This window comes from Cygnus atratus, chromosome 17 (assembly GCF_013377495.2).
Source record: "Cygnus atratus isolate AKBS03 ecotype Queensland, Australia chromosome 17, CAtr_DNAZoo_HiC_assembly, whole genome shotgun sequence".
NCBI classification, from domain to species: domain Eukaryota; kingdom Metazoa; phylum Chordata; class Aves; order Anseriformes; family Anatidae; genus Cygnus; species Cygnus atratus.
In genome coordinates this window covers 8,737,604-8,951,838 of record NC_066378.1, presented here as the reverse complement: position 1 = coordinate 8,951,838, position 214,235 = coordinate 8,737,604, and the positions used below count along the sequence as shown (strand labels likewise).

The 214,235-nt window shown below is 40.7% G+C and overlaps 1 protein-coding gene across 1 annotated transcript; it reads right to left on the bottom strand.

Moving 5' to 3' along the window:
- Nucleotides 1–70,003: 70,003 nt before the first annotated feature.
- On the bottom strand, nt 70,004–209,287 carry GALNT9 (polypeptide N-acetylgalactosaminyltransferase 9). Its single transcript, XM_035556844.1, has 11 exons — nt 209,047–209,287; nt 183,515–183,695; nt 161,344–161,510; nt 159,020–159,194; nt 147,073–147,270; nt 137,773–137,890; nt 84,795–84,980; nt 81,233–81,370; nt 78,485–78,580; nt 71,110–71,277; nt 70,004–70,150 (listed from the first exon to the last, which is right to left on the bottom strand). The coding sequence occupies exons 1-11, from the start codon at nt 209,285–209,287 to the stop codon at nt 70,004–70,006; spliced, it is 1,815 nt and encodes a 604-aa protein (XP_035412737.1).
- Between the last annotated feature and the right edge of the window lie 4,948 nt (nt 209,288–214,235).

The window sequence follows — 214,235 nt, the reverse complement described above, 5'->3', positions numbered from 1 at the left end:
TAAGAGTTAGTGCCTAAAGAGGAACTGAAAGAACCTCAGAGCAGTCATCTGCAAGGATGCAAGCAGTTCTGCCTATGGTGCCTCGCAGCAGGGAGCAGCACCCCAGGAGAGGGCAGCACCCCCCCCAAATCCACAACACAACACCTTCCTGTACCCCAGCTAGTCCAATACCCCTGTGAGAAACAGATTTTATGCAGGCAAATTACTCAGCTACTTTCCTCCTGGTAGCACCTCTGGGGTGCTGCTGTGTCTGCGTGCTGAGACAGGGCTTTGGGAGGGTGAGAAGATTTTTTTCCAGTGCAGCTGGATGCCTCAGCTTATTCTTGTATCTGCAAGAGACAGCAACCATTAGGGGAAGCGGGGAAGAGAAAAATGTCCCCTTGGAAGGACAGCCAGGATAACGCAACAGCTAGATGCTGTGGGCACCAAGGGGGCTCTTGGGAAAGAAACCACCAGAGCTCTGTATATCTGCACAAATATACTATTTGTTTTTGCGATGTAACTCTCCTTATGGAGAGCACTGACATTTCTGTGTACCACGGCATGGCACTGTGCTGTGGAAGCCAAGCTTGAAGGAAGGGCAGTCATGGAATAAAGCTCTCAGACAGCCTGAGACGCAACACAGCCTGAGACAAACAGCGTCAGGGTGAGGTATCCGAAGGGGCGTGTTTTTCTGACAGAAATACAGCTCCCGGAGCTGTATTTACATCTTCTGCACGCTTGCATCGTGGCTCAGTGATAACAATAGATCCAGCTTAGATCAAAACTACTGCAACTGTGAGACACAAAGCACTGATCCAGTATAAATTTGCTGCACTGGTTCAGATTTGTTAAAAAAAAATAAATAAATATTGACAGGTTAACTTTTACTGGCAGGCTTTATGCTGGGTCACGTACCATCTGTCTGCAGCACTACAACGTCTCCAAGATCCAAAACTCTTTTCAGCTACCAGAAAATACACACACACTCCTTATTTTTTGGCTAATTCAGTAGAGATGAAATTGTGTCCATGCCTGATTCCGTTCAAACCTGTGTTGCTGAATGGTCCTGTAAGTGCATGGATCTGATAATGATGACCCAAGAGTTGCTCCTTCAGCCTTTGCTGGAACAGCCCCAGAACACAGTGCCCCAGAGCACCATTTTGCTCTTCTTCTCAAAAACATACCATTTTGCTCATCATTTTAAAATTGATTTTCTCTTTCGTCTTTTTTCAGTGATTTTCTGAGATCAATTTTAACAGAAAGAAGTTTTAGCTGCCTGCAAAGAACAAAGTAGAGAGGAAACTTTAACTTTTGATTTGTCAAATTTTCTAAACAAAAAATTGTGTACAACATACATGCTCCTGGTGAGATCTGGGTCATGATCCTCTACAAGCGACCCCTGCTCAACTGAAGGTGAAATGGTTCTAGGTGAGCTCAAAAACAGCTCAAAAGACAAGAGCCTAGCCAAGCCCAGCTGAGGGTCTGACCTTGGTCTTTCTGAGATGACCTGCTCATTGAAGTTGCCCCGTGGAGTGTAATAGATCAACGGGTTTTAAAAACACACTGAAGGATGTGTAGGCTGAAAGTATTAAGGCTATGTAAATGGAAATTTTCTTTCTAAAGAGTGAAATATGCAGATTTTTCTCATTGCTTCCACATAAATGAGTGACCAAATGAAGAGAAAACTGATCAAGAAAAATGTATGCATAATAAAAATGTGTACATGCTTCATCTAAAATTCATTGCCTCCAAAGGTTCATCAAATAATTACTTAATCTTGAACAGCTGCATGCACAATAAAATTTGCTTGCACTAGGTCTGAATAGAATTAATTTTTCTTGAGATTTGTAACAACCAATACCCTCCAAATATTCAGCAAGTGGCAGCTCCAACTGAAAACAGCACTAAAGTAACTTGTATTTGAAAGGACCTACACAAAGCTGATTGATTCTGAGCTGACACTTGCTGGTTTTAATCATGTACTTCATTATATAGTAGCAAAAACCTGCAGAAATAACAGGCCCACTGCATACAAAAATTTATTAATGATTCAAATCCAATCCATGTATTGCTCTGCTCAACAAACATGAAAAGCTTTATGTCATAGCTGAAATATTTCACTCCTGCTATGAACGAAGGAGAAGATGTGCAGGAGATTTAATACATTGAGCTCACTGTAACGTCACAGTTTGCTTTGCTTCCCCAAACCTCTGCAGGTAGGTCAGAGGGCTAGGGTCTCGGGCAGGGCTTGGGAGTTTCGCTCCTGGTGTGGAAGGAAAGGTAGAACCTCTGATACCTTTCTGGAGCAGAACTTTAAAAGACAGATTCACTCCACCCTGTTCTTTCAGCAAAATCACTTCAGTGCTGACAGAAGGATTTGTTCCAATACACTTTATTTTTTAAATACCTCTTGCCATCAAATTTCCTTGGATAATGTTCGTTACTAAGTCACCTGTCTTGAAATGGGGGTTGCAGATGAGGTATTAGCTGGACTGAACTGGTGTTCTGGTGTCTTGTAACCTCTGCACTTTCCTGCAATGCTGTCACTGTAAGAAATTCCGAACTGCCAGTAAATTATACTATCTCCCCTCTGTTTTGCACTTGTACAAACCCTACAGCAGGAGACTTTCTTTGTTGCGCTGATGTTAGTAGAAAGACTCCCATTGACTTTACGTCAGTGACAATTGGATCAAACCCCAGGTAGTTGCATCACAAATTCACAAAGTGCCATTGTGGAAGCACTTAGCAATGTCACCATCTACTCCAGTAAGAGGAGCCGCTTGCCAAAGATTCAACTCCCAATGTGAAGAAAGGGAAGAGGAATGTTCTTGTTTTACCATGGATAGCTATCCCTTGCAGTACCAGCCTGCCTGTTTCTATGCTCAGCTACGAAATACAAGTTGTTTTACAATAGTCACAGGGCCAAAGACAGCCTTTCCTCTCCCCAAAGCTGTTGAGCTCAAAATACTTGGGATGACAGATGACCATATCCATAGCCAGACAAGACGGGTAGCAGCCCGTGTTGTTTTGTAATTAAGCTAGGTTTTCAAGGCTTTTATTTTGGAGAAAAACAACAGGATCTCTTATAATTGGAAATTAAACTAGATGAATGCCACTGCCTTTATTTTGGCAGCTGAATTCCAGTAATGCTTAGCAATCATTGTGTTTGTAATGTAAATATACTTCTGTCGTGGCACTGAAATAGATTTCTTCTTTTCCCCTACTCATCAAAGTCAAAAATTTTCTCCAGCTGCTGCTGATCAAGAGTTTGTAGAACATTGCCCAGACTATTAGTATTCTACACACGCTGCCAGGTGCACATATAACTCAATAGCATCTCTCTCTCAATCCAGTTAATTGAATCATGGCTTGATTGAGTTCAACAGACAATAAAAAATATTTTCCCAGTTTGAAAAGTTCTGACTTACTTCAGTGGGTAAAGAAGCGATAAAGAACATCTCCACAAGGAAAATTGGGTTTGTTAGTCTCATCTGAATCAGTGCTCAATTCTGTGAGCTCTCAGCTCTTCTTTTGCTTCCTTACTCATATTTCTGTTAGCACTGCAAGACAAATGAGCTAGCAGGTACCACAAAAGGTCAAAAGACAGATAACAAAAGAAATGTTAGCATTTCTCCAAAGTGACCAGCACAGCCACACTTAGCAGGGAAGGCATCGCTGAAGAACAGCTGAGTACCGCTGCCCCTGAGGTCCATCTCGTGGGGTGTCCCATCTCTGACAGCAGTCACCAGAGAGCACTCCCCTTCTACAGGCTGCAGCGTTAAAAATCAGTTATGTTTTTAACACTGAGTGAAGCACTAGGACCTCCAAAGACAGGGAGAAGGTTTCTTGCCCATTAAATTCAGCTATAAGGGAATTAAGTGTTAGGGAAACAAAGGACATTTTGGTTTAAGTGGACATGGGATGATGCAGGTTACAACTAACAACAGCTCTGCTCACAGTGAGACAAACACTGTCCCGACCATCAGGTGTGGATCTTCCACTTGACAATGGTGTTGGTACTTTTTACAGTGCAAGGGGAAGAGGAGACTGCAAATGGTTTTGGAGAGAGCAGGTGGGAAGAACAGTGCCATTTGGCAATGACACGGCTCAGATCTGCAGAAAATGCTATTATGGGCATTAATATTTAGAGCCTGCGAGTCCCCAGGGGCACCTGAAGGTCAGGCTGGCTACGCTGCTGCGATGTGCTGCGCAGCTGAGCAAACATCCCTGCCACACTGAACTACCAGACCTTTTTTCCCCCCCTTTTTATGGAAGCACTGTGACAGAGCACCCCAGTACATCCCCACTGTCCAAAGTGCTTCCGCATCTGCCAGAGGAACAACAAAAATCAACAAGTGTCCAAAGCAGGCATACACCCCCCCCAGCTGTGTACTCAGCTTGTTTCTCTCCTTCCCCAGCTGACTCCTTCCTAAACTCCTAAACTGCGCTGCCTGCATCTGTAACATTAACAACTCTGCAATTTCTGAGTGACCTTGTGCAAAACCAGTCGGGATGGAGGCAGCTGGAGGCCCACCGGAGGGCTGGCACAGGCCCCATGCCTGCATTTGCGGTCAGGTCTGAACCTCCAGCCTACCACCACTGTATACTTCCTACTTACCTCCCCTTGCCTTGCCTGCAGCAGCACCAGACTCAGCACACCTCCACCCAAACTGCAGCACCCTGCACAACTGATCTCTCACCCAGAAGGATCCAGGGATCTTACTATTTCATAAAGTATTGGGCATAACACAGCAGGGATGAATTTGACTAATTCTGACAGTGAAAACCAGTATTTCCTAAACACTGAGGTCTTTTTGTTATTGTTTCTTAAGAGACAACAGCCTCAAATAATTGTCAATCCACTCAAATTCTGTTTAACAAGCTCTTGAGTACAGCCTGCTCTTCCAAGTTGTTTTTCTGTTTTGGGCAAACTTCAGTGCAGGACAGGCAGGCTCTACGCATCTAGCTTTGCTGTGCTAACTACCATGTGTTAAAAACAAACAACAACAAAACACCCCAAAACTCCAGAACTAAGGACTTTCAGCTGTGTTCAGTTGTCAGACAGGCTGTGGAGCACTAACAGTTGCAGACAGCATGTATTATGGAGTGATTAATATAGAAAAGGCAGATTGATGATGCAGAGTTAAGCACCAGATTCCGAATTAAAGCTTGTTTTTATGGGCTTGACTGAGGTGTGTTTTATTATAGCATGACACCCACCAGCACAGATAGAGTTCAGGGTCTGTCAGCATTTTCCAGTCTAAGTCAGCTGTGTTTTCCAGAGCAGGAAGGAGGGCTGGGCTGTAACTCAACTGCAACCATCCTCTTGAGTCAGGAGTTTGGCAGACAAGTTCTCCTCTGAGGACAGCAGTGTTTGTTCGGTTAATTATTGTTCCAATTGCTCTGACCTTTTTAAAATTAAAGGAGGGTTTGAAAGAGAAAAATATGTGCAAGCCAAGTTTTCCATAACATGAGACAGTTTCTTTATTTTTACAACTTCAGGTATTGCTTTTTATAGCCATGAGAGCAGAATGTGGACGAAATGCTAAGAACATAATGAAAATTAAGAATATGCCTCTTTATGTATGAAGATAATAATAAAATAGTTATCTAATTAATAATTGAGATAAGATAAAATCTGTTTAACTCATGAGATTAAGTAAAATACAAAGATTTCAGGAAAACTCAGCTGATGGCAGGACAGAGAGATCTTTAAAAAGTCTCTCTTCATTGTGGATTCTAGTATGTGATACTAGTGTCAATCAGGTATTCAACGTATGTCACAAATTTGATATGTCCTTGCTTTCTTTTTGTACATAACTGCAGGACTGAACCATCTGAACCATACATACTGAACCGTCCCTGTCACCTGCAGTTACCAAAGTTAGGCCAGAGCCTGATTCTCCCTCAGAAGCAAATACTTCTGGCATGGTACTTATAACGTTTAGGAAATGGCTTAGGCGCTTCAGAACCATCAGCAAATAATGTTGTACATAATAAAATACTGTAGGGCCTTCCTCTCAAAAGTGATGCTGTGCAGCTAGACCTGTCTCACTGTGGCTCTCCCTAGAGGTCTATAGTCCAAGGACCCCAAACCATAGGCAGTAGACGCACATTCCTTCCTAAAAGTTGGAGACTTACAAGCACTTTGCATCCCTTCTGTGTAGATGTTCTTTTGACAGTCCTTTGACTGTCAGGAGCTCCTACAATATTTACAGCAACCGTGCAATGTCTTGGTAATTTATCCAGGATTCAGCAAGTTTCCCCATCTGCCACACTTTATACATCTTTAAGAAGTCTCCTAAAGAAAGACACTTGAATTTCTCTGCTCAGAAAACACAGCGCTACCCCTGACTTAAATACCAAACACACGCTGCAGATAAGGCACCAATTGGTGTCATACTTCTAATGATTAAACCATGCAGCTTAAAAGTACAATTATATATTTTGCAACTTTTTATGTACAATATTTTAAACATTCACTTCAAGCAGGATGCTATTTGAAGAAGCACTTCGATAGATTCTGCTGTGATTTCTAGCCTCAGTCTAGTCTCACAGGAGACTTTATGCTTATGAAAGGTGTTTCAAATGGGGAATCAGACTGTTTCACAAATAAATATTTATCATACCAAGAAAGAGGTCCAGATGGACAAGCTAAGGTGTGCTCAGCAATGTACTTTATGTACTTCACTTCAGGCACGTGAGTGGACTTACTGACAACTTTCTGACTTAATTCTGATAAAAATATAGCTGTTTAGAGACCAAACGTGTAAGGAGAAAGGGCTTGGCCTTGCCGTTTTACTGGTTCAAAGCTGTTAAAAATCTTGTACTTAAAAATGGAATATAGGACGTATAGAAAAAAATAGAATATAAATATTAAAAAATCTCAGTCTAAATTACTTCTGTTATTAAGAATTAAATTTATTCTGAGAAAGATTAAAAAGAAAAATGTTTCAGCTGACACAAACTTCTTTCTTATGCTTTTAACTTTGCTTGTTTGAAAAAATGAGTGATTTTTTCTTGACAATTTAAAGATCTAAGAGTGAGAAACACTTCCTACAGGCTAATATCTAAGTAATCAAAATCAAAACAAGTTGACTTCTAACATCAGGAACATTTACACTAAATTAGATTATGTGAAACACAAGAGAAACAAAACTGCTTGATTGCTCTTGTAAGGTCATATTTATGCCATAAATTATTTGGACGCTGATTTCACATGTGATTGTGCTCATCCTTCAAGAACTTTTTTTTTTTTTAATTGAATTTGCTCGATCCATTTAGAAGACAGGTTTATTCAGAAAAGGTTTATTCGGAAATTCACTGAGCCCATTAAATGACTTTATGTCCAAACTTTGCATCTCATTTTACACTTTCTTGAGTATAAACATAAATCTTGGTTCTCCTTTTTCTCCTTCCTTTACTGCTACCCCTTATCCAGGGCCAATCTAGACGGGTAATTTAATGAATGCTGAAATAACATTTGCCTGACTAAAGACACTGCTTGAGCCTGCTGCAGAGGCACGCGGAGCTTTCATCCCACCCCTCTCCTACAAGCGTCCTATGCTGTCACAGCTCCTCTGTGAGATGCTGTCACATTGCTAAGGCACAAGAAGTTGGAGCCATCTGCTCGCTTCAACTAATTACAGCTTGCTACTGAGATTTCTGCTGGGGCTCTCCTTTCAGGCATACTGAATGAGAGCTGAAAGCATTAGAGCAATCGACCGCATTGTCTCACATTTTAAACAAGACTAAAAAGGGATGCCCTTCCTAAACAAGCAAAACAATATTATTTCAGCTCCCTCAGAAGCGAGTGGCAATGCCTTTCTCTGCAAATGGCTCTTTACTACACATACAAACAACGCTAGAAGAGGCTGAAGTGTCAGGAGAAGTTGAATTTCCAGCTTCTTTCTCTTTAATAAATAATGACAAGCCTCACTTGAGTTCAGCAAAGCGCCTCTCTTGCCTTTCTGCTGCCAGGGCATCTACGCATTATAGGATCAGACACAAAGTTTCCTGACACAGCAAAGTGGCTTCAGCCATGCACTTGGAAAGACGACCCAGTGAATTTCAGGCCCAACAATCAATAAGTATTAAACTGTTCGTGTGTTATATCCTTGCTTTGTGAGCTCCTCCATCTGCACCTTTAGTGGACATGTCTTATCACAGCGGCTCTGGGGCCTCATCGCAAAAGAGGACTGTGCATAACACCAATAGCGAGGTTTTTTTTTTTTAAGCACCTAAAGTGAACGCACAGTAACATCATTTATTTGCCAGTTAGAAACAGAACTGCTGACTCACAGCCTAAGAAAACCCACATTGCATCTGATTAACTTCTCCTCCCAAATAAGCACAACTAACATCATTCCAGATAAACCCAGAACATGGGTCAAGCTGGGTGGGGGTGTGACAAAGTGACATATGTCTATGTCATGGTCCAGATGGGGCTTCTCCTTTGCAATAAGCAGAGCCATTCAGGGAATAATCAGAATAATCCACACACCTGGGGGGATTCTGCTGGCTGACAGCTGCTCTGTGAGGGAAGGTTTTTTCCCCTCATACCTTCAGCATTATTTCTCATTCACCTGTGTTAACCTACTGAGTACTGGCCCCTCTGTTTTGCTACTGCAGGGCTCTGCCTAAAGCTAAAGTAGTATTTTAGACCGTAAGGAAGGTCATGAAGCAAAAAACACAACCCTCACCATTATACAAATGCTCATGTAAGCATATGATGCTATGGTTTCTGTCACCAAAATATCAAGAGCCATCTGCCTAATTATTTCCAAATCATTGAAGTAAAATATTCATCGTTTTCTAGTTCCTCCACAGTTCATCTGAGCTAGCTCTGCGATTAGATCCTGGAGCATCATTAGCTTGCCACCAGCCTTATTTATGAGTTACTCCATGCACAGCTTGACATCGCAGTACAAAACACCAACCTGAATTTTGCTGGATTATTCCCAAATTCACTGAAACCTCCTTCTCATCAGCTGCAATGCGATGCTGAGCATTAAAAAGCAGGCTAAATCTGAGTGTTTCAGTGCTGCTTAGAGTCAGCCAACCAACTACTCTTGGGAAATCCCAACAAATGGATACATCCATTCCTCCAGGGAGACTTCAATGCACTTGTTTATTTTAAGCTAGCATGTTTGCTCGTCCCAGTTACAAAGAGAAATATAAAAGGAAAGTTAAGTTTTTAGAGTGCTTCAAGCTTTAACTCTCACTCTGGTTTCCAGTCCCTGCCAGAGATGTGAGTGACTGCGCCCTGAGCTCACAGCAAGCACGAGGGTTGCGAAGTGAAAGGAGAGCAAACTTCATTCGTGGCTCGACTCCTGAAACAAGGAGCACCAGTGTAGTATCTCTCTCACTTCAGCCTGCATGGGATAAGGACCAGAAGGGGAGTTAGTGTAACCTGGTACTGTCATACTGCCTTCAAAAGAGCCACAGCATCCTCCAGCAACAAAACCTTGGAGATATTGCTCTGAAATACAGAGTTAGAGAGTTTGGAGACTTCCAAGGAGGATGGATGGAGTTAGTTAACTTCCACATTTTGTTCGAAACAAAAGCTTTGAAGTCTGATGCCTGAGGTTCATAAAAGTCACTGAACACGTAAGCGCTGCTTTAAGACATCAACTGCAAACAAAAGAGCATATATTCAGCTGGTAAAACGCTGCAGCCTATAAAAGCCCAGAAACAGTAACTGTTTATAAGAGCTGTACATCTGCTACTTCTCTGTGTGTCTTCTGAAGGATGCCCTTCAGGTTCCTTCTCGCAAGGAAAAAAAAAAAAAAAAAAAGGAAGGGGGAAAAAATGAATGCGAATGAAAAGCTTTAAATCAGAAACACAGGTCCTGAACTCCTTTTTGATAGAGAACTTGGAGTGTGACAGTTCACTAGCCTGAAAACTGACTTCTCTCTCCCACTCTCAGCAGAAGATGAAGGAGATGGTAGATTGCAGCGTTAGCACATTAAATTCTCTTATTAATCCATTCCTGCCAAGAAGCCGATTTTGGGTGAACTTGCTGACAGCTCTGTAAGACTTTCTAGATTAATCTCAGCTAGTGAAGGACATTTGCAAGGGTTTTAGATAGTTCAGATTACAACCTTGGTCTGGAATTCATTTAAGGTTTCTCAAATTCAATAACCTAGTACAAACAATTCAATTAGAGAATTAGAGAATTATCACCAGTCACAGTTTAACTAGAAAGTTCTTCACACCAAGCTCTTAAATTAATTTTTCTCAATAAATAAAGGCATTTATTCTCCCTGTCATTCATCATCTACTCGTTATTCGCGTGGCTTAAATATTTCAGCAAGTGCTTTAAAAATGTTTGCTGTTTAAAAATTTAGGTGGCGAATAAATATGTCAGATTCCTATTTCTTAAGCCCCACTGATGCCAGGTAGCAGATATTAATGGGAACACTTTTCTGCTGAGATCTCACCACAAGAATTATAGTCATATTGTTGTCAGAGGGCTTAGCATTGGATTGAATCAGTTCAGTGCTCTTAGCACATTGTTCCTTTAAACATCTGTAAATGAATAAAGTGTATTTGATGAAAATCTGTCACGCACCAGTCATTTGTGATAGCAGATTTCGAAATTTTCATGAGAATTATGTTAGACTTTAATAATAACACCTCCCCCCTTGCTTGCATGGAACATATACAGGGATGAAGGGGATGGATTTTGCACACACAGTAAGGAGTTTTAAGTGTATGAACTATACAGCAGAGCTGACAGCAGTGATGGCCAAGAAAAACATACATAATCTATAAACTATTAATGGGATACAAAACATAAGGATTAAGGAAGGCAAATTAATAAAAAGTATGTCCAGATAAATAGAGTGGATTTATTCAGATTGGAAAGAGAGGAAGAAATCATCTTTCTTCAGAGAGACCAGCCCACATCTCATTTAAAGTCCCATATGCTTCGGGCTGGCTATACCTGGATATTTGATTAGCACTGGGTTCAACCAAAATGGAAATTTTAAAATTACTTTTCAGGAAAAAGAAATTCCTCTTCGGCCATGGAATTACCCTGACTTTAGAACTGGGCCTGTTGTACTCTTTCCACAATCTCTCTAAATTTGTTATTGATAATTGTGGGTCCCTGAAAAACATCCCCTACTAGACAGTAACACACAAATGATCCTGGTTCTGGGGAAAAGAGGGGAAAAGCAAAACAAAACAACCAACCAACCAAAAAAACCTAAAAACCCTAAAACCCACAGAAATTTAAATCAAGAGCATAAGGTGAATATCTGTGATTTCTCCCATCCTCTCCACCCAATCACAAAATTATTTGCGGATCAAAGCAAAGGGTCTAAACAGAACCTCAAGTGTCTTTGAAGTCTGTTAAACAGTAGGACATTTTTCATTTTCTCCTCTCCCTTGAGATCAGTCAGAAGTCCACCATTACCAGACAACAATCCTTTGATGAAGTTACACAGCCTGCAAGAGCTTTGCCCAGGACATGCCTCAGCAAAGTACACGTTGGCCATCTTCCGAATTTATGCTTCCATGTACGAAAAGCCATGCTGAAAGGTTTACTTCACTACAGAGCAGACAACGAATAGTAATTTAAGAAGCTTCCTGGTTAAACAAGACCTGCTAGAAATGAAAAATGACATCCCTGATACAAGGCAATTACTGTAGTTCCAGGCACCCAGTCAGGAGCAAGGTTTGAGGGAATGCTTCCTGCGTTTAATTTCCTGCAAAATCACAGGTATTAATTAACGTGACTTTTTTAAAAGGTGCTGTCTTTGACATTTGAACACATGCAGATTTTACAGAGGTTTGTAGCCATCTGGTTTTTGGAAACTTATTCTGGGCTCTATGACCTGACCAAATAGCCATGGGGTGCAGCATGGAGCTGCTGAAAGACAAAATATTTTTTCTTCCTTCATCCAAGATATTTAACAGCTCTAGTGAGGGAACAAACCAGGATTCATATCAAGTCCACTAACATCTCAACAGCAGTAACAACTGCTGTGGACATTAGCCAGGGGAAGGAAATGAGGATCAGATTAGGAGCTCACGACCATGCTGATTTTCTAATTAGAAAGCAGGGGAGGTGGGTTAGATGATTTAGATGGTTATTTGCTTGAATAATGAAGCAGTAGCAGAACTGTGATGCACTGCAAGACTAGAAAGCACTATAGATAACATTCTTTTCCCTCAAAACTTTAGACTTTTTCCAAAATGAAAACCTTTCTTAATAATGACAATGAGGCCAGTACGCCTGGCTCAGGGTTTTGCTCTTCGAATGATTTGGAAGAAAATTATTTCTACTAACCTAAAGTTTCTTCTGGTGAAATAAAGTCTTCCATTTCTGTTCACGTCATGACTCAAATCAATTATTTATCTAGGTATTGCTCATGAAAGCAGTCTGATCCGTCTAAGGTCAAAGCAATATGTCTACTGCACCTCCATAAGTAACATGTTCTTCCCCCAGCCCTTCTCTGAATATGAACACAACTTCACACACATATTGACACACACAACTCTCACCAGCTGCTGCATGCCTACTTACATCTTCTTCTTTTCTGTAAGTAGGAAAATGTCTTCATAAGTCCTGTCCTGAGCACTGTTTGACAGGAAGGTAAATTTGTCTGGGCTGTGGTAGCCTCCCTGATGTCACTGGCACAAAGCCTCCATAGGTGCAGTGATCTCACAGAGCTGCTGCCAGATATTTGTATTAGCATCCAGCTACCTGGGAACTGAAAGCCCTTGCTGCTCACACCTGAATATCACCCTGTCTCTCAGCATTCCTCACAATTCTCATCTATGATCTTTCCACCATAGTTACATGTGCCCAGCTGTTAATAGACACTGTCACCCCAGCTACATGTTTCCGATAAGTGCATCGCAGTAATTAATAGAGGAACAATTTGATTCAAAAGATAGTGGCTTGCCCCAGTACCAAAAATAATTTGACTGTCACTGCAAGCTCAACTAGCCTTCCATTAGAATATAAGTGCTGTTCAAAGGGGGAATCATACAGAAATTCCTCATCAGTAAAATTATATTAATTAGCCCTTAGTTTGGAGATGAAGCTGGTAAACCAACTTTATCTGCTGGCTGTGGGGTGAAGAGACTTTTGATAACAGCTTTTTAATTAGCATCAGCATGCAGATAAATGAAACCTCACAAATTACCTGTACTTGCAGAAACAGAGCCTTTGATTTGGAATAACAACACCAATGAAAAGATTTAACATCAGGAGTACTGGGGACAGGACTGTTTACGAGTAGCAGCACCTGTATAAATTATAGCAGAAACAGCTGCAGCAGAGATGAATGTCTGTAAAAATGAGCCTGTTGGAAGAGAAACCCAGTGCCAAGTGACTGTTAAATTTCCAGCCAGTTTCCACTCAGATGGATATGAACTACCTCACCCTCACCTTTGCTTATAGGACCTTGATTATAAAACATTTATCACATTTTCATCCCTTGTTAAAGATGATTTCTTCCAGAGGAGCTCTTCATTGGCAAGCATGTCTAGTGTATTCCATATGCCAAGCAAGGGGGAAAAACTGCAGGAGAAGGGAAAGCTTACGTATTTCATACAGTCCCTGGTTGCACGATTGTGCTTCGGGGGAACTCTGCAAACGATACAAGGTTTGAATAAAGCTACTTCAAGGAAAAGGAGGCTAAGCTTCTCCTTTTGAACCTGCTAGTCACGTAACTTCTTGGGTGGGAAGAAATTAAGAACCTGAACTCGGCTCTTCCCACAGGAGCACTGAAACTGGACTCCTGGGAAAACCCAGCTTCCTCACATCGAGCTTAATTCACATCCAAGGCTTGAGGCTTTCACAGGCTTTGCAGATACAAGGCATTCTTTCTTTGCTGCTCTTTCTGTGGAAAGCGGAGAAAAAGCAAGCTGTGGGCCAAGGAAGATGACTGCCAAAGCACCTATGGGAATAGGACAGGATCTCACACCCTTTCAGAGTATTTTCCACTTAAGAGGTGAGCAGTTGATTTGCCCGTCTGAGTGATCCATCCAGTACCCTACAGAGAACGGATGCTGGCTGGGGCAAAAGCTGTTTCTTAAGGGGTTAGTGGGAAGACTATACCACACTCAGCTAGAAAATAAGGTGCTCAATGCAAAGGACCAGTGTCTTTAACAGTCTGAGAGAGAAGTTTTTCAGATGAAATTATTTTTACAAAGCTAAACGGTATCACGTGTGTGGATTTCCCTTATGGGCATTGAATGTTTTCTTGGAATGGTATCAAATGGACATGTTAGGGAGGCACCATCTACCTCCACAGCCCTCTGCTGCTCTTCTCCTCTGAGTTTTGACAGAAGACTTTTTACTGCTGGCTTTGATCCTCCTATTTGCTAATACATGGAATGTTGTAGAGTTTGGACAACCACCAAGAGAAACAGAAAACTGCTGCATTTGTGTATACCTGAAGGTTTTGATAACCACTCATTTTTTCCCCCTAGACAGTAGTATACTCCCAATGATTCATGAAGGTGGTGTGTATTTTCCTCCTGTAGTTACTGTGTATACTCCAGGCTTCTCTCTAAGTCTCCTCCCATAATCTCCATGCATTACGTGCAGGGATATAATGTGCTTCTGGTGCTGAAGGTCTACAAGCATTGTTATCCTGAAACTGGAATATAATGCTCCTGCTGCAGAGCTCAGAAACTGGAATCTGGCACAAACCCCATGCCAGAGATTAAAATCCTTCCTGGGTAAACAGTCATTCACAAGGTCCTAAGGCCCAGTTCCGAAGCTTACTAAGGGGGATGGAGCTGGCATCCTGGAAACACAACAGCACAAGCTAGCACCAGCCAACATAACCTAGAAAGCTGCCCCAGGGTCCTGGACCTGACAGTTGTGCTGATTTCTCCCTTCTTCTGTGTAAGAGAGACTAATGCAGCCTGAGGAAAATGCAGAGCCAGATGGTTTCTAAAGGCCCCTGGAACTGCTGGGTTTCTAAGGCCCAGGTGAGGATGTGACTGGTTCTCAGCCTAAATGCCCTTAATATGAGTTAGAAAGATAAAGCTGAGCGGGCACGGGGCTACCCTTGTGGGGGCTGTGTTGTCCTGGTATTGAGGGACTCATTTTAAAGGCTAAGATACTGGATAAGGAAAATACCCACACTGTCTACAGGTTGTCTCCACTCCTAAAGAGAGCTGATAAGTGGGGTATTTTGGCCTTGATCCTCCACTTGCTGTTCCAGAGTTACACCACAGAGACCTGCTGCAGGAAAAATCAATTATGCTGAATTCCCAAGAGCTCTTTTATGCCCCAGTGTCTATACTGGGATTCTCTTGCTTCAGTCATCTCCTGACTGCCCTCCTTCCTTGGGGCATGCTGCAAGCCCATGCAGGTGGCTGTGCCTGCATGAGCACACGTGGGAGCCCATGGCTTGGGGTCCAACTCTTGGCAGTGTAGATCCTTAAATCTGAGGCTCAGGGCTGGCTTTGGGTCCAGCTGACACCATCAACTTTTCAAAAACCACCTCCAGCAAACTCTGTCCTTTGCTCCAACTGTTTTCTCCCCCCATCATTCTCCTCTCTTTGTTGCCTTCTCCCACCAGGCATGCTGAGACCAGGGCCCCGTGCTGGTGTGTAACATCGCCTGCGTTTGGCAGTGCTCTCCTGATGAGGTTCAGCTAACAGACTTCATTAACATGCTTCTTCCATCCGATACCTCTCACAGAGCGCAGCTTTAAGTTTCCTCCTGAGGCAGGTGAAGGCAGCTCCCACGTAGCTCTTTGCAGAGGCCATTCGCATTGCTATCAAGTTCCTTTGAAAATCCTGTAATACTCCCCTGCCTGCTCAATACTGAATATTATGGGAAAAGATCCTGCCTGGGTCTGAAATAATTGCAGGGAGAGATGAGGCAGCCACACACCTTTCAGAAAAAAAGATAGTTATTTTACATAGTACGCAGCATTGCTGTAATTTAACTGATGTCACATGTAGCTCTTAGGATCTGTCTGCTCCAAGCAATAAACTTCCAGACAATTTTAATGCCATTCAGTTGTCAAACAAAGTAGGAATTTACATAATAGTATACTACTACATCTTTGAGAGGCCCAATTCTTTCATATGGCTCTTTGGCGTAATGTTTCTGCCTCTAGGAATATTTACATTATTTTATTCAGTGCAATGCAGCTCTGTGGGTCACAGTGGCTTGAGCTGTCCCAAATGCATTATCCTCGAAACTACTGAAGTCTTTTGTGCTTTGACAGAAGAAATTCCTGGTTTCCAAAGGCTTGCAGGTCACTGCTGGCTTCAGCGTGTGATGGAGCTCAGCCTGTAGTCATGCCCACCAGCTTAGTGATGGAAGCTATCTGCATGTGTTCTCCTGCTTCTCAGCAAATGAGAGGTAATGGGAAGAAAAGGGAATAATTTCATCCTGATTTTTATTCCTATTCTGCACAGTAACGCTACTTTTTACTTCGTAATCTAGTATGTTTTACTCATGCCTTCAAATGCACAGGTGTTCAAGTGGTTTTTCTTCCAGCAGGGAAGACTAGGAACTAGGGAGGTTTGACAGCACTGACCACACCTGTCCTCAGCTGGCATCAGGGCAGTGGTACAGCCACTCCTGGCAGCTGGCTTTTGGTACAATATCAAGTCATCTGACTAAGGATGTTTGAAATACGGACGTTAAAATCTGCTCAGGCTTTCTTCTTCCCCAGCACAATGCAAAGAAAACAACAAAGGTGTCTGTAAGAGAGCTGGATTCTCTCCAGTGCCTGGGAAAGCAGGGCTTGCACTCGCTGTTATTGCTATTTCAAGGTTCAAGGGCTGTGTGGGCCAGGTGCCAGGTTACACACAGTGTGAGACCCTCTTTGTCTTTGAACAAGAATGACTGGGAAAAGCTTGTAACAGATGATGTACAACCCGAGGAATGCAGAAAAGGTCATACGATCTCCTCTTGCACCTGACTTTCTGAAGGTTACCCATGGTGTGAGCACAAGTCTGAAGACCCTCACCACCCCGGCCCGTTCTAAAACCCCGAAGAATTCTGTTCTTTACTCAAAATGACACTATTGCATTTTGAGTGAAATTGTGTACCGTGACATTGTATATCTGAACTTGCTTATCACACAGAGGCAACTAAGTTCCTACAAGCCTTCTTTGTGAGATGACAACCTTGATTACCTAGAGTTTTATGAAAGCATCTTCTATTTTGGTAGATATGTGACATACAAACTTCTCTGGACAATGCAATTTCCTGGAACCCCAACTGAACCTGAGCTTGAAGGACAGGCTGCTGTGTTTGCCACTTTTGCAACACATTAATTCAGTAAGAGTACAGTGACCCTAAACACATTTCTGCTTCACGTCCAGCAGAACAAGGAGGCTATCAAACAGTAGGCTTTCCATGCAGAACTGCTGCTGAGTATATAGACTGAATAGCATACCTATGGCAATAACATCAGTGCTTGATCCCTAGGTCAAAAAAATAAAACATCCTTCTTACTGGCATAGGATACCGTACATACAGTACAGTAGCTTTACAGAATACACTGAAGTTCTTTTCTGTGTCAGAGAACTTCTGGAAATACAATTTCATTCCAGTTTCCCTTACCTCTTATTGAGTACTCCGCATCTTATAGTTAAGCTGCATATATCTCATAAATACCCTAAGAATAAAGAAGGGGAATCACCCATCCTGGGGAAAGGAAAAACTAGAGAAAGCCTGAAGGCTGGAAGACACAGCAACACAAGTCAGCACACATCCCCATCCCCCCAAAAGCCACATTTCAGCTTGTGAAAAGTCAGCTTGAAGAAAAGTCACTTGTAAAACAGTGCGTGCACATGATCAGCTGAGAACAGCTCTATTGCAGAATTATGTTTAGCTATCTCAGTTTACTTTCATGAAAATCTAATCCCTGTTCTCTCAGTAGGGCTGTCTTGGCTCAGTGCTCTGATAACCTTGCTCTGAATCCAAGTAGCTGCAGCTCAATACTTCCAGTACGTATGTTGTTTTGTTAGGTGTATGCTGAGCATTTTAAGAAGTACTGCAGTCATTAACAAACAGAATTTCAATCTGCTGTCATCTAGCCTTGTAGATGTGGGTATCTTTTACCTGTCTGCTGTTAAATCCCCACCTCATGTTTCATACTGGCTTCCAGGTATTACGATTACTGGTATTACATATAAGTATACTGTAAAATAACATTCTACATCTTGCTTCAGCCAGTCTCCAATTAAAGAAGCTGAAGCTGAAGTCTTCAATCAAATAAAGTTAAATAAAACCATGTTTTCATTTTCTCCTTTGCATAGCGATATTCAGTCACATAGGCATATATCCAACTTTAGGGAAAGACATCTTAGAATGCCCAAAGGTTTTCAAAAGCAGAACAACAACAACCAAAAAAAAAAAAGTCTTTCACAAGACCCAAACAACCCCAAATACCAGGAATGCTGAAATGGCTCAGCCCCTGTCCCATTAATTCAGCCCTTGCCACTAGAATAGGGGTTTAAGTAATATATTTTTTCTCATGTTCGTATTTCTTACACGTTCCTTTGCATTTAGCACTGAGAAGACGCAGACTAAGAGAGAGCATACCTGAAAAACAATTGAATTCATGTCTTCAGGTTATAAATCTCTCCTATATCAGTTTGGATTCCCCAGGAAAATAACCAGTCAGAACTGTCATCCAGGCAAAAACGTCTCACTTTGTATGGAATTCCCACTTTGCCAGGGAAACTGTAGCATTATTTCAGTGTGACCCAACCTTGTTCCTTTCTATCCTTTTCCACTATATATTTCTTAGAAAGGTGGGGAATCACAATGTCATTCTGGCGCAAGTTTTCTGGATATACAAGCTTTTATGAAAAAAGCAATTTAAAATTCAGTCTTAGTACATCAGAATGTTGATGCCAGAATGCAACATAGCAAAAAAACTCATCCAATTTGATATAAGGATTTTTTTTGCCCTTCCTTACATACGCAGTATATTCTGTAGTAATTTCTTTTTTTTTTTTTTCTTTTTCCTCTTACTGTGTGTGTAGATGGCAAAGGTGAAACTGATGCAATTATTAAATACAGATTGTGTTTTAGATATTTTGCAAGGTTGCCTAAACCTTGGAATAGCTGATGATTTGGTAGACGGAAATAGATGAATCAACATGCAGTCATTTTTCAGAATGTTCAGCTATGAATTGGTGATTAACCTTTGAAGCATACTACAAAGAAAAGTGGCTGATTCTGTCTCATTGCCTTCAAATCAAACCTGCTCATCCTTCTATGCGACATGCTGTAGCCAAGACCAAGTTATTGTGTTCAAAGAACTATCAGCCTGAAATCCTTCATCTTATTCTTCATAATAGAAGAGACCACATATGCGTATAATCTGTTTCAGCTGAGCATATATAACATTTCTAGCACCTACAAGCTGATAATTTAGTGTCCAATTCACAACCTTCTGATGCATTTTTAAGAAAATCAAAGGCTGCTTAACACCGTGTGGAAAAATCACAGTTTGTTAGTATTGCCGCATTCCAGGCCTCTAGAAACTGTGCATTGATCTCTAACGTTGAATTTTTTTTTCCAATGCTTCATGTCAAATTCAGTAGATATCAACTTCTTCTAGGTGGGAATCGTTCTAATTGGCAGCCAAAGAAGTTGTACTGACAGTTCTGGACACTGATGATTAGGCATTGAACAGAACAGTGGGAACATCAAATATTGGCAAAAAGCACCATCGCATCCTTTGTAAGGGGAGAAAATGCTATTTCATGAATAGTAGACTGATGATATTCTTCATTGGTACATGCTGTTTTTTTTTTTTTATTTTTTTTATTTCCTCAAAGCCTACGTAAAGCAAACAAAAAACCAGGATTTGTAACAAAGTCTTAGGACTTGTTCTTTATATGGTGAGTTTTATAAAAGGGAAAAGCGATCTCAGTGTCAAAACATGTCTCCAAGCTGATGAAAGGGACATTCTCAATGCCATCTCTAAGTTTGTTCACTGCTTCCAAACCTCTGTAATGTCACAAAACAAGTGAGAAATACTCTTAAAATCCTGTAAGCCCAGGTTTCCACCCTATCAAGTGTACATCTGAGTCTCTAGTCTGCAGAACTCAGCCAGCTGAAAAGATTCACATAGCTGTATAGTATAAAAACAAGGAGAGCGTCAATTTTCTGGAAAATATGTATTCCTTTTTGAAACCAGGAATGTCTACTACATCCAGAGGTAGTTGCTAATTACTTGGAATTAAGAAGAGGATGTGATCTGATTGAATGAAAGCATAGTTGGGAATGAAGAAACCTCTAAGAGCAGGCAGAAAAAACAGATCCATGAAGCTTGAAAACAAAATCAGTCCAAAACCTCTGCAGAATTAAAAATACCTGGATGCTTACATCCCACTCTAGGACCACATCTGATGAATAACAACTAGCTTATACTGCCTGCCTCCAAAGATCCAATAAATAAATTCAGTTACGTGCAGCTTTTAGTGTGGCTTCTGTAGTTACCGATGAGTATGGGCAGAAGCCTTTTATTATGCATCAGACACCAAAGAAATTTGTTAACCCTTTTTTTGATTCACGTCTTTCTGAAACAATTTATTTAGAGGCTTTAAAGATGGAGCAAATATAACAAAGGGTAGAACTCAGAGTTCTTTGCTAGATGACTAACCCTGATATGTGATGATAAAGAGTAGAAGTGAATCTGTCAATAGGCATACTGAAATGGTGTTCTAGGCTTTTCTATTGCTCATTTTGAAAAACAGAGATATGTGGTAGACACCCTTGATGTACCTGCTACGTCAAACTCAGTCTTCTGGGAGAGAAGCCATGGTGATGGATTTGCTTTCTACTTGACCTTGAAGAAGTCACTTGACCCTTGAGTAACCACACTAGAAAAACAAGTTAATAGAAGAACTTTAATGAGAACTAGATGCTGTATCAGAACTGAATTTTCATGACTTCATAAATTATAGAAGCCCTATCCTAGCAGCAGAGGTGGCATCAAACTCTTATAATTCAATTTCAGTTGATGTTTCAGAATCCTGTTCCAGCATACAGAGACCCACTGGGAATCTGAACAACTTTTATAGTTATTTTTTTTGTTACATTTGAATATCAAATAATTCACTGATTTGCTTCACACCTCAGATAAGGTCACTAGGTCTGATTTTTCTTTGTCTGTCCCAGTGGGCAGTGGGTGGTGTTATACCCAAATATCCTTATTATGGCTAGGTACCACGTTTCATCCAGTGCGTATGTGGTTGAAGTACAGGACAGCTGAAAACCAGGCTGCCTTTCAAATCATGTCCAGCCTTGCTTAAAGCATTTTTTCCACCTGCTCACTGCTTTAAAAAAATATAATCAACCTATAAAATATTACAGGCAACTGCTAAATGGCCTTGTCTTGCATTTGGTGAAAGATTTTCAAAAACATCCCATCCCCATTCTCTTTAGCAGCTGTTAGCAACTATAGCATGTGGAAAAATACTTTTCACATCTTTAAAAGTTATGTTTTTAATTTTGCTTCTCTAAAATATGAGCGAACACATGCACAAAAGCATGTAAACAAACGAACAGCAAATTTCTTAGCCTATTCGCCTTTCTTCTTGTCTGGCTGATACTGAAAGTGAATTGCTTGCTTCTTTGTCGACATGCAGGCATTGAGGCCTTTTACCTAGGAGCCACCCAGGCGGTATAGATACCCAGGACCCTTTCTGATAGCACCATATTTATTTTCTTCTTCTCTCTCCAGCATTGATTGTTTGGGGGAGAAAAAAAAAAGACAGCCGTGGGTAGCAGATGGCCCGATGCACTCCAATACACTCACGTCACATGCAAGGCTGTGCATAGGAACAAAGCCTGTCCTTCCAACCCATGACCTCGCAAGCCCAGCACTGCCTTCTAAATTATTTAATTCTCAGATCAAGCTTAATAATGATGTGGAGGAGAATTTAGTTTTCTGATGAAGGCTTATATAACAGAGCTTACAGTACATCTACAAGCTTTGTTGGGGCTATTCAGCAGAGAGGTGAACACTCTGCTGCTCTGTTAATGGCTATAGGTAGGTAGTCATCAGGCATTAAGCAGCTGTCATGAATAAAATCTCTGCAGTCTACCAAGTTCTGAATGTACAGCAAAGTAGTCTGTACTACAGACAAAAATACTGCCTTCTGGACCAGGTGATAGGAGCACAAGATGTTTCAGTTTACTTTCATTTTATTTTCCTGAGAAACTGGCATTCTTGCAGTTTGGATCAACCCTTGTGAAACACCTGCTACGTTTTAATTAAAATGGAATGCAGTTGCAGGAACAGGTGGAAGGAGAAGATGATATACCATACAGCTCAAATCCCTCCATGTGTTTGGAGACTTTGCAAATTCCCAGCTATCGCATCCATAAAACAGCTACGGAATGTGTCAAGGCCATTTTGATTGTGCACGCGAGTCTGGTTAAAAAGGCATCTACTTAGCTGGGGAACAGCAGAATGATAATATCCACGCAGGCCTTACATTGCATGCAGGTAATGACTGGTGTAATGGATTCTCACTCTCGATGTACTACATGGCGATATTTTCCAGTTGTGAGAAGCTGATTCAAATCACTCACAGTAAAATGTTAGATGTCAAAACAAGAGGCAGACATCAAATTATATGAAGCATACGAGTGTGATCTTCAAACACAGTAATTCCTGACTACAATTCCTATCCTGTCCTGAGCTATCTCCCAATCATTTCTTGCAAAGAACAGTCCACAAGACGCTTGGGGGTGTACACCTCTAGCCAATTGCTAAACACAGCAGGGCAAGATTAGCAGCTTCATTGCATATTTTGTTTAGGCACAGAAGACAAGCACAGCTCTTCAGCAGACCTCTACCTCTTGAACTAGGCATACAACTAATTGCCATCTGTATGTTGCAAAAAGTGGAAGGCAATGAAGTGTCTGGGTCAGGTTCCACACAATTCAGGCCTTGGCATAAGAGAAAAATGTAACTGTGAAACCTGCTCAGCAAGCAGCTGGTGTAAGAGCCAGTACTATGCTTTCATTTATGAACAATTTAGGTTTTGAATGACCGAAGTGAACTTAGAGAGCTAGACAACCTGGCCCATTGCTGAAGAACTCTTAATACTGATTGCTTTATACTAGTTCTGTCCTTTAAGCATTGGCTTACATGTTTACTGTCAGTGAGCCTGTAAGGTATTCATCCTTCGGTGGGTACTTTCTTCTAAAAACTCTAGTTCTAGAACAAAAAACCAACCAAACAAAAAATTCTCACATGAAATACAAGAAACTCTCATTTACTTGAGGAGAAACTCAAGTCATGAACTTTTCCAACTGTAAATATACTACTGCAGGAGACCTTACAATGTTTTGTGTTCATGAGTAGATAGAAACCATTCACTATTTTCTGAAATACAATGCACAAAGCCTGATTTTTTGCATTCAACACAAGAAGAGTCCTTTAAGGACTAAAGATTTTTTTTTTTTTTTTTTTAAGTTCAGTGCCAAAGACTATGGGAAGAACGCATACCGTGCTACATTCAGAAGAGCTCCTCATTTCAAGTAACTCCAAAATTGTTTTGCATACAGTATAACATAACAGATGGAGGTGGAAGTCTGAGCTGCTAGCTACCTGCTAGTTCTCTTTGCTGCATGCTTTGTACAGGAGGTTGATTACAATTTGTTTTTACAGGTGATAACCAGTATTTTGAAATGCTAGACTCTGTAATTTGGTTGGAAAAATGACTGAAGTTTGCATCTTGGTTTAGAAAAAAAATCAAACAGTGGTATTTTAAACAAAAACTCTGTAGAAAAGCACATGGAACTTCAGGGAAGTTTCCCTTTCCAAGGGATGCAAACCAGGGCACCGGCGATGTGTTAAGAGGCCTGATGAGGCAGCAAACCCATCAAATCTGGGCTCATAGTTGAAATGACTTCAGAATTTTAGAAATGGTTTGAAGTCAGCAGATGGTGAGGATGGAAGGACGATCCTGGTACAAGCCAGATGCCAACCTAACCCAAACATGTGCTGTTCCACCTAAGGGCAAGGAAGTAACTGGCTCCAATTACTTACAGCAGGTCATTCAGCATGTTTACAAGCATGTCTGTGCAATTTCAGTCCATGATATAATCCAGAAGCAAAGCAACTCAGAATGGCTGATTCTGACCTCCCATATTGAAGCCTATTTCCATAACTTTTTCTCAAATCTATTTCAATATGGAGTTTTCGCTTAATTCATGATTTTTGGGTAGGCTTTTTTTTTTTTTGATAGGTTTCCCACGACAAGGCAGGTTGTACCAGCAAAATGGGCCTTTGTACAGTTGCAGTCATGTTTCCTTTCACTCACACTGCAGTCTACATCTGTAAATCACTTTTTCCCTGGCAGCTACAGTGATTGATTTTCTACTGGTTGAAATGCAAAGAAGTAACGTTTCATCTGGAAAATCCATTTAACAAGTTTTTTAATCAGCTTATGCTGTCACAAAATGTGAGTAATGTACATTTTTACATGACATGACAGCAGGTTTGTTTTAAAATGTGAATCACCTCCAACATTAAATGAGAGAAGTTTCTCTCTCAAGAAACCTTAAAAACAATGAAGAAGTATCAAGTGCTACAGCCTGGTAGGAGTTCAGCTCCAAGATAAGCATCTTCAAAGATCTGGGCCTGTTTTAACCAGGTTCTTCAATGTGCTGAGCTGTCTGCATCTGCTATACTCATGCATGCTTTGTATAACCACGATGTGATGACTTTGCAGTCTTAATTGACTGGTGTGATAGTTATTTATGATACAGAGAGGAAAAAGAAGAAAGTGTTTTGTTCATTTGCAGTCATTGGCCGTGATCATCTGCAAAGCCAGGTGCTCAAGAACACTGAAAATCAGTTAAAAAAATGGTCGTGTGGCAAGAAAGTCCAGCCCCAAGTTTCTACGTAATGTAATTACACTTCTTGTCACATGTATCTGATACTAATGCAGAATTTCAGTTATTGGTGTCCACATTTCTCTTGGCTAGCGCTGGTAGTCTAGGCACTCCACTGTCATTTTCCTCTGGTTCTGAGGAGCAGAAAACTAACACTTCTGCTTAGTAATGAAAAGCTGTGCTGTGAAACAAGACAGCAGCATGAATAGGTGCAGCAGAAGTCCTAAACGTGGTTGCAAGATGTTGTTTTCACGATACTACAGTTTCTACACATGCACATAAGAACTTCAGCTACTTACATTTAAAAAATAAAAAGAAAACCTAGATTTTTAAAGCCTCTGAATGTACGTGATTTCCATTCTGTAATTCGTTCCCCTGAACACTTTAAGCCTATGGTCTGACTAGATTAAAACAGAAAAATGTGCTAAAATCTACTGGCTCTTTGATGTTAGAAAAAAATATACTTTTGGACTCTATTTGAATACACAGTGTTTCTTAGTGGGCAAGTTCTGGGATTTGAGGAACACAAAGGGTTGCAAACATTTCACAGGTCAAAAACTAACTAGTACGAAAGTTACTTATGAAGTTACTTAGGATACTTTGCCAGAGAAGATTTTATTCCCTTCTCTCACCCTATCAGGCAAGTTTGGTAAGCTTTCCTCTTAAATACTTTATTGCATAGGTCTCGAGACATCGTTTCCCATTTATAACCTGTCTCAGTCTGTGCTAAAGCCTTCCATGCATTGCCTGTGCTCTTCTTCCAGTCCCATTCGTCTCTTCCCAGAGACGAGCTTGGAACCTGGAACATATCACGCAGGTAGCTCCTGGCTTCCCCAGCGAGCTCAGCATGAGCTTTACTTACACCACTGCAAAGAAATGTCTTCAACAGCTTCAATTCCCAAACCTAACACTTCTTTTTACTAAATCAGAACAGATTGCCCTACTTTTTACATCCTAGTAATTGTCCATTAATAAATCCTGCTCCCACTCAGCCTTATCCTTCAGTTATCCAGCAGCATTGCTGGTACCAGTGAGATTCAATTCCGAATTGCTCCCAGGAGGGCAATAAGAAGCAGGCAAGCAGATGAAGCTTTTGCCCTTGGCCAGCATCAGTGATAATAGTAAGTGGTAATGTACTGACCTACATCCATCTCCTCAAGCGTGACCTAAACAAAGCCTTGAATGCCAATACTCCAGTCTGTCTTTCAGCCCCAGTCTGTTCACAAGCATCAAAATATCATGTATTCAGAATTAGTGTGTCGTCCCCCCCCCCCTCCCCACCCCCGAGCCACTGGGGTTGGGATCCAGGAAAACCATATGGGGTAAGTAAAAAAGCCAACAGTTTCTGGGCTAAAGAAAAGGCTACTTTGTTTCTGCTAAGTAGCTGCCTTACCTGCTTAGCCAGTTACCTTCCTGCTTACCAATTAAAATTGCTGATGTTGAAGCAGCCTCAAGTAAGAACCAGTTTAATATTTCCCCCCCATTTGTACCAAACATAAGAAGCACCATACTTTGAGGCCTGGATTTACACTTCTGCTCAACCTAAGCTATCCCTTGTCCTGTGGAAATTACAACTGAAACAAAAGGAACTTCACATTTGTCTATGGCTTAGAGCTGTTCCCAAGCCCTCTCGTGGTGCTTGCTGTCACCTACACTTCAGAAGCATCAAGTCACTGCAAAGATGCAGAAGGCGAGCTCTGCCTGTGAAACATGCTCAGGGAGAGACAGTTCCATGTTTGGGCAAGCATTGATGGAATCCAGCATCTCTGTGCCTCCAGTGCTTCATCTATGTTGCAGAGAACGCAAAAAATACAGAAAGAGCTTTTTTTTTTTTTTTTAAAAAAAATACTCCCCCCCCCCAATACAAACACCTTTCTCTCCAAAGGATTAGTTTTTCCTTTTTTAAAAAATAAGGATTTTTCAGCTGTTTAAATATTTACATTGATTATAACCCTCTTCTTTGTCACCCCCTTAGGCTTACAGTCCCTCTCTCCATGAGGTTATAGCAGCTTTCAAAAGAAAACCTTTAACGGCATACTAAGGCCTGCACATTCGCGCTGGTTTCCTCAAATCTGTTTGTCCCAACCAATACGAGGACACATGATGACAAATCAATTTTAGTTAAAAGACAACTTCATTTTAGACTGTATTTATCTAAAGGACTGAGAATAATCCTGGTTTACAACTTTTTCTCCCCTAAGGTGCTAAATAACTTATATAAAAAACATTAAATATTGCACGTTCACAAAAATCAATCTGTTCCATTCTCAGACTGCCACTAGATTTTTTTATTTAAATTGTTGAGAATCCAGAAAAGTCACAAACTGAGGTCTGAAAAGGGGAATTTTTATTTTATTACTTTTTTAAGCAGAGGGATTATAATAAGGAGATATTTTCTTCAGGGAAAAAGTTTTGTAGCAAGTGTCACCCATTTGATCAGCATGCTGCTTTGTTAAACTCTACTCCTTTAAAAAGGCTAACAGAAATAATTTCTTTAGAGAATGCACACAATGATAAGCGCAACAGAGTTTTAGATCTCCAGTGAATGTGCTTATCAGCCACTTTCAAAGGGCATGGAAATGAACTAACTCATTCTACTTCATCAGCAGATTGGGAACAATTCAAACACTTTGGCCCTGCACACATCAGATTTGCACATCCATGGCGAAAGGAAGGGTTACAGCAGCATGCATTCGGATTTCTTTTCATACAGTTTCAGCAGGGCTTGCAACTTGTTTTCTATCTGCTTTGCAGCATCTCATAGAAAGGATTCTTTTGAAAAAGATATTGAAAACCCAAACTCGTGACCAATTTATTTGTCCACCTGACTGGCACTAAATTACCACTATTTCAAACCATGATATTTAGGGAAAAATGACAGAAATAACCCATGAAGAAGAATTTATCAAATGTTATTTTGAACAGGATTGCATTTGCTGTAGAAATGTCTTACTCTTGGAGAAGATGAGGGGGCACAATTCTCTCTCAAACTGCACATGACAGGTATTGCCACCACTACAGTTGAATGTATGGTCATAGATTTCTTTGAGCTAGTGCTATACTAGCTGGTCTGAGTACAGAAATGGAGTGCAGTAACATTTTATATTCTTAATTTATTCACTTAAGCTCCAAGCAGATTTTACAGCAAAAGCAGCTTTCTTCCTGGCTCTTGACAAGAAGTTTGCCCTTCCAGGATACTATCCCTCTTCTTCTGGCCCACCACTGCCTTGTCTTCACCACTATTTGCCCCAGTTTCTGCGGCACTTGTTAATTCTATCACCTACTCTTCCAACAGACCGTGTTTAGAGGACTGCGTGCATTCAGTGGCATTCCAGACAAGCTGACTGTGATTATCTGGCTAATTTAATTTTTCCAGACATTTTCTGCAATTTTACCCCAGAGCATTCACAATCATTTCACATGTATTTGTATCCAGAGAAGAGATTAAGAACCCATGAAAAATTCAAGTGTTTGATGCTCCCAAAGATGATCTCAAATTGCGAAGCTTTCCCAGTGAAACTACTTTATTGGCTTTGGCACAGAAACCTGCAAGACTTACTGCAGAAAGTATCACCCTATATATTCATTTAAACTAAAGGTCATGCTGAACCAAGCAAAAAAGAGATGACAATCAGTGTGAAAGTGGTACAGAGACCACCCACTCCACCACAGAGAGGACCATTCTGCCAAAGATTGCTGTATTTATGTGATTTTGTCCCTATTGAATACCACCATTTACTCTCTTCACATATTTCCCCCAAAGACAGAGCTCTGCTCACCATTTGTGTTTACATACCAAGCTCTATTTGCCTTAGATGAGTCCTGGCAAGATCTTACAATCAAAGAATAGTTAGGATAGGACTTGGAAAATAGGTTTGTAATTTATTAACCACTGCTCATGTCCTCTTCAGCTTCACTGCTAGCATGTCACTACTCCAAGAACTTGGCTTTTACTCCATGGTGTCAGTAAGAACACTTCTGAAGGGCTTTGAAAAGGAGAATGATGCTTTGCATTTCAAAGTGTTAAATGAAAACCTGTAGAAGCCACAGACAGCTATTAGACAGGCTCTATTTACCACTCATTAGCACAATGCTCTGGCAGGAATCTTCTGCATGCATTTAAGCCCACTGTAACCCTTGTAACACTAGTCTTCTCTAGGCCCCAGTGAAACCAGAAAGCCTAGCAAGCAGAAGCTATAGCCACACACCTCCACTGCAAACCCAAATGTTCCTCCATCTAAATTCAGGCACAGCCAGTAAAATTGTCCCCATTCTGGGAGCTAAAAATACAACTAAGTGCTTAACTTGCAGTTGCCTGCATTTTAAAGACTCTCGCTTTTTCTCTTCTTATAAAAGAAAATTGTTGGTCCTCTGCCTCTCAGCTACTTGAAATAGGGCAGGCTCTGTGGAAAGCACTCTGGTGAGGTGACCACAGCCAGGCTAGGGAGCTGTGCATGTCTGGACATAATGTTTTATTGGTCAGTGCTAAATATCAACCTTGCTGAATCTGGTACTCCACAGCTGCTTGCAGTATTACTGTGATGCAGCAACCTTGTAATACCTATGTTACTACTTTCAGCACCTGCCTCAGTGTGTAAGCTGGGCTTATTTTACTGAAAAACAGAACTGTCAGACAAGATAACGTGCCATTACATTCTGCCTTTGGGATGCTACAGAGCTTTATTTATTTATTTAAATCTATCAGAAGAACATAGTACATCAGCAGACATGAATTCCTGCATGCAATGGCTCTGAATGGAGACAGTACTGCTTTATGGATGTGGTTGCATAAATATTTCCGATCAACTCTTATTACTCTTTGCTACCCAATTCTCCACAGACAAGTTATACCTGTTCCTCAAGTATCATGTTTTGAAAGTGTTGCTTTATTATAGGGGCCTGATTAAGGCTTACTGAAACTAATGCAAAAAGTTTCCACTGACAGCTTCCTTTTTGCTGGGTCAATTTCAAGCATTTTAGCAAGAAACCTGCCCATTTATATAGCCTACTGTCTAATCTTGGAAGAATACTTTTGCAACAAGCAATAATCAGCCAATCTCAATACCTCACAATATCTAGTGAATGAAACTCGTAGCTAAAACCTTTATAAAAAGCCCTTAGTACCATTTAGTTCTTACAATAGGTTTTTTTTATTTCCTGACAAAGAAAAACAGAAGAAAAAAGATCTTATAAGTCTATAATCAAAAATAGAAAATGCATCCTTGTAGGAGAGTTGCAAAGGAGACAGTTTTTCATGCAATGAATATAAGCACAAGTTCAGAATGCAAGCAGTCACAAGAAAAATCAATGTAAGGGCTGAACACTTCTCTTGACACTTCTCCTTTTCTGAATAGCTCTCATAAATTAGTTTTTAGCTTCTTGGAGTGCTTTGCTTCACAGAAGATTTAGAAGTGCCTGGATCCAACATTCCAGTCACTCCCCAGAAGATAATGTACTTGCTCATCCACAAAAGAGTTATATAGAAAGCAAATTTAAAAATGCAAGATCATATCAAATCAAGGAGAGTCAGTCTTAAATATTAATGTCTTACGTCATAAAGGTACAAAATGATAAAAACCACTCCCTATAGGAAATTGAAAAAGCAGCAACTTGGCAAGCAATCGAGAAAACCATAGTCCTATAGTTTATAGGTCTGCTTGAACTGGCTCAGCAGAGGGTTGAGGCCTATTCCATAGAGGATGTAAATGTGTGTCCAAATCTCATGGTTTCTAACTGGATACAGTCCTCGCTTACATGTCCTGTGTCACAAGGGTGCCAGGAAGGTGAACAGAGGGTGATCAGCTTTATAGATCATTAATGTGGACAGCCCTGAGAAGCAAGAGCGGTCTTTGTTCCCTCTTTGCAGGCACCAGCAGGTTGTAATAGCTATCAGGGACTGAAAGCAACACATTTGTTTAGTAAGGCTCCCTAAAGTCCCTTTTGCATGCTGGAGAGTCCTTCCAGGGCAAGTCCTTCTAATTTTCTACTAGTCAGTGCCACACCAACATTAACTTCAGACTAAATTTGCTTCTTACCACTTCAGTCAACAGCACTGGACGAGAACTGATCACTGCAGGGGATTCCAGCTTACACAGCTGGCCATCTCTGGTCCTGTCCAACTCATTAATGCAAAGCAGGAACTTCATTTTTCCAAAAGCCTGAGCTGCCACCACTCTTCCTCTCTTATTTTCATTTCATCATGGTTGAAGTTTCTTTGTCTTACCACAAATGATTCTTTGCTTTTACAAGAATCTCTCATTACAAAAGATTCCCCTCTCTCCTTCAGGCACATTCATTATTAGGTAGTTAAAAAAAACAAACCAACAAAACCCAAGTGCAGCGTGCCAGTCAATAGTGAAATTATGAGAATTGTAATCTACTCTCCCCGCCCTAATGAACTGATGAGTAAATAACTGTCAGGCCATTGCACTGAGCTATTGATCGTGGCTTCCCACAGAGCTGATATGCTGCATAGGTACCTGCTGCTAAACAGGAGGGATCAATATGGGAAACTTCTAAGAACACTAAAGAAAGATTTCAGGTTTTTTTTAGATGCTTTCTCACATACGCTGGGGCAGCACATCCTCGCTGGATCAATCTTCACTCAATCTTGGTTGTTAGATCACACTTCCCACCCTGCTTTCTGTGTTTCACCTTGGAAAGGTTAAACATGCTATGTAAACAGGCAGTCCCCTGGGACAGAAAAGGCTATTTAGCAAGAAGTGCAGTTTACAGCAGGTATTACAGCAGGTGGCTGAGAAAGTTTCACCTGCAATGGGTGCCCCAGAGAAAATTTCCTAAAGGAAAGCCTTACCTTCTTCCTCCTACACAACACAGCCATCATGTCACACGCATTGGCTTTCTACTTTGCCAAGAGTCACATTCAAAATTGCTTTACTTCCAAAAGCTTTGAAGGGTCTTTTCCACTGAATGTCATGCTGTGTCACTTCTCTGTTCTCCACTCTATCATCTTTCATTTAGTACCAACCATTCAGGGCAAGACCCTTATCTTCTGCTGCAATTTTTTATTTTTTTTACACCTTTCAAATCTCAGTTGAAAAAATTCTTTCCCCTTCTAGAATTCAACTTACTAATTTTTTTTTTGTCCTCTGATCCTTTTACTTAGATAGTCCAGTTTTCTCAAGACCTCTCATAGCTTTTGTCCTCAGCTCCTTGAAGCTAGGTACAGATATCAGCCTTGAATATCAATTCTGAAGTTTCTGGCACAGAACCTTTCATTAATTTTATGAAGTTACTTTTCATTTGAACTCTTGTATTTTTACCTTTTTTTTTTTTTAAGCCCACTTACAGTAGTTTGCCTTTTAAAAATTTCCAAGGTGTGAAAAATTGCAAGAGTCTTACTTCATCTGGAGATCAAGAAAATTCAAGTTCAGGGAAGTTCTTGAGAAATGTTAAATCCAATTCTTACACTGTTTTACTGTAAAGATAAGACTTAAATGCTTTGTGATTATCATCTGGTGGACTCACAAGTAGATATACCTGAAACTTCAAGTGGAGAGCGCACACCTTCAGATAATTAGCTAGTGACTCCAGTCCCTATTTGATATTATGCCTAAATCAACAACACATGGAAGCATGCTGTTCTCCTTCCTGCAGAGCTGACATTCTGTAAACACAAGCCATAAGATTTGTCTTAGATTTATGTATTGTATTTCAGGATTTCTCTCCGTGAGATGAGAGGACTATCATCTCTATGGACTAGCAACACCAACACACTTAAGTTGACCACAAGCTTTCCATCAGAAATGGAAAAGTTTTTTTTTTTTCTTCAAAGGAATGAACAATTTGGATAGAATTTTCCAAATGAGAGAATCCAAGAAAATTTTGGGGGCTTGTCAAACAGACAACATTGTAGTTTTGAAACACTAAAAGCTTTTGCTTGCATAGAGAGCCCTGATGCACTACACTTATTTTCAAGATAAATTGGTTACAAAGTTTAAGTCAGCACAAGTTTCCACTTTGATGCTTAGATCTATAGTAGAAAAAAAAACTTTCAAAACAAAGTTTTCCACAGGACAGAATTTATATTCCATGTACTTGCTGTAACAATTCTTTTAGGCAGGTACATATCTTCACAACTAACATCATGGCTTTTTGAATTTCTTATACGCTACGGATATTTGCCTTTGTCACATACTTCATAAGTCTGTCGTTGCAAGAGTTATTTTCAGTAATGTCAACCTTTTCCTGTTCAAACACAATACTTAATGATTAAACAGGGAAGTGGATTAGACAAGACATTCTATCCCTTCCTTTTACACTGCCTCAAATTGGTTTATCACACAGAAGATCTTTTCAGCAGATAGGTACTTGTCTCCATTAACATGCAGCAGAGGAAATTTTAAAAGTGATCAAGGGGACATGTGGGGCTCTTCACTTTAAACAAACAAGAGAGCTCTACATTCAGTTCAGAATAAACAGGGAATAAAAAGAAAGCTTAGACAAGGTAAAAGGGATAACAGCATATAGAGGATAAGTTATCAGGAAAGAAGACCTTGAAGCAAAGCATATTTTGTTCATTTCAATCAAAAACATGAGATTCTACACAAGATGGAAGATTATTGTTTTCTTCTCTGACAGATTCATGTCTATAGCTTTTTTTAAAATTTATTTTTATCTAGCTGTACTATAATCAATTCCCTTTTTCAGTCTCTCCTCCTAACCTATAGATCTCAAGCCCCAGAAGCTAACATTGAAGGTACTCAGGAGATGCTGTCAGCTCTGAAATAAAGAAAAAACTGGAAGCTGTAAGGTATCTATGAAATGAACAACAGACTACACAACAGAATGACCTCAAAGCTATTTCACAGAGCCAGAGTCCACGCTGTTAAACTTGATATAAACAGCTGGATCACAAAACAAAAAGTCTTGGTTCTTAAGGGACAATTTATTGCAGTCAAGGCTCCCAGCATATTACTCAAGCCATGGATCAAAAAATTTAGGACATAAAACAAAACACTCTAAGGCCTAGTAACGTTCAGTGCTTGTTGTAAGTAGACATTATTAAGACTTCAGTGCCTGAATTAAGCAGACAGATCTAATCACGCAAAGTACAATCTCAGCATCTACTAATCTAGGAGGGATACACCCACATTTTCTCAAGGAAAAAGAAAGTGATATATGATCACAGAGAACAGGAGAAACCCACTAAAAAAGACAACCTCTCCTTGCTAAAAATCTTAAAAAAAAAAAAAAGTGCAGCTAGTCCCAGACCAGGACCTTCCTCAGCATTAGAATCTCGCCAGGTTTTTCTTCACATTTCATTTTGTGGGTCACCTTCCACATGAGGCAAATCTCAGAGAGTGCCTGTGAAAGTGATAATCAATAACACTAGGAGGAAAGATTAAAGAACTGATATAATACTCCCCCCACTACCTTGGGACACGGTGCTGATAGACAAAGAAGCACAAAAGAATAATCCCCCAGACCAAAAACTGGATATGCAGGGGAGAACAAAAGACTCCTCTGTATTTGAGATGTCAGCTGGCATACACCAATCCTATAGCTAGTGCTTGTAGCCAACATTAATCAGAGCTGCAAGATGGCAGATTAAAAATGCTTAAAAACCTACAAAGTGCCTACATGAAGGCACTTGGACAGCATATAATTATGCCGAGAAACTCATTGGCCACCGGACACTCATTAAGGCTGAAACCATCAATCGCAGTTGAAGAAGGAGCGGACATCTGACAGTTATATAATAGTGCAGATGACCCTAACACTTGAAAGGGCCATTAAATCTCCACTTTCTGGTCTTAAGCCAACTGTTCATGACTAGACATTAGGATGAAAGCTTTAAGGCACAGAAGCAGCAGCCTCTTCCTAATGTGTGAAGGAATTTTCTTCTGGAGTACTTTGTTATCAGACTAGTATTCTTACCTATAATCAGTATATACTAACTAGATGGAGGCACGAGCTCGCAATTATTGCATCTGTGAACAATTTCTACAGATTCTTGTTAATCCATTACGACGTTATTCCTGGTGTGTACTAGCTGCTGTTCAAACAGGTATAGAAACTGTATTCTGCATCCCCTTGTATAGTAGGCAGGTATTTAAGTACAGTTTCTGTCTTACTATACACACTACAAGAGCCCCCAGCATCTTCTGCAGACTTCCATGACCCCATTCTAGGAGTGCAAGTTCTGATGGCTTGTGCTAAAGTGAAGTTGTGAATTGTGGTAATGAGGTCTCTCCCCTCCTTTCCCCCCCAGGAACTCTTGTAGACTCCTTTCCAACTGGAAAGATCACAAGAGAGGAAAGGTTAGTGGGCCTCTTTCTTGCAGGACTGGCTGCAATCCAGGCCCAAGCATCTGCTGGGGAGCTCGCTATTGCTCTTTTCATATCAGATTTGGCTGGAAAATCTGGTAACAGCTGCATAAGCTATGTTTGTGATCCATACAATTAATTGGCAACTGGCGAACCTGTCATTGTTCATCACTAGGTAACAGCAATGCACTTCTGTGCATGCCTTGGACTGTTACCAAGGGCTTGACTCTGAGCAACCTCGTGTGGTTCCTGTTTCCCTGCCATAATCATAGCTATATGGGAAAGCAAGGGAAATAACATGCACTTGGGGAGATAACTCTGCATGGATGAGGTGCCACAGTCCTAACAGGAGAGAAGGCACCAGCTCAGTAAAACACAAAGTAAAACACTGGCAGGGGATCAGGATTGACCCAAAAGCAGATGTTGAAATCTGCTCCCTTCTCATCACCATGGGGAGTACACTCAGAAGAACTCAAAAGAACTGTTATATATATGGCTTTCCTACATCCTATGGCTCAAGTGCTGATGCTGTTGCAATATACAGCACAGACACCAAGAGCAGAGCAGCTTCTATGTGATACCATACATCTCATGACCAGAAACATACACGCTGTGCTGCAGGGAAAGGGTACCACAGCAGAAATGAAGTCTATGGTAGCATCTCCTGCCTCCTCTCCTGCTCCTGGATGCAGCAGTGTCCATCAGCTGCACTGGCAAGACCACTTGGATACTACACCGTGAACAAGTCCATCAGGGGACTCAGCTGGCCTTGGACCCATTGGGTCCCTGTCCCCCATTTCGTCTTGCAGCCAGGCAGCTCCCAGCACAATGCCCCAAGGTGCTATCGCAGCAATGCAGAGAGCTGGGGAGAGCAGCAGCAGAAGTGAAACAGCAGAGGGCAAGGATATTTTATCCTGTCCTCCAGTAAGCAACTTGCACAATTTATATTTTCTGAAGAGGTTACAATTTAAAATAAAGAGTAGGTACAAGTGAGCCCACAGATGGAGATAGGGGTGAGGAGGAGGGAGGAAAGCAAGACCAAAATCCAAACCAAAGCAAACAGACTGGATGCGTGACCAATTCAGAGCCAAACACTACTTCAACTAGAGCAACTATCATTTAATCCTCCAATTTCTACAGGAATGGAGTCTAAATTTAGCAGTGTGCATACATATGTATGCCCACATTCACATAAATCTTTGGGTAAGAACAAGGAACATGAATATCTTCAGCTTCACTGAGTCTCCACCCTGCTGAATGTGGGGGGAAGAATAATTTCTTATAACTGATAGGTCATTTATTTATAAACAGTTTCTTCATACTCTTTTTCTTCTCACTTGATATTTTGTCTTTGCTCTAATTCATTTATGATAATTATAAGAATTCTGAAGTTGGCTTGGGCATAGGCAGTCTTACAGAACGTAAATCAAGCTCTCAACCATTTAAGGTCATCAGAGACTCCATGGCAAGAAAACTATTTGTGAACAAGAGAGCTGCATTCTACGAGGAACCTACAAGGAACGGTTGCATCCCTGGATTGACAAAACATTAAACTGCTATGAGAGCACGAGAACAGTTCAACTGAGAAACAGAAGATACTTGTGCCCATACTTCTTTTGAAAAAAAATAAAATCAAACTTTCTGGATTATTCACCCACAGGCAACAAGGAACCATGCATTGTTTCTCCCTCGCTTTAGGATGATTATCTGGGTTTATTTCTCTCCAGAATGGAATCATCCACTAAAAAGCTAGTCATTTTGTCCTAGCCATAGGTGCTCATCCTACCATAAAATATCTTTATTGATTCCTCATCCTTACAGGAACCAAACCTCTGGAAAAGAGCTTACTAAGGAAGCTGCCAGTTCAGACATTCACATTCACGACAGGAGAGAAGTGGAAGTAAGGTTTAGCATGGTAGCCATACTATGGACACTTAGGCTAGCAATATTAACGTATAGGACTTCTCCTCAGTCATCAATAGTCCCACAATCTCTTGGAAGGTCTAATAGGGCCCAGCCTGACCCTCTGCTAGGCAAGATCTGGGTATACGGTTGCAGGAAGGGACAATGAAAAAAAACTCAAGGAGCAGAACTTCCTGTAAGTTGTTCAGCATTAGCTTGACTGGCTAAATGAAGGGCATCTGGGCTATTCTCTAGAGCAGAAACAGATGAGGTTACAAAGAGTTGAGTCCTTGATTTTTATCTATATTTTTCCCCACTTTGTAAGGATTATTTTAGACCTTGTTCTACAGAAAAGGAACTCCATCCCGGGATAGCCCCAATCCTCTTCAGAGCAAATCAGTTCTTCAGAAAAAAATAAAAAACTATATTTGGTTGAGAGTCTAGGATAGAATTAAACCTGCAATTTGCATCTAACAAAAAAACCCTCTAAAATGCATCAAAGAACAAGTGCTGCACTGAAGCGCTGTTAACATTATGCAGTGCAGTATGTGATCCCAAAGACCTACATCAAGTTGTAGAGCTCCTTCTTGCTTCTTCTACGCTTCCACTCCTCCTCTGACTGCAAACTTCCCTGCCCTATGTTCATTCCCCTCCCTACCTGCACCTAAACTCGGCCCTTACCACCAGCTCCTGGTCTGCGGGAAATTTCTCTTCCAGCAAGTGGCACTTGCTCCCCTCAGCCCATTCAGTATCTGGCATCGTGGGAAAAAAAAGTTTCTTAAGAAAACATGAGGCAATGACATTGTGCTTAAAGGACACTAATGATTGGTAGGGGACTGACTACTCCCTGTAATGAAAGGCTGTGCGGAACAGGCTTCAACGTTTGCAGCTCTTCGGGGAAGTGTTGTTGTTTTCCTTCTTTAAATAAATTTTGAAAAGACGACAGGTGAACTCCAACTGCAACTCCCTCTGTAGGCAATAAAGCATCTGATGGAATCACTGCACATCTGTGAGTGAAGTGATATGGATTAATCAACATACATCATCTATATGGAAAGTATTAAACCCTCCCTTGGACTGGTTTGCAGGAACATCCTCTTGACATTACTTTGATATTCATTTCTCTGCCTTTATTTGTTCCTTATCTGTTGGGATGATGGAGGAAGGTTAGAAAAACAAATTGCAGTGAAGAATTTTACTTCGGAAGCTACTTGCCCTAAACTTACACAATGTAAATAAGGGTAGATAGCAGGTTAATTTTCTCCATTGGTTTTCATTCATGTGCCACTAGGGAGAACAGCTGGCATTTTCTTTCAATATTATTTTCTCCCCCTTAATGGGAAATGTAAAAAACTGACATTTTACAGAGAAAAAACTTGCTTTACCTTAACTCTCCAGTTAGGTTTCTAATTATTAAAAAGCCCATTTTAAAATCTGGAGAGGCATGATTCCACATTAATTTTGACAATATAAAAATGCATTTCAAATTTGAAATGGCTGAAATTAACAAAACAATGCTTTCCAAACTTCACTAGCCTGGAGGGGAAGAGATAAGGAAGATCAGCAAAGATAGTTTTTGATTTATAAGACTAAAGATATATAATTTTTAGCCAATAGAATATACTTAAATGAAATTTTATTAAAGCTCTCCAGACAAACATTACTCCCTCTCCTGCTTCACCTCATTATTTGAATGAATTATAGGGTATATTAAGGGATACCAGTGTTGATGTTACTTCTTCTAGATGAATCTTCTGCACCTTAAAACTGCTCTTTGCCAATCTGGATCAACAAGTAGGCCTATTCATCAACTTACCCTCTGAAGTGTCCCTAATTCTTAATATGGTTCAAGTGCCAGATCAGATCTTTCCCAATAAACCTACTCATAAATCTTCATACATAAACATCTGTCATAGACCTAGGTAAACTGAAAGGAAAAGTAGATTCAGGGCCAGTTACTTGCTTTATTCAATTTCTCTTTATCAGTTCATCTCTGGGTGCCTACAGCTTGGCAAAGGCAGAGAACACTTTTGTAGCAGCCAATTCTGACTGCACTTGGAAAGGTTTACTAGCACGACCTTTTCATTCCTGCATGAGGATGCAGAACAAAGCCAACAGGGAAATGTTTTTGAGACAGAGACATGTACTGCATCAAATACAACTAGTAGCAGGACACGTTCAATAACAAGGATATGCAGGTGAGAAGAATGCCCAAGTCCACATAGCAATGATTAGACCAACCAGAAGAGCTGGAAAAGGAATTTAGTCCTGTTAGAGACCACTGGTCAGCCTCCAATAAACAGGGTTCAGGGCTAAGTTTGATTTCTGCAGTCATTCTACTACTGCAAGGGCTGCAGGTACCAAAGCAGCTGGTGCTGGTAGTGCTGGAGAGAAGCCACTGGACACAGTAAACAGATTTATTTCTTATCTTCCCCCAGCTAACTCTTGTATATACTTTTCTGTTTAAATCAATGGGATCATTAGGAACAACTCGCTTATGGCAGGAGTTTATTAATATTACACAACAGAAGAGAAGAAATAAAGAAGGCGCTAGGGACCATTACAGGCCAGCAGAAGTACACTGCTCCTTCTTGGGGGCTTGCTTCCACCGTACTGATAAGTTACGTCTCTATTGCTTGTCAGCTGCAGGATAAAACAGGGCATCTTTATTAGCAATGTACTCTAATTGGAATTTTAAAAGAAATTACTTGCTTAAGAGCTCACTCACCACTAATACGAATATGCATTACTTTGTTATAGAATGGAATGGAACATTTTAATAGTAACAGCCTATTTTGACTAAATTTATCTCTGTATCCTGACAGTGTAATCTTGCTTTAGCACTGTGCCTGCCAGTTATCTTAAAATGGTAATTCTGTCTTCCAGTTTGGGAATAAAGCTTTAATAAAAATATTTATGGAACAATATTATTTTTCTTAACGATGTTCAAGTTGCACTGTCTCAATGTACTGTAGCTAAGCATAATACCACCCAAAACAATTACAATTAATTCTTCTTAATCTATCAGCAGTTGGACTTAACACATTAATAAATGACAAACTGGGAACACTTTCAGCAAAGTCACAGAAGTTAAGCCAGCATAAGTGAAAAGATGTATGCTTCACAAAACTGAAAGAAATGCACTGCAGCTGCTTGGACTACACAACCTTACTACGTTATGCTGCTACAGTCATATCTTCCTGATTTAAGTGCTCAAAGAGTCACTGTTTGACGATTCCAGAATAGTGACATTTAAAAGTGTGGCTGGGGGAAAATAAAGTAAAAACAGACATGAACCAGCAAAGAGACCATCCATCTTTTGCAAATGAGCAGGTGGAGAAACCAGTGCAGAATTACAAGAACAGACAAAAGAACCAATTGAGCAAACAAAGAACATATGGTCCAGAGACACCACTGCACCATCTGCTTCCGTTTGCAATAGAAATGGCAGAGTTGGGAATAAGGCTGTCTTTTGAGCAGTGGCTGGACTCTTCCCAGAAGGAATACTGCTCTCTGAAACAAGACATACTAGGAGGAACTACCTTTGTCTACTTAAGAAAAAAGCTCACATTCCAGCTTCTGGCTGCTCTTATCTAAAACTTTGCTATTTTGCTTCTGCCTGAATCTCATGACTTGCAAAACGTATCTGGCAGCCCCAGCTCAGAAATATCTTCCTGTTCTCTGAACACGTCAGCTGATTTTCTGTGCACCAGAGGTACAGCAATCTGCACGCATCCCTCCGTGCTGACTGTACCTCTTCAGCAGCAGGCACAACAAAATACACCGCACCTGCTGACACTAAGTTCATCTTTAGTTCTAGGTAATGCAATTCACATGCATCTTGTATTGCAACCTGAACACACAGACCATAGACTGTAAGGAAGCAGTGAGCTTGTGTTGGAAAAGAAGTTTTAAGTACCCTCAAGGTATTATAGGTGTGATGTAGATACCTTGCTGCATAAACATCCTCCCATGCCTGTTAGAGAACTGGTACATACTAAAGCATTTCGAATCCCAGAATACAGGAATTGCAATATTTTAAGCAACATTTAAACCTCTTTCCTTCACAGCAGAATTACCTATTGTTTAAGAACAGATTATTACTTTCCCAGTTTCTTCACATTCAATCTTCATTATAACCTGATCAATACATGACTCTTGTCCCCTTGCAATCAACTGCCAATACTTCCAGCTGCATGATCAATGCCTGTATTTCTAAAGCCTTTTACCATTTTGCTGTTAGTTACACTGTTCTGCACATCAGATCACCTACTGATGCAATCAAACTTTATGCACATCTGTTCCAAGGGGGGGACCTGTTTTTCCTGGGAAAGATGAACTTTATAAACTGAGAAATTCATGAAAATACTCTCTCATCCTCATACCTATCAAAGCAAGTAGATTCCAAGCAAGAATTGCTTCATGCTGGTTTTATTTCAGAATTTCTGCTGGCAAGCACGGATGGATGTTTACCAGATATGTAAGGTGGGCAGAAACCAAGTTTTTGTGAACAGAAGAAATGAAAGTGAGAGATACTTCTCTTAAAGGCAAAAATCAAATAATTATTTTGACATGTCTAAATGTTTCTGAACTCTGACTTGAATATTAAATAGCTTATACTTACCACAGTCACCTAATTAAGACCACAGCAGAATTCTCTAAAGATTCAACTAGTTATTTTTCTTATTTAATCCTCTTTACCCCTTGCACTAACTGCACTAATAACAGAAGAAATAAGTACCACCATTGTCCTCCTATATCTGTTCTGCTTTCAGAACAGTTTCATTTTCCCCTCCTTTCTCTAAGATATAATTTAATTTCTAGTCACCGGTTTTGGTTCCATTTTATTTCCATTACCTTTTTTTTAAATAATAGGAAAAAGATGAGCTCTAAACTAGTTTAACCACACAAGATCATCCTTAACTGTGTGAAGTTCTCAGCTAATTTCAGCACACACAAGTCTCAGGACTCAACTGACTTACCGTGCTATTTTCTTCACAGGTTCTTCTGAATTGCTTCATTAAAACGTGTTTTAAACAATACGGTTTATGTTAAACCATGAGGTTGGCTGAGAACAAAAGCAGTCAGCTTTTTGTGCTTGTACACCTATGTGATAAACACAGCCCCTGTGACCAGCGTGAGCACTGTTTTAGAGTCAGAGGCACCTAGAGCAATTCAACAACATCCTAGTCCATATGCAGGTCTTTCAGCAACATCCTTCCCCAACCTCCTGCAAGCAATGAATTTTTCTGGAAAAATACAGAAGCATTGCATGAAACTGGGCTAAGTCAGCCAAAGGCAGAGAAATAATTAATTTGCATTAGGATGGCATTACACCTAAGCCTGAGAATTGCACTACAAGATGCCTCAGTACCAGCAGAGTAGTGCATCAGGGCAACTATGCTCCTTCTGAGGTCCAAAACAATGCTCAGAGCAGCTCAGTGCACCAGGTAGAACTACAAAAGTACAGAGGAACTCACACTTTCAGTTGTGCTTTCTGGAGAGATGAGAGCAGCTCAAGCATGCAGTTAAGCAAGTTAGCCATTGTTTTAAACCTAAACTACATCGGCAACACCTGAGAGATTTTGAGCCAGTACACTAATTGAAGAGATTAAAAGCTTTCAAAAAATAATTTTTATTATCCACATTTTCACATCCTGCCTTGGTTACCAGAAAGCTGTAGTCACTCTGCTTTGAGTGCCACCATTCGGTATTCATTTCTATTCACACACACTGTCGCTACTTCTGCTTAAATTTACAAGCTGTTACTGCAGTATCCTCTGCCTCTATTTACTACTTTTTCCAGACTAGGAAAACCCAACCATAAATTGACCTCTTCTGTCTTAGTTAAAGCAATTCTTCTGCTTTATAGTTACCCCAGGCAGAAACATTTAATCACCTGCTTGAATTTATTCATTTTCATTTAGGCACACTGCACCTCCATCACTGTAACTGATGTGGTCCAGGAAGTCATTTGCTCTAAATAGGGGTGAGTGTCCTTGGCATTTGTAAAGCAGTTATCCCCATCAGGTACATTCATTGAAATCACAGGGCAAACTGCTCGTTACAACTGCAATTCATACCGGGCTTAATTTCCAACATGATGTAAATGGAATGTATCGTGTTGGGCCATAGAACAATACATTTACCTGCCTGGTTTTGAGGTTCATCTTCATTAGAACTTGTATTCCAAGGTTCGCTACAATAAATCAGTTCTACCAAGAAAAGATTCCAGTAGCAGCAGGTTTTCCGGTCTTCATTTAAACTCATCTCTACCTGTAATTAATGCTTCATCACTGTCCTTGAGGGAGAACATCTGTTTTTACAGCTCATGCTAATGTTCTGTTAAATATAACCATCTTTACAGTTCCCAGAAACATATTTGGCACATCCTAAACACATTGCATCAGATTTTTCAGACTACAACAGTTTTCCTAGCCTCCTTCCCCTCCCTTTGCAGATCCCAAGCAACAATTTTTTTCATTAACTGACTAGGAATTTACCATCCTACTTCCACTGCCTAGAGAGATCTGAGCTGCAGTACAAGACCATTATTATTACATTACCATTATTCTTAATTACACTAAGCCACAGTCACAAATAGCCCATGATATCACCATTACCATCACTGCGGAAAGCAAAGTGTGATGACAATTAGGAACGGGACACTAAGACTTGCGACAAGCATGCATTTCTCCTATGCTTTTCTTTCCTTATTATAAAATACTGATGCTTTCCCTGATCTCTACTGTTTTCTGGGAGATATTTAACACTCACATCCCATCAATCCCACTCCACAAGTTGCTGTTAAATTCAGGTAAGGTCACAGGACTAACATCTTCAAAAAAATCCAAGCCTACAAAGATTATAGGAATATTGAACATGTGAAACATGCTTCATTCACATACGTAATAGAAAAGAGCACGTGCTCCAGGAACTGTTGGTCAGAACATTCTGGGCTAAGCCAACATATCGATTGTCAAGACAGAAATTTTTTACCTGCGAAGTGAAAGCAACTGGCAAGATAAGATAATTCTAATGATCAGAGATTGCAAAGGTGACAGTCTGAGAATCAAATAATCATATTACCAGCAGAACCATTTTAAAGAACGTATAGCTGAGTAGTTTGATAAATAGCACCTCATTAGCAGAAACTCAAAGTGCCAGAGGTTAGTGAGAGTTAGAGTCCAGCCAGATTTGTAACAACATTTCCAAATTAAACCCTTCACTTAGAATATTCAGACAAAGCAGAAGGTGAGTTTTCCAGCTCCTGTACATTTGTTACCCTAATCAAGCATCACCCATCATTTTCTCTCCAGTATTCCACAAAAAGAAAGATTTTCCCCTCTCCCCTCTCTATGCATAGAATTGTCTAGTGTTTTCAGGTAAAAAGCTTTAATTGTTAGTACGTGGCAAGCATAAGCATGGGAGGATTTGCACATCTGATGTTTCCTAAAGAGGAAACAAGCCCTGCAATCCAATTAGCTGCCTTTGATGGTAACCTTAATTTCTAACCTTGAGTAAAACTCTTTCAAGTAAGCCATTATGTGCTCTGAGCTCCCACTGTGCCTGGTATTTATTTGTCACTGTCAAAAATGCCAGAAACTAACACGTTACAACTCCGAAAGTTTAACAAGTAAGGGTATTATAGATGCTGCTAATAGCTGCAAAAGCATTCAGAATCTCGTTCCAGGCTTCTTTTAGACTCATTGTAGACTTAGCACAGACAAGGATAATTGAGCAATCATATGGGAGGGATTTTTGTCATGGAAGAGCCTGTTACGAATTCAGACACCTAAGAAAGAACAGGAGAAGCTAAGGAGATCTTGAGTCCTAACCTAACAATGGATCAAAAAAACACCATGCAGTCTCCCATCAGTGGCCACCTAGCCCACCGACCAGTTCCTCCTCCAGAGCCTCAAACTGGTTTGGCTAAGCCAGCTAGCAGACAGGTACATCAGACAGATCTGAAAGAGCACAGGAAGGAAGATGCTAACCTATTGTCTCTTAACAAAGAGATCTGACTGTTCTAGAATTAGTGAAAGCAATTTCTGCTTCATTCCCTCAGAAATTCAGCTCTGACTCCTCTCCATTACACCACCACCCTACAGGCCAGCTTTCCTGAAGCATTGCACTATTTTACTTCTATGAGACAAAGTCAAGAGACCTCTTAAGCATAACGAGTTAAACAAAATGAAATTACCTTTCTCTGTAATTTCAGAAGGCTTCTCTCTAAACAAAAACTCTTCACCAGCCTATAAGCCATACAGCAGGAAAAATGCTATCTCTCCGCCACCTCCTTTTATATGGTAAGGGCACCTGCTTACCAAATGCTAATTGACAATAATTAGTTATCAATTACGAAAATTTCCATTTTCACCTGTTTCACATCAAAATCCCCAGCACTTGTAGCTTGTCCAATTACACTGTTCTAACTAGCAAATAAGTTGACCTTGTGTTTGAAGTTAATTCCTGCCTTGCTGACTTTTAAATTCATGAGTCTTTGCGATGTGCAGTTATAGACCTGTCTATGTACAGTTTCTCTAGTAAACTTTTCCTAGTTATTATTTTAGAACTCATATAAATATGTTCTTAAGTAGTGCATGTTTGCTAAAATATTCTGTTAAGTCATAAGTAGTTGCTATAATTAAAATGCCTTCCTAATGAGGACAATTCCTCTTTACAGACAAGCTCTTGTATTCTTTTTAACCATTAAAAAGGAATTCTTAATGGATAGTATTCTTTGATAAGGGCTCTTGTTTTCCTTCTGAGATATTTAGCAACATTATTCTTGCCTACAGTACATTTGTTTGTGCTTTATTAAAACAGCAGTGGAAGCTGGCCTGCTGCTATGATCTGGATCCTTCCTAGATCCCCTTCTTGTCTGAAATATTTTAGCCTTTTTATAGGAAAAAAAACAAACCACCAGCAACCACCACAGAAACAAAAAGAGTTTTTTTTATCCAAGTTCTTAATTTTCAATCTCTACCAAAAAAAATAGAAAAGACCTCCAGTTCTGGAATAAATGAAAAGTGGCTCAATTATTATGAAGATAAATTAACTGTAAGTGAATAATGTTGACATCATGGGTACCAGATTTGCAATAATTTACTCATTGAAGACCTATAAGCCAGTCAATTTGCATTAGAATGGTTAAGTACTTTAATTCAATTATGGAATTACTATTGGGTGATTAAAGACTGAGAACAAATAACAAATAAGTCTGAGTTCATTTTATTTATCTACTAGCTAGTAACTACATGACTTAGCAAGATTGTCAGCTTAATTAAATTTGTCCCTATGGAAATTTATCTCACGTTGGCAAAAAAAAAAAAAAAAAAAAAAAAAGTACACAAGAAGTCACTTTGGAATGACTCTGCGTCTCTAGGAGTGTTTCAGTATTGGGAAGGAAGACCTTCTACAAGATTCTTTTTCAAATTTTTTGAGACAAGTATTTTACATGAAGTCAAGTCGTAAAACCAAGAAGAAATACCCACACACGATCACAATCATTTGGGACTCTTATAAATAGGTTCACACAAAATTGGATGAAACACTGAACAAAATAAAAATTAGAACATAAAGCTGTGGCTGACCTCTCACTCAACACATAACTCCAAATGAGGAACTAATGCCTTGTTCATGTGCAAGGTTTTAGATCAAAAAGAAAAGTCTTCAGGCAACCATTTCATGCTATCTGTTGTGAATCTGGCTTAGCCAAATAGGCATTTAGTATTCTTCATTATAAACCTCTCTTTTTTATTTTTGGTACAAAATAGCTGCATTGTGAGTCAGCATCTCAGGCACCTTTGGCCTCCTCCAGGCCCTAGGCATTACCTTGCTGTGCTCACTCCAGGAAAAATATTTCAGCTGGAAGTTACTATAATCTGTATTCAGAAGGCCAAAATGTAAAAAAAAAAGTTGTTATTTAATGTGATCGTCCTGTCACTTGTCCCTTTTAGCACTCCAGGATGATTATTTATGAAAATCTCACTTCTGCTAAGCATTATTAAATCTGGTTAATGGACAACAACTTGTATGAAATGTGCATGTGCAGTAGGTGCATGCATAAAAATCCTCCAACACCGCTAAGTTGTTGTTCAAATCTTGGCGTACAGTTGTTCCTTTTGGCATGCTGAAGAGCACTTGGCAATGGTTATAGGAAGCTGGAGTGCTTTGATCACTAATTATAACTCTGCCCTAATTGCATTACTGGACCATTGACTTTTCCCTCACCCCATTCTCTTTAACTGACTCTGTCATTATATCCCTTACAGATTTTGATAGTTTATTTGGGCAGCTGACTTTCTATAGAAACTGTACTGCATGTGCTAGGATGTGCCCGAGCCTTCTAGGTATGTGAGACAGACCAAACAATAAACAAGAATTATTATTAATAAAAGTAAGTTAGCATGCAGTTGTGTCCCTAGAATAAAACACAGGAGAGTGTATTTGTGCATTCAAACCTGGCATTAGCAGTGTTTTCCATTTAAAGATATTGGCAATTTAAATATTTCTAGTCATTTGCTCTTATTGTACTGATCAGATTTATAAATTCTCCCAGGCTCCTCCAAGAAAATGATTTAGCATGCAGTGCAGATCTTCCCTGTAAAAGGACCAGCATTTTTAATTATAGTCATTTCACAGGATCTAATAGCAATAAGGTTCCCATAAATGTTCAGAATCTAACAAGCTTCACAGTACTTTGCAAAGAGTAGCCATCATTCAGCAGAAATGTTAGATTGCCCTTTATTCCCTTTCTCTATTTCCCAGCAAGCATCCCAGGAGGATCATGAGTTTTAAATTTTCTCAGGCATGAAGGGATTGTGTGCCCCTTGAGCCTTTGTATTATGATAATGCATACATAAAGGTAAGTTTTATTAATTGGAGCTCTATCCACAGGGGTTACTACAGTGAAGGAGGCAGGGGGAAAGGGAACTGAATGGAAGAAGGAGTGACCCTACTGAGTAGTGATTACAGGATCCAAAATTCAATCCCCCCCTTGAACCTGCCCCTCCTTACCTGTGCACTGACTTAATGTGAACTATTCCAGGCAGCACTTATTTTTAACAACTCACTCCAATTTATTGTTTTTTAAAGAAATCAATACTCCAAACTCTCCTTTGCACTTGTCTTAAAAATTGCTCTCAGGCAAGATTGGAATTCATTACTGTAGTCTTTGCATAGAAGTACTCTGAGTTCATGCTCTGTGACTTCCTAACAGCTTTCTCTGCCTTCCTAACACCATGAGCATGGATGTGATAGATTTCCCAGTATTTTCCCCATTGCTGTCAAATTACACGATATTTCACTTCTTATTTGCATACTTCTATATCTGCAGCTCTTATCATTGCTTATCATTGCTTTCTTCTTGTATACCTTTCCCCATTTTAATAGCTGAGGGATATGCAATGATGTTTTGATGGTGCCAGCTCCCTTCATCCAGTCTTGCTACAAGAGTCAACAGGACTAAACCGCTGCAGAGAGTTTCTCCCGTCCCTACCTCCCCAAAGGTTTTGGGCGGGTGTAGAGGTGAGATTCTTCACTTTCAGAAATAAAAGCCTACATGGCAAATGCCCTCTTGCTTTCTTATCATCTAACCAGGCTTCTGAAGGAAGGAAGGAAGAAAACGTGGTGGCAGCTTGCTCTCCTTCATTATTTATCTGCTCAGGAAGGCAGCAGATGTACTTTGAAGGCAATTTGTAAGCTCTGATTTGTCTCAGGGAACTTCATCAACAAAACGCTTCATATTCAGAAGAGCACGTTAAAAAGGCACCTGGATTTAGCAAAGTGGCCTAATTACACTTTCAGACATTTCTAGTGGTTTCAAGTGAGTTTCCAGAGAACCCCTTAGGGTTCTCCGTGCAAAGACAACACCTACTTGAAAGAGTTCCATTTGTGTACTAGAACATGAAATGAGGGGAGAAGGAAACAACTGGCTTAGGTTGAGGATGTACAGATAAGCCTTTGGATATATGATGGGAAGTAAGTACAAACAAATTCAGAAATTCAGAGATGTATTTGTAAACTCTGCTTTTCCTCCACCAATCTCCCTAAATCCAGTATCTCCACTGAAAACAAAAATACCACAAAATTTGGACAAAGTTACTCATTAAGTAGCAGGAAAAATGTACAGTTGAAGGAAAAATAAGCAGTTTTTTTTTTTTTAAAGAAGATAGTTCACAATTACAAAATTCCTTTTAAACTAAGACTACTCGCCTCCAACTCCACTTTGGTATGAAAAACTGAAATCTGGCATTCAGGCAAATCTGAAGTAAAATTGGTTTCCAGTTTCAGCCACCAAACATGACAAAGTTTTATGCAAGGGTCTACTATTTTACTTAGGAAAACAAGGTATCAAACATACTGCAGAGATCTCCTTTAATCTTGTTTCATATTAGTTCAATGGAATAGCAAAAAGCAGGGTCTGGACCAATAAAAAAGGAACACTTTAAACAACTGCACCTTCTTGGATTGTTGCTTCTATCTCTGTTGAGTAGGCAGAGGCCTTCCACAGTTCAAAAAAATGGAAACACTTAACAGGCTTTTTCTTCCTTTTTCTGCTGGAGACTCATTGTCCTTTGTGCTAAAGGGCACAAGCAGAGTGCAGCTAAAATAAACCTCTTCAGATCTGGTGTCTGACAGCTGTAGTTTTTAAGATGTGGTTTGACAAGGAAGGGGGAAAGCATATAGTAACTTCAGGAAATTCAAGCAAAATCAAAGGCGGCCTGAAATGGGCCTCTCTCTTCCATCCCGCCGTGTGGCTGGTCCATTTGTTCTGGGTATCCTCAAAGCTTGCTCTGAGTAGAGAATGATCTGAGCAACCAGTAATTTCTGTGCATGTGACAAAAAAAAGGAATTAGATACTTTTCAGAGCTCTGTGTTTTACAAGAGTCAACCGGGGTTGTCCCTTCCCTCCATTAGGTTCCTAGGCCACTGTGTCTCTTGGAAGCAGACTTCATGTTCTATAGCATATGAAGGCTGGTAAACAAATCTGACAGCGCCAAATCAGAGCTGAAAGCTGGGCTGTCTCTCTCATTCCACTCATATTTCTGGCAGATACTGTTTTTCTGTATCATGTTCACACATATGTCTAATAGCATTTTGCACATTCACCTAGTCACAAAGCAAAGCCTCTGTATTTAAATACACGCCCTCATCTAGCAGGCACCCCACTGATCCCGCTGGAATGCAAGCTTTCATAAGCCATCACCGAGCCTTCCCACACCTTCCACAGATTAGAAAAAGAATAATTCATAAAAAAGGGCTCGATGCCTCCTCCAGTAGCTCCGGTCCTGCTGGCCCTCCAACTACCTCATTGCTTCAGCAGAAAGCAATAAACAACGTTTCCTAATCTGACAAGTAAGGGCAAATTGACTTAGAGAGTTTAATTACTTTTTAAAAAAATACTAATGCCATTGGTTGCCATGGCAATACATTCTCATTAGATGGAACAGCTTTGGCAGTATTGGAGAAACCGTCTGCATTTGTAACTGCTAGTCTTATAATAAAACACAATTATTAACTATAAATGCTTCTTGCTGTTTAGAACTGCAAATGCAATGGCTAATACAATGGTCAAGGTCTGTTGATGTACTGCTACAAAATGTGTGTGCATATGTCTAATGTGCTGCTGTTGTGGCTGTAGGGAAGGACCAGGCCCAAACACTACTTCTTGCATAGCTTACCACAGAAATGGTGTGTGGGTTTGGAGAACTGGGAATGGCTCCCCATTGCAAGAAGAGAAATAATAATACAGTTGCTTAAAACAATTCAAGCAAACAAGCCAACCAGTGGCTGTAAATGCTTTATTGACAGAAACAGTAAATAAAGCTAACCAACCACTAAATAGGCAGTTTGGAGCTTAGCCAGTTCTTGCCAAAGGTGAAAGGAATCTCCAGGCTTCCGCTCTTCCAAATATTGAATCCTCACTCGGGTGTATTCAGGCACAAGCAAGACGCCAGAAAAAATGTTGAAAACTTCGGAGTTACAGGCAAATTCCTACTTAATAATCAGGTCCCCTGTCTGACACACATCTTGTACGTGAAATGATTATGCTGAATTTTAGCAAGGCTTTGCATGACAGGCATTAGGTGAATTAATTTAAATTAAATAATCCAATTTTTCTCCTCAAGGATATTTTGCAGTGAATTGTGCCTTTTGGTCAGACTCCCACTCTTCAGCATTTCATGAGGCAGATTTATTCCTTATTTACCAGATACCACAATGGCCACAAAGAAAATGGCATTAAAAATTTTAAGTACCCAAAAAAGAAACAAACCAAAATATCCTGAAGTTCTTCCAGTCATGTCTTCATAATTTAATAATTATAAAAGTACTAATTAAAACAGAATTGCATAATGAACCTCAGAACTTGAAAGAAAATGGAAAACACCAAACTTAACTAAGGTGAGCAATGAATTTCTTTCAAAAGTAGCACCTGTGCTACTCCCCCCACACCTCCCTTCCACAACAAAACCAAGAGCAGATTTGAGCTAAAAAGAACAGAAGACAACTTTTTCTCAGTACTGCTATAGTCTGAAAACAGTTTCAGGAGAACAGAAATATTTATGCTAAGTGAAATCAAACTTACTTTTAAGCTTCTCAGTTATGTATTTTTCCAAGGTATAATACAGAAGCACAGCATTTTCTGCCTTACAAACTCTCAGCAAGAGACAGAGATGCTACTAACCTGAGATCACTATTACAGTCCACTCCTTCTCCTACAACTAACTTTTCCCCAAATTAGAGTTTGCTGTTAAAAATTCACCTGGTCATGCTGAGTCCTTGTCCTTATCAAACAACACATTGGGATTTAACACAGATGAAGTATTTTCTCTTGCTATTCTCTCTACATATTTGTATTTGAATTACAGAATGAAAGAACATATGTGTAATAAATATATGGCATCTGGTTCCCCCCAGACTCCAGAAGTGCAACACAGCGTTTTATGTGGATTTTGTTTTAGCTTTTACATTTTTATTACGTAGACTTGAAATTGCTTTACTAAGTATATGGATTTTTCTCCACTTCACTGTTGACACGTTGTGGGAAAATGTGGCAGGACAAAGGCTATAGAGCTCTCTGGATCCAGTAAGGCAAGCCTCAGTCTAATGCCATAAACAAAAGCTGATCGGTGGACATGAAATTAGGACACAGCATGTAGTTAACGTAAAATGGATCAGCTATACCAGTGCAATGCATACCTAGGCTCTGCCAGCTGCTGTATTTCATGAAGAAATGACCGCAATCACGGTGGCAGTAAATCAGTACCTCCAAAGTAGCCAATTTATAACAGTGAGGAAAGGGATTGTGAATATTTCTGTTTTAATAAAATTCCACTATAATGAGATGCAAAATGGAAGATTGATGCGTTGATGCTTTCTCCTTGGGCTGATTTGCAAGAAATAAATCAGATCTCATCAGCTGGACCTGTGCAAACACAGTGGTGCAGTACAATGGGATCCAGGTGAACCTGCCATATGCGAGAACGAACAGCATCACCTCCTGCAGTCCCAGCAGCCTTCCACCAACGAACACCCACCTCACGGTATTGAAACACTCTTCCGTGTTTGTACAGGGTTTGATCATTTACGTGCATCACTTTTGTCTCTCCTAAGATAAGAGGCCACAAAGCGTGCTGTTATTACGCTGCTTCCCAGTTCTGTTGTGAGAGTCTCTTGTTCACCTGAGCTAACCAGCACGTGGAGGAGAGCTAGATCACAGTGACACAAAGATCTCATCTGACATTTATTTCCTAGAAATCAATATGGATGGTATTAAGGACCTGGCCAGAACAGCATAATAGCATGTGGTAAACACAGGAGAAGGAACGTCAAAAGGAGAATACACAGGGGTCACAGCTGGCTATCAAAGCAGGGCACCAAGCAGTCAATGTGGTCCCCTGCCCAAAGGAGCCCACCAGTGACAATTTACAAGCATAGTTCAAATACAGCGTCATAAGCAGTGAAATCATGAGATGGTGGGTTTCAACAAAAGCCTGTCGGTGCCTTGTTTATTTTCAGCTGCTGGAGCTTCAAGATGTGGAAATAATTGGAGAAATTTTCTGTTGAAGTGTTAAGGTATAAAATCTGGATTGTTTGCGCAGAGCAGTGGAATTACAGCAGGGGGTTCTGGAAGAAAAATATTTGGTTTAAGACTAACCAGACTGCCTATATTCTGGGGAAAATAAACCTTTAATTGCATTGATTTTGCTCACGGAGATCATCAGGGCTCCTCTAAAGGAAAAAAAAAAAAAAAAAGTCGCTTGCAGCTAAGAACTGGGGCTTGGAACTATGAATCTTGCTTTTGTACTGTCAATGTATTTCTGAAAAGCTCCAAGAGATCATGTCTGTAGGTGAGGATTTTGCAGCTTGGTTTGCAAACGGGCAAGCAGACAAAATAAACATTTCCAAGTCTTCACAGCCTACATTTTTCACAGGCTGGCCTAGGGATCTTAATGGTAAAAAGATGTGCAAGGTATAAAATTCTGTCTACATTAATGGCTTTGGAAGCATCTTCACTATCAAATTAAAAGGAAAATCATAACCGTATATACACAACAGCTTAACACAAGAGATTTTCCATGGAAGGTATTACTCTTATTTTCTCATCCAGTGTTCAGAAGAAGCCTCTCTGGATTTTGCTTTTTATGAAGACTAGAAAAGAGCTTGTCATACTGGCACACAATGTAGAAATCAAAAGGGATATTGGATTGTTCTTCTAATTCAGAGGATGAGCAGATAGTCATGCAATATTTATCACTGGAGGACAGAGGAAACAGTCAATAACATTTTCCCATGTGGGCCATTTTTCCCATTACTTTATAAGACATGTCCAGGACTCTAAATATATGAAACATGGATAAAATTCATCCCAGCACATGAGGCCAGTGTTAAGACCCAAATGCTTCTAATGCCCTGCTTTGAATGTCTGAACGCTTACACTAATTCCTCTGCACAGGAGCGAGTTTCATCCAACAGATGTTTACCCTAAACAAGTGCAGAGTACTGGTTTCAAAATTTCACTCTTAGGACTGCTTATATAGAAGATAATGTCCAACGGTTATTAAAAAAATTAGAACACAAACCAAACCAGCAGCTACAAAAAAAAAAAAAAAAAAGACAATACACAAACTGTGACTTGTAAGTTAGGATAAGTCAATCTGTCTTAGATACACTGAACTGCTTACCTTCTGTTTCTCATCTTTTTCCTAATTCCCCTCTTCCTCAAATCCAGAGAGATTTATTCCTGGTGTTAAGACACCAGCTTCAGCCAATTACTCAAAATTAAAAGCAGAGAGAAGGAAGATATAGGAAAGGAGATAACAATATGTAAACAGAGGATACAGTCTGTAAATACTAAAGATCCTTCATAGTTAATAACATCTGGGATCCTTAAAGAACTGGAAGTGATTTGTATGAGTTTTATAGCATGCTCTGTACTTTTAAAAAGAAAACAAACAAGCTATGTCAAATTTTGAATTCAAATCCTACTAGTAATTCATTAATAAAAACGCCATGCCAGGAGCAGTTCCTTATAGACAGATACAGGAAAGGAGAAAGATGTCCAAGCTGCTTGCAGCTAAACAAATACCTCCCCCTCAAAAAAACATATCAAACCTAGCCTCAAGGTTTTTTTGCTCATAAAAAATAATATTTGGCAAAACATCATAACCTTGCTTTATGCTGCTGCTTTGAGAATTGCAACAATTTAGGTATTTTCTTGAAGTGTCAGCTTAATTAATTTCACATCTCTTTTCATAATTCCCCTTTCTACCAGCAGCCTTGCCTCAAACTTGAGCAAAGAAAACCTAGAACTTCCACAATGGAAGGTCTTCTACTCTTTACCATTTGTAAAAAGAAGGAAGCACATAAATGCTACCCAACACGTGCCCTCCCCGCCCCACCCCGACCCAAAAAAAAAATAGTAAAAAAAAAAAAAAATTTGCAGAGAAAAGTCTAGTGTCTGCACAGCTGGACACTGACCTCAGACCATATCAGAGTCCATCCTTCGTTTCTTCCCACTCCCATCTCAAATTCTATATAAACTACTCTCCAATTAAAAAGACAATCAGAGACTAAATACATCTCTCCTGAGATGTCTCAATTATTTAATTAAAATAATCTTTGGACACTCTACTCCTGACTTAGTTTAAGTTTCCAGTCTCAGAGGAGGAAAGCAATTACGAATTCAAGTGAATTAGTATTCTGCAGCAATATGGCACCTAAAGTGTACTTATAAACAGGAAGGTATTATTAAAAAAAATAAAGAGCTCCCAAGCTCAGACTGAGTATGCAATTAAGAGTTGATTATGAGACTCTGCCATCATCCTAACCTCACCAAGAGAGACTGCTGAATCAGTACCAGAGCTCTGCTAGCCCTCGGGAACAAGGGCATGAAACTATTGTTCCTCCCCCCCAGGCCTCCAAGGACAAAGCTCAGACTGCAAAGGGTCAGAATTAATTTCATGTGGGTCCACACATCCATCCTGGGATTTAACCTTTGTCTTTGACTGGCGGAAGGTGTTAGCTAATGAGATCTGCTTCAGGGTTAGACAAGGGAGCATTGAGGCATTTATTAATGCGGCAGAAATAACCAGGCAAAGAATCCACGTTGTATTGCTTCCTCTTCATTTTTGAAGCATGGCAGCCACTTCACAAAAGCCTTCACTACTTTCTAGGTACTCAGTACTGACTTTACTTGATGGAAGAGAATTGCAATTAAAAATGATATCTTTACCATTTTTACAAACCATTTTTTAACCATTGAAAATGGTATTTTTATGGAAAATGGAATTACTATTAAAAACTGCAATAGCCATACCAGTGAGTATCAGCTAGCTTCAACAAAGGAATTTTTTTTTTTGTTCTTGGTGTTATTGCTAGGTAAAGCTAAGGCTGCAAGAGATGCTAGTGTCAGATGTAGTAAAAACTGATCATATTTGAAGGATGCAGGGTCAAAACCTCTTCTCTAAAAAGAAAGCCATTTGCAGCCAAAACATCTGTATTTATTTCTTTACAGTTCATTGCTCTGAGGTGGTCTGAGGGATACATCAATCCATATTAAAACTCTTCCTGACATTATTTTTCACTCACATACATTAGCATAATCTAGTTTGGTACCCTTTGATCACAGCTCCAGAAATTTACAGCTCTGAACAATACTTCTAATGCCTTGACTCGCAAAGAGTCTTCTTGTCAGCATTTTCCTTGGCGTGCGAGGACAAGGCCTGTTTTTCTGAATCTGTTTTTCCTTCCCGTGATTAAAGGGGATGCTATAGAGCAAGAAAGTGGAGTAGAAAAGACTAAGCAAGCAAATGCAGTAAGGAAAACACTGGGCACTGACTTTATTTGATGGAGAATTGTAATTAAAAATGGTATCTTCACCATTGTTACAAACAACTTTTATACCATTTTTACTATTGAAAATAGTATGTTTATGGAAAATGGGAGTCCTATTAAAAAATGCAATACTCATACCAATGAGTGTCAACTAGCTTCAACAAGGGAACAAAGGATTATGGTCTGCAGCTCAGCTGTCGGTGCTTCCTACCAGCTGTTTTTCCATGGCTACCCCACTTGTAATTGCAGCCATAAATTACTTCCTCCCGCACATGCAGAACCGAACATGCCCTCCTGAGGTGCCACCAGCCATGAGGTGGCTCATCTCAGCCACGTGGCCTTGTGACAGATTTCCCTCATAGGTCTGCAGGGCACGTCCAGGTCTGTGACACTGGGAGCAGCCATCTGGCCACACATCATTAGGGAGCACCTTCGGGAGTTAGGAAATGACCAAGACTCGTCCCCTCTGAGGTGACTGCCCTGAGCTCTGACTCCTCTGCTCCAGAGGCCGCGAGCCTCAAAGCCCACTCAGTCATTCTTTCCAAACAAAAATACTGCTAATTATTGCACCTCCAACACATTGGGAAAAAAGGAAAAAAAAATCCCCAAGGGAACCCAAACAACAAAAAACATGCAGTCTGCAAACTTGCTACAATGGGAATTATCTTTAGCACAGTAAGCTGAAGTCATTAGTTATTTATTCTCTGGCAGTGTAGGTGGATAATTAGTGCATAATTTGAGGTTTTCTAGGCATGACAGCCTGTTCTGATAGCTGCCCCTCATCCTGATTAAATCTCTCCCTCAGATCTCACAGCATAGTCTCATGTGAGAGAATTCCAGGCTCTGCCAGTGTTAGTTGCTGTCTCAGTTTGAAAACACACAAATGCTTTTTTCTTTTTAAAGGAAGAAATTATTTTTTGTTGTTTTTCCTGAAGCTTTGACTAAACGTTGCCTTGCATCTTAAGCACCTGTGAGAACATGGATGCTACTGCAGGGGAATGAAAGGGATATTGCACATAAGGCATAAAATAGTGTTATGAACTGAGACACGCACAAGCTTCAGAAAGGCAAATAAATACATCTGCGCATTAGAAAAGTGAATTCAGCGTGTTAAGAGTATGAAGCGTATTAAGTTTGCTCTTGCCCACAGACCATGGAAAATACACAGGAACCACTATAACGCACCAAACAAAATTTTTTCTGCCTCCTACACCACAGCACCCAGCGCCTCACAAGGAAGTGGCCTGCAGTGTTAGAAGCCTATTTCCTGAGGAGGAATGGACCACAAAAGGTTTTCCCCAGCTTCTCTGGGGCACATAGTTGTGGAATCACAGTTTCCTCATGGCACTGTGCACCTCAAAGAGACAGGCCAGCCATGAGGCCATACAGGCTGAGGAACACAGTTCCCTCAGGGTGTGTTTTCCCCCCCAGCCCCTCAGGCACCGCCTCCTTTCCACTTCTCCTCAGAAAGGCCCCAGTCCCCGCCTGCTGATCTGAGCCCTCCTTCCAGAAGCTTCCTTGCCAGCCCACAGCCTCACTCCCCATGAGGTGAGAGGAGTGCAAGAGGGCGGCTGTGGTGCCTCATAGAGGCCCTGTGCGAAGGCCCCTGCTAATAGCCCACCTAGGGCAAAATGGAGGCAGCGCAGCCCCGAGGAGCCCCTCCATCATGAGGGGAACGCCCTTGGCAGCCTCTGGCTGAAGGCCATGGTCACCTGTTGGAAGCGATTTGGCATTTTTTTTTACGTTGTACTTGGAAAGGTCACAGCTCTCTGAAGTCTGAATGCTGTGCCCTTGTTCCTTCATCCTGTGATTCACTAAAAGCCAGTTAGTTGAATGCCCTCTGGCAACAAATTAAAACCAGAGTGATAAAATGGACTGTGATCTCTGATTCACAGAGCGGGGGGATTCTGTATTTATTCGGGGTATTTATTACAAAAAGTTTTTTTTGGTCTCCATAAAATACCTGAATCCTCGCTGATTCTCTCTCTAGGCAGCTTCTCCTTTTTATTTTCTTTGTGTTGCCACTCCTCAGGAGAGCAGAGGAATATGTGAGGGCAGAGCCCGGCCCAGGGAGCATCCCGAGCCCCACATTCCTCCTGCACACCGGCTCCTGTGTCTCCCCTCAGCAGGACAAGTGCTTGAGGGGGAACAGCAACACGGAGTCATTCCATGCTCACAGCAAGAGAGAAAGGAGTTGGCCAGCTGCTGCTTATGTTGTCAGGCTCCATAAAAAAGCTCTGGGGAATATGTATGTATATATATATATAAAGATGTTCATGATCTCTCACATTCTTTTTTTTGGACATGTCCAGAGGTCATAGCAGAAAGTGGCTTGGTTATTTATCTGAAGACTGCTAGGACCTCTGCCCAGGCCTTTGCCTGCCTTGCCTGAGGCAATTCAGCTGGTAGTGGTAGGCAGTGCCACAGCTATCCCCTGTCACCTCACTTCTCAGTCGCCTTGCTCATACGCTGACTGAAGGTAAACTTGGGTAACATCAACTGGACAGGGAGACTTCTGGCAATTACTTTACCTAAATCCCTCTGTGGGTTTAGATCTGATAAAGGTATCCATGATGGACCATGGCTTCCAGAGACCAGTCCAACACCTCGATCCATAGCTATTCCACTGATGTTGAATAGACACCCCAAACTCCCATCGCAAAATATTACCTCTCAGCATCTTAATAAATACACTTCCGTCTTACCTTGGACTGATCCCTTATTACATTTCAGGGGCTAGCTTGCAGAGGACAGGTTCATTTGCTAATATATGAATCATTATTGCTTTGAGCCTCTGAGCTAGCATTTTTATGAGCACGTTTCAAAATGTATTTGATTGCTGTTAGAAATCATTTTGGTTCAGACTCAACAACCAGGCCACCCTAAACCAATATGCTCTGCCTGGCACTGTGAAAGGATGTTGTGAGAATTTAATTACTGACTGCAAGTTACTGTGCATATGGTGAAATTTAAATGCACCATTTCTTTTCTTTTTTTTTTTCCTCTCCAAGATAAAAACACCCAGTTGTTTAACTCCAGATTATTAAGATTTTTATTTAGCAGTTCTGATAAAATTGTTTCAGATTGTATAGGCTACATACAAGAGCACCCTGCATTTCCCTATCCATGAACTGCCTACAGACCATAAATACCATCCAAGCAAAAGTGAGTCCTTCCTGACCTCCTGTAATCCGTGGCTACACATTTGAGATTAGAGTTGCTTCATTGACTTCATGTAAGAAAGCTTTTGGGAAAAAAAAAAAAAAAGTGTGGAAAGGTACAACAAAACATCACTAGAACAGAATCTGGCTGCAAGATTCTCACCTTGCAGAAGGGAGGGAGGAATGGTGGAAGAAAAAAAGCCATAAAAATATTAAAAATAGTTTAAAATCTACTCAGTCTTTACTTCTCCTTTTCCACTTTTATGATGGTGTCGATGCTCTTCTATTGCTTGGTTCCTACATGCTTTTGCTACACAGAAGGTCCATGAGGTGTATCACAATGATATACACATACAGAGAAAATTAGGATCTTATACTGAAGTCAGATTTCACCAGCACATTAATAAGAGAAGGAGGAAGATTTTTCAAAAGGTCTCTTAGTGAAATATGCAGTACAGCATAAAGCCTGTGGAAAATTCAGCCCTTACATGCTTCTTTCCATAACACAAATCTCAGTGCAGGGAGGCTTCTTTAGGACAAGCTTTCTCCACATGAACTATATGTCTTACCTATAAGACCTGAATACTTACTGGGATGGGGAAATAAATCATCAACTAGATCTGGAAATCTCCCTCCTTTTGGTGCATTTTTCCCCCTTTGTTTAAATTCCAGTGTTAATCTGCTTTCCTTGTGAGGTTTTTATCTTGAGCAATTCAGATTAGAGGGCTGGATATAAAGACTGTGATTTGAATTTATTGTAGAACAAAGAAACTGCTGTGGATGGTGAAAAGTGAGACTGGAAATCTGGAGTAATGATGCCAGAAATAGAATCATAAAAACTGATTTAGAACCAGCATCCAAAGAAGCATCTGCTGACTTCCATCCCATGATAAAATGAAGCTACTCCTGAAAAACCCACTCTCTCTAGGTGACACTTCTCTTTGGAGGAAGATTTGAAGGGGTTTAATAATATGCTACTCAACAAAACTGAAGTCGGTATGACCTGAATAAATATACTTGGTTAATGTGGACTAGCTCTTCTGGAGGCCAGCAAGTTACCATTATGATTAACTGTGGGTCTGAGGGGACACATTCTCACCTACTGTCTTCCATCCAATTAAATCCATTTTACCCATGATTTAACTGTGTCTGCTCAGCTTTAAATCCAATGACTCCACTGAAGATCGTAAGCCACTTCTACCAGCATGCATGAATAAAGGAGGAAGCACATCTTGTCATTACTTCACTCAAGAAAGACGGTCAACACCCTGCTTTGTTCAAGATTTCCATTGTGGAACCACTTTAACCAAGCTTTTTGCTTTAGTGGTTTTAGAACCTGAGCTCAATTTTGGGGGAGAAAGGTAGATAGAATGAGGGAAAAGAACAGACCTTCTTCCAGAGGGACCCCTTTTTCCTCCAGATGGAGCCATGAGTGATGACAAGCCTGCCTTATGCTCCTCAGTTAAGTGCTGAGGAAATGAGCTAGGAGAAAATCAGTCCTCATCCTCCCTGTGCTGCAATTCCTCCTCCTTGTGAGGGGGAAGATACCTTACCAAGGATATTGCATGGATAGATTCATTAGTGTTTGTGAAGCATTCAGATATATGAGAATCATATCAGCACTTAGAAATATCTGCAGATCCTGTGATAAGCTTCTGATAGTTTACTTCTGATAGTGCCTCTCTTTAGACTTTAATTCTCACTATGAAATGCTCAAGGGAACGAAAGTGTACATTTCAAAACAGAAATTATGATCACCAGCTACTTTTTGCTTGCAACTTCAGCAGTTCTTTCATTCTTATGCTTACAAAACCAAAATAAATCCAAAAACCTGTATCTTTTCCTTTTCCTCAGAGAGGTGAGTTACTGAGTTACCTTGATACCTGCTGGTCCTTCTGAGCCCAATAAGCAAATTAGACCTCCACATTATCATGAAGCCCTCAGATCTGGCAAAAATTAAGTAATTAGGAGTCCTTTTTTTTTTTTTTTCTTAAGCAACCAGCAATTTTATGTCTGTTCAGGAAGAAATCTTATCTGGTATAAGGGAGAACAATTCTGTGAGTCACAATGAATCTGTGCACATTTACCTCAGACTAAAGTTTTGGCTGTACTTATCAATGCATTTCAAAAGGAATAAAAGGGAAAAAGAAACCACTGACAGTCCATTATTTTGCCTTGTCAAAGAAGTTAAGAAAGTACTTCTTAAACTTTAGAATTATGTCTTATATAGGTTTAATAGTCACACGAAAGTCCCTTTCATCTAAACTCGGTGAAATACTGGTATCAAGAAGAGTACCCTTATGTCACTGTGGCCTGATGGACAGAAAAAAAAAAAAAGTCTCTGTTACTGCTTCAGACTTACAAAAGGAACTTTGGCTCCAAGCTCAAAATGTAAAGCAGGCTCCTAAGAGATGAAAAGCATCATGACTTTTTTCTGCTAAGGCTGAACACCACAGAAATCCCTCACTGCCCCTCAGGAGCCCAGCTGAAGCTTTGAACGTAATTTCTCTTCAGAAAAAGAAGGCAGCACAATGCAGCACCCTGGGCCTCAGTATTATGATCGCTTGAGACTGTGAGGGAAGCATATGCCTTGGACATACAGGGTGTATTCTGAAAGAAAACTCCAGCGGAATCATTCAAAATGCACCTTTCCAAAGGACAAGGAATAACATTTTCAAAACACCTATATCACTTGTGAGCCTACACTTAAAAGAGTGACTCAAAATGACCTATATTATGTAAAAAGATTAAAAAAAGAAAAGTCCACAGTTGTTTAGATTCAGATTCACAAAAATATTTAACTACTTATCTTAAGTGATTTGGACCTCAGCTGGTGTGGTTGATTTGCATTTTGCACCCTTGATGCAGACTGTTCCCATAACTCTCTACCCTTTTGGTCAGCAAGACGAGACCATCCCGTGTTTGCCTAGCTGCGATCTCCTCATGCAGTCTGAGAGTGGCCAGCCAGGTTGGCACCTCATTTTCCCATAACCATTCTGAACAAGCTAAATATCCTGCTAATTGCTTGTTAATAGAAAACCATCACCGTCACAATGAAAATAGCAGTTTCTTCAGTTTAAACAAATCATTTTGTGGTTTAATTTCCTCTTTCTTGCTGATAGGTGGCACCATTTTCTGCACAGAATGCCAACACTTGAAGTACACGGAGAATTTCCACAGCTTTTGGCAAATGCTTCACTGCAGGCACACCACAGCACCAACCCATGTGTGTTTTGGAGCTCTGTCAATAGACTGGACAAATTTCACTGCAATAAACTGCAAAAGCAGAAAAATCTTTCCTGAATTCTGATTTAAATCCCTTTATTAAAGCTCAGTTATTCATGGAGAGAACCCAGGTCCTGATCACCTGGTGAACTGCTGTCTATTGAGTCCTGCTTGCTCATGGACAGTTCAGCTCAGTCTCTAATATTTAACTTCCACTTTTCCAATTCAAGGAAATCCCAATATGCTTTGCCGTTCCCTTATCATCCTATTTCCGTAACTCCCAGTTACAAGACTAAAGTAGAAACTTTTCCTCAAGGACTTTCTGCCAGCTAGAAGTTTTTTTTTGTGTTTTTTTTCCTTTTTTCCCCATGGGTTATAAGTTTTTTGAAAGTTCTAGTACAACTCTTTTGTTCCTTTGCTTTTACCTTACCATTACAGAGAAGAAACCATTTCAGCCCTTATTGTCTTCTTTATTAAGTTCTACTAACCAGTCAGGAGACAAAATGTGCCTAATGCAGGTGCTCAGTTGCATTACGTGATCAACAGATAGACAAAACAAAAAACACCTGTGAAGCAATGAGTAAGCTGAAAAGCCAGGTGCATATACATGACCCACAGTTGACTCATGAAGATTTAAAAAAAAAAAAAAAAAGTGGCTAAATTGATGATATTCATCCTCCACAGAAAATAATCTGAGGCTTCTGGTAACTTCTTTGGTACAAATGTTGTCAGATGCAGAACTAATGACAAAATATTTACTTTAACCTAATTTTGCTGGATATTATTCACAGAAACGGACGTGTCCGTGACAGTGAGGAACATGGAAAGCAGTGCTCAGCCTGGTTACACAACCATAACCCAAGGGTAGGCTCTGGGCCCTCCTTCCTGGCAGGAGGAGCAGGACGTGGGCGCATTTCTTCTGCCTCTAGCAGAATGAAAAAAGGTGTCAGGTGCTTTTTCAGCTGCTCTGTGCTCTTTGATCACAAATTGCAAACTTTGTGAATACATGGTAACAGAGGAGGAACAGTCTGTCTGAGCTCCACAGTCAGTGTTTAAACCAGTAATGTATATTCTATACAGCTGAGCGGTTCAGGAACCCGATCGGTTCTCACTTTGCTATCACCCAATCCAATATATGACACAGAGCATCTGCTTGCACTTTTACGAAGTTGTTTGCTAGCAATACAAAATGTGTGACGCTCAGTCACTTCTGAAATATATTTAACAGGAGATGACAGAGGTCAAACTAAGAAGAGCTGAGAAAAAGAAGAGTTGGCAGCAGTTATTCACAGTTTTTAACTATAAGAGAACTACAGGGCATCCTATGGAATGAATTGACAGTAGGCTTAAAAACAGAGAGAGTGACTCACACGGCAATTGTGCTATTTATTGAACAGGATGTTTTGACATCCAGAGGTATAAGTGGATTAGGTATGTACATGCAAGGCCCACAGTAGTTATTAAATAGAATGGTTGGTATGTATAGCCTCTGGCTTGGGGAGTCCTTACCTTTTGAAATTAGGGGGCAATGTATGATGAAAGTATCAGTAGACATATTCCCTGTCTCCTGTTTCATTCTTCTAAACATCAGTTATTGACTTTTCAGAGATGAGGTGCTGGACTGCATAGGCCACTGGTACAAGTATGACAGCATGGAAGGGAGCGTGCAAGGACTTCATATCCCCTTTCTATTGCCATTGGGAAGATGAAAGTGACTTTAGAAGCAAAAAAAAAAAAAAAGAAAAAAAAATCAAGTCAATAGCACTACTGTCAGCTGTAACAGGCTAGGCCTATAAATTACTAGTGTTCTCCAATTTCCATTAGTTTCAGTAGAGCAATGACATTTTATGATCTGCACCTTTGGCCTCCATATTGATACAGGCCCAGTTGCAGGGTGTGGGATGAGTCCTTCTGCCCTTCACTAACCTAGGTGATTTGGGAAGTATAAATTGTTCCATTTCTTTGGCTGTGGGAGTGTTCTTTAGAACAGTAACACAACATTGACAGATCAGTCGTGCTTGAAGAGATATCAATTATAAAAACACAGCTCCAATAAAAAATTCCTAGCAAGAGAACGCTTTCATCACCAGCTTCCTCTGTGGTTCAGTAGCTTATTTTTCCCCACAGTTCAAAGAGATCAGGAATGTTGATTGGAAGGTCAGAATTTTTTAATGGAGATTTTTAAATGAATGCTTCCTGTGGAGCACTTACTGCTCCCAAGGGAGCATATATGAACATAGCTTGTATTACCGTGTGGATTGGTACCTGCAAGCATTATCTTAGTATGTCTTTATACTGGAATTGCAAGACAAGCCTTCCCTGAGGTCTAGCAGTTATAATGCAGTCATAGCCTGTAACATTATCAGTCTCATTTTGGACGTGCATTTTCAGAGGCCAAGTCTGTAATGAGCATATAGAGATACATGCACAGAGCTCGTCCCCTTTCAAACAGCTCACAATCTGCTGAGCAGCATGCTGTGCTTGTCTTAGAAATGGGCTAACTACCTTTTAGAACAGATTACATGCAATTTACATTTCAAAACATTCATATATTATTTGCTTGTCTAGCTTTTTTTTTTCTAGTTGTGTGACAACTTTGAATTTTAATACAAGGTGCCCAAATGTACAATAATAAAAAATGCAGATCATATCAGCAGTAAAATGCATAGTAATTTATTAACTTTTCAAGTGTAAATACAAATTGATTTGATGATGTGCCACGTAACGAAAAATTATTTGCAATCACAACTTGCCTTCCGATTACTGCATTATTATTTTTTAAATTAAACTTATTACAAAGAGTTTAAAAACTGGGTAACACTTTCTCATGGCCAATAGAAAATTGCAACTCTCTGTGAAGAGTAGTAAGTGCTTCTACAAGTCTTTGAAGTATGCTCTTGATTCAGAAATTCTGTTCTTCGAAATCAGGTTGGCATGTATTGCTTCACTGGGAAATTTATAAGTATATATTCTTGGGCAAAGAAAACATTGTTTTTATTTAGGGCAATCCATGAGGACAATAATTTTATTTACATGTTTTTAACACTTCTGTAAAGTAAGTCAATGTATTTTGTGAAACCCTTCTAAAATCCATTATTAGAGAGGTCATTGTAAATCTCTTTCAAACGCCATACATGGTGGGGACATTGTAGAGACAGCTAAAATCTTTACATGGCATAAGGATTTTCAAGAGATTTTCAACAGTTATCAGTAATCATAAGGATTTTAAGATATTTTCAACGGAGTAAAATAGGGAGACTGTTAAATGAGAACCTGAAGCTAATTTATTACATTTGTTTAGATGTAAATATTGATGTGCTTTGTGCCAAATTCACTGAGAATTACTAGCAATATAATTTCAGTATTTACTCCTTGAGTTCCCTTAGTTCATCAGGTAAGCAGACTCCAGCTCTAGGAGAATATACTCACTGCATCATTGTTTCATGAATATCTTTGTTACCACGCAGGAAGATATAAATACATGATGCGCATGCTTCAGTAGATCATGGCTAATTAATTTATTTTCCATGCATCCAGTAATTACAGCTGTCACCTTAAGTCCACTAATGTCACCAGAAAAAAAAATACATATATATATATATTTTTTTTTTCAAAATAAGGTTTGGACGTATACACAATAGTGGAGGTATACACAATATTCTTCATGAAGGAATACAAAATTGGATAAAGTTTGTGATTCCTTCCTGAGAGAATATTAAGTTTATTTTGGTGGCATCCATATTTAGAGATGTGTGAAGATGTGATCCTTTCTTGGTTTCTACGCATCTTGTTAGCCAGTTCCACTAATTTGCAATACCATCTTAAAAATGGCACATCATTGCTAGAACAATTTTCAGTTGAGGGAATTCTGACGGTTGTTCTTCCTCCCTAAGGCTTCCACAAAATAAGCAAACTAACTAACTAATAACCCAAAGGTATTTGTGTCTTAACTGAATAATAATACATCTGTCTCTCCCTGAACTGCAACTTTTAAGTTCTTAAAATGGAATTCACTGGGTCCTACCACAGGCCATAATGGGCTCTGGTATGGCTCTTAAATGAATCATGTCAATTGAATGCTGGATACTGAAGGAATTACATGCTGTGTAATTGATCTAAAGAACAGATTAGGGCTGGTGCTATTTCATTAAACCTTATTAGCTATGGCTTAAATACTTAAAATTTCAGCCGTCCTATGTCAGATAGATTATGCCCCTTGTCATACAGCAAGTGAGGTTTCCATCTACTAAAACACAGTAACACAGTTTTTAAAAAGGACCAGGCTGATGAAAAGAGATGTAAACAATTTCCAAAGGACTGCGAATGCCTGATTTTGAGACATGCCAAGCTCCAAATTGTTCATTAAACTGACAGAGATGGTTCAACACTTCCAGAGAGTGCATGAAGAACTGCTTTAGTCTTTATATTTTTGTGTTAAAACATTTCCGTGGAACCAGAGTTTACCTTTTTTTTTGGATGTGGAACAGTCCTGAAGAGTTTTCATGCCTCATGGATGAGCACAACATAGATCTTTATGTAATTCTAGTGGAATCCACCAAGTCCTTCAATGCCTCAATCACATATTTATTTATTTATTTATTTAACTCTTCCTTCCTCTTCCTTCTCTTAGCTGCTCTGCATTGGAGGTGGTGCCTCAGGAACCAGTAAACTGCTAGTGGACAATTTTGTGTGAGGAACAAATGACTTTAATCAAGCCAAGAATAAAGTCAGCTTAGAAGATAGTTTATCGCTCTCAAAGGAGATAGAAGTTTGGATTTTTTTTTTCCCCCATACAGGACTCAAACTCCTTTTAAAGGGATCTTGACATGCTTACAAAACTATGATCTGACATGTTTGCTTATGACAGCAGTGTACAAGGCCTTCTACTGTTCTGTCCTAGGACCTCGTATTTAATTCTATAAACTCTTAAACAAAATATCCACTGAAAAGCCTGTTCTCATCAGAATTTCCTCTACAAGGCATATTACATTATATTAAATACTTTTCAGATTATCTGGACTGCTGCACTGTGGGAAACATGACTAAAAATTTCAAACAACATTAAGCAGGACTTCAGATTATTCTAAGGATAAAATAATGAAAAGAGACCCGTAGACTTTGGTTAAAACAGATAATAGTCAAGGCTTTTTTTATTATTAGTCCTTTTATGAGAGAATATTTAAGACCCTCTCACATGCAGATTTACCATGTTAATTCCACGGTCAAAGCAGTGGTTCAGACAGATAAAGACCAAAGTAAAAAGAACCCAACAGCTCTATTTCTTAAATATAAGAAATTGTTCCAGTAAGTCTTAAAAAAAACCTGACAATCACAGAGAAAACCAACCTCACCTTTAAGGGTTATTTGAATTCTTGTACATTATTCTGTAAATCTCAGAGCCATTTAACTACCACAAAAATCTGCTTTCCTTCTTACACCGAAAGCCTGGTTCTTGCAAGATTTTTGCAGTGCACAACCTCTGGCTCGAAGCGTGCCAGGACCAACCCTCATTTCCACCATGGCCACATTAAAATGCCTTGTCCTGGGCACTGAAAATGGGCACAATTCCAAGGACAACCCAAAAATTATCTTTGTTTCCATTTTATTCTGTTCAGCATGCCTTGAAATAGGAATGGCAAAAGCTCTTCAAGAAACAGATCACTAAGATTCATGGTACTGTAGCGTCTGCAATTACCTATTTTTTTCTGGCTCAGTAAAACAAAGCCAAACCTTTTAAAAAGTACTATAAAATATTAAACAGTACAAGGTACTGTCCCTGTCTCTCCTTCAGTATGACCGAATTTTCTGCAATGAAAAGCTGTTTGCCATGGACCCCCACCCAAAGATTGCTGACCTTGACACTGGTCATCAACTTTGACGGCCTTTTGGATAAGGCTTTGCCATTGTCCTGCTACCTGTGCACAGACACTGCATGAACCACTGGAAACGTTATTAAATTTGGGTTCACAAGGGTGCTGTCACCAGGTTGACTACAGTAAAGAATCTATATTTTAGAATAACATTACTTATATATGCTGCCTAGTTCTCTCTTGCTCTAATTTCTTCTCATAGCGCTAGGGTTTTATTTTTCAAATACTGAAAATACTTCATTGGTTTGTTCAGGAAATTTGTCTAGATGGTGCTCACAAAGCGTGTTTGCTCACATTTGACATTTTCACAGGATAGGTTACAAAATGGAAGCTTCAAGTTGCTAAGTTCCACAGCTGGCACCTAAGTTGCCTTATTTTCAGAAGTAACGAGCATCCAGCACCCTCCACCCACAGCTCCCAGACAGTTGCTGGAGCAAGACAAAGTGCACCTGCAGGCACAGCACTGCAGGACGGGAGCCTTGCACTTATATTCGGGGCTCTTGGGCCAACAAAGGCCCCTAGAAATCCATCAATCTACTTGGACATTTGCTGCCTCAAAGAGTTAAATACGCAAGTGCTATATTGTGATGCCTTTACAGCCAAGAAATGTAAAATGTGGCAATATAATGGAGCATGTGGTTATTTTACTTATTCAACATTTACCTGTGTCTATCGAAGAGGTCTCTAAAATGCTGTTTTTGCAGCTCAAAGGTTGAGAACCACCTGTAAACATATGCAGAACAGTCTCCTTCTAGAAATAGAAACGCCTAAACAATCAACCTTGAAATGTATCATATATTATATTATGTTTTCCAGTGTTATTTACAGGTCGTCTTTTTAGCACAATGAACCAGACATGCTGAAAAGGTAAGATTTTTTCCAGTTCCCTTTTATACGAAGTACAATAAAAAAGGCACATGATTATTCACCATAGGAGTTGTGCACCAGTCAATAACTTAAAGCTAAAAAGCTACCCATCGGAGAACTGTCTTTTTGAGGCAGTATTGGGATCTCTCCTTTCAACTCATAGAAACATCTGGCTAATAATTCTCCTAGGAGAGCTTAAGGAAAACACTTTTCCGTGGTTTTCTGTTCTTCCAAAGATTTCCAAATCAATAGAAAACTCTTTTTAAGCTTCCCAGGTCATCTACCGGAGCAAGGAATAGTCAAATAGGGCATGTATGCATTTGCTTTTATTTATTTTTTCTTATTTTTTTCCCCTTCCTTTGAATGCCCGACTATGGGGGACTCCCTAGATCCAAGTCCTGTTCAAACTGTTTTGCTTTAAGACAAATGCCTTGTAAGATATGGCACACTGAGCAATGGGCAACGGCAGGAGAGGCAGCTTCTCAGCCCCGGCAGTCAATGTCGGCCGTGTTTTATCCAGTTTCTAATCATCCATTTTTGCCCCGAGCACCTTTGCACGACTAATCTGAGCCCAAAATTTGCATCCTTTGACATTTCCACTTCTAGACAACGGCCAGTGTCTCTGCTGATGATTGGACCATTCTGAAAGAAAGAAAAGAAGGGTTAGAAGAAGGAATAAAAGCACAACAAAACAGAGACTAGAAGAAAAAAAGTGCTAGATCTGTAAATTCATAGACAGCACTATAAAATGCCTGGAAAATTCTTTACATAGCAAATGATAAAAATCTCTTGAAAGCAATAGAAATGCCTAAGAAGAACTAAATAATTCAAAGTGCTAAAAAAAAAAATCATTGAAAATTCTAGATTTAAGAATTCCTAGAAATTTTCCAAAAAATCACTAGAAAATCTCTAAAAAACACAAGAGAATGCCTTCAGACCCTGAAATATAGGAAATCCTGGATTTCCTTTGGAAGTGTTACAAATTAATTGAAAGCTATAGAGCTCAAAATTCCTGGAAAGATGCTAGAAAAATCCTAGAAAAGTTCTAGAACTAAGAACTCCTAGACAAAAACTAAAAGAAAAAAAGCATGTTCTTCAAAATTACTAGAGAAATCTAGAGTATTCCAAGGGAGCATACTGGGGACTCCTAAAAAGCATAACTGAAATTTCCTAGAAAAAATAAAGACGTGGGGGGTGAGGGAGTCCTACAAAACACATCGGAAAATTCCTCGACAGCGTAACAAGAAATTCTTACAGATCGCAAAGGGTGTATATGTGTGTCCCTGAAAGAGTAAAGGAGAAGATTAATAAAAAGGATAAGGGGATATTCCTATAAAGCACACCCCAAACTATCTAGAAGTAATATAAGAAAATTTGTGGAAAACACACGGTGGGAGGAATGCCTGGAAAGCATATCAGACTATTTCTAGAAGTCGTAAGTGGGGATTCCTAGGAAGCAAATCAGAGAATTCTTAGAAAAAGTGTGTGAGGGGGAATCCTAGAACATCCCTCTAAAAACCTCCTTGTTCTTCATTCAACATCCTCCAAGCCACTATTTCTCCCCAGCTCCTCTCTGCATGGCTCCCCGAGCTCTTCTGTACCTGTGTGAAATCCCAGAACCTCTGTGCTGGCCTCAGGACGTCTTCGCACTTCTTCAGGGTTGGCGTCCTGCCCTTCCCGTCGTCAACGAGGCATTTGGAGTCAGGCAGAAAGGCCGTGGAGCCCAGCGGCCCCAGCTGCAGGACGCCTTCCGAGCTGTAGCGGACCAGCTGGGGAAGAGAAAGGAGGAGAGGCATTCATCCCGGCCCCATGCCCCGGCTCGGGGACACAGAGCCCGCTGCCACCTCCTGCCCGAGCACCGCTGTCCTGCTGCCAGGCGGCTGTCCTGGCACCCATGGGACCTTTTCGGAAAAACCTGTAGTAGGACGCAGTATTCCCTGCTTTCACACTTGTGCTCCCCACCCAATATTTTGGGCAGAAGGGCAATCAAGAAAAAGAAGTAATCAATATGCAGATCATACCCACTCAGCAGGAATTGATGCAGCAAGGATACAATGTCAATTTGCTGTGTGGGTTGGTCTTAAGAGCTCTGTTAGAGGCTATTGATAGCAACAGCCCTAATTAGGCTTTGTAAATAAATGTTACTGAAAAAATCCAGTATCCAAAAATACAAGGGGAAAAAAAAGAAATAATGAGGGAAATAAATTTGCTGAAATATCCTTCAAGCCTACATAATAAAGAATCACATTCTGATATTTCAGTTTTGCGTGAGCCTTAACTGTTCTGAAATTTAGTGAGGTGATATATGCTACTGGCTGGATATATGCTTCAGGTGACAGCCATTTATTATTTTGGAGCATTTATTTATTTTTTAATAAAAAAGTTTTAGCAGGCATTATTAGTTTAACATGTACAACACAATTGGTGGTGTTAATTTTTACAAAGGGAGTGTAATTGTTACCTTTCTTCCATTTTAAGTGATCATTTCACCTGCCTCAAGTCATTCACAGCACCAGAAATGCAACATTTCTCCTTGTTTTCCTTATCTATGGATAACTGCCCCCCTAAGAAGCATTCAGAAGGGCTCTGTTTAGTGTAGACATATTACAGTAGAATGCCTAGAATGCCCCTCCAATCAGTCTGAGGTAGCTACTTCTTGCTTCTGTGTTTAAATCCAGAGTCGTTCCACCAGCATGGTGTTTTGCTCTTCTTACCCTAGAAGTAGTCAAGTGCAGCACCCAAAAGACTGCAAAACAGAGTCAGCTACATGGCTGGTGTGGTGTGAGGCAGGGTGCTGCAGGGTGAAGATCCGAGCCACTGAAGAAATGCAATTATCACCCAGGAAATTCACTGTCCATCTTGTCTTACTGCTCTTACATGGCTGGAATTACTTAACGAGAAAGGGAAGACAGGTCAGAAATGCCTGCCATTTAACAAACACCACTGACCAGTGCGTGAGATATCATTAAGAGTCAATCAAAAACCCTTGAATTAGAATCTAGCTTTCTACACCCATCCTTATTAACCTCACAAGAACCATGCTGTGAATAATCATGTCTTTCTGGTTGTAAGAAGAGCACTATCTACTCAGTCCCAGACCAGCTGCCCTTTGACACATACCGAGTACGTGTTCATTTTCCCCACCTGCTGCTTGTGTTCAGAGCAGCCCTGGGAGGTGCAGAGTTAGGACGGAGCCTGCATCAGAGAAAGTAGAGGGATAACCACAGGAGGAATCTTGGCATGCACAACGTCATTAGTTGAGGCACTGTCTATACTCTCTAATACTTCCTTTTTCTTCTCCTTTCTCCATAAGGATACTGGGGACATGTAAAAGAAGCTCAAGCAAGCAAAGTGATTCGAAATACAAATGGACTGCTGGCTCTGACAAATGGACTTGCTTTTAAGTAAAACCTGCCTGTGTATATCACGCTTCTAATATCCACTGAGTACTCAGCAGAGTTCAAATGAACTGCAGGCATGGCTGAAAATTACACTCGCTAGGAAATGTGTTCATCTTGCCATCTTTATTATACATCTCCAGGTCTAAAAATACCTGCTAGCAACCTCGTTGGCTTTGCCTCATCTAGATAATCAGAACCACCATTTATAACAGGCTACCTGCTCTGTCAGATCGGTTTTCCTTCTCTGGTTTAGAACGAGCAACATTTTCTATACAGATACTAAAGTGGTGTAAAACATTCTTTGTCCTTAGAATCTCAGCAGCCAGAACTGGATGTGCTCCGCATCACAGTAGCCACACGCTTGGGAAAGGCAGTGTTATAAAGAAGCCTGTCAAAGCAGAAACTAGCGTGTCTTCCACTTCTAAGAAAGTGGCAGTTGTGTGACAGCTCAGTAGAATAAAAGATGGCTTTGTGCAGGAAACTGATATCTGTACAATGATAAAACAAACAGACTATCATGGACTTAGTTTTCCTCAATCTGTACTTTCTTCTGAGAGTTCCAACAGTCGTAAAAACTTATCATCATCCTAAAATAAAATAAAATTCTAAAAAACCCCATGCAAACCATTATCTCATTTCAAACCACATTATGTAGTAAAGTTTTAGTGTGTGTTTCTGCAAAATCAGACCTGAAATTAAGGTTCAAAATACTATTATGTGATTAATAATGCCACCCTCCCAAGACTTGATATCATCACTTCATAGAGACAACATAAACTGTGCAAATAAAATAAGCATTAAAGTAAGTCGCTTATTACTGTAGTCTAGAAAACAGGAACTGGGATACAGAGTCAATGAAATAGTGAAAATTACACCTGCTGTGTTCAAATTCAATCTCAAGAGCCACTACCATATTGAAAAAGAAATAACAACCTCTGTATTTGCATTAGAAATGTGGGCATGATGCATCATGCCCGATCCATTGCTAGTCAGCCAAGACAAAATGGCAAAGTCCCCTTTATTAAGGGATATCCAATCCCATTAAAAAAAAAAAAATCATTGAGTGCAAATCTCGATGAGCTGAGAGCCTTACATTTCCACACATTCCTCTACATTTCCACACATTGCAAGCTACAGAACGGAAATGCTTTTTTATGCCTCACGTGAGGATGGATCTTAGCTTCCTTTTTCTTTTACCTCAGAAGAACTGAAGGATCCACAAAGATGACACTGAAACCAAATACTCCAAGTTCTAATCCTGATTCTATCCCTGTGGGATATTTTTTCTTTCAATTTTCTGAAATCTGAACAGAACGGAAGAGGTGTCAAAACTTGTTTACCAAAGCCAGCATATCCGATTAAAAACCAGTAAGAAGTGGTGCCTACGGAAGGTGATCCTCCAGGAGCATCAATCTGATAGGTAAATATCAACTTTTAACTGAAAGATCTGACTTCAAAGAATTCATCCCTGCTGATTTCCAGTCAAGTGAAAAAAAAGTACAAATCAACAGGTAACTTTGTAGGAAATGCACAGATGGATGCAGCAGCTTTCCACATTGAACTTAACCCCTCTCTCTCACTCCTGTTCTCCAAGCAAAAGGCAATCTTTGAACAATCTTTCAGCCCTGCAGGTTAAGGTGAGCTGGAGGATGACACAAATTGAAAGAGTGAGCTATATTGGAGTCTGAACTATCCTAAACGTCCAGAACACTTGTCAGCACAAGACAAGCAGATCACAAGGAAAACAGCTACCAAACACACAGGTTTGTTACGGAATGTCATCCACTGCTCCCTGTAAGTAGAAGAAATTTCCTTCTCATCCACCCTGCTGTAAGCGATCGGACGTGCTCTCCAGCCTGCAACTCTGGAAAACCGCAGCTCTACTGACTAACGCGTTAAATACCTGCCCTCAGGCAACAGCTTCAGCGAGGCCTTTCATGTCCTTTTATTCCATCTGTTTGTGTAGCTGCGAGCTCCGGGAAGCCGAACATGGAGATCTCCCTTCTTTCTGCTTGATCTTGGCGCTGGGGGAGTTCTCGCTCCCAGGGCTGCCGTGCCTCCGCTTTCGCTGGGTGTGAGAGGGAGGAGAGGAGGGCGGAGAAGGAGGCCGCTCACTGTCCCTTCCGTCCACGGATGCCATTTTGTAAAGTTCTCTTCTTTCACCTACCGTATAATCAGCTCCACATCACAGCGTTCAAGACAGACTCTGAGACGGTGAATACTTCCACCGAGGCTGTATAATTGCTCTCAGATGGTTCAAAACCCTGCGTGTGCGCTATAACCAGCATAAGAAGCTTCCAGAACAACAGATTCCAACTTTGGGGGTTGCTCTTTTTTTTAATTTCTTTAAGCTGTTTTTAAAATAAAAGGGTATTGTACAGAGCTATAGACCCAATGGCTATTACAGATGATTGTATATCCAAGCCACATGCAGAAACAAGGTGCTTCAAGACTCCCAATATACTCCTTTTTTTCCCTGAATATTTCCCTGGCTATGGATGGTGTTTCCCATTGCCATTCCAGCAGCATTTGCAAATGCTTTTTTCCCCAAAAGGGATTTGGCTCAAATTTCAGATCCCATGAACACATATAAAAATGACACTACTTCTCTGTAAAGTGAGTTTTGAAATAAACTTAGACAGATGAAGAACCTTGTTTGGATATTCCTAACTTGGCTTACGCCAATTTAACATGAATCAAATTCAAGAAGCTAAACTGATGTAAACTCAGGCTAAGCACATTCAAGGATATCCATAAAGGAGTTATCCCAGTCTGAGTAAAGTAATTTAAAAGCTGATTTCAGTTGGAAAGATGTGATTTATGGTGGTAAAAACTTGATCTCGGGAATACACATAGAGAAGGGCATTTTGTTCATGGAGCAGTAACTGGAATGGTTTTCTTTTTCACTCATATTGCAGGACAACACCATTCAGAGGTGTGCAGTATGCAAGGAAAACGGAAGGGTAAGAAGTAGAAGAAAAGAGCATCATATCACAGAATGAACAGTAATCTTATGCCTAACCCAGCTTTTTCTATACACTTGACTGACTTCTGTTGGTTTCATGGGCATACTAAAATCCCTGCTTATTTGCTTGTCAGAATTGAAGAGTATTAAAAACAAGACTGTATGTGAATAGTGGGCAGTTGCAGTTTTCAAACCAGTAGAACACATCAAGCACTTAAACTGGTGAAAACGAGTGCCACATTTCTATTCATTTATATTCTCTAGGCACGTACAACTAACCCAAATCTCAATGCAGCAGGGGTCTCGTATGCCCTATACTTGTGATGAAAAATGTCAGAAATTGAAAGTTAAACATAACGGACAACTATGCTCACCCAGGCTGATTATGAGAGGGGCTTAAAAATGTTTATTTAATATATTAAAAAGCTTGCTGTCAACACCTTTCATGCTATATGCTTGAATATCCTTGATTAGGGTTTGTGCAGCTGTGGTTCTTGTACTGAATTAATTTTGTAAATTGTGGTGAAATGATAGAACTTTTCCAGCTGTGTAATCATTAATTAACTTGGCTGCATCCGAGTGACTCCAACCTATACTTGTCTGTGAAATACTCAACTGTTTTATCTAACATCACCTTTGCCTTCTGCCTGGTGTTTCTTACAGAGTGAAAACTTTTTTTTTTTAAATTTTATTAAAAAAAAAAAAAAGGAAATTGAAAGTGCTGCAGGATGATTTGGTAGAATAACTTCTTGCCTTTCCCATACTTTTATAATTCTTACATGCAGGGAATACTTTGAAGGATTTGGGAAGAGTGACTTTCTCTTTCTATGCTTTTATAAGATGCAAGTACAGGAGGGCTCTAGCTCATGGCTGTAATTTCAAGCCTAAAAACAGCATTCAGGTTCTTTTGGAAATTTCAAATTGATAGGATACCGGAGACCAATAGCAGAAGCGAGCCAGAAGAGATTTAATTGGTCATTACCCGACTTCAAAATTTTGGAGAACACTCTCCAAAATACACATACCCTGTGTACTGTTATTTAAACCCGGGGAGAGCTGCCTAGTGTCTACTCTAGGGGTTCCAAATTCCAAAGGCATCATTTACTAGGCAAAGTAATTGCTTCTTACTGAAAGGAAAATAATCTGTTCATTAAGTGAGCTGAAAGCCATCTGGAAAGGGATGAAAGAAGTTGGTCAATGCTAGATGTTCTCTGAGAGGTGAGCTACTTTAGGCCCCCAGATTTTAAGAATGAGTCAGGAGAAGCTGAACACATCATACCTCCTTTCAAATAAATTCACAGTACCTTTTATGCCCTCATCTACTTTCTTCTTCTGGAAGTCAAAACATATTCTATAAAACAGGAGACATGGAGGTAAACTAGCAGGTTAAGCACTTAAGTTGCAAAATGAATTAGTCAGAATAATCTATTTCATTATTCCTCTCAATGCCAGCAGGATAATAGATGATTAGATGTTGCAAAGGGACTTTTGAGAAAGACTTAAATTTGCAGCCTTCTGGTCAGAATTAGAATGGAGCAAGAGACTGAGCTCTCTGAGTGCTTTGACATCTCTAACTAGAGTCTTCTTGGAAAACTCATTTACATCTAATTAAGCAACACAATTTTGTTACCTTACTCATAGCCTGTTCCTTCTGTCTTTGCTCTGAAAGCATCAGGCAAGTGTCCCATAATGATTCTCCTAAGGGTGGACATTTTGTCAGTAGGAATTACTGTCTAACCACTTTGCTCTAATGAGGTTTGACTCTTCACCAGCTTGCAATTAAGGACAATAGGTAATATTTATATTTCACAACTCCTGTTATGCCTCCATGGTGATGTATGAGCCAGGACTCCAAACCAATATAGGTATGGGTGAACTTCAGATAATTGTTAAATCTGTGATAAGGTCAGAGTTTATTTATGCATGAGAACGTTCATTAATGTAGTTTTGATTCAGATGGTACTTCAAATGAAACCAGAATTACATTTCAGAAGAAGCTCAAGTCCTAGATCTAAATAATATCCCACTAGGATTGGAAAAAAAAAGAAAAAAAAATAACATCACTATAAAGCATGGAAAGAAGAGATGTCCTTTTGCAATCACCAGACATCTGTAAGAAAATAATATGCCCAGCGACTGACAAAAAAGAAAGTGTTCCATTTCAGAGAAGTATTGACTTAAAAACATATTCTCAGTTCCCTTCAAAGTTGACGTTAAATATGTGCTTAACTTTCTGCCTAGTCTGGGAAACATGTCAGCGTCTTGCTAAAGAACTTCCGTCAGGAACCTACTGGACCAATCAACAGTGAATATAAAGAGGTACTATTCCTAGAATAAGTCAAGTCATAATGAGAAGGGGTGCTCGCTCAGACTGTCTGAATTTGTTAATTGTCAGTGGATCTCCTCATTACTAAAACAAATTGTCATGATTCTTTTGTTTTCTTTATTAGCATCTTTAATGTATAGCTTCCCATGTTGAACTACCCGGGAGAGGGAACCTAAAAAGACTACAGTAAGGCCAAATTCTTTGCAACACAGAGGTATACTGCCAAACTGAAATTTTCTTGAAGTTACAGGTTTCCCATTAATTACAGGGCTTTAATTGTTTACCTGAGAGGACATTCCGTGGCATGGATAAAGGATTGCTTTGTCATCCTCTTCAGCTCCCTGATCTAAGCAGTAGCCACTAGCTTTGCTGTTACGCACCTATAACCAAATCAGAAGGAAAACAGTTGTATTAGATGTTATTCTGTAAGATGCAAGTCCAATCTAGCCATCACTTAGTTGCAGTACAACTACTGACACAAATAACAGATAAAACCATTCTCATTTTCTCTGAGAAACATGTTCTTATTCTCCATATATGTCAGGACTCCAATAGTGCAGTTGCTCCGAGACAGATTATTTGGTTGACCTGCTGTCTTTATAAAATTATTAACTTGGGTCAGAGTTTTATTTTCATCAATCACTCAAGGGTCAAGACCCCATAAAATTCACACTAAGAAACACAGGCCAAATTTTGCTCCAAATTACCCTAGCGTAGAAATAAATTTTGACGCTATATGCTGGAAATGTGACTTCACCAAACAGCACAGAACTACCCAGGACTGTGTTGGCTGTTGCACACTTTTACTTGCTCGTATTTTGTATATAAAAACAAAAAAGCATGAAACAATTTTATTTGAATTGAGACTATAGTACCTTGTCACGTACAGAAATGACGTACATTATTGTGAAAGGATACAGCAAGGATAAGCAGCACTTGAGTGCTTTCAGTATATTTATGGATTGGGTTCAGCGAACCAACCAAGTCAAAAATTCATGCATCTTCCCAGACAAGAAGACAAGTCTATAAAACTGTGTTGGAGCTCTCATGAAATTACAAGCCTTTCTTCCTCTTCAGGCTAGAAGTATTACACACATTTTGGACACAAAAATTTTACAGGTCTCTTAAACAAGAAGTTATTTAGATGCACGTTTTGGAACAGTCAACAGGTCAGTTTTAGTTTAGACTGTGAGCAATTTGTCTGTCCACCGTCATAACACAGAAATAGTTGCTGCATGAAGTGTCAGAAAAATCAGTAAATAATCCTTTATATTATAGTGTATGAACGTAACAGGCAATCTGATGGGATAAGGGGGTTCACTAGCAGTTAAATTTCAGGAGGTTTATTTTATGACTCAGGTACTATAGAGGCTAAAGAACATGAAGACAGCTTTATGACAGCTTTAAAAATGTGAATTGAGTCACCAGGAAATATATTTTTACTATTGTTTCATTCTGTTTCATGTCTACTCAATACATCTATTTTCCTTAAACTCTTTAAAATTCAGAAACCTTTTCCTCCGGAAAAATAGCCATAAGAGAAAATATTTAATAACAAGCTTGATATAATTTAGGATGAAGCGTCTGGTTTTTTTTTTCCATTATGGCCATGTAAGACAGGAAGGAAAGTATGCCAGTTTATACTAGATAAAAAGCTTGTATGGCTCCATTTTATTATACATTTTAATGAATTACATACCTGCATCGCTGAACTTCCTGTTTGACTCAAGAACTTTGTTATGCAACCACTCAACAGAAACAAACTTCTTTTTAGAGCCCAGCTTTCTAACCGTCTGGTATAATTGACACAACATTGGCAGTACTGCCAATGTGCTTCACAGTTAACAGCATTTTCAGAGCCGACAGTTACTAATAGCCCCTGTTGAATTTACTAAATGTCTTTCCTTGGTTACTGCCAGGGATAGTTATATTAGGATGCAATAAAACTTGCACTTTATATCAATATCTGAAGTGCCTGACTTATTTTTATATGAAGTCAATCAACTAGAACAGAAAGGAGGAATGTCCATTTAGTTGTCTTGTGTGAAAATTTATTACGTTTGGATTTAATTGTAGTTCAAGCAGACAATTAAAACAGAATCTTAAAAACGTTATGCAACAGGAGAGGTCCTAAAACTTTGCCCCAGTTCAGAGATGTAACCTATAGCAGTCCTCGTCTTACAGGCATATTATAGATTTAAAAAATACAGAAAGCAAATCTGACTTCTTTAAGGATTGGGATCAAGCATACATGGGAGTTTTGATTGTTTAACAGAAGAGAAAGAAATGATCCAGAATGTTGAGATGAACCAAAACGTCTACACATTTCTGACACATTTGGATTCAGCATTTTATTAGCTGAATGGACAGGTTAGTTAACCCTATCTCAGAGTAGGTGTTCTAGGGTCTTACTTGTTACTGATGCACAGGTGGAAATGAAAATACAGATTCTGAGCACAAAGCAGCAGAATTGTTTTTCTCTAATGCCTTTTTATGATAAAGACTTGCCAAATGGTAACCTCAACATCTGAACAAGGACATTTTTTTTTTTTTATCCCCAACAAGGAGGATTTGCAGAAATGAATTAACGAAGTGAATAAAATCCTTCAAGTAAGTTTGGCAAAACCCAAAATGGGTTTCTTTACCTAAAAATAATTCAGTAAATTCAACTGTTCTTATCAGCACTAATTATTTCAGCTCTCTTGACTCCTGATGTTTTGTTCATGTCTGTGGCATCCTATTTGGGAAAAAATGACCTCAAATTCATGTTCTCAGAGCTGCTCTATTTTAAAATGAAAGCCAAGGAGGTTGCACATCATTGTTAGTGAGAATGATTTCATCTGATACACCCCAATGGGAGGGACAATGCTTCTCAAAGCCACACTTCACAGCGTTGATTAAAAGTAGGTGAGAGCATTTGTGTTGCTACTACCATGCTGACTTGAAATTGCTCTGTACATCCTGATACCCACCACTAAGATGAAAGGATTTTTGTAATGCAGCCATGATGTATTTTCAAAGACATACAGTACCTCTCCATAAGTGACTGTATTATTATAAACCCTCATTTCAGGATATACGTTCTCCAAGTACCACTTAAAACTCCGGCACTGCAGTCTCTGTCGTAGAGCTATTCTTTCAGAAACATCTCCAAAATCAACTCCTGGGTTCTACAAAGTGGAAAAAGAATAAAGAAATTTCACCACATTGACTTTACAGTTGTTTTGTTTACTGAAACCAAATTGGAGTTCAATTGTATACCAAGCTGTATTTCCCTCTGTACTTGCTCTTTTGCAAGTAGCAGCTCATCAAACAGTTGCTGCTGAGAGTAGACAATAAATATTAATGAAAGTGGAAAAAGGATAACAAGCAAAAAAAAATCCAAAACAAAACATACATCAAACTAAAAAAAAAAACAATATGAATGTTGTTGACATACAGCAATTCTAAGTGTTTGCAATCAAACCTGTACTCCTTTGCTTCCAGATTCATCAGGCTTTTGGCTCTAATTCTGATCTAAGATACAGCAGCTTGATCATGGTTTACTTTAGTAACACCCTTGGCTATTCACTAATGTAAATGAGATCAGAACAGACCTGTTAAAACTTTGAAGCAGAGTTGCTCAAAAAGTCATTAAGCTCCATTAAGCATTTGCATAGACCACCATTCAGTTTTTATATGAACTGGTGCTCGTTTGCAGACTTAAGCTATAAAATGCAGTTAAACTCAAAACCTTTGCAATTCTATTTCAGAATTTAATTCATGTTTGAATAAAAAGTTCCAGGAAAAACATAGGCTGGAAGAATCAAATTAATATGATCAAAACCAGCCATTTCAGAAAGGCCAGGTCAGTTATTGTCTAGATGTAAGCCAGCATAAATCATCATAGTTCAACATCAAGACAGCAAGTTACCTCATCTAATTTTTTTTCCAGCACTATAAGAATCAAATGGACTGAAACTGGGGAGTTTTGCATGGATCTATCTTAAGTGCCTCATACAGAAATCTTTCTGGAGGAAATGTGTGTTTTACAAATTATGTCTAATGCAGGGTTACAAGACAGCAGGAAATCTTAGCTTGGGGTTTATTAGAATCCCCAACAGATGCCTTGTTTTCAGGAGAGAAAACAAGTGTAATACTGAACAGGTTCTTCCATTTGCCACATAAAGAGATTGCTATGCTCACTGCTGCTTGCTGATGCGTACTTTGTCTTGAGCTCTCTATGTAGCATCCATTCAAATGAATGTTAATTTACATTCTACTTTGGGCTACATGGAAGGACAGCAATTCTCAGAAGCACTCAGTACAAGAAATCATTCAATATATGATTTATTTATCATAAAATTTGCCGAGGAATAGATCATAAGCAGGAAAGCTATGCTGACCTGTTGATGAAGAGGGGGTGTGGGAACACAACTTTGCAGATATGTCCAATGATCATCTACAAATCAGGATACACGTTATGCACAGATCCTCAGTAACTTAGGAGCCAAATGTGGAAGAGATGGTGTGAGTTATGAAATGGTTAATTTGGATGGGTTTTGTATGCTGCAACACATGTATTTTACTCGCCTCCCTTCATCCCTGTTCCACAATGAGGGAATACAACACCTTTTTTACTGGGCTATTTCTACAAATCACAAGAGCAGCAAATTGAGCAGCTATGAAAATGCTGTGCTTACTTCTGTATTAGCTGAAGTCATCAAGTCTGGGTTACTGTGTGATGGTTCAGAAATTAGATGCCCACAGGATTTAGTATGCAGGGACATTCTTTGTAACCAGGCAGTAAGGTTTCTAGTTCTCTTGTAGAAGGTTTTTCTTATGGCTTAGACCAGTAAAGTACTTGAATCATCTAGACTGAATACTACAATAGAATAACTATGAACACTAACATGCTAGCTTCCTTTTCTTGAGAGCTAATGGGGTTATTTTTATGTTGTACATTTTATCAATCAATTTATTTTATGGAAAGTAAATTTTAATGTTCAATATTTCTGCTGATTTTATGCCATTTAATGTAGATGTGCCTATTTTTTTAAAGCACTGTTGTATAGCTCAGTGCAGAAAACTGCATCAATAAGAAATCTCAGAGAGATTAAAGGAAACCATGTTTTGGTGTAAATGCTTATTTAAATGTCTTTTCTATTCTCAGAATTTGTTTGCAGAAAGCATCAAGTAAACACATTTACCAAGATTACTTCTTTTTCATCTTCCTGTTGGAAACTTACCGTTTGTTCAAATGGGTGCAGACAGGGCCAAAATGTCCCTAAAAGTTTAAATGAACACTGCTTTGTCTTCCTTCTACGATCATGGAAGTCTTGTGTGGGAAGGAAGTTAGACAGTATTGCCTTGTTAAGGGAAAATAATTCTCTGCAATCACCTGTCATGCCAGAATTAGCAACCAAAACACACCTTCAGAGACCTAACTTTCAGCACAACACAGAATGCCAATACTGAACAACAGTAAGTAAAACTCAAATCTCTGAGTATCTGACATATTCAGGCATCATGTACAGAAAAAGTGAGAAATTGCTCCTTTAGATATATATGTTTTCAAAAACACAACAGAAATTAATAAAAATTGGATTTGATATATTACCTAGGTATCAGAGCACAAGTAGGTATTTAGGACAAAACTAAATCTGGTGAAGTCTTTGCCAAGACTCCCACGACTTTGGTGGACTCTGGGTCATAACTGTGAATGTTCACCAAGACACAGCTGGACTGGCATACCTTCCTGCTCAGGCAGGAGCATTGCCTGTTTCCATTTACTTCAAACCAATCATCTTTGGCCAAATCTCTCATATAAGGGTTAACTTTAGTTATCACTACTCACAGAACTGAGTATGCTTCCCCTCAGCTGCTCTCCCTGTGCCCCTCCACATGAATAATTTGGATACAAATACCACTGAAGGATACAACAGCAGTCAGCTTCCACCTGACTGTGATGTAACATATATCTCTTCTCTTGAAGAATTATGCTCAGTGGAGATGTAGCATGTGATATACTTACAGAATCAAGTAATAAATTGAACCTGTAGTTTATCTAATATTTATATTACATAGATTACTAGAGGTCCCCACACGCGATCTACAATTCACATGCACAGTAAGAAGCAGGACGCGTCCACATTGCAACTCTCAGCCAGTAGACAATAAAGCTAGTTAATGTGTGATTCTTTTATCACATACTTTGTTTTTTATGCTGGTGAGGCTCACTGAGCCTCATGATGAATCATGGTATTTATTTATGGACATTTCTCCAGTCCTCACCACTGTAGCATATGAACACCTCCAAGTTTAATGGCATCCTAAATTAATGACTTCTTCTGAGGAAGTGCATAAACCTGAAACATCGTGCTCCAGTTAAATTATAAGTCTGTGTCACTGCTCCTGAGCGTACAACAAAACTTACACCGAGGAAGCAAGTTTATGACAGAGCTCTGTACTGAGCATTCACCAGCTCAGAACTCTTCCTCCAGTGCTTTGCCTGCTGTATACGATTGCAGTAATATCCTTCACCTCTAAGAGCTAAGTAGGAACAAGTATCCACACTTCTGCCTTTGTTCAGGAGACAGTGTGGCCTTTACTTACTGCCATGGGGATGTTCCACGCCATGTAAACGTGAGACTTGAAGTCATCCATCCAGACCTCAGCAGCCCGCAGGGCATTGCGCTTTGCATAGTAATCGATGTCGTTGTTGTAGGGTTTCTTTGTGCGTTCGATGTGTGCCACACGAGAACAGGGTAACACCTCCATGCTTCCTCCGCATTGCCAGACCTGGGAGAGTTTGGGGAAAGACAAATGAATGATTTGTTTTCTTTTTAAGGTGACGTGACTGCTTCTTTTAAGATGATGTACATACAGTGTTCCCTAGTTGGAGATGGGTACTACTGAATAATGACTGCCTGACTTACCTGCTGGGAGGGTGAAACCCCTCCTTCCCTGAATTGATGAAAATGAGTACAAGGTGAATGCTGCTGGCTGTGTTAGGTACAAAGATTTAGGTGTCATAAATATCCAAGCCCTTCCCCATGACATCACTGTTCTTGGAACCATTAGGAAGAAGACAAACTGCAAGGTGGCAACCTGTGCCATACAGACTAATTTAACCTAGCTCTCGTTAGTGAAATTTCAACAAAAATCAGTTGTATCACCTGGCTGTGTTTGCTACTGCATGAGGGTTACTTTATTAGCTCTCCAAATCAACTAACAAACTTTCAATAGCTTAAATGTGACTGCCTTAAAAATCTAATGTTACATACTTAGCATACATTAGCATCTTAGGTGACCTATTCCACCCCACAGCCTTTTATGACAGGATTTGAACATTGACTGTAGGAAGGAGAAGGAAACACTACCTACATGCACAACACCAACAGATAAAAGCATGGAAACACACTTATGTCCTCATTATAGAAACCAACTTGGATTGTGAGATGCTTTTAATTATTATTATTATTCTAATCTAGCCCCTGCAGGCTTCACTGCTTTTCAGCACAGCAGTTCTCCTTCACACACACTTTGCCCTGCCTTCCTCAATAAGAAACACGCTCTGACTTACCACGTTAGCACAGGATGTCCCATGGAAATTTTACCCAAGAATATGACATGAGCATCAGGACAGGATGTTTTGGTAAAACCATTAACCAAAACGTGTCTATTTAGCCACAGAGGTCACTGCCACACTTGGCAGTGGATGTGAGGACAGCAAACATATTGCCTACCCTGTGCTTTGTGGTGCCTGGCTCTCAGCTTTGAAGAGGAGCATGCAATAGCCAGGCTGGCTTCTCGGTCTCCTTCCCAGGCAGGGAAAAACCTCCCTGGTGCAGCTACCCCTGGGTTGAAGAGGACGGATAAAAGTGGCCATGTGGAGACTGTACCACCCAGCCTTTCTGGACACTGCTGTACAAACACGGGGTAATTTTTTCCTGTTGATTATTTACTGTCTGACCCCCATGGTGGGAAACACAGGAGCTGTCTCTAAGAATCAGTGAGGTTTGGAGTCACACATGGTCAGTGACGTTTGTGGTTCAATGCCCTCAGGTCTGCACCTAGTACTATTGTCTAGCTGAAATAAATAAAAGATATTAAAATATAAGAAATGATCCCCTGTTTTCCAAGGCTGCCTTTTACTCAGCATAAGAGCTCATTTCCAGACCAAGTGTGCTCCAGAACAAAAACCTGGGGCAGTCCTGCAGCTAACCTGCCTTCTCAGGGACAAAGATAAATTGCTTGGGAAGTGGCAGATAAAATCATCTCCTCCAGTTTGTGTGTTTTTTTGTTTGTTTGTTTGTTTTGTTTTTTTAAATACGTTGTTAGATAACACTTATTTGCTGCTTTCTGAACAGTCCTGTAGTAAATCACTGGCCACAGGAATTTGCATTTGATAAATGAAATACGCCGAAAAACACACTGCTCATAAATTTGGACTGGCATATGCTGAGGGTTTCCAGTGCAAAGGGGAAGTGCTAAGAAAAAGAAAGGAATTAATTTATTTTCATGATCAGAAGGGTAGATGAGCAGTACACTTCAGTATACTGCTTTTTCCCAACCCATCCTAGCAGTCAGCTATTTAATGCACAGCACATTTTTCTTTCTTTTGATATGGTTAATGACCTTGTAATTTTTATTTATGTATTTTGGTACCAAGGGCAAATACATTATCTGAGCAACAGATTTATTACCTTCAAATGCTGGTGCTCATGCAAACCTGAAAAGGAAAAGGTACTAAACTGCAACATTAAAGGAAACAGTTTAGCTCATCTGTAAATTCAACACAAATAGTTATTTACCAGTGATTAATTCTCCCCAGATGAAATCCACAGGGAACTCAGACACCTGGCTTTGAAGAAAACAGGGAGGAGAAAAAAAAAAAAGACAGCAGCAGCCTCAGGCTAGATAATACTCCCACTGTCAGCCAGGATCTGCGGTGCTCAGCAAGCAGTGTGAATTTGCACTGTGGTGTGACCACCCCATCTGCGGCTGGCTGGATTGCTTACATTTACATTCACCCACCTCTTCCCTGTACCTCCCAGCCCCATTTTGCTCTTTAAAGAGAAAATATGCTGAAGAGAGGAAAGGAAGGAAACAGCCTCTATCAAAGGAGACAGCTAGGAAATATTCAAGGAAACTGCCTCCTGTGACAATGCTCATTCACGCTGGATAACTGCTTTTTTCTGGGGATGCCTAACTTCTCTTTTAGCACAAGTGGGAGGCGTTTCCCTGGTAAGGATGTGATGTCCAATGCCAGAGAAAGAGAACTGGAGATAAAGCACACGGGGCGAGGAGGCTGTTAGATACCTGTGTAGCACCAGGCAGACATCGTTGTGCCACCATTTATCTGTATTCCAGATGAACACCACAGCTGCTTGACTACGGGTCATTTCTTTTCCAGCCAAAGAAGTCTCCTGTTTCACTCCATGAGGTTGGCTGCTGTTCAGTGGGACACGGACGTGACTGTCCCCTTACCCATTTCAGTGCACTGTTAAGTAAAGAGCAAAGCTTTTCTCCTCTCCCTTTCCATCCCAATGATTCATCTCACACAAAATAAAAGAGTTTCAGTAGTACAACCAAGTACGTGCACCCAAAACCGGCCAAGATCCCGGTAGTTTACAGTAGTCACATAAGATTTAGATGAAGGCTCAGGTCTTGTGTCTTAATCAAGAGGATGGGGAGTACTACCCTGCCGGTTATGGAATTGAAAGATATGCATGATTCAGAAAGCCATTGCTCTGACTACAAGAAGTCTTTGAAATATGATGAAAGATGAAAGGATGGGGAAGGTTTTACTGCGTGAAACAGATGAGAGAGAGGTGAGTTGGCAGCTGCCCCTGAAACTGGTTGATTCTCCTGCTCTTTTCATTCCCCAAACTGTATTGAATAACCCATTTTTAACAGTATTAACCCATTTCTCTCCACATCTAATTGGGAAATTATGTCAAAAAAATAATGACATGCATTTATGTAACATTTATCAAACAGAGCTCTTAAAGTGCTTTACTGTGTGAAGCAAACCTGCAAACACTTCAAACCCACACCTGAGGTAACCACTAATCCTCAGCGAAATGCTCAGCTTACAGATGATCAGGATCTCATCTTCGCAGCTGCCAAGAAGCCCAAGTCTGATGCCTCTGGCATCAATAATGCAGGCCTGAGCTTTTCTTGTTACCTTTTGATATGAAGCATTTTTGAAACAAAACCATCTATGGGAGAGATGGTTACATATGAGAGCTTCACTCCTCCTACCCGACTGGTGGTGAGAGCCAGGTAAAGCAGCAAAGGGAATTTATTTTTACCTGTGAGCATAAAATGATGCCCAAATCCCCCGAAACACATTTCAGGCAATCAGAGGAGACAAACTTCCATATCTTTGGCTATCTTCTGTGGTAAGAGCACTCCCTAGCTCTAATACTGACTTGCCAACGTTAATTGTGTGTTTGAAGGTTCATTTACTGAGAATGTGGGAGTTGAACGGTCTCTCTGACCCTCTCCCTACAGGGGTGCAACATCACTGAAAGGCGAAGTCAGCCCTTTGATCCCCAAGGAGAGGCAAATCCCTAACAGTAAGCTTTGTTTCTGGCATTGGACTCAAACCTTTATTCTAGGCAAACAGCAGAGGCTGCACTGAAGGTAATGTAAATACAGGCTCAGAAGATGCCCCGGGAAACAGGGCAACAGTTCCAGCTGATGACAGCAAGAGCAGAGAAGCAAACAGGCTTCTACTTCGTGTGCTTCTCTGCTCAGTGCAGCTGCCGCAGCCCAGGGATTTGGCTTTTCCTCCACGAGCAACATTTTAAGACATGATCAAGTAATTCCAAGAGACACTCAATTTATTTGCTAATTGTAGTTAATTTCAGCATTGCTCTTTAGGCTGCTATAAACAAAATTGATAGCAATATAAATGTTACCATAGCTGTGTTACCTTAGCATTTTTACTGCTAATTATCTCAATCAACTTTTCTATAAACAGACATATTAAGTATTAAGAAGAATAAGTACCCACATCAGGGATGAATTACACGTGGAATGATAATGTTTGTGGTTTGTGCTACAATGATTTACCTACGCTAATTATTAGCTATTCCTGTGCACCTGAGATATGGCTGTCCTACAATATAAGCATCATACTATACCTATATTGTATATTATAAAATAAAGTAGTCAGAAATTGTATTCTATTTGTCAAAGAAAAAACAAGATGAGACCGTGACTTGTTTGCCATGACCTAAAGCTGTGTGTTCTCCAAATGAAGGTCAGGTACATGATTTTAAAAGGCTAATAGATCCCTATGCCTGAATTGTTGCCAAACAAGAAGAAACTTTCTCAGAAAGTAGATTTTCCTATTTTTACTTCCTGATGAAGGTCCAAAGTATAACTTTTTGCAAGATTTAAAAAAAAAAAAAATCAGTTTCCTAAAAATTCAGAAAAAGTCTTGAAATAACTTCATCCAAAATATTAAAAAAAAAAAAAGTTAACGACATCTGGAAGGGCAAAGAGGAAAGAAAAAAAAAACAGGAAAAAGATAAGAAAAACACTTTTGGTGAAAACCAGGCATTTTAGGAATGAGAGTAGGAGGTGAGAAAGTGCAATGTAAAATTCGTCCAAAACGATTGGCCCTTTCAGTCACAAAATAGTTTCTCAAAAAAAACAAACAAAACAAAACCTAAAAAAGCCTGGAAGCCTGGTCACCGTTGAAGCAGGATGTAGAGCTGGACGACTGCTGGAACAATCAGTTCCTGTCATGGCAATACACAGAGAGCACAGTGCTGGCACGGCCAGCAGCCCTGCAGGTCAGACATTTGCACTGGTGCCACGTCTGCCCCGGGGGATGTCAGAACTCTCAGCTGGGCCATCTGCAAGGCCCTCACTGTGATTACAGGGAGGGCTCTAACTCTCCTTGGAGTCAGTCCCTTGCAAACTGAAAAGAACCCCATGTTACCTTCATATATATGTATATATATATTATTTTTTTTTTGAAAATGCGTGTTTACCAACTGACTCATTACTTCCAAAAACAGCAATGAAATTCGAATATTCTCTGGCCATTCCTGTGCGTGCTTTTAGGAGACAAGATAAGTGCGGTCTACAAGCAATTAATGGTAGAGGTTATTCATTGCTTCTTTCAATAAAGCATGTAGCTACACAAGGTTACGTATGACGTTATTTCACTCCACTAAGCCGACTGCACAAGGCTATTTAATTTAGCACAAATATTCTCAAAATTAAAAGGTAAAAAAAAGGTTGGATTGGTATGAGGGCACAGATGAGGACACAGTTAACTCTTTGAACTTAGAAAACTTGGATTGGAAAGACAGACCATGATCTCTAGGAACTTTCCCTAAAATCAAGCAGTTAATGAGATTTGGAATAATCCGAGGCTTCAAGCGCATTTTTCATTGTTAGCACACTCTCTGGAGGCAGCACCAGAGGGGACCGGTACCATATAACTGGCAGTAGTGTCGCAGCAGCTTGGTGTTTTATCCTTTTCCAAAAACCTGCGGCACCTTCAGCAGCCCTTTGCTGAAAGGAATAATCACTGCCTACATCTTCCAGCAGTGAGAAAACGGCAAGAATCAGCTCCACAACGTGCACGTGGCAGCAGGTCCCATCGTTTCCTATTTGCCCAGCAGAGCACCATCACCTGGAGTTTCTACAAAGGTTTCTGCCAGGGGCAGCGCTTCAGAGCTGGACGTTCAGCACATCCTAAAAGGGGACTCTTATGCTGGAACTGGACCCTGATATTTTATAAAAACAGTTCTGAACTCCACCTGAGCACCGCTACAGAGAAATAACCTTTCAGATTTCAGACCTTCTTTTCTGCATGAAGCCAACAGATGAGATGGAAGGAGTTTTTAAAGCAGCGCAGATATCCCTGGTTTATCATATACCAGCATGGGAATTCTAAGAAGTCAGAGATCTCAGGTTTTCTTCATTTTTCAAAGCAAAGCCTATCAAAGATGGATGTCTTCCAGACTACCCCCACACACCTGTGGCTGGACTGGAAAGGATTTTCCTATCATGAAAGAATCATGAAAGAATTTTCAAATGTTTCAGAAGTTTTGCTGACCTAAATTGTCAAGAATAACATAAATCTTAAATATTTTCACCAGTTGAAACACGGGCACTTTGTCACCCCTAACCCCCCACCCCCAATTATCCCAAAATGTTCTGCTTAAATTGAACCAGTGATGTTTTTGAGATGTTCAGTGTTAAAAGCTGTCTTTTTTTAATTTTTATTTTTTAAATATAAACATTAAGCTCACCTTACAGTTTGGACCTTAAACCAAGACACCCACACCTTCATTGCAAAAACAGCAAAACCCAATCTTTCAACAACATTAAAAAAAAAAAAAAAAGTATTTGATCTGCTTTAGAAACTTTGTCTAAACAAAGCCTTTTCCACTGGAGTATTTCTGTTTTAATTTACCAGCTGGAAATGCCCCCCAGATCTGGCCATTAAATATGAAGGCTGCCAGTGGGCTCACAGGCCTTTTCAGGGTACAAACAGCCTGGAGATGAAGATGCTTTGCATCACAACAGACCACCAAACGAGGAGATCTGACAGAGTGCTCACGTTGTGGCTCCTCAGGATGAAAAAAAATAATAAGTATTTTCTGGCAAAAGATGCAATGCCTGAAGGGCAGGAGGATGCACAAGCCAGGTGGTAAATTCACAACAACTGGTACCGCTGGGCCCTTCTCAGCTCCTTTAATGTCACTGTGTAAAATAAAGTCCATGTGTACACAAAGTTACAGGAAAATGCCTACTCTGATGAAGTCAAACAGAAACATAACTGTTAACATTAAAAACATGCTTAGGAAGATAATGTTATTTCTTTGGCCTCTCTCTAGTCAGCCATGGACCAAAAAGGTCTAAATCAGAAAGTATCCTTTGAGTAAAATTTGAAACACGCCAATGAGGTCTTTTACCACCCAGTGCACCAGAGCCCTCTACTTATCCTCCAGTCCTTAATGGATGTGGCAATTCTTCTAATGCCCACTCTAGAAGCAGAAAATTAGCACGAATATAGCACGTTTATGGATCTTGCACCTCTGATATTTACAATTTACGTAGCTTGCTGAAAATTGATATTTCAGAGTAATTTATAGCCTGACATTTTATTTTTTTCTAATGGGGTTTTATGGATATTCTTTCTTCCATGTATTCTCAGTGCTGACTAGAGTGTCATATTTAATCAGATGTGCTAGATAAAGTGCTCTCTCTCTGTTTTTCAGTCCATGTTAGAAGCTATTTGAAACCAGGGAGCTGTCATAATCACACACATCATACGGAAAAATTAATCACGTGGTCTCATGTTGTTCATTGACAGCATATTTATGATCACCTTTATAGGCAGCCACAAGTATGGTGTTAAAAAGTCCCATCTCTTGGATCTCAAAATCATCTGTGCTATTAAATAGTGCACTTACAAAGCAAAACGTGTTTCCATGCTGGGACAAAACAGCCTACATCAGAGAGACTTTGGCAGCCAAAGAAATAACTGAAAAAGGAAGAAATCACATCTCAAGATTCATAGATCATATGTTTTGTTAAAGATTACAGGATAAGCATCTGACCAACGCCTGCAGATTAAAGGACCCAGATGGGTCCTTGCTTGACTGACTGATCGTGTCTTTCTCTGCTGCAACCCTGGACTTCATGATTTCAGCTCCTCCTAGCAGCTGTTTATAGATAACCTGCTAACAGCAGATATACAGGGAGGAGTGAGACAAAAATCTCATGCATAAAAGCTATTTCTGTAACGAGAACAGTCTTATCACATAGATGTGTAAATACCTAGGCCCACTGCTCTTGCTGCCTTGTGAAGCTGGGAGCACATAGCAGCATTTGCAGACTGCTGATCTGGGAGGGCTGAATTCCACGTGGGGATCTTCTCATGTTTTCTTCCAGGCTCATGCAGCTTCCGCAGCATAAACTTAAAGAAAGAAGCACAGATCTGGAGAATACAGTGGATGCAGTCATGACTAATGCGTCTCGCACTAGTATTATCTCATTATTATTATTATTATTTCAATTGCCACAGTGATGAACACGTGAGCTGGCTGCTTTTTGTGGAACTTGTGATAGATTTCAAGGACACGCTGTCAGAAGCTCTTGCAAAGTTATCTATTGTGAGGTTTCATGGCAGAATCAAAATGGAACTTTTTCTTTATAGGACAGTAAAAAATTCACTTCACAGCTACTCAACTAACCCTTAAAATTTGTTAGAATTGATTGAGGTTTGACCTCTTAGTTCTGTTCCCTTGGGGCTTTCTAATATTTATAGATAAATCGCTTTTTGAGAAAAAAGGCAATAGGACCATAATGATCCTGCAATGAGACACTCAACTCATGCACATTTCTAAAAGTTCTCTGCTGGCTGTTGAGTAGCAAATCTAGAGGTTGTCCTTTACATATTTCTTAGAGGTTACACAGAAGTCAGCTAAGATCTCAGATGTGACAATAGTGAAAAGTTAAAACCCTCCTGTTTACCCTCTTGTAGGAAAAAAAATGAGAATAACGAAATTGAAACATGGTCTAGAGAAACTCACACTCAGCAACTGCTGTCTTGCTGCAAATATAAATTGTGTGTGTAAAGGACTAAGTCTGATAAATTAATAGACTGTCTGCTACAGAAGGGAGAAGACGATTTAAAATATTAAAAGTGTCCCATATACCTCAAGCAATAATCCAATTTTCATAAACCCATATTTTGCACATTTTGCAAAGGATAGTGAACCTTTGACACAGGCATGCCTAGGAAAGAAGCTGATGCTTTTATGCGTGAAGCAGAATTCCCTTCTGTGAAAAACTGCAGACTCTCTCAACTGTCTTGGTGAGGGGGGATGGAAATTGCCCAAAGCCTTCAGAGAAATGAGAACGGACTGACACTGCACAGGCTAGCTGAAAACACAACATTGCATAGGTTTGTGCTCTAGATACAGATTACCAATATGCATTACCTGGGATGGCAAAGACTAAACTACTACCCTAACCAAAAGTGGTTCTGCAATTCTTGTTTTCAGCCAGAAAAATTCATCCATAACCACAGTGATACTGGACAAGAACACCTGCTATGATAAGACCGTTTCCAGAGGAGCTGCTGAGAAGGTTTCACAGCCAAGTAAAGCATAGCAGGAATTGAGCACAAGGTCAAAATGACAGCAAAATGCAGCAAGGTCTGTACTCAGAGAAATACTAGGAGTGCTCACACAGACACCAGCCTTCATTGCTGGGCACTGGAGCCTGCTCCCCATTCCCAAACCCCATTCCCAAACCCAACCTCTGAGGATTCAGATGGCTGAGAAGCAGATCCTGCTTCTGGGGATCCTGACATCTACCGCTCTCGTTACTGCCAGCCTTATGAACGGCTAAGCACTGCTTGTCTGCCATCAGGCTCGTTGGCATAATCACTTAGAGATGACATTCATGTCTGACAGTACAGGCAGCATGAAGGATGGAAACAGGGAGAAAGGACAGTCTATCCAAGGGCAAGTTTTTTCATTTTTAAAGGCTTTTTTCTTAGCAAATGCATGAAGTTGGCACCTCAAAATCCTCCATGAGATGTTAACAGCCCCTATCACATAAAGATGTACCCCTAAACTTCAGAGACTAGCCATGATAACTGCTTTCTCTGAATTCTCTTCAAGTCTGAAAGAAGCTGCAGATGTCTTCTCCTGGTGTAATTCCAGCTGTGATGGGTTTTGCAACCCTAAACATTTTTCCTTGCATAAAGTAAATGCAGTTTGGTATCTCTAGTTTAGTTTGGTAATCGTCCCAGCCAGATGCTCCTCATAATATATTCTTTAAAGAATACATTTGATGAAAATCATTTTCTGCCTTTTTGCAAATTTACTCAACTTTTTCCCAAATCAATAGAACCACTGCCAGTCATTTCTGCAAATCTGTCAATGCAGACACTGTTTGTACTGTAACTTAAAATTCAACAAATTGGCCTTGGAAAAACCCAATCCACCTGGGATTCATGGAACAGCATTAAAGACCAGACCATCATCCTTGTTCCTCACTTCTCATTCACGTGATTTCTTTTGGTTGCTTCTTCTCATTGATCCCAAAAGACTGCAGAGAAAATCTCCCTCTAAATTCAAGTCTCAGCAAAGGATAAAGGCATGCATACATTAGGCTGACACCAGAAAATCTGAAGCTGAGCTCCTGCAGCATTTAAATTCTTAGGAAAACACTTGTACTGCCAGACTCTGAGCTTTACTAACCTGCAGCCAAAACACCAAACAATGCTGACTAGTCAATTCAGAAGCTTTTCAAGAAAGAAGAACCGGTGCACACAACTGCTGTAAGTCCAGCGCTCGCTTGGATGCTGCTTAAAAGAGACTGAAGACGAGATCAGATGAGCATGACAGAAGCCCAAACCAGACTGCAGCATGTCAGATGCCAGGAGAAGAGGAGGAGTGCTGCAGGTCCGAGTAGGGGCCCCTTACTTGACTTGTGTAGGTGTTCACGTGGTGCTTCCATGAAACTTTCTAGAAGAGTACAGAGCTAACAGAGAACAGAACTGGGGCACTTCCTAAAAACAGCATTTATAAAGAACATTGCATTTGGCAACATTTGTCATTGTTGTCTCCATTTCCACTGGCATATGTGAAGATCAGTATATTCCTCAATCACTCTGCTGCTCAATCACTGCCTGCAAAAAAACAAGGCCTTAAACCTATTAACAATTCTGGTATCTGGAATATGACTCTCTAAACCTTTAATTTCCTATTGGAAAAAAAAATCTAAGAACAGTAGCTGACACTTAGTCTTAGTATACATTTAGCCCATAAGTAATTTAATTCCCCTGAGGTTTACAAGACTCCATATTAACAAACCTGCTCCTTCAGATAACATAGCCAGGCACTGTGCTTTTGATCAGAGGTCAATTCCTGCCCTAGCCAGGGTTGTCGTGTATGGATATTGTTCATAAAGCAAGTAATTCTTTTCTTCAGGAAACTCATCTCCCAGTGGGGAAAAAAGTGACAAGGACCAGTAAATTTGGTTAAATCCCATCCCATTAACACATTAAATACATCTCTGAGATAGAGGTAAAGGCAAAGATTGTCATATTTAGATGGGTTTTCTGGGCACCTAGTTTAGGTTCAGGTTTGGGCTTTGAATCTGTGGTCAAATGGGGAAAGCCTTTAAGCTTTTGAGGAGAAGAGTTGCTTTACATTTCAAACCCCTTCCCATTTTACTTTGGTATCTCAGGTGAACATTTCTTTATTTCTTCTGCCTAATTTAAAGCAAAAATTGGGTGTACAACCCTGAAGCAAGATTAAAGGCCTCTGATAAAGCCAGGTTCTAGGATTAAAACATCCATGCTTGAAACCTTTGGGCTTGATTTATACTATAAATGCACCAAATTTCAAATTTAAACTTTTCAAACTCAGAAAGAAATCAAGAGAAGAAATTATATCACAAGTTTGGAGTTGATCGTATCAGCGCATGTCGCAGCTGAATCACAGAATGGCTGAGGTTGGAAAGGACCTCCAAAGGCCATCTGATCCAATCCCCCAGCTCAAGCCGGGCCACCTAGAACAGGTTGCCCAGGACTACATCCGGATGTTTTTTGAATATCTCCAAGGATGGAGACTCCACAATCCCTTTGGGCAACCTCTCAACACTTTAATCTCAATTAACTTTCTTCCAAACAGCCAATGAAACGGTTTAGGATGCCTATCCTAGTATGTCTGGGAGGTAAACTGGTTTTATCCTTGCAGAAAGGGCAGGCAGCAAACATGCAACTTGAAGGTGCCTTTTCTGACAAAGACGTTAACCTAAAACTAGGCAGAACATCTAACAGCATCTCCAGTCACTACCCAAGCTCAGTCAGGATGAAAGTAAAATGCAAGAGTTCAATTTTTTATTTTATTGTTTTTAAATCAAAGAGAGTTCTCAGTGTTCTTGTGTAATTTCATTAGTTCACATTTTCAGTCTTTTGCTAGAGGAATAAATACTGCACATTGAACCTTCAGTAAGAAGTCTGAGAAATGATAAAATGCTTCCTGGCACTTCAGCTGCCAGAGACCACAGGGAGGAAGAAAAAACAGAGTCGAATTTATTGATGCTTCCATTAGAATAAAGTCATTCTTGAATTAATATATATATGTATATGTATATTTAAACAGACTGTCTAATGAAGTGATCACAAAAGGTCCTTTCAAAGGAGCCCAAGTGGAGTCATTCTCGTTTGTTTTCTCTTTCCACAACAGTCCCTTAAACGATCTTTGCATATTGTCTGCACTAAATCCTGCAGGGTTGCTATTTTATTTTAAAGAAAAAAGCTTTTAGGCTGTGTGGGATTCATTCAGCAAGAGCTATTATGCTTATTGTGACTCTGCTGCAGAGCCAAGGGATTTACTATGTGCTCATTAGATCCTGCTTTGTTCCAAAACAATCTTTTACAATGCAAATTTTAGCATGCTGATCTACTTAGAATAATACATTCAAACAAAGGCTATTAAAGTAAAAGCTTTCTCTAACACAGAAACACTGCAAACTCAGATTAATTACTAATATTTTAGACCATGAAGACATCTGGGGTCTCAGCTTGAATCCAGCTTTGAACATGGTGACAAGAAACCACAGTGACTCGGTGCTCCTAACGGGTACAAAGACATACCATGGGCAGCCACAGAGCTCAGAGGGCACGTTATGAAGCCATCATAGATGAGGCTGTCAGTTGGTCCCTTGGTGGCTAGCACACAAAAAGGATTGATTTGTTCAAGTGTTGGCACCCGAAGTGGAGAAGCATTACCAGCAGAGACGTTCATTCACCAGGACGTCTGAAGGAAGCTACCTGAGATGGGAGGCAGGAGTTCTCCATCAGCCCTGCTATGCAACCATCTGCAGGGCAGTGCCAATGAAAAAAAGAGGAAAGAAAGAAAGACGTAGCTCAAAAAAATGGTAGAATGGTGCAGAAACAATTCACTGAGTTCTGAAGCTGGATTTTAAGCCCTCAGGAAGCTGTGCCAGTTCCCATCTCTTGGGAGCACTCTCTAAATTTAAGTTTGTCACCTGTGACCCACAGGGTTATTGATGGTGCAGGGTGCACTCTTGTTTTTCAAAGCATTAATTCTATCTTGTTCCTCCTCTGTGACCTTCCCAAGGGAGCAGTTGTACGAATGCAGAACGATGAATATTATCATCTAGGAGATATACCTGATAGCCCATCTTAATAGTTCAATAAATCTCACTAAGTCTTAGCACTTCAAGTGTACAACAGAGATAATACAGCCATAAGGAAAAGCATGAACCCATCTCTCATAAGTACAGAAAACAGCCAGTCTACTGACACTGCATTAAAGCTTTCTCTCTTGTACTCCGATTAGTGGAACTCAAGCCGGAGGTAGATATTTTTTATTATTTTTTAATATTTTTTTTGTAAAACCTAATCTCTAGGAGGATAACTAATAAAAGGGAGGTGAGTAATAAGGAAAAAGAATTAGTTAGCAGAAGGACCGACAAATCATTATAGTAATTCCAGACATCCTTTCCCACACTCCCATCCTAAATCAACTCAGCAAGCTAAACATGTAATTTATATTAAAAAAACAAACACACAAATCATCACCTCCTTATATTGGACAAGTCTATCTGGTGGGAATAGGCACCTGCTCACTAAACCAACACATGATTATTGAATTCAGATGATGCCCTCTTTTATCCAGTAAATTCTTAATAGACATAAAATGCAGATGTGTGCAAGCATGACTTTCACTGGGAATGCTTATTTACTTCAGCTGACAGACCCAAGATTAAGATTCCTTTCCCAGATAAAACATAAACCTCTCAGTGCTATAGGGAGGAGCAGGAGGAGAGCTGCCCATAAACAACGGGAATATGATAACTGGGAAGGAGAAAATCAGAACTGATCTAGACCAAGGCCACCACTGAAACACATCCCTGAAGTTTGAGAGATGTGCCTCTGACTTACGTAGCCTTTCCACCCAGGCACAGCTACCCTTGGAAGCTACCAGAGTTGTAAGAACTAAGAAAATAATAATAAAACAACACCCAAAAGTGCCAAAAAACACATCAGGACTACAACACACGGACTTCACCTTTTTGACTGAAAGACAGTGCATGTCTGGAACAATTTTTGGTTATCTTGGAGCAAAGGCACACAGGCAAAGAAGAGAAACTCTACCAGCAGCGCTATTATGTCCTAGTCATTCATTCTGCTTAAATGCTTTATTGCTACTATTAATGGACAGATAACAGCATTAATCACGCGCTGTGAAATGACTGACAAACAAAGCTGTTTCATCTGAACAGAATGCTTTATGCATTGCCTAAGGAGCTGGTAAAGGGATGTGATTTGGGTAAAATCACACACGCAAAAAAGCTGTTTGTGATTTTGATGGGCAATTCCCTGGAGAATATCCAAATCCTGGGACTGCAAAGTGTGCTGTCAAATTTATAGGTTTGCTGCCTCTCCAGGGAAATTTGAAGCGAGGTGTATCACCAGGCACAGCCTTATATTGGCTCTTCTCAGTCCAGTTCTTCAGGACCAGTTATCCCCAGTTACAAAGAGTAACGCTAAAGCTTGCTTTAGTTGACAAATTCTTTTGTGTGGAGGATTTTTTGTTTGGTTGGTTGGTTGCATAATGAGACCAACAGAAATTAATTGATGGTGACATCATTCATGTTTTCACTACCTTAAACTAAACAGAATATGTTCTATCTAGCACAAGAACGTGAGAAATTTGGCAGTATTTTTCCCAAGAGCTAAAAATGTCTTCACAATCGAACACTGTAAATATTAGCTTCAGCTTATTGGGAAGATAGTGTCCTATATTATTAAAGTGCTGAGCAAACAAAGGATGCTCTTTGTTTGCGAGAGATTTCTAAAAGTTAAATAGATATAAATACAGATATGGTTTCAAAAATGTGCTTAGCGTTTCAAGGTGTTTGGCAACTCAAAATATAATTTCAGATCAAGCAAAGTGTTTCAATATCAGAAAAAAATTAAGAATGTAATTTGAAAAAATGTTTATTTTCAATAGATGAATTTAGATACAAAATATTCTTTTGCCAAATGTGCATTCTTTAAAAAAATGTTTGGAAAATTCCTGTCCCATTATAGACTAAAAGAACATTACTTGATTACTAAGAGAACACTGAAGTTTACATTTTGGCCTTTTATAGCTTCCATAATTGAGTCATTTATAACAATTCTTCACTCCTAGGCTGCGAACCTACATACCAGTCTTCTGATCTGAGCAGATTCTTAAAAGCCCTTCAGTTACGGACAGTCTTGAAAATAAATGATGTAGAAGAAAGCCCCATGCTTTGAACCAAGTCCATGTTCTTCACCTTGGATTTAGCACTTTTGCTAAGCCAAACAGAAAGGTAATCTTCAGCTAAAAGAATTTTACCTAAATTAATCTCCTGTTCTACTTCCCTCTGTTGGACAGCCTCACGCTGGACCACACAGTGACGTTATCCCACTGGGAATCAGCAGCAGCTCTGTCTCTGCTCTTGGAGACAGCTGTAAGACATAGCCCAACAGAAGTCAGAAATGCTTTGGATCAGTGTTCCTTACTTTTATGTGAGGACTTTCATCCTGACACCTGGAGGTGATTTGCACACACCCACTGTGAGCAGGGAGAACAGCAGCCCAATTTAATATTCTAGGAGATAGAAGGGGATGTTTTTCATGTCACCTCTGATGACTGTTCTTACCAAAATCCATTGCCTCTGTGAGCCTCTTGGTATGGAAAAGATTAGAAGAGTTTGGACATCTGTCTTGCACAGGAGAGGGATGAGGGTTTCAGGGCATGCTTAGACAACTGGTTCATACAGCAAGCTCAGCCCTTCGCCTCAGTCCAACCCTTACTTTCCCTTCCCTGGCTCAGCAGAGAGTTCATACCCCTGCATTCCACGTACAGCTAGATGCAGAACGGGATTACAGAGCAAATACACGCTCACACGCATGGCACCCCTTGACTCGTGTCTAACAGAACAAGCCAGAGATAGTTTTATATAGCATAGTCACAAAATACGGGCATTAGCACAAAACTGACCTCAAAAGGATGGCAGGTGTGACCAGGAAAGTATTGCATTAGAATAAATACAAAAGTTTACTTAATAACCTCCAGCAGTTTATGTTCCCAGACAGCTGCTATGGTTTTACTCCAAAATGTACACTTCAGCTACAGCTTGGCTAAAATGAATATATAAAACCAACTCGTCTGTTACTCCAGTTTGATTTCTATTTATTTATTTATTTATTTATGGAGAATGGTAGTAGTCATTAAATAGTACTTTGCTTCATTAAATTTTGAATTTCCAAGAACTGAAAGGGACAGTGCCACAGGTTTAAGTAATTCTTTCATCACACAGCTAATGCGTTTTATCCCTGCTGGGTCACAAGTGCTCTTCATTTACCGAGCTCTGGGTTTTATTTGACTATTTATTTGTGGAGCCTTTGTTGTAAACAATTTGGGCTGTCGAAGAAATCATCAAGAGTCTTTCCTACTATTCCTTTTCAAGCTAAAGGCAATTCTCTGTTAAAAAACCTTTTCTGGTAAAGTGGGATAGATGATAAAAAACAATTACATGGGCTGCATTGCTTTGCCTATCATCTACAAGAAAATTTGAAAAAAACATATAGCTCTGCATCATTTTTATGGAGCCACTTTTCTGGACTTTCAGTTCATTTAATTTTGCCCTGGAGCATCTTTGCTGTGAGCAACACGGAATACAATCCACTTGTCTGTCCTGTTGCCTCTAAATAATCTCTTTCCATCTTCTCTTAGAGCCAGGCTGTCACAAGCAGGGTAATACCTTTACAGAGATGAAATAAGACAAAAGCAATAACCACAGTCAAGGCCCTCAGGGATTTCTTTGCTAGCTCTAACTACAGTGTCCAGTGTATCAAAATCCTGCCTTGTTGCCCTGTGTCAATATTTACAAGCTCTGCTGCTTCCACCACTTGCATTTTCAGACGAATTCCAGCCTTATCACCTGCTTTGTCAGGTGATGGCAGCAACTATTTATTTTTCCCATTTCTCCTGTCACTGACGCCTTCTGCCATCCCAAAGCGGTCACAGCCTCTGCCCTACAGCTGAACTATGCCAAGCAATTCCATTCTTACACGAAGGACACTGCATTTAGAACAAAAAATGAGTTGAGTACCCTGTGTCATTACAGAGGAAAGGGCTTGGTGGCTGCTTGTGTCACACCGCTGAGGCTAAAAGCTGCAGGTTACATGGTTTGACTGGACTGGGCAAAGTGAAGAGCTTACCCCAGAGGTGTTTGTGTCAGTCCTGGTGTTTCCAATCATCTCCTTTCCCCCATCCCCAAAAGAATCCTGCTCCTTGAGCTGGTGATGTAAACACTCTGTAATCTGGGTAAATGATGATTCAAAATAATACAGTCTAGTTTAAACACTTTAAATACAATCCCGTATCATTTTGACAGATTTGGGAAGACGAAGTATGCAGCTGAGGTTTAATGGAACGATAATCTGCTTCAGGATGAAGACAAAGAGAAGGCAATATATTCTTACCTAGCTTTGCTGGAAACAGAATGCCTGACTAATTTACGTTGGCATGGACGCGTTAAATTGCAAGTTACAATTTTTAAAATGAGGATTACTGTAGATGTTAATGTGACAGCAGTTGTGGAAGTTTCAGTCACATCCAGGTGCTACATGTACAGGTTAAAGTTTCTGGCGCATTTTAGAGATTCTCTGAAAGATAGGCATGGGCAGAAAGAAATATTTCCTCCCATTTGCTGTAGAGCAGAAGCCAAATACAGGGAATTAAAATGTGGAGTTTAACTGGGATCCTCCTTCCTGATGAGAGTGAGCGATTAGCGATAGTCCCCAGGAAAAAGGCTAATACATTCACATGTTGACATATACACACAAGTGATGAGAATACAGAGACACTGTTGTTAAAGATGCCTGAATACTGTCTCCCAGTATCTGCAACGATTCATGTCAAAATGCAATGTGAAGTCCTTGGGGAGGGCTCAGTAGCACCATCGGTAGCACCCTTGAGAGAATATGTCATATGTATTCAATGTCCGCCTGCATTCATGCGCATAGCCAGGTGACATAACTGAGCCAAGCGGCTAAAGGAGGTAGCCAGAGATCACTAAAAAACTCTGTAGGCAAGCCTGTTCCATATCTGCACTTGTCAAAGTACTGAAACTGCAAGTGGAATGAGCTTGGGGCCAGTGGACCAAGAAAACGTACTCGTCTTCTGCTGAAAAATTAACTGTATTTGCCTAGCGCTCCTTCTAAATAGCATAAGCATGCTTTTAAAAATCTAACAGTACTCCATGCAGTGAGATTTAAGAAGCCAAATCTATTTTCCGAGAGAAGTCCAAGAGATGGTTTTGGTAGAAATATTTAACAAGCTACATGGGAAGAAGTCCCTGATACTAGCACTTCAACACAGGAGAAAAAGACATAATTAATTCTAATAATTGGGAGCTAATGCTGGAGAAATTCTGACTTAAGAATAAATAGGTTTTGTTGTTTTTTAAAGAAAAAAGATAATTTGCCATTGGACAGCTTACTGGTTTACTGTGGCAAACTCAGTATTACCATAAGCTTTTTGTAGCGAGGCTAGGCATCCTTTTAAACCTACCAAAAAAACTCATACAGAGGGACTATCTGTGTAAGTTCCTGGGTAAGGATCTTGACCATCCATTAGCCAGTTTAATTGAAGAAGCCAGGGATTTAACTTCACATATCAAGTTTACAAAATATTGTGAAGCAAGAAAATACCAGGGCTCAACAGAAACTCAAACAATGAGCAATCTCTTCTTTTTCATTTTTTTATAAATTACATATAATTTTTATATATTAAAGAACTATTGTGCAAGCTTCCCACACCGGGATAACTCCAGCCCAATGACCCTTTGATGCAGAATTAGAATTTCCTCAAACTGTATTTCTTTCCTTAGATTTCTCAGGCTGCTATTCTTACAGCTACAGGAGAGGAGATACAGAGATTAATAACTCCTTCACCAGGGGAAAAATATTGAATGCATAGTGCATCGCTTTCTGGTAGTCCAAGATAACAGCAAACACCTTCCTCTGCTTGTCATCACTAAGGATATGCAGTAAACCACAAGTTATCTAGCAGAATTAATGCACTTGAGAATGGTACAGTCATGGGTTTATATTAATAATCTCGAGAGTAGGCAGTAAGCAACAGCTCCAACTAAATAGGCACCAGGACCAGAACTGACCATGCTATGTGACAACACCTCAGAAGCAATGACTTTGTGTCATTCCACTGACCATTCACACACCTAAAATTAAGGGTCTATTTAAGCGCCTCATAGGTGTTTGACTTGTTAACAATTCGTTGTCAATACCTTGACCCAGTTAGGCTGTAGCTCTTCCTCACTTGTGGCTCTGCAGTGTTAACAGGAGTTAAAATCACCTTTTTAACACCAAGTCAAAGAAGTAAGCATGCTTCTGAAAACACCCATGAGAAGACCTGCTGAAGAACCTGTTATCAGACCTACTTATGCAATTTTCATAACAGAACTTATCTCACTTATCTCATTAGCAATCATTACCTCAGGCAGTACATACAACGTGGGTGGGTTTTCCTTCCTCTGATTACCTAGGAAGTCTTGCTGCCTCTAATTTTCCATGAATCGCCACTGAAGTCTTTATAGCTACAGTAGCCTAGAATGTAACTCTCTACACCAATTTAATAACCAATAAAACAATTTAATACCTAATAAACTTCCTTAATAAAGTGGCACAGTTCAAAGCAGTGCCTCTTGGTAACGAGGTCAGGCCAAAGATGATTGAGGGGCAAAAGCTCCATGCCTGTGAGCAGCAGCCTCAGGTAAGTGCTGATAATTAGGGTGGAGATCAGAGATCCTGCAAAACCAGCCAACACAATCTGGTTGCCCAGCCACATTTGGCAAAGCTGTAGCCAACAACTGTCGATGAAGAATTACTAATCCTTTTCACGACAGACATAACACATTGAACAAGAGTCAAGAGGCAAGCAGAGCTCCTGTAACTGTCCAACTGATGGTTTGCATAAACTTTCCAAAGACTGCTCTTCATCAGAAGAGTGAGGCTGGAAAAAGCACAGAAACAGTCTCTCGCCCTTTTAGTTCAGCTGAAGCCTCAAAATGCTGATTTGTGAAAACTAGAGATCACTTTGCAAGAACTTTCTGGAGCACTCAGATGTTGACTTCTAAAAATATGGAAATCGTTGGATTTCATTGTAACTGAAAGTACTGTAACCCACCCCCAAGAGGAAATCAGCATTCTTGAGAAATGTAACTTCGGTTTGGAGAACTTGCTGTCCTTTCACTCCTCTGAGCACTTTGTAACAGATCTAATCAAATAATTATAATACGCTTTAACTAGAAAGGTAAGGAAGGAAATGGTTTATGTGAATGAAAAAAGGATGGGTCACAACAGTAGCACTGACTTCTGAGGGTTATTCTCACATCTGAAAGCCCAATAACACACAAGTACCTCAGCCTTAAGTGACTTATACAAATCTTCTGTGCAAGTCAAATTTTCCATTATGCACCTAGTTTGATGCGCTGTAACAATTTGTCTCTTTTCACAGAACCGTAAGAATGTTTCCAAGAGAACTTCAAGAGTCACAGAGAGTAAAAAGCTTCCTCGCCTGCGAAAATGTGCATGCTTCAATCATCAACGCCTCTCTACATTTAAAGTTGCCTAAGTGCTTAACACGCCACTTTTGATGCTTTGTAGAAAGTGTGCCCTACAAAGCATCATTGGCATACAGTCTAAATCCCCTATTTCCTTTACTCTTTTCCTCTGATACTTTTCATACAACAAAAGGCTAAATTGTACTTTCAGCTTGGCTGCTGTAAATTTACAATAAAGTCATTGACTTGAGTGAAGTTAGTCTGAAACCATACAAGCCTAAAGGCAGCAGCTAGCTGCAATAACGGCTTTTGTGTGTTAAAAAGTGGTGCTCCTCTTCTCTCACCTGATTTGTTATCACAGCCAGATCCACAAAGCCTGCATTTTCAGCATATGCGAAAACGAGCCTGATGCTGACAAAACTAATGGCATATTTCTGCAGCTTGTCTTAACGACCTTTTATAGTAGTTTAGATGATGTCCTCAGCTTTTTAGTGAGAAGCTTCAGATTACTAAACTTTAAACTTCTCTTAAATAAAATGCACTTCAAAATGATACTTTTTTTTTTCTTTCTTATGGAGAAGTTGAATTGTAGAATGTAGAATGTATCACCATATTGATAAACACTCTTTGGAACCACTCTGATGGCAAGGGTAAGAACAAGAGTAGGCCTGTTAGTACCTCAGCACTTCTGTTTCCAGCCAAATTAAAAAGAAAAGCCACATGACTTGCTCTGAAAAAAAAAAAAAAAAAAAAAAGCCCTCATTGACATAATGACTGCCTAGAAGGAGGGACTTTCAAGTGACCTCATTTTGGATTGAAAAATGCCTCAACCCAAACTTCTGACCAGCTTCATAAGACAAATACAAACAGCAGATCATGTAATACTTTACCTAAAACGAAGTGTAAGATATCAGCCCTTGTTCTCCACTCTGGCTCTGGATACCATGGCTGGAAGGAACCCATTGCATTTCTGTGTCCCTGAGATACTTGGTCCCAGCTGCGAATCACAAGTTTTCTATGTTTTATACTCTGGTAACAAAATATCCACATTTCCCCTCCTGTCCACATCCTACTCCATCACCCCTTTCTCCAGTTATACAAGAAAAATGAAGAAAAATACAGGTGAGCTGCTGCACAGCCTTCATACCCATGGAGAACTGCACTTGCAATGGATAATCTACTTCTACTCATTCCATGGCTACTGTGCTTATTTATCATGAACATCCAGTGTGGAAAATCATACTAATTATGATTGTGGCATGACAAGTTAGATGAGTAAGCCATAAGCCTATGACCAAAATGGGTAGTTTATCTCCACAGAAAATACTAGTCTACCTGCCTGGTTCTTCCAATAGCACAGGGACTATGATTTCTCCTTCAAAGCAGTAATCTCTAACAACTTTAAACACATACTTTTTTTTTTTTTTAAGCTTTTCTCATTACGTAGGCAGGAACTCAAAAATTGCTCAAAAACCTTTGTTGCATTCAGATGGAATTAAGTCTGTGCTTGCCCTGGATGCTATTGCATCTCTGAGTGATGGATCTCTGTAATCATCTTCTACTTAATCAAAACACAATTCAACATAACTGTGATTACACAATTTCAAATGAAGAGTAAGTCTTCATCTTTTGTTTTGATGAATTTTAAGTCCTTTACAGATTAACCAGATAACATCATTTATTTGTTATTTAGAGATGGTATTTAATCAGTGAAGGACATTCTGAATCTGTCTGGAGGGGGTGGGGAGGGGTAAGAATCAAAGCAACAGCATTTAATAAATGTGATATGTTATGAACAATTTTGTCTGAACTGCTGAGCTTAGCAAAAGTAGGCTAAGTTAGCAAAAAATGTACTAATCGACAAAAGCAAAAAAACCTGTCTTGTTGTACTTCTCTAATATTTCACAACTTTCACAAGTTACTACAAAAGAAGTGCTTTTTTTAAAAAAAGAATTTACAGTCATTTTACATTCTGAATAAATTCCCTTGCTCAGCAAAAGAAATTACATAAAACTGCCGACAATATATACAAAGGAGAGCTGTTTTCAGATATTCATGCCTTAGACTGTGTCAAAAGCACTGCAAACATTAAATATCAAACTGTGACTACTTCTAGTAGAAACTATGAAAGAAGTCAAAATAAAATGTGTTTTCTAAAGCAAGAAGCTGAAAAAACATGTCACAGGATGATAAAGAGACGGTAGAAAATTCAGGTACCGATTTCATGGGTATTAACTATGCATAATATACATATGTAAGAAGACAGTATAACCTTGTCGGTAGGGCATTCTTATAAGTCTGAGAAGGAGATGAAGGAGATCTTGCTTGAATCCTTTGTTCTACCAAAGGCAGAGTATTTGAAAAAGCTACCCCACTTATATGTAAAAGGCTGATAATAAAACTAGTTCAGAAGCTGAAAAAGATATGTAGAAATTGAATACTTTTTTTTTCTTCACAGCATAGATTTTTTTATTTATTTTTTAAATACTGACGATCTGCTTTCAGATAAGTAGGCAGAATACAATGCTAACTCAGACTAAGGAAGGTCATGGAATGGTTAAGGTTGGAAGCAACCTCTGGAGATATCTAGTGCAAGCCCCTGGCTCAAGCAGGGACACCTAGAACACACTAGCAGGAGGACGGTCTGAAATAAGGTCACAGACAGGTGCAGCGTTAGGATGGAATCAGTTCCATCTCTGGGTGGATCCAAGACACTCCCCAGAAGCTCCCAAGCCTGCGGGCACTGAACAAGTATTTTAAGAACAAGAAGAACAAGTATTTTAAGAAATCTCTTCATCTTTCCTTACCATTAAAAAAACAAAAACAACAACAAAAAAACACACACACCACTAACTCAATAATTAGGATTACTATGACATCACTTCTAATGTATAAAATTATGCTTATTTGCATTGCAGGCATGTAAACTATCTCTGACGTTTTAACTTCACACAGCTGAACAGTAAGAACAAGGCCATTCCAACAAGGAAGGCTCAGCTTACAAGTCAATTTTAGATATCCTATTAGACACCGTGCTATACCACTGATTATTGGGGTGCCTCAGTTTGAAGACTGCCAATATGGTTGGCAATAAGGTACCAACGGACACCTTAAAGAGAGAGGGTCAGCGAATGTATTTCTTTTCAGCCAGTTATCCCCCAGCTTAGAATAGCAAGAACTTGATGGCCAAGGGGGGGGGGAGTGCCTCACTTTTTACTTCCGCACACTTGCTTTGCAGCAGCACGTCATAGGGTAACCACTGCCTTTCATCAGATGGAACATCACAAGTGTAAGGGCACATGCCATTAAACATAATTCTGCCTTAACTGAGGTGCCATTCTAAGAAATGGTTACTACTCCTAGCAGTTTGAACAAAACACATATTAGGACAAACCGGTATTTTCTGTCAGCAATGGATGACACCTACACCAAGAACGAATTATATTGTATTTCTCTAAGTCTCTGATCTTCAAGGACTGCAATTTAAACTGTTTATCTGCAGTGAACATTACAGCTTTTATGGCTTGCACCATATTCAGCCATCCGCAGCCACAAAACAGGCCTCGCCTGCACCAGGTTAGGATCATTCCCCCTTGGGTATTGCAGCTCCACAGCCCGGCTTTCTCAGTGCTTCCTATAACAAAATGAAAAGTGGCACCGAGTTCTAGGAGAGCAGAATTTCACTCTAAAGTAGGTACAAAGGAGGAGATTCACTGAAGTTTGGGGAAGGCATTTAGTCACCAGCTTCTCTTGCCTCTTTGCAACCCTGGAAAGAAGGAAGCCATTCGGCTCCCCAGCTGCTAGGTGGTCCCCTGGGCAACAGCTTGCTCTAAGCTGTGTTATGCTGGCCCATCTGTTGGTGTGAGAAAACATAACTGCAAACACAGAAGTACTGGAAGTGCTTGGCTGTCCCATTACTGAAGTTATAAGCAGTACTGGCACACTTGCAGGCACTATTGCACTCAGATGGAAAGAAACAGAATACATTTTCATCAGCTGAAACACAGAAGCTGAATCTATAAACATAAAGCATCTAATTCCTGAAAGTGAAAGAAAAGGGGGTGGGGGGGCAGGGGGAAGAGGGAAACATTGTGGTTTTAAAATGATAAAAGCTCTTCTAAAAAAATGTATTGTATTTGCTGATATTGTATCATCATTTGTCAGTTATGAAATTTTAAACTGAGGATCAAAAAGTACCAAGGATGGAGTACTTACATGACCCTGCTCTCTCTCTCTCTTTTTCTGAAAGCTTTACAATTTCAACGTGGCAATCACATTGCTGCCAAACAGATGTTTGACATTGATGGGTGGTGGATAGGAAGCCTGTTGAGTGGAATTGGAGGAGACGACAGCGTTGGACATCAGGCCACGTGTCACTGCTTGGTGCTGTGACAGCCTGCTCAAACCTACAGACACTTCTTGCCAAGCACCTTCTCTTCTGGCAATCCCGTCCAGTTATACCACACCATGGTACTGGTGTTCCTACAAGCTGTTCTTCAAAACCCAAATAACTATGAAATGGGTTCAGGAAGATGAGATCTGATATTTCCACCTACTCTCTTTAGAAGCAGACCTAGGCTGTAGAATTTCATATAAAATGTCTCTTTCATTTTCCTTAGCTGAATGATATAAATCAAGTGCCAACCCTGCTATAAAATTATGCCACAGTGATGCTGTAACCATGATGGTTTAGAGAGAAAATAATTGGAAGAAAGGTCTCTGAACTCATAAAATTATTACTTTTTCTGTTTCCTACTTCTTGTATGTATGTACGTATGTCAATTAATAAAACATTCTTTCTGTGGCTTCCTCTATCAAGTGCATGATTCTCTATCTATTTTACTACTGCTATTTCCATGGAAATCCAGTCATGGACCCACACACCTTTGTACCTGCTACTTACGAAACAGAGATCCCGGCAGATACCTTCCCTTTTTTATCCAGTCACACATCTCGGCATACGCATGGCATTACAATGCAAACGTAGACATAAATAATGCGGATGGGTAGACAGTCTCCTGACTCTGCCTAGTGCAGAGTGAAGACAACACACAGCAATTTAGAAGAATAATTGTGGCTCAAACACCTAGGAACAAAACAAATTTCTTATTGTTCTGATATAACCTGCAGAACACTTCAAAAGAGGAGAGTGACAAACTCCACAGGGAGCGGCTGTAGCAATGTTGGTGAAGTATTTCAATGCCTCAGAGAAGAGCCTCATCTTTTAAAGAACATAGCACAAAAATACTACTCGGAGATAAGTGCCCCAAACTGACAGAGTTTTGCCTGACAGAAATCAAAACATATCCCTTCTCAGCCCATCTGTACTGAAGGATAATGTTGCATTTGAAAAAAAAAAAAATCCAGCTGTTGTGTAGTTCTTCAGAGGACAGATCTGACTGACTTGTCAGCATCCTCCTTACTCTGCTGGAACCACCGAACAGTAAGATACGAGTCTCAAATATTAATAACCCTATTTCTCAGGCACATTTCTCTAAGGTAAGGAAATATCTCTGGTGAATCTGGTCCTTAAAATGACTGTGACCTTCCTGATCTCAGGTGAACTGCTCAAGAAAGCCAGCACCACTAAGTCCGAGGACAGATGGCATGACCCACCCAGCATAACAAGGCCCAGCAGTGTTTGGACAGGGCCCTTGCATCTCCAGAGACAACGTTTCATGATTAGATTCACCTTGAGGAACACAGGCTCCAACCATTCTGCTTCTCAGAGATGCATGGCTGTTTACACCATCACTCCTGGCGGAACAGCATCACATGAGGGCATCATTGCACTGCAAACACACCACAAGAAAAACAGCGCCTGCTTTCAAGTACTCACTCACTGCCTTCACAGGCAACGGAGAAAATAAATGAAACAAAGTGAGGACCTTCCCTGAATGCTCAATATTTATCGAAGCAAATAGACAGCACTGGAGCTGATGCTCCTATTCAATTCTACCACCTAATTTGAAGAATGGGTTTGATATTTATTCCTCCCCCCAGTTAAGGTCCCCTTCCTTATTTTTATCCCTTCCTAGTTGCCGCGTCCTTCAGCTTCAGTGGAGGACCATGTTGGTTAGAACACTTCCCTGCTGTTTTCTCACAAACTGCTTTGTTGTGTCTTTGTGCAGAATAGCGCCACAACATTTTTCAAACATGTCACTTGCTATTTCTTTTTAGGCATTCATTCTGCAAGCTAAGACAGGATGCTTCACAGCATGCCTGCATTCATCTCCATGCAGCAAAGCCCTTAAGCGTGTGCTTAATTTTAACCAGACACTCAATTCCTGTTGACATCAAGGGGACTTAAGTGTTTCACAGTAAGGAGGTACTCCAGGACACTGCTGAACTGGGGCCTGAATTTTGATGTGAGGAATTTCAAATTACCTTTTTTTTTTTTTTTAAAAAAAAAAAATCTCATTTATCCTCCCAAACACAATAAGACCTACTTGTCTTTTTGTTTGTATGATTGCATGGGATTTAAATTTAAAACACCATTGAAGTTATCTCTGAAGACTGAATTTGACTCACTCTAAGTTGAGCTGATGGCAAAGCACCAAAGATTCAGCAAATCTTCGGTCTCCTCGAGCATCTGGCTGACATCTAGGCAATACGGTTGGTGTGCTTTCCAAAGCTTCTCTCATCCATTTAAAGAACTACCAGTCTACACACAAAGCACTGTTATCTTCTACCCTGAGACTCTAGATAGAGATTTAATACAAAGGATTATTATTTTTAATAATTTTCTTTCTACTACAATTTCCACTCCAAACAGTGTGTCAATAACTGTTCACAAAACTGAAAGGGCAAGCAGGTCGCATGTCTGTGACAGACCATTTCATTTTGGGAGTATGCTTTTTCTGTCATTCATTTTAGACTAGTATCAAAAATATATACGTATTTGGAAACAACATATTAAAATTCCATAAAGGTGTGTATAATTTTAGAGTATATCTCAGCATCCTTCCACAAAGTTTTTGTTTGAGGGGAAGTGTCACATTGCTGGCTTCCAGATAATTCCATTCGAACAAACCTCACCAAAAGCAACAAGAGAAATATGAAATCAAGCTTGAGACATGCTACAGTCCTGCAAACCCCATGCAGGGAGGATGTGGCAGAACTTCAGCCAAATTTCTAGCAGTAAAATTTCCAAGCAGAAATTCAAAGGGGTTTGGACTTCCAGGTCACTGAGTGTCATCTGGAAAAATCTCACCCTCTTTATTGATATTCCCTTAAATTAAATATGTGTTTAGTATTATAAATAAACAGATGTGTCTGACTGTACATGGACTTGGGAAGGAGGAGAGAAAGGGAGAGGCACTAAAACGCAGGCCAAGACGGCACCTAACATATTAATAAAATGACTGTTTCCACTCCAGTTGATTTTTTGGGCTAGCAATCAAGCCAGACGGATCTATGTTATCAGAGGACCTGGCCTTTACTTTTCTTCTGAATTGTCTCTACTGGCTGCCTGTCAAAATATGTCTTGGGTATTCAACAGGGCAGGGAGCCAAGATTGTAAGGTTTTTATTTTTTTTTAAGCTTCTTTGGAAAGGTTTAATAGTATTTATCTACTGCAAGCAAGTGGGCAGGGCTTACAAGAGAAGCTTTGTTCAGCAGGATTTGGTGTCATGCAGGCATACTGCCTTATTTGAGTACCTCTCTTTTGTATGAGGGATTTGTCATTTGTTTGTTGTCAAGACGCCTCTTGGTATTAGCCCCCACTTCTTATAAAGCGCTTATTTTTCTATTTTTTTCATGCTGTTCCCCTCCAGCAGTTTCAGCCACTGTAATGCTCGAGGATGTTCCAAAAGGCAGAAGGATAACGCAGAGACAGAAAGAAAGAAAAAAAAAAAAAAGTGTTGTGGCTCCTGAAGTCATTTTACTTTGAAGTGGATTCTCAGTCCCCAAATACCAACTCCTCTTTCCTTGCTTTTTCGATTCCTCTTCAATATCTACTTTAATATAAATTTTTCTAATTGCCATAGTTTTAATTGTGTCTGCATGGTCCCATACTACTGTTACTAGACCATGAAACAAAGCAGAATCAACAAGCCTGCTCCTTCTGCTCCTTCTTCCTTCTGACTCTGGAAAGGAGGTTCAATTTGAAAATAAAACCTCAAGTCAGCAACAAGGAAGATGCCATTAGGGCAATCTCAGCAGGCAGATAGGAGCAAAAATAAATATTATACAGCCCTACTTCTCATCTCAATGGGCACAGGGTGCAAACTAGAGAGGCTTGTCCTCTGAGCAAGTGGAGGAGAAGCACATGCATGAAGCATGAGTTCCAAAGGCATGAGGCATTTCCAAGCTGTCTGAAAACCCAGCGCTAAATTCAAGCCGTTATGATTCACTGGTACATGAATACAGAAATAGTTAGTCTGGCACCTTTCAGCTTTCTTCAGGATTACAGTTCTAAAAGGCCCATGCCTGGAAAAACATCAACAGCTTTCAACTTGCTAAGGCAGAAACATCTGACACAAGGCTTTTTAACAAATTTGAAGAATAAATAAAATTTAAGCCTAACATGAATCTGGACCCACCACAGCTTCCTGGTGTACACCTTGAGCTAGTATGTAGTGGTATCTCATTATTGATTTCAAGGAAACCATGCAGATCTCTCAACTGAGAATCAGATATAACCTCTTTATCACTGGCCATAACACAGCTTTAGGACATCTCGGGAATAAAGAAGATGCAATATCAGCAGATTTACACAGGGAAGATAAATAAAAACCTAATGGGAATGATGTGTAGTAACTTGCACAAAGGGATAGTTGAGGTGCATGCAAAAAATATTAGCACAAAACTCACACTGATTTTTTTTTTTTAAACAACAACAAAGTTAGCTTGAGGAACTGCACTAAATCTAGTGATGAATGTGCTGATAAATCAGTACTCAGTTTTGTGTCACCACTGTAAAGCAGAGGTCATTTTTCACAAGTCCAAATGTTATGGGTTTTTTTGGTCCATCTTCAGCTGAGGGTTCGCAGTTCTACTGGCAAGAATAAAATTGATAGGCCAGAACTTCGAGCTGATTCTCATGCTAGATAGAAGCTTGTCTCCAGAGGTTAGGCTATCATATTTCTTACTTTCCCATATGCTTGGAAGTTCTTCAGGAAGACTGAAGTTGCCAAAATGCAGAATGAGAATAAACAACGACGGACATCGGGGAGAAAGAGATGACAATAACATTTTTAGGTCTGCAAAACCCTGAAGGCAAAATACATCTTGGATTTATTTGTGTCCTCATGTGGATCGTGTATATGCCTCACCTCAGCGATTTTATGTTTGACAGCCACAAACCAAGACTGGGACCAGTGTGACTGCATGGGATGTCCAGAAAGCCTGGGCTCTCTGACCATCCCAGCTCCATCTCTATTGCCTTCTGCATGACCTTTGGCAGGTGATATTCCCACCCTCCTTTTCTAATTCCTTTGCCTCTCTTGCCAGTTTGACAAGTGATCTATGGAGGAGACTACGTGCACTTAATCCCAAGAAAGAATGAGCTGGGGCAGAACCTCATGGTGCTGCTTCAGCCATGATAATCTGATTAGCCACTGCACGTGTTTTGCAATAGCTTTTAGAGGTAGACAGCCTTTGTCATGTAAATTCTTCATTCTGGAAATGCTGTCTTGTTCTTCCCTACCAGATCAATACTCTGGAGCTCTCAGATGTCCTGGTGATGTCTGGTACATGAGTTTGTCCATGGACAAAGGAACTGAACCTAACTCGCTCCTACCAGCCCAGCACACGGCCCTAGCACAACAGAAAATCCACTTAAGGATTTCAGTGGCAAAGGACCCTACCTAATACTTTTCCTTTTGAGACAGATATTTTAGGGCTTGCCAGAACAGGGATGATTAAGATTGATTTAATTAAAAGATATCAAAGTGAATATATGCAATTAAATAAACATTAGACAACTATGAAACTTCTAACTCAGGTGAAAAGTGGCTTTATATAGACAATCTTGGTTTAGCAACCTAGGGCCACTTTGCACATATATGCTAGCTTCACACTTTGAATTGATTCACTCAGTCAAATCAGCAAGACATTAGTTCCTTCGACGTCTTCTTCTGAAGAGATGTGTCAAATTCTGAAAACACTTTGAAATCTGTCACAGACATGTAACTGAGAGGAGTGATTTAGTCTTTAGTGTTGACACAAGTAAGTAGTTTGCTGCTACCTTTTTGAAACACTAAAGTGAAACACTGAACAGTGAAATGCATTTATGATGGTTGGAAAAGCAACCTAAAACCGGAGTTGGTAAATGTGTTGAGACAAAAGACAAGAAGGAAAACAACTTCACTAAGGACACTTAGGACAAATGCATATAAAACTCTTTTACACTTTGCGAGCCTACTCAATCCCATGCAGGATTTGTTAAAAAAAAAATAAAAAATTGAAAAAAACAAAACACAGCAAACAACCAAATACACACAACTCAGCTAACAAGATTGCAGCACCAACCATTGCTGCCTAGATGTCCCAAATGCAGCTTGTGCACCTGACCAGACCAACTAGGCTGGAATTATTGCCCATGACACCTGCTTATAAGAATTATTTATAATGTGTTAATGAAAAATTAACCTGTAAACTAACACACCATTATGTTTCTGATTTAGATCTCATTATCAAAACAAATGTCATAGATCTATTTAATTAGCTCATCATCCAGCTCATCATAGCTGTTTTCCCCCATTTCCACACAACAAAGTGTAAGCCTCACGATTACGAGCTCTGTTCACAGATCTGAAATATTCAATTAACTTTTTTTACTTCTATGAAAAAGAACAGCATAGATCGCATCGCACATGCTGAGAGAAACCATCTAATGACTTTATGCGAAAAAATTCAGTGGAGTGAGCCCAGGGTTTATATTACATACTACTGTCCCTGTTCTGAACAGCCTGTTCAAGCTCATGCATGGCCTTACTAACCCTCTCTAAACTGGCTGAATTACTGTAACAAAGGCTGACACTGTGTGCTGAGGGTGTTTTTTTGTTTTGTCTGTTTTGTTTTTTGTTTGTTTGTTAAGTATTCAGATAATCCTAGGGTATATTTTTTCCTTCTTTATTCCCTCGCTTCAAATGGAACACTGAAAACCAAATTACTTCATCTTGTTCAACTGATGATTTGGATGAAAGAACAAATCAAGACTTTATATATATGGTACAAAAAAATACACAATGCTTGGTGCCAAATGATATTCTTAGATATATCTCCAACCTTGCTGCCATCAGTTGATACAGACTACAGGGAGATGAGATGTATTTTGCTTCTGCCAGAGAGGAAACGGAGTTGGGAGAATGTGCCAGTGCCTGCCAACAGGTTGAAAAAGGATCCTACCTCAAGCTTGAAAGCAGAGGTAGCTGAGATGTTGGCTGCATTACATGCACATTATTTTGTAAATGGTTGGGGACTGATTACTAACGTTATGTAATTATTTTTTGGTCATTTATGCTGGCTTAACAGCCTTTCACTCCAGCCTTTAATTGCATTCATCCCATATACTCACGTAGCTTCAGGCTAACAAGGCCTTGCCTTGCAAGGGCACCCAAGTCCCTCCAACCTTCCCTTGCTGTCTGTCTTACCAGTGGGAGCAAAACCCTGGTGATGCAGGATCAACCAACACATAAAGCAAACACTGAACGCTGCTGTTAGTTACTCTGGTCATATAATGTTTGTTATAGGCAAAGTGGCACGTAAGACAGAAATCCCTATGACACCAATGCGTTTCCTCTGATATAAATATCACATTACCTCTGAACAAACAAACCATAATGATCCGCACAAACAAGCCAACACGTGGCAGAAAGATGGATACATGTGAATGAATCAAATGAGAGAAGGACTGGGGAAAAAATGTGGGTTTTATTATTTTATTATAGTGATTATTAAAATACACTACTCAGAAAATCCAAAGTGTAGAAAGAATCGATGCTTCAAATCTATCCCATTTCAGAAGAAAAAACAAATGCATACATTTAATCACACTGACAATGTTTTCTTCCCTCCAGTCAAATTGATTTGCACAGTATTAAATATCTAATTAAAACATGACTATTAAACTGTTTCTCACTGGAACCTCTTGGTACCGAAGAAAAGAAAACCTACCAATCTAAAGAGAGATGACAGATATGCTGTCACTCAGGTCTGGAGAGCAAGAGAATTTCTGTTATAAGAGAGGTTGTTGAGATGCTCATTTCTGATGTTGAGTTACTGACATTGGACTACCAAATACAGGTCTGTTGGTTTAAATGTCAGGAGGGAAGGGATATAGCAGAAATACAGAAATATCACACCCCAGGTCTATCAAGAGTGTTTTCCCAAAGCTACCACAAGCCACATGCAGTGCAAGCCAAGACACTTACGGTGATAGCATCAGGTAAAATGAAAACAGAAGTCATCCATAGTCACCCAGCACTGCTCTGTGTCCTTACGTCTCCCATTACACAGCAATTCCAGATTTTATGTTACGTTCTGGTAACATGGAATTTAGCCATAAATAACAAGCCTCTGTGCAAATTCACTCTGTAAGAAAAGTACTAACAGCCTGGGCCCTTGCCAGAAGACTTTCTACCTGCACCTCCTGTGAAAATAGCAGCAGCTCCAACAGTTTACTTTTATAAGAACCATTTGCTGCTAGGATGCAGAAAAATATCAGATACAATTCAAACATTAGAAACAAAGCTAGATAGAGTAAAATAGGAGAATGCTAAGAATTAAGTAGGAAAAAACAACAGCAAGAAAAACCCTACAAAAACATACCAACTCCATATTAAAGCCTTCAGGGATTTGTGTTTATATATCCAAGATGGCGCCCTCGTGATCTAGCATGCCCAGACACCTAGCTCTACCAACAAATCTGAGGAAAGGATCCTCCTATTGATTTCATTTGTATCTCTCTGCCAGGGAATGTTCCTGTGTGGTTATGGTAAAGAACAGCCCACTTACTTTCATGGTGGCATCCACTGGATGGAACAAGCCTGCACAGCAGGCCCAACAAAGCCAGAAGTACTAGATGCCCACAATTAACACACCTTCACTTCCAGAGCCACAGTGGAGGTAGCTCCCGGTACGTGAGGAAGAGGCCCACTTGTTCAGCCTCAATGTGCCAGCACAGCAGGGCCCCATCTCTGCTCCTGCTGTGGGAGAGGGGCCGTACCAGTGGGCTTTCTGCTAGGCCGAGTGGGAATCAGTGGGATGACAGGAGGGCAGAACTGAGTCTCAGCAGCTACTGCACTGCACCTTCAGATCTGGCCTTAGTCCAAACCAGCTTTCACAGCATGAATTGCAGTGTTCTGCCCGTGGAGGGGACAGCTAAAATTTACCCCCAGTTCTTCATATAATTTCTCCTCTGGTGCACGCCCCCCAAGGCCAAAAGACAGTGCAATAAACAAATGTTAATGTGGCTCATTCTTGCCAGTTAATTAACAGTTCTTCTCAGAAACCATTTAGTAAATTATTTGGATGATGAATAGTGCTTTGAAAGGATTTTGCAGTTACAAATAACACCATTCTGTCTTCCTGTTCCACAGCTGGCTTTATTAATAGAATCTTTTCATAGATGAGGGCTGATCTGCAAGAACATTTGCTAAAATAACATTGAGAAAAATATGACATATATGCTGTTCTGAATCCCTAACCCCTTACAAGTACAGCTCAGCTTTAGAAAACCATTAGTATGCTGGCTGAAACTAGAGGAGACGGACTGCTTTCAGGAGCGCAGAGCCTGACATTCTTGTGTAAGAAGCTGCTGTGAGTTTTCTAACTTTCCGTAAAACATGGGAGTTTCTAACGAGGAAAAATACACCTGTTCTACCTCTTATTGAACTTTATCATGCCTAATGGGCTCTACTGATTCATTTTCGGTTAATTGGCTCTAAGATGTTACCTCATTATTAGTTGAGCTGCAGACATTCATACCATCTTAGAAAGGTAAATTGGCCCTAAAACTAGAGAATTACTCCTTTAATTAAGTTGGATTGATCAGAAAGGCTAAAAAGATCACCTGCGCTAACTACAAATCAGCACACATACCCTGCCTTGAGTCAGGGAGTAATAAATGACCATGGAGGCCTTGTCCTGTAGCAGCCAGTAGAGTGAGACCTAGTTATGAGATGCCATAGCAAGGCCATCCTTCGCACAGGCCATGGACTGCAACCATGCTTAATTGAAATTTGTTATTGTAATGAACTGAACTTTCTCGAAGTAGCAGATGCCAGGAGGGAAGGATGTTATATGGATTTCCAATACCAGCCAAGAGCCTCAAGTTTGGAGCCAAAATTCTGTCACTCTGCTGCTCTGCAGAGTGCCTTGTTTATGGACTTTCATTACTTACCCAGCTTTGTAAACCACTCATTCCAGAGCTCCCAGTGGTATAAGCAACTTATCATCTCTTGCCATCAGCTGTTGTATATTATGTACATTAGGAGGGTTCCCCATGGAAACATTGCATAATAGAAGCAGTTTGTTTTATTTTCCCCAGTAAGAAAGAAAAAAAAATATAATCAGGATTTCTGCAGAAATAGGCTTTTGAATATATAGAAAAACCATCAAGGTACTAAATGTTTCCATGTCAAATGACAGAGTAGGGCAATGAAAAGCTATTCATATATTGGTGCCTGGCTAACTTAATACATATTCTGGGAGGGATTTTCAAAATTGCCTAAGGGCTCCTGTAGGAGTCTTTGGTTTCCAATGACATCTCTGCTTCAAAGTTGCTCAGGTGATCTTGAGGATACTTCGTTTTCAACACCCACCCTATGTCATCAGACTGCTCTCAAGAAGAGCTGAATCACTTGTAGTGGGGTACATAGAGGACACTGCCATTTGGATAGTGCCAAGATGTATACAGAAAAGTTTCCCATTGCTTTATTCATCTCAAGTTCCATTAAAAAACAAACAAAAAAAAACATACAAAACAATCCTTAGAATACAGATACCCCTGCTTGCGAAAAGCTCATAAACCAATCTTGGTTATATGCTAAACATCTGTACTCCATATTCTGTTAAGGCTATAAATCTGTATTACGCTCCTCTGCACAACGGTATTTATCTCTGTTGTTTAGTGCACCTCAGCACACTGGAGAATTCATTAAGAAAAAGATACAGCCATGCAGCGTGGCTACAAATCAGCATTCTGCCTGAAGAAATGCTATTGATTTTTCTATGGCACTCCTGGATTTGCATGTTTGCCTGGTATTTTCACCATAATACTCTAATGCACCGCAGACTATCCTCAGGAGTTGAGTTTGCAGCCTAAGGTTGCATTTCGGTAATATGTTAAGCCTTCACAGAATGCCAGTGAGAAAAGACCCCCCAGACCAATTGGCTAGGTGGCTTAGATTTAATCCAGGCATATTTAAAAAAAAAAAAAAAAAAGTAAGTAAAAGTAAGTTCCATAGCCTCTAGTCTTTAACCATTCAAGTAGAGCAACAGTGAGGAGTGAATTCTCTATGTGATATGCTAGCCTTGTTTAACTTCGTGTTTTTTCCTTTTACTATCTTTGACCTTGGCATGCTACATCCAGCCTACAACATCAGAGAATGATCCTTACAAAACAGGGCAAACAAAATGGGGTAAATGACTCTATGCTATCAGGTAGTAGAATAATAGATTAAAGGATAGAGCCAAGGCAGCTGCCACAAACACATTCTAGCATGACCACACCATTCAGATGAGATTTTCCATTTTCACAACGCAGTTTGAAAATATAGATTCCCAGAAGAGAGGGAGGTGAGGGAACATGGAGACCCTGGCTCAGGGAGAAAGAAAAATGCAGAACCCCAGCAGGACACCAGCAACACCCTGTTAAAGACATAAGAAGTTTTCTTTCCTCATTGGGGATGACCTGCAGGACCTGATAGGAGGGATGAAAGTCAGAGGGATACAGACAAACGTTACACCAGGAGATGTAATACAAGAAAATAAAAGGAGAACTTGCAATCCTTCTAACGTGGTATCTGTGAACTGCAGAAGCCTTGGCATTTACAACCATGAAAGGGACACCCTGTCTGTTGCCACTTATCTATAAAATCCTAAAGCTGAGTTGGTTATAACTACTCAGCAATCAATTATTGCAGGAGAGTCAATTGATCACATATCATGATTAGCCAGATAATCTGCTTCATACTTCCATTAAGGAGCCCAACAGGCATGATTAATTGCTACAGGGGGTAGAATTTCAGCACAGCTAGCGGGGAACTTGCTTTGTAATATTGTGAATCCCATTACTGTTAATGGAAATTTAACAGTCAAATCCCCTGCAGATCACTTAGAAAAAATTACCCCTTAAGGTTAAAGGGGATTTCATTAATAGTATTCTAGGACGCTCTGATTTAAAAGTACTGTAAACCTCCAGTGTCATGTAGAAATATGCATCCTACTGGGTTTTGCATATTCCTCGTTATTATATCTATCACATTACCCTCCACAAATGTAATTTCAAAACACAGCTCAGCCTATTGAAATGTAAGGCACATTAAGGGTAAATTTTCTACAAGTAATTCAGGGAGATTTATCTGCTAAATTCCTATTAATGAGAATTGCCAAGCTATATTGCCAGGCACTACTCTTAAAATGAGCCCCAACAACAATTTATCAGGCTCCTTGGTTCCTGATGCCCACATGTAGCAGAATGTACACCATATATTATAAAAAGTCTGAAATTTGGGCTGAAAATCTAGATACCATGTTGTCATGGTTAATGACATTTAACACTTGATCTTGCACTAGTCTGAGATGTAGATAGATCCTTACAAATACCTTTCTGGAGTATTGTCTTTTGATGCCAAACACATGAATGCCACTAGAACCTACCCAAAGGATATGTTGAAAAATACTAAGTTGTCATTCTAGAGTACCTTGCTGACTGCCAATCCCTAAGAGACACTGATGACTTAAAGTGCTCCTGATCTGGTTTTATTTGTACCCACCTCTATGTTTGCTTTCTGAAGTCAGCTCAACTAGCCAAGGCTTCCCTTAAGTTACAAAGCCTCCAAACCTCTAATATTTCCCTTACTTTACACATTCATTGTGAAAGACATTTATGAGCTTTCCTGATAGTCTCATAGGTACTTAAAGAGGTCTGATGCCCACAGCAGCACTGAAGCCATAACTCACCAGTGCAGCTAGTTATGAGTGTGGAACATTAAAGCCTAGTGGAGCTAAGCCAGGAAAAGTGGAAGGAGAGTGATGAAAGAGACATATTGGCAAGGACACAATGTAGAGAGCAGGTCTAGAGACTCACCAGAAATAAAGGAGTTAGGAGCGGAAGAAGAGCTAAAAAAAAATAATAAAAAAATCAGACAGTCCTGCGCATCATGGTTAATTTGTCTCACATGCCTGAGAGTAGCTCATCTCTGCATAAAACACCTTCTTCACTGCCAGCTCCATGATCAGAATACAAAAGGAGATGGCCAAATCTCAAAGACTGCCCCACAGAGGACGCAGAGCTCTGCCTGCATACCACCCCTATGTTCCAGGGTTGAAAGCTGAGCAAAGTCAAATTGACCACCCTTTACATCTTGTTTTCTTGGTTCTCACCCTAGGCCCTGACACACAAGCAGTGTGGTTACATGTGCACCTTCCTTACTCCTGGTTTGGTTCTGTACATTGGAGCCACTGTCAGTTCTGCCTTACGGTGATCTGTTCTTTATCCCAGAGACTGTTGTGAAAGCATCTGAAGATAAATAGAGATGTGGTTAAAAGGCAGCCATTCATATCTGCATTCTTCGTTCCCTTCATTATGTCCTTTGGGCAGCGGATACCCCACCAATGGCAAAGAAACAGGACACAGACCATTTTCATTGATGACCTAATGATGAAGGAGAGTTTTTCCCATCTGCATTTATCAAAAGGCTAAGGAAAAGATTGTGTGATCTTTAAACTACCTTTTGAGAAGCAATTCAGCCAGGTCACCATATCAGCAGTCCTCCCTTCTCTTACTGTCACATTTACCTAAATTTATTACAATACCTGTGTCCTTACTCATCACTAAATTTTAAAATTGTAATGCTAGATTGCGCTATCCTTCCCTATCTGCTTTTTTGATTAAAAAAAGATCAGTGCCCTGCAAGGTATTGAGAATGAAAAGGTCTTCTGTGAAGGTCTAAGGAACATCTTAATTGCTACAATTTTCTACTTTTTTCCATACAGAAACTGTCTTGGACATGACAGGAAACGTGGCTGCAGTAAGACGGACAACAAGATCTGCTTAATTAAAACAAGCAGAGGGAATGGAAAGTGAGGAAGTAACTTATGCCACATTTGCATGTCACTGTATCCTCCTGAAAATATAATGAATATGGATTAATGAAGAAAAAAAAAGAGCCACATTTTCCTTAGCAAATATTTTTACTTTGCTTTATACTGTAGACAACTTGTGTAAATGAAAGTGCACACAACTCCCTGAGCAAATACTACCACAAACCTGAGTCACAATTTCTGCTTTCTGAAACTCACTTCCTAGTTCTGCTGCAGCCCAGAGGAGAATATCTCAGCTTGATTCTAGAAATACAACACACTGATCCTCAAGTTAAAAATGTTCTAGGAGGGATGAGACAGAAGAATGCCCATGTTGCTTGCACAGTGAGGTGAGGGAGTTAATGGACTGATTTCAGTTTACACCAGGTCTGGCCCAACACTTGGAGTGCTCAGTGCAGAATACTCAGCGCTAGGCTCCATGATCCATTATCCACATCTCTTCATTTGAAGCAGCTAGTACAACCAACAGTCAGTTTCAAAACTGTCTCTGCTAAAACCTGTAAATTGCTTTCTGAATTTCCATTCCCAAGCATTGTTTTCTGGGATTATCGTAAATGCATTTTGGCTTGGGAATTTGGAATCTGATTTTAAATAAAATTTCAAGACCTACTATATGATAACTGCTCTCTATCTGATAGGTCAAAATAGATCTATTAAGAATGAACAGCTGAGTTATTGCACGTGTCTATTAGAGAGCTGACATCTGACCACATAAAATATGTTTAATAGCTGATACAATTAGATCCAGATCTTTAGAGGAATTAATCACTGAAGGTGATATTTTAATAAAAATCCACAGAGGTTCATTATTGACCTAACGGATATGCATAAATTGCTAATGCCTATGTTGTATGGGAAAACAATGTTTCAGTGATCGAATTTCAGGGAGAAAAATGCAGTTGTCTTTCCTGCTGTTGCTGCAAAATGAAGTGATGGAGGTAGCTTTTTCAGACTGGTATTCCTTTTTAGAAGTAAATATAAAGAGATGAGAATTTATTACTATAAAGGAGAAAAAAACATAAGCAATGAAGATAAGGATGTATTATTTTTGATGATGCTTTAAAGAATTTGTCGCGGGGCTAAGAAGGGTGAATTATTTGTTTTGCATTGCAATAAGTTTTGTGAAGAGTCCCAGCTTTTTCCGAGTGCCACAGAACAGAAATCAGCAAAATGTTTTAGAAGGCAAAAAGTAAATGCAAGTGAAATTTAAACTTCCTGAGAAAGCAGCATGCCGGTTGGAGAGGTGGATTACTGAGGAGGGAGCAGAGAAGTCAGAGCAGAGTAATATATGCAAATCACACAGCTGTAATTTATCATGCGAATCCACTCTCACAATAGTATATTGTATGGCACAAAATAAAGTCCCCGAGGGCTCATCTTTTGGTTTACTCTGAAGCTTTAAAGGTTAGCCATTTGAGAATTAATGTTTACAAGATCTGAAAACAACAGACATTGTGAGTGAAAATACTGAAAAGCACTTCTGCAGGCATGCAAAAGATATCCTTTATAATCTGTGCAGCCTATTTAACTAAAGATGCTCTGACCTTTACAAACAAATCCCTGCCCATTTCATCTGGCATGTGCTTAAGAAGTTCCAGTTCTAGGAATCTAATTGCTTTTCTCTTATCTATTTACTTTAACAGCTTCTTTGCCTGATTTCTAAGTCTAGCACAACGTCACCCTGGTCCTTAAAACATAATCTTCATCCTCCTCATGACTGCGTTGTAAACGTTTCCCCCTCTTCCCCAGGCCCACAATACTAGCAATCAGAAAAGCACACATTTCCAGGGCTGGAGCCACCTGTCTGCATTGGCTAGTCTTGCAAGAGCTTCTACACCGTTCTCCAAATCTTTCGTGTTGGGCAATTTGCTTCTCAGGACTCAGCACTGTGGCTGACCCTTCTTTCCTTCAACACCCCCATTTTACCTTCCTTTTCTCATGCCTGTTCTAACACCCTGACCTCAGGCACAGTGCACGATGCGTACTATCCCCCTGGTGAAGTTCTTGTGATAGGAAATGCCCTCTTTCCCAGACTTGTTTTTCCTCAACCTCTGGCTACATTACTTTACTTCTACATAAGTAAAGGCATTCCTATGCAAGAAAAAAAATGTTTTTTTTTTTGTAACCACTTGCATCATGTTCTACCACTACACATATATTGAATGTGTAACAGGTCGTCATGACACTCAAAGAGCGTGGCACATACACAACAGATTAATATGCATAATCAATATCACATGTATCACTTAAACAGGACTATTATTAATGGAGTAAATCGTGTCAAAGTGATGATTGCACATTTATAACTACGACAATTGGCTGTATGCAAAGCATTCACTTAATCTAAAGACAGATCTGGCCTCATTTTAGAAAACTGGTTGAAGCCAAAACAAAGTTTCTCCCTTTAAATCTTTTGTTGTGAAGTACAGCACTCCCATACATTCAAATACAGAAGTAGTTTTTCTCCAAAAGCAGAAAATTGTGCATTTTTGGTTATGAAGTTTAGCATTTCCACATAAACCCAACTATTTCAAAGAAGCCCTGAGAGGGGAGGATGGCCAGAACAAGCTCTAGTCCATGACCTCTACATAGATATAACTGCAAATACACAGACACGCCGATGAGTTATTAAAATATAGGGAGACAGATTGCGTGCACAGTGCTGCAGGAAGAGCATGCTTGATTAAGGGAATGACAATACATAGAAGAGAACAAGTTCTATGGTTGTGACAAAAAGACTGGCTTTACAGGAAGCCTTATATTGAACAGAATTATAATAATTCATTCTGAGAGCCAGCCCCGGATGGGTAGGGTGGCTGGTGGAAAAGGCAGCAGCAGCTTTCTTGACTGATAACACATGGTAATGCAAAATCATCCTGACAAAGCAGATCAATGCTTCGGTAGGAGACATATTCCTACTTGGCACCGAATCGCAAATGAACAAAAGGCCTCTTCCTGCCCAAATATCACCCCTGGAGCACTCTATCAAAACTCACCTCATTTAATACAAGCATCTGCAAAGGGTATTTTCCCCTCCACGCCTCTCATGTCCTTCTTTAACATCTACTGCTGGAGATCAGTAGCCTATACAATTTATCGCAGCTGTCAAGGCTAATTTATTCATGCGATCTGGCAGTAATCAAAAAGACTGAGATCGATGTGCCAGCAAACCCTGACATTTATTCATACTTTAAAGTCTCAGTTGACCTTGAACCACAGCTAACTGGAGCTGAACTTGTCAGCGGCTCTGAGAGCCTCACTGGGTCTGGCAGATCAGCGCCTCCAGGCTAAAGGCACAATGTCAATGCAACGAGCACTTGGACCACAAGCGTGAAGGGCTGAAGCACAGAGAGATGAGTAGGGGACCAGGGAAAAGAGCACCTTAGCAATGGAGCGGTCACAGACCCTGCAGCTGGTCCAGCACTTGCACCAGTGCAGCTTGTACCTGCATGTTCCCACAGTACAGCTGCTCAGGAGTCAGTGAATTTCTTGCTGAGGGGTAAGAAGGGTGAGGAAGGAATATGGCACATACTTCCCAGAAGCAGCACAAGCAGGACACCCTGGGTTGTCCTCAGCAGACCAGACTGGCCCCATGTGGGGACCCAAGAAAGACAAAGGAGGAGACAGAAAATAACCCCACATTCCCTCGTGGGAGGGGAACAGACACAGGGCAAAACAGGAGATACACCAGGAACTCTGCAACCTTGTACAACCAGTACAACGTGGCAAGGCCAACTGAAAGCAGGAACAGGAAAAATTGAGCAAGAGACCTGCTTTGAGTGTGCTCTTGCCCTCTTACTCAGGAACATGCTTAAGAATTCACTTATTCCCTTTGAAGGCCATCACCCTTGTCTTCTCACTCAGCGAAGCCCTAAAGGAACATAGCATAGTTCCTATAATGCACATGTAATGTGTCCTAAATAAATCGTTTCGGGCTTCAAATTCAGAGCAATTGGTAGGGAAATGTAATAAAGTCTATTTAAAATAGTTCCAACCTAGGCGTTGTCATAAAATGACTCTCAAACATTGTACAAGGACATTTTTAGAGCCTTCTGCCTTGGTTTCCCCTTGCTTAAATGGAGGCATGCTTATTTGCCTGCTCCCCAGAGTGTGCTAGGAATTATGGGCATGACATGTTTCAAAGCTATTTAACTGTTTTTCTGTTGATACAAAGATATTTACATAAATGGCATTCTATTAGAGAAACAAAAACATCTACATGGCATTTTAGGTACAAATACGCAGCTACAGCTTTACTGAAACACACTAATACATTATTTTATTACAGTCAAAACACTTGAATACGTAATATGCAGTTGTATCTAAGAGGTTTTGCAGACGTGCTTTGATGCTTCTTTGGGTTCTCCTTGGCTGCATTTCTCACACCATAAATTCTGTATGTCACATTAAATATGTTTTTTTTTATAGCGAGATCCGCTTTTTCTAAGCCTAGAATACAAATAGAGATGACAGATATGCCCTTTTGCATTTGTTTTCCCTTTGTTGGAAATAGCTAGCACCTTTCCACTACATTGGAAGGAAGCTACCAATGAAGAGCAGTTGACATTCTGATCGCTGCACGCGTGCATAGATATGTCTAACATTGCCATCCGGTCTAATCTGATATTCAAGGAAGAGAAACAATCAATGACATATGAGGATTCAAACGTAATCTTCCTACATGGATTTAAACTAGTTGCAGTACGTGAGCAGTGAAACTATATCTGGAGCTATGTAAGTTATAACAGAGCACTAATAAAGCCTTTCAGTCACCCTATTTCCCTACAAAATCTAACAGAGAATCTGGGGACTGCTTAATGGGCACTTGAAATATCTTAATGAAGTTTTTGTTCAGTTCCTTCCTTCCCTACTAAAATGACGTAATTTTCATAGTGTCATTTGTGCAGGAACAAAGCAGGTATTGGTATTCAGCTCCACAATAATAATAAAAAAAAAAAAAAAAAGGACAGAACAAGTGTGGCAAATGGGTGTCATCAAGTTTCCAGCTCCTGGCAGACAATATGATCTAAAGGTACATTATTGCACACATCATATCCCAAAATATTGCCATGAAACATTCCCACAAAGCTTTTAAAGGACGCTGAAGTGAAGGAAATGATATACCTCTGCAGGATGAGTAATTTCTTTATTTATTTGGACAATTGATGACTGCTGTCCTTCCGAAGGACTGCAAGCAAATGCTCACTGACACCAGCACTCTTACAGAAGGTAACATAAAACTGAGGCACTCTTGAGAAAACATTTTGGGGCGTACTTGCAGAAGGAATACTAGGTGGTGATGGATGAACTCTTCATCTGCGCACCTCTTTGTGCCAAGGACTGCTGCTGTGCCCAGACATTGGAATTTAAAAACAATTATTGCATTAAAAACCTCTCATTGGTAACCAATCCTCTGCTGCCTTCAACAGCAAATAATTTCTATTTCATAAACAGTGTTAAGCAGGTGTTTATTTATTTATTTATTTTTCCAGTGGATTACCCACACTGCAAATTATACTGGTTTTGGCACTGAGGAGTGAGCCTTTAGTCAAAGGCAGAGGTTACACACAGTACTCCTTCCCTTCCTCTGCTCTTCAGCTTGGAAGGATCCATCACACAGCTGTATTGCGTTGCTCTACATGCATTGCTCTATACAGGCAACACTATCATAAGGGTAATTATTAGTTTGTTTGACATTTCTTTAGCAAAATACCGCCCCCCCCCCCCCCCCCAAAAAAAAAAAAAAAAAGGATACTGCCTCCCACCATTTTCTGGGCAGCATTAAAACCAAACCATCTAACCAAGCCAAAAAACCCCAACCCCTCCCATCCCCAAACTCAAAGCTCAGCTGTCTCCCTCATGCTCACCTGACAAGAATGCTTCCACTCACCAGAGGTAAGGATTTATATGCTTCTGCTTAACACCATAAATAACACCGATTTGCATTTTCCTAAAAGAGTAACACCTCCTCACCAGACAGTAATTTATACATTGCAAGCCTTACAATCTCATCACAGGACCCCAAACTCAGTGGATCCTATTTTGAAGCTGAAGTACATATTCACAAATGAGGTGGTTTGCCTGGAGAACAGCGCTTGGGAAAACCTTTCCGGCAACATGGCCACACACATGAGTCCTGCACAGGGAGAGCATTTTGCACCTGGGGCCTCAACCCCCAGCTGCTCATCCAGGACTTACTCGGGCTTGCTGGCCTGGGTCAGGAATATCCACACGAAAAAGTGGCCCAGATGAAGGCTTCACTCCAACTGCAAAAGCCCCGGCTGAAAGAAGTCCTGCCAGCCTGAGAGCCTTGGGTGCTACCCAGAGGCTCAGATCAAGCCTCTTATCTCCAAACCAAAAACCACCTGCAGAGCTAATCACCAGGTCAGGTAGCACATGGGCATCTTCTTGCTCTGGGAACAGCTGATATCCTGAAATGCCTGCATTTCATTTTGGAGTGGAAACAAGATATTTTCCACAATACTGATTTTTTTTCTTTTTTAAGAGTTCTGAAAAAGATTCAAAATAACTTCAAAAAATTCAGAGAAACCTTTTTCCAGATTTCCAAGCTGGGCACCTAGCTAAGGGAAGACAGTCGGGCACCACACAACAGCCCAAGCCAGGCTTTCAGGGACCATCATCAAAATTAAGAGTCCTACAGAACATTTGGAGCTTTGCAGGAGCTGTAATTTGCGACAGAAAATATGTTGTATCAGAAAGTTTCTGACCAGCTGCAGCTCATCTCTAGGCTTTTGGTTCAGTCTCATCATTAGGCAAGGGAAAGCTATTTCAATCTCAGCACAATTAGCACTCTCAACTTCTCCGCGTTTTTCCTCACTTTCATTCAGTTCACACTTGACACTGCGGAGGAACCTGCAGGAGATTAAACCGCCAGGAAAGCGGCTGAGAAGAAAGCAGCAAAGACTGAGGAAGCATTTTCTTTCCTCAGTTCTTTTGCTGCTGATCTGTTTCTGAAACTCTGAGCCTTGTGCTTTTATAATGTTCTGGTACATGAAAGAGTTTGTAACACAAAATGTTACACTCAATGGAGCATGATGTGATATTGAAGCCAAATGGCCAGATGCTCTTTTCTGAGCTATTTCCAATGCTCCCACTTTAGAGAATGTTTTTAACAGTATTCACAAGCTCTGGTTCTGTAGTTTGATGGCAATTTCATGCTAGAGCACCATTGCACTATGTTCTGATGAAAACATTGTTTTCCATTCGAGGTTACAGTTATCTTCAATTTGATTTTTTTAAAAAAGTGGGGAGGGCTCAATCTGCTCCAAAGAAATAGCAGGCAGCTGGGGAGATGGATTCTCTCCTCAGAAACAAGATTGTGCATCTCATTTTGAGTACAATTAGGAATATATAAAATATTTGGTAGGGGAAAAAAACCAAAAACATATATTCTAACTTAGTTGTTATGGACCAAAGGCCATCTTTCAGCTGTTTGACTTTGTTTTACATTGTTTTTGTATTCCTCTCTTTCATGTGTGGGAAGACCCTTTACAAACCTTTCTGGTTTGAAATGTGGTTGATGGCAGTCGCTTGAAACCTGGCACCAGGCACTGGGATTCAGCCTTGTTTTCATGGTTTTCTTGTTTGCTGACAACCCTGCATCTCTTTGGTTCACTGCATGGATGCACGAGCACCAGTTACGAGGAGTATATAGCCATGGAGCCAGAACTGGATTCTCTGAGCTGTTAATACATTTATTGCCACACGCAGCCCATTGGGATTTGCACTCTATGGCCACGAGGGCAGCCGTGATTCATGGTGACTTCGAACTCTCCAGGATTCATCAGCCTGCGGTAAAATGCCTGTAAGAGCATCTCCACTTACAACCAAGTCCGTCTCCTCTTCCAGACAGAATGCGTTACTGCTCTACACAAACATCAAGCCTAATCTCATCCTATTTGAATCAATGTAACTCCGCAGGAATTAAAAGATGCTGAATGTTTAGATGGGCAGAGGACTTGGCTCATCATCTATGCACATCGCCATAGAATAGATTTTTCCAATCCCTATTTTAAAGAGGGAAAGGAGTTGCAAACTCATGTAATCCAGGCACTGTGAGTTCAATCCTTCCATGATTTCTTAGTGCTTGACTTTACAACCTTAACATCCTGTTACCTTTGGAAATGCCTGTAAAAATGCTAAATTAAACTGGAGATGGAAAAGAGGACAACTTTACTTACACGGCTTATCTGGAAGGTGAGACTAGGAGATTTATCACAGAGATCTTTGCAACCTGCACACAGGGGGGACTTCACTAACAGTGGATTACATCACTTAATAGGATTTTGCTCTGGCAATGCAGAGTTCATTGCATAACTGGTCAAATAATTTTAAAAGCATTTAAATTCATGCTGAAAGTGCTGCTTTATTGCACTCCATAGTGAACAGGCATGTGTAAGGACACAGTGCACTACAGATGTCAGAAATTGTGAATTTTTGTTAACATCCTTTAAGTGATAAAATGTCTTCAAACTGAAAGACTTTCTTTTAAAACTTTTCATCTGAAACTGAATTACTTTGTACTGAAAATTACAGCTTGGGAAAGGTCAAAATAAAAATGAAGTATTTTGAATTTACTGGAATAAAACATTTTGATTAACCTGCATTTTTGTATAATTTTCACTTGTACGCTACCACTGCATGTGGAAAAAAAATAAAATAAATTTTGAAAAACTCTCTAGAATGGTATTCCCGTTTACTTCTTAGCTCTGAGACTAGAAGGCATCTGACCTCATGAATCACAAGGGTAAAAAGCATCATCCAGACCTCAGAATTAAAATTTGCCATACATAAATCTCGTGACATTTTTATTACAGCATACCAGCCTCGAATCTGTGTTTAAAACACTGCCTGCTCAAAGGAATCTAAATCTCCTTAGCTGAAAGTAATAAAATTAGGTCAAGAATTCACTACTCAACTACCCGCCATTAGCATTTATGCTCAGAGAAAACACAGCTCGTCTGGTTTTTAGGAAAGCAAAGCTGGGTCATATAGCATAAATTTGGAAAGTATGATTTGTTTGTGCATTAGGCAACAAGTTCTGTTTACTGTTAGAGAGATTCCAGTGAATCTGCATCATGATTTTTTACAGTTCAAATAATATTTCTACAAAGACAGAGGTGGAACTCTCTGTATCTCTCTATATACAGCGCTTTCATCTAGGCAGATTGGCCACAGTTAACCACATAATCTAAGCCCTGTTGGAGAGCTAAGCCATCACCTGAATCCACCGCAGAATTAATCTGTCACACTGGTGCCTATGGATACCCTCAGCTGATTTCTCCGGCCAGGACTTCTTAAACTCTAGGTTTCTTCAAGATATCTCAAATTGGGTAAGAGACATAAGCGTTTTGTTTTGCTTTAATTATTATTACTACTATTTTTTAAATCTCTAAGATAGCACTGAAAACAATTCATCAACTAATGCAGATGTCCTCCTCTGAGGTATATTACAGTGCTATTGAGAAGAAAGTAATCTGGCTGATGCTGGCTGTGAGAGGGGAAAAGTTTTGGTTTTGGCTATCGACGTGACAACAATTTTATTTAATTTATTTAGACTCTTAATGGCGGAAGCAGAATTTCATTTTTTGCTGGAGCATCCTTTAAGACGAATGCTCGATCTCTTCCCACTCGCCATTATAGTTGATGTGTACAAAATAAGAACAGCAATTCATTCACCTTATCATTGCAGCACCAGAGGAAGAGAAGAGATACTTACTGCAATGATTAATGAGTCTGCTATAAAAAGATACATCATAAACTGCTTGTATTAGGTCAAAACATAAACAAGGCTTTTAGTGTTTATTTAATCCCTTTCTAAATAACTAAGTATGTCTGTAAGGTCCCACTCAGAAGCTTACCACTCAGTTTCTTACAGGGTCATAATTTGAGACCCTCACCTAAATGTATCCCTCTCTTCCCCTACAATTCAAATGCACGCTTGGACAAAAATCAAGCACTACTTGACTGTCCCATTACTATCGGGCCATCTCAATGTACTGCAAGTCAGAGAGACCGTTCGGTGCCCAGGAGCAGCAAAGATGAACATGATCTACCCTGAGTCTAGGCTGTCTCCTTAAGGCACTGACACATCCACAGCTTTGCTGCAGGAGAAAGTTCCATCATTTTTCCTCATCTCTGCTTCCAGGTTGGCTAAAGGATAGCTGAACCAGGCTGAAATGAAAGCAGGGCTATCCACCCCTCACTGGTCCCAAGCAGGCCCAAGGAGACGGAGCAGTGGCGTGGTGCCTGGTGCTGAGCAGCAAACAAGGCAAGGTGCTGGTGCTTGTGGAGCGTACCCCATCCGCACAGGAGTCAGGCACAATTTGACCTCCTACACTTCCAAGTCAAAATCAGCTTTGAGGTGTTCACAGACAATTCCCATCAGGTTTAGTAGCTGGTTTTTGAACACTAACAGAATAAAACCATTTGTCCAAACCAGAATTCAGCCCTGTATTTATCCATCTTGCGGTGAAACTGTCATCTTTGAAAAATATAGTACAAGATGGCATTATATAAGGGTCCATCTATTTCCCTGCTATTGCTAGCCTGCAAACATACCCATCTCCCTTTTATTTCCCAGAATGGCTGGTGCTTTTCCCAAACAAAGCAGAATCTCCCTAGCCTGGCAGACACTGGCTTCACTGCAAAGTTACCCCATTAGGAGAATGTCGCAGCTCTAACCAGTACATTTACACAAAACCAAAACCAAACAACAACAACAAAAAAATGAGTTAAAAAGAATTGCAGAGGCCAGAGTATTTTCAACAGATGTGGTAGTCCCAACCAGTTTATACAGTCCTTACTCAATACAGAAAATCACTTAGGTTAATTATATAAATATTCCCAACTCTGGAATTTAGAAAAGGGTACAGCTAACACTGGAATATCCAAGATGATTTTTTTTTAATAAACAATAGATTTGAGGGGGATTAGCTGGGTTATCAAATAGTATCCTCCCAAATCAGCTCATTAGTTGCACCAACTTTCCTTGTTTCACATTATGAAAACAATTTAATGAAGGTTCATTAGATGCAATGTAATCTAATTCAGACTCTCCAAGCTTAATCCTTTTTCCTTTAGCAGCAACATGATGATAATTTGCAAAGAAGTTTAAAGGATTATTGTCATAGCTTTTTAAAATAGGGACTGTTTTCAGCCGTATGTGTCCCACCACTTCCCCACCATTATTTCTTGTTCTTTATTCATCCATTTATTCCTTTCTTTTGTGTTCCTCATTGCTCCACACAGTCACACATGGGCAATAGCATCCCTCCATGCAGCTGCAGGGGACATGCTCAGTACTCTGCCTCTCTTCGCTGCTCAGCTTGCCCAGGTGCAGCACCAGTACAGCCACGCTACAGGGAAATACAACAGTGGTCCAGTTACCCTTGCAAGGCTTATGGGCAACAGCAACACTGGCTGCTGCAGAGAAAAGTCAGACAGCATCATGTGGTGATTTGCCTAGGAGATTCAATGCACCACAAGGCTCGCAGCTGTGGCACACATTTGCTATAAAATCCATGCTGTGTGGCTTCTTTTGCCCCAGATTGGAAAGCTGAGCTAATATTCACTGTATAGGCACTGTGCTGAAATGCTAAGGAAATACTGTGTGGGAGGGTTGTGGCTTCATAGTTTCCCAGCCAGCCTCTGCCCTCCTGGTCTCAATTTCTGTTCTGCAGTTGGCCTTGTTCCATGGCTGCTCCTCTGGACGCTGGTTCCTGTGTGGATCAGCACACAAGGACTCAGGAAAGGAATGATTTTTTGCAACTTACTTTGAGATTCTGCAGTTATAAAAAAGTCTTTGCAGATTCACAGGGATTTTATAAATATCCTACAGGGAAGGGAGGATGTTCCTATGCGTTTTTGTGCTGCTAGTTTCTGACAGCTCTGAAAGACACCCAGGAGGGGATCAGCAGAGGACTTGCAGGCGCACACACTGCGTTACTTACCGTGCTGGATTCAGGCAGAAAACATAGACGGATGGTTCCGTGCTATTGTCAAACAATGCATTATACAGCTTATTGCAGAATGAACTCAACCATACTTCTGTACTTTTATAAATCCCTTTTCCAACTTTTAGAGTAGGGTTAATTATTCCTTATACAGAAAGAAAACAAATGAACACACAAACAAACTAACCAAAGCCCCGAAGACCAAGAATTGGTTTCTAGAACTTGGTATCTACAGACTTTAACAGGTTTCCTACCCCTGGAAACCTGTCTTCACACACTTCAAATCCTCGGCTCTTCAAGCAACTGCCATTTCATAATCCTATTAAAACCTTTGCCTCCATTTATGAGGAGCCCTAATCGTACTCAGCAAGTTCTTCTCGTCTAAGGAAGAGTGACAGCTTTCAGATTTCTTAGGAGGCTTATTCATCAGCCACGCCAGAGTTTTGCCAGAGCGTTCAATCTATTCAGGAAGCAGCCATGTGGAAAAAGTTTCAAACAGCTCAAAGCCCTGCACAATGATAAAGGAAAGCTCACACAATCCTGGTAATAGCCTGACCCTCTTAAGGAAAATTGGATGATTTGTGGTAGCAGTTTTTCTGTCCCCAGTGTGAATTCTGAACCTGAAAGTGTATGCAGTGTAGCCACACAGTCCCATTAAAAACCCCATCCCTCTTGTGATTCTGGAATAATAAACACACACCCATATGCAAAAACATGCTCTGGCTACAATGACCTTCCCTCCCAGCCCACTGGTGTGAAGGAGTTTGGAGCCATTTTACAAAGAAAAAAAAAAGAGCTGGATAAAGGATGGACTAATTTGATGTTCAGTGTTTCAGCATGAGCAGAATATATGCTTTAACGAGCACATTACATGCACCAGGGACGTGTTTCTGTGAAGCAGGGAATAAAGAGTAAGGGGAAAATAATTAAACAGCCAGCTTTATAATGAGGAAACTGTGTTCATGCAACATTAAGTAGTCTAATTTTCAAGTGCTAAGCAATGGTAGGTTCCTTGGACTTCAGAAGGACTTGCTGGCAAGCAGCACCTTGAAAACAAGGTGAAAGGATCACAAAAATCAAATAGGCTCAGAAGCACAGGGTGGACTGATACCTGCTGGCCCCAAAGACTCTGTGAGAATACCACTGGAGAGGTCACAAAGGAAGGAAGGAAGGCAATGTTGGGAAACATAATGTACAGCAAACTCAGGACCGATACCTGTACCCTGTAGTTCTTATTCTGTAAAAAAGACCCTTAATGTCCTAAAACACCACAACATTTATCATGTGTATTATGTAGAACTTCTCCCAGCCTGGTCTTAGTTTGCCATCGGTACTGCATCTGCTAGACCATATAGGTACGACATTATCTAGGTGCAATGAGCACACACAGACTGTTAGCGCAGCTCTAAACACAAACAGAGCTACTGGGAAAGGGGGAGAATTTGTCTCATTGGGTTCATACACTGACAGAATGAACCAAGGAACCATATTTCTGACTGTTTTCAGTTGTCTCAATGCCAGTAAGACCAGGAACATTCATTTACTGGGACTGTCACTGCCAGATAGCATTGCAGTATCAATTACTTCAGCGCAATGGCCCGCAGTCAGGCAGGCAGCACTTCTGCTGGGCCACAGGCTCCTGTTTTTCTTTGCAAACAGACATTGCACAAAGTGTCTTATTTCTTACTCACCCTCATGCCTAATTCGATGTTTTCTCCTCCGTAGACCTCCATACCAGGGTCAAGTAGGCCAATCTCACCAAAATACTCTCGGTCTACTACAAACGAGCACCCAATCATGGCTGGTGTCCTGCACAGAAATTAAAGAAAAGAACAAAGCCAGTTATTAGCTATTACAGAAACCATCTCATAACAAATTTACACACACAAAACGCTTCTCAGTCTTGAATCTCCACATTTAAAGATTATCTGCTAGCCTGTACCGCATCCCCCCAGTGGACAGGGGACCTTCTAGAACCATAGCCACAAAATCATTAGCACACTGCCAGACGCCAGCTGTCCATGAAACACTCACAAGATGTGAATTCAAGTACCCCATGCGTGCAAGTGAAACATTAGGCTGTTTTCCCTTTGGTTTGTAGACACAACCTCTGCACTGGAGCTGAAGTTCGCTGCCACACTGAGTAGCACAAGGACTAGACAACACTTTATTTGAAGATGAATGCCCAGCAAAACAAGCTTTGTCAGAAATGAGGACTCCCCTTACTTCCATATGAAAATGAAGGGCATGCCAAGAGCCATGGATCAATCATGGTATGAAGTCTGCACTTCTTGGAGTCAACTTTCAGCCTTGGTGCAGCTGTTACATTATTAATACTTACATGTTTATTTTATGTGCCTGAGATAGCCGCATGTTTCTCCAATTTGTACAGAAAACTATTCACAAGATATTTACCAGTGGCATCTAATAAACGTAGTCACAAGGCAGTTTCATACACACGTGAAAAACCGCCCTGGCTGGGGAAAGGAAGACCCTTTTTACCCAGGTATTGGTGAATCCCACTGGTAGCAGGAGGTAGCTGCTGGAATGGTGCTAGCACGAGGTCCTTATCTTGCCAGGAGTACATCATCTCTACAGCAGGAGGTTAAAAGGCTTCAAAGGAACGGCCGAGGTGTAGTGAGATAAAACAATCCTTTGCCCCTGATGCATATCCGACATTGCAGAACACAGTCCGACCTGTGGCAGGAACTATTTGGTACCCTTGAAAAGGTTCATTTGCTGAAACACTCCTATTACTTAGCTGTAATGGACTCTGCTGTAGCGCTCACATTACTGGTACTGTTTCAGCGTCTCTCCCTTGCACTTTTTCTCTGTTTGAAAGCCATTGCAGCCTCTCAGATCATTACAGGTCTATGCTGCAGTGCACACTATCCCTCTCTTGTTTTCTCTGCATAATTGGAAAAGGCAGCTGTTGATAGAAACACATTTGATCGGCACCGTTTCTGACAAAGAAGCTGAAATAGCTCGGTTAACTCTCACGTTCCCCCCTAGAGTAAGACGCACTCCCTGGATCACAAGCTGCGGAGGTAGGAGTCAGCAACATTTACAAAGGCAAACACTTGGCTTACACAGATGACTTGGGACTAAAGTGGGGCTCTTGACCAGCTCCCTGCAGCCACTCATTCCAAAAGGCTGGGGGAAACTGAGGCCAGATGCCACAAATCCTACAAACAAACTGCGGCAGGGGCACCACCAGCGCTCTCGGTGCTCAGGCCTCTCCCACAGCCCCCAGTCCCCCTCCTGCACGTGCAAGAAACGCCAGCACGTCTCTGTTTGGTGCTGCTGTCTGTGAAGGCTGTCTGTTGGATCAGTCTCTCGGGTGCTCTCAGCAGGACATGTCCCTCTTCTCTTTATGCATGTACTTATACACCGGGATTTTTGTGAGATGGATGGAATTTGTAAATGCAAATTATCAGCTAAAACGTGTCTTCCTGTTTATAGCTCCTAGAGTCATGCCTGAAGACAGACTTGCCTCAACAAAGGCTGAGATCCTGCATCATTGAAAAATGATTTTTAGGCTACCAAGGAATAAATTTTGTCTGGAAACTGAAATAAAAGAAAGGCATGACCAAAGAAAGGAAATTCAGTAGCTCTGAAATTAAATAAGACTTTGAGGGATTGTTTAGGTATTTCTTAAGCTTTAACCATGACAAAAAGAGAAGGAGGTGGGGAGAAGAAGCACAAGGCACTTTCTTCATTTGCTTTTTTATGCATTTAAAGCTAAGAACAAGGCTTCACTGGATGAATGCTAGAGCATCACTGCTTTTTAAAACTGAGCTTTAGTTTGGGGTTAGACCACTCTCTTTCCAGCCCCCTAAAAAAAATCCTCCAGAGGCAGTTCCTTAAAGCCGTAGGATGCTCCCAGGAGGATGTTTCTCCTTCTTTCCTATCAAGGAGTGTTACATCTCGGCTCTGCAGGCTGCTCTCAGGTTCTGGAATCTCTCTCCCTGGGGGATGGATTTTTACAGCCGCCAGCTCTGTCCATTAAAACACCAACCTGTTAATTGAATGGGGGTGGAAATACATTTTGGATGCAACTACATAATCATTACTCTCAGACAAATGCCACTGAGGACTGCTGTTGCAACCCTCTCTCTCTCTCTCTTCCAGGTTTTATTTCTCCTCATTTGATATATGCAAATGCAGGCAGACCCCACAAGCCTTCACGGCATATTCAGAAAAAAGTGTGTTCAGGAACGAGCAACAAAAGCGATGCAATGGCAGAAGGAACCACATCCAGCTTTTCAGAGATGCCAGTTAAAAACTGCCACTGTCAGTGTTTTTCTCCACTTGAATTTGGCTCCCTACAGCCACTGCACGTGTGCAGCAGCACAGCTGCAACCCCAGAAGCTGAAGGAGAGTGTGGTCAGTGCAGGGGAAATGAAATGAGAAACCCGAGGCTTTGCCCTGGCCACATCCTGATGCAATGGAAGAAATGGCCTAGGATGCACAACATTGCATTTTCTGAACAGTGCACGTCAACACCTCCATCAGGTTCAACCAGAGTTTTGGACATTCAGTCCTCATCAAGCCCAGGCCCTTAACTTCCCTGTGCTTTGAGTGACCCAACCTTAAACTAAGCGCGATGCGATCGCACAGCCCAGCGAGCTGGGAACAGTGCTGTGAGGCAGGGACCTCGGCTCTGCTCCCTGCCCTGTCATTCACCTGCTCCTCGGTGAGCCACCTCCCTCGGGCTCTGTCTCTCTGTCTGCAAAGCACAGACAATAATACTGGGTAAAAGTTTCTGAACTGCCTCAGCAGCTTAAAAGCCTTAAAATTCATTTCTAAAAGCACTTCAAACAGCTTTTTTATTTTATGTTAGACTGCGGTATAACACCGACATATTGCAAATACATTTAGAAATTCTGTCCCCCCCAAAGCACGAGACCCTCACTTGGCTGTCATCTCTGGTTCCTCCAGTACCTGGAAAACTCCAGTATATCTACTGCTTTCAATACAGCACAACAAGCACTCCCCTTGCAAGTCAGAAATGAACACACAAGCAAAAGCAATTGTGTTAACATGTCTTAAACTCTTATCCCTGGCCAAGGCATGGCAAGTGAGAAGGTGCATGCCCTTAGCACTTCACAGCTGCAAAGTGAAACAGATTAACTTAAACCACAGCTGCTGTATAGAAAAGGACCTTTTTCCTTTAGTCATGCACTTTGTAGTAAAACAGTGACATTGTTAGAAGGAAGTTATCACGAAACAGCAGTTGGACGTGTACTGTTTATTACCAACACCTCAAAGGTGTTGAGAGAATTAATTGATCTGTACAATATTCTCTCACGCAACTGAGGATGCTATAAGCTTTAATTATAATCAACAGCAGCAGTAAAAGGATAACAGGAAACACAGTAAAATGGCTTTTACAGTTAAAACCTTACAAGGCAGCACAGAATACTATTGACTCTGTGCTGGCGAAAGATACAGCATAGTCAATTTGTGGAAATTACTTGATGGCATGGCTGTAGCAAGGGAGATAGGGGAGAGAGATTATTCTGCATATTGCCCTGGGGAAAGGGAGGAAGCAGTGAAAGCAGCACTTCATGGCAGCAAATCCTCCCTCCCTCCCTCCCCGCCTGCTGCTGCAGCAGGTACCGCGTGGGTGGCTACGTGGGGGGAGAGGCACCGCATGGAAGGGAGCAGTGCCTGCTGCCTGGTGGGCTCCAGGGGCAGAGAAGCGAAAGCCACTTGCTGTAGGTCTGAATCGAGGGTGTTTTATTTTAGCAAGACCTCCGGGAGAATGGCTCTGTTGGCAGAGCTGCAGCGGGTGCCCATACCGGTTTCTCCAGCCAGGTGCATCGCCCTCCTTCCCTCTGTGGGCAGCTGAAGGATGCTGCCTGGTGGCTTCGTCAGGAACAAGCAAAGGAGAAAGGGCTGAGCACCAGACTGACACACTGCACGTGAAACCACAGCGTTTCCTCTTCGTTACACACCTCTCTCCCCCTGCCTTAAGGTCACTTTGCCTGCAATCAGGTCAAGTTGAAACAGTTTTCAGAGCATGCTGTAAGTCCCACATCCAGGACAACTGACCTGCAAAAGCACTTAAATATACAAATATAAACATGAAAATAATTATGAAAAATACATAAACATAAATATATACACAGAGATAGGAGAAAGAGGTTGAAATGACATATCACACACCATGTCTTTGAATTTTCCACTTCTCCTGGCAGAACATTGCTTTGATTCAGGTTCCAAAGCAGCACCTCAACCATGACCTGACAGATACGTGGGGAAGACTGCATAAGCATTTATTTTTTCTTACAAATCATGTCTTTTGCAATAAAAGAGTCACACCAGGCCGTGAGAACAGAACTCAAGGACAAATTTCCTGTTCGGGAGCTGCAGGAAAAAAACTGACAAGCTTAATGAAGGGAAGGTTTGCTAACTCTTTGGAGAGATATAGCAAGAGAAAAAAAAAAAAAAAACAACTCAGAATGCTTGGCTAGGAATGCTTGGCAGGGGAATGGGGATGCAGCATAACATTTTGATGCCCCGCAGAAGTATATTTTTTGGAACAGGCAGACACCTGTCAGAACTTGGACAATGAAAAAAAACCTGCTCTGTTACAGGCTCCTGTGAACCAGCAAATGAAAAGATGGTCACAATCAATCAATTAACAGCCATCAGTTGTATTATTACATGACTGCGTGGTTTATCCCAACAGACTTTACAGCTGAACCCCTTCCTAAGCTCATGTACACAGATGGATTTCTTCCCAGGGCAGCGTAGACGGCTGCATCACCGCCTCTATGACACAGCAGCACAACGTCTAACTTGCAGGTGACATGGGCATGCATGCTCCCAGCTAAAGCAGGCAGCTTTAGCCTCACCGTAGGCATGTCAGACGCTCATTCCTATACGTGCACAAGACACACGTACTTTCTGGAGTGGCTGACTTGGTGTGTGCACACACGTTCATTGCAGTACCAAGCTGTAGCATATTAAAGCAGTAAGTGAGAACATATGCAACAACGAGCTGCACCGCTGCTGCTGGATGAAGATAATACAGAAAGCTGTGCAACGCTCGGCTGAGTGAGGCTGACTAACGACTCCAGTGTTAGTGGCTGCAGATCATGAAACCAAACAGAGCACTCCATCAACATCACAGCAGGCGAGGGAAGATCAGCCAGAGCTCAGGATACCAGGCACCTTCCTTGCTGTTCCAAAATCCAGGAGTATCTTTTGTACAGAGAAAAAAATCCAGCCTCTTTCACTGCATAGTCAAATTCATTAGAAACCCTCTGAAATGGGATCCTTTGTTACACGGTTTGTTGCCAGATGATAAGGACATTTTTGGAAAGCATGTTCTCAGGAACACAAATGGAAAATGATGTGATGGACACAGCGTGTCAAAATACTAATCCTCATTTAAATCTTCATGTTAGAGACGTCTTACATCTTAAATGTCAAACATGCAAAATGGATTGCCTGCAGAAGCAAGGGGAACGTCAATTGTTCTGAATTTCAGACTATTAACATGGGAAAAAAAAAAAAAAAGAACTGTACTTTGAAATGTACCAGAAGTCTTTACAAAATCTAGCACTTCAGTCTTGCTAGGTCTTTACCTTTGTTTGCACTTCAAGGCCACATTCCTTTGGTCACTTGGACCACAACAGCTGGTCTGACATTTTACGGTGTGCACTTGACATGACTGCCTATATGGTGTCCCATGGACTTGAAGGGCAGTTCCTGCTCCTTCCCAGCAAGGCTCTCAATAGGATTGCATGGCTGTTAGTGTTCAAGAAAGTAGAGGATCAGGCTTCAAGGAACACACTTCTGAGAAAAGGAGAAGTAAAGCACATCTGTTGTGTAATCCCAGAAGAAAACAGGAATTGGACTCTACTTCCTAAATATCTCACCCAATTCTGCAGATCGAGGATATTTATTCATACAATGTAAACATCAGAAATGCCAGGGCTCTGATCCTCTCTGATACCAGGGCACATATTTTCCACTGAAAATCTTTAATCCCTTTGGAGATCTGGGAGTAAGAATTCAGCTACACCAACCACATAACCAATCTTAGGTTTATTAGTTAATAGCCTTTTCTTTTACAGAACAGAAAGACGCAAAACAAACCCCTATTTGCTAAAGATGGTGCCAAAGGAAGCCTTAGGGGATACAGTATCAGCAGGGACTGAATAAACTTGCAGTTTTTGTGCTGATGAACGATCTTATGAATGCACTGAACAGACACAGGGATCCAAACGCTGCTAATGTGGACTAGTTTGCCTGCCTGCCAAACTGGACTGAAACAGAAATCATTGTTGCAGTGCACCGTGCGGAAAGCTGGTTACAAAACCAAACCCTGTCCCAAACCTACAGAGACTTTTTAAGAAGTCTGCTTACTTTTCTGATTTCCCCTTCCTTTTGAAAACTTACCTTAAATTTTTACAGTTAGTAAGTTCCTATCATGCATGCTTTCAAATCCCAGTACAGACTTCCTGATCCTTTTCATCAATAACATTCACACTTTCATTCTTTCCATTACCATAATTACACTGGCATCTCATTGAAAAGCCACAAAATTGCATTGTATTTCTATAGCCAGGCATAACCCAACAGCACAGTCAAATGCTTTGACAAATCCACTCAGGTGCTACTCCATCAGAAATCAGGGCAGCGTGGATATAAAGCGAGTGCTCTGCTCTCCTTGATCACTGCCTTCAAAGCACACATTCCTAGGGAGCCGTGTAAGTGTTCACAGTTCAATATTGACGTCTCTGCATTTTAGGGCATGTAATTCGTGATTTGCAGGAGAGAGACTTCCATACCAAGAACATCTTGGTGCTCCTGGTATTTGTCAGCAAGGGTCAGGTGCTCTCCTCCTCATGCTGCTCATCTCATCTCTCTATGTGCAGTTTATGCACTGGTGAACTGGAGGGTTTCTGCTCAGAAAAACATCACTGCTCTTGGGAGCCAGCTGCTTACGTGCATCAGATTGCAACACTACTTAGTGCCTGAGTTTTTGGACCTTATTCACTTCTGTATCACTCCAATTCCGTGCCAGTGTAACTCTGGCAAGAACTTGACCGTAAACCCGAGGAGAGCCCGTGGTAAATCAGGTCCCGTATTGCTGAAAGAAAACTAACACTTCTCACAGCATCACAGGTATAAGATTCCTTATTCTCTATTAAAAAAGATCTGTAGCTGAATTTCCAGAAGTTCTTTGCAGAATTCCATGCTTTAGAGAGTGCACTAGCTACCTGAAAATAGTGCATTGAAAATCGTGTCTAAGGAAGTTGCTGAGGTTTAACCTCTTGGTTCAGTCTTATCTGATATTTGACAATGTTCTCCTGAACAGAAGATACTCAAATACAAGAACAACCGATGTGAAAATTAATACAGTGATTTCACATATAAACTGGAAGTAATGAAGTGTGCAAAACCTTTCGGGAATAAAAGGCTGAAACCCCGATTTCAGGAGTGAAAGCTTTGGCTGATTAATTTTTCTTCTTCAATAATCTGTTTCTCAGAGCTGAGTGAAATAGATATAAAACACCTGCACTTTTAAAACAATGACAGGAGGACAGGGCATGTTATCCAAGAAAACCGATTTTCTAAGTAATTACTTTACTGCTTATTGAGGTTTCAAGCCCAGCAAAGGGTCAGCGAGGAAGGACTGTGCTGTCCTGTGATAAGTAAGGTTAATGTCACTGCACAGCTCTGTTTTGCAATCACGGGGCATGCGAATGAACCTAAAAGCAACTTGCAACACTTGCTCAAATATGGACTGAAATATTATTTCCTGTATGAGGGCCGGATCCTGTGAGATAGTTCCAGCCAACCAGTCTTAGAAATGTGAGCAGTCCGTCTGTGTCCTTTCACTCCTAAAAGACCACTTGGGCCCTTCCAGATGGACATGTTGGTTCAAGTTGCTTGGATGGATTGGGAATAGACTTCTTGGGACCCAACAACTCAGGTTCTATGCTGGAAGGGAAGTATATCACCTTCTGTGCCAGAGCGTGCATTGGGACCATACAGTGCAGGTTTAGTTCACTTTAGGATGGAGCTGGTATACATCAGGATGAAGATGTCTCTAAGGTGGCAGTTTGTATCCTTCTTAAGAAAGCTCAAAAACAGGGCAGAGAAACCAAAAGTGCATAGTTGAGCTACATATTTTTTAGCATTTATTTCGTCTGTTGGTAAAAGGGGTACCCTTCACCCAGCATGACATTTTTCAGAGGAGCTGTGAGACAAGCACCTGCATCAGAGAAGAAAGGCTAGATGTGAACTTTCAAATGAAGGGGAAAGAAAATCCCTTTCTCATCAGTTCGTTATCCCTCTAATCAATTCTCAAAACCGTTATCACAATTCCTGAAACAGTATTTCCTTTAGAAAATTCCATTTCTGTAAGGCAAAATGTTACCTTATAGAGAAAATAAAATGATACTCTGCTAATATGGTCCAGTCTTACTTTAAAATTCATCCAGGGGGAAAACTCAGAACATATGTAAAATTCTCCAAAAAAAAGAGCAACTTTCCAACAAGACAAGGCTAACACATCTCCTACTTGTGCTGCTGGGAAGCTCTGGTTTGGGCTGATGTCCAAGAATGCTGCCTACAGACCCAAAGTGAAGGCAGCCTCCTTGTAATCACATACAAAATACCTTCGTTTCTCATACACACAATGTTTATCTGGCTCATTACACATGCCACAGTCCGTTTAGAAAATAAAAGCCTCGATGAAAAAGATCCCGCTATCCCACTAAGGGACACAACATGAACCTGAATCACATTTTCACAACTAGAGCACACGCACTTCTATGCACACTGCGGTGCAGCTCTGAGACGTGACACATGCATCAACAGTTTTGTAGAGCCATCTGTTTTCCTCAGTTTCATTTTACTATCCCTGTACAAAAGCCTCCAGCCTTGCTTCACTTGAATTCCCCCTTGGCAGACAGCTGATGTGGAGACATCTTTAGTACCAGAGTGACAGTGCATGGGAGATTTACCTGATGGGAGCTGACTCATCGCCTTTATCGAGCCAGTCCTGCGGCGGGATTATGTACATGCACCAGAGGCCCCAGTTATAGCCGTGGGCTGCGTTGGCATATTGCTGCACTTCAAAAGTGTTGTACTTGATGTTGTCAATCGCTGGTAAGATGATCCGCTTCCGATCTTCTTTGATCCGGGTAAGTGCAGGTTCCACCCTGAGAACAATAAAAAGAGGAAAATGTTTTACAGCCACCCAGTTATCCCAAGCCCCTCTTTGTAGTCTGATAAAACAAAGTTCTTCGATATTGAGAGGAGAAACCAGTAAGATGGCAGCCCGTAACCCAGTGCAGCAGGATCGAGTGCAGGTCACTGCCATAGAGCAAAGAGGCTGGGGTTTGGTGTGGCACACTTCATGCACCAACAGCACACTAATTATTGCCTCTAAGGAGCTGTACCAGGGTTTAACAACACAACATTTCCCAAACACTTATTCTGATGCCTGGACACTGTCATTTCAGTGTGCAATGGGCAAGCATTGAGAGTAACTAAATAATCCCTTCGTGTCTACACCACCAGGATGCCTTTTGCTTACAGGGCCTGAAGAACAAAAAGGGACTGAATCAATCTGAAGGTTACTCAAAGGTTTTAATCTTGTTTTCTAAGGACTGACCCCATTGGATCTAGCTTGGATGACAAGCATGGCTGCATTATACCTTCTAAAACCTCTCTGGCAATAAGAAGGTCTCAGTAGACAGATGGTGCAAAAGCAGCAAGATGCAGGAAATATGCCATCATTTCAAAAGGCTTTAAAACATCAATGTGCTTTCAACAGCAGCTACTTCCCAAAGTGTTTCGGGAAAGTAAAAAGCTTCAGTGCAAACACCCATTTCTGACCAAGCTAGTCTGAAGTTGCTAAGAATTTCGAGAGAAACAGATTCAAAAAGGCCTCAAACTTACATAAGGGTGGAAAGCACTTCTCAAAGCAGCACTAGGAACAGACACCAGCTTGTTCTTTTGTAACTGTTTCCTCTTGAAATAAACTTTGAAGATTCTGCAGAGCTCTCACATGTATCTTCTCTGAGGGAACGGTGGCTTGCTGTGATTCACAGGGGTAGTAGGAGTTGAACACTGATCTTTTCTCATTATACTTTTGTTGTTGGTTAAAAGGCAATCATTCTCCTGTGCTTTCAATTTGTTGTTTCATATTCTGTTATATTTTGTTTGTTACCATGTATTTTCTTGTGTAGACCAACAGAAAGGGACAAGTTATGAAATTAACTCAACCTCCATTTTCATTCTGCATTGTCTCAGTCTGAACTAACACAAATTTTCTGATCTCATCTGTAAGAAAACAGCTTTTTCTTTGTACTCAAATATGGCCAAAATATTTCTCTTTTGTGTACACAGACTCCATATTGCTTACATGAGGCCATGAACTGTTTGCTTTCTCTTTTTTTACCCCTCCACTTCTGTAAAAAGAGACAGATTCAGTGAAACCTTTGAGTATCAAAGATGAGCTACTGCAGATAAAGCATCACAAAACCATGCAAAATAAAGGCATGACCAAAAAAAATGCAAGGTGTTGCAGTATTTCATTTGGAAAGGAGCTGAAGAGAGTTAAGCTAGTTTTATCTGGAATCCTCTAGAAAAAGGACATTTGAATTTAATCAGCTGGACGCCAATAGTGCAGAACACGTAAATTTTAATAAAAAGGATGGTCACACACGTGGTTGGAAGAGAAGTACCCCACTGCAAGCTGCAGAAATCCCCCTTGTCTTCTCTCTGAAGGCCTGGCCAGGAATATTATACATTAGATGTTCATCTCTTATGCAACATGTGCAGCATTGTTACACTACTTCATTTATTCTGAAAATAAATCAAGGCATCCCTCATGACTAGACTGGTTTGAAGTCTGTCTTACTACTGCCTGTCTGCAGTTTTTGGTGTGGTACCTCTGCTACCAAAGTCCACTCCTGCAAGGCACTAAAGGCCTCCAAAGAAGCATTTAAAGAGCTGCACCCCAGGCAAAACCAAGATTTTTATTTTTATTTTTAGTGGGAGAGACAAGAAATACCTGAGAGAGAGTCAGGACAGTGCAGTACTTTATCTGTAATGCCAATTCATAAAGTCTTTAGGCCACACACATGAACCTCCCTAAAAAGCTAATGTGACCTACCAAATCAGGGTAAGCCACTTTCGTTATTAATATGAGATTATAGTTATGTGATTAAGTGCTTTAAAAAACAGCGGGTGTCCAGCAGAAAAACCCTTGCAACTCCAATAAAGCAGGGAAGAATGCAAAAAAGATGAATCTAGTTTGTTATTTCCATAATGTTATCTCTGTTCATCAGCCTAGAGGCAGATGTCAGCCAGCCACGCTTCTCCCATCGCTAATCAGGTGCCACCGTGCTCAGCTGTGGTAATCCCCATGCATAATATCAGCAGGAGGTTCTCCCACGCCCTTCTGGCGTCTGAAATGAAGGTTTTCAAAATACCGAACAACAGGTATAGATGTTGTTAACGACAGGCCACTAATTAACCTGTAGAGGAGGAGTCCTGCTTGCAGATGTGGGGAAAAAAATGACCTTGGAGGAGGTCACTGTCCTTGTGGAGCACTTGAAGCAGGAGCCTTGTTATAAAATTGACCCAAATAACATTTCAGAAGCCCTTGGGTATTGCCACAGACCCACCTCCGAAGCCCCTGGACATCGCTTTAGCAGATTTGGTACACATAGTAACAAGAGTTATCACAGAGCAGAGGGATGACATCCTCCAGAGAGCAGACTGAGTCAGAGGGGGAACGAACAAATCCGGTGCAGAGTTCTTCTGTTACTTGACAAAACTCAAAACGGAGTGACTTCTCAGCTAAACCTTCTACACCTGTCACATTTCTCAGCTTCCCTTACCCAACCAGGGACAGCAGAAATAGCAAGGCGGTATTCAAACACCAAGCCCTAGCACACTGCAGTGGGATCTACAGGAACATTCACATCCCAGATTCTGCAAACGCCCTCTGCACCACCAACATTGCTCGTGCTGTTTTTCTACCTGCCAAGATCCCGAGGTAACAGCCAGTCTGTCTATTGAGGTAGTACTACGAGCTTCAATAGGAAAGGGTAATAGACTGTGTTTACATTGCTTATCTTAATCCATGAAATATAAGTCATCTTTTTTTTTTTTTAATTGCTATTCACCGCTAGCCAAGTTCAGACCTGGAGTAGCTCTATTGGCCTCAGCAGACTTGCACGGTAGCCTTGTGTCTGCAGGCTGAGCTGCACTGGCATCAAATCCTTTGTCAACTTTGGTGGTAATTCTGGCTTTGTCTAATTGCTTAAGGTTTTTGAAAGGATTATGATTAAATCTTTCCTCACCATTTCTAATTTTTTCCTTTATTTTAAGCTGCTACATTCTTATGTGGATTTACTCATCCTCTTTATAGATGCCAATGTTCATTTCTTTGCTTTCCTCATGTCTTGTCTTCTCCACTGAGCGTCTGGAGAAGTCAGGTGCTCCTGGCAGCTCCGTGGACAAAAAGGACTGAGTGGAAGAGGTTGCTGAAGTCCAAGTGAGTTTGCCGTGCTGTGCTGATGAGCTGCAATATGGTGTTTGAGTATTTCCTTTCCACATGGCCGCTGCTGGCAGTGAGGCAGGATTCAGCCCTGCCTAATTAGGTACACAAGCCAGATGTGAATTTTGAGATTCATCCCTGTTTTTCACAGATGCAAAAAAAAATACTAGGTTCCTAGCTTGTATATGAGTAAACATACTTTATGGGAACAGAGCAGCATACATTGTTGACAAGTTATTTACTGGAGCAAGAGGAAAAGTTCTCCCAGGCATATTCACAGACATGACGGATTTCAGTAAACTAAATATAATCACAAGATTCAGCTTTATAGGTAGTGCTTAGCCTCATCCAGGCTTGTTTGTTTGTTTTTCCCCACCTTATAAAAACCAAGCAGACAATTTGGGCTAGAATTTGAGTGACAAAGAAGTTCCTCCCTTCTATCCCCACTAAAAGTATATATTTGTCAGTGTTGTCCTCCCCCTCTGACTATATTGCTAGTGAATGGATAAAGCCAGAAGAGAGAGGACAGTAAATTTAATTCTCTCTTACACTCTGCTAAGCAAATGACTATTTTCACTTGGGTTTTATTTCTCCAAAGCGGCTCCTGAAATATAGTAACACACTGCAAATGTCTCATTCCCAGGACTCAGTCCTGTGACTGACAATACATGGTTGAAAAGCCAGAAGGCAGATATGGCTTTACCATAATTCTGGTGGGCTTCCCACAGGAACATTGACATCCATAGCAGGTAATTCAGTAAGTGACTCCTCCTTACAGAAACTGTCCTGGGGGATTTGTGGAAGGAATCTCTCATCAGGAGCTAAAGGATGTGTTGATTTGTCAGAGATTGTTGAGCATATCTCTAAACACAGCCCATGCATTTCATGTTTTTGCCTACCCATGGCATCAGAGGCAGGTCAAACTCTGGAATTTCCAAGGTGTTGAGCACCCAGGTTGACTTCTAAGGGAGTGCAAGCAATGCCAGTACTGCAGGCTTTGAAGAGTAAGTGCTCCCAAGATAAACATTAGAGTTCAGAAAAGAGTTGGAAGGCAGAATTTAACCCAGAGAACGAAATAAGCTTCTAAGAAGATTGAGAGCAAAGGCAGAGGTCATGCTGTGAGCATACTTGCTTCTCTAATCCCATTGTAAGTCTGTCTCTGAACATATATGCTTTCTCTGTTTAATATTGGGCCAACACAGAGCAGCTTGAACCCCAGGAGACATAAGAGCAAACACAAATTTTATGCTGTCTTACATCCTTATCAGATTGCAACAGAGCTCATGCCAATGGGGAAGTCTGATTTTCAACAACACTAAAAAGAACAGCTTCTTCCAGATTAAAAAAAAAAAAAGATAAAAACAAGTTAGTAATGAGCTCCTCAGCACACATGATTATATAATTCACCCTTTAAATATGTAAAACCACCTGCTGACTTCAAGCAGACTTTTAAAAAGGCACAACATAGGAATAAGCACATGTGGTCTAAGAGAAGAAACCAGATGCATGCCACAGGCCAGAACCTCTGCTGTCCAGCTCCTCTGCTTCAATGAACTTCACTACTCCAGGGAAGCTTTGCCAACCTGCATCATCTGAGGAGCAGGCCCAGAATAACTTTCAGTTCATAAGCAGAAGGATTGCACTAGGCATTTGTCAGTAACTTCTTTTTATTTATTTATTTATTCCTAAATGGCACTTTTTCTGCACTTGTCCAAAACCAAACCCTTTCATAACTGACAGTGTTGGCAAAGTTTCTCTTATGTTCTGCCCCTTCCTAAGTGGATATCCGAATAACCCACTCTCTACGTTGTTTTGAGATAAATGTACATTTATTTTTCCTCTCCATTATAGCCATTCAAATTTTTACTCCAATAAGAAATGAACTAACATTAAAAAATCCAACTTTCTTTTTCTCTCCCCCCTCACCCCCCCAAGCCAGAATTCCTTTTTCTTCTGCAAAGACTCTTCCTTGAGTCCTTATAAGACATAAATGAACAACCATATGGTATTCTCTCTTAGACATTATGGCTCAGTGGGTTTAACACTTTATTTTACTCTGGCTGTACCACTGCCAGGCACCATGAAGTAAAATCTTAACACAGAAATATAAGAAAAAAGGATGTGTAAATTGAAAGCTTATTTTGCATGTGATTTTATATGCTACCTCAGATTTCACTGACAACATACATTTTTCAGATGCAGACAAGGAGATCTACAGACGTACATAATTCTCCACTGAGGCCAACTGTAGAATATTTCATGCAGAGTTCCTTTCCTGTAAATAAGTTCTCAAAGAACTAAAAATAAAAAATAAAATAAGACCACTATTAAAAAAAGAAATCATACTCCCTTCCTCAGTCTCTAAGACGAGGAAGAAATTCCCCATCTGTTCTGCCTGACATCTCTATCAGGGAGGTTTCAGCCCTGCAGCCCCCAGTCAGACTGGAGCAAACACAGGATAAATGCCTGCTGGAGAGTTAAAGACCAGCTGTTATGCTGCCAAATCTGAATAGCTCTTTTCTGCACCACTGAAAAGCAATGAGGATGCCTCAATGAGCACTCTAGGTTGCTTAGGTAGATGAATAGTTGAAGGTGTTCTTCTTGCATGTCCTGTGTATGTGAGCTGGCGCTGCCCCATGCATTGGAAGGGCCCACATGGCATCTGCTGCATGCTGCCCTCTTTACTCAGACAATGTTAGTTCACTTCTGCTATCTGAAACATGTCCCATTCAGTTACCACACTGATCCTAAGTGAAGGTAGAGTCTGTGGATGAGGAAAAACCCCTTCAATAAAGACACGTCCTTTCCTTTGCATAATTAAAACTTCCCAAGTCAAACTCGGACTGGTACCAGGGATGCTGCAATCCTTGTGCTTGATGCAAGCTTGATGCAAGCATGTCCTGGTCCTGATTCCCATTCCCAGGTGTGAATCCTCCAAAGAGGAGGGACTGCACAGGGGAAGGACTACAAACAGCTTCACCCTCACCTTAAGAGCTTCTCTCACTAGAAGGAAAGAATGTCCCAGGCCTTGCCAGGTCCCCAGAGAGCCACGTGAGCTCAGTGTGAGCAGGGAGCTTGAGTGCAGGTACAGTTTGGCTTCTGATACACCACACAGCAACATGAACAGGGGAACTTTCCTTGGGAACAAAAAGACCTCGTGTCTTTGTCCTACAGAAGTATAACCACATCTCCATTAAAAAATAGTTAGGATAACCATAGCCAGTAGAAGATTAGGAGGAAATCAACTTCCTTTTTCATTTACACACTTGCTAGAGAATCCATTGCTTAAGGCCACTATAGCAAATTGCACTACATATTACAGTATGAAATAGTATCTGCAAAGGGTTATTCATAGACCTGGGATCTTGATCTTTAGCTCTTTTTCTTAGTTCCTTAAAAACCCCATTTTCTATCTTCTTAAAACACTGCCAACTTCAGGGATAATCTATAATGATGGGCTGTGCGTGGCACAGACGGATAGATACTTGGCTTATATTTCAGATCCTCTTTCTCATGTCAGGCTGTCTCTGTCTCTTTGGTATATTGAAAATTTTTGATGAAATCCTCTTACTCCACTGCTTCCTTATTGAAACTCCCCCTTTGTCTGGCAAAATTTTAATTACTACAGCGCTGCATAACTCCATTCAGTGCTTTGATACTACTTCTGTGAGATGTGCAAAAGCAATTCCTAAGCTAGAAAGCAAGTATAATACTCTATCATTATGTCTTCTTTTATGGCTCCTAGCACCCTCTTTATGACTGCTAATATATTGTGTGCCTTTCTCTTACTGAGTCCTGCCCTCCTTCACTCAATGTGTCCTTTTTCTCACCCAGAGAATTAACACCCCATCTCTGCTATCTCTTCTTTCCTGCTCCCAGATAGAAAGTAGGGAAGTTCTCTTCTCCTTGTCATGTTATTCTTTCCCATCTCTCAAAGACAGGAGTCTGCATAATGCTCTACACCTTCTGCAACATAATTATCAGCCAGGATGCAATTCTCTGCGCTCCGTGTTCCTGCGTGGTGCTGAACACAGTGGGTGGACCTCATACAGACGTCAGAACAGGAATGCTGAAATCTTCAGAGGAATAAGGGGAAAATCAAACTATACAGGCTTAAACATACCTTCAGACAGGAAAGTACAACTTCTCTGGGAGATGTTTTCTGTGAAAACTCTGGTTTTCCAATAAATTGTTACACACTGGCCTCCTTCCACGCTCCCACTCACTGGAGCCTTTCTGTAATGCTTCTCCAGGACCTGAGCCTAGACATTCTCCCACTGTTCATCTCACCAGAAACCATGTTCCCATTTACCCTTCTCAGCCAAACTTCATTCAAATCCCACTGTACTCCCACCTTTTCCTGCTAAAAGCGTATTACTTACAAAATATAGGACACAGAATATAATGAAGCATCAGTGATGACTGAGACTAATGTCTGCGAGTAATGTGATTGATGAGATCTGGTATCCTGCAACCATCCTACCCATCGGGTAGATCACACAGCTGGTCCGGTAGAAACTTTTATCCATAGCTCCCCTGTATTTGGCTACTTTTAACAGCTCTCTCCATTATGAATCTTCCTATAACTTATTTGGGATCATGTTATCAGCCTCTCTGTAGGAGTACTGATTTGAACGCTATTCGGTTGCTGTTTCCACAGCTCCTCTGTGAACTTACCATCTCTCAGACCTTTAACCTTCTGTTAAATTCGGCTGAAATAGGAGACTGACAGATGGATGCATTTTCCTTACAGCACAGCTGTGCAACATGATTTTCTCTGGAAACTAGAGTTTAAAAAAGATGCAGGCAGAGGAAAAGCACCTCCAACTTTTCCCCATCATACGTGCACAGTACATAGAAAACAAATGGGGACTGAAGACCAGAGAACAGCAATTTCCAAGAGTACTAGAAAAAAAAATAGTCTTTATGGGTTTTTCTGAGCCAACATGACAGGGGGAAAGCAGATCCTCCTTTACTCTATGAGTGAAATGAGTGCACATGACAAGCACCATGGGTTTTAAGTACATCCGTGTGCCACTGTCCTTGCTGAGTCCTGCCAGGAGCAAGGATAAAACAGCTGCAGAATGTCCTGTGGTCTTCTTGGGGCCACCTTCCACCTTGTTCCTTTTCTCCTCTTGGCCATTGGTATTTCCCCTTGCAAGGTCATCTGTCCCACTGCCTTTCTGCCTGCAGGCACAGCAGCCAGGAAAGAGGAGGGATGTTTCTGGCACTGAATATTCATGGTGTATTCTGAGCACTCCGAGCATTTCATAGCCATTGGTTCTGCTGCGTTGTGGGCTCTAGACCCTGACTTCTATTGACATTAAGTAGCCATTAAAAACAAAAGAGGTTCTGTCACAGGGCAGGTGGAATTTTACATGTGAACTATACAGGAAAATTATCGCATGCTTTTCATTTAAAATTCCATTTGAGAATTAATAGTAACGGCCTCCCTTTTAGCTGGTCCCCTCCACTTCTGCTGTCACAGCAGCAGTATTAGCTCTCACTACCAAAAGCCTTAAGGGGAACAGGTCAATAGAAAATCTCTGCTCTATGCTAACGCATTTCAACACCTGAGAAGCAAAAAAGGAGCAATTAAGCACAGTAAAATAAATAATTCAATAGTTAATTCGACCTGCCAGGTTGTAGACTTTTTTTTTTTTTAATATCCTACCAGATTGTATTTTAGTTTAGAAGAAGTGTCCCTGGAGAGTTATGTTGTGAGAGCCTGTAAAATGCTACATTGCGTTATAAGGCAAAAGCTCACCCATAGTGGGGCAACTATTGTTTAAAGAAAAAGGTTTTTTGTTTGTTTGTTGTCGCTGTCAAAATTCTGCATATTTCATGAGAAAGTGATGAGGTCCTTCTCTGATTCCTTATGAATTAATCTGCCAACTGATTAAGCAGGTAAAGCAGGCACAGAGTAGAAGACTAAAATTGCACTGCAGGTACATGACTGTGAGATGGAACACAAACCAAACAGAAAGTTAATGCTCTTTTCTGTGGCAAAAGAATTGGCTGCTTTTTAATTGCCTCACAAATAATCCATAGACAGCTTTGAGTGGGAGTAATCCATGCGGCCTCCAAATACATGGGTGTATTTTGTAAATGGAGGAAAATATTCACGCACTATAAGGCTTTGCAGGAGAACAGAACAGCAGAGCTTCAACAAGCTACTCCCTCATGACTACCAAGATGGTACAGCTATGGGGCAGGGGCAAGGTAACCTGGTGGGAAAAAAGAAAGCAACCCAGATTGAAAGGCTTCCAGTTCCTCCTCGTAAGAGGAGATGAAGTGAAAATTGAAATGACAGGCAAACATGTGAGTCCTGATGGACAGAGTTAAACCTAGGAGGAAACAGGCGGCATGAGGATGGAGGTGGCTGTCAGCAGCCCCAGAGGTTGAAGGGAACAGGGGAAATAGAAGAGAACACACTGAGCTTCCACATGTGACTCAAACAAGGCAATACTTTACAATTCTGGTATACATTTGCTATTCTCCTCCATCCTCTGCAGCTACTTTAGAAATCAAGTGCTCTCAGAGAGGCTGCAGCAACTGGCTCACTAGCATTGTTGAAAGACTAGTTCACTAGACTTGTTGAAAGGAGAGTACAACTGGGAGGATACAGTAAACACTTTTTAATCTCGGGTGTACCCTCATTTACTGAGTAGTCCAGGTTCTTTCTATGCAGATTTCAACTCTTCCTGACATTAATGCAAAATAAACATAAAAAAAAAAAAAAAGCCAAAAGTAACCACAAAACCTTTTCCTGCTTACTACACCACTGCCTAGTTTCTCTGGGTAGAGTATATCAGCAGCACCTCAATTTACCATCCTTGACAGAATGGGTTACTGTTCTTTACAGAATGGGCAACAAAATTCTCTGCAAAGCTCAAAAAAACTGCAGCACAGGGTAGAAGAAGCACTGGGAGCGTGCTCTCACCAGCATCAGGCTTCAGTGCCTGGTTCTGCCTGGTAGCAAATATTACCCTGAATGAACTTTTGCAATGATTTGAAAGATCCAGATGCCTTAAAAGTAAATAAATAAATAACTTATCTCTTAAGCTTCTAGAAAATTACAGTGACAGCTATTATAGGCTTTGATGGGGAAAAAGTAGGGTGAATATAAACCAGGTGCCCTACAAGGCTTACTTTATTGAATCTTCAATTTTCAAAAGACATTCATGAACATATAAAAATAAACACTCCACTCCTTTGCAATTAAGTTTCTCTCTGGTTGCAAGTACAGCTATTTTTAGTTTTAATTTGGGGATATCTCCCAGAACTGCAGAGTATAATCAGCTCCATCATAACCCTGCATCATCATTATCAAACACCAGCCTCTCTTTGGAAAATACAAATTTTACATACTGAAGGTCCCAACAGCCCTTTTTCAGCTGACTGTACAAATCAGTTCCTTCAGGCCCGAGGTCTAGTAATGCCAAATACTGGCCACTGAGTGGTGCTACAAAGATTTACTCCAACTGTAGATCTGGCCCATTAAGCTCAAATCTGTGCTACCCACAGTCAATGTGTTTCCCTTCCAAAACGAAGAGGATGAGGAAAGGCATGCTAATTTCAAGCCCCATTAAAAATATAGGAAATAATTTAACGTTTCCCTCAAATGTAAATGTAAGAATATTTATGAAGAAGTCAGATTTATATTCAAGTTTCTAAGAAGAAAAGAAAGAAAATGACAAGCAGATAAAATAAAAGTACTTGAAAGCATGCATCTGCCTTGAGCCCTGAGCCTCCTTAATGCTATCTCCATATTTGTCTGCTTTGGAGGCTTTCCATTCATTGTGGTTTAAATTACTTCCCTCTCCACTAAGCTGTACTGGAGCAGAGACAAGAAATTTTTTTTTTTGATGGAACTTGCAGCCATTGGAGAAGATTGTTGACAGTGTTGCAATAATAACAAGTATTCATAGAACCATAGAACAGTTTGGGTTGAAAGGGAGCCTTAAGGATCACCCAGTTCCAACACCCCTGCCATGAGCAGGAACACCTCCCACCAGACCAGGTTGCTCCAAGCCCCATCCAGCCTGGCCTTGGGCACTGCCAGGGATAGGGCAGCCACAGGTTCTGGGGACAGCCTGGGCCAGTGCCTCACCACCCTCATAGAAAGGAATTTTTTCCTTGTATCTAATCTAAATCTACCCTCTTTTAGTTTAAAGCCATTATCGCTTTTCCTATCACTGCGCTCCCTGATAAAGAGACCCTCTCCAAATTACATTATTCAAATATAATTGCTAATGTGAAAACACCAGCCTACAGTTGTCTCATCCATACAGTTCTTCAGCTCCCCAGCTGCTGAGTTAGTCTTTCACAGCCCTTGAGACATAGGGCAAAATGTAATAGCACTGCTCTCCCTGTAGGAATAGCCAAGAACTTACCAGCCAATGTTGAATTCGACATGAGCATCAAAGAACCCGACGACAGGAGAGGTTGCAGCTTTCCAGCCTTGGATTCTGGCTCGAATCAGTCCTTCTCGCTTGTTATTGCGCACTATTTTCACCAGACCTGGGTATCTTTTGTTGACATACTGGTCCAGATTAAATTTGAGCTCAACTGCAGGGGAAAAAACAAAAAACATTCATGATAAGAAAACATAGCTTTGTAATGTAATGTATTACTTTGATTTATTCTGCAACAGAAAGGGAAAGAAGTCCTTACATATTCCTAAATCCTTTGTCATTTTCACAGACACAAACCAAGTACCACAGTTGTGGGACAGACCAGTTCCAGGGGTATCAACCCAGAATAATTCTCTGCACATTGGAGCAGATACTGTTAGACTTACAAAGCTTTAATATGGCAGGAAGGATTTGAGTGTTGTTTTGAAGAGATAGTTTGTCTACATATTTTTAAATAATTACTCATCTAATTCTCTGATGATTTTCATTAGGCTACAACTGGCCTCTGGAGGAGCAATTCTGAACTTACAGCAGAGTAATGTGGGAGTCATTGGTGATTTTTTTTATTTTAGTCTGAATTATGCTATTCAATAAGAGTTTGAAAAATAACCTCAGTGGATTTTGGGTCAAGACCTAATTCAGATCAGAATTAATTTCCCTTAATTCTAAGTTTTCCCTTAAATACAATTAATATTCTGCAATACAAGGCTTCTTCCCCATTAAACTAAATGGATCTTGAAGATTTCGAATAGACTTCTTTCTTTTTTCATTTTCAGGCATTCAACCACAGATAGAGCTGAACTCATTCACTCCTTTATTCAGCTTCATTTCAATAGGCTTATAAACAGGCAAATTACTAAAACTGTCTCTGTCTTTTTTTAAAATCAATCTAGTTTGGTAATTCATTTACACTACAACTTATTCATAATGAGGCTTTTACTCAAATATATTTATTAGGAAAACTAGTAGAAGCTTCCACTGCATTAGAAGTCTCATTCTTCTGATCTATATTACACAGTAGAATCATTATCATCCAAATCAAAGACTTGATAAATCTCCAGCTATCTGGAAGAATGACAGAGAAAAGCCATATAAGAGTTCACTGAGAAACAATGAGTCCAATTCTCTTCTGCATTACGCTGACTCAAACACTTTGCAATCTCACGTAATTACTCCACAGGTTACACTGCAGTAACTGAAAGCAGAATCAGACAAAAGCTTTCTTAAAACTATATGTTCTGAGGATTATTTGTGTTTCAGTGATTTGTTCTCTCAACCCTCTTTTCTATTTGGGCATTTCAAAGAAGAATGGCAACTAAAAACTGAAAGATTTAAAAAGCTGTTGAGCTGTGGAGGAAATGGTAAAACTGAGCCTTTTTTTTTTTTTTTTTTAAATAGGACTCGAGAAGCTGGACAGTTCTAGAAGTCTCAAATATAACAAAACACAACAACATTGCTGGTCATTTGTATCCTAAAGGCAATTCCAACCCATCCCATAAAACATATTGATTGATTGATAGCACCCTACATGCTCACCAGTATTTGGAATTTTGATGGCTGTAACACAAGTGCTATTTTTACATTAATGAATGACATGACCTGAAAGTTGCATGCGCTTTGTGCTCTTTCTGTTGTTGCATTTTCACAGCCTCATTTATTTCCTATCAATAAAAAAATAAATAAAAAAAAAACACTCAAAATCTGACATTACAACACATGTAAATGTGAAGGAGCAAACTGTGCTTCCACACAAAAAGAAACTATCTTCAAGGAGAACCTGTAACCCCACTTTTCTTTGGAAACAAAAATTAAACTTTTGGTTTATTAATGATGGTATTCCTCTGGATCTGAAAACTTGGAGAAAAGTGTTGTTTCTATATTGAGATTGCCTATACAAATGCCATTCATTCTGTGAGGATTCCAATGAAATCAGCAGGGTTTATCCACATAATATTTATTTCTTATATAAATAGTTAACATTTACTAACACATTTGTGCAAGTGGCTCAATGAATCATCTCATCATCAAACACAAGCTCTTCTAAATTCTACTGACTTCAGGGTAAGTACGTTAATTTACACCAACTTAAGATCTGGTTATTAACCAGAAACCCGTGGTTGCATGTATGAGTTTCCTCCTCTGGCTGTGTTTAAACACAGAGTGATTCACTGCTGTTTCATCCCAACGTTAAAAAAAAAAAGGATGCATGTAAGCTAGAAGTGACCAAACTCCTTTTGATTTATATTTCACGTTCATTAGTAACACAGGGTATAGAACTTAGAGGAAAAGTTACGCATGTTCACCATTGTCACTGTTGTCATCCACCAGAATGATCTCCTTAAGCAAGTGCGAGGGGGTGTGATTCACAACGCTGTGCACGGAGCGCAGGATGACAGACAGTGCCTCGTTGACAAAGATAAAGACCACGGAGATCTGGGGCAGGTCATCTGGGTAGGTCATCTGCTTGCACCTGAAAAGAAAAAAAAAAGAATTAAAACCCAAGCAGCCAGTGGGAGGCAAAATACACTGAAGAATATCGTCTTATCCTCCACTGCTCTCCAGCATCCAGCTCTCCACTTGGAGACTTTCTTCGTTCTAACTGCAAAAGAAGATGGGGTAAAAGCTGAAAAGAAGCAACATAGCTAGGAGCAGCAAAGTTTCCATCAACCAAGTGAAAAGCAAAGTGTATGTGTACACACACAGATTTTTAAGGATCTCTATTGTGGAAGGTTAAAAGCATCTCTTGAAAAACAAAGGAGTATTAATGACTTTGCTCAAGAACATCCTGAAGAGGGCCCACAACACTATAGCTTGCCTGTGCTCCAAGGGCACCCATTAGAAAGTCTCCTGCTAACTTGTAATTAGACCTTGTACTTTTAAAACTAAGACCTACTCAAGCAAACTTTGCCTTTGCCCAGACATAGAGCACCTGCCTCCTTCCTGATCCTGTAGCTTGTGCAGCAGTAACAAACGCACAGTGCTTGTTGAACAGACGTGCACCTCCTGAAACATTTGCACAATGAATCTGCTCCATCTATGATATCATCTTGGTATGCAGCTACTTCCCACTTGTGCATGTTACCGAAGACCATGCTGAGAGGAAAAACTGAGGCCTGGAGAAGGGAGCTGGTAAAGTCACACAGCACAGTGCAGAATCTCTGCTTCCCGAGCCCCCCAGTCCATGCCCAACATATCACCACACCGCCTTATCCCAGTCCATGCCCCATGTATCACCATATCGCCTTATCCCAGTCCAAGCCCCACGTATCACCACACTGCCTTATTGCAGTGGAATTCTCTCCCACTAGCAAAGAGGCTAACTTATTAAAAAATTACCTACATGTTCTCACAGTCAAAAGCCATTCCAAATTACCATAGAAATTACTGAACCTGCTCTCTAAAATACAGCTAATTGTATTACAGGGAATGATTTTTCCTGCTCTTATCAAACTTTCTGACCTCCTGCTCATTACCTTGGCATAACAATCATACTTCTCTCCACTACCAGCAGTCAGAAGGGTGGAGAGGGTGACAACCGCTTGACTGTTGGGTAACCTTTGGAAATCAGTTATGAATTCTAGTAAAGTGTGATTATTTGTAATTCCTTCTCATCCCAGCACCATTTGCACAGAGACGTGAGTACCTGTCATCGATTACAGCGTTCCCAGAGCTGCTTACCAACGGCTTGCTGGTGGCCTGTACCACACAGAGGACCACTGTGTAAAACTCCTGGCTAAACTGCATTCTTACACAATCTAAAAATACACCTAGAAGAAGGACAAAGATTTACAGGAGGTGTGAATGCTCCTTTTTGAATTTCTTTTTGAATGTGATTTTCCTCTTGACCACACCAACATATCAAAGAAGTCTATTAAGAATACTTCAGGAACATGAAAGAGCCATCAGCTAAAAGCATGGACCTTGCAAGATTTCCCCTGATGAGGGACATCTTTGATCTGACTGCAATTTGCTTCAGAGCCTCACTTCTATCAGCAGGACATAGCAAATTGCATGGCAGTAAATCAGGCTGGTAACCAAGGAGAGGGTGAGCTGCCAGTGGAAGCGAGGCAGAGGACAGAGCTCAGCCCAGGCCAAGTGTCCTGGTGGCGTCCTGCGTGTGGGCTCGAAGCTGGCAGGGAAGAAGGGAAGCAAAGAAACCATGCAGCTGAAGTCTGGGGAAGGCAGGGAAGCTGTGAGGAGGAGGAGGAGGAAGTGCAGTGAGATTGAGAGGGCAGCCAAAGCAGCACTTGGAGAGAAGAGGGATGAGCAGAGGGAAGGTAAGATGAACACAGACATCAGAGGCAGAGAGGCATGTGCAGAAGGACTGAAGTATTCTGCCTAGGAAAAGACTGCGAACCACTGAAATAGCACAAGACCTCAGTGGTTCAGGCTGGGCTTCCTTTGTCTTCAGACCAAGACATTTTTGCTGAATCTTTCTGGAGTAAGAAGTATCTGTTTTCCTAGTAAGCGGACTGGAAGACCTGGTGTGGATCCCCCGGCCATGCTGGATGCTTTTGCTACAAGGCTGTTTTGAGTTTGTTCTTTCTCCTGGGTGAAGTCACTCCTATCATTTCTCATGGCAGCCTTCCTTCTGTCTGTTCTCCCCTTCCTCTGTTAGCAGGACGTTGCTGAAACACTGCATTATGTTTTATTCGGAGTGCTCCAACCATCACATATTAGAGTATCTCGGGTAACACAGTTACAGCAGGAACATCCAGATGGGCCAAGGCAAACCTCAGGATTTAGCAGTGGATTAAAAGCTGTCATAGTTTATTACAGCAAGGATGAAGAACAGCAAAAGGAGCTATTCCCCTGAGTAAACTTTTCAATCTGCAGCAGTGATTCAGGAGTTCATTTCCTGAAGACTTCAGTCAACCTTGAACTCCCAACTCCTAAAGGCACTTCAGAAAATGAGATGGATGTGCTGAGGCAGTCAGCAGAAAGTACTGGTCTCCTAACAAACACTTTTTATGATGTCTGAGACCACCAGCAATCCCAGTCAGAGGCCTTTCCTTAAAAATCACTGGGTGCTTAAGTGCTTTGCTGGATTGCTGCCCAAGCTCTTCCCAATGTATTTGGTAATTAGATCCCAGCCACAGCAATTTACAGTTAATACTTCCTTCATTCCAAGAAACTCTAACCAGCAGCTGACACTCAGAGCCAAACAGTGCCATTAGCAAGTCACACGCAGAGACGCTCTACCATCAACGCGCAGCCGTGCCCGCCGTACCCTTACAGCGCCTCTGCAGCTTCACTCTGGCTGGGTGCTAACAACTGACATTGCAACGGAGAAGCCAGTCCCTTGTGCCTGCGTGCAGAGCTGAGAAAGTCAGAGTGTCAGGAGGAGGTGTGAAGTCAAGAAAAAAGTCATTCCAGAGATGTCCTGGGTGAAATGGGGGTGTTTAAGGCAGTGCTTTGAGGGGAGCCAGGGCTTGGCTGCCCCACTTGGGGAGCCCACAGCTGCACCACCCAGGCCAGCACCCTGACAGGGAAGGGAGCGGGTGCTGCCTGCTCTTTATTTTTCTGTACTAGGCCTGATCACGTTATGAACTGTGGCTACTGAATGAGGAAGGACAATTACAGTATTGAAAGCCGAATTAACATCTGTCTAACATCTGACCTCATTAACATCTGTCTAACACTATTGATCTGGGGGAGAACTTAAGCATAAATTTAACCTATGTGTATCAGTTAACAGTGGACTAAGTTGGCCAGGCATGGATCATGTTTAATATTACTGTGATCTTAAATTACTATTGTAAGCTGTCTCGGTGCACATGAGTAAAGGACTTCAGAGCTGCACAAGGAGCAGTGTCTCTCCAGGGCAGATGTCCATGCTGTAGAGAAACACACCACTGCATAGGTTTAGGACTAGAGGTTCCAAGAAAAGGCTGATGATGCCACAGCCAATCATTTCCATGGACCAGCCGAGGATGGATTAGACCTGATATGTGAAAAAGCCCTTCAAGCACCTTTCGTACAACACACTAAGCATCAAACCGGAGACATCCCGCGGTTGTCTTGGGAAGAGTCTTTGAGAGTTCTTGCTCTACATTGCCTACCGCAGAGCCTGGCTAGAAACCCAGAGGTATTTCCTTTGCACATGACAGAGAGCTTGATGTCAGATCATTTTCTTCTACCCTGGAGAAGATTTTCACTCATTCTTTCCCTTGCATTGAACCAGTTCCTTAAATGAACATTTTTGAGCCAGCCCCCTGAGCCCAACTGTGAGCACTGTCTATGCAGGCACAAGAGCAAAGAGTACAAGAGTGAAGGCTTCAGTTGGCAGACCAGAACCTTGGAAAAAAAATCAAGTACTAACACAGAAAAGGTCACAGATTAGAAACTGGGACAATGAGAAAACAAAAGCTTTTCAGCTGAACATCAGCCTGCTTATGACAGCTCTGTGAGCTTGTAGGCAGAAAAGAAAAAGAAAATTCATTTTCTTTAAACCTTCATTCCACAACTGTTGTATTTCTTCTACTTGCATCCAGTCCAACAGAAAAACGTGACCTCTCTTTATCAGCAGGTCTTACAGTCCGCTCGAGTTGCACTATTTTTTGTAAACAGCTGATACTACTGCTGTGCTGGTAGTTCAGGGGATTACCAAGGAAAGGAAATATTTCCTTCTCCCTTTCTCCTGCTTTCTCTCTTTTCTGCATACGTGCTAATATCAAAAATGAGTTTTGCTTGTAGACCTTAATATGCTGAGTTTAGAAATGGATTAGGCAATACATTTAGAGATTTCTGAGAGCTTTACCTTTCAGGAAGAAATGCAAACAAAACTAAAGCTGCATCATGAATCTTAAAGTATTTAATACACGACATGTTTTTCCAATGAACCACTGGGATGGAGAGGACTGTGGGTTTCCCTCCTTCACAAACTTGACTGGGCATGCAGAACTTCCTCTGCAGTCCCAGCACAAAAGAGCCCCAACATGCTCCATGCCTTGAAAGCTGCAGAATGGTCTGTGTTCATGTTTTAAAGGCACAGCAGGGGAAGAAGAAGGAAGGAAGTTTCATTTTTTTTTTCTCCAGAAATCTGCTGAGCTTTTGCAGCTAATGCTAGATGTATTAGTAACTTTCCAGATGCAGAAAAAAGCTATCATTACTTTTTTTGTTCTGCACTGGCAAAACAGTGAAAATGTGACAAGTTACAAATATCTCCTTTCCCAGCATGAGACCGAAGTGCTGACCAGTCCATGGCAAAAAGCAATGACAGGCTACAAAAGTGATTAGCTTCATGGATCGTGAATCTGTCAGGCAGAGGGCTCCAACTCCTTCCTAATTAATTCTCCTTCTCAACAGAAGGCGTTAACTGTGCAACGACATAACACTCTTTTTCTACTGAGGATGGATTTTCCTCCTCTATCTGAAAGGAAAAAAAAAGAATCAGTAAATAGTTGAGTTCGAGACCTGCTCTTTCTTTCTCTTCCTGTTTTGCAGCTCAAGGATGGCATTCTGTAAGAATCAAGTAATGAAAAGACAACTGAACGAGAGAGCACAGAGCGCTGATACTCTGCATATCTCGAGAGATGAGGACCACTGTATTTACAAGTCAGGTAAAAGGAGAAGCACATTGGCTTTCAGAAAAAGCCACAAAAATCTGGTCAGGTGATACCTTTTCACTATGGCTATGCCCTCTTAGTGTTCCCTTTACAGAATGGCCCTCACTTTGATTTATCATACAGAAGAAAAATCAACTTCTCCTTTTTCCTGAATTTATTTGGGGAAGTGCAGATACAAGATATGATGCAATTCTGCTTGGTGCCGTGAGCTTGTTAGTCTAGGCAGCTCCATAAAGCCGTCAACACTGATGAACAAAGGGTTTGGGAAGAGAATGTTTTTCCTCCCTTGAGTGACAGCTAAATAAATTGAGATAGTTTTCCCTCCACCTCTGCAAGCACTATGACACTCCTGTCAGTATTTGGACATTTGGCTTTAACAGACTTCCCGTATCCATCAATTTTTAGGGTGCTCCTTAACTGTTCTTCAGTACAAACTATGTCTTTTCCTCATTCCACAGTATTTCAGAGCTTCATATTAAAAGGCAGTCAAGGCAAGTCAATTAAAATAGTCTGTCTGGTCCACAGTGATATCAATGGTCATTTTCAGGGTAACAATAAACATAGATCTTAAATCTACTCTGTGCTCCAAGAATTCCCAGCAGCTCTTTTCTCATGCCTTTTTGATGCATTTTTCCTCATTCTGCACCCAAAAGGCTAACAAAAAAATTACCCACATTTCATCAGGAAATTCATCAGGAAAAAAACTTCAGGCTGAACCCTTGCTTCTGTGCTAATCTCAAACACTTCCTGTGTCAATGAATTGCTTCCCTTAATATTCATCAGAAACAAATCATGGAAAAAAAAGTAACATCATATTTTCTATTGCTTGTATGCTAGTTCTTACCAACCACTCTCTGAAGCTCACTTGTCTTTGCTGTGGTGGGAACTGATTTGTCCAGACCGATCGCAGCTTTACAGTAACTTGTGCACAACTTTAACAAAAAGTGTTTTAACAGGTATCAGGTTCCTAAACGTAACCCGAGAGAAGCCTTGGGAACTGCCAATAAATGACTGATGGGCAAATCTATATGCACAGTTACCAAATGCAGCATGAAGATGGCCCCACTTACAGAGACTCCTAACCCTCACATTCAGGATTGTTAGACTCCTCAAAAGTAGCTGCCACATGCATAAAATAAGAGTCCCTGTATTTCAGTGAGATATTTCTGGCTTTCCCCATGCAAATAATGCCATAAACATGCCATCATGTCTAATAATATCAATTTATACATACAAACACGCTAAAACTAGTTTCAATGGGTTTTAAAACAAGCACTCTTATTGACGCAAAAATGGCTAAACTCTCATGGTCACATCCTTCTGTTGTATTTTCCTTTTTTTTTTTTTTTGGTAACTTAACTTGAGTCACTAATATGTTTTGAAATACCATCTGTAAGAAATTTCCAGTCTATCCCCCAGTGTGCCCATTCAGATCTGCCCATGGCTGGATGCACACTGCATCACAAAGCATTAGCCTGATTGGAAATTAATGGAGAAGCTGAAATCTGCTTTCAAATGCTCTTCAGAAATCCCCAGAGAAAATGTATCCCCCATGTGACTTTATTTTTAATGGTACTAGACTTGCATTTAAGAAAGATCCCAACTAAATTTCAAGCAACATGTATTCTGCTTAATTTTAGGTGATTTATTAGACATTAATAGCTTGTTTAGATTTGTCAAGTGGTACTCAAGATTTCTGAAAGATTCTGGCCCTTGTTCCAACTGGATTTTTTTAGCTTGCATCCTTTAAAAATAAAAACTAGACAAGAGATGTCCACACAATGGTGGTCTTACAAAGTTTTGCTTTGAGATTGGGGATCTCTCTGATCTTGAGCTTGAGTGGAAGGTAAACATCACTGAAGACAATGAAGTGATACTAAATAAAGGCAAAACCAAAGGAATTTTGCCAATTTGCCAATAAGAGTTCTTTAATTCAAAGTTCTTACCAGCAAAATATATTCAGAAAATACTACCTTTTGCACAACTTTTTTGAACTTGATTCTGGAAACTACACTTTCTATATGGGAGAGAGAAAATACTCTCATCTCAGTACTTTGCCAAAAGTACAACCTCATATTTCAAATAGAGAAGGTTTACAAAAAGCTACTCAAGAAGCCAGAAAATGTTTTCTAGGGTGCATTCACAAAATTAGCTTCTACCTCGTGGCACCACTTCCTGTTTGTGCCATCAAGGGTCATTACTCCCAAGCCAGCAATGTGGAGTCAGCTCTTCAGCTGCATTTCTGATAGCCCCAAAATGGACTACACGTCTTAAGATACCATCTCCTACAGTAATGTCTCACCCATCACAATTCAAGTTCACTCTAGATGAAGAAAATAAATAGTGGAGAAGGAATAATTTTCAATAAATAACGTATAAGAGTAAACTCACCATTTTCTATTTGCACAGAGCGGTTTGCCATATCCTTGAAGCTATTTGTTATTCAGATAATGATATGTAAATACAGAAAGTTATCCTTGACTATTAAAAAACTACTGCAAGTATTTAATATTAAAAATTCAGGGTACTTTTATTTAACTTTGATTATCTCAATCCCTCAGCTGGTGCTCTTGGTGCTGGACAGAGGCTGAGTATCACTGTTATCTAGAAATGTAGGGCAATAAAAAAGAGTTTTCAAGGTAACTGCTGCATAGCTCTTCACAGATTTCATTACAGGTTTGCTGTCACATTGCAGGGTGGTGGTAAGGAGGAGGATAGAGGAATGCAATCATTTTCCACTATTACTTCAGCTAACAATGTTTTTTATGGTCTCGGGAGGACATACAACAACGTTTGGCAAACAATCTTTTCTTTAATGGGCTCCGGTGTCTTTCACAGGAGACCAGCTTTAATCTCTGGCCATATCCAGTTACGCAGCTGAATGTTTCTTCCTACCTATGTACAAATACAGGGTGGTTGGAGGAGTAAACCACCAAACAGGAGGTCAGACATAAACTGCGGTAACCCATCCCTTCACTGTCTGCTGAAAAAGTAATGAGAAGCTCTTAATGCTGCCCCGTCCCAGCAGCTGCGAGGCGGGTCGTGGCCCCAGTAATCCCAGCGCTCGGCGTGCTGAGGTGATGCAGAAGCCTATTGGACTAAAAAGCAACGGCCTTGAAATGTTTCAACTGTAGTCACGGGGTTTTTCCTCTTGCTTTTAATGGATCAGTTTCTGTCAGAGTGAAAACAGAGCAAGTTTATGGTATGTGGGAAGAATTATAGTTCTAACACAGCAGTGTTCCAAGAACAAATGCATAAAGAACATTGATTTAGCACTGAAAATGGGAGTATTAAATCCATGATGTTTAGATGCTTTATATGAGATCAAGCAGAGAACCTGGCAGCAGGAGCAGCGTGTTTATGAAAAGGCATGTCTCAGAGTCAAGCAGAGAGGACAAATGAAGGTGCATGCGCTGCAGGAATTTCCTTTGGTAGGCAGAGGTAGGAAACGGCCCGACAAAGCCTCTTTAACAACAGTTGATGGAGCACACCTGAAGATCTCAGTGGACTTTGGGTCAGAACTCTGCAGAATAAACCATTGGGCAAACATAGCTCTGTGAAAACCTAACAGCAGTCAGATCCCGAAGTGCTGATGGGACATTTACATCCTTCTCAGTGATACTCGCAGGATGGTTCCTTGCATGTTATAACTACTTTACAAAATGTCCTATCCAAACAGAGCAGTTAAGCATGTCTTAACTTTACCAGGGTTACTCATACACTTAGAACATATTTAAGTGCTTCATTGGACTGGAGCCTAATTGCACTTTTACAGCTTTTGTTTAAATTAGAGGCTAGCTAGAGGTGAAGAGCACAGTATTGAACAATTTCACGCGTTTAGAAGTTAAATGTTAACAAGTTTCTTACCTTTTAATTATTTCAGGCACTTCAGAAAACTTGAATTTTAATTTAATTTTAGTTACATTTAGAAATAAAAACATTTCTTTAAAAATACAGCAACATTTTCTGTCTAGCGTGAAGCTAATATCTAGGGCACACACTTTATAGCACTAAAACAGTTCAACATATAGGGATTTTTTATATTTATGAGCTCTTATCCTGATTCAGAAAAAACAGGCCAGCATGTGATTTCTTTTCACTCAGGTTGACAGAAATTAGACACGTCCTAGACCAGGCAAGATACTCAAGTGTGAGTTTGAATTTGAGCAGGCCAGGATCATACATGAGTATCTTCTTGGTTCCAAGAAGCTATGGGCTTTGTAGCATGTCAGTATTGTCCTGGTTTGGTTTCAGCTGGGATGGAGTTCATTTTCCTCCTGGTATAGTGCTGTGTTTCGGATTTAGGATGAGAATAATGCTGATAGCACACTGATGTTTTGGCTCACCCCATCCTAGTGTGCATGTGTAGCGGGGCGTGAATGGCTGGGTGGTGCTCAGCTGCCTGCCAGGTTAAACCACCACAAGTATTCACACACTGCTCCTGCCCAAATCTGTCTGCTTAGAACAGATTTCCTTTTTTACTCTGTGCTGTCTGGTGGTTTTTCCTGCTTCCTATAGGCCAATAGATATTTTAAAGTCACACCCTCAGTGTTTGAGGATTTGAATTAGTTTGCCATCAGAGAGAAACCTAGAACTAAGTGCTCTGCAGTGGAAGAACAGATCATTTCCATTAACCACCCGCCCAGCAGACTGAAGCTGTATTCACAACCATGCCCTTCTTCATCCCTTATCTATAGACAGACACGTTCAACTTGTTTCATCCAGACTATTTGCTCAAGCCTTTTCGTACAGAAACTTTCCCCCCACGACTCGCAGATTCCCTGATCTGTCAGGCAAAGGAGCTGAGTGCTCCTCTCCGAGCAAACAGAACACAAATTCCCCGCCTCTTGGGTACACTTGGGTTAATAACACCACGGCAATAAGCCACCGAACTAGCTGTAGGTCATGTATTTATTTCCAGGCAGTGAAGAAAATACAGGAGCAAAGCTTCAATGTCATTTTTATCTTGAGTTTAATGTAAACTGCACCATGACCCTCTGGGAGAACTGCGTCCTAATGAAACATCCATGGAGGAGATGAAAGCTTACTCTGGCTGCTGAATGAGACAACTGTTCACTTTGTGGATAGAAATAACTAAAATTTATGCCTTTCCTTTGGAATTTTAGGGGTACAGTCTAACTTAGCAACAGCACCCAAGGGTATTTTAGTGTATTGTTTTAATTATTATTGCCACTATTAATATTATTTTACCATTAGTCAAGTCTGAACTACCATCTCTGCCAGGAAGGTATGTTTCATACTACCCTAGAGGCTAGCCCAGTGCTAGGTCATTTTGAAGACAAAATACATAAATGCAGACTAACAAAAGTCTGGAAGCATAGAATAAATAATACACTCATCCCTTGGAGCAAAGAAGCAAATAAACTAATTAAGAAACTAGTTGACAATCCAGAGGCATCTCGCACAGGTAAAATGCAGCTCCACGGGGTTTCATTTCTAGGAGCTGAGAGACAGAGAGCTTTCTGCATAAGCAATACACAATTAGATGAAATCTCCTGTAATTTAAAGTTGTCTAATGCCTCATTGATAAATCCCACCACACGCACTCACTAAAAATTGTGGGAGCACTGCTTAGACCAAGGGAATTTGGATTTTGCTTGATGTCTGCATAGCAATTGTCCTCATTTTCTCTGTTTAATCCAGACATATTAGGAGAGAGATGTCTTTCTGCATGGTAGCCAGCTCTGCTGTTCTCCTCCATTGAATGGCTTCTTGTTATTGCTTAAGTGATCCCTACATGATGTATTGACTATATTATAATTTTCTGCAGAAAACAGAGAATAATGCTGCCTCCTCTTCTCTCACTACCCTTAACCTTCTGCTGAGCAAGGGCCTCCCAGCTTTCTTTCTGGGGAGGGGAGATAAGAAACATTGATTTGCAGCATATTCCAAATGTTATTTTCACTTACATAATAACGTATATACCAAAGTTTGTCACAGTAAGACACAGAAGATTCTTACCTTTAGAAATTGCAACCCATACCAACTTTCTTGGCAAAGAGGAACTTTGCCTCCAATACTCATTAATTACAAACTTGGGCTACTCATCTTTCTAAGACAGAGCATTTACTTGCACACTAAATGAAAAAGATGATATACTAGGCACACAGAGAATGCTCTTCTTGTCCCCAGTAACCCTGCCTTTACCATACTTCATCTTGTTAAAGTATCATCACAAGCTTTGTGTGAAAAATTAAATTTCCCAGTTGAGTTTCCCCAGCGCTCACAAGGCTGTTCTTCCCAACGCACAAAATTGTCAAGAACCACAGATATCAGGAATCTGATTTTACACCACATTTCACACACTGATCTCCTTCCCTTATACACTTACACAGAGAGAGGATTTTCTGAGCCTTAGGAACCTATACTGCAAACTGCCTACTCCACAAGGGTCATTTATATACTCCTAGGCAGCCAGAAAACAGAGATGACCGAGATCAGCCTGGTGCTGGCTTTACAAAAGGGACATCGAGGCACAGGCTTGGGGCTCCTGCTCCTCAGGGCTTGCACCACATTTCAGGAGAAGTGTCCAGGAGGGGACTTTGAACTGCTGCAGGATTTCTTGTAGCCGAAAGGATGCAGGTCAGAATGGCATATTTCCAGCTGAGCAATAGTTTCTTACTGTGATAGCCAGTTGGTTTGGTAGAAGTTGAGGGAAAAGTGCACAGACTGCATTGGAAGTGCCTATTAGACCTCCACCTGGCAAGGTGACCTGGTTTGACTCTGGTTTGTTTTTGAGACCATAGCATAAAGTTTAGAGGTAATACAACAGAAGACAAGATTTTTTCAGAAAGCTAGAGAAACAGAGAATAGAGCCCCCATACTTCAACATCATAAAACTATCGAACACCTCAAGTGGCAGGTGCTGTTTCAGAGAAACAAAACCTTGGAAAGCACCTAGATCAAGAGAATCAAGACGGGGAGCTTACATTTGCCAGACTGTGACAGCCCAGTACTTCTGGCAAAGGCTAGTTTTAAGAGTCTCTCATTTTTATTAGCACTAAATTCGCTCAAAACAAGAGACATGGGCAAAACAAGAAGTGACACTATTAAAATGAAACACAGCATCAACTCGGAGTCCACAGTTCAGTTTTATTTCAGATGAAGAGTAAATTGTCTGACATTTTGGCCTGTTCGTGTTTTTATCGCAAAGACACAAACAACAACTAAAAAACCTTTATGTTATTTGACCTGAAACCTTGACTTTTTTATACTGTGAAACCCATCCAACTAAAACAAGTACCAAAATCAGCTAATTTTTAATGTTACATCAGGAAGGCAGTTGGAGATAATACATACTTCTTATTGTCAGCTGAACTAAATTTGCACATTTTAAGCTAGGAAAGGGGAACAACTTCACCTAAAGACATGGGAAGAACTTCTTCGAAGCTGTAAGAATACCAGGTATAGTGTAACAGAGATGCAGGTAAGATGACATAAAAGGAAAAAATAATAATAATACAGCCCTGAATTCATTGCCTGGCTTGTTCTGTTACCTCTTTTTATCCTGTAATGTAATACCAGGGAATGTAACACAACATGACAGTTCAGAAATTTACAGGAATATCCTTTTCTCCCCGGCACTGATAGCGCGCAGCCAACAGCCACAGGCTCAGGGGAGGGAAATGAAAAACTCTACACTGCCAACCCACAACTACAGACGGCTGCAAGTCACTGCTGGACCTCAGTAGTGCTTCCGCATCACAGATACATACACAATTTGAGGACGGCACCCCCACAATTACTCTTCTTAAGGGGAAAATACTCCTGCTATGAAAATATTGTCACTCTCAAGTTCAGAAAATTAGTACACTCTCTTAGTACACTCTTAAACTGTGTTTAAGGCACCTGTAAGGGCGTGGGTCACGAGACACATTTAGTTTATGTTCTGTAAGAAACACTGAGGATGTAAAGCATATTCTTGGTCATCTTTTCTGTTCCTCCTAGCTGAAAAGCATGCTGCCTCCAGCCTTACGCTGCGTGGGGACCTTGTCAGCTTGCCCACGTTGGAAGGTCATTCTTCAACACGTGTTACTCATACAGAAATTCCCTCTTGTTTCTTTATGCCTTGGAGTTGTTAACATTTTGTACCAGATTTACTTGGAACTCCATTTAAACTGACTGTCCTAGGTTCCTGAGGGAGAGACCTTCAGAGGACGTTACATACTACACATCTACGGCAATGCTTCCATGTCTTCTCCTCCTCCACTGAATATAAAGGCAGCCTAGTTGACCACTTTAAATTATATGTCTAATTTTTAGTCAGTGTTATGCAACCCACCTTAGGTAAGCTATTCATGTATTCAGAAGTACTTTCTGGTGCAGACAAATTGCAGGGAATGGCTTCCAGTCTTACTGCATTCAAACACCACATTGCAATCAGTTATTTTTCATGCTCCCTAGTTAATCAAATTCAGCCTCCACTAAATCTTCATTTATTAATGCTGACAGTCATGCAGAACTCGTCTTCAACAATTAATATACACAAAGACACTGCAAAAATGTAACAAGAGGAAAATTACTGCATTTGAATGTAAGATGAATTTTTGGAAAAGGTTGTTCATCTTTATGATTCTGTTTAATTTAGACCTGCTAGTCCTCCTTTCATTATCCAATGGACTAGTGTTAATAATCAAGATCTATGTTGCACGCCTTGTGGTATAATTAAAGTCACTACTAAATTGGAAAGCCCAACTAGTACTAAACAAAAGGGAATCAATAATGCACCTGATGGGAAAAGCCAGAGAAAACTTCTACTGCATATCAGAAATAACTGCGAGATATTGCCACGTGTCCAGTGCTGCTACCATGGACACAGAACGGAGTCCGAATCTGCTTAGGAGCCATGCCCTGCAGAAAACTCTGGTACCCTGGGGGGTCACCCACCCTTATGAACAGCAGAGCAGAAAGCTGAGCATTACTTTATTGCAGTCTGGGCACTCTCATGGTCCTACTGCATGGTCATGCCCTACTGCAAAAGGCAGTACGAGATCAAGCAAAGGCAATCTGAGAATCATCCCGATGATCAGCTGGCCTCAAACACTGGTTAGAAAGTTACTCAGTGATTTTTTTTATTATTATTGGAAAATGTGGTCATAGTGTTAGTCTCATCCTCAGGCAGTCTTCTTGTTGGAGAAATTCAATAGCTAATTGAATATTCAAAGATCTAATGGTAACTTGAGGTGCTGGAGACAAAGTTTTAAGTCCACATTCCAATTAATGTATCATCATATTCATGCTCCAAGAGAGGCTGGGAGAAGACTTACAGTACCTTTATAAATAGAGTCAAATCACGAATACGGGTCTCAGTGAGGGCTACATAGTCAGAGTACAATTGCAGGGCACTGGGTGTAACGTGCAGGGTCTGGCTGGTAGTATCTGTGGTTCACAGGGAGTTCCCTTTCCCAGCCAAAGGAGCAAGTGATTTTCCCATTCCTTTGTGGGCTTGCACAGTTCCAGCCTCAGCCCTTTGCGGCCAAGTAGGAAACATCTCAAAATGCAGCGATAAGCCTTTGGCATAGAGAGGGATACACAAATAAGCACAACTGGCCCTGAGGCAGCAGTATGAGCAAATTTAGGTTGTCAGCTGATATCCCAAATGAGCTGAGTCAGAACTACAGCACTGAACGCTGTGCAGTAGCTGGTCAGAGCCCAGCTCTTTGCAGAGAAAGCAGCACCGGGATTTACTTGGGGCACACCAGTCCCTGCTGCTCTTGGGCACAAAGGAAAGCCCGAAAGTCAGCTCCACCTGGAGCACCCCTCCTGGAAGCTGCAGTGCCGGCTGTGCACGCAGGGCAGCGTGTGTGCAAGGGTGCCTGGGCTCTTTGCAGGGACTCAGCCCGAGGAAAACGTCCAACCCGTGCAACTTGGCAGGGCTGGCTGAGGTCCATATAAAGTCCCAGAGCACACATACACACATGCTCCCTTTGCTCTGTTCAAAATCTGCGTCTGGACATTGATTTGGGATCTAATTAAAACCCTTCCGTTAGTTTCATCTCTTATACAATTTTCCTCCAGTAAATGAGCCCAAGCTGCTGCCCAGAGATAATTCTGGCCACTCCATTTTCTATGTCTGTTTTTCCCTTTCTTTGCTTAAACTTCATAAATGCAAGCAGAATGGGTAAAATGGACTTTTCAGAATTTTAAGAGGATTTTTTAGATATATTAGCAAAGGGTGCAAAAAAATAACCCAAAGTTGAAAAGTTTCCCATTAAAAAAGAAGCCTCACTTAAATTAAAATACTCTTCTGCCTACACTGTGATTGTGAAACACCAAGCTGAAAAAAGGAAATGTTTAATTTCAACTACTGTTTCACTTCACTTCAACCTGATATTAATCTGAAAGTGTTGGTAGAGAATATTGATAGAAAAGTCATTGTTTTAAAACTAAATTTTTCATGGGAATCTAAAAGTGTAATTGGTCCAAACAATTTTGTAAATTTATCATTTATAGAAGATGTTCAGCCTGATATAGAATATTTGCAGGTTTTGTGTGTTTTAAGTTGCCATTTTCTGCTAATCAGAAATTCTGGTTCCTGAACAGCTATGGATCTGTTCCAATTCAAATGTTTCTTGCAAAGGGGCCCATTACATCGCGCTCTGGTTAATCTGGGAAGAATCCTAAAGGTCTGTTTTAATTTGGAGATTCTTCTGTCATTTCTCTAAGCAGCGCGAAGAACACCCGGTGTCCCCAGAGGATTTGAAAAGTGGGTCATGAGGCAGAGAAAGCTGCAGAGGTGGAGAAAATCAAACAGCACCAGGTCTAGCCCTCTCCAATCCATTGATCCAGAAGCTGATGCTCTTCGAAAGCCATCTGCCTCCCTGCCCTGCTCCTGCAGGGCTGTCCAACACGGACAGGCAGAGGAGCTGCCTGCTCCAGCAGCCTCGAGCAGGGGCCATGGCACCAGACCGCTGCTCCTGCCCTCGCAACAGAGAGCTTGCAAACGCACGTGTGATGTGGCTCAAGAGCTGCTGACGGATGCCGCAAAAATCACAGCGAGCCCACAGACCTCTGCGAGCCTGAAGAAAGGGTCAAAATTTACGGGGAGCTCCCTGCACCCTCCAAAGGCTTGAGCTCCCCAGCCACTGACGGGCAATCTCGTACAGAAAGGCTGCTTTCTAGCGACTGGCCTTGGACGAGCTACTGTTATTAAACCCTTGAATGAACAAATCAGATGTCTATTTACTAAGTCTGCCCCCTTGATAGCACTATTTGATCAATTCCAGAATCCTTTCTGATTGGTAATTAAAAAAGTTTTTCCTTAGTTATAGTGTGGAGTGAACCGTTAATTACACTTCAGAGCATCAGAGATGCAATCCCTTTGCTATTGTGAAATGTCTATAGCAAGCTACAGAAATGCTTGCCTCTATACAAGAGCTGAATAAATGAACGTAATTTCCTCAAGACCTGGATTCCTCTGCTTTTTACGGCTAAAGATTTGAGTTGCCTCAGCATTAATAAGTTTGTTCTTTAGGGCTGAATTTTCTCAGTACAAACATCCATGACCATAACACAAAGAAATATTTTCTTTGGCTGATAGAGCCAGCAGACTGAATCCATATATCGGTATTATTATCAGCACTGAACTGCCACAATGCACTCGGCATCAAGTTGCACAGAAAAGATCAGTTAAATTAAAGATCTTCACCAAGCGGCGACAATTTCTTGTAAAAGCCAATTTAGCCCTTATGGAAGCTCCAGGATCACATTAACTTTTCTCAGAAGTATGCATAATGCATCCCAGCAAGTGGTTTTGACAAGTGCATGTGTGCATATGTGTGGATGTGGCCTGCATGCAGACAACCCCCAAAAGTTATTTAAATTGCAAAGTCAAGTGTTAGAAAGTTAGAGAATGCCAGATTTACAGGTGTTCAACCTGCTTAATTCAACTTCTTGCAATCCAGCCCATGCACTAAAAAGAACAGGGGAATTGAGGTTAACGTGAGAAAAGATGGTTACATCTGAAACATCTGGTTATCTGACACTTCCCAGTTTTCCAGGGTGCCACATTGCAAAATAAACAGTGTTGGAAATTTTGGGGGCTTTCCCCTGGACTTTGGATGAAATCCTGTAGGGTTTTATAGGTAAAAGGATGGCTGCAGCTATTCCTGGAGCCTGTTATACCAAATCAGCACGCCCCAGCTAACCCTGCTCTCTCTCTTTGCTCTCAGTACCCCTAACAAATTAAATCACTTGAAGTCAGACAACTAAGCAGGGATTTAGGTGGTTGACTCAGCACTTCTGTTTCAAAGCGTGAGACATCTGTCTGAATTTTGGCTGTGTTGTTCCAGACCTATCTTTGACTAATCACTGTCCCTTTGACATTATGGTAAGAAGAGCATGCACGCAGCCTAGCAGATTTCTCTGCATGTCCATGGTAGGATTTGAGGCCATTCTACATCTATACACATCGGTAGAGTCAACTGATACAGATAGATGTGCTTATGCTTCCCCATGCATATACAGAAGGGCCACTGGACAATACTGACTTCATCTGTGCTTATTACTCAGGTTCATGTCATCACAACCCTCATTCTGAATATGGAAGAACATAAATGGAATTGAATCCAATGACATTTGACTGTTAAATAACCCAGAGAATCACAGAGCAAGCCCTAGCTTAGCCATGTGCTTCCAGGGGAAAAATAACCTGCTCCTTACAAGAGAGGCTTCTCCACTGCGCGAAGGAAATAGGGTACGTTAGTGAGGGCTAGAAAGTCCTGCTGATATGTCACTGCTGAGAACAGAGGTCAGGATTTTAAACACTCTGAGCTGTCCACAACATATTTTCCATGGTGGCACGGCCCTTGCAAAAATTTAGCAGATGGGGAGCAAAATGGGGCTGCAGCAGGGACATGCAGAGACCTTTACTACTTTCCTTGTCCCCTACCTTCTTTTGACATTTCCTTAACTTGAGAAATTTTTTTCAAGCTTGGTATGTGCCTATATGGCACAGGATGAAAATAATCCCATCACAAGCATTATGGGTTCCCTTGTAACAAAAACAATCCTGCAAAAGTCTTTTGGCATTAAGGTAGATTTCATAAGTACTTCTATAAAATTTACCCTGGAATTTATATAGTTAATAACAGTACCAACTAGACCACTGTTTTACATTTATTTTCATGTACTTTAACATACCAACAAGATATCGACCCCTTTTCTCTGAGTAAATGAAACAAAATCTCAGGTCACTCCAATACTACAATTATTAGCGGAACATTTGTACGTACTCATCCATCAAGCATAACAAATCCCGAGTATTCTGCTCCACATTGAACTCAAACACATTTCATTCCTGCTACTTGGCCCCTGCATCTTCTCAGAGCACTCAGCTGCACAGTACTCAGCAGCTTCAAGGCAAAAAGTCACTTTTAAGAATTACAAAAATATGCTAAGATCATCAGCACAACTTTAAAATCAGCACATTGGATTTAGATGAAATCCAATGTAAGATGAAAAATACTGTTCAAGGTCACATTGAATAAACTCATGAGGTGTTGGGAGGCTTTGCATTGTTTTATAAAACAAAATTGCAACAGCTCTATATTACATGTCTCTTGAAACTAAACATAGCTTGAAATATCAACTCACAGTATGTTTTTGAACTGTTTTCCCCAGGGTTGTCTGCATTCTGCAGAGAGACAGGGCAAGCATTCAAACTGTGGGAGGTGCAATATCAGAGAAAAAAAGCTGAGACATTTATTACACCATGTTAGGATCAAACTATAATTTTGTAATTATTGTGTGAATTGTAATCGCAAGCAAGCTATTTACTGTCATTGCTCCGATTTGGCACACAAACACAACATGCACAAAATCTGCTGTTGTCCCCTGCACTGACTGAGCGATTCCCATCTTGAAGAAAAGGCTCTGAGCTCCAAGCATTATCTGCACTGGCAGCAGGTAGGAAGGCAGAGCACGATGCGAGTGCATGGGAAAAGCATCCTGAGAGCATCCTGACTCCCCATCCAGGCTTGCAATTTTACTGCAGTGGAAGGACACGGAGGTGATTCCAATTTAGGAGCCTTCTTGGTCACGCTGCCTGACTGTGCACCTCTTTAGTGCAACATTATTATTACTATTTTTTTTAATTTGCTGTGTGGGAATGAAAATACCTCCTGAAAAGCAATTATACTGCTGCGTGTTTACTGAAGATATACTAGAGGATGGGAGAAAATGCTTATTCTACCAGAAGATGATACTGGACAAAGATGGTTCAAAAATAAACAAAGAGTTCAAAGACAAGATGAACTAAAAGATGATATTTCTGATCAAATTTCTTCTAAAAGAAGACTAAGCCTGGTATATTACAAGTTCCATATTTGTATAGCAAAATCATGTTTACTTTCATAAATCATGTCTATGCAACCCAGATGATTTTTTTTTTCTGGTTTTCTCACAGACTGGCCATGGACTTCATGCATTGTCTTGGGCATTAATTCCACCCTGCTTCTCAACTTAAAAATGAAAAGTCCTTCCTTTTTAAAAATGGAATATAGAGGGAATAACATAAATATAAATGACAAGCAGACTGAGAAGGGCTGCATACAAAGTCAGACAAAGAGTGATTTTCCCATAGCTATTTCCTAAAGCTTATCTCAAAGATCTGGTGGTTTAGTTGTCTCCAGTACAGAATTAGAGCAGAGTATCTAAACCATGCAGAAAGTCAAACTCAGCTTTGCCTTATGGCTACAATGCACACTTATCACCTGTTAAGTAAGCATTCAGGCATTGTACTACACAGTGAATAAGAAGAGGTTGACTGTTCTGGCCTCTGGCATGCAAATATGTGCCACAAGTAGGGAGTGAAAACTGCCTCTCAACATGAGAGAGCTCCCGAGAGAGCCTGGATTTGACTGTGTGCGCATCTGTAGGTGTCAGAGACAAAAAAATAAAGATGCTGCTCATGAGAAAGACAGCAGAAATTTCTAATAGAATATGGCAACCGAATGACAGCTGAATCTTCTCTGGTACAAGTGGATAAAACTCTTCATATAATAAGACCTTCTGCCTTCCCCAAACTTTCACTCATTTTTCAAAGGAATTTTAATCGGAAGGGTTTTCTTGTAACTTGTAAGTATCTAGACTCAATTCCAGCACTGAGGTCTAACTAGAACCATCTCAAGAGCGTTAAACACCACAGGGAAGGCCGTTCTCCCAGTACCTCAGACCGTTACTCATGCAGCACGGCCTGACAAGATTACCAAAACGAGCATGTCAAATGGCTTCTCTGAATGAATCATCAAAGCTTCCAGGTAAAACTGTGGAAGAGTATAACCTGAAGTGAAACAGCACTGCATTGCAAACGCTCTCATCCTTCCCAGAGCTGCTGAGCTAGATTCAAGCTTTGCAACCTTTGATTTTCTATTTCCTGGTAGAGCATTCTCATTTCTTATCCACCTGACTGTAGCAGCTAACAACAGGCCAGGTCAAACCTCGCTGAGGATCACTTGAAAAATTTCACACCGATTTTAAGGGACTTTGAACCAGCTCTGATGTGCAGCTCAAATATTTGCATGATAACTGCAGACTACCTTTTTCCCAGGATTATTTCATGGTAGATTTTTATGATACATTGACACAAATGTGACATATAAGCAGTATCTTATTTTTCTCTTTGCCACCTCTTTAATCTAGGTTTTCTTTTGTATAACAAGCGTCTGAGAAAACAAATGCTGAGTCAATACTTCTGAGATTAGATTAATATGTAACACAGCTAATGAAATTTGTGGTTAAGCGGAAGTTTTGTTTTGCTGGATTTTGTTTTTGGCAGCTTGAACTGCCTAAAATCCTAATTCAATTGCAATCTACTCACAGAGCACAGCTGTTTTGCTTGGCTAAACTTTTCTCTCCACTTAATACAATATTTTTTTATTTAACTTTCAGTTGTGTCTAGGAGCCCCAGTGGGTTTTTTAAAACTGAAGATTATTATTAGAAATTAATTAAGTATTCTTTTCAATTCTGTCTCCTGAGAGCAACTAGGCATTGCTGCTGATCTCCTCGGCATTAAGACATTACTGATTGTCATTCACAGGATGACAGAGAGGATGTCTCATCTGGAAGATGCATAACTCCACAAACATAGAAGATTTGAAAGGCATTTTATAAAAAACACAACAAATCAGTACAAATCTTAAACATACAATTCCATTGTCAAACATAACCCAGGCATGTGAATTCTATAACACTAGAATAAAAATATACACACATTCCAAAGACAAAAAAATCTAATTGCAATTACAGGACCCTGATGAATTACACTTTATGTTTCATACAGTAGACTCCAACTAAGCAAATCTAAGAACATGAAGTGCAACTAAAGAAAAGGCAGATTTGCTAGGGATTGTTCTTATTTGTTTAAGTGTCTACAAAGTACCTGTTATCATTGCCCCACCTTCCATGGCACCTGACTACAAGAAGCAGACTAAGGCTGCCAGCTCTGATGGTGGGCTCAGCTGTCTTACCTGGCCTTCTCCAAGTGAACAAAACCCAACGAACATCAATATCCCCAAGTAATTTTTGATCTGTGGCCTTGAATGTGTGTATTAATGCATTACTCACAGAATTAGCTATGCATTTGATGCAGTACTTCATGCTTGAGATGGCAGTTGGTCTTTTTAATTTTCACTAAACTGGAGTCACCGTCCCTGGGGGTCTTTAAGAAAAGGTTGGATGTGCAAGTACCATGGTTTAGTGGGTAATATTGGTGGTTGGGGGACAGTTGGATCAGGTGATCTTGGAGGTCTTTTCCAACCCCAATGGTTCTATGACTAAATGTTGTCAGGCTAACCAGGAAGGGATGTGGAGAAAATAATTGTCATCAAGGGTCCAGAGAACAACAATCAATCACTTGCTGTAATAATAATGTGGAATTCAGCTTACTTTTTTGGTCTGTAGTCAGGGATGGATCTGTCCAGAGATATCCTGTCACTGAGTTGGGCGTTGTAGCCATATTCTTCATATTTAGTCTCTGATTCATGGCTATCATCTCTCAGGGTAGCAGCCATTCCTCCTTGGCCCAAGCCTCCTGGACCTTCAACTAATCCCATGGGCTTTGCGAGACCTAAATGGAAGAAAAAAATTGAATGGTAACGTAAAGGAAATGGATCTAACCTCTTCTCTGACCTCAGAAGTTTTTAGAAAACAAGATCTGAACTCCCATAAAACCCAGATCTGAAACCCTCATGACTCTGCAGAAATTATCCTCAGCTTTTCAAACCAAAGCCCATATCAATACATCTTGCATTATCACTGCATAATTACAAATGAACAAACTATAAAGAAGTAATTATCAGCTTTCACAATTTCCCTTTTTTCCTGCATAATTCCGTGGAAACAGGAATCTTGTTTCCAAACATTTCAAAACGCCTAATTATCCTTGATTTCATCTCACTGTATCTGCATTTGAAACACACAAAATCAGAACACACTCATATTAAGAGGTCTTAGGGAACTGTTACCAAACTTACCACTTCTCATATTGGCCTGTTCTGTGGATTAGGCACCCTCCCTGCTGAGTGTGTTCAAATGACAGTTACCACCACTGAACGTTACACAAACAAGATCACTTATGAAGTCCAGCAGAAGTTCACATACTCAGGAGAGATGGAAAAGGAATATGGGGAGAAATTGGAATTGCTCCAGATTTTCTCTGTCCTTCAGATCTATGCCAAGTGGAAAATGCAAACTGTGTAAGATACTCAGCTCTATAAAGTTTATGGGATCAGAAAGTTTGGACACACTTGACATAAAACAATTAACCTAGCAATGCTCAGTGCTAAGACATTAGCCAGTCAACAATTATCTGATAGGTTTTATTCACTAGTATATTACTGCTCAACTCAAAAATACATTTAAAACAAAATGAAACAGACGTTTAAAATGTCCATATGATCACATTGCCAAGAACATCTTCCATGGCAACAGGCATTTAATTTGGTGCTGAATTCTGAAAAATAAGTTCCTCAAATACCCTATGTTTAATGTCGACGCTTTTCTTTCCAAAAGGCTGACTATCAACAAGTCATTATAAGCTAAAAAGTTATTCATAATAGTCTTCGGGATACCATACTGAAATGTGTAAATATCCTCCAAATCATCTGCAATGCAGAGCAAAACAATTAGAGTTTGACCTGCTCACCATTTTCCAAATTAAGAATTTTTCAAAATGAATACATTAATATTTCAAATAAATAATTAAACGGGAGAGAAGGGCAGAGAAAAGAAAAACTGTCAACATTTGCTAGCAACAGACAAGCAAGACGGCACAAAGCTGAGAATGGCTCCTCCAAGTCACAATAAGGTCTGTGACAATTTAGCCCCTCATGCAGGAATTTATCTTGCATCTCATCGCTAACACTGTCCTCACTTGTTAAAACTCCATCATCTCTGTTTAACCACAGAAGGACAGAAGAGAGGAACAGTGGCTCATTAGTGGTTTGAGAGAGTAAAGTTAGCGTTTTCTACTATAGATGCTTATGAGGAAATCTCATGCTAGGGTTAAATGCAACACTACAAAGAGTCTGCCTGAACATAAAAGGACCGAGTACCTGCGGTACTTAGGAATTTTGGTACTGAATTTCAGGCATCCCTACTAACATACAGACATCATACTGCAGCGATCCCAAGTCAGGACATCTTCCTTGTGTCTTTGATGCCTTCTTCATATTTCACATCACCATATACTGAAATGCTCAACTGTCTCAGAGCAAATCATGAGTCTTAGCAGGACAAGGAGAGAAGAAGGAAAACAAGGGAGCCCTACAGAAAAATAGCCTTGCCATGGCCACGCTTTTGAAAAATTCAGACAGCTGTAAGCATTCAAGCCTAGTGAATTGTTGAAAAGATGGGAAAACATGGAGCTCATGCAGCCACGGTCTCATTACAGGGGTGTGTGGGAGGTGAGCTCCACGTGTCACTAGCAAGTGAGATCAAGCAGAGAATGATGAGCAGAAACCCCACAGGCTACCCAGGCATGACAGGAAAGTGGAAAGATGAAGCTTTATAACAGAATCTTGTTACAAGGTTTAGTTTTGCTGGGACACACAGAGAGAAAAGACCAAAGCACCAAGCCACTGGGATTGAGATGCTGATGTTTAATCACCAATGAACTTCTTCAAAGCTGTAAGTGAAACAAAATGCCAGTAAAAATGAAAGGTACACTCAAGGCAAGGGAATGTCATATCAGTAGACAGCTCTGCTCTTCAGTCAGTCCCAGTACCAAACTGGGATCTCGGACCACCTTTGATAACTCATCCCCCAGTGTTTGGTAATGCAAAACCCACTGTGCCCTCCCACTGTGAGCCCTCCCACTGTTTAGTGACTACTCTTCCTCCAAGGCTACGTAGGCTGCCTTCCCCTCCCAGACACATTTTCCTCCAGTAATGCATGGAACTAACCCAAAAGACAAGCAGGAAACTGCTTGTATACTGTCACAAAATGAACAAGAAGAATGCAAGATATCATTTCAGAGGGACTGAGTGGAGTCCCAGCACAGCAACTATTCTAACTCATCACCATTTTGGTAAAAAAATAAATTAAATTAAATAAATTAAAATAAAATAAAATAAATCACACAGAATTAACAACACAAACCACTAAAACTCAGACAATTTGGATCTAATGCAAAAGCTCCAAAAAAAGTAAGCTAAAAGTTTCCAAAGTTTATGATGATTATTTCAGATATCTATATAATTTTAATTCATTGCACTATGCTACTCTTGAAATGATGGAACTGTCTCGAGGTATTTGCAGAAGCATTTGGAAAGTCTTTGCATACTTGGCTCAGCCACGCTCCTCCTCTGTGCAAAAGCAGTGGGGGGTAAGAGTATTGTGATCTTAGACTGACCTTAGCCCACTTGAAAGCCTGATTTCTCCTTTCTCAGGAAAAACAGACTCGAGCCAGACCTCTGACCGTGAGTGCTAGCTCATGAGTCACAGTTTGCTGCTGAATACACTGGCAGCAGTTCACTCGGAGACAAATCCAAATCACAGCACTGCGTTGAATCACTGCTTACTAGGAGCCACAACTGAGCATGCTGAATCTGGCCAGGACTTATGATACTGGTTGTAATCCTCTGGTGCAGTCCTGACTGGTTCTGTTTTAATTATTACAAATATTATGATACCTTCAGTTTGCTATTTATGCATAAACACACCAAGAGCTCCTACTCTGAATGACTAATGTTAGCTCAAGATGATATCTTGAAAAACAGTATTTTCCCCCTGAAAATTGAACAGATTTATTTCATGCATTCCAAACTATTCTTTTTTATTGCTCACATTTCTCTGTAGAAATGTACCTTATGAATCTTTCTTCCACTAAAAATGGTTCGAAAATTTCTGAGAACCTCCCATTGTTGCTTTCAGCAATCATCATAAAATAACTAGGGTAACGTTAGTGATCAACCTGTAGCTGGTATTATATTTCTGCATTCTGCAGGGACAGAGAGAAACTAGCACAAGGGAAGCTTACAATTTGGAATTGATATAATCTTGTCTCCAACTGGGTTGTGAAAAGGAGGAAGCTGTAAGCAAAAAATGGGTATCATGATATTTCGAGTATTTAGGGGCTGTGACTCCTCTAATGAAACAATTTCCTGCCTGAAGAGCAAAGAAACAGATAGCCATGGTTTGTGTTGAAACATGACTAACTCTTCAAGAGCTGTGTTGCAGTTACCGATTTCAAATAACAAAACTCCTTTGACCTGATGAAATGCAGCACTTTAAGACATTAAATATATCTGAAAGTATTTCAGGGAGCTTCATTTTGAGGGAAATTATAATGTTTCTCTCTTTTGCTCCACTTTAGGATGAGAGGCCATATGGCACTTTGACTAGCTTTAGTGTTTAACATTACTTCCTTCAGAAGAGAAGTGTCTAAGGTTGCCGTCCCCGGCCTGACAACTAGTCCTTACTCAAGTAATTACAGAAATGACATGTCTGAGACTCCAGATCTCTCCCCCCCCTAAAGGAAGAACATAGCAACCTCATCTTCCTGCAGAACACGGTCTTAGATTTACAGCACTAATGGAAAATAGAGATGCTGCATGCCTGTTTTACTCGTCTTACACATGGCATTTAAAGAGGGCTCAGTTGCCAAGAAAAGTCAGCAGTTCCTCCCCCACCCACAAAGAGCAAACAGGCCTTATTAAAAGGGAGTCAAATTAGGCACTTCAGAAGCTAAAGAATCCAGAAAGCTAGATACTTCATTAAGCCTATGTCCTTGAAAGACTGCAACGTGGAAATTTATTTGCTGATCGTTTAGAATCATCTGGGCTGGGTTCTGATGTTACATCAAAGCAAATTGAAGATGAGTTCATTAAAGTTAACTGACCTGCTTTGATGAAAGGGACTCCAAGATGTGGCATGCTTGTTTGACTTCAAGCAATGATTTAATTCCAGTAGTTGAAAACTTCATTCTTTATACTACCTGTTCCTGCAGTTTACAGAACAAAATGCTTGCATCTTTAAGGTACAAGGAAGAGGGGAATGAAACTTTCAACACACAGGGGGCATCAAGCAGCTCGCTTGCAAATTCTCCTATGAGAGAAATAGCTAGATAGCCTTCCAAACCATGCATAATGACAATTACTTCGTATACTTCACTCCTAAATCTGATATTCTAGCTCTTCATGCTGCTAATCTGATTTCTTCTAGGAAAAAGTCATCATCTGACTTGCTGTCAGAACACATTGCTGTGAGTTTTTTCCCCATTCTATTACCCAAATTTTAGCCTAACTGACCTGCAATTATTACAGCAAAGCGCTAGCATTGATATGGCAGCAACTACACAAATTATATTGCGTTGCTCCATTCTGCAAGAAAAGCACTACATTGTCTCCAGAAGTTCTCAGGAGCAATGAATACAGTATAATTTATAAACGTGTGTGTGTTAAATGCAGCAATTACAGGCAATGTTATTCAACACTTGGATGGTTAGCTAGACACAATGTGACTCTCACATACAATAACATCTGCATAGCATTTTTGTTCTCAAAAGGTTGCCTGTTGCTTCAGCAAGTGTCTCCTCGACAGAGTGCTTTACCCTCTGGCTACCTAAGTCAAGATCATAACTCCCTAACCCCCATACCCACAGTCACCTGCATTGGTCAGCCTTTTATGAAGGTAAAATAAATAAATAGAAAGGGGTATCAGCTCAGCAGCATGTTCTCAAAGAAAGGTCATAAGAGATGGGATCAGGAGAAAGGTGATGGGAGGCAGTGTCCACGGGTTCGGTTGAGGCAGAGGCTGCTGGTGGATAAGACCCCTTTCAGCACATCTGCTGGACCTCCCTCCTCGAACGCCCCATGGTTTGGGGCTGCTGAGCAGAACCATCTCCTCGGAGACCTTCCAGGGGGCAGAACATGGGAATGAAACCCAGGAGGGTGTGGAGGAGCAGAACACTCTACAACAATGCCCCCACAGGGTGCATAGGTCAGTTGCCGAAGACAGGGAGTCAGTAAAGAGAAAGTCATTTGTGCCTTGGGTCCTGTTTCTTTTTTTCTGCTCGGTGAAAACCCAGGCAGCCTTTAGGGACTGCCCGTGGGAGAATTCATTCCCGAGGGTCTCACCTACTGGAACAACAGGGAAAAGGATACGTTTCTGGAAATACTGCTGCTGGGCAGAGAGACAATTGCTATTGATTTCATATGCTGGGTGTTCAGGTCCTACAACGATAGGGAGCACAAAACCTAAAAAAGACAGATGGGGAAGTGACTCTGGTTCAATTCCCAGCATATATCTGGGTTTTAACCCAAGCAGATCAGACAGGAAATCTTCTCCATTTTCTTCTTCTTTAAAAGCTTGCTGCAGGCTTCCAGATCCTCCTCTTATATTTGACTTGTCTCCCTGCGGCTGTAACTAGCACCCATTTCTCCCGTGTGAATTTCTCCCATTTCTTCCAGCCTGCGAAGTTGCTGAGGACAGGGTACATCCACGGTGCTGCCGGCGCTACAGGGCAGCTCTTGTCAGGGCGAAGGATTGACAGCAATCCCGCTGCCAGCTGACTCAGCTCTGAAACCGTGATGGGCAGAGAGGGGAGAGAGGGAACAACACTAGCAGTGCCCAATGAACTGCTATTTTTAAAGCTGTCTTTTTGTTAAATTTTTAGACTGAGAAGATCTACAGCCAGTACACTGGTATCACTCATACCCAGTTCAATGCTGCAGATGACAATGAGGTCAGAAATAATTAGTGTCTGTCATTCATTTCAAATTTATTGTTCTCACTGCAGAGATTTCTGTATATGACAGAAATTGCTGGGAGAATGGAGAGCAGAATGAACCAGTCTTAGTTTCTTAACTAGATTAATTACTCTGCAGGATGCATAATTTTCTAGGAAGAAAAGAGACCTTCTATTTTTCACCATAAATCCTGTCACAATGGGAAAATTACTGAAGAGATTTACGTGAGAAACTATGGCAAAAGCAGGATCAAAATACATTTGTGACTATTTAAGTCTTTTTTTTAAATATGTATATATATTTTTGCAACACAATTACAGGCAGCTGTAAATCAGGTTCAGCCAAGGTTCTCAGACATAATTAACCTTTTGCCAATTCAAACTAAAGATAAGCAACTGAGAATAATTACATGCCCACATTCACAATAGCACAGAGCTGTTCAGAGCCTTTTCCTGGCCCTCCTGCCACTTCTGGCAAGGTCACCTTCCCCTTCAGCACCTGCGGCTCTTTACCTACTCTTCATTTTGACCAGCTACACTCTAGAATAGCTCCAGAAAACGATGCTGTTCCTAGCACCTTAAAAGGAGGGAATAAACCATTTCCTTCTAAAAAAAAAAATCTGGCACAGTCACCCAGCAGTTTTACCTGCAACTCCTGAAACACTTCTCTTTTAAGCAGGAAACATAAAACTCATCAATATAACAGTTGTATCCTTCCTTTTCCAACTCCCATTTCTCACTTGAAAACATGCCTGCATACCATGGACGGCGATAAAAATCTTTAGATGCTTGTTTAACCAAGAACAATCAAAAAAAAATAAAATAAATCAGGGGCAATAGTAACTCTACATAGATTGACAAAGCTGACTTTTAGCATTGCCAGTTTTATCTTTTGAGTGAAAATAAAAAGGTTCATAGAGTCGAGACCAGGTTCAGCTCATTAGTTGTCTTGATGTTTATAGCTCCATTTTAGTGAGCCCTAAAAATAACTATGAGGAAAATGGTTTCCAAAATACCATGTTTAAATCAGAGAAAGGCTCAGTCATGCACAAGCTTGGATTGACTCACATGCCCTTTCGCTGGGCTACTAAATACAAAGCAGCCCCCACTGTATGGACAGTACTGGGAGCTCTTTTTTAACCGTCACTGAAATGTCACAGTGCTTCCTGAACACCTGGACTCCCAATGCCCCTTGAGGTTGGAAGAAGTCATCCTCCCTATCCTTGGGCAGAAATGAGGTTAAGGATCTCCTCAGGATTGCAAAAGATATGGTGGCAGAACCAGAAACCAAGAACAGTGACTGCCTGCTGTGGTTAGCAGGGAAATTTAAAAATTCAGTTTTTTTCACAGGCCAACTCCAGCAAAAACCGAAGCATCTTCCACACAGTGATTTCCTGTGAGGTTCGCAGATGCTAATGGTATGGGCTCTCTTAATGGCATCACATATAGGATGGTATTTTTCTCTTCTCCATCCTGCAACAGCACCCTAACTCTGCCAAAATGCTGAACAAGTTTTATAGCCTGTGCTTTCTTTTCTCTCCTCTCCCACACTGTACACTTCATTTTTGCCAGAGGGATCCATGCCAAAATTTGCCAAGAACAGCTATCTGCTTCTTTCATTGGCTCCAACCAGTACTGCACAAACCCTGGTTAATGAAGAAATGATCATAGCTAAAGAGTGGCTCTCTGAAATTATCATTTTGGAGAATATCCAAAAATTGTTTTGTCCCACAGACATAAAGATGTTGGTAAATGTATTTGCAGCTCAGCGCATCGAAATTAAACCTGGAAAAGTAAACCATTGTGCAGCTGCAAGCACAAGGATCTGCAGTATCCAGAAGGAAGTCATCTTTGAAACTATTTCACCATTAAAACTATTTCAGTCAACTTTGTAAAGAGTAGTATGCATCATGAGGAGTCAGTAGTGTCTGGCTCATGACTCAATCTAAATGTTAAACAGAGTCTGGCCCTTACTTCTGCGTCTCCCAACTTTCCATATCCCAAATCAGTTTCTTCTGACACCACCTCTCAACAAGCCTACCTAATATCTAAGATTTGCTGCCCAGGGAACTGATCTGAATTTTGTCCATACCAAAGGTGCTTACTTTCTGAGCTAGGATGAATGATGTAGGTGAACGCGATTTAGTTTTACATACAGAAACATCCAACAAATCACACTCTGCAGGGACACCGGCTCCAACTCTTTACAAAGAGGAGAGTAAAGAACAAAACTCCATCCAATTTAAATGACTCCAGCACTTCCATTTATCTGAAATCCAAAACACAGTCTCATTTTTTATAGACGTAATCAAGTTTGCTGCTTCCTTGCTTGAAAGATTTATGTCACCTAGTATCTAGTATCAGCACCAAGTATCTCTGAAGATGCAGCATGGGGAAGACAAACAGTATCCCGTGGCTGATGGTTTGAAAAGGAATAAGTACAATAACTTCTTGCAAAGCTGAAGCTCTTACTGTACAACTTTTTCGCCCTAGGAACTAGGAGGTGGCAGTGTTTTTGTACCTTGACCTCTTGTTTCCAGACCGTTCTTTCTGTTCAAATGGAAGCCTAAAATATTGTTTCTCAGCCTTCATCCACAGGTGACTGACAATCCTCCAAGACATTTTTCTTTGAGAAGACCACTGAATAGAGGCAGAGGGATGAAGTGACTTGGCAGCCTTTTACAAGCCTCATTTTTTGTTCACTGGCTCAGCAGAAACAGTAGCACTGCATAGGCTTACTCCCCTCTCTGGACACAGAATTCATTAGTGCTTTTTAATTGGAAGAAATACTGTGTTTTTATGTACAGATATCTAATATCAAAAGTAATTGCTTTTACAGAATACTCATTTGGAGCTGGTTTCCCCTTGAGAGGAGAAAATGTATTCTAATTACAGCAGATAATTCAGGAGGAGATAAACAGATTGATGACTGGAAAGACCAAGAAATAGGAGCTACGCAGACATTGGAGATGAAGATAAAAGCCCATTTGTGAGGTAGGATGTCGATCTCAAACTGATAGATAGTAAGGGAGATGCCAGAGTTTTGTTAGAGCCTTGATATAAGTAAAATCAATTTCTAAAGAGCAGGAATCCTTAGACAGGGGAGAGATATGATACATTTCTAAACTTAAATTTTGAGTAAAAAAAAACAAACAAAAACAAAAAACATGACCCTATCCCATATGCAAAATTCTAAGTTAAATATCAGTGATTATGATTTTTTTTTTATATTTTAATTTTAATGATCAAAAAGCTCATTCACAGAGAAAGATCAGTTTGCTTTCTTTAAATAAATAACAGATACCAAGATTATTCTAGAAGTTTTAAAATCCCAGCAGACTTGTGGCTTGTGCTGGTGAAATACATAAAATGGATTTTTTCTTCAGGGCTTTGGAGGAAAGCCAGAAAACTCCTCCTCTGGTGACGGCATAAATCTGGAGTTACGAAAACGGGGGCTGAAACGTTGGGGTAGCTGCCCGGCAGCTCATTGATATTAAAAGGAAACAAAATCTGAGTGTCATCGGTTTGGTATCTGGCCTCTGGCAGCAGTCAATACCTGAGGCTTCAGAGGAAGTGAAACACAAATCATAAAGCACTTGGCCAATTAAACTCTGCACAGTCCCTGGAAGCAGAGTTCTCTTCTGAACCCCATAGGCATGTAACTAAAGCCCTGAAGCATAATATTAGATTACCCTCATTATCTAAACTCAGACAGGTAGAAATAGGGATTAAAACTACCCAGCTCCCTTTAAAAGCCCAGCCACTAATACTGGATTCAATGGCCTCCTGCAGCAATGAATTCTCTGGCACTGTCACGGTCAGAGTGTCACTGACTCACATGAAATGGATCATCTCTATCAATATATTAAATTTTCTTTAATTTTTTCAGGGAAACAGAGGTGAGAACTCTTGGAGAAACTGATCATTAACACAATAACAGAACCATTCTGGAGAAAGGGAAAGGGTTTTCTCCTGAAAGCCCCAAGGAACATGAGCTAAAACTTTGGGACAGTTTAATTAGCTTTAGGAACAAGACCGCTCCGAGCCAACCTAAAGGGCTTTCATCTCACAAATGAGCAAAAGACCTTTTAAAAAACAAGCAGTTTGCTTGTGTGACTCAGAGGTAGGGAGTGGAAGTGGCAGGTGATGGCAGGAAGGGAATTCTGACACGAGGACTGGGGACAGAGCCCACAGCTGGCACTGGATGCAGTGACATTTTCTTGCACCTACAGAGCTGGCCACACATCCCTAAACATTAAAAACACCCTTTTGATTTCTGCCATTATTTTGGGTGAGAAATCCCTTACTGGCCCATTTTTGGGCCAGCTTGACTATAGCAGTAAATCCCACAGGTCTGGGATACATAAGGAAGAAATTATCTTTAAACACAAGGAATCTCAAAAAACATATCAAACTTCAGGTCCTATGTAGGCTTATCTTACTCTAGGCTCTATTGTGCTGATATTAAAGGCTAATCTAATCAAAAGCTGCATCACATCTGATACTGCCAAACCTGCTAAATTAATTCCTTTCAACACAGGTTTCATCCAGGCACCCACTGTGTCTCGGAGGGATTGTGTCCAAGACTAAGCAAGACACTTCTCTCCCTGCTCAAGGGTGTTTGGTGAGCTGCCGACAAGGGCCAGACAAGCCCATCTCCTGCAGCATCATTTTGCAATCATTGTCCACATTATTTGCAGACATTCATATGCCTCCCCAATCGTTTACCTAAACAGCCTGCTATTAAATTAAACTAACATAATCGCACAGACAGCTTTCCCAATAACAAAGTTGCATACAACATTTGCCATTTGCGTGACTGAAAAGCTCCCTGTTGTTTGACCCATTTTACACGGTGGAGAATGACAGCATTAAATCCAGCCATGGTCGCTACTGGAACTCAAAAATCACATTATGCTTCAAAGTAGGATCTCAATTTTCCACAACTGTGAAATTAGTCACCAAGTCCACCTATGGCAATGCAACGACATTATAGAGACAACGCAACGCCTACAGACCTGCTGGCTGTATGTACTGCTCTCCCTGGGGGCTGGAATTAGATGAGCTTTAAGGTCCCTTCCAACCCAAACCATTCTACAATTCTATGTTTCTGTGATCATCTGGTGTCTTTTAGGACAATGAGGGAATCAAACGACCTGAAAAGCTCCCCAGTGTTGTCAGAGCAGCACTGGTTCCCAATCTGCTGCCTCCCACCCTGCTTATCAGGCAGTCCTCCTTGGGAATAGATGACAGGAGAGATCAGCTGCCACTGAGGACACAAGGTTGTAAATACTTCCATCAGATCTCTTCAGAGAAACTTGCCCACTCTTGAAAATCAGGTAATTTGAATACTGGTTTTGACAGGAGCCAGAGAGAGCGTTAATTCCTCCATTTTCCTTTGACTGCGATATCGTTGTGCAGGCTCTTTAGAGGTGGCATACTTTTCCTTTGCATCATTACACAGCAATATTGACAGCTGGCTTCAAAACACAGTCATTTTCCTGACAGCCTACCTATTTTACATCTGTAGATATGTGTATTTTTCTTGAATTATGTTTGCCTCTTTTTCAGGCATATCTTTGTGACCGTTTATGGAGTTTAGCTCAGAAACCTGGTTTGAAATAGAACCTACAGCTTTGCTTTTCCTCCTCTTCCTTCACTTTTATTTTTGTATCTCATGTCAACATACACTACAGCTGTGCCTTGCTTGTCAATGCCAGGCTGCAGTGCCTCCTTCCATCAGCCTCTTAATACACATTTGATTTAATTTTCTACCAGCAGGAGAGGTCAGTCCAAAAAAAAAAAAAAAACACAGGACACGTCTAAAAGAGCAAAAACACAGCCCAGAACCCAGCAACTAAACCAAACTGCTTACAAATCAACAATTTATGGCTACCATGGATGAAGACAATTACTATGCAGAGGGTCCTCAATGGTGAGAAAAATTGGCAACAAAATTTATAGCAGATCTATTACAGGATGTGCCAAAACTGAGGGTCTGATTCTGTCCTATTCACAGAGGAGTGGGAGTAGAAGGAGACCACAATGCTGAGAGTCATACTTGGTTTTGAAGTGCCTTGGTATTGCACATAATTAATTAGGAATACAGTGGAGAAAAATACAAAGAATTAGGTACTGTACTGTCTGGAGAAAGTAAATCAAAGTAGGAGATAGTTTTGCAAACAAAAAGGAAAAATTAGAATAAATAGCATTTGTCAATAAAGTTGAGAAAATAAAGATGCGATGTTTTAGCAAAATATTGGCACAGCGTTTTATTTAAAAGCAGTAATAAAAACATTGAATAGTTTGATTTCTGCCCTTTCTGGTTTATTGTTGATATAAAGATAAATTGACTCAGACTTCCAGGAGTGGGAATGCTACGATCCACTCTTACAGGCACTTTAAAAAACAGCATTGCTGTAATACCCAATTCATTATTAACAAGATCGGCTTCATTGCATGTTGGGATTTTTATGAATTGACTGTGACCTGCAGCTTGCTTAGGCCCTGACAAACTTACTCCAAGACAAAGTGGGCTTTGCTTGGCAAAGGGAGTACATTTCGCAAGTGCAGGCTACTTTGATCCACCTACAGGGCATGTTTAAAGCCATCGCAGGCATATAGACTTCAGACCATATATAAGTTCATGGCTGAGTTCTGGAAACTGTGGTCAGACTTCTCCAATCTACCTCCCTAATTCCACTGACTGCAACAGTGCTTATTTGGTTTAACAAAGGCAATGTAAAAAGAAATTCAAGTTTTCAGTGCCTCAATTTTTCTTCAAGCTTTCCTTTCCACAGAAATTCCATAAAAGAATGAATTTGCTTGTCCCCTGATGTGTCTCAGGTCTGTACTTACAGTTGCATTATGAGATGCTAAATTACACAGTAAAGAAAGAAGTGAAGACAGGGATATAAGGTGCCTTTATACCAGAGAAGATCCTTCAGTGAAGAGACAGGTACGAACCAGAGCAATGCATCTGAATTGCAGAAAATGGAGGTCTGAGCCTACAGTTTGGACACATTGCTGCTCAGGAACACAAAGCAGATGCATCAAATAGTTGTGCTTAAACTTCAGGGCAAAGCCACACTTCCTATAAGCAGAAAGATATTTCCAGCACCCAGTGAAAGCCCACGCTGAGCCCCCTGGGCCATGGAAGGTATCTGAGGAGGTGAGCAGCAGGGCACGCTTCACTCTGCCTAGCAGAAAGCAGCACAGCATTGTTTTCCCTGCTCCTTGCATATTTTAATCCTTCAGTCACTACTGAAGGGTGATGAGACAGGCTGGTGGGACCCACATCTACCATTTCAGGAAACTAAAAATAAAAGAGGTTCTCCTGCAATGCTAATTTAGTCTCAGGGAAATTTCATGCTGCTATAGTTATTTACCTAAATAAGCAGGAAAACAGGAAAAAATGTTTACATTAACATATCTCCAATTAACAGAGCAAGCAGCGTTTGGTTCCTTTAAAATCTTAGGACTTGATTTTTATCTTTGCATTTAAATGAGAAAAAATCCCATTTGTCACTGATACAATTTTTAGCCTGATTTGCTAAGGAAAACCAGTTTGTGGGATAATGCTGTCTGCATTTGTCTACCAATCCTCCCTCTCTCATAGCCTCCCTGCACCTCTGCTCGTTAGAATTTGAGGACTAGGTTTAATTTCAGCCAAAGCTTGGCAGACAGTCAGAGGTCTCCAAAAATCACATTTCTGCAAGTGTCACCAAAGTCGACATCTGGGAAGAAAGCAGAATTTAAATGTCCCTATGGAGAGAAGAGGTTCAGTGAAAGCTCAAATACAAGAGACCTACCAGAGCTGTAAGAGACCCCCCAAGAATTTACATCCAGGTCCAACCCCCCCAAAAGTCAGCTTTCTTGTTTTTGCTGCTCAAAGAACTAAGTGCTTATTCTGAGGGCTAATTGCAGTAATTACAGGATGTCTAGGTCTGTTGGACATCTGGCTGTTATTTATCCCACTGACGAACACCACCACTAGGTAAGACACTGCACAGATTAGTGTGGACTCAGACCCCCCCAGCTAGGTAGATATGGGGACGGGAAGAAAAAGAGCAGAGAGGTGAGCTGGCACCACAGCTACAGAGCAAAGCAAAGGCACAGCAGAAAAGGAAGCCCAGGTCTCCCTAGCATGAGTCTTGTATTTCAGCAGCTCTAAATACTAGCACTGGTTAGCACTGGAGCTGCTCCTTCAGCCCCCAGTTCCTGTCTCCACGAGCTCACACATGCTTCTCGTCAGGTCTTAGAGGCGATGATGAGAACCAGGTTATGAGATAAAAGAGCATGCTTTTTGGCCACAGACTGGGGACTCGATGAATTAACGAGGTACGACTGTAACCCCATTTAAAACCACTTTCCCTGTAAAGATACCATGGTAAGGAAAATTCACATGGAAATGCTCGATTCACTAAATTAGCACTTTTCCCCTAGGAAGGGAGAGAGACAGAAGTGAAGCACCATAATGACAGGACACACAGCACTCCATACAACTCTGCTTCCTTCCTCTGGCATTTATTAAGAAAGTAATCTGACTATTTATAGTAGGAGTGCTTCTCGTGTCCCCCACCTCTCCCCAGCTTTGAAAAGAATATAAAGCAAGGTATGTTCCCAAATCCACATGGCCTCGGCAGCAGCGTATCAAACAAAACATTTTATCAAACAGGGTATTTGTCAGTTCAGTATATGGCAATACTTTTGAAAATAATCAATTTCTACTTCCACAACCATATGCTCAGATGCTTGTGTCTGGCACAGAACAGCTGTAGGCATGCAATATTACCAATAAAGTAGGCATGCAATACTACCAAAACAGATTAGAGGCATCTTCTTTCAGTTCAGCGACAAAAAATGAACTGCTCTGGACTTTACCGAAGCAACCTGTTGTATGCTGTGCTGCAAGAAAGCTCCACCTCTCCTTAGGGCAACAGCAGTCCCAGCAGGACTCACGCACAGACACGATTCCAGTTCACCAATCCCACATTTACTTCATTGACTGCAAGCAATTTTAATACGCATTTCACAAAGTATTTCACCAGTTTCATTCTTCCACAACCTCCAATGTGTCTCTAAGACAACAACATTCATTCTCTAGCTTCTTGTCAGCATAATTAAATGCTGAGAGTTGCCTAAACACCGAGTGCTGTAACATATGCAGAAATGCCCTCTGCACTGATCAGCACCTTCTCTGAGGCTGCATTGCTCAGCCTGTGCTGGCATGCCAGCCTGTACCACCCTAGCTTCAAAGTTACCCCACGTCTTTGTTCGCTCATGAACATTTCTCTCCAATTTCTGTATATCTTCTCTTTGCTCTTCATACTGCGCAAGGAAGGCTTTAAACATCTCACTTTGCGAATTTTTTAATGCATGACAGAAAGAGGGAGACAAAGGATCCAGTTATTCGGCAGGTCGGGTTCAGAATGAATCACGGGAGAAAATCTTGATTCCCTGAACCCATCCAAGAGGACTCTCTGGAGCCTGACTTGGGGTTTTGTAGGCCTGTGTCAACTCTTTCAGAAAACAAAAGGTTTTACATACAGCCCCACTGGATACGAAGCATTATAAAAACCCCTTCCGTTCCAGAATTAATTTTCTGTTGAATGAAAACATATTGAGCCAGATGGATCTATTTCAAGAGGAGGATCGCACTGGCATAGGTTTAAAATCAAAGATGATTGATTTTGTATATTCAAAAATGGAGCAGCTGAGAGCAAAGACCATTTAAAAGTGGGAGAAAAGATAAGTCACCAGGAAGAAATACAGAAGCAGGCTTCAGTGGAGCATTCGGCTGTCTGCACACCTGTGACTGCGCTGGAAGTCAGAAGCCTAAATCCACCAACCTGGATTGAGGGGATTCTCCCTATGACACAAATTACATAACAAAACCACCAAACAAACGTGGTTTCCAAACGCAAGGTTAACACAGGAAAACTCCTAAACCACTCAGCCACCCATTTTTTCTAAGCCCAAATCACTCACTGCTTGTGTGAATTTTGTTTCAGCAGCCAGGCAGCTTGGTATGAGGTTGCTTAATAACTTGAACGTGACCAGCTCACTCTTACCTTACATTCCACTCCCATCTGTTACATGGAGCCACCTGCAATCTATCATCATGTTTTAGGATTAGCAGCTCTGTGCAGCAGTCTGTGTTTCCTATTAGAGGTGTGAACAGCACTAGCCCCTGCTCCGCACCTCTAGTGCAGTGCTTGTAATACAAACAACAGGGGAACGCACCGAGCTCGTCGGCTAGCTGACACCAGCACAACGGGTATCAAAATCATTTTGATCTGCAGGGTGTGGTTGTGGTAGTCACCAATGGGACTGAGCTTCTTTGCAGATGCAAAATGATGCAGCTATCAGTAATCTCCTTTTACACGTGGCGGGATGGCTGGAAATCTGCCTGACAAGGAATCTGTAAAGCAACTGCAAGTTTTCATCCCAAGGAAGACTAACCTTTAGGTTATACAGCGCTATTTCAATGGGCGATTTTTTTAGTCACTGCCTTCAGTTCAGCATGCACAGGAAAGAATGCCACAAGTCTTTTCTACAACACAAAGCTTGCTTGAAATGAGTTAATATAACAAAAATACATTTTTATTTACAAAATCTTCACAACCTAGAGGCATCTGAGAGCTGTGGAAAAAAAATAAATTCAAATTCTAAAAGGGCAGTGAAGCCCCACTGCCAAATAAAATATAAAACCAGCATAAAGAGTCCAAATGAAAACCAACCAATTAACCCTGTCACCCCACCAAAAATGCCGCAGAGATGAAATGAGATGCAAACCTCCAGTATTGCAGGAGAGGGCTTTTCAGCTGCCATGGTGGATACCTTCCAAAGAAAATGAGCTCCTGTGCAACAAAACCCCTTTTGCTTTGGGGATAGTATCACGGTACCCTGGCTAGGATGCTGCTCTGGGCTGTGGGAAACAGGAATTAGAGACTCTGTGACCTTACACAAGTTTCCTGATGCAGCCCAAAGTGCTCTAACGCACTGAGGATAACTCCTAAATGCCATCCTCTGGGGTCCGAGCTGTGTGCTTGCAGTAAGGACCTGCTCTCCACGCAGAGAGAGCACTATTTTGCAGCAGGTATTCAACCCAAGAGAGACACTGGCACTACAGCACTTGCTTTACACTTGTGCATTTGCTTTAACATTTAACCCAGGAGGTTAAGATTGAAGCAAATTCATTAAAGAATCCCAGAGGCTCAACATGTTCCTACATATTTTGGGCATCTTTCATTGACTGAGCTTGGCTTTTTAGATGTGATTTCCAAATGATGCTGTGAAATAGGTAACTTTCTCCTGCCACGCTCTGGCACCAAATACCTCTGCCTGACAGAACATTTTTAAAGTAGCGATGCTTAGATAGAGAAGCTGTGTCAAAAACCTATCCTTTTCCTTGGTTTAGTTTTCTTAATAATTGCCGATTCTCCCAGGATGACATGCAAATTACAGTTCAAGTATTAAAAGTATAAATCAGACTGGTGGCAAATGAAAGGGCTTCTAGAAAATGGCTGCAGAGGAGGTGGCGCAAGGCTTAAAATACTCAGAAATCTACGGTCTCACCATTCCTAAAGACATTCCGCTTCTTTACTCAGACATCTCTTCAGCCCCCAAGAAAACTGTGTCCACACTGCTGACGATGACAAAGCAGAATCCGGTCTATTCTCTCCTCAGCTGTCCATCCCCGCAGCTGCCCTTGGACTCTCCTCCAAGGCCAGAAATGAAGGACGTGCTTGAAGAACACCGTGTATTCACCTGCTGCCGTTTGTCAGATCCCCAGAACGGGGCCTGTTCTGCCGCAGTGTTTCACTGAGGAGGGCTCCATGCATGGAGGACACAAACCCATTCATGGTCTCGGGCTCATCCTTGCCTTGACAGCAGATCCCTCAGAACAAGTCGGCCAAGTGAAATAGGGGGAGAGGCAGAGAGCCATGTCTGCTTTGCCATACAGCTTTGGAAAGTCAAATTGAGGGAGAAGAAAGCAGAACTCAGTTCCCAAATACCACCTCCCTGGACATCTACAGCCTTGCAGATACACAAACAGCTCACTGCATCTAGATCTACATCAGATCACAGGTTCTAAGACAGGATTTCAATGAACCAGCTGGTGAGGCTCTCTTTGGGGGAAGAAAAAAAGAAAGAAAAAAAAAAAGAAGGAAAAAAAGGACCATTTTACCATAAATAGCAATCCCATCCTCAATTATCTCTGCTTTAGAGGGCCTGCTGCTGATGCAACTGAAGGGCCTTTTTCTACTGCTTCAGAGTTCAAAAAGCAAGGCCAGGGAAGAAGTAGAGATTATCCATGTGTTCATCACACACTTGTATGCTATCAGTGCAGATAGTGTCAGCAATGAAAGATACAACAGAAATTATAGATAAGCCAACACTGAAAAGATGAAATCTACAAAGATATTGAAGATATCTTCATGGGGCAAAACTCCATAGTCTTTAGTGTACTGCAGAATTTACAAGTAAGTACTCAGAGGCCTAGCAGATTAGATTGAGAAAGAGATTACGTAGCTATCCCTAGTTCATCCCTAACTGCACTACTCTGCATTTAAACTCAAAGTAACCTGAGGACTTGAGACCAACATGTGTCACAATGCTCTCTGATGACTCTTTTCTGTTCTATAGATCAAACAAACCTTGGCTCAGGAGACAGCCTTGCTCAAGGCAACACTCTTTTTATGGCCTACGGGACTTGCTGAGTAACCAGAAAGTGTTGGTGGAGCTACAGCACATCCCCAAAACTGTCTGGGAAACCTGAACATTTCAGGACACCAGAAAGCATCAAAATTATAGGGCAGAAATACGACCTTTAATCTGCTTGTGTCTGCCATCCTGTCCTTGAAATGGGCTTTGCCCATTACCTATGTGACTTTCAGATATTCACAGCCATTTCCGTGGCACTATAGGTTTTAGGAAAAACAGACAGAAGTCATCTATGCATCAAATTAGGCCCTTGCTGCATTAGCTCTGTGCTCTCAGGAGAAGATGACTTGTGGTCAGTGGGAGGATCTCTGTCTGGTTTTCATTCTCAGAAGCTGAAATTCTCTTATTTCAGAGGACAGTTTTGATCAATAGGACTACAGCAAGGTTGGAAGCTGCTCTGCTGTCATTGTCTTCCTTCCTTCCTGTTATCCAGAACATCACAGGCTCTCTTTTCTTTGTTTCTTTTTTCCCTTTTGGTTTGTTAGTTTAAAATAAGTAATGGAAATTAGTAGCAAGTGAAACCCCACAAATAACAACAATAAAAAAAAGTATGCCAAGAATACTGAGAAAGAAGGAGAGACTGAGTACCCATTAGTAAGGTTAGAGAGGGGCATTAATAAAAGGAAGATTTGTTAAACATGACTCATTTCTTTTCCTTCCTTTCATAAATCTTATTATTTCCTTGGAGAACAGCCATACACTCAGTGCCTGGAACTGCATTTTTAAATGATGCTCTTGGTTTAGCTGCTACCAGCCTTTACTTATTTTAAGAAAACAAATAACAAACAAAAACAATTCCACCTCCCATTATCAAAGTTAAAGCCAGTTTTTCTAATTCTCTAAATTTGTCTGTTGGTTAAGCGTGTGCCACAAGCACACTGCAGCACTGCACTGGGTGACAGCCCCATATTTACTTTTCCAACTCCAGAAATTGAAATAAACTGAACTGGAATATCTTCCACAAGGCAACACAACCACCACATCAGCCAAAGATTTTCCTTCCACCCCTGTAAACATTGCTTTTATCCTATATAGCAGAAATGATTCAAGTTCTACACAAATAAATGAATCAATGATAAAATTACTACGTGATTTTTCTGACAAAATAAGCTTTCTTCCCAAATAAAATAGCAAAAAGCAGAAACGTTACATAACAAATAGTTGCCAGTACACAAAACAGAGTACAGGGAGAGACTTACAATCACTCATGTGCTGCTGGACTGGAGATACATTTTTTATATTTGTCTACATTTTGAAGAGTTGAATGCAATTTTGCCCATTTAATGAAAGAAATTTACATCTTCTTTCTACCAAACCTTTAGACATTTTCTTCCTTTATGTGCTTAAACAGACTAATACTGTTTTTAACATTACATTTTATTTTCATAGGGGCTATCCAAACTGCAAATCATGATATTTTCTTACCTTATTTTGGGCAAGAAATTCTTGGCCTTCCTGAAATCACTGAGTAGGAGTTCCCTCAGCTACATAAATCAAGACTAATACAGCTAAAGCCAATGTGAAATTGAAATTAGTGTTTTGGGCTTGACCATCACTTTTCAATACAGAAGGTTAGGCCTGTAGCAATGCTCGGTTACCTCGCCCTGAGTAATTGATCCAGAACAAGCGAGAACACTTGTTCTGTGCTGTGTGGTAAACAGATAAACTACAGCCTAACTTAAAATAATAATAAAAAGAGCCGTGATAGATATTCTTTATTCCTGTCTTTGCTGGGCCCAATGTTGCATAGAAAAGAAAAAAGAAAAAAGAAAAAAGAAAAAAGAAAAAAGAAAAAAGAAAAAAGAAAAAAGAAAAAAGAAAAAAGAAAAAAGAAAAAAGAAAAAAGAAAAAAGAAAAAAGAAAAAAGAAAGAAGAAAGAAGAAAAAAAAGAAAAAGAAAAAAGAAAAAAAAGAAAAAGAAAAAAAAGAAAAAGAAAAAAAAGAAAAAAAAAAAGAAAAAAGAAAAAAAGAAAAGAGACCATATGAAGAAGTCTCTCACCAGTGTAAGGAGAGTAGTACATGGCTGAGAATCCCCATAAATAAGTTGCTGCTTTGTAGGAATAACTATGTGCTAATTTTGTCAGATGCACATTAGCATTGGATCATAATCAAATTAAATACTTATAACATGAGAACCTGTGTGTGGATAAGAAAAGGTGCCCTTTCATTAATGCAAGGCTGGCAGTCGCACTTAATCTTCCCCCATGCACACACAGCTTTGCCTCTTTTCTGCAAAGGAATTGCTCTTCAACTGAAAGTTGCCAGCTGTAAAAGCTTCTTTTTGACAAATCTGATGTGGACATTCACATAATTCATTTGCAGCCTCTTCCCAACCCTTACTTTCAATATGGAAATTTGAAAACATTTTCAACCAGACTCCAGCCTATGAAGAATAAACTGTCTTTTTTAAAAATACTACTGTACCTTTTAAGTATGCAGATTGCCAGGCTGAATTTTAAATGCAATCACTTTGCTTTCAGTACACTCTAAAAATCAGGAGTCATAGTCTGCATGAATCAGTCCTCTGCACCTAGGACCTGCTATTTCCATCATTTTAAGCCTGTATGCTGCAATTATGTGAATTGTCCACTTTTTTTTTTCTCAGCCCCCTCAATGAAATGCATATGCAGTATAAAACCCCTTTATCAAACTGGAAATTGCTGTTGTATTTAATCTTTCCAGAGAGAGCAAAATCAAATTATGATGTGTAGAGAATGATAATCTGTCATATTTGAGGGAATTCTCCAAACTTATCCCTCCACATCTGCAACAGAACAGGTTAAAGAGGTCTAATGTAGAAGACGAGGGTAGGAAGACATGATGTGAGCATACGTAATGAGAAGATGAAAACTCTCTTAATCTTTGCAGATTGAATGAAATCTAATTACATGCGGTATTGATTGTTGTGTATTACTGGAAAGAGACAGTGAAAAGGGAAAAAGGCAATTACAGTGAAATTGTAGTCTGACCCTTCAATTGCTTTTGGCATGAAAGGTTATGATGTAGTTGAGGCATCAAAAATTCTTTATCCTCTATGGTAAATCATTAGCAACAGACTCAGATGCATAACTAATCGGGGGAAAAAGAAACAACAGCCAATTAAACCTTTTTGATTTTTTTCCCCATGGAAAAAGCAAAGTCAAAGGAACAAAATACCAAGGTGTCATGCCATTCCAAGAATCATTGCTAAGTCCATCTGGCTTTAGCTCTCTGTTGACTGACAATAAATGATACTCATTAGTAGAAATAACATAGCAAAAATGAAAGAGATATAGATTGAAGAACTATAGCTAGAATAACTCAGTTTTTCAAAATAAATGTGATACCCAAAGCCAAATACTAACAGATTATGTAAAGTTTCACCAAGGAAATTCCAGATGCATTTCACTGCTTTCCCTTCCCTTTGCATGCTCCAGACATTTACTTCTGCCAAAACAGCAGCAGCTGAGCATAAAGAAAGCTTTCAAAATATGATTTTTCTAACTTGATAGAAAACCAAAGCACAAGCCAAGTGAAAACTATTGTTTGGGTGTATGTCTGCGTGACTCTGCAGGGATTCACGGCAATTCTCATTCACTCCATTCTAAAAATTCTTGTTTTGCCAAAGATAATTGCAAGGACCAGTTTTCTACTGCCTTTCACATATGGTCCTCTGTGTTCTACACACACCTCCACCAGCACTGTATGCGCCATTTTTATTCAGTTTATTCAGGCTGAAAAGTTAATGAGTTCTCTAGTGATCAGTTTTAGGTTGCCTCCTGATACACTTCCAATGTTACTGCATGTGTTTGTTTTTCCTTGCAGAAAATGTGCTTTCAAATAACTGTTTCTTTGATTCCAAGAAAACAAGAGTGATAAAAACGAAATTCGGTATTTCTGCAGCTGCAGGGCTGGTCTCTCACAGAAGTGTTTTTCTGGATCTTCAACAGAGTCCCTGGAAAAAATCCAGGTAAGGTCTTACCAGTTCAGGAATTATCCATATAGAAGAGAAAAATTAAATATAAGAACACTAAGACTTTATTACCAAAAATACTGGGTACTTAATAGTTGGATCTAAATCTGAAGAGCTCAAACTAGGAAGAACTGAGGGCAGAAAACTGGAACTGCAAACGGGACAGAGCTATTGTAACAATAACATTGGGCTGGGCTCAAACTGCTGGTGGTTGTATGAGTTTCGGTATATGCAAGGAATTCGTATTTCTTATGAACAAAATCTGTCTACCCATATCTCTTTCTCCCTGTAAAAGTGACGTTGACCCACCTCATTAAGAAGTAACATCCAAGAAGGCATTAAATGGCTCTCTAACCTTGTGATGAAGAACTCTACAGGATATTACCTGAGGAACCTTGCTCGACACTAGGACGGAACTGCACAGCTCTGGAGCAGACTGCTTGTGCAATACCAGTTCTGTAAGACACGGTAAAGCACTGTCATAGGCAGGCTCCCTTGAATCCCAATGCTGCCAGAGCAGCATCATGCCCATTAAGCAATGAGTCATGATATTAAAAAAGGAACACCAGTGAGGTAAACCCAAACACAGATGCTTGATCCTGATTTCCCTTACAGTGATGCAACTCTGATGACTTAAGTAGATTAGCTACTAATTTTTTAGGAATTTGGGGGTGGGCTGTTGCCACAAGAAAAAAAAAATTAAAAGAAGAAACTGGCAAAACTATATTTTCAGAATGATGACCAAATAATTTATCTGCATTAATGTACTGCAGTATAATAAAAACAAACAAACGTGTCAGAGAGAGGTTGAAGTGAAATGGATAGGAAATTTGAACAGCTCAGCTCAAAAAACTTTCTGTACTTTCCCCTTATAAGAACTTTCAAGAAAAAGAAACTGCCTTCAGTATTTATTATGACCTGAAGGAGCAACAGAGCAACATAACATTTTAATTAAAGTAATTGCACTGTGAATTTCCATACCCAACAAACCAGATTAAAGATGAAAAAGAAAAAAGCCACCGAAACAGAGACATACTTTCTAGGAGAACTTCCTGTTTACTGGGAAGCCACAGTCATTACGTGCAATGGTGCCTGCCTAGGACATTAAGGACTCCTGCTGATTCTCCAGGGGATGCTAAGCTGAGATGAACCCAGAGCTAGTAAAATCCTACCCAAAGTCTCACTTACGAACACCACCAGGAACAAACCAATTCGGGGAAAGAAAAAAAAATGCAATCATTCAGTTGAGCTATGATAGATATAGCCTGGGGACTGAGCTAATTTAGTCTGGGAACTCTATTGCTACGTTGAATTCGGGAGGAGGATTTCCCTCTTAAATCCTACATTCTTCAGAACTTCTCCAAATTATCATTAGGAAACACAGCTGGTGACACTTTCCCTCTAATTTATGGATACTTATTTTTGTGACAAACATGCACACTCCACATTCCTGTCTTTCCTCTCTTTATATACACATGCGTGTGCATATGGAAGCGTGTAAGGGGATGCCCGCTCTGTAACATTCACTGGCTCAGACTGCATAGTACCATAACAGTCTAACCTACTTGGATTTACACGGTCATTCAGAAAGTAGTAATAGGAAATATACTTTATACTAACCCTCCTATTTGTCTGCATTCCAAGACTGCAGTAGCCTTTGTTAAATCAATGTTACGAGTAAGATTTTCACAAGCAGCCTAGAAGCACATTTGGTATACTTAAATATATTTACGCTGCAAGTTTTATTTGGTACTAGACACTAAATGTTACATTTATATTAAAATCTCTTGTAAAAGTTTACTCCTTTGGCTTCTTCTTGTCCAAAGCACTGATGTATTTAATCACATACTTATTTCTTTGATGTTCTGCATTTAGAACTTTATGAATCTATGGAAATAAAAATACACTTGTTTTGAAGAATTAGTTTCTATATGAAATGTTATTTGTCCAACAGCAACTTGCATGGCTTAGCCTGTTCTAACTACCGTGGAAGGGTTCTTTGCTTACCCACCAAGATTTTTCAAGGCTAGTGAATTAAAACTGCACGTAATAAAAATAAGTGGTGGATGCTTCCCCTCCTCGCCAAAGATAATATCAAATTTAAATGGCAAAGTCATTAAAGAAACATATGGGTGCTATACTTAAATAGACCATTGAAAGTACACAGCGTAAGAACTTAGTAGAGCATTTTTAAAGTAATTCAGAGACAAAGTATGTAACTTCCAGCTATAAACTAACAGCGTACTTGCGATACAAACACCTACCCATGCTGAGTTCATATATTTGGGTAAAACATAAAACCTGGTACACAGTTTGTGGGGACTCCCACCAGCCGTTAAACCCATGAACTCTGTAGCCTCCTTAACTTTGTATCTGTCTAAAAAGTGCTGACTTTGGACAGAGAGTTTGGGGGAGCCTCCACGCATCCCTCCATCAAAACCCTGCTGTTATCCCTTTTCCCTTTGCCTTCAGCCACAGGCATCGGGCTTCCCTCCCCTGCCGGCGGGTGCTTGGGGTGCGTTCCCCAGGGACACGGCGGGACCCCGCGTACCATTGAGCTGGTTGTAGACCACCTCCTCCAGGTGGTCCAGGCGCTGCAGGATGGCCTCCCTGTCCGCCAGGCTGCCCACCTTGGCCCCGCGACTCCTGGCCCGGCGCTCCGCGCTCCGGACGATCTGCACCAGCTCCTGGGAGCGATCCTGGATCCTGCAGTAGACGGAGAAGAGGATGATGCCCACGAAGACCAAGATGTTCACCGTCAACAAAGTTTTGATTTTCCGTGCCACCGCCATGGGAGCCGCGGGGGCGGCGGGGGGCACATCAAGGCGCGGCCACCCGGCGCCCGGGCGCGGCCGGGGCGCGGAGCGGTGCGGGACTGGTGCGGAGCGGTGCGGGGCGGTGCGGAGCTGTCCTTCAGCACCACGGCGCCGCTCCCCGCCCGCCGGCGCCCGCCGCCTTCGCCCCGCGGGGGCCGCGCCGCTGCGGGCTGGGCGGCATCGGGGGGCCGCGGAGCCGAGCGGCTGCTGCCTGCCGAGCCGCCGCCTCTTCTTCCTCCTCCTCCTCCTCCTCCTCCTCCTCCGGAGGCGGTGGCAGCGGCTCCCGCTCGCCCGCCCTCGCTCTCCGCCGCCCCAAACGCAGAGCGCCGGTGCGCAGTGACGTGCTCCGGGCAGCTCATCTACATGCACACGGCGGAGCCGCCGTGCCGGGGCTGCAACCCCCCCGGCTGGCCCCCCCCGACCCCCCGACTTGCTTCCCCCCCAGCGAGGGAACCGGGCCCGCTGCGGGCTTTTCGCCCAAGGAGGCCACCCGTGGCCATTTTCTCTTCTTCGCCCACCCAGAGCGCGGCCAAGCCCTGCTGCGGGCAGCTCCTGGAAAAGGATGGGGTGAAGAGACCCTCCTTGGCTCTGCTGCAAACCCTGCAGGGACACGATGCCCCTGCCTCACCGCTGGAGATGAACTGAGACAAGTTCATGTGCTCTCAGCTGCTGGGAGAGCGAGCTGCTCACGCACCGCAAGCAGCAGCATTGGCTGGTGCTCCTGCCTGGGAGTGAGATGGCTGGGACCTCTTCCACATGCAGGAGAAGTTCTTGCCAAGCATCTACAAGTGGAGACAAGCAGCCCAGGCCCCTCCTGTTACACAGCCAGCAGCTGCCGAAGAGCTACCGAGATCAATAAGCTAGCCACTCGTGGACACAAGGCAGTTGAGCCCTTTCAAGCTGGCAGCTTCTACATTCATTCCCACAGAGTGTTCCTCTCTGTCTAACATCCCTCTTAGAAGGTTGCACTCCATAATGTAATCCTAGTTCTGTTTGTTTTTGGTGGTGGTGGGGTTTTGGTGGTTGTTTTGTTTTTGCCCTCCCTTTCATCTCTCCTTCTTGATTTCAGGAGCTGCCAAACTCAAAACCCAGCAAAACTTAGAAGCCTCACTGAATTCACTCTATCCTGGAAAGGCATGCTCAGGATTTCCTGCACCGTAGACTCTCCACCAGTGCCCTACTTCTGACCACCCAGTTGTACAGCCTCCGCAAGGCGCTGAGGGTGCAGTCTGAGGAGATATCCGAGACCTATTGTGTTTCTGCCTTGGAGAAATTCTCCCCCTACTCTTTTAGGGTTACTCTTGAACCCTGCACTTTGGAAAGATCAACAGCAGCAGAACAAACTTAGACTAGAACTTCATCATAATCTAATCTGGGGCAAAAGATGCCCCAACTTTCTGCAGCATCATTTCTCACTAAGAAGTATGTGTCTGTAGAAAACTCAATAGGATTGGTTACTTTTGACAGTACTTTACTCTTAAACACACTGAAGTCTCAATACCTAAATGCAGGGTCAGCTGCTCTCTCACTGAAGCAGTACTAAAACTCTCAGTCAGCTCAGCAGAAGCAGCTCTGAACCTGCAATTTTCCAGTGTTTTGATTATTTTATTAGTATTCTTATGGGAAGTCTGTCATAGCATTATGTTTTCCTAGTAAAATACCATTTTGATTTAAGAAAACATATTGAACTAATGCTCAAGTGCAGCTTATTAGATGTCTCCACTGCATTTAATATATTATAGCAACACCTGCTGGTCTTGATATGGTTAAGAATCTGTTACACTAGTGTTTCCATTACAAACTCCAAGTTCACAAGCTGCCCAGTCCGGATTCAGACACACCAGCATGTAGTTTATCCCAAGAGCTGAAAACCACCGTCTGCTACCACCAAGACTTTACCAGTTTTGATGTTTTCTTTCACATCACTACAAGTTTTTAGGTATGACAGTTACTCCCTTTTACTAAGCACACATTCTTAAATAGTCAGCTTAAACTGACTGTACAGCACGTGGAGAAGAACATCAGAATACACTTATATGACTGCAACCTTACCTCACACCATTCAAATAATAGTTCTTACAGATCACTGTTCACTCAAAGATCTCAAAACAATTTACAAATGACATACTATTAGAGATGACTGAAGGATGGTAGAAGTGCTTTTGGAAAACTTTCAAGGTCAGAAAACATATTTTATTTTTGCATTGGAACAAACCCAAAAAGCTTTGAAATATTTTCACAGAAAAAGCATTCAACTGAAACCACTGTTTCCTGCCCAAAAGGATCAGGTTCCAATTTCTCCTCACTCAGAAAGGTCTGTATTGCCAGAAGAAAACTAGATCAAAATCAATATATGCAACATTTGGATTTCAATGAAAATGCTCTTGTTGAAAACATACCAATCAGCTCTGAGTGCTGACCCATCTTACAAATGGGGAACACGGAAAGGCAGTGGTAACTTTGCCCCAAATCAATGGAACAAGCCAGAGGCAAAGCCGGGATTCCATTCCAAATTGCAAATCCAGCTCTCTCTCCAGCAGGCTATTACTCTCTCTCATTGATTTTTACTCCTATTTGTCTCCATAGGGCTCATGTTTTCACTCATATCAACCAAGATGAATAGGAAGCTGCTAGAAAGAAACATCAAGATACTGTGTACTCCAATGACAGTCTGTAGCTGATCACAGTCACTGCTGTCTCTCTGCTATCACTGTCCTCAGTCAAAATAAGCACCTGGATGAGGAACAGATGGCTGAAGATGAAGATGATGTTAAGTAGCCAGAGGGAAAAACTCTAAAAACTAACCAACCAAATGAAAAAAAAAACACGAACCCAGTCAACATTCTAAAATAGCTGTCTGTCAGATGCACCTCCCGTAATGAAGTAAAGATGGTTTATTGCCTTGGGACACTCTTGAGCTGCTATTGAACTGTCAAGTAGCTAAGACTAATAATAAATGATAACAACAGCATATTTAAAAAAATAATAAGTGCATCTGTTGATTCTTGGTTACTGCAGAACATGTCAACTTGGTGTGAAGATGTTGATACAAAGGAAAACTTCAGTTGCTTCTGCATTTACAATCCCGCTGTGCTTAGCTACTGTGGACAGAGACAGTAAATTTCACTTCAAACAGCAATGAACTAAAAGATTTTGAAAAGAATCTTTAGTAAAGCATCCGTCTTGCCACCATAGTCTTATCTATAGAGCCCATCAGAGAACCAGTCACGGCAACAGACTCCAGGTCAGTCTGACTGCTAGTTCATTTAGAGCTAGGGAAGACCTAAACCTCAACCAGTACAGGAGAACTAGATTATTATTTTATTTATTATTTATTTTATATTTATTTTATATTTATTTATTTTACCAGCTAGTAAAAACTGTAGATTGTGCAGCAACTGGATATGACCAAGATAATCATCATCTAGACACTTTCCATGTTCAATTTTTCCCCCAAAAGCGTGCAGAAAAAGTTATAAAAGACCACCATGTCAGATTCTCCCACAAAGTACCATACAGATAGCAGAACCCTGGAATTACCATGCCTCTTCTGTTGTACAGTTCCAGGTATGGTGGGTACATACTCAGATAATCAAGTTATAGAATTTCAGGTTTTTTATGAGGTGTTTTCCATTGAATTTCAGTTTTAGAATCTCTGGAAGGTGATAAAGGAAACAGCTTGCTGATGAAATAAAATAAGTAAAATTTTACTCTTGGGGGAAAACAAGAAGAAGAGAAAGTGGTTGAATAGTTGCTTAGAAGTTTTTGAAATTTAAAAAGTTTATGTTGAAAACAATATATTTTTTTTTAAGTTTATAATCATTAAATCATTCCCAATCACTTCTCCAAAAGGACACAGCAAGACTAATTTAACATATCTAAAGAGAAGTTCCGTTCTGATCATTCTACTGCATGACATGAAACTTTTGCAAGAATGAATAATATGTAGAAGGGATACTTCGAAGCTTAAAATACTTGAATGCTAGCTCTAAAATTAAACAAAAACAAACAAACAAACAAAACAGGCAAAATATTATGCCAGTGATGATCTGCAACTGCAGATTCCAGCTGCAGTTATTCATGCATCACCTACCATTTTTCTAATGAAATCCCAACTGAATTTACTAGCCAACCATCTAAAGTTTTAATATAGACTAATATTTTATGTATTTTATGTTTTCAGTAGTATTTATCTAGAAGAAAACAGCATTGAATATATCAACAGTCTAAGACCTGTTAAATTACTCAGACATACAGAACTGAAACCCTCATCCTGATGTGAAGGGGCATTGCGACACATCGAATAATTGCAATCTAGTATTTATGCAGCCTCCTTTTATCATATTTACAACAGATTCTGAAATAAGATTTGAACAAGGATTTCATGATCTTTTTGTGAATAATTAGCTAGCGAGTTTGGAGAGAAATAAGTAAGACAGCCTCAACTGTCTTACATTTGACATGTTTGCAACTGGACTATTACCTTTTCTGTTGCAGCATTGGAGAAGACAACAAGCTGCTGTAGTGGCATGAGAAGGCCAAAAGCCAAACAATTCCTCTTGCTACAAGACACTGCCAGGTCCCTAAGACTGCAAGCTACCACTCTGCCCATATTGATGCAGAGGCTTTGGAGCATGTTCACGTTTCACCAAATACTTATTATTGCTAGCATAAAAGTGCTGCGTCCAGGTTAAGGCAAAGAAAGGAATCCCCAACCTGGTATCCATCTCGCTGCATTAAAAATGCTGGAAGTCTAAAAGCCATAAGGGATTTCTGTGTGGTGATACTACACTGGGAACATTTAGGGCTGGTTCAGAAAGTAAAGGTGTATGATGACTGAACAGCCCTGAATATAATCAATGTCTACTTTACTTAGAACAGAATGACAACACAATGTGCTGGTGCTATGGTTTCAAGCAAGATG

What these genes read in the sequence shown, in the direction of transcription:
- GALNT9 (XM_035556844.1), bottom strand. Translation starts at nt 209,287, where the DNA reads ATGGCGGTGGCACGGAAAATCAAAACTTTGTTGACGGTGAACATCTTG. An exon ending in GGTCTACAACCAGCTCAATG is followed by an intron (nt 183,696 to 209,046) that starts GTACGCGGGGTC and finishes TCTTCCATTTAG; the next exon opens with GTCTCGCAAAGCCCATGGGA. An exon ending in CGTGGAACATCCCCATGGCA is followed by an intron (nt 81,371 to 84,794) that starts GTAAGTAAAGGC and finishes TCCACTTTGTAG; the next exon opens with AACCCAGGAGTTGATTTTGG.